This window comes from Phacochoerus africanus, chromosome 5 (assembly GCF_016906955.1).
Source record: "Phacochoerus africanus isolate WHEZ1 chromosome 5, ROS_Pafr_v1, whole genome shotgun sequence".
Taxonomy (NCBI): Eukaryota; Metazoa; Chordata; class Mammalia; order Artiodactyla; family Suidae; genus Phacochoerus; species Phacochoerus africanus.
Window position 1 is genome coordinate 5,797,139 of NC_062548.1, and position 287,288 is coordinate 6,084,426.

At 47.7% G+C, this 287,288-nt stretch overlaps 5 protein-coding genes and 1 long non-coding RNA gene across 19 annotated transcripts in view; 4 read left to right on the plus strand and 2 right to left on the minus strand.

Moving 5' to 3' along the window:
* Positions 1-24,908: 24,908 nt before the first annotated feature.
* On the plus strand, positions 24,909-34,106 carry FSCN1 (fascin actin-bundling protein 1). Its single transcript, XM_047779468.1, has 5 exons — positions 24,909-25,864; positions 31,601-31,757; positions 31,860-31,981; positions 32,230-32,397; positions 32,798-34,106. The coding sequence occupies exons 1-5, from the start codon at positions 25,033-25,035 to the stop codon at positions 32,998-33,000; spliced, it is 1,482 nt and encodes a 493-aa protein (XP_047635424.1). The 5' UTR covers positions 24,909-25,032; the 3' UTR covers positions 33,001-34,106.
* Positions 34,107-49,176: 15,070 nt separating this feature from the next.
* Positions 49,177-217,492, minus strand: RNF216 (ring finger protein 216). 5 transcript variants are annotated; one of them, XM_047779471.1, is made up of 18 exons: positions 217,294-217,451; positions 199,434-199,555; positions 192,139-192,272; positions 178,285-179,142; positions 177,104-177,180; positions 168,798-168,900; positions 166,678-166,842; positions 159,151-159,265; positions 158,407-158,469; positions 154,330-154,469; positions 148,125-148,175; positions 146,824-146,961; positions 144,868-145,016; positions 144,303-144,381; positions 79,869-79,966; positions 69,035-69,257; positions 52,734-52,803; positions 49,177-52,012 (listed from the first exon to the last, which is right to left on the minus strand). In XM_047779471.1, exons 2-18 carry the CDS (start codon positions 199,522-199,524, stop codon positions 51,693-51,695), a joined length of 2,874 nt encoding a protein of 957 aa, XP_047635427.1. In that variant the 5' UTR covers positions 199,525-199,555; positions 217,294-217,451; the 3' UTR covers positions 49,177-51,692. The 5 variants fall into 5 exon arrangements, with proteins under 5 accessions (XP_047635427.1, XP_047635429.1, XP_047635426.1 ...); XM_047779473.1 differs by having other exon boundaries at positions 178,285-178,971; positions 199,434-199,569; positions 217,294-217,426; XM_047779470.1 differs by having other exon boundaries at positions 199,434-199,569; positions 217,294-217,426.
* Positions 122,568-125,323, plus strand: LOC125127016 (uncharacterized). Its single transcript, XR_007134843.1, has 3 exons — positions 122,568-122,907; positions 123,810-123,986; positions 125,263-125,323. It is a non-coding gene; the product is annotated as an uncharacterized LOC125127016 (long non-coding RNA).
* Positions 217,493-255,337: 37,845 nt separating the features above from the next.
* LOC125127020 (KRAB domain-containing protein 4-like) lies at positions 255,338-271,681 on the plus strand. Of its 7 annotated transcripts, XM_047779484.1 has the most exons (7): positions 255,338-255,542; positions 256,137-256,351; positions 258,343-258,517; positions 259,800-259,842; positions 268,372-268,645; positions 268,917-269,012; positions 271,413-271,681. In XM_047779484.1, the coding sequence occupies exons 3-7, from the start codon at positions 258,462-258,464 to the stop codon at positions 271,529-271,531; spliced, it is 588 nt and encodes a 195-aa protein (XP_047635440.1). In that variant the 5' UTR covers positions 255,338-255,542; positions 256,137-256,351; positions 258,343-258,461; the 3' UTR covers positions 271,532-271,681. The 7 variants fall into 7 exon arrangements, with proteins under 7 accessions (XP_047635440.1, XP_047635441.1, XP_047635443.1 ...); XM_047779485.1 differs by lacking the exon at positions 256,137-256,351 and having other exon boundaries at positions 255,494-255,542; XM_047779483.1 differs by lacking the exon at positions 255,338-255,542 and having other exon boundaries at positions 255,737-256,351.
* Positions 271,564-272,486, plus strand: LOC125126917 (gastrula zinc finger protein XlCGF49.1-like). Its single transcript, XM_047779254.1, has 2 exons — positions 271,564-271,596; positions 271,710-272,486. The coding sequence occupies exons 1-2, from the start codon at positions 271,564-271,566 to the stop codon at positions 272,484-272,486; spliced, it is 810 nt and encodes a 269-aa protein (XP_047635210.1).
* A 3,035-nt stretch (positions 272,487-275,521) lies between these two features.
* LOC125127019 (olfactory receptor 10AC1-like) overlaps positions 275,522-287,288 on the minus strand; it is a 22,001-nt gene continuing 10,234 nt past the window's right edge. For 3 of the 4 annotated variants that reach the window (XM_047779480.1, XM_047779478.1, XM_047779479.1), the window contains 3 exons: positions 282,552-282,664; positions 280,951-281,187; positions 278,968-280,519 (listed from right to left, as the gene is read on the minus strand). In XM_047779480.1, the coding sequence (XP_047635436.1) occupies positions 279,534-280,511 (978 nt within the window). In that variant the 5' untranslated portion in view covers positions 280,512-280,519; positions 280,951-281,187; positions 282,552-282,664 and the 3' untranslated portion in view covers positions 278,968-279,533. Of the gene's footprint in view, positions 275,575-276,215; positions 276,398-278,967; positions 280,520-280,950; positions 281,188-282,551; positions 282,665-287,288 lie in introns of those variants that run through there. The other variant, XR_007134845.1, reaches the window with a different exon arrangement.

Sequence of the window (287,288 nt, forward strand, 5' to 3'; positions counted from 1 at the left end):
CTGCAGCCTCGGCCTGAATCTGCATGCCAGTGGCAGCTGGACATTCCCTGACAGAGATGGGGGACCTGTGTCTCTGATGTGCTGGGCCAGGAGCATACTCTCAGCTGCTGCTGCTTTATTTTTTTGCTTTTTGGGGCAGCGCCTGCAGCATATTGAAGTTCCCAGGCTAGGGGTTGAATCGGAGCTACAGGAGCCAGCCTACGCCACAGCTACGCCACACGGGATCCGAGCTGTGACTGCACCCTACACCACAGCTCACGGCAACGCGAGATCCTTAACCCACTGAGCAAGGCCAGGGATCAAACCCACATCCTCATGGATACAAGTTGGGTTTGTTACTGCTGAGCCACGGGCAGGAACTTCCCCCCCCCAAGCTTCTTGAGTCAGAAAGGCAGAGATAAAGTGGTCTCTGCCTAGCTGCTAGGGTGGGCTGGGCAGTGACTCTTAACTAGGAGCAGGGTGTGTGTGGGGGGTGTTGAGCAATAAGGGAGAATCAGGCTTTGACCCTTGACCCCACCCAGACTTGATCAAGGTGGGGGAGGAAGGAGGGTCCCTCCCGCAATGGAAGGCAGGTGTCAAAGTACCATTTCCAAAAAGCTAAGATCATGACTCATATAATTAGAAAATGAACATTTGTGAGCAGGGACCTGCTGTAGAGAGCACATGGAATGTTACCCAATATTCTGTGATAATCTATGTGGGAAAATCATCTGGAAAAAAATGGATGTGTGTACATGTGGAAATGAATTACTCTGCTGTACAGCAGCAATCATCACAACATTGTATTTCAACGATACTTCCATAAAACTTTAAAAAAGGAAAAACAAGGAAATCAACATCTCTGAAAGATTTAGTTCCGTTCATTGATGAATGAGGGAAGAGCAGGATGGTAAAACTGGTGCCAAGAGCATTTGTGGAACTGGGTTGAGATAGTCCATTAGAAAGCACTAGGCTAAGATTCCTACATTCGGAGTTCCCTGGGGTGCAGCAGGCTAAGGATCGGGTGTTGTCACTGCGGAGGCTTGGGTCACTCCTGTGAGGGGATTGGATCCCTGGCCCAGGACCTTAAACATGCCATGAGCATGGCAAAAAAAAAAAAAAAAAAAGATTCTTAAATTCAACTTTAAAAACCCTGGAAATCTGACGACTGTCCTTTGGGGCAGTCAAGAGGTAACCTCTGGCGTTATCTTTTATCTCAGACACAAACCCACGAGTTAACATGTAACTTCACCAAGTTTGAGCCCTTAACGAAAAGTAAATCGCAAGGCAAACAGACATTTCCTAGAAAATTAAAGAACCCTTAGGCAGGCTCCTCACACAACGCAGCCCTCCTCTGGGCCTCGTTTCCAAGTCCCAGTGGGTTTTTCCTGACACAGGAGGTAGGTATGGGCGTTCAGCTGGGCCCTGGCACATATCAAGATTGGGAGCCATTTTCACTCCTTCCTGCCTCAGGTCTCTCAGCCAAAGGGCTTAGAGCACAATTGCCAGCTCTGACCGTCGGCTTCATCCTCCGGGATTGATTTTTACCTAAGCCCCCCACTCAGGTCCAACTGCCTTAGGGACCCTGGGGAGGTAGTGACAACTGGGTTCAGAAGGCCTTGGAGCAGCCATAGCCCCCAGCTCTGCCCTGAGGTGCGGTGTGATTCGAGGAAAATGTGGCCCCTCTCTGGGCCACTGTGTTTCCAGTTGGGCAAAGGGCAGAGTGGAGGGGTTATGAGGCTGCCTCAGAGAGGCCCCTAGATTTAAGAGATTGAGAATCCCCCCCCCTTTTTTTTTTTTTTTTTTTTGCTTTTTAGCGCTGGCATATGGAAGTTCCCAGGCTAGGGGTCGAATCGAAGCTACAGCTGCCGACCTGACCTACACCACAGCTGTAGCAACACCAGATCCTTAACCCACTGAGCAAGGACAGGCTCATCATGGCTCCTAGTCCGATTGTTTCCGCTGTGCCACGATAGGAACTCCAAAGAATCCCCCTTTGCCTTGATTCAACTGGGTGCCATTCAATTCAAATGGATTCAGCTGGTGGGGAAGAAAGACCTGATAAGCCCCTAATGGTCAAGAATCTGCAAACAAGATCTGATCTAAGAGAATGGGAGAGAGAGACAGCAGTGTCCTGCTTTTCTCTCCCCCTTTCTTTCTCTCTCTCCCTCTCCCTTTCTCTCGCTCTCATTCTCTCTCTCTCTCTCTTTTTGGCTGTGTCTGAGGCATTTGGAAGTTCCCAGAACAGGGATCAAACCTGTGCCACAGCTGTAACCAGAGCTACAGCAGTGACAATGCTGCATCCTTAACCTGCTGAGCCGTGAGGGGACAGCCAACTGTGTCTCTTGTGGATTCTGCAGGAAATAGTTCAGGAGCTGATCAGTAACTTCTACCATGAGTGCAAGAGTGAGGATATGATGTGTGTTGTGTATCTGCTCACCTCGCTCTAGTACATGCAGCACCCGAAAGGGATTCAGGAAAGCCCAGATTCTGGTCACAGTTTTGCCACTGCCTTGTGGAGTGAATTGTTATCACCTTTTTTTTTTTTTTTTTTTTAGGGCTGCATCCACGGCATATGGAAATTCCCAGGCTAGGGGTTGAATCAGAGCTGCAGCTGCCACCCTACACCACAGCCGAAGCAACAATGGATCTGAGCCACATCTGTGACCTACACCACAGCTTGCAGCAACGCTGGAACCTTAACCCACTGAGTGAGCCCAAGGATCAAACCTGTCTCCTTGTGGATACTAGTTGGATTCATTACTGCTGAGCCACAGCACGAACTCTGAAATTAGCACCTTTGAGCCTTAGTTTACCAACCTGTAAAATGAAAACACCTCGGGGTTGATGTGAGGATGTAAAAACATGTTGTCGGTGGACAACTTCATGTTGTAAGAAATGGAAAAGACCAATATATCTTTGTCTAAAACAACATAGCTGTCTAGAGAAGATTATAGATAGGATGTCAGGTATGGCATGATCAAGGCGCTGGCTCACTTTCTCTGACTCTCTAAGCATTGTCTTCTCCATGGGTCAGCTCTTGTCTAAGGGTGGCAATGCTTGCTACAGGTCCAGGTGGCACATGCATAGGCCACACTGACTTGGGATGGTTAGCAGTGTTCTGGGCCAGCTGCCAAGTCTGCCCTGGGGTTGTTCCCGATTGGGCAATTTAGGTCACAGGCCCATCTCTGGAGCAAAGAGATTGTGGCCTGGATGGGGAGGAGGAATAGGGGTTGGCCCCAGGCTGAGGAGTTGAGAGGAAGCGTGGAGAGTGGAATGAACCCGGGCTGTCCCTAAAAAAGAAAGGGAGGGACGGATGTGGACAGGGGCCTCCAGCGAGCACAGTGGAGGGGACAGGAGAGATTGACAAGCAAAGCCCTCGGGCGGCTCGGGCGGCTCGAGGATGAGGTAATCATCCAGCCTTGGGGGCTGGCTGGCTGGGAGGGGGGTGCAGTAGCTGAAATTGTGGGGGGTGGAAGGGTTCTGGGTGAGGGGGCAGCTGGGGTACCTTGGGGAGGGGCCTGAACCCTGGAAACCACGCCTAGGAGGGCACCCAACCAGAAGCTTCCAAACTCCCCAAATCTGCGCTAACGGCCCTCTCCGCCAGCAGGAGACCAGGGTAGGAGGGGAGGCTGCTCGCGGAGGGCGACAGGAAGGGCCGTGATCCTGAGACAGGTTCGCTGTGGAAAGTAATCGGGTAGCAGGGGCTGCAAAGGGAGGAGGGACCCGGGGGGCGCGGGATCTGCCGGGGAGGGCAGGGCATCACCTCCGCAGGGCCTCGCGAATCCAGCGGCGCCCCCTTCCTGGCCGCGCCCGTGGTCGGGGGGCCTTCTGCCCGCCCCGATTCCACTGCTGGAACCCAGGCCCCTTCCTCATTCCCTCACCGAGCGCGCCTCTCCCCCAAGCCTTCCCTCTGCCCTGGGGCACCCACAGTCTCAGCAAGACGCCCGGAAACCCTCAACTACGGCCGCAGGCAAGAGCCCCGCCCCCCGAAGCTGGGGCCTCCCCGGATTGGCCCGCCTCCACTAAGTCACGCCCCCCCGGCACAAAGAGAGGGGCCGGCTCAGCGCAACCGCACCAAAGACCCCAAGGAATTTGGGGAGGGGGCTGGGTCCGCCGGCTGCGAACCCCGTCCTCACTCTGACGGAGGCGGCCTGGCTGAGTCACAGCCTGGGGGCCTAGCTTGTGAGCGGCCAAAGGCGCCGACTCAGGCCTTAGGGTCCCGCCTTGGGGAAACCTAGGCCCGGGTCTCCCTACCCAGACCTCGCGCTCCCCTATCCATGACCCCCGGCTTCACTGCCGTCTAAGAACTTACCCTCTAGGCCTCGTCGCTCCGCTGTCTCCTCTCCGCTGGTAGTGCTGGGGTGGGCGTAGGGGTGGGTGGGCTTGCTGATTAGGAGTTACTTGATTTTTAAGCTGTTACAGATGAGAAAACAAGGCTCAGAGAGGGTAGGTAGCCTGCCCCCTGTCATACAGCAGTCCAGGGTAGCTGAGAGAGAATGAAGTGTGGGAGGCGGGGAAGAAGCCTTGGGATGGGGTGATCATCCGTGCCCCCTCCCCCCTTTCCTCCCCATTCACCTGAGACTCAGCAGTAGTAGCTAAGCCAGGGCTGGGTTCTCAGGTGAGACAGCAGCGTGCCCAGGCAGCAAGCCTGCAAGTAGAGGAGGGTTTTAGGGGTTTTTTGGTCTTTGGGGGGGTCTGCACCCATGGCATATGGACGTTCCCAGCCTTGGGTTCAAGTTGATCCTGCAGCTGCCGGCCTATACCACAGCTCGTGGCAATGCCAGATCCTTAACCCGCTGAGCGAGGCCAGGGATCGAACCTGCGTCCTCATGGATACTAGTCAGATTCGTTTCCACCGATCCGAGAGTGCAACTCCAAGGAGGGGAGGGGTTTTTAATAAGAAAACATGGCAGGAGTGTCTAGAGAGTGTGCGCAGGTTTTGTTCCCACCCCCACCTCCCAGACAAGTTTTTGCCTTCTTGAAACTTTCCTTATCTGCAAAATGGGATGAGTTCTGAGGATTAGGTGAGACCTTTAAGGACTGGGAACACTAAGGGGCCACAGAACGTTGGCCAGGCGGTGGCGCTGCCAGTGGCGGGGAGGGGGCCTGAAGGGGCAGGGGCATCTGGCTCAGGGTTTCTGAGGGAGGTGCTGTTGGGGCCTGTGGGTCTTGGGGTGTGGGGTAGCTGCAGCAGACGGGCTGGGCAGGATGAGTGTCCAGGCTACCTGGGGAAAGGAGGGAGTGGGGGGACATTCTGGGCGCCCCACGCAGGGGTGGCTGAAAGGGGGGATGGGGACAGGACCAGCAGCAGGTGCAGGCCGACCTGAGGCCTCAGACTTTCCAGATCAGCCCAAACCAGGCAGGTGTGGGGGCGGGGGGGACACATTGGCCAGGACTCCTGGCTTCAAGCCTGAGGCATGTGGCATATCTTCAGGTGCGTTTGACATGTGTCCTGAGGGGTCAGGGCTGAGCCCTTACCCCCAGCTAGTCAATGGCCCTGTCCACCTGGAGGAAGCGTTTTCCTGGTCTCTTGCCTTCCCTGGCTGCGCGCTGGGGCCTCTTCATTCTCCCTCTTGACGCAGGAATCCAGACCCTCCTGCCAACCTCCAGGATCGAACCGGTGCCACAGCAGTGACAATGCCAAATCCTTAACCACTAGGCCACCAGGGAACTTCAAGACTAGCATCCTTTCTAGGGAGCAAGGACCTCTAATTCCTGCAGGCTTTCCTGTTTCCTAAAGAGCCTCTGCAAGCCAGAATGTCTTTTTTTCTTTTTTTTTGCTTTTTAGGGCTGCACTCGCAGCCTATGGACGTTCCCAGCCTAGAGGTCCAACTGGAGCTGGAGCTGCCAGCCTCTGCCACGGCCACAGCAATGCTGGCTCCTTAACCACTGAACGAGGCCAGGGATTAGAACCGGTGTCCTCATGGATGCTAGTCAGGTGCGTTCACCACTGAGCCACAGTGGGACCTCCCAGAATGTCTTTTCAATTTCTTTTTCCTTTTTTTGGCTCCACCTGCAGCATATGGAAGTGCCCAGGCCAGGAATCTAACCCTTACCATCCAGCAGCCTCACCACAGCACCACAGCACTGACAATGCTGGATCCTTAACCTACTGCACCACCAGGGGACTTCTTTTTTTTTTTCAAAATTAATCTTTTTTTTTTTTTTTGCTTTTTAGGGCCGCACCCACGGCATATGGAAAGTAACCATTTAATTTAGTTAATTAAAAAAAATTTTTTAATGATTTTTAGGGAGTTCCCGAGGTGGCTCAGCAGTTAACGAATCCGACTAGGAACCATGAGGTTTCAGGTTCGATCCCTGGCCTCACTCAGTGGGTTAAGGATCCAGTGTTGCCATGGGCTGTGGTGTAGGTCACAGACAAGGCTCGGATCTGGCATTGCTGTGGCTTCGGTGTAGGCTGGTGGCTACAGCTCCGATTAGACCCCTAGCCTGGGAACCTCCATATGCCTCGGATGCAGCCCTAGAAAAGACAAAAAAAAAAAGAGAGAGAGAGATTTTTGTTTTTGTTTTTTCCATTATAGCTGGTTCACAGCATTCTGTCAATGTTCTGCTGTAGAGCCAAGTGACCCAGTCACACATACACATATACGTTCTTTTTCTCACATTATCCTCCATCCTGGTCCATCACGAGTGACTGGATATAGTGCCCAGTGCTGTCCAGCAGGATCTCATTGCTTGTCCATTCCAGAGGCAAAAGTTGGCATCTATCAACCCCAGATTCCTGGTCCATCCCACTCCCTCTCCCTCCCCCTTGGCAACCACACGTCTGTTGGAAATTAACCATTTTAAAAACAATTAAGGAGCATTTAGTGTAGTCCCAGTTTTGTGCAACCACCACCTCCATCTAGCTCCAAAATGTTCTCATCACCCCAGAGGGAATCCCCACTCCTGTTACCCAGTCACTGCCCGTCCCCCACAAACCCTCTGTTCCCGCTAAACACCAGGCAGCTTTGTGTCTTTAGGGACTTACCTATTCTGGACGTTTCCTACAAAGGGAATCCTTCAATACATGGCCTTTTGTGTCTGCTCCTTTGACTTAGCGTCATGTTTTCAAGGCCCGTCCGCACTGAACCATGTGACTGCGCTTCATCCTCTTCTGTGGCGAAGCCAGCACTGTGTGCATGTGACATGTTTTGTTTACCCACTCATCCTGCCATAGACATTTGGGTTATTCTCGCCTTTTGGCTCTTGGGAGTGTCAGTGCTGCTATGACCATCCAGGTCCATGTCCAAGTTTTTGTTTGAACACCTGTTGGCCGTCGTCCTGGGCGTACACCTAGGAGAGGAATTCTGGGGCCATGGGTTCATCTAGGTTTAATTTGTTGAGAAGTCGCCAAACTTTTCTACAGCCTCTGATCATTTTACATTCTTTATTTTTTATTTTTATTTTTTAATTTCATGGCCACACTCGTGGCAAATGGAAGTTCCAGGACCAGGGATTGAATCTGAACCTATGCCACAGCTGCGGGAAAGCCAGATCCTTAACCCACTGTGCCACAGCCTCCCATTTTACATTTCCTTTTTTTTTTTCTATTATTTTTTTGGGTCTTTTTGTCTTTTTAGCGCTGCACCCATGGGATATGGACATTCCCAGGCTAGGGATGGAATTGGAGCTGGGGACGGGAACGCCCCCTTTACATTTTTCACCCCAACCGTGGAGTGTAAAAATGGAGTCTTGCAGTTTCTCCATGTCCCCACCCATACTTCTTCTTTGCCTTATTCTTTTTTAATTTCTTTTTTGCTTTTTAAGGCCTCACCCGGGGCATATGGAAGTTCCCAGGCGAGGGGTCCAATTAGAGCTGCAGCTGCCGGCCTACACCACAGCCACAGCGACATGGGATCCCAGCTGCGTCTGTGACCTGCACCACAGCTCACGGCAGCGCTGGATCCTAAGCCCGCTGAGCGAGGCCCAGGGATCGAATCTGCATCCTCATGGATAGTAGTCGGGTTCGTTTCCACTGCGCCTGCCTTTTGATCTTTGCTCGTGGTACCTTGAGGGGGGCGGAGTGGGGTCTGGCTGGGTTGGATCTGCAGCTCCTGAGGATGGATGGTGCTGAGCATCTTTCCACGTGCTCCTTGGCCATGCGTATGTCTTCTTCGGATCATCCAACATGACAGGATGTCCCAGCCCTGGAATCAGTTCTCTCTCTCCTGTGCCCTGAGTGGGGAATGGAGATGTGTGGCAGGAGGGGTGGCTGTCCCCACAGCCTCTCAGGGGACAGAGCCAGGAAATGTGGTGTTTACACACATACTGTATTTACATCATCTATGTTAATGCCAACTTTTTTTTTTTTTCTTTTTACGGCCACACCTTCGGCATATGGAGGTTCCCAGGCTAGGGGTCAAATTGGAGGAGCTGTAGCCATTGGCCTACACCTCAGTCACAGCAACGCAGGATCCAGGCCTCATCTGAGAGCAACCTACATTAACCCACTGAGCGAGGCCAGGGATCAAACCCGCATCCTCGTGGATTCTAGTTGGATCATTTCCGCTGCGCCATAATGTAAACTCCCAACTCCAGTATCTTTATAAATTGCAAAGTCCTAGAGTTCCCTGGTGGCTCAGCAGGCTAGGGATCTGGTGTTGTAGTGACCGGCGTGGGTCGAAGCTGTCGTGCGGGTTCGGTACCTGGACGGGGAACTTCAGCATGTTGAGGGTGTGGCCAAGAGAAAGATAAAGCAAAGCAAACTCTTGAATTGACACCGATAGGTCGCAGGGTCACTCCAGGTTGCTCCCTTCCTTGTTTAGGCCTCTCTTTTCCTCCCCGAACACCTGGCTGCCCTTAAAGTGTCTGCTTATTGTCTCGGTCCCCTGCGTGTACTTACCTTGCGTGGCCTCTGTCATCCCCTCGCCCTGTCACTTCCTCTGGTCCTGATTGGGCCCCCCTGCCTCCCCCCACCGCCAGCCCGCACAGCCCGCACAGCCCGCACAACCCCACTGTGACTCCTAAGCTGGCCGCCGGCTCCAGCACACCCTCCCTGGGAGACCCTCCCTGCTGCGCCTGGAAGCCCACCTAGCTCAGTGGCTTTAGGACTCAATTGTTCCAGAAGGGAAATGAAAGCAGGGTCCAGGGGGAGAGGAAGGAAGCGCAGACGTCTCTGCTTCTTGCTTTATCTTGGAAACTCGTGGCTAAGTCAGCACTTTTGTCAAGGAGCGTGCTTCCTTTCCATTTTAACAGGATGCTGAGTTCTCCCTGCTTGGCTTCAGGTGGACTTGCTGCCCTGGGAGGGGGCCTGGTGCTTCCAGAAGCTGGGTCTGGGTCAGAGACAACGGGGAAGGCCTGGGGCAGGCTGGGGGGGCCGTGCTTGGTCGGGGGTGGGGGGGTGGGGATGGGGTAGTGGCCTCTGGGCCTCTCCTGTCCCCTTCCCTTGATTCCAAGACAATGGGCTGCCAGCTAGGGTGGGAGACGATTAAAGGCCGGGTAGGGTTGGTGGAATCATAGCCTCCAGGGCCTCTGGTCCCCCTCACCCTGTGCCTTCGTGGAAGGGAGGCCTGAGAGCTGTCCCCAGTCCCCGGGGCCCCTGCCCTGATGCCAGGGGTCAGCCTCTCAAGGTTAGGGTCTGTCTCCTTTCCTCCCTCCCTTCCTTCAACTTCGCACATAAAGGGCACCCAGCTGCAGGACCTGCCTGTGGCCTCTGAGACGCTGTTGGCCTACGGAGCCCAGCACGGGCTTGTGGCGGGGCCTCCGGGTGAGGCTCGAGGAGTGGAGCTGGGCCAGATCGATTGCTTCGTTTGGATGGAAAAGAACCTAAAATTTCTCAGTAAGGTTTCTATTGATTAGACGGTGGGATGATCGTATTTGGGGCATGCTCATGGGTTAAAGTCACTTGTTTGTTTTTCCTTTTTTGGGGGGCCGCAATCGAGAGACATGGAAGGTCCCTGGGCCAGGGATTGAATTGGAGCCGCATGGGCAACCTATGCCACAGCTGAGGTAACACGGGACCCTTAACCCACTGCAGCACAGTGGGAACTCCCTGCACGTCTCTGAGCCACACTGTCTTCCTTGAGGAGGCGCTGCTGAGGGTGACAGAGACCCCCCTGCTGGAGGTGCCACTGAGGTGTGGCAGGGAGGGGGCATCCATCCGTCTGTCCCCAGGCCTCGGACCCTGGTTCCTGAGAGACACGGATGCTGCAAGACTCCATCTCCAGCACCACCATTGCTGCGCTCAGACCCTGGGGCTCTGTCAGGAGTCTGCCCTGCACGGCTTTTATCAAAAAATCCAAAACTAGGCCAGAGACGAGGCCAGGGACCTTGCAGCCCTCGGGCCACTCCAGGCCGCCTACCAGGTCCCGGCAGAGCTGCCGGGCGGGAAGTGGACCCTGCGGGCACTTTTGAGCCTCTGCACCCCAGCGTCCCTTCTGCTGCCGGTATGGTGGGTCTGAGGACAGTGGGAGGAAGAAGGAACTGGGGGTCCAGTCCCCGCGCAGAGGCTGGGGCTGGGGGTGGCCTTGATCTGGGCTGGCCCTGCTCAGGCTGGCCCTCCCAGCCCCCCGCCGGTATCAGAGTTCTTCCCCCGGAAACAGAAACTGCTTTCTGAGCACATCCTCTGGGCCTGGCTCTGGCCTCCTGACCCTCAGGATGTGGGGCTCCCAGGCAGCCCCCCCAGCGGGCTGACTCATCCTCCTACGCGCTGCGCCTCCTTCTCCATCTCAGCCCCGGGCTTGCCCCTCCTACCCGCCTTCCCCCAGGCATCAGTGTCCCCAGGAGCGCATCACACTCCCCTTTGAACCTTCCCCGGCTTCCCTGAGCACATCCTGCAGCACCAGCCTCCCCCAGGGCTTGTCCCTCCCCTGCGCCCCAGATCAACCCCCGGCTGGTCCCTGAACCCTTCCTCCCCTGCTGGCTCCTGTGGACACACACCTTTTTTCTTCCTTTCTTTTTTTATTTTTGGCCGCGCTGCGGCATCCGGAAGTTCCTGGGCCAGGGATCCAATCCGCAGCTTAACCCACTGCGCCACAGCGGCAACTAGACACCTATCTTTTTCAAAACATTTCCCCACAACCCTGTGAGGAGGGCAGTGTTGTACCCATTTCGCAGAGGACTGTGGAGGCTGGAGAGAGACGGGAGTTAGAGGATGAGCAAATGCTTGCACCCCGGTGGCCCCACTGCCCCACTCAGAGACTGTTGTCTCCTCTGTGCACCGACCTGTTTCCCCTCGCCTTTGCTGAAAATCAAATGACAGGAAAGGAGTTCCCTGGTGGCCCGGCATTTAAGGGCTTGGGTTCCTGCTGGCGTGTGGGTTTGATCCCTGGCCTGGGAAATTCTGTAGGCCTCTGGTGTGACCAAAAAGAAAAGAAAGCCTGGATAAGTGACTCTGGGCTCAGTATTCTGTTCCATTGATCCATGTGTTGGTCCTATTCCAGTGCTGTGGCCTCAGGGACAGTCACAAAGCCGGGCAGCAGTAAGTTCTCTGACTTCGTTCTGTTGTTCCTCCCTCCCCAGCCCCTGGCCACCACCCTCCACTCTCTGTCTTTCTGAGTGTGACTCCTCCAGGGACCTCATCATATAAACAGAATCCTACAGTCTGTGTCCTTTGGTGACTGGCTCATTTCACTGAGCATAATGTCACAAGGTCTATCCACAGTGCTGCAGGTGTCAGGATTTCTATACCCTTTTTTTTTTTTTTTTTCGGCTGCACCTGGGGCACATGGAAATTCCTGGGCCAGGGTTGGAACCTGAGCCACAGAAGCCACCCAAGCCACTGCAGTGGCAACACCAGATCCTTAACCCACTGCACCTCAGGGGAACTCTGACTTCATTCCTTTTTTTTTTGTCTTTTTGTCTTTTTGCCATTTCTTGGGCCACTCCTGTGGCACATGGAGGTTCCCAGGCTAGGGGTCGAATCAGAGCCGTAGCCGCCAGCCTACGCCAGAGCCACAGAAACTCGGGATCCGAGCTGCGTCTGCATCCTACACCACAGCTCACAGCAACGCCGGATCCTTAACCCACTGAGCAAGGCCAGGGATCGAACCTGCAACCTCATGGTTCCTAGTTGGATTCATTAACCACTGAGCCACGACGGGAACTCCTGACTTCATTCCTTTTTAAGGCTGAATAATATTCCATTGTATGGATGGACCACAAGGTGACTCTTTACCCATCTGGACGCTTGGGTTCCTTCCCCCCTTTTGGTTTCTGTGAATAAACGCTACGGGGAATGTGAGGGTGCAAATATCTGTTGAGGTCCCTGCTTTCAGTTCTTTGGGGGCTTACACATGGAAGCTGAACTGCTAGACCATATAGTCATTCTGTGGGGCGTGGTTTTTATTTATTTATTTTTTATTTTTTTGCTTTTTAGGGCCACACCTGCGGCATATGGAAGTTCCCAGGCTAGGGGTCGAATTGGAGCTACAGGTGCTGGCCTACACCACAAACACAGTAATGCAAATCTGAGCTGCGTCTGCGACCTACACCACAGCTCAGAGCAACGCCGGATCCTTAACCTACGGAGTGAGGCCAGGGATCAAACCTGCATCCTCAGGGATACTAGTCAGATTCTCTTCTGCTGAGCCACGATGGGAACTCCCGGGGCGTGGATTTAGAGAGGAGTCTGTTGTCAGCTTGGCTAAGTGAAATGAGGGAAGGTCTGCTGGGGGACATGGTGAAAGTTTTCTTTCGTTTGCAGAAAGAGCTCTCCACAGAGCGCTGCTGGAGTCCGGGAGCCTGGAGTCCGTGAACCTGGACGAGAAAACAGTCACATCCATATTGGCACCGACTAAATTCAGCATCGCCCTGCCTTGTGAATGTGAGCAGCAAAACCCAGTGGGGTCTGTGGTTTTGCCACCGACGTTATCAACCCCAAACCCCACTGGGTTTCCGAACATCCTACCTTTATTGCAGAAATTTCAGGATGGCATTTGGACTCAAATCACGGTAGTTCTTAAATCCACCACTAGGTATTCTTTTAAATGTGCTAAGAAGAAGGTGGAGTTCCCTGGTGGCCTAGCTGGTTAGGGATCCTGCATTATCACTGCTGTAGCTGAGTTAGATTCCTGGCCTGGGAGTGTCTGCAGGCTGCTGGCCAAAAAAAAGAAGAAGAAGGAGAAAAGGAAGAGGAAGAGGAAGAAAAGAAGAAGAAGTTTGACAAATTTCAGTGCCTTTGGCTTCCTTTATAATCCTACGTATTTTGCCATTTTGCATTGTGCATTTAAAAACAAGATCCTGCAGTTCCCGTCATGGCTCAGTGGTTAACGAATCCGACTAGGAACCAAGAGGTTGCAGGTTCGATCCCTGGCCTTGCTCAGTGGGTTGGGGATCAGGCATTGCCGTGAGCTGTGGTGTGGGTTGCAGACACAGCTCGGATCCCAGGTTGCTGTGGCTCTGGCGTAGGCCAGTGGCTACAGCTCCAATTTGACCCCTAACCTGGGAACCTCCATATGCCGTGGGAGTGGCCCAAGAAATGGCCAAAAAAAAAAAAGAAAGAAAAATAAATAAATTAAAAAAAAAAACAACCATGATCCTGAGAAGGGGTGTCAAAAGCCTAGTTAATTCTTTTTTTTTTGTCTTTTTTTGCTATTTCTTGGGCCGCTCCCTCGGCATATGGAGGTTCCCAGGCTAGAGGTTGAATTGGAGCTGTAGCCACCGGCCTACACCAGAGCCACAGCAACTCGGGATCCGAGCTGCGTCTGCAACCTACACCACAGCTCACGGCAACGCCGGACCGTTAACCCACTGAGCAAGGGCAGGGACCGAACCCGCAACCTCATGGTTCCTAGTCGGATTCGTTAACCACTGCGCCACGACGGGAACTCCAATTCTTTTTTTTTTTTTTTTTTTTTTTTGGCTGTGCCCAAGGCAGGTGGAAGTTCCCTGGCCAGGGACTGAATCTGAGCCACGACAGTGACCCAAGCCACTGCAGTGAAAATGCTGGATCCTTAACCTGCTGCACCACAAGAACACTCAAAAGCCTAGTTGAGGTAATGCCGGGGAGCTGATATTCTGGAGCGCTGGCAGTCATTTTGTGCCTCTGAGGGTAAAGCTGACTCAGTGAGAAGGGCAGACTGAGGAGTGGGGGAAGTTCCAGGGTCCTTTCCCAGATATGACCAGCATTAACCAACCGGGGAAAGTCCCCTCTTCTGGGCTTCTTATTTCTTGCTGTAACACACGGCCTCGTTGTTTAGCCAGTTGAGTCAGGGTTTTCTGTTTTGGGCCCTGAAGACTGCATGCCTGAAAGATGGTGTTTCCAGAGGGGTCCAGGAATGGCCTAGGGAAAGATAGGTGAGACTAGAATTCTGCTGGCCTTGCGTGAATTAGGAAGGATGCTCCCCTGGCTGGGGCTAGCCTTTTGGCACAAATAAAAGCCTCCGGGCTGGGAGTTCTTGTTGTGGCTCAGCAGGTTAAGAACCAGATGAGTATCCATGAGGATGCGGATTTGATCCCTGGCCTCACTCAGTGGGTTAAGAATCCAGCGTTGTCACAAGCTGTGGTATAGGTCTCAGATGTGGCTCAGATCCTGCATTGCTGTGGCTGTGGTGTAGGCCGGCAGCTGCAGCTCCAATTCAACCCTTAGCCTGGGAACTTCCATATGCCAGGAGTTTGGCCCTAAAAAGACAAACAAACAAAAAAAGCCTCTAGGCTGACACAGCCACCCATCTAGAGCACAGGCTTGTCTAAGGGGCCTTGAGCTGGCTCTCCCCGCCCCCTAGAGCCTTTGTGCAGGATTCAACCTGGGAGGCCCTGGGAGAGGACCCCGGATGGAGAGCAGGGAGGCTCCGTGGAGGGGTGTGTGGGGAGGGCAGGGCCTGCGGAAGGCAGCTCGCACCCTTAAGGGAGACCCTCCAATGGCCGCGCCCACGGCCTGCAGCTTCTTCTGCCTCAGACGCCCTGCAGATGCGCTCCTTGTTCCGGCCCCAAACTGCCCTTGTCCCCATCTGAGCACTGCCATCAATGCCCTGGACCCTTGCAAAGTGTCCCGGACATGCACTGAGCGGGTAGAAAGGGGCTGGCAGGATACCCAAGCCAGGCAGGTAGTAGATGCTGCTCACTTCCCCGTGTGGGCATTTCAAACCCCCCAGGTGGCTGGCACTCCCTGAACCATCTTGCTCGCTGGGCAGAGTCCACCCCCCGGCTCTCTGGGGAAGCAGCCAGAGGGCGGGTCTGCGGGCCACATGCCCACTTCTGGAATGGTCAGGGTCTGGAGTCTGGGAGGATCTGCAGGCCAGGAAAGACTGAGCCAGGAGAGGCTGGGCAGCAGAGGGGGCCTCACTGCCCTCCTGCCTCTCTGTCCCTCTCTGTGTCCCTCTTGGTCCTTCTCTGTCCCTCTTGGTCTTGCCTGGGGCTGCCTGGCTGCTTGGGGGCGGGGCTCAGGGATGCATTTGTCAGGGGCCTGTGCAGGCCCTGAGTGGGTGCTGCAGCTTTGGCACTGGGGTCAGGGGACAGACACAGCCCCTCCCGCCCGTGGGGGAGCAGGACAGGAGGAGGACAAAAGAGCCAAGTCACCGACAACTGGCCGAGGCGCTGGACACTTGTCACATCTGTCAACTCACAGGCCACCTCTGCGAGCCCTAACTCTGCTCCAGCCTCCTGGGGGCCACCCCGGCTGCCCTGGGGGCCTGGAAATGCCCAAGCCTGTGGCGCTCATCACGTGTGGCTCTCCCCATTTAAATGAAACACAGCGAAGCTAAATGCAAAGTTCCTCAGTCACAGGAGCCACATTTCAAATGCTCAAGAGCCACCCAGGTGCAGGAGGCTCCCGCGTCGTCGAGCAGAGTAGATTCCAGAACATTTCCGTCATCACACAAAGAGGCCAGCCCTGACCCCTGGGACACCTGGACCTGCATGGCATGGACGGTGCCAGAGGTCCCCCTGCGGGCGCTCAGGGAAGAAGCCAGCAGCCCGCTCAGAGGGGGTGAGGGAGGTCTGGGGTGGGTCTTTGGAGGAGCAGGGGGGCAGGTGGAGGTCACAGGGAGAGGAGGGGAAGGAGGTGGGAGAGGGGGACAGAGGGTGGACCACCAAGGACTCTGGGCACGCAGAGCCACGGACAGTTTGAACTGGGACGGGCAGGGGTGGCTTTGCCTTGTAGGCAGCTGCCTGGCTGCCCTGGTGGGTGAAGTGGCGGCGGTGGGTGAAGTGCTGGGGCGGCTGTCCCATTCGCCCCCCCCCACCACTCCCGCTCCCCCGAGCATTAGAATGGCGCTCAGAGCTCACGGAGGTGGGAACACCTCGTGCCCTGGGACTCACGGCCCTTTACAGAAGAAAGGGTTTCGTGCAGGCTCGGGGTGGAGGGATGATCAGGCCATCTGACCGGCGGGCCCTGAGGCCAGAGACAGGCCTGTCCTGCTGAGGTCCCACCGGCATGGGTGGCGGGGCTGGGGGGCGCCCTGAAGGGTGGCATGGGGTCTCTGGAGCAGGCATGGGTGGTGGCCGGGTGGGGAGAGGCTGAGGCCAGTCCCAGCCAGCGGCCTCTCCATGGCCAAGGAGCCGGCCCTGCTTCTGGCAAGGACATCTTGGCAGCAGAGGGCTCTGCCCAGGGTGCTAATACTCTCTTAATTAGCCAGGCGCTTGCCAGGCACCTGCCACTTCAGCCCCACTTTAAAAAGCACACTCAGGCCTCAGGGCTGGCCCAGCACCTGCCACACTGTGCGTTCGGTGGATAGCCAGGTACAGGCTCTGAGCCACCCGCCGAGGCCAAGCCAGGCCTTCCGCCCAGGGCTGCCTCATACAGAACGACAGAAATAGGAACGATGCGTAGGGACATGTCTTCAGTCACAGACACAGGACCTCTGCCGGATTCCTACTCCCCTGAGTGGTCATCCCTGCCTCCTGGGGGCCTCCTGGACCTCACGGCTAACTCCCTGCCCAGGACAGCTCGCCACAGGCACTGGCTCCTGACTTAGAAGGGTTACAATTTAGGGCCAGGAGTGAGGTGTCACAAATCTCTTAGCAAATCTGAGCAGAGCCATAGGCCAGACCCCTGAGAAGCTCATGTCCCTTCTTAAAGCGGGACCAGAGCCTCTGCTCTGTCCAGGGCCTCGGTTTCCCTATTGGTCACCCCGGACTGGCAGAGACAGGGTGATGGGGTGACAGCCGGGCCCTGCACCCCTGGCTGTGACCCGACAGTGTTGGGGAGTGGCCTGGGGCCCTGGAAGGCACAGCTGTCCTGGAGTCCCAGCCTGGAACTGACTCGTCCCACTCAGGGCATCCTTGAGGGATGCAGGCCGTACCAGGCTGCCTGGGGGCCCACAGAACAGCGGGGGCAGAGCAACAAAGACTCCATTCTCCGGCTCGGGGCCACGAGGCCGGTCATCTATGCGGGCTGGGCTGTGGCCATCTGGGCATCTGTAACGCGGACAGCACTTCTGGACCCTGACACACACCCGGGCCACACCTACCTCCTTTCGAGAGAAGGGAAAGGGAGGCGGGGAGGGGGGCAGCCCCGGGAAACTTCCCCCACACCATACCGTGCCCTTTCGCAGAAGAGGAACTGAAGCTTCCAGAGGCTGCGATTTGCCAGTGTCACACCTGGAACCCCAAACCTTGGTCTCAGTCAAGACCCAGGGCAGGCCCCAGGCCTTGAACGCCGCCACCGCTCTGGGCAGGTGTGATGGGAGGTTTCCAGCATCTCGTTGGGATCCTGGGAGGCAAAGGGAGGGTGTGAGGCTGCAGAGCTGGTGTGAAGGGGGAGCCCCGGGAGGAGAGGGAGCTGTGAGGTAGGGGGGTCCTGGGAGCCAGGCTAATCTGGTTCCATCACTCCTGGCTGCCTGGCTTGCTCGTGTTCTTTTTATCCTCCTGCAAGATGGATAAATTGGCGGGGGGGTGGGAGGGGGGCACGCCCACCACATGTGGAAATTCCCCAGCCAGGGATCCAACCTGGGCCACAGCAGTGACAACCCTTGATCCTTAACTGCTGGGTCACCAGGGAACTCCCATGATTGATAGTTTCAAAAATTTAAATAAAGTTCACATTATATAAAATTAACTTTTTTTTTTTAATTTTAATTTTTTTTTTTTTTTTTTTTTTATGGCTGCACCCGTGGCATGTGCAAGTTCCTGGGCCAGGGCCAGGGGTTGAATCTGAGCCACAGCTGCAGCAACATCAGATCTTTTAATCCACCATGCCGGGCCAGGGATCAAACCCTTGCCTCTGCAGCAACCCAAGCCGAGGCAGTGAGATTCTTCCTTTTTCTTTTTCTTTTTTGGTCTTTTTAGGGCCTCACTCATGACATATGGAGGTTCCTAGTCTAGGGGTCCAATCAGAGCCACAGCTGCTGGCCTATGCCACAGCCACAGCAATGTCAGATCTGCATTGTGTCTGTGACGTTTCTGCTGAGCCACGATGGGAAGTCCTGCAGTCGGATGCTTAATCCACTGTGGGGCCTCCTAAAATTAATTGTGTCTAAGCAGACGATTCTGCAGCCTTTCGTACAGCCACAGGGCTGTGCAACCACCACCTCTCCTCAGCTGCAGGACAATTTCATCGTCCCCAAGGGGAACCCCAGCCCCATTAAGCAGACACTCTCCGTTCCCCGCCCCCAGCCCCAGGCAGACACCAACCTGTTTTCTGTTTGGTCCCATTTCTTCACCTCTCAGCCTCATTTCTGAAATGGGGGTGGCACCCAGCTTGATGAAAAGATGAGGCAGATAAAGCCCTCGGCATCACGCCTATAGCTCCTGGGCTTGTGAGCTGTTTAATGCCTGCCTCCCCCAGCAGAGCCCAGGGTGAGGTTCTCAGGCGTGGTGGGAGCTGAGGTCCAGTTCTCGGGGCTGGGAGAAGGGGGGCTTGGGAGATTTCCTCAAGGAGAAGCCATGGGGAGTCTGAGACCCTGGCGGTGCAGCTTAGCCCAGGCCCAGGTGAGAGGGTCCCCCTCCAGGGCAGGTACAGGTCGGGGGCCCAGCTAGTCCAGGCAGGCGTCTGCCTGGGGATTAAGCCTGAAGTGACAGGCCTGCATGACAGCCTGGTGGGAATCTGATGACCTTCCACAGGCCAGTGAGAATGGGGTGGAAACAGCCATGGGGGTTGGCAGGGAGGTCACTGGGACAAGTCATCAAGGGATGTGAGCAAGATGCAGAGAGAAAAAAAAAAGCCAGGAGCTCCCGTTGTGGCTCAGCAATAATGAACCCAACTAGTATCCATGAGGACTTGGGTTCATTTCCTGGCCTTGTTCAGTGGGTTAAGGATCCCGCGTTGCCACAAGCATCGGTGTAGGTCGCAGATGCGCCTCAGATCCTACGTTGCTGTGGCTCTGGTGTAGGCCGGTGGCTGCAGCTCTAACTCAACCCCTAGCCCGGAAAATTCCATATGCCACAGGTGTGGCCCTAAAAAGACCGGAAAAAAAAGAAAAGAGCCAAAATGAAATAAATAAAATGCTCAGAAATAAAGCAATGCATTTCTAGATCGAAATATCTATCAATATCTCCTATCAGCCATCACTCCTCCACAATACGTTTCTGAATAAACACAGAGAGAGGGCTGGCAGGATGAGGTCTAAGCCCCCAAAACAGTACATGCAGGTCAGGACTAAGGCCCAGGCAAAGAGAGCATCAAAGCATCTGTCAGGGTTCATTATTGTCATGAAAATCTTCAAGCAGACACAAAAAACATAGCATCGTGAACCCTCTCATGCTGTCACCTTGCTGGCACAATAATGAAATCCCATCTATTCCCCACCCCCACTATTTTTTGTGGGAGGGGCAGGGGGACTGGGGCCTTTTATTTTTTATTTTTATTCTATTTTGGGGGCCACACCCACAGCAGGCCAAGTTCCTGGGCCAGGGATTGAACCTGGACCACAGCAGTGACAACTGGATCCTTAACCCCTAGGCCACCAGGGAACACCCTAAGTTTTTTTATTATGGAAATGCCCCAACGTTTATTTATTATTTATTAAAACAGAGAGAATTGGAGTTCCCTTTGTGGCTCAGTGGTTAATACAGCCGACTAGGATCCATGAGGATGCAGGTTCCATCCCTGGCTTCGCTCAGTGGGTTAAGCGTCTGGTGTTGCCTTGAGCTGTGGTGTAGGTGGCAGACGCGGCTTGGATTCCATGTTGCTCTGGCTGTGATGTAGGCCGGCAGCTGCAGCTCTGACTCCATCCCTAGCCCGGGAACCTCCATATGCCCTAAGAAGCAAAAAAAAAAAAAAAAAAAAAAAAAAAAAAAAAAAAAAAAAAGAGAGAGAGACAGTCACTTAAGGCTTCTCCATGCACCCATCACCCTGTCTGGAATAGTTTAAGGCAAAAGCCAAGCGACAGGTAATTTCACAGGGAGTGTTTCTACTCTGATGGGTAAAAACTTTTATTTTCTTTTTGGGCCACATCCATGGCATATGGAATTTCCCAGGCCAGGGACCGAGTCAAGCTGCAGCTGTGGCAATGCTGGTTTTTTTTTTTTTTTTTGTCTTTTTGCCTTTCCTAGGGCCGCTCTCTTGGCATATGGAGGTTCCCAGGCTAGGGGTCTAATTGGAGCTGTAGCCACAGGCCTGTGCCATAGCCACAGCAACGCAGGATCCGAGCCGCGTCTGCAACCTACACCACAGCCCACGGCAACACTGGGTCCTTAACCCACTGAGCAAGGCCAGGGATGGAACCCGCAACCCCATGGTTCCTAGTCAGATTCGTCAACCACTGCACCACGGCGGGAACTCCCAGCTGGATCCTTTAATGCACTGCGCCAGCCGGGGCTAGAACTTGCACCTCTTCAGTGAACTGAGCTGCACCCCAGCAGGAGCTCCACTCTTTGCTGACATTTGGTTTTGGTTTTACATTGCCCTGTGCCCTTATTATACCTACACCTGTGTTTTCTATGAGAAACTCTGCCCGTATGACTATTCCCATCTGACAGGAGTGGACACTGAGGCAAAGGGAGAAGAACGTTGTCCAAGATCCTGTGGCAAGTAAGTGTCAGGGCTGGGAGCCAGTGAAGGGCCCCTGACTCCGGCTTCTGCTTCTCCTTGACTCTGGGGCTGGACGCACCTTACAGGAAGCCCCTGCCCCTGGGTGGGAGGGCACGGGGAGGGCGCCAAGGCTGCTGGGCTGGGGAGAAGGCGTCTGAGTCTTTATGGCTTAGAATCTTCACTTGGGGAACTGGGTTTGGGGTTAGCTGAATAGCCCTTCCTGGTGGCCTCATTTCCGTCCCTGGCCCAGGCAGCAGGGCGCCTGCTGGCCAGCCTGGGAGCAGCTCAGGCCTGGCCCCAGCCAAGCACTTCCGTTCTCCTCGTGCCATGCCCTGGTTCTGGGCAGCTCAGGTGGCGCCTGGGTTCCTGTGGGGGCCAAGGACACAGCGTCCGTGTTCCTGTCCTTCCCTGAAGGGACCTGAGGTGGAGCCTGCAGACAGGACTGTGTGACCGCACTGGACACAGAGGTGTCCAATGTAACTGGGACTAGGGGAAGGGAACATGGTGCAGAGCAAGGAAGGATTTTTGAAAATGCTCTTTTGCCAAACTCACTTAAGATTTTGTTCCTGTATTGGCTTTCCAACAATAATGAATAATTAAAAAAAAACCCCGGAGTTCCCGTCGTGGCGCAGTGGTTAACGAATCCGACTAGGAACCATGAGGTTGTGGGTTCGGTCCCTGCCCTTGCTCAGTGGGTTAACCATCCAGTGTTGCCGTGAGCTGTGGTGTAGGTTGCAGACGTGGCTCGGATCCCGCGTTGCTGTGGCTCTGGCGTAGGCCGGTGGCTACAGCTCTGATTCAACCCCTAGCCTGGGAACCTCCATATGCCGCGGGAGCGGCCCAAGAAATAGCAACAACAACAACAACAACAAAAAAGACAAAAGACAAAAAAAAAACCCCTCAAGATGTGGGAGTTCCCTCGTGGCTCAGAAGGTTAAGGACCTAGGGTCACCGCTGCGGTGCCAGGGGGCAGGAACGTCCATGTGCTGTGGGTGCGGCCAAAAAAACAAAACAAAAACAAAACCCCAAGATGCTTCCCTCTCCTCCCATCCAAGGATCTATGGTCATGAGACTCAGCCATCTGGTAGCTTTCCCTGTACTCAGGACACCCCTTTTCCCCAGCTGCTGCATGGGCCAGAGCTCCCTCACCCCTCAGTCTCCACCCAAGCTAGACCAGGGCAAAAAGATATCACTCACACTGGCTTTGGACAGAGGACAGAGTGAGCTCCCCATCACCAGAGGCATTCAAGCTGGGGCTGGACAGCCTTAATTTTTCACATTATGCATGGGGCATAGCCAGATAAAGAGAAGCACAACAACATATTGGTTTGTGGTTGGGGGCTGCACTCTTGGGAGGGGGTTCTGGCCAAAGCAGCGCATCAACAACAACAACCCAAATGTCCATCCACAGGACACATTAAATAAATGGCACCTTCATGCGGTGGACTATTACACAGCTGTGAAAGGAACAAGGAAGGCACTTATGTACCAAAGCAGAAACTGTGCAGGTACGTGAAGGAATAAAGCAGGATTAAAAACACTATTTAGGAGCTCCCTAGTGGCTCAGCAGGGTAAAGATCCGGCATTGTTACTGCTGTGGCAGGGGTTTGATCCCTGGCCTGGGAACTTCCACGTGCCAAGGGTGAAGAAAGGAAGGAGGGAAGAAAGGAAGGGAGGAAGAATTAACCATTTCGAGATGGAGACATTTACAAGAATATAGATGAATATTTGCTTGTCTTTGAAGTTCAAGGAAAGGAAAATCATCTAACATCCGTTATTGAGGTAACGGGTAGGAATGGGGGTCGGGGGGCAAAAGTCTTTTTATGGTTTTGGATGTGTGAACTATGTGAACATATGGTCTATTGAAAAAATTGAAATAATAATAATTTAGCTCCACATTCTTTTTTTTTTTTTTTGGTCTTTTTGCCTTTTCTAGGGCTGCTCCCGCGGCACATGGAGGTTCCCAGGCTAGGGGTCGAATCGGAGCTGTAGCCACTGGCCTACAGAGCCACAGCAACGCAGGATCTGAGCTACATCTACAACCTACACCACATCTCACAGCAACGTCGGCTCCTTAACCCACTGCAGCTCCACATTCTTTACATACTGAGCCCCGATCTCCCCCAACATTTCAGGCTCTCTTTTGTTCACTGCCCTGGGCTGCCCTTGTCTGTGGGGAAATCCAAGCTCCCCTTCCTATGTCCCATCCCCCCACTGCCCCATTTCATTTCGCCCTCTTGGGCATGTTGGCACAAGGCTCCTGCTCCTCACCGATTGACCCTAAACGTTGTACTCCACCAGTGCTCAGACGACAGGACAGGACCGGGTCCTGGGGATTCCTGGGGACCCTGGAGGCTGGAGGGGGTCTGGCCTGTCTGTGTCCCCGGGACCAGCCAGCATTTATTGAGCACTGACTACGTGATGTGCCAGGCACTGTTTTCTAGGGGCTTAACATGTGTCATCACCAACTTGTCTGGTTTGCCCAAGACCTCCCTGGTTTGAAAACTGAGTGCCGTGTCCCAGGGACCCCCTCAGTCACGGTCATGGGTGTTGGCTGCTTCTGTCGTCTCAACTTCTCTCCAAGGGCAGGTGCTGTCGTTATGCCCTTTAGAGAGGTGGGAAAACCAAGAACCAGGGAGGTTTGTGTGAACCCACGAAGCCCAGTGCAGGAAGCCAGGCTGCCACCACGCCCAGCCTGCCTGGCTAGTCTTTCTGCCCCTTGAAAGTATCACCTGGGAAGGCCTGGACCCGCTCCCGCCCCTGGCCAGACTGAGAGGCAGCAGCCCTGCCAGTTAACCCACTTGACCCACCATGATGAGACAGTTAACCCAAAATTCCCCTGAAAGATAAAAATCCCTGGAGGGGCTTGCCCGGCTGGGAGGCACAGGCACAGCCCAACCAGCCCCGGAGCTACTTCAGTGCCCTCTGCCTTTGGCCTGGAGACCTTGTGGGCAGCCTGTGGTCATGCTGGCATTCCAGGGGCCTGCAGGCATGTGGGGAATGTCCCAGCAAAAGTCTTGGCCTTCTGAGATGCTCAGAAAAGGGAAGTGTTCCTCCCCGGGGGGTGGGGATGGGCGTCTGCAGGGAAGGTCCACTTGGCGGGAGGAGGATGGAGAGCGGAGGCCCTCAAGGAGGAGCCCACATCACCCCTTCCTGGGTGCTGGGCTCAGCATCCAATGAAGTGGGGGCCTGGGGGTGGGTATGAAGCGGGAGGTGTGCTGGGCTGGAGACCGGGTTTCCGCCCCTCAGGGCTGTGCTGCCCGAGTCGTATCCTGCTTCTGACCCGCTCAGCGCAAGGGCACGCTGCTCACCCCATACCTGGTGAACCTCACCAGGACTCCGTGGCTTCTGCCTCCTCAGAATGGGGCCACTGTCACTCATCTCCACTACCATGGAGACCTATTTGGGCCAGGGGGGCTGGGGACCTGGGCCACAGGGAGGGGTCTCAGTGGCCTTCAGGGCAATGGCGTAGGAAGGCAGCTTCGGAGAAACACAGCCTCTGTTCGCGAGGCCGCGAGGCCTGGGTTGGATGAGGTGGGGTCTGCAGGGCCCTCCCCAGCTCCTGGTGTCCTCCTCCCATCCCTTTCGCCCACAGGCCCTTAGAGGGTCCCCTCTCAGCTCCTTCAAGGCTCTGCTCTAAGGCCACCTCATCTGAGCAGCCTCCGGACCGCCTCGTCCTAGTTCTGATGGCTCTGCGGCTCTCCACCGTCTCCATCACAGCCTCAAACCTGGCTGGCTTTTCTCCCGGCTGGGCTTGGGGTAGGGGGGCCTCCGAGGGGTCCCGGGCTCTGAGGGAGTCCTCAGGCTGCGGCGCTGCGAGGGTGGGGCCCTGGCATTGGGGGAAGTGGGCGGCGGCCCGAAGTGGGGGGAAACGCAGAGGCCGGCCGCGCCGAAGGAGAGGACGCTGCGAGCCGAGCCGCCACCCGCGCCTCTCCCAGCCCCTGCGCGACCCTGCTCGCTCCCCCGGTCCCCGCGCCCCCTCTTCGGCGCGTCCCGGGGCGGGGCGGGGCGGGGGCGGGACCTCGCGGCGCTGACGTCACCCCGCTTATAAAGGGGCTAGGGCGCCGCGGGCCGGCTTTGTAGAGCGCTGCTGAGGGTGCGCGCACGGCCGCGGCCGTAGAACAAAGGAGCAGGGCGCCGCCGCAGGGACCCGCCACCGACCTCCCGGGCCGCGCCGGGGCCTCCAGCCCGCCGCCACCATGACCGCCAACGGCACGGCCGAGGCCCTCCAGATCCAGTTCGGCCTCATCAATTGCAGCAACAAGTACCTGACGGCCGAGACGTTCGGGTTCAAGGTGAACGCTTCGGCCAGCAGCTTGAAGAAGAAGCAGATCTGGACGCTGGAGCAGCCGCCCGACGAGGCGGGCGGTGCAGCCATGTGCCTGCGCAGCCACCTGGGCCGTTACCTGGCGGCGGACAAGGACGGCAACGTGACCTGCGAACATGAGGTGCCCGACGCCGACTGCCGCTTTCTCATCGTGGCGCACGACGACGGCCGCTGGTCACTGCAGTCCGAGGCGCACCGGCGCTACTTTGGCGGCACCGAGGACCGCCTGTCGTGCTTCGCTCAGACCGTGTCACCGGCCGAGAAATGGAGCGTGCACATCGCCATGCACCCGCAGGTCAACATCTACAGCCTGGCCCGCAAGCGCTACGCGCACCTGAGCGCCCGGCCCGCCGACGAGATCTCAGTGGACCGCGACGTGCCCTGGGGCGTCGACTCGCTCATCACGCTGGCCTTCCAGGACCAGCGCTACAGCCTGCAGACGGCCGACCACCGCTTCCTGCGCCACGACGGGCGCCTAGTGGAGCAACCTGAGCCCGCCACAGGCTACACTCTCGAGTTCCGCTCCGGCAAGGTGGCCTTCCGCGACTGCGAGGGCCGCTACCTGGCGCCGTCGGGGCCCAGCGGCACGCTCAAGGCGGGCAAGGCCACCAAGGTGGGCAAGGACGAGCTCTTCGCCCTGGAGCAGAGCTGCGCCCAAGTCGTGCTGCAGGCTGCCAACGAGAGGAACGTGTCCACGCGCCAGGGTGAGTGGGGACGCCGCCCCCCGCCTCTCGGGCTGTGCACAAAGCGCACCCCACCCCCGTCCCTACAGCCTCCCGCCCTTTCTCGCCCGCGGCGCGTCTGCCATCCCAAGCGACGCCCGGCGAGCCCCCCGCTGGGCGCGCGGGCCACCCCACCCCGCCGCGGGCCGTGCGCTCCGGCCCCGAGGAAGCGGCTTTCCATGTCCTTGGGTGCAGAGGCACAGCCCCCACTCCGCCGTAGAGTTGGGACTCCCTAGGCCGCGCTTAGGCTCCACCCCAAGTGGCGCCCTCCGAACCCCCCGCCCAGTCCGGGCCCTCCCTCCCCGCGCAGATCCCGGGTATCCGCCGACCCAGTCTTGGGGAGGGGACGCCCCTTGTCCGTTCCTCGTGCGCCCCCCCCGCCCCCCCCCGTCAGCGGGCCTTCAGCTCAGGGGCGGAGGCGAGGGGTCGCCTCCGGCGCAGGGCGTGCCTCAGCTCCCTTTGGGCAGCCTTTCGCCGGCGGGATAGGGGAGCTTTGATCTCTGCAGGGTGCACTTCCACCTCCTGGCCCCCTGGGCCTTTCCCCACCCCCTCTCTCGGCCGGGAGGGGTTGGCTTCTGCGGGAAGGGGGTCGCCCCGAGGGTCTGCCCTTCCCCCCGGCCCCTCCTCCCGCGTCTGCCCCGCGCTCGAGGCCGCGGCCTTTGTGAGCCGGGGGGCGGGCTCCTCGACAGGGCCCTCCCTCGCCCCCTTTGTCCTGCTCGGTCTCTGCAGATGGGAAAACCAGATGCGGCGGGGTGGGGGAGGGGCTGGGCTTTCCGCGGGTCCCTCCTGCCGAAGACCCCCCCCCCTCCCCCGCCACCGCGTCGCCCCCAGGCCCAGTGCCCCTTCCGAAGTCGCCCCAGGAGGCGGCCTCCCTCCTCGCGCCCCGGGCTCCGGAACGGCGTGGCGCGGCTGGCGGCTCGCCAGGCACCCTGTCCTGCACCCGCCGCACGTCTCCCGGCCGCGGCGCTCTGCTCTGCGGGTGCCGGAGCCTCCGCGCGAGCCGGGAGACCCTAGCCAGCACCCTCGGGAAGCCCCCTACCCTCGAGGGAACCCATCCCCCAAGATCCCTCCTGGAACAATTGGCTGCAACTCGATGCGTCCTCTTGCCGTGGCCTCCCGCGGGCCTGGCCATTTCCTCCTACCAGCCTGCGCGCCAGAAGTGAGCCCCCCTCTCCTTTCCTAGACTCTTCCCCAGGCGGCTTCGCTTCCTTCGGGCGTCCTCGCCCGTCCGTTGGCGGAGAAGGCAGTCTTTTCCTTCCCAGCGGAGGGGCCTTTGGGGCTCTTGCTCCTCTGAATGGGACGTTGGGCCCCAGGCTCTGGGAATAGCTGGATGGGATTCCATGGTCGCGAGGCCTCCCTTCTGCCTGGGCTCTGCCGAGGGGGCAGTTTTGTGCTTGGGTTTGCCCAGAGAGGTGAAGCCAGTTGGCCACTGTCACACAGCAAGTAAACAGCACGCAGAACTGGGTTTGACTCCAAAACAGGCTCTTATCTGGACTCCCTGATGCCACCCAGCCTCGGGGGCTCAGGGTCTCCTCTTCCCAGTCTCACACAGTACTAGGTGGGGGCAGGACTCCCCACTATTCAGCAGACATGGAGCCTCTAGCGAGTGAGACAGGCAGAGGCCTGAACGATGGGCACGTGGGCATGTTCCGGATCCTTAATTCTTGGGTGCAGTGTTCTCACTGGGAGATGAGCCACATCCCAGAGGTGTCAAGCAAAGGCCTGGGGGTCCAGCAAGTACACAAGGGTCCCAGATTAGACGGAGGAGGCGCCTTTCGGAAGAGAACACCTGACCTGAGGATGGATACAAGGTAGCACGCATCAGGTGGGTAGAACAGGGCTGCAGGCACAGGGCATGGCTTCTACAAGAGTCCGGGGCGGGAAGGAGCAGAAAGCCCAGTGGGGCTGAGGAGCAGCTTGTGAGGTTGGTAGATGGGACTGGAGCAGCCAGCAGGGCCACAGGACTCACGTTGGGGTCTCATCAACGCAGGCATGCTCCATGCTTGCTGGGCTGTGTCCAGCATCTTCTCTGGGGAAGATGTGGCAGGAGCAGGTGGTCCTGGCCCTAGTCCTTGGGGCCAGGAAGGAGCAGAGAGAGCCTGGGGCTGGTTTTGGCAGGCACGGCGAGCCTGGGCAGACGCCCTCTCCTTTCTAGTAAAGCTTGCTGGGGGTGTCATGGTGTGATTCAAGCTGATGGGGCAGGAGGAGCCGGAAACTGAGCCAAGAGAGGTGTTGGCTCATCTGTGAGTTTGAAGGGGAGGGAGCTTTGGGAGCCAGGATTGGAGCCACCCTGGTCTCGGATTTGGGGGTTCTGATTGGCTGACTTCGCTTCTTCCTGGTGGGATGGAGGGTGACCTATGGAGGGGGGGGGCGTCTGTAGAGGCCATTTTGGACAGGCCTGCGTGGCAAGGAGGCGGCAGCTGTGCTTCCGACACATGTTGGGAAAAGCCAGCCAGGAAGGAGGAGGATCCTGGGCTTTCTGGCTGGGGGATGTGACTCATCCTGGCAGGCCTGCACAGGCTGGGCGGCCCGGGTGGGGTGCTCCCTGCTGAAGCTGCAGCCCGCTCTCTGGCCTCAGTTTCCCCATCTGTAAAGCGCTCACCCAGGCTGTGCTTCTGGGAGGAAGCTAGCACAGCTACCACTAGAGGCTGAGTCGGCCACCGGGAAGTTGGGGTCCCGGGAGCTGAGGTGACAAGGCAGATGGCACATGTCTGTCCCAGGTCCTGGGAAGTGGTGTGGCTGTGACCACACAGGTGGGGACATGGCTCGGGCAGGGCTGGAGGTGGGCAGGGCCACTTGAGTGAACAGTACTCATGCTCCATTGGAGCCCCACCTGCCCTGGGCTCTAGCCACACCCTGGGCAAAGCCTCACCACTTTCCCCCCTGGCGTCACAGCCCCCTTGCGTGTGCCCAGCTGTGCCCTGGGGACTCCATGCTCAGGAAGGGCAGGTCAGGCTGGGCTTTGCAGGACGTGTAAGAGTTCTCCTGTTGGGGCAGGACATTTCAGGCTGTGGGAACAGCTTGTGTAAGGATGGAATAGGGATTTGAAATGGTCAGGTAGTGGCAAGAACTGACGGGAGAGAGGGGAGGTGACGTGAGGCCACAGATGCTTCTAGGCCCCCCTCTCTTTAACTGAAGCGGGGGGTGGGGTGGGGGTGGAGAGATCTTGACTGAACAAGCCAGGGGAATGTGGGAACTGCTAAGGCTCATGGGGTGGGGACCATAGAGTGTGCTCGCAGGGATGGGGGGCACCCCCTCGGAGCCACTGCAGAAGGTGGCTTAGAGGCTGGAGACAGGGACAGCTGTGACGGAGGGGGACAGGCGGGGGCCGGTGTCTCACGAGGGCTCTCTGGAGGGGGATGTGGCTCTGGGCTCTGCTGAGCCCCCATGTCTCCTGCCACCCCCATGTCTCCTGCCTTCCCCACGGCTCCTGTGGGCCTGTGACTCAGGTTTTCTCTGCTGCTGTTGATGAAAAGAAAAATCCTGAAGAAAACCCTGTTCCCATAGTAACCCGGCTCTAATTAGAGACTCTGAAGCCAAGTGGGGCCTTTCCCGTCTGGGCAGGGCCTTGGAGCCTGGCGGGACCCCCCCCCCCCCCCCCGCCATAGGGCAGGGGACTCGCCTCCAACCCCTTCCTACTGGGGACGGAAGGCGGTGTCTACTTGGCACTAAATCCTTCCCGTCTCCTGGCAGATGGGAGAGATGGGGCCCTTTTGATGATAGGCAGAGAGGGAAACTGAGGGCTGGGGTGGGTGCCTGGCCCCGGCTTTGGGTACCTTGCTGGCTGCTCTAGGCCTTTTTCTCAGGACTGGACACGGTCTGGCTGGGGTCTGGGTGACTGAGCAGATGGTGGCGGCCGTGTGGCCCCGGGCAGGTACCTCTGGGCTGGAGCCTCCCTTTGTGTGGGCCTGCTGGAGGAGTCCTCTCTCGGCTGGGCCGCGCTGCCCCCGGCTAAGGCTGAGCTCTCAGGAACCGGTCCCATTGAGAAGGAGCCCCCGGATTTCCTGCATTTGTCTCTGGCCGGCTGGGGAGCGCCTTGTTTACGTGCAGGGCTGTGTTATCTCAGGTGCTGGAGGTTCCTCTGCTCTCCTGCACCTGGACCCCTTTCTTTCCTGCTGCCGAGGTGAGCCCTGGGGCGTCTCCTCTCATCTGTTCTTGGCTTCCCCTCAGCTGGCCCAGCGTGCTGGGCAGGGGGTGCCATGCGGTGGCTCCGCAGCAGCGGGGGTGGTCAGCCACAGGCTGTGCTCCTGTGCGTGGCTTTGGGATGGTCCTCCGGCTGCTCCTCGCCTGGTGCTTCAGTCCGGCCTGGTGGTGGACCCGGCTCACCCCCGGGCCCCGAGCAGTCAGCAGGGGCTACCCTGGGGCTCAGGGGGCCCAGTGGGCCTGGGGGTGGAGCCCAGCGGTTCTGAGGGTCTGGTTCAGGACCCAGGGTGACCCGAGGCCATGGCCAGCAGTCTGTGGAGAGGAGGGAGGGTGGGGGCAGGAGGCCCGAGTCTGCCCATCTCGCCTCCTGAGAGCCCCTGGAGCCCTTGTTTTCTCTCTGGTGACCTTGGCCAAGGACACCAGCACTCTGCCTCAGTTGCCTTTGCGAGGTGGGGGTGGGACTGACATGGGGACACGAGACCCGGTTAGCATGGGGCTGACACCCTTCAGGGCCTCTGGGTGGTGGTTAGAGAACTGAGGCTGGGGGCTCCGCCTGCCCCGCGCAGCCCCCGCAACCCGCCTCATCCCATGTGAGGGGGTGCCGGCCGCCCACCACAGGGCCCAGCTCCACAAAGTCCTCAGGGCCCAATGACTCACCCTGCTGCTGAGGCTCTTAGGACCCACAGCACTTGGGGAACGTGAATTTTTTGTGGGGAATCAATGATCCCGCTTCCAGGTTTTAGCTGGAGGAGTCCACAGGACCACATGGCTGCAGCTGGTGGGAGCAAAACCCCAGAAGCCACCCCTGTCACGTCAGATGACTCAGGGACGCGGGAACATGTAAAGGTGACAGGCAGATCATTTGTGAGTCGAGGTGTGCAGCAGCACGTGTGCACTTGAAGGTCAAGAAAACGCACGTGCGAAGGGCAGGAAACACGGCTGGGAGGATGTGGTCCCGGCCGCGGTGGTGGCGGCGGTGGCGCTCTGGGGCGCGCTGGGCACGGAGGGGGGATGCAGTTTGACTTGCATGCTTTTACGAGTTGTCAGAATGTCCCAACAGGAGCGTGTGCTGTCACATCCTGCACTTTTTGGGTTTACGGGTACAGAGAAGCAGGAAGGATACACTGAATACTCCGCCACACCAGCTCCCTGTCTCTCTCTTCCCCGTTTTTGGTTGTACTTAGAGCAAATCCGTGACTTCAGGGCAGTTCATCTCAAAATGTTTGTCTGTACATCTAAAAATAATCAGAGTCATGTTCTTACCTAATGACAACACGAGTGATAATGATTGGTCCTGCCTCACTCATCCTGGGCCGTGTAAAGATGCTCCCAAGTGGCTCTCGAATGTCTTTTTGCATTTGGTTTGTTGGAAGGTATTAATTGCTTCTGTAACCAGAGAAAGTGATGTGTCAATGCCCCTCGCCGGCCTCGGTCCTTGACGGACCCTGCTGGGATCCTGGGTTCTGACCGCTGGTGTGGTGGCCGTGGGGTCTTGGCAGCCCCCTGCCACATTGGTGTGTGAGGGCAGGGGTGTGGGGGGTCCCCGTACTAGCTGGAGGCTCTCTCTCGCTGCAGGTATGGACCTGTCGGCCAATCAGGACGAAGAGACCGACCAGGAGACTTTCCAGCTGGAGATCGACGGCGACACCAAAAAGTGTGCCTTCCGCACCCACTTGGGCAAGTACTGGACGCTGACGGCCAGCGGGGGCGTGCAGTCCACTGCCTCCAGCAAGTGAGTGCCCGCTGCCCTTGCGCGCGCTGGCCGGCCCTTCCTGGAGGCAGGGGCCTGGGGTGGTCCGGGGTGGCCCCTCCTGACCCTGTCCCGCCCCACCAGGGATGCCAGCTGCTACTTTGACATCGAGTGGCGTGATCGGAGGATCATACTGCGTGCCTCCAACGGCAAGTTTGTGACGGCCAAGAAGAATGGCCAGCTGGCTGCCTCGGTGGAGACAGCAGGTAGCCACCTGTGGGCACACCCCAAGTCCCCGTTCCCCGGAGGGTCTGCCTATGCCATGGTCACTTACCAACCCCCCCAGAAGTCTGCTCTGTGCTGGGCATCGCCCCAGACTGGCACCACCCGGCCTCGCCCGAGGGCTGGCATGCGGAGTGACCCCAGGCTCCTGCTGTCCCTCTCTGAGCCACACCCTGGGCGCGGCACTCCCACCCCCGCGAGGCTCACTGCCCCTTCCCACCTCCCTGGACAGGGGACTCGGAGCTCTTCCTCATGAAGCTCATCAACCGCCCCATCATCGTGTTCCGCGGCGAACACGGCTTCATCGGCTGCCGCAAGGTCACAGGCACCCTGGACGCGAATCGCTCCAACTACGACGTCTTCCAGCTGGAGTTCAGGGACGGTGCCTACAACATCAAAGGCAGGTTCTCCTGTGGGTGGTGCTGGGTGGGGTCCTCTGGGCCCTTGGGGCGCAGGAGGCCACCCCCTGCCCCACTTGGCCCTGGTTGGGGGGTTCAGCCTGGCCACCTTGTGCGATGACTTGGGCCCCACGTGGCCGCCAGGGGCTCGCGGCTTGGGGAGGAGCTCCTTCCCCTCTTGTCTGTGCAGGAGGGAGATGGGGTTCTGGAAGGTGGGGGCCAGGGGACACACCACACCTGAGTTATGGGACCCAGACTCTGGTGGGGCCTGGCGGGGGGGGCGTCCAGCCCAGCATGGACCTAACAGACCCCGAGCCCCGGGCTAGAAGCCATGCCTGGAGGGGGGCTGGGGCGTGGAGCCCAAGGCAGGGCCTGATGGGGTCCCCCACGCCCCCGCTGCAGACTCCACGGGCAAGTACTGGATGGTGGGCGCCGACTCCTCCGTCACCAGCAGCAGCGACACCCCCGTGGACTTCTTCTTCGAGTTCTTTGACTACAACAAAGTGGCCATCAAGGTGGGCGGCCACTACCTGAAGGGGGACCACGCGGGGGTCCTGAAGGCCTGTGCCGATGCCATCGACCCTGCCACGCTGTGGGAGTACTAGGCCCGCTGCCCGTGTCCCCCTCCCCACCCTGCCCAGCCCCCTCCCGCTCACTCTTCTCTCCAGGGGGGCTCCGCCGCAGGTGGCAAGCCCCTCGCCTTTCCAACTGGAAACCCAGAGAAAACGGTGCCCTCACCTGTTCCCCGTGCGGCCTCCCCCGAGCAGGTCAGCGGCTGTGGCCTGGTCCTCGGAGGGATTTCCGATCCCTCTGCCCTTTCTTCTCTGCCCTGGGCGTGGCTGGAACCTCTTTCTTCTGACCTCAGACGACTCTGAGCCTTATTTCCCTGAAGAGGCCAAGGAGAATCACGGGGCTGGGAGGCCTTCCCAAGCCCCTGAGTGCGCGGCGGGGTGTGTAACTGGAATCTCTGTCCCCTCCCGAGCCTCCCCTCCCCTGAGCCTGCCGGTGCCCCCCCAGAACCCCATCCCTGCATCAGGAGGAAAGCCGGGCGGCAGGGGGGGGGCTGGAACAGATGTGCCCCCTCCTGCCCCTGGGTGAGGGGCCCGCCCGCTGCACACCCCACTGGGCTCCTGGGGCCCTGCTCCTGTCTCCTTTCTTTCACCCTGGCCTGACTGGAAACAGAAAACGACCGAATCAGTATTTTTTTCGAAATGAAATGTTTTGCTGGAGGGGCCCCAGGCAAGCCTGGCTGTACCCATGAGTGGTCTTCAGGGGGTCTTGGGGGGTCCTGAGAAGGCATGTCTGGGCCCAATGGCCTCTGCCTACTAGGGTTGGGGCAGGCCGGGTGCCTCCCTGAGTCCAGAACCTGCCCCCACCTTCCCCTGGGCCCCAGCCCCAGGCCTGTGTTCCCCTGGTGATGCTGGGCCTGTCACCGCCTCAGCCGGAGCCCCGGTGTGATTGGTGCTCCTCTTCTGACTGGACTCCTTAGTCTCGGAGGGATGAAGCTGGGCATCCGCCTCAGCCGGGAGCCCCGTGGAAGCTCCCAGCCCCACCCCTGCCAGCTCCCCTCACTTCTGGTTAGTGTCCACCACGCATCTCACTCTGGGTGTCTTGGTCTTTTATTTTTTGTAAGTGTCATTTGTATAATCTCAAACGCCCATGATAGTAGCTTCAGACTGGAACGAGCAAAATAAAGTAACGCAAGTCTAGAGCCTGAGGCCTGTGTGTGTTGGGGTTGAAGGCGGGAGGGGCGGGCTGTGCACCTACCGCAGGTTTAGGGGTTAGAGGTCAAGCCCGCGCAAACCAGCTGAGCGGACTTGCTCCTGCTTCGGCAGGTGCTCCTTGCTGGCAGGTACAGGGCTTGGGCTGCCTGCTTCCCACACTGCGAGTGGTCACGTGCGTATCTGCACCTCCAAGTAGCGGGCTGGGCCCCTTGGAGCTTGGATGTGCCACTGGGGGCGCCCCTGGAGGACTTGCCCAGGATGGCTGCCCTCCTCAAAACAGGACCCCCAGGCCCAGCCAGGCTGGGGAGGCACAGAGGCACTTCTCTGTCAGGCAGGCAAGAAACTGAGGAAGTTTCTAGAGGTGAGGGGGACCTGGATCCTGAGCCCCCTCTGTAGTCTTGGCCCCTGGCAGACCTCCATGTGTTCAGCTCTGCAGCGACCCCAGAGAGAGGCAGGTGCTAGGCTGGGCCCTTCTGTGCAGGATCTCATGTTGCCCAGAGCACACCTGTTCCCATCTCTCAGAGGAGACTGAGGTTCAGAGCAGCAGGGCACAGCCTTGAGTGTGGAATAGGCTGTCCCGTGGGTGTCTGATAAGCAGGTGGCGATTGAAGATAGACTTGGGAAGAGAGGGCACCCCCAGATCCCAGAGGCATTAGAGCTGCCTGAGCAGCTGATTGGCTGCTGATGACAAAACGGATGCCTGCGCTGTGATTGGTGGTCCCTGGGGGCGGGAGTCTCAAGATTGACAAGGACAGATGGCAGCCATAAAGGATGGTTGGACCCCCAGGAGGTTCTGGCAGCCAACCCTCCACCCCTATTAAAGCCAGGCTGGAGGCCAGAAAAATCTCAGAGGCGTGGAAGGAACAGATGAATCCTTTGGAGCCAAGCTCTCCCAGGCCATGGGGGTGGAGATGCACTGGAAGAGGCTCGGGGTGGGGTCCCCCCAGGGGGACAGTTGAGCGAGGTTGAGCGAGATGGCTACCTGCAGGGCCAGGAAAGGGGAGCTGCCCAGGAATGACCTGTCCTGGAATGACACCAGGGACCCCTCCCTGCATCCTCTGAGCCAGGCCCACACACTGATTCTGAATCCCACACATTTCTGCAAAAATGGGAGCCCACAACATGGCTGTGTGCTCCAGGGGCTGGGACACCCTACCCCCAGCCCACCCCCCTCAAAAAATGGTGCACAGTCTGGTGGGGGCAGTGAGACCACACCTAGGGAAGGAGGGGGACCCAACCCAAGGGGACAGGAAGGGTCAGCAGGGTGGGGGAACTGCACCAGCAGAGGTAGGGTGGGAGGAACCCGGGCGGGGGTTGGGGTGGGGCCTGGCTGGATCCCTGGATCACAAGCCAGTCTGGACCCACAAGAAGGCAACAGGACATGACCGGAAGGAGGCAGACATTCCTGTGGGCACACAGCATCGTGGGGACCACCAGGTCACTCCTGTGCACAGGGCTCCCCATTTCTTGGTTGAGAGGTGCCTCCCATCAGAATTGGCTCTGGGGCCCCTAGGGCTCAGATTCCAGAGCAAAGGATGCAGCTCTTCCTCCTGCCAGAAGCATGTTTGCTTCCTCCATGATTTCCAGTTCACAAGGGCGTGGTCCAGCACATGACCCTGCATGCGCACACGCACACACACACGTACATGCATGAGTGTGTGCTCACATGAACACATGCAGGCACGGACAAGGAATCCAGTGCACACACAACACACGTGCACATAGAGACATACCGGCACACACAGGCACAGATGCAGACCAGTCCCAGGGGACAAAGCTGAGTGCTTGCTCAACCAGCCTGCACTGACCCAGGGCAGAGGGTCACCACTGTGCCTGGGGATGCCTTCCCAAGACCCTGACTGGCATCTCCTCCTGCCACCAGTTGGGTGGGGGACCAGCAGGGCCCCGCAGCCCTGAGGGTGGGTTCTCGCCCAGCCTGCCATGGAAGGCCGGATGGGGAAACCGAGGCCTAGAGGGTGCCCAGCGAGTCTGGGCAGGTGCCGCCAATGCTCCAAGTTACTTGTTGGGGTTAATGGTGAGCCCAGTAGATCGTGCTTGAAGGAAAAATATTCAATTAAACTTGTAAAGGAGGAAAAGGAGAAGTGAGCCTTCTGCCCGCCCACGGGTCCTTCACTGTCAGTGGCAGGAATGCTGGAGGCCGGGCAGTTGGAGGCAGGCTGCGGTCCCCAGGCTGTGGCCTGGCCAGTAGACAAGGTGCCCCGGGCCTCCTCACTCCTGTCTCCTGGGATCTCCACGGCCGGACCCTTAGGTCCTCCCTGGGGTGGGACCCCGAGCCCAGCTAAGGCTCCAGCCCCAGGAAGCCTCTGCTGGGCCCCTCTGGTGGCAGGGCCTCTGGGCTTCCCAAGCGTGTCTCCACAGGACGCTCTTTAGGCCACCTGCTCTCCCCAGCTTAGGCTCTTCTCTGGTTCATTTTTGGGGGGACCTCAGCAGAGGACACCCCAGACCTGGCTGGGCCCCGCATCCTCCAGGGCCAGAGCAGCCTCTGCCAGAATGGGGAGAGGGGACCTCCAGGGACCTTGGGGGCTCCTAACTCACACTCGAGTGTAAGGCAGGTGAGGCTCCAAGGGACCCCCCGCCCCTTTGGACTCCATGGAGACCCTTGTGGCCTCGGTTCCCTCCAATGTGAGTGACGGACAGATGTCACCTGGGCCATGGGCTGCAGGACTGTGTAGTGGGGGAGGGGCTCTGAGACCCCTGGGGTGGCAAAAGAAGGGAACAGCTGGGGTCTGCCCAGGCGGCCGGCCCGGAGGAGGTGCCCTGGCCTGCGAGGGGCGAGGTGGGCTTGAGCATTTGGCTTGAAACCCCAGCCCCTTGGTGGGGCCCCTGGGCTTAACCAGAAGGCGGCTGATCCTCCATGAAGTGTGAATAATTAAAACAGAAGTTGCAGTTCGATCCCTGGCCTGGGAACTTCCACATGACAGGCCAAAAAAAAAAAAAGTTGCAGGAGATGTGGGGAGGGGAATCTGGACTCCCCCCCTTGTCCCATTCCCAGGCCTGACCCCAAGGGAGGGAGAGGGAAGGCCCGATGTCCAGGAACCTGGGACTGGGCTGTTACTATCATTATTGTTACTTTAAGAAGTGAGATAATAAATACCTAGAGTATAAAGTCCGAGGGTGCTTTAGCCCCAGTCCTCCTCCCCTAACACTGAAATTACTTAAACTCTTCAACAGTTTTTTATTTTTAAATTTTTAATTGTTTTTTCATTTTAAATTTTTTGCTTTTTAGTGCCACACCTGTGACATACGGAGGTTCCCAGGCTAGGGGTCAAATCAGAGCTGCAGCTGCCGGCTTACACCACAGCCACAACCATGCCAGATCCGAGCCGTATCTGCGACCTACACCACAGCTCACAGCAACGCTAAATCCTTAACCCACGGAGCAAGGCCAGGGATTGAACCTGCATCCTCGTGGATGCTAGTCAGATTTGTTCGCCACTGAGCCACAGCAGGAACTCCCAATTTTTTATTTTTTATTTAAGGAACATTAAATTACTGGTACCTTGCTATGTGTAAAGGGCACAAAGCCCGGCATCAACCCATGCAGTCCTTGTGATGGGCTGAACAGTGTCCCAGCAAATTCATATGATGGGGTTCTTCCTCCCACTACCTTGGCATGCGGCTGCATGGGAGATCAGGTCTTTAAAGAGGGGATTGGGATTCAAGGAGGGTCACTGGGGTGGGCCCTGCTCCCCACTGATTCGTGTCCTTGTAAGAGGAAGGGATTAGAACACGGGCAGGCATGGAGGGAAGGCCACGTGAGGGCAGAAAGAGAAGACAGCTATCCACAAGCCAGGGAGAGAGGCCTCAGGAGAAACCAGTGCTGCTGACACTCTGACCTGGACTTCTGACTTCTAGAACTCTGAGCAGGTGTGTCTTTGTTTAAGCCCCGTCTGTGGTACTTGGTCATGGCGGCCCCAGCAAACGAATACAGACCGTTTAAAAGCCCCGCGTGGTAGGCAGCACTGTTATTCCCATTTAGCGGCGCAGACACCGAGGCACAGAGACGTTAAGTCACTTGCTCACGTCACACACCCAGTTCGTGGTGCAGCTGGGATTTATATATATCAACCTAAACAGGTGGAAATGAAAATCAAAACCAAAATGAGACACCACTTTCCACCTGTCAGAATGGCTGTTCTCCAAAGGACAACAAATAACAACCATCTGATCCAGCAATTCCACCCCTGGTACATATCCGAAAAGAAGAAAAACGCTAATTCGAAAAGATACATGCACCGCAAGGTTCATGGCGGCATTATTTAGATTGGCCAGGATACAAAGATGACCTGAGTGCCCGTCAGCAGATGAACAGAGAAAAAAGGATAAAGAAGATGCACACAACTACAACAGACTATTGCTCAGCCATAAAAAAGAATGAAATCTTGCCATTTGCAACAGTGTGCCATCAGAGGACCTTATGCTAAGCGAAATTAAGTCAAAGACAAACACCGCATGATTTCACTTATGTGTGGGATCTAAAAAAGCAAACAAACATAACAAAACAGAAACAGACCCAGATACAGAGAATGAACAAGTGGGGGTCAGAGTTCCCGTTGTGGCACAGCAGAAATGAGTCTGACTAGTACCCATGAGGATACCGGTTTGATCCCTGGCCTCACTCAGTGGGGATGCTGTGAGCTGAGGCTCGGATCCCGCGTTGCTGTGGCTGTGGTGCAGGCCGGCAGCTGCAGCTCGGATTAGACCCCTAGCCGAGGATGTGACCCTAAAAAGCAAACGAACAAACAAAAAGCAAATGCAAAACAAATGAACAGCAACAACAAAACACCCACAAAACGAGTGGGGGGATAAGTGAAATAGGTGAGGCGGATTTAGAGGTACAAACTTCAAGCTACAAAATAAATAAGTCTGGAGGAGAGGAGGAAACGTACGGCACAGGGAACAGAGTCAGTAAAAGTGGAGTAACTGTACGGTGACAGAAGGTAACTTGTCTTTTGTCCTTCTAGGGCCACACCCGTGGCATATGGAGGTTCCCAGGCTAGGGGTCTAATTGGAGCTGTAACCACCGGCCTACACCACAGCCACAGCCACGCCAGATCCTGGCCACGTCTTCGACCTACACACAACTCATGGCGACGCCGGATCCTTAACCCACTGAGTGAGGCCAGGGGTGGAACCCGCGACCTCATGGCTCCTCGCCGGATCGTTTCCGCTGCGCCACGACGGGAACTCCTCTACTTATAGTCTAATATACACTATGCTGTGCGTCTGAAACCAACAGAATTTGCAGGTCACTTGTGCTTCCATGACACACAAACCTAACAGCGGTGTACAAGCACGAGGCACCCAGAGTCGAGTGATGGATTCCCCCAGAAAAGGGTGGATACAAGCGTTCCAGGACAAGGGGCTTATTTGGGAGGCAACATCAGGGTACGGAGGGGAGGGGAGGGGGAGGGCAGGAAGGCCACAGTGGGGCATTGGGGTGGGCGCCAGGCATGAACCCTGCTGGGTAGTTCAGGACACCAGGAGGACGCACGGAAGAGCACGCCTCCCCAGTGCGCAGGACCACAGGCCATCTGCACCAAACCTCCCAACATGGGCAGCTTTCTGGGGCACCAAGCTTCCTGCACTTCAGACTTTCCCTGCGTGGGCAGGTTGCACGTGTGCCTGAAGCTGGGGAGGCTACTGTGGGGGCGCAGGGGGAGCACAGAGGTTTGCGGGCAGCACCTCTGGGCTGGAGAGGGGAGCTGAGGGGCTGTGGGAGGGACACCAACACAGCCAGCTCTGCCTATGTTGTAATGCCCTGATTCTCATGACCCCTGTGGTCTGTTTTATTATTAAGTGACTCTCAATTGTGGTAAAATGCAGTCACATAAAATCTACGATCTGAACCATTTCTAATGGTTCGGTCGTGTTGTGTACACCCACATTGTTGTGCCGTCACCAAATCACCACCATCATCTCCAGAACGCTTCGTCTTGTACAAATGATATTCTGTCCCCATTAAATGTTAACTCCTCCTTCTCTTTCCCCCAGTCCCTGGTGCCCCCTGGCACCCTTGGCACGTGAAAGTTCCTGGGCCAGGGACTGAATCCACACCACAGCAGCAACCTGAGCCACAGCGGTGACATGGCAGGTCCTTAACCCGCTGAGCCACAGGGGAACTCTTGCCACCCACTGTTTTACTGTCTATTTCTGTGAATGTGACTCCTCTAGGGACCTCCTCTAAGTGGAAGCATCCAGTATTTGTCCTTTTGTGACTGGCTTAGAGTTCACTTAGCATCAATGGCCTCGACGTTCATCCATGCTGTAGCATGTGCCAGAATTGCCTTCCTTTTGAAGGATGAATAATATTCCATCATATTGATATGCTACACCAAAGGACATTCTGGTTGCTTCCACCTACTGGCTATTATGAATAAAGCTGCTATGAACATGGGTGTACAAATATTGATTTGAGACCCTGCTTTCAATTCTTTGCTGTATAGACCCAGAAATGGAATTGCTGGTTCATGTGGCCATTCTTTTTTTTTTTTTTAGCCCATGGCATGAAGTTCCCAGGCCTTGCACAGCAGAAACTGGCACAACAGTGTAAATCAACTATACTTTAATAAAAAAAGTACAATTAAAAAAAAAGTTCTCAGGTCGGGGATTCAACCCGGGGCCACAGCAGTGACCCAAGTCACAGCAGTGACAATGCCAAATCTTTAACCTGCCATGGAACTCCCAATGTGGTAATTCTAAGTTTTTGAAGAACTGCCATGTTTTCCTTAGTGGCCGAAACATTTCACATTCCTACCAACAGTGCACAAGGGTTTTATTTTTTTTGTCACACACAGCATCACGTGCATCCACTGCCTTGTCCCTTCAGTTGTCACCTAACAAGACGCCAGTTTTCCTTATCTGCACGGACAGACCTCACACCGTCTTCTCGAGCTGGGCCCTGTGAGTTCCCATCTTATCGTGGCTGTTCATGGCCTTTCTCATCTGTCATGACTGGCACGAACACTGCTGGAAGGAACGACGGTGGGCAGGAACCTTTACACAAGTCTCTGGGGCAAATTCCTGGAAGGATAACTCTTGGGACACTTGACATTTTGATAGATGTGGTCGGATGGCCTCCCCCAAAGACCCTCCCCCAGGCCCCTGCCCAGCTGTGGGCCCTACACTCTCCCCATAGATGGAACTGCTCTTGAAGCATCTCGCCAAGCCAAGAGGTGAGAGGTCCTGCGTGTGGTGACGTGTGCCGTAGTCCCCTGCGCTCTGGTTAGTCTAAGCTAACTGGGAGCACAGGGGACCTGGACCAGGGGCTTCTGCCAGCTGGGTTTCCTTCTTTCCTAAGGCACCACGGGCAGACTTGGGGGGGGGGTATGAAAGCTTCATGTCTCTGAGGGCATCTGAGAGTCTCACCAACGAGCTGGTAACCAAGGAGGCCCTGGGTCCCTGAGGCTCCGGATGTGCCCACAGGGGCGCCAAAGCAGCTGGTGGTTGGCCAGTCCCCCACGCTCACCTGGCCCCAAGTCCTCCCACAAAGCCTGTCGTCCTTGAGGGTGTAGGCTGTGTCCTCTCTGGCTCACGTCCCCTCCTGTTTATATTTTTCACCCTTTTTCTTGTGTTTCTGTGTTTTGGATGGTTTCTATTGCTACCTTCAAGTTCAGTAAGATTTGTATTATTTTTTTTCTTCTTTTCTGCAGCATTTAATCTGTTATTAATCCCACCCAGTGTATATTATAAAATATGAGACGTTGTACGGTTTCATTTTCGGAAGCTTGGTTTGAGTGGGTCCTTTTTTTCCTTCTCTTTTTATCATGCTCCTGTTTTCTTCTACCTTCTTGAACCGATTGGTATCCATCTGTAATAGCTGTTTCATCATCTCCATCTACTAACTCTGTCTTCTGTGGTTGTGTCTAGAGACCGACCTTCTTCCATCCTTTTTCCCTGCCTCCCTTCTGCTCTTCTGCTCCATGGGGTCTCGGCCTCACCAAATTCTCAACCGTCTCTAATTCTTGGAGTCCACTGGTCTCCACCGGGGTGTCCTGCTCCTGAGCCGCAGCCTGGACAGCTCTCCACCAAGGAAGCTGCGGAAATCGCAGCGTTCACTGCGCGTGCTTGTCTCAGAGGTCACCTACTTTGCTCCCGTTGCCCAGTGTCTGGAGATGACTGTTTCATGTATTTTGTCTGATTTTTTAGTTATTTGGGGGGGAGGGTAAATCCAACCATCTTCGTACCTCCGCATGGCCAGAAGTGGTAGATCTCCCTTTTCTTTCTTTCTTCCCTTTTTTTTGGGTCTTTCTAGGGCCGCTCTTGCGGCATTTGGAGGTTTCAGGCTAGGGGTCTAATCGGAGCTGTAGCCACCGGCCTACACCAGAGTCACAGCAATGCAGGATCCGAGCCGCATCTGCAACCTACACCACAGCTCACGGCAACACCGGATCCTTCACCCACTGAGCGAGGCCAGCGATCGAACCCGCAACCTCATGGTTCCTAGTCGGATTCATTAACCACTGCGCCACGACGGGAACTCCTCTTTCTTCCCTTTCAATGATGGTTTTAGTGAGTGAGAATTCACGCACCATAAATTCATCCCCTCAAAGAGAAAGGCTCTGGTCTTTAGCTGTCATCCTTTATCCATCTATGGCCCCCTCCAACCCTAAGCAACTGCCCATCTGCTTTTTGCCGATCCGGGACACTTCATAAAAGTGGAATCACACAACCTGTGGCCTTTTGCGTTTGGCTTCTTTCGCTCAGCATGATGCTGTCAAGATTTGGCCACATTGTGGGAGGTGTTAGGACTTCCCTTTATGGACAGATACATCCCACTGTACGGAAAGACCACATTTGTTTATCGTTCGTCAAATGATGGACATTGGATGGTTTCCACTTTTTTGCTATTTGTGAATAATGCTAAATTATCACTGTATTAAAAACATTCTAGGGAAACATCTCTGCAGACTTATAACCCCCGCTCTTGGTATCTGGGCCATCAGGACACCTTACAATTCCAGCCCATGAGAGCAGGGAGGGCTTTTCAGGCAAATCCCTTCACTTTGCAGACGGGGAGACCAAGGCTCTGGCTGACAGGTGACTCACCCACATTTTCTGATTCCAGAGACAATGAAGCTAACATTTGAGTGGCTTCTGTGGGTCAGACTGCATCTTCATACACTGTCCCACTTGATGCCCCACACTCCCCTTCCGAGGTGGGTCTTTTTAGCATTTTATAGATTTCTTCTTCCAACAGTTATTTCTTGAGCACCCCAGACCTTGAACTGGCGCTGGAGATACTGAGCTAAGCAGAATGGTGCTCCTGGGATTTCAGGGAGCCAGACACTACGGAATATTTCAAAGGCGGGGAAGTGATCCAACATGGTCAGTGCCTTATGACGACAGAGGTCAGGGAACTGGGCTGTGTCTCAGAGGCAGGAAAGGGCAGAGCTGGGTAGGAACACCCAGCTTCGAGGTTGCTCTAGGCTTCCTTTTGGCCATAGGCCCCATCAGAAGGGAAAGGAGAGGTCTGGGGCTGAGCAGGCTTGGCCCCCAGGGTGCTAAGACAGGAGCAGCCGCAGGGCTTCCAGCAGGTTGTGTGCCTGCCTGCAAAGTGCCCCTCCCTTGAGCTACAAGCAGGCCTCCATCTGTACAGACACATGGACCCTTATAACTCAAGCCTTTTAGCATGAGAGGTAAAGCTGCCTTCTCTGAAGACCGGGCAAGGCCGCTTGGGGGAGGTGCATTTCAAAGCCCTGACTCTGGGCTGTGTTGACTTTATATAGCTTTGCTTTCGATCCAGTTTGGTTTTTCTATTTTTTTTTTGTCTTTTTGCTATTTCTTGGGCTGCTCCCACGGCATATGGAGGTTCCCAGGCTAGGGGTCCAATCGGAGCTGCAGCCACCGGCCTACACCAGAGCCACAGCCACAAGGGATCCGAGCCGCGTCTGCAACCTACACCACAGCTCACGGTAACACTGGATCCCCAACCCATTGAACAAGGCCAGGGATCGAACCCACAACCCCATGGTTCCTAGTCGGATTCGTTAACCACTGAGCCATTGACGGGGACTCCTCTATTTGCTTTTATAGCATGTGTATTTTTGGTAAGTGGCCTTAAACTAGAAATTAGTAAGGTGGGGGGCAGAGAGAAAGGGAGGGAGAGGGAAGGGAGCGGGAGAGGGAGGGAGGGAATCAGACTTGGGGCCAACAGAGAAAGGAGACACACCCCCACTTAAGAAGGCTGTGGCCACAATCTTTCCAAGGGCACATCCTGGCTGCAGGTGCTGGCCTCTCTTCGAGCTGAAAGGGGAGCAGCAAACACAGGGGCTCGGGCGCGCTGGGCAAGGCGGTGCCTGTGCGCCTGCCCTGGTGGGTCCTTGACAGGTCAGCGGGCTCGCCCGCAGCTCTAGGAAACCCGGGCCCGAGGCGCGGGGGGGCGGGGAAGCTCCGGCCGAGAGGGGCGAGGAGGGGCGCCCGTCTCCGGAGGGGTTGCAGTCCTCGGGCGAACCGCAGCAGAGCTCAGCGCTGCCCGCTGAGCCGGCAGTGCAGACGCTGTGAGAAAAGCTCCCGAGGCGGTTTCCAGCCGCAGCGCGCTCTCTCGCTCGGGGTGGTTTCCTGCGGCCGTGCAAGTGGAAGAGGCGGCGGTGCAGCGGGGGCAGCTGGCCCCAGGGCGGGAAGAGCGCGGTGGGCCCCTGGCGGGGCGGGGCTTCGAGGAGCCGGGAGGAGGGTGAGCGTCTGAAGCCTGGGGGACGACCAGAGGGCCGGAGGGGGTCCGCGGGGCAGGAGGCTCACCTCGCCGCCGCACCCCGGGGAGGCCGCACCTCCGGGATGTCCGCCTGCAGGCCCGGGCCTGGTCCGCTCAGCAGTCCTAGGCCTTCGGGACTCGTCCTCGGGAGCGCCCCCCTGCCAACAGCCACCTTCTCCGCGCCCCGGCTCCGGGCTCCGTCAGCAGCACGGCAGGGCCGGGATGCCGCAGGAAGCCCTCCGGGCGCCAGTTCCCTTGGAGTCACGCCTCCGCCCCCCCACATAAGCTGAACTGCTCCCAACGCTCTACAGCCCCGACACTGATGAGCTGACCGAGCATACAGATTCCCAGGAACAGCCAGAACCCAGGGCCCTGCAGCCTGTGGACCAGGCCCAAGGCTGAGGAGGAGCGGCCGGCCTCAGGCACCGCCCCCTTCCCGACCCGCGGGCTGCCCCTGCTCTCTGCCCTGTGCCCACCAGGCTAGTGTTTCAGTTGCATGTTTCTTGCCATCCTTGCTGGGGAGCCTGACAGTCCCAAACCATGCAGTTGGGTGTCACCTTCCAGAGGCCCAGCCCGAGCCTGTGCCGCTTAGAGGTGAGTGACCAGGCGTGTGGATGGCTGTGCCCTGTGTGCAGGCCGGTGGGCACAGGGCAACTTTCAAGGCAAAGCCAAGCCAAGCCAAGCCAGCGCTAAGTTCTGGGCTGTCTATGGCAAAAATGTGCTGATGAGGGCAGAAGAACTGGTTCTCCAACTTAATCCTGATCAAGAGGGAAGACACCCACGGAGACTGAGATATGACCAGAACCCACCAGGAGTGACGGGAACAAAGGGCCAGCAGGCTGGGCAGGGCTGGCGGTGCACCAGCCTTCAGGAAAGGATTTTAATAGTCCAAAGAAAATGCTAACAGAGCCTGCAGCAGGAGGTTATAAAAGAAGGAGATAAGTAAAAATAGTGTTTCAGAAGCATTTGCTCCCACCTTGCTCAAGATAGAATGAAAATCTGCACATCTAGTTTTTCTGGTGTTTGAAACACACCATATGTATCACAGAAAAAACCCACTGGAAGGAAACACATCAAAGCATTATCAGTAGCTACCTTTAGGAAACAAAGCATTTCTTTCTTTTTATATTTTGCTGTGTTTTCATTTCAAAACATTTATGACTGACAAATGCATTCATTAAAAAAAAAGACCCTTTTTTGGAGTTCCCTTCATGGCTCAGCGGTTAATGATTCTGACTAGCACCCATGAGGATGCGGGTTCCATCCCTGATCTTGCTCCGGGGGTTAAGGATCCGGCGTTGCCGTGAGCTGTGGTGTGGGTTGCAGACGTGGTTCAGATCTGACATTGCTGTGGCTGTGGTGTAGGCTGGCAGCGGCAGCTCAGATTCAATCCCTAGCCTGGGAACTCCATCTGCCACGGGTATGACTCTAAAAAGCAAAACAAAAAACAGAACAAAACAAACAAAAGATGCTTTTGGACATTGCAATTACAAATGCTCCTGACCTAAAGGCAGTTTTATCTACAGAAAGAGGTGAAACTACAAGCCTCGGAGTCCCCTTCATGGCTCAGTGGTTAATGAACCCAACTAGTATCCATGAGGACGTGGGTTCGATCCCTAGCCTTGCTCAGTGGGTTAAGGATCTGGTGTTGGGATAAGCTATGGCGTAGGTCGAAGACGTGGCTCGGATTCCACGTTGCTGTGCTGTGGCTGTGGTGTAGACTGGCAGCTGCAGTTCTAATTAGACCCCTAGCCTGGGAACCTCTATATACTGCGGTTGTGGCCCTAAAAAGACAAAAAAATAATAGGCCTCCATGAGGTCAGATTACAGAGGACATGTCTCAGGACAGCTGAAGTACGACATGGTCACAAGATGTGCCAATAAGGGGCTACAGCACAGCACAGGGGTCTCACCTGCGACTGGTGAGCTGACACAGCCTTTGCAGAAGAGGAATCTGGCCAAAGTCATGAGGTACACACACACTCCAGAGAAAAGGGAACCCTCCTACACTGTTGGTGGGAATGCAAAGTGGTGCAGCCACTATGGAAAACAGCATGGAGGGCCCTTAAAAAACTAAAAATAGAGTTACCATATGAAACAGCAATCCCACTCCTGGGCATATATCCAGAAAACATAAAAACGAATTCAAAAACGTACACGCACCCTAATGTTGACTGCCGCACTATTTACAATGGCCTAGACACAAAATAAATGTCCCTCAACAGATGAATGGATAAAGATATGATACACACACACACAATGGAATATCACTCAGCCATAAAAAGAACAAAATAATGCCATAAAGAATGAAATACTGCCACATGCAACAAGGATGGACCTAAAAGTTATTAAGTGAAGCTAAGTCAGACAGACAAATGTTATATGGTATTACTTGTATGTGTAACCCCAAAGGGGGAGGATAAATTGGAAGTTTGGGATTAACAGATGCACCCTACCATATATGAAACAGAAAACAGGATTTAGTGCATAGCATAGGGTATCATATTATGACTGTTTTTTATTTGTATGACCACCCCTGCGGCATATGGAAGTTCCCAGGATAGAGGTCACATTGGAGCTGCAACTGCAGGCCTACATCACAGCCATGGCAATACCAGATCTGAGTTGCATCTGAGACCTATGCCATAGCTTGCGTCAACGCCAGATTCTTTTTATTTGTTTGTTTGTTTGTTTTTTTGTCTTTTTAGGGCCACACCTGTGGGCTAGGGGTCGAACTGGAGCTGCAGCTGTGAGCCTACACCACAGCCACAGCAATGCTGGATCCTTAACCCACTGGGCAAGGCCAAGGATCAAACTCACGTCCTCATGGATGCTAATCAGACTCAGGTCCGTTGAGCCACGATGGGAACTCCAAATGCCAGATTCTTAACCCACTGAGCAAGCCAGGGAACGAACCCACATCCTCATGGATACTCTATGTCAGGCTCTTAACCTGCTAGGCCACAATGGAATTCCTATATTCAGTATCTTGTAATAAACCCTAACAGAAAATAAAAAAACACAGATACATGCGTAAATACATATGTATAACTGAACACTTTGCTGTACACCTGACACTAACACACTATCATCCTAAGTTAACTATACTTCGATAAACCCATACACACCCCTCCATTCTTTGCTTCACAACTCTGCTACTGGAAATGCATCTACTGCAACATCAAAGGGAGTGTTCACTGAGTGTGTGGAGGCAAAAGACCGGAAGTATCCAAGTTTCCCTGAGTGGGTGAATGGCTAAATCACTTGTGGCAAATATGTATAAATACCACAGAAAGCATAAAAAGCACAACTTAGAACCATATAGACCCACAGACCTGGAGGGCACTCCATGACTGCAAAGAGAGGAAAATGAATTGCAGCAAAAGCTTTTGTAACAGCAAAGCCCCAGAGTCCTGCTAAGCAGGTGTGTGTTGAAATGTGCTGGAGGGCGTGTGGGCTGCAGAAGGAGGAATGTGATTCTGGTTCTCTGGATGGAGGATGGAAGAAAGATTGTAACAGATTAGGGGAAGAAACATGATCTATCCACTGGATGAAAATGTAGGATAGCCTGTGATATTGCTGCAAACGTGTGTAACACGGAACATGCACAGCAGCAAGAACTGGACGGCCTGTGTAAATTTAAAAACACACCAACTTAATGAAGCTGGGAATGCAGGAGGAATTTCTGTCTTGGATTTACTTGGAAAAGTACACCTTTTCCAAAAAGGTACATCTTACAAAAAAAAAAAAAGTTGCAAATAGAGAACAGCCCCATGTATTATCAACATTTTTAACTTGGTTTGAGCCCAAGAATGCTGTGGTCCACCCGTGCCCAGGATGCCCTCCAGGCCTGGCAGGTGGCAGGAGGTGCATGAAGACGCTGTACCTGCGGCTGCTCTGCCCAGGGGCTCCCTGTTTTCAGGACTGGTCTCCTGTTCTGAGTGGTTTCTCCCTTTTGCACCCACCTCCAGGCTGGCGTCAGTGGCCTGCTGCAGGGGCCTGGAAGAGGGGCTGCCTGCACTTTCTCGTAGGGGATTCTGCGCTGAAACACAAAACAAAAAAATAACTCCTTTGCGTCTAACCCGGCCTGGGCAGCCACCCAGGCAGGGTTAGCCCAACAGATCACCTGATTTTCCTTCCAAGCAGGCCCAGCCCCTCAGGGCTACTTTGGGATCAGATCCCTCAGCTCTCCAGCAGCTTCCCGACCTCGGCTCTGGGTGAGCAGTGTTTCGAGACGTTCTCACCACTCTCCCCGAATCCGGAATCCTCTGGCTTCAATCTGAGCAGGCCCCGGAACTTCGTGGGGGTCGTCCCGCCTGCGCCGGATGGAGAAACGAAACCGAGGGCAGACTGCACAAACGTTTATTTACAAAAAGTCCAAGTTACATATGATACAGACTTTTTACACACAGTAGTTTAAACAGAATTATTTTATGTATTTTTACTACCAGAAGGTAAAGAAAAAAATTTAATAAACTAATCATTTTTGCTATTTTTATACAAAGTGACAAGTCATGCACTTTTTTTTTTTTTGTAAAGTTTTAAAACCTTGCTAAGTGCAAATACTAGATTCCTCTCTCCAGTTTTAAGGCAAGTAGAACGGGACTGCTGCTGGGCAGTCTGTCACTCTGGGGAGCAGGCGCTGCAGCCCTGAGAGCCTGAGAGGGGAAGGGGCCAGGCTGCCTCTGGGACTCTGTGGCCCCCTGACAGGGGCTGAGCTCTGCGAGGTTCTCGTCATTTGCATCTTGCCGCCACTGTTGGCTTGTTAGATGATTATGGCCCCCGATCCCATCACTAGAACAGACTGCTTGCTTCTCTAGGAGCCTGGATCCAGGTCCTGCCTCCAGGAACACTGAGGCACTGGCATGGTCATTTTGCAGACACGTGGGGACTCATGCTAGGGTCAGAACTTGCAGCAACAACCTTCCCCCAAACAGTAAGTGCCAGGTCGGCAGACCTGAGAGCCACTCCATAGCCCAGCTCAAAGAACGTTAAGAAATGGGGCGCCCTTGGCTCAGAGAGGCAGGAGTGCTTCCCTAGCTGCCTCTTGAGGCTAGAAAACACCCAGAACTCATCTCAAAGGACAAGTCTTCGGTTTGGCCTTGGGGGACCTTTGCATGCTAGCTAGGTGCTAGGGCAGTCACGGGACCGCACTGTCAGGGGCATGTGACACCCACCCAAGGTCTGTCCTTGTTCCGCCCCAGACCCTTCAGTGCAGCCACATGGCCTGGCTGCAGGGTGGAGGTGGAACCCGTTCCTCCGCTGGATGACGAACTGGCTCAGGAGGCCTAGGAGGTTCTGGTGGGGTGGGGTGAGCACTGCTACGAGTGGGACAGGCAGAGCGTAGCTGGGCTCCCCCTCCCCATCTGGGGGGACATTTGTTACCGCTTCACAGCTCTGAGACTCTCTGCTGGGGAAGCATGGGGCAGGGCGCTCCTCCAGCCGGCAGCAGAGGCTCCTGGCAGGAGAGGCTCCCGGCAGCAGACTCGGTGCAGCCTCTCCTCATGAGCCCTAATCCCAAGCCTGGGAGACCGTCTATCTGCAATGTCCAAACCCAGAAAGCCAGTAAGAAAGGCAACTGAGGCCATCACCCCTCCATTTAAATTTCTGCAACACATCTGAGAAGCTGAGGGCAGCGGGTAACTGACAGGGTGACACGTGGTCCCAGGGCATAGCCCTCCTCTCTGAGGTCTGGGTGTGTGAGCTTCTGCAACAGGGACAGAGGCCAACACAGGGAGCCAGGTAGGCTCATTCCCCATGGAGGCCTCTGCTCTGCACGTGGGTGGCTGGGGCTGGACAGCAAAAGGCAAGTGGGAACACGGCAGGGACACCCTGCAGACTCACAGCCAGACTCACCTGACCTCAGCAAAGGGCAGCTGCTGAGTGCTATCTGCGTCATCTATCCCCTGGGGAAAGCCGTGCCCCTCTCCAGAACTTAGGGCAGAAGCAGCTCCCCAGGAGAGCCACCAGGCCTGTCACAGCCACGGCAAAAGGATCTTGTGGTGGGCAAAAGTTTCAGGACCACCCCACCCTCATCGGCTGCCAAGCATGGGTAACAGATCTGACTTTCCAGACACTGAGGGAGAGAAGCTCTAGTAGCCACGGAAAACTGGGTAAGTTCAAGGTGAGTAAATAGCAAACAATTCTTTAGATAAACCACAAACACCCGGCTCTGTCTGGGCTCAGCTGAGAGCGAGAGGGAAGGAGAGAGGCCTTGGAACAGTCCCTGCGGCTTTTGGCCTGGGGTGCTGGACTCTGGACAGTCTGCAGCCTCCCCACCCTGAGCAGGGCTCCCAGGCCTGAGGCCATCGCTCTGCCACTTCTTCAGTAGGACCAAGAGGCTCAGGGCCGCAGGGCGCACCTCACTCCAGGGGGGCCAGGGGGTAAGGGTGGAGCAGGAGAACCAGGCCTTCTGAAAACGGTTCAGATCGCTCAGTTCTCTCCAAACTGCACCACTGGTTCCTCCAGTTTACCATGGATCCACCTGCCACAGTAAGGAAGGCTTCTGCTGTCTGCCTGGGGGAGGGGATGGAGGCAAGCCTTTGAGGGACAGAGACGGGCTACCTTGGGGTCAGGGCCACTGCACTGGCTGCTAGGACGGCGGAGTCTTCAGGAAGAGGGTTTTGCTGCTCCCTTATCTCTGTCTCAACAAGTACCAGACCGATCGTGTTATGGGCACCCAGAGGGTACCAGCCCTTCACAGGGAGAAACCCAGCCTATCTATCCTCTCGAGAGCCAAGTCTGTCATCCCTATGTAGAAGGCGGGGGCACAGCCATCAGCCTGGGGGGCGAATGGCTATCTATCCAGTCCCCACCCTGCAGAGGCTGCCCGGTGGGGCTCCCGGGAGGGCGGGCCCAGGCGTCAGAAGCGATGCCGCGGCTGGGGGCCAAAGTGCATAGGCAGGTTGTGCTCCAGGGGCATGTGGACGGGGGCGAAGTCGTAGTTAACCCGGACGTTGGGCAGAGGGGGCACGTAGGGTGCCGGGATGGGACCCATGTTGAGGGGGAAGTTGTTGAACATGGGCCGCACGGGAGGCAGGGGGAAGGGCGGGTGCACGAAGGCATAGGGGGGGATCTGCGGCGGGTGCAGGTTCTGTGGGACAGGCCTCGGCAGGGCTTCGGTCCTCTGGACTTTCTCTGGAGGCTTCTCCAAGGGGGGCCCGATGCGTTTGAAGGTGTTCTCTGAAAGGGAGATGGGCTTTAGTAGAGAAGAGAGTTAAACGCCACTGTGCTTGGATCTGGCTGGAGACCAGGGCTACACATCCTGATCCTGGACCCAGGGGCCCCCGAGCTGGGGGCTGAAAGCCTGGAGCACGAGGCCAAGAACCTCCAACCTTCAGCATCATTCTGCCCTGTGGACACGGGAGGGGCGGCCTGGCCAGAGCAGGGCTGACTAAAGCCCCAAACGCAGCCTGCACGCACGTGCGCACAGCCCCCGACCAGGTTCTGCCGTCGAGGACAGGACCATACCCTCTGAGTGTCACACTCTGCAGGGATCGCCCCGGAAGGCCGCAGACCAGCAACCCAGCTCAGAACGGGCGGAGTGTCTGGAGAATTTCCTTCAGAGCCAGGGCCTGGATGGCCCCTTACAGAAACTCCATTTCGTTCCTTTGTAACCTCAGGGGGCCTACTCTCCTTTCAAGTCCGCCCTGGCTTCTATTTGCTCCAAATCTCAAATCAACCCCTTGGGGTCTCCTTGCCATCAAGGAGGTGCTGAAACCGTCTCTAAGCTTTCCTCCTTTCCCCGAGGAGCTGCATGTGTGCGAGGCGTGTATCTGCACTCCCAGGGTTGTCCCTGGCTGGGTGGAGTGCCAGGATCCCCAGGGAGGCCAGCAGCAGGGGTCCCCCTGTCCCCGGGGGACACAGAGAGCACGGGTGCAGGGCTTGTGGTGGGAGCACTTGCCTCCGTTCTTCCTTTTCTGTTCCTCTTCAGCCTCCTTCTGGATTTCCTCAATTAGCTTCTCATCATCTTCCTAGAAGGAAAGCAACAGGACAATAAGCCTGCTCTCAGCCAGCTCCAAGCAGTGCTGAGGTCCTGATGGGACATGCAGGAGGCTGGCCTACTGCTGGTCAGCAATGGAGCTAAGCCAGAAACTTGCCGCTGACCAGCGGGATCCTGGGCCTGTAAACCTCTCATTCTCAGGTCCCTGAGAATTTTCTTCCTTTGTCATTAGATGGTGTGCCCACAAGGAATCCCATCTGAAGGGCTGGGACCAAGAAGCCATGTCTGTGCGTGGCAGGTGGCTGTCTGAGAGCTGGGCTGAGAGCTTGCTTTATTCACTCAGCTGCAGGGTTAAGAAATTCCCTCAGCTTGGAGTTCCCATCATGGCTCAACAGTTAAATGAAACACTAGTATCCATGACGATGAAGGTTTGATCTCTGGCCCCGCTCAGTGGGTTAAGGATCAGGCATGTCTGTGAGCTGTGGTGTAGGCTGCAGACGTGGCTCAGATCCCGCACTGCTGTAGGCTGGTGGCTGCAGCTCTGATTTGATCCCTAGCCTGTGAATCTTCATATGCTGCAGGCACTGCCCTAAAAAGACAAAACAAACAAACAAACACTCCCGCAGCTTGAAGAGGGCAGACGGATGACCCAAGGGTTTGGGGTGGGGGCAAGTCTGGGGCAGGCAAGGCGTCAGGAGTTCCAGATCTCCCACCTACAAACTCTCTGATCACAGACGTCCTTTTGCGTAGAGCCCAGCAGAGTCTTGCTGACGCCCTGAACTGAGCTGGACAGATGTCCACGCAGGCCTGCTGGGCCCTGAAGCTCCAGGCAGCAGTGGGCTACAGAAGGAGCAGCAGCCCGCCAGCAGGCCAGCGGCCTGAGCCAGGAGGAAGGGCACAGCAGCTCAAGACCAGCTCGCCTACAGATCTCTCTGTCTCCCTCCACAAGCAACACTTGGGGAGGTGTGCTCTGCTTACTGGCAACTCAAACCTGGATTAGCTCAGCCTGGGGACAGGAGCTGAAGATGCTTTGCCAGGGTAGCTCTGGGGTCTGTGCCACCTACAGTTGCCACATCTCCACCTGCCTTAGGTGCCATGGTGAGAGAACGGGGCTGCTGGCCGAGGACAGAAATCTTAACCATAACTGCCCTGTGTGATGTGCTGGGGTTCAGCCCATGCCTCAGTGTCCCTGCAAAGAGGCTGGGACTGAAAGGACACTCACTGGGTTGACAAAGCCCACCAACACGGTGCACATTTTTGCTGTTTAGCCACAGGGCTGCTGCCACCTCAGCACGGCCTCGGAGGTGCAAGACTTAAGTCTACCCTGCAGGCAGGGCTCAGTGAGGGGCACAGCAAGTGCACTGATCAAACTGAGTGACAGGCAGGTGTGCCCTGTTTCTTAGAGTCTTCCGTCTGCTTCTCTAAGAGTTAAGGACAGTCAAGGAGTTCCCTTGTGGTACAGCAGGTTAAGGATCTGGTGGTATCGCTGCAGTGGCTTGGGTTGCTGCTGTGGAGTGGGTTTGATCCCTGGCCTGGGAACTTCCACATGCTGCGGGCATGGTTAAAAAAAAAAAAAAAAAAAAAAGGTCAGGAGTTCCCGTCGTGGCGCAGCGGTTAACGCATCCGACTAGGAACCATGAGGTTGAGGGTTCGGTCCCTGCCCTCGCTCAGTGGGTTAACCATCTGGCGTTGCCGTGAGCTGTGGTGTAGGTTGCAGACGCGGCTCGGATCCCGCGTTGTTGCGGCTCTGGCATAGGCCGGTGGCTACAGCTCCGATTCGACCCCTAGCCTGGGAACCTCCATATGCCGCGGGAGCGGCCCAAGAAATAGCAAAAAGACAAAAAAAAAAAAAGGTCAGTCAAGCTGGGAAGAAGGAAGGAGAAGAGCAGTGGTGCCCAGTATGGAGCATGAACCAAGTCTGAGAACCTCCAGAGATCTGCTGGAAACGTGTGTTGCCCCAGACAAGCATTAAGCAAGGCCTCTCTGCAGGGCCAGCATGATCTGGGCAGGAGTATCCTCAGTGCTCCACTGACTGGCAGCTCTGCCTGCCTGATGTCACCCATGGAACTTATGAGATATGAATGGAGGGCCACAGAGGGGAGCGCGGAAGCTGGGAAGGACACCTGGAAAGAGAGTGTAGCAGCCCCAGGGTGGAGCTGAGCAAGGGTCAGCCTGTGCGGTTGCTAACTTCACAGCCAAGGCAGTCACTCATGATCTCACAGACACTTACAGCCCTCCCGTGATTCTGGAGTCAGGAGCGTCGCTCAGTGTGTACTGGATGCTGACTCTGTGGCTGGATGCTGGTCTAAGTTTACTGGTTAAATTTCTTTCTTTCCTTCTTTTTTTTAGGGCCGCACTGCTGCATATGGAGGTGCCCAGGCTAGGGGTCAAATTTGAGCTATAGCTGCCGGCCTACACCACAGCCCACAGCAACGCCAGATTTGAGCTGCGTCTGTGACCCACACCACAGCTCACGGCAACGCTGGATCCTTAACCCGCTGAGGGAGGCCAGGGATCGAACCCACAACCTCATGGTTTCTAGTCAGATTTGTTTCCGCTGCGCCATGACGGGGAGCCCTACCGGTTAAGTTGATCAGGAGTGGAAGTAAAAGGCATGCCTACGGAGCGAGTGAAGAGCTACGTGATACACTCCCTTGGTTTGGAAGCTAAATTCAGGTCTGTGTCCCTGGAGACGGCGGGCTCTGCAGGCAAGAGCCGGAGGCCCTATTATCTGCTTACATCCTCTAAGCCTCAGGTGCCAAATGACATCTGGACTCAACGGTCTCAACTCTGTCTTCCGAATCTGCCATTTGGAAATTCTTATCATACTCCTACATCTTCTTCAGCCTCACCTGGCCAGGTATTCTAAGCAATGTAAGGGGAAGGGGAGAGGTGACAAAGGTTACGTCCCCATCATGCATTTCAGAAGCTGCCAAGTGCTTGTGCACATCAGAGAATCAAACGTCCAGGAGGAATGCTGGTGGGCATCATGCCCACCTCCCAGGTAATGAATGAAAATCTCTGGGAGAACCCTGCAGCGGGGTCGATCCAGCCTCTTTGCGAGCACTCTAAGCGAGGAGACTCAGTCTACAGAGCAACCATTAAGCCAGTCATCACAAAGGGCCCCAGTGACTTCGCAGGCTTTGGTGGCCAGTCTGAGGCTCTCCATGTGAATGTCAAGAAAGATTCTACCAATTATCTAGATTAGGAGTTGGTCAACATTTTCACTGAGGTGCCAGTGGAAGCCTAGGAAAAAAGTTTGGGAAAAAAACCCCTCCTGCTGTGGTGCAGTGGGATTGGCAGCGTCCGCAGCGCTGGAACCCAAGCTCGATCCCTGGCCTGGCACCGTGGGTTATGGATCTGGTGTTTCCATAGCTGCAGGGCCAGAGCACAGTTGGGTTCCAACTGTGGCTCAGATCTGATCCCTGGCCTGGGAACTCTATATACCACAGGGCGCCAAAAAAGGAGAGATCTAGAAAACTGGAAAGTGGGAGTTCCTGCTCGGCACTGCTCACTGAGCGACCTTGGCAAGTTCCTGAACATCTGAATCTCAGCATCTCATCTGTAAAATGGGTGGATGAAAGGACTGAATGGGCTCAACTGTACACAGGACTCGGAAAAAAGCAAGCCCTCCTTTTGGCCACGTCTGCAGCATGCAAAAGTTCCTAGCCCAGGGATTGAACCTGCGTCACAGCAGCGACTGGAGCCATAGTAGTGACATGCTGGATCCTCAACCTGCTGAGCTACCAAAGAACTCCAGGCATTCCTTACGAAGGGCAGGAAAATTGTGAAAAATGACAGCGAGATTTTAAAGATGAGAAGTTTCAGAAAAAGTGGTTATCAACTGGGAGATGCCCCAACATTTCTCTCAGTGGCTTCTCTATGGGACGAATGACAGTTTTCCTAACTCTGGTCAATTACGGTTCTAAGTATTAGTACGACGTCACCACCACTGCCATCGTCACCGCTGCATCCCTCTTTCTGAAGGACTCTGATGGCACAGGACCAACTTCCTTACACTACAGAAACTCAGGTCCCAGAGAAGGTAAGGTGTTAAAAAGCCATGGCTAGTTGCGGGTGGCCTAGGCAATGTCACTCCAAGAGCTTTCCTGGAGAAAATCCACAGAAAACTACCTTGAAGGTTCCCTGTTCCCATCGTTTATTTGATTTGAAAATTTGGAAGTTACATTGTTCCTTTATTCAAGAATCTGTAAGAGCAGCCAGCATGCACCGGGCACTGTGCTAGATGTACAGGTAAGAGTAAGGCTGACACCGTTCCTTCCCTCAGGAAGCTTCTATTTTTGTGCTGTGATCACAATTCTAGCAGGCGTAAGGGGTCATTCTACAGCATTAAAGACTAACCCCTGGGGTTCCCTTATGGTGCAGTGGGTTAAGGATCTGGCATTGTCCCTGCAGCAGCTGGGGTTGCTGTTGTGGAGAGGGTTCGATCCTTGGCCTGGGAATTTCTACAGGCCACGCGTGTGGCCAAGGGGATTAAAAAAAAAAAAAGACCACATCTCTACTCACCACCTACCCTTCTCCTCAGACTCTTGCAACATTTCTCTCAGGATAAATGAAGAATGAAGGATACTATCTGAGTAGAAGATTCCAGATTCCTTACAGCACGGTTGAGGGCATGGGCTGGCAGGGCATCTGCCCGATTCTTATCAATACTAAGTTTCCTGTGAGAAATCTGAATGCTCCTGGTTAAAGTTCACCCCCGAATAAATGCAATGTAAGAATTCCCTTAAATGGGTCTGAGGCACTTGCACAGGTGAGTGTGAGCTGAGCTTCCCGAAACAGATCTGCTGGCTCTGGAGGACAGAGTGACCAGGTCCCCCCCACTGGCAGAGACTCCCAGGTCGCCACGGAGAGCTCTTCCGGGGGGTGGGGGGGAGGGTGGCAGGTGGTGGGAGGAGCCTTAGAGACCTGAGTTCTTCACCTTTTGGAAGGAGCCACCTGGAGCCCCTGCCCTTCCTCCCTTGCTCTAATGACCCTCCTGATTTGGTGAGTGGGCTGCAGACTATTTGTCCTGAAGCCCTGGCTTTCCCTGGATAGGGCCCCGCTCTTAGAGTCTAAGTACAGTCTGTATTTCACCAGAAAACATTGGCACTCGATTATTTTGAGCCGTGATTGTTACCATAAATAATGAGTAAATTGTCGGATACACCTAGAATATGGGTTAGACCTTCCGGATTTCAACTTTCTCCCACTGGCTGGAGTTACAGGACACTGTATTTAGGAATGAAGAGCTAACAAACTTTTTAATACTCTTTAAAAGAAAATCACATTTTCACTCAAATATGTTAGATTCTGAGGGGGAAGATTTACTTCGTCCAGGATCAAAGCTCCTTCCATAAGCAGTTTCCCTTGAGAATTTTTTTTTTTTGGCTTTTTCTAGGGCCGCACCCGTGGCACATGGAGGTTCCCAGGCTAGGGGTCCATTCAGAGCTGCAGCCACCGGCCTACGCCACAGTCACAGCCATGCAGGATCTGAGCTGCGTCTGTGACCTACACCACAGCCCACGGCAACGCCAGATCCTTAACCCACTGAGCAGGGCCAGGGATTGAACCTGCAGCCTCATGGCTCCTAGTTGGATTCATTAACCACTTAGCCATGAAGTCAACTTCCCCTTGAGAATTTTATTTTTTATTGGCTGACCCATGGTATGTGGAAGTTCCAGGGCTAGGGATCGAACCTGGGCCACAGCAGTGACCCAAGCCATAGCAGTGATGTCAGATTCTTAACCCACTGGGCCACCATGGAACTCTCATCCCTTGAGCATTTACATTTTTTTTTTTTTTTTTAACGGCTACACCTGAGGCATATGGAAGTTCCCAGGCTAGGGGTGGAACTGGAGCTGCAGCTGCAACCCATGCTGCAGCCTGTGACAAGACCAGATCCTTAACCCATGGAGAGAGGCCAGGGATCAAAACTGCATCCTCGCAGACATTATGTTGGGTTCTTAACCCGCTGAGCCACAAACAGAAACTCCTTGTTTGTTTTTTGGCCACACCTGTGGCATGTGGAAATTCCTGGGCCAGGGATTGAACCTGGGCCACAGGAACAACCAGAACCACTGCAATGACAACACCACATCCTTAATCTGGTGTGCTAGACGGGAGCTCCTTAAGTTTCTTAAGTCAAAAGTGAAAGTAGGAGTTTCCTTACAGCTCAGCAGTTAATGAAACTGACTAGCATTCATGGGGACATGGGTTTGATCCCTGCCCTTGCTCACTGGGTTAAGGATCCAGCGTTGCCATGAGCTGTGGTGTAGGTCACAGACGCGGTTTGGATCCCACATTGCTGTGGGTCTGGTGTAGGCCGGCAGCTATAGCTCCGACTGGACCCCTAGCCTGGGAACTTCCATATGCTGTGGGTGCAGCCCTAAGAAAAAAAAGAAAGTAGACTGAACCCTATGCTTTAAAAATGGAAAGGTGTTCCCACTGTGGTTCAGTGGGTTAAGAACCCAACTAGTATCCATGAGGATGCAGGTTCGATCCCAGGCCTCGCTCAGTGGGTTAAGGGTCTGGTGTTGCCGTGAGCTGTGGCATACATAGGCCGGCAGCTGCAGCTCTGATTCCACCCCTAGCCTGGGAACTTCCATATGCTGCAGGTGCAGCCGTAAAAAGAAAAAATGGGAAATTTTACTTTATACATACTTTACCACAATCTAAAAACTTAATGTTTTAAAAGAACAAGAGTGAAGGCAGGTTTAGGGCTCATTTTGAGATAAAGCATGATGACTGGCCCTCATGAGAACACTTCTCTGATCCGGGTTAAGTCACAGGGGGGACCAGAGGCCTTTCCAGAGGTAAGCTCCCTTGGGAAACACTCCAGGCACCCCGAGGGCCATCTCTTACGGTGAAGAAGGACACCTGGGAGAAAGGCTTGCCCTTCTGCAAATCGAGGACACACCTAGGCTGCTGGAAATGGCCAACAATGGGAGGAAAGATGATGACGAGAGGGCAGGGGTGTGAGAACTAAGCATCCTCCAGCCCCGCTGCAGGGGCTGAGTCACTTACAGGAAACCCAGGCCTGCTGGAATGGCCCCCACCACGGTGAAAAGCCACACTGGCTTCCCAACAAAGAGCCAGCTGGAGTGATGGGACGGGACTCCAGTTTTGGTTCCATGGACCTCGGCTTGGGGACCACTCTGCTCAGCAGAACCTAACCTGGAGCCTGATCATCTCCACAGCAGGTTTCCTGTGAGAAGCAAATGATCTCTCTTTTCTAAAGTTCGAAGCCCAGTGACAGTAAAGACGGCAGCTGACAGTTACTGAGCGCTTACCACGTGCCAGCGCCCACCTGAGCGCCTCACACGCATTTCCTAACAACCCCGTAGGTTAGGAACTGTTAACTAATCCCCAGGTCGCAGATGAGAGGATGGAGGCACAGTGAGGTGTGAGTCCAGGCCTTCCAGTCTCCAAGCCCGAGCTCTGACGCACATAAACCACCCATTTCTATAGAGAAGCTTTCTGGAACGCTATGACTAGAGGAACCCCGGGAACTCTGCTGGCCCTGAGCACTGTCAGAAGTGATTTTTACTTCTTTATTTTTCTTTTTTGGCTGCCCCGTGGCATATGGAGTTCCCAGGCCAGGGATCAGATCTGAGCAGCACGCCTACACCCACACTCCTCTTCTTGGTCTTGCCTCGGGTTTAGGATGGATCCAGTCGGTGTGGACGAGCCCCCTCTCTGCCCCCTTCTAATCTTGGTGAAAACTTTCAAACAGATCCACAGAATTACATCTAAGAGAGGCTCAGACTGAGGGTGAGGAAATGCCAGTCCGGAGGAGTGACCCCCCACCCCCCAGCACTTTGCATCACTACCCATGGCCACTCTGGGCGGGGAACCCACAGACGACCACTGAATGCAATGACTGCTGGGAAGGGGGCATGCGCAGCACCCACGACAGGCCAGCGCACCCCACATGCAGTGCCAAGAACAAGAGATTCAAGCAGCAAGTGACATGGAGACTTGCCACCCAGCAGATCACCTTATATAAAGAAATGAGCGGCTGCGTCTTAAGAGGGAGAGGGTTTTTATTTCCTTTCCCTGAATTTCTCCGAGCTCAGCAAGATACGGACAGTGCTGGCCTAACCAGAAGACTGACACGCGTGCTTCACATGGTGGGAGGGTGGAGGCAGGGCAAGAGCACCAGGGCCGCACGGCCGCTGTGGGCCAGAAGAGAGGTGGAATTCACTCGCCAGAAAAACCACCAAACCCCAACTCCTTAAAATTGGTCCCTTAGCAATGAAGCCCACAGTTCTGCCCATGTTACCCGGGTCTGGACAGGAGAAAACGAAGGAAGAGAAACTGCAAGTGGTTAAAGGGAAAAAGAGGTTTCCACCAATCAGATACTGACAACAATCACCAGCCACAGGCTGAAGGTTCCTAAAATAGACGTTTGCGCCCTTAGCACAGGGCTGTTCTCGTGAAGCTTTTCAACATATTTTTGAGCCTGTTTCCTTCACATTTCCGGCCGCCAGGGCTGGCGGCCTGCTTGCCTGCTGCCAGCCTCCAGTGACCATGAATGGAGGGTGGGGACTTGTCCTCTTCATTTAACGTCTTCTCGGCTCAAAAAGGTGGCTGAGACCCGCCGGTCCGCTGCTGCTTCTCTCCAGCAAGTCTGGGCTGGGGCCGGGATCCAGGTCATGTGTGGCCACAGCTGCTGTTAATAAACTTGCAATGATTTCATAAAAGCCTTCCAAAGAGCGGAGGATTTCGTTTCAAATGATTCCCAGATTGGCCCCAGATCTCTGAGCAACACCAGCCCCTAACCCTCCAGCCCCAGCTGTCCCTCTGCAACAGGAAGTTGGGAGGAGGGGGCGGCACGGCTGGAGGGGCACGTGCTGGGCAGCTGGGGTGCGGTGGGGGACGGGGGAGAAGCGACGGGAGGGGGCTTGGCTGGTTTCTGCAGCTGTCTCCTGGGGTCAACAGAGGCCTGGAACCCAAATGCCCTTCTGTCTAGAGCACCCCTGCAGGGACCTGGAGGCGGCATGGAATGTGGCCACGCTGTGGCGCCTGTCAGGATCAAGTACTCAGCCTGGGGCCTGCTGGCATCTGCGGAACAGGACACAGGCCAACATGCTGTGTTTACTGGACGGAACCCTACTGCCGCCCTCCTTGGTACAATCCTCTAGTGACATCTAAACCTGGCTGGGTACACGGTCGAGGCTTGGGGTTGCCAGGCCCCTTTCTACTACCCTGCAACTGGCTCAGTGGGGAAGGGTGCGGCGAGGGCCACCCCCCTACAGAGGCCTGCTTGGTCCACGGGGCTCAGGAATGCCATGGGCAGCCGTCAGCAAGCTTCCGTATCTCCGACCTCTGGCTCCAGAGAAGGATTTGTGGAGTGGAAGGAGCTAGCATCTGGCTGGAGACCTGGACCTGCAACCTGGTTCTACCAGGTGACCTGAATCTTATTTTCCTCATCTCTAGAATGGGAAAGTGGTCCTGCCCCCTGTGTAACCATGACTAGAAATGAAATGCTAAGGCCGACCATGGAAGCCAAGCGACGGGGCACCACGGGGGGTGGGGGTGGGGTGGGGTGGGGGTTGGGGGGCAGCGGAGGGTGGGGGGTTCATGTTAACATCTTTTCTAAAACAGAAGGCAAAGTTTAGTTTCTTTCTTTTTTTGGCTGCATTTGTGGCATGCAGAAGTTCCCAGGCCAGGGATCGAATCCATGCCACAGCAGGGAACTCCTGAAGGTAAACTTTAAAAGCTAAAAATTAGTTACTAACCGAAAGTTTGGAATATCTTTCTGAAGATGTTCCCTGAAAAGGTCTCCATCTGCCCCCACCCGCTCCTCTCTGAAACACTGGGATTTCCTCTTCCTCCCCAGGCCACTCGTCAAGGACCCAAAGGCGTCTAGTGCCCTCCAGGCACCCGACCCATCAGGAAGACAATGGTCCAGGCTGGGTGGTGCCGGAGCCGACTGAGGGAGAGGGCAGGTGGGCAGCTTCGTTTAAGATGCTGAGAAAGGAGTTCCCATCATGGCGCAGTGGAAACGCATCTGATTAGGAACCGTGAGGTTGCGGGTTTGATCCCTGGCCTCGCTCAGTGGGTTAAGGACCCATTGCTGCCGTGAGCTGTGGTGTAGGTCTCAGATGAGGCTCGGATCTGGTGTTGCTGTGGTTGTGGTGTGGGCCGGCAGCTACAGCTCCGACTGGACCCCTAGCCTGGGAACCTCCATATGCCACGGGTGCGGCCTTAAAAAGACAACATACAGGGGGGAAAAAAAAAAAGATGCTGAGAGAACAAAAGACCTGAGGATCAACACGTGCCCACCTTTTATTGACCACAATCTTCTGCAAGTTTCCCCACTACTTGTAAAACTGGAACGATACACCCGCCTTAGAGGACTGCTACAGAATACGCATTAGCACAGATCGATGTCAGGTTCAATCTACTGCAGGGTTGGGAAAAATAAGTCTCCTAATCAAACGGCTAGGCGATAACGGTGCCAAACTGTAAACTGGTTATAAAAGCCCTACAGTTGTGGTTGAACATGCTTCAAATTCTCACTTTTAAAAAACAAAGAAGTTGTAGAAAACAATTCTGTGCAGTTTCTGAAGCCAAAACACAAGATAAATACTGACTTTGTTTTGTATTTAAGGAGCAAATGCTCTTACGAATTTTGCCCCACTTCTAGAATCCAGACAGCCAGGTCACTGCTGTGAACACGGCTTCTACCAGTAAGATGTCACTTGTTAACCCTCTCAAGTTAGGACTCAGGGACGAGAAAAAAGTCAGCATGGTCTCAAGATAACCCTTCCCCAGCTGCAAAATAATGTTTGTTCATTTATGTGTTGTGATTTGGCTTTGCATCCTGACCCCTATACTAGAAAACCATGGTTTGTTGCACTGGTTCGTTTCTGTTTTTCTTTTTTCCTCCCTAAAATGGTATCTTGTTTTTTAAGACTCTTGGTTGAATGTTTTGAGCTTATTTTGACAACTAACAGATGACTGACAGCTTTCTAGTACGGAGTTAGTTCAGGTTCCCAAGCAATCTCTCATCATTAAGGATGAAAATTCAACTTTTCTCCAAGCCGCGAAGGGACAACACCCTCGCTGACAAATGAGAGATTCTTCCTGGCCTTGCTGGTCAATTAAGCCAGAGAAAGGGCTGGACAACAGGGCATGCTTTGTTTCCCTGAACTTCTGAAAGGCTGTGTGTTCCCAGAAGCCCCAACAGATGCTGGGTTGGAATTCAATCGGTCTCCTGGTGAGAATCAAGGAAAAGGGGCTGATCCCAGTTTGATGGGAACAGGACAAATGGAACAAAATCTCTGGCTGTGGCTACCAGAGGAAATCAGAGGGATTTGTATTTGCCTGACCTTCCTTTCGAACTTTGTTTGGAGCAAACACAGAACTTTTCTCAGGGTAGAAGAAAATTCAGCGAGAAAATGAAGGGTAGTCGCATGCTACAGGACCCAACAGGGTAAGAGAACGCAAGAAACTTTTATAATCATTCCCACGTGCAAGAAGAAAAGGGCGGGTGGCAGGAGAAGGGAGAGCAGAAGGAAGAAGAGGGAGCAGAGGGAAAACGGTGCTGAGAAGAGGCCAGCCTGCAGCGCGCCCTCCCGCATGTGCTCACTCCCCCACCGCCCTCTGCTTCTAGAGAGAAGAGCAGCCTGAGAAAGGCTTCCTGGGAGCTCCAGCCACAGAAAGGGGCCCTAGTTCCTCACCAAGTTCCTAGAGATGCTCGGCCTCCAAGGTGCTGGCCAGGTGGGGCTGGAGGCAGGTGAGCAGAACTGCCAGATGACAGGAGGGCTCTTCACAAAAGGCGGGGGGGGGGGGGGGGGTCCCCTTGGTGAGCACCTCCCAGGGTGGGCTGCACGGCCTCCCTCAAGCAGCAACAGGAGGACGACTCTCTGTTCACAAAGTCTTTCAAGCATTTCCCCAGTGACAGGAGGGCAGGCTTTCTGCTGTACGACCAGCTTCTGCGTCCCTTGGCCCGATTTTCCAACCAGTAAGGAGGCTGTTCCTGACAGAGGACGTGATACTTTTCGAGACTGTCAGGCGCTATGAGAACGGGGATGAGGCCACCAGCCTGGTCTGCTGTGGCCTCTAAGAGGGGCTGCCTGCTGGCTTGACGCCTCTTCTTTTTAGACCTACTGGAGATGATCTCCGCCAGGGATGAAGACTGGGGGCGATCAACACCCCCCTCCTTTTCGGCCTCGCCCACAGCATGCAGAAGTTCACAGGCCAGCGATCAAACCTCCAACACGGCAGCAACCCGAGCCACAGCTGTGACAACACGTGATCTTTAACTCACTGCACCACCAGGGAACTCCTAACAACATTTTAAATCTCTGGCCTAGAAAGTGCTAGCTTCAAGAGTATTTTAGCAATATTTGGATTAACGGTCAATCTTTGAAATTCTGGAGAGTTCACACAAAATACAGACTTTCGACTTCTGTGGAAAATCTGAAGCCATGGTAACTCTGAGCACAGTCTCATCTGGCAGCAAACCATGGGGGGCTGACCAGCATCCAGCCCCTTAGATGGGGCCCACTCCTTCTGTTTGCTACAGCCCCCAGCACACCCTACTGTCCTCTAGACTGGGCCTACCTACCATTCATCCATCATCTATGTCGCTACCTGCCCCTGTGCTAACCTGGGGCTACGACCCGAGCTACATGCTGTTGTGCTAAACATCCTCCCATGTTTTAGCCTCTGCATGTGTTTAAATACAGACATACGGCATCACTTCCCACAGCTGCACACTGTACTAACGGAAGCACCACCCCTGGGCTGTCCGCCACTGTACTTACACGGGGGAGAGAGAAACTGCTACCTGGCCTAAGCCCCTGTTATCTTCGGGCTTTCTGTCATTTGCATCCAAATTGATTCTTATTAATCCAGGGGCATTTGCTTTTTTCTCATTGAGTCATGTTATACCTTACATATTAACAATATTTATCTATACTATATATACGTTACAACTATTTTCCCCAGTTTCTCAGCCACCTTTATCTTTGCTTATGGTGTCTTTTGCCAAAGAGGATTTTTGTTTGATCGGTCTGGCCTTGATGCAATGCTAAGGACCTTCCCTTCTCCAAGATTATAAAGCCACCTCCTTTGTTTTCTTGAATATTTCCAAATGGTCAGCCCAGGGCCCCCAAACCGCAGCCGAGTATTTCTTGCTCCACATGGGCGCCAGTATGATCTTGAAAACTTAAATAAGGCAAGTCACCGCTGCACGTGGACTGGCAACAGCTCACACCACACTCCATGAGACCCACGGCCTGCTTCTGTGTCCACCTCTCTCACCTTCCTGCCTGAGTTCACCACTGCAAGCCACACCGTCCATCTTTCTCATCTGCAACAGACCGAATGTGTTCCATCTCTCTGGCCTGCTTTGCTCCTCCTCTGCATGCAGGTTTCACCGCACATGCTGCCTCTCAGAGAGCGCTGCCAAGACGACGCCCCCTCCTGCGCCTGTCATTTCCCATCATGTCACCAGTACCCTTCCCACACAGCACCAACCAACCGAAGGAATTTTTTTTTTTTTTGCTTTTCGCTTTTTAGGGCCGCACCCACAGCATGTGGAGGTTCCCAGGCTAGGGGTAGAATGAGAGCTACAGCTGCCGGCCTGCACCACAGCCATGGCAACATAGGCTCCGAGCTGTGTCTGTGACCTACACCACAGCTCATGGCAATGCTAGATCCTTAAGCCACTGAGCGGGGCCAGGGATTAAACCCGAGTCCTCATGGATCCTAGCTGAGGTCGTTACCGCTGAGCCACAAGGGGAACGCCACGTTACGTTCTCATGAGACCGCTTCTGGTCTCCATCTCATCCCCTCAATCCAGCTGCCTCCTCCTGCATTAGGCTACGTGATTTTGATTAGCGCATCTTTACAGTGGAAATCAGGCTTATTTTCAAAATTACAGGCAATTTTTCAAGAAGAAAATAATCTTCCTGACCTGCAATGGACATGGCAGTAAACCTGCGGCTTCCTCTGGACAGAAGTGATCCCTTTGCAACAGCAAGGCTCCCGCTGCAGGGCTTCTCTACCACCAGGTCACCCTCACTAGCCGCAGTGAGGCTGAGGAGGGCCTGGCGCACCTTTCTCATTGGCTCCGAGTTAGCAGGGTGTTTATCCACTGTTAGGCTGAATCGCTTTTTGGCAGAAAAAGTCCGCGCGCATAATGACATCACCATCCTTACAGATAACTTAAAACTGGCTGTAACAGTATCAAATTTAAAAATTACTGGAGTTCCTGATGTGGCACAATGGGATGGGTGGTGTCTTGGGAGCGCTGGGACTCAGGCTCAATCCCTGGCCCAGAACAGTGGGTTAAAGATCTGGTGCTGCCGCAGCTGTGGCTTAAGTTGAAACTATGGCTCAGATCTGATCCCTGGCCCAGGAGCACCATATGCCACCGGGCAGCCAAAAAAGAAAAAATACACATATATTTTTTTGTCTTTTTGCCATTTTCTTGGGCCGCTCTCACAGCATATGGAGGTTCCCAGGCTAGCGGTCTAATTGGAGCTATAGCCGCCGGCCTACACCAGAGTCACAGCAATTCAGGATCTGAGCCGAGTCTGTGACCTACACCACAGCTCATGGCAACGCTGGATCCTTAACCCACTGAGCAAGGCCAGGGATCGAACCCACAACGTCATGGTTCCTAGTCAGATTTGTTAACCACTGAGCCACAACGGGAACTCCGAAAACTTATATTTTTCACTTTATTCTCTAAGCCATTTGCACTGACTAGCCGTTCTAGAACAAACAGAATAGTCTTATAGTTGATAATAGTCTTATAGTTGATTTTTGGGCAATGCTTCTATGTATTTCACTGGTAAAAACACACTAATGACTATTTTGAAATATAGGGCTTAAAAACACATATTAAGTAATAAGCATCCTTCTAACACTATTTTGTTGTTGTTGTTGTTATTTCTTGGGCCGCTCCTGCGGCATATGGAGGTTCCCAGGCCTAGGGGTCGAATCGGAGCTGTAGCCACCGGCCTACGCCAGAGCCACAGCAACGCGGGATCCGAGCCGCGTCTGCAACCTACACCACAGCTCACAGCAAGGCCGGATCGTTAACCCACTGAGCAAGGGAAGGGACCAAACCCGCAACCTCATGGTTCCTAGTTGGATGCGTTAACCACTGCGCCACGACGGGAACTCCCCTTCTAACACTATTTTTAAAGCTTAAATCAGGAATGAATATGATTGTTCCTTGGCATCCAAAGGGGGTTGGTTCCAGGACCCCCATGGATACCAAAACCAGCGGATACTCAGGTTCCTTATATAAAATCACAGTATCTGCATAAAAACCTACACATATCCTCCCGTATACTCTAAATAATCTCTAGACTACTTATAATACCTAATACAATGTAAATGCTATGTAAATAGTTGCTGGTGTGTGGCAAATTCAAGGTCTGCTTTTTGAAATTTTCTCGAAATTATTCTCTTGAATGTTTTCAATACATGGTTTGTCGAATCCCCCAACGTGGAACCTGGAGATGTGGAGGGCAGGCTCTGTTTGTCTTTCTACCATCTAAAGACAGCATATGGTAAAGTATGTTAATAGAGTTCTTTTTTTCCTAGGGCCACACCTGCGGCATATAGAGGTTCCCAGGCTGGGGGTCCAATCGGAGCTGTAGCCGCCGGCCTGTACCACAGCCACAGCAACGTGGGATCCGAGCTGCATCTGCGACCTACACCACAGCTCACGGCAACACCAGATCCTTAACTCACTGAGCGAGGCCAGGGATCGAACCCTCAACCTCATGGTTCCCAGTCGGATTCCTTACCACTTCACCACAACAGGAACTCCAACAGAGTTCTTAATATTGAACTACCCCTGCGTATCTGGAACAATCGCACTTGGTGGTGGTTTCTACTTGCTGGTATTTTAGTTGGAGAATTTAAAACCTATATTCGTAAGTTAAATCTGTAGCTTCCTTTTTCAGGGTCGCCTCTGCAGGTTCTGGCATCAGCATTAAGCTGGCTTTATACACATATACGTAGAACAGGCCTTCCTCTTCTACACTCTGGCAGAGTTCAGATGACGGAGAAATATTCTAGTCCCACACACTGCGGGGCATATGCTGCTTTTGGAAGAGCAGCTTTTCAGCTACTTCCTCCATTTTTTGGTGTGTGGTACCGGCCTATGCTGTTCCCTACCTTTTCAGGAGTCCAAACGTGTCACGTGTGCACAAAATCTCTTTTCCTTACAGTCCCTCACGGACATTTCCCCCCTCAAAGCAGCAGGCAGCCGTGAGCACACTTACAGTGGGGTCGGTCCAGAGGGAGCATCTCGAGCACTCCTGGCAGGGGGCTCCCGGTGAGCGAGGGTGCTGGCAGAAATGGTCATAGCCGTTGATAGACACTCGGCAGAGGTAGCACATCTGGGCGCCACAGCGGCAGGACATGCGGTTGCAGCCTTCCGACTTGATGAGGCCAGTTCCACACTTGTGGCACTTTCTAATGCGGGCAGCAGTCATTTTTTCCTCTCTAAAAAAAGAAATTGTCATTTGAGACAGCAGAGAAGATGAAGAGGAACGAAAGTCATGGCCACCCAAGTATTTATTCTTTCCACAGATAAGGACTGCCTGGCTCTTCTGGTGACACTTGAAGGGTGAAAACAGCCTGTGTTTTGGAGTCTGAGAACTGTTTGCAGTTTATCAGTTGTATGACCTTGGGTAAAGTATTTAACAGCTCCTCATTTTTTTTTTTTTTTGGCCAAGCCCACAGCGTGTCGCTGTTCCCAGGTCAGGGATCGAACCTGTGCCACATCAGCAACCTGAGAGGTGACAGTGACAATGCCGGATCTCTAACCTACTAGGCCACCAGGGAACTCCTGTTTCCTCATCTTTAAATTGGGAGAACGCAATTTTCTCATGGTGTTTTGTTTTTTAATTTACTGCAATGTAGCTGACTTACAATGTTGTGTTAGCTTCAGGTGCACAGCAAAGTGAATCAGTTACACACACATCCATTCTTTTTCAGATTCTTTTCCCATATAGGCCACCAGAGAAATGAGGAGACTTCCCTGTGCTGTTCTTAATGATTTTGTAAAGGGTAGTGTGTATACGCCAAGCCCAACCTCTCAGTTGACCCTTCCCCATTCCTTTACTGGTTTGAGAGTTACAGATGGGATACAAAGTATCCTAGAGCACACTTCTTGGCACCCAGTGCTTAGACAGTGACTTTTTGTTACAGGAGTCCCTGTATGCTTAAAATGGAGAGAGAGAGGGAGTTCCCATTGTGGTTCAGCGCATTAAGAACCTGACACAGTATCCGTGAGGATGTGGGTTTGATCTCTGGCCCTGCTCAGCGGCTTAAGGATTTGGTGCTGCCGTGAGCTGTGGTGGAGATTGCAGATGTAGCTCGGGTCCCAAGTTGCTGTGGCTGTGATGTAGGCTGGCAGCTGCAGTTCTCATTGGACCCCTATCCTGGGATGCTCCATATGCCACGGGCGTAGCCCTAAAAAGAAAAAAAAAATGTAGAGAAAGAAACTCAGGATCTTCCCAAATGTTTTTTATATGTACAAACCTGGATACAGGAGAGCCAGTAAACCTTAGCTATATACACACTGTAGATTTTAAGTATCTGGCGTGGGGTGGGGTAGATGCAGTCGGGGATGATCTAACAGCCACTCTATGACTTCCTCCTGTGGGCAGAGCCCACCTTCCAGGACAGAGCTGCATGAGGGACCCCAACCCCCAGACTCCCCTGTGGTAGGGAGTGGACATGCATAGGATTCAGTCCTGCCCCATGGGAAGCTTGCAGGAGGCTACTTGTTGCCAGAACTACTTCAACTGATATGGGGGGGCGGTCAGGGTGGCAGATGACTAGAGTCAAAATGACAGGCTCTGGCTCTTTCTCAAGAGCTAGCACTGCTGAATCAGTAAGCTCTGTGGTGCTCTTCATAACTCCTAAATATTTGCTACTTTTGCTATAATTGCCTATGTGTCCGTCTTTCTCTGCTGAGTTCCTTGCAGGCAGATGGCAGAGGCTGTGCTGCTTGTACCCCGCTGGCAGGGAGAAGTATGGTCTTGATGGGACTCAAAAGGTATCCCTACTGAGACTAAGAAGGGCACGAAGGACCCTAAGCATGGACAGCCTTGAGGGGAGGACGCATGCCACTGCTTGAGCACTTTTCTTCTCCAAAAAGGAACCCAGAGTGTCGACCAGAGAACTGCTTCAATGTGAAGACTGCAACGGTCTGGGATGAGCTCTGATCTGCACTCTCCCTCCTAAAGCTGAGGAAATGCATCCTTCTTCCTTCCACTGCGCCCAGTCTTTCTGCTAGTAAGTACGAGTAGCCGGGTGAGTCTGGGGCAGGCAGACACTCACAAGACTGTGGCAGTGTGCTCCTCAGAAGCCAGATCATGCGTTTGAAAAGTACATTAGGAAATTGGCTGCTGTTCAGTTAGGTCTAATGTTTGAATGCCCCCAAATGAAGGAAGGCAGAACTCTGGCTTGAGAAGAATTTAAACCCAGTTCAAATTACAGAAGAACAAATGGCTTATAAGTTTTGCTGAATGGGAAACGCTGTCAACGTTTAAAAAGTTTAAAGTGAATTTATTATTGTCAACTTATTGTACATACGTTCAGGGTTTTAGTTAGTTCAGCAACTGCAAAGACACTCCTCAATGCGCCATGTTAAGACTCACAAGATTCTGATGAGAAAGTTTCCAACCAAAAAGCTGTGACAAAAAATACACTTACAAGCCCCGCCCACTTCCTTCTGTGTTTTTTAGGGCCGCACCCCACTGCATATGGAGGTTCCTAGGCGAGGGGTTGAATTGGAGCTGCAGCTGCCAGCCTACACCACAGCCACAGCAATGCAGGATCCAAGCTGCGCCTGCAACCACAGCTCATGGCAACGCTGAATCCTTAACCCACTGAGCAAGGCTAGGGACTGAACTGGCATCCTCATGAATACTAGTCACCACTGAGCCACAATGGGAACTCCACTAGTCAGGTTCTTTTTTTTTTTTTCCATTTCACTAGTCAGGTTCTTAACCTGAGCCACAGTGGGAACTGCTACAATTTTCTGTAGCACAAATTTCTGGCGAAGAGCACCCTAGATGGAGACCGAGGCATGGCTTTAGCCACTGCACTCAGGTTGGCTGACTTTTTCCCTGGGCAGCTGCTTAGGCTGTAGTGTGGGAGGGGTGGTTACCCTGACCTTTGCAGGAAGAGGGTACATTTGCCTGCTCTGTTGCACCACACTGTCATTGTGAAATAACACAGGGTGCGGTGGGGGAGAAAAGGCCCTTCTAAAAGGATGGAAGAATATAAAGAACACATACAACAACTCGATGCTGTTACAACATTCAAACAGCTATTCAACACTGCAAGAAAAGCTACTCAGGTCCTTTGCTTTTGCAAAAGAACAGTACTAGTTAGGGCCGGAATGGCCATGTACTAAAAAGGACTGCTATTATGAGATATGGTGACCACCACCCATCCAGTAACATCAAAGTACACAATGGGACAGGGGAGAAATCATAGCTGATTTTTTTGGGGAGGAGTGTGATTTGGCCACTAGCTTCTAAACTAGGCAGGAAATAAACAGTCCTGCAGGATGTGATCGTGTGCAGGAAAGGAGAGAAAACTGAGCTGCAGCTGTGTGTGCCAACCTGTGTTCAAACAGGAAGGCTCACTGCCTTCCTCTACATAACCAATCAAGATCCTATGATTCCAAGATTATTAGTTCTCACCACTATTTAAGTATGCTGGGAGGTCCTTTTGGGAGCTGCCTTTATTTCCTGTTGCATATACTATTCCAAATCTTTTTTTTTTTTTTTTTGCTTTTTTACAGCTGCACTCATGGCATATGGAGGTTCCCAGGCTAGGGGGGAGACTAGGAGCTGTAACTGCTGGCCTATGCCACAGCAATGCCAGATCTAAGCCATGTCTGTGACCCACACCACAGCTCAGGGCAACACCAGATTCTTAACGCACTGAGCGAGGTCAGGGATGGAACTCAGGTCCTCATGGATACTAGTCAGGTTCATTACTGCTAAGCCACGAAAGGAACTCCTGAGATCTCTTACTTTGGACAGCTGGCAGTCGGGGATTCTTTGGCTCTCTGCTTCATGGTGTAAGGGCTATATGGTGGGGAAAAGAAGTGGAAGCCCCTGGAGTACCCCTTCCTTACAAAAAATGATACTGGATTCCTGTGAGCATCTTTGAGACTGATGTCACCATCAAACACCTCAAAGATGCAGGGGTGCTGATTCCCAAAACATCTCCTTTAACTTCTGTTTGGCCTGTATGGAAGAATGGGTCTTGGAGAAAAGTGCATTAGGATAAACTTAATCAGGTGCTGCCTCTAATTGCAGCTGCTGTTCCAGATGTCATTTCTTTCTTTCTTTTTTTTTTTGTCCCTTTGTCTTTTTAGGGCTGCACCCACGGCACATGGAGGTTCCCAGGCAAGGGGTCCAATCAGAGCTGTAGCTGCCGGCCAGCACCACAGCCACAGCAGTGCAGGATCCGAGCCACGTCTGCGACCCACACCACAGCTCATGACAGTGCCGGATTCTAAACCCACTGAGCGAGGCCAGGGATCGAACCCGCAACCTCATGGTTCCTAGTCGGATTTGTTAACCACTGAGCGATGATGGGAACTCCCAGATGTCATTTCTTACTAAAGCAGATAAATATAACCTCTGGCAACTGGTACACAGCTACTGATCTGGAAAATGCTTTTATTCTCTGTCCAATAAGCTGAGAATACCAGAAGCAGTTGGCAAGGAACTTGATCATCTGTCGCCCAACAGGAAAACACGTTGGTCTACTATTCTAATGACATGCAAATAGAACCCGGTGAAGAGGAAGTGACAACGACTCTGACTCTAGCATGTTAATATGGTGTATGCTTGCCAGAAGGTGGGAGCTAAGTCCCTTGAAAATACAGAGATCTGGAAACTCTGATGATTGGGAGTTTGAGTGTGTATATAATAGGCTATTCCTTCCAAAATTAGGCACACATTGCTGTATCTCATATCCCCTACCACAAAGAAGGAAATCAGACGTTTGGGAGGCCTTCCTGGATTTTGGAATCAATATAATCACATCAGAATGTGTAGTTCTGATCCATTTACTGCTGAAATAAAAGGCTAGGCTAAGGCTAGGGCCTAAACCAAGAGAAGCCCCCAGCCAGGGGACCCAGTGGTGCTCCAAGTGTCTCTGGCAGACCAACAGGCTGAGCAGAGCCAGTACTGGGAACTGACTGGAGAGTCAGAATGATGGCTATGCTTCGAAAAGTAACCAACTCTCTTCCTTCTAAAAAAAAACATCTCCTGGTCTGTGACTGAGTCTTGGAGTCGCTCAAATGCCTGCTCATGGGGGCATTAAGAACCAGTTTATAGAGGGGGCCATTCTCCATCACCAACTACGAGGAGAATGCATATGACCAGGGCTGAGCAGCCCTGAAGGCAAGAAGTTGTCTGTTTATGGGCTCTGTCATACTTCTCATCCAAGGCCATCTGCTGAAAGGAGAAAACGACAACAACAGAGAGCTCGCACTTATGGAAGACCCAACACGTGACAAGAAACATTCTGGGCATTTAACCTTCCTAACAACCCCATGAGTAGATACGATACGATTATGCTCTGTGCTTTACAGATGAGGAAATCAAGGCACGGGAAGATTGAGAAATTTGCTTAAAGTTCTTAACTATAGCTATACAGAGAAAGCTCTAAATAAATCTGTATTAACTTCATGAATAAGACATCCTTCAAGGCAGAACAAAGGCTCAGATCAGAAGAAAAGGAGTTTGCAATCGTGGCTCTGCAGGTTATGAGCCTGACTAGTTTCCATGAGGACGAAGGTTCAATCCCTGGCCTTGCTCAGTGGGTTAAGGATCTGGTGTTGCTGTGAGCTGTGGTTGCAGATGTGGCTCGGATCTGGTGTTGCTGTGGTGTAGGCTGGCAGCTATAGCTCCAATTCGATCCCTAGCCTGGGAACTTCTACATGCTGCAGCCCTAAAAAGCAGGAAAAAAGAAAAAAAGAACAGAAATCCTCCCTTCCAACTCAAACTGGATGTGTCCAGAGTAACGAGAACAGATGACGACGATGATGAGAATTTCAATGGCAGTACCTACAGCATGGAGCGACACGTTTACCACTCAAGGCCATGCCACTGGCCAAGGTGGTGGTCACTCTAAAATACGAAGGCGGGCCGACAGACAGTGGTAGGTCTAGATTTGAGGAAGCCATACTAGACTTTCCTAGCTGGAGTGGTATTTGTGATTACTACGCATGTGGCTCTATTAGTTTTTACTGTTTACTGAAACTTTAATCATGTCTGCAAAGTCCCTTTGCCATGCGAGGTTAAAAAAAAATAAAACAGGAGTTCCCGTCCTGGCTCAGTGGTTAACGAATCCGACCAGGAACCATGAGGTTGGGGGTTCGATCCCTGGCCTTGCTCAGTGGGTTAAGGATCCGGCGTTAAGCTGTGGTGTGGGTTGCAGATGCGGCTCAGATCCCGCGTGGCTGTGGCTCCGGCGTAGGCTGGTGGTTACAGCTCCGATTCGACCCCTAGCCTGGGAACCTCCATATGCTGTGGGAGCAGCCCAAGAAATGGCAAAAAGACAAAAAAAACTCCCCAAAAAACCCCAAAAAAACATAGGTTCTGGGGATTAGGGCAAGGCTACCTTTGAAGATCATTTTCTTTTGCCCAACAGCGTCTGCCCTCTGGCCTCCAAAGATTCATATCCATCCCACATTCACCTCATCCAAGGACCCCAAAGATCTCATCCATTATAACACCACTCAAATTTTATCATCTAAATTAGGTATAGATGAGACTCTGGATATGATCAACCCTAGAACACTCTTTCTCTCCATCTGTGGGACCAAGAAACTAAAGAAACAAATTATCTGTTCCTGACACACAACGATGGGACAGGCAAAAGACAGTACTGGGCACGTGTCCTTACGTTTCCGATCTGAGAATAGTCCTCTGCGGCTCTTGGTTTCACTCTGAATAACCCTCCTTTTCCCAAGAAAGGAAGCACATGTTTGCAGCTGAGGAGTTCCATGCTTGTAGAATTCTAGGGGTCTGACAGGCTTCTTTCATCTTGCACCATCTCTTGCAGCCCAACCTGGCGGGGTTTCTAATGATGTGAAATTCTCCAGGACCAAGTGCTGTCACAGGGAGTCATTCCACTCAGGCATGAAGCCCATTCACAGAAACTTCCCAGATAAACCCATCTCTCTGTCTGGCTTCTGCTTAGACGGCTAAGGGATGATGCCCGAGTTTCCTGGAGGCTCCCTGCTTAGACTGAGGGCATCTGTGAGTCACTCTCAATCTCTTCAAAGAACCTCTGTGTGACTGAATACTCTGATCATCTCGATACAGCCTTGGTTTTTTTTCTCTAGAGCATGCTTTTCCTGACAGTTGATCTCTTAATTTTAAGGTCTCTTATCATCTAGATCGGATGAAAATTTCAGAAACAAACAAGCCTCTTCCTTTTTGTTAGTAGCTCTTCCTTCAACCCATCTCTTTCCACTTGCACTTTCCACTCCTTAACACTGCGCGTGGAAATCCAAGGTCAATGTCCAATCTCGTGATTTACCAGTTCTGCTTTCTGCAAAACTGCAGGATGCAAGTCGGCCTAAACGCTCTGCCCTATGACAAGAATTCCCTTTCCTCTACTTTCACAAACATGTTCTTGGAATTCCCCTCACGGCTCAGCGGTTAATGAACCCGACTAGGATCCATGAGGATGCGGGTTTGATCTCTGGCCTCGCTCCGTGGGTTAAGGATCCAGCGTTGCTGTGAGCTGTAGTGTAGTTGGCAGACGCGGCTCAGATCTGGCGCGGCTGTGGCTGTGGTGGAGGCCAGCAGCTGCGGCTCTGCTCCCTAGCTTGGGAACTTCCACATGCTGTGGGTGCAGCCCTTAAAAACAAAACGAAAACAACAAAAAAGAACATGTTCTTCATTTTCTTTGAGTCTTCACCAAACAGTGACTTCAATGTCCATATTTCTAACAACAGTTTGTTTATGGTGATTAAGTATTCTCTAAAACAATCCAGGCTTTGCCCATAATTTTCCTCACTTACTTCTGAGTCCCTCAATGGTGTTGCTTTTTTTTTTTTGGCCGCCCCACAGCATATGTAGTTCCAGGGCCAGGGGTCAGATCTAAGACGCAGTTGTGACCTAACACTGCAGCTGCAGCAATACCCCCTTAACCCACTGAGCCAGGCTGGGGATCCAGCCTGTGTCCCAGAGCTCCAGAGTGGTTGGTGATCCCATTACGCCACAGGGGGAACTCCCCGATGGTGGCTTCTAATGTCCATGTTTCTGCTAATGGTCTGCTCAAGGCAATCTACGTGTTTCTCTATCGTGCCTCTCAAAATTCTTCCAGCTTCTACCCATTGCTCAATTCCAAACCCATTTTCACATTTTAAGGTATTTGTTAGAGCAGCCCTCAACTTCTGGTACCACAATTTGTCATCTACTGCTGCTATAACAAACTACCACAAACTTATTAGCTAAAGGTAATATAAATTTATTATTTTACAGTTCTGTAGGTCAGAAGTCCAGCATGGATCTCACCAGACTAAAATCAAGGTGCTGGCAGGCCGTGTCACCTACTGGAGGCTCTAGGAGAGAATCTATCTGCTGCTCATTGGGGCTGGCAGAGAATTCCGTTCTTTGAGGTTGCAGGACTGAGGTCCCCATTTTCTTTCTTTAAAAAAATTTTTTTTCCTTTATTTAGTCAATGTTCTTCTTTCTTTCTCTCTTTCCTTTCTTTTTAGGGCTGAACCTGTAGCATATGGAAGTTCCCAGGCTAGGGGTCGAATCGGAGCTGCAGCTGCCGGCGTACACCACAGCCATGGTAACGTGGGATCCGAGCCACATATGTGATCTACGCTGCAGCTCGCAGCAATGGCAGATCCTTAACCCACTGAGTGAGGCCAGGGATTGAAGCCGCATCCTCATGGATACTAGTCAGGTTCTCAACCCACTGAACCACAACGGAAACTTCTGTCCCCATTTTCTTGGTATCTGTAAATGCAAGGTTATTCTCTACTTCTGCGCGGCTTTCACATTCCTTGGCTCATGGCCTTCTTCCTCTATTTTCTTTCTTTCTCTCTCTTCCTTCTTTCCCTCCCTCCCTCCTTCCTTTCTTGCCTCAGGTGCAGCATATGGAAATTCCCAGGCTAGGGTCCAATCAGAGCTGCAGCTGCCAGCCTATGTCAGCAACAAGGGATTCAAGCTGCATCTGTGATCTACAACCACAGCTTGTGGCAACGCCAGATCCTTAACCGACTGAGCGAGGCCAGGGATTGAAGCCGCATCCTCACGGATACTAGTCAGGTTCTTAACCCACGGAGCCACAACAGGAATTCCCTCCTCCTCTATTTTCAAACCCAGCAATGGAAGGCAGAATTCTTCTCATGTCTCTCTGACTCTCTGCCCATCACTCCATCTTTGCCCAGAGAAAAGCTCTCTCTGCTTTCGAGAGTCGCATGATTAGACTGGGTTTACCAGGTAACTCAAGATCATCTTCCCCATCTCCAGGTCCAGAACCTTAATCACATCTGGAAAGTCTCTTTTGCCATGAAAGGTAATATATACATTCACAGGTTTGTAAGTTCCAGAGATGAGGACGTGGGACATCTTTGGGGAACATTATTCTGCCTACCAAGCTCATGGTAAAGGGCAAGTCAGGGAGCCATTTGCCAAGGTTCAAATTCTTGCTATATCAGTTATGACCTGGGTGACCATGCTAACTTGGGCTCTCTGTGCCTCAGCTGTGTCACGTGTGAAATGAGGGTAACGGTTCCTACCTGTGGAGGAGACTTGGAGACTGTTTACTGACGCAAACAGCCCCTTCCCGTTTCATTTTCTTGGTCACAAACCCACTCCTTACCCTTCAAATTTAAGCTGGACATAAAATCAGTCATCTAGGGACTACATACGGTGTCTGCCTTGGAGCCAGGTTGTGGCCGTGTAACTCAGTCTGGAGCAACAGGATATAAGCAAAAATAATACATATAATTTCTGCATACTTAAACCTTAAAAGGAGTTTTCTTGTAGCTCAATGTGTTAAGGATCTAGTGTCGTCACTGCAGTGGCTTGGGTTGCTGCTGTGGTGTGGGTTCGATCTCTGGCCCTGGAACTTGCACATGCTGCAAGCAAGGCAAATAAAAAAAAAAGCCAAACAACTTAGAGATAAGTTGCCTGCCTGGCAACTTGTCTCTGTCTCTCTCTCTCTCTTTTTTTTTTTTTTTGCTTTTTAGGGCCACACCCGTGGCATATGTAGGTTCCCAGGCTAGTAGTCGAATCAGAGCTATAGCCGCTGGCCTACACCACAGACGCAGCAACACCAGATCCTTAACCCACTAAGCGGGGCCCAGGATCGAACCTGCACCCTCAAGGATACTAGTCAGATTTGTTTCTGCTGCGCGACAAAGGGAACGCCTGTCTCGCTCCTTTTCCACGGGCTGGACTGCAAACGTGGCTGTAACCTAGTCACAACCATGCAGATGAGAAGACCACCTTAGAGAATGGTGAAGCGATGCGATAAAGAAACCTGGGTCTTGGACCTCATGGGACAGATCTGCCCCATCTGCCTGGCAGGGCTGGATTATCCCACAAGAGAGAAACAGCCTTTATTATTATACAGTTAAAGTATTTAATACGTTAGTATCTGTAAAGTGCCTAGCCACCTAGGGAGTGCCATACAGCAAAGGTTCTTTTCATTGACTGCATTATTGTGCATTTAGAGGTTGTAATTCCACTTAATGGATCAGGCCACTGGTGTCTTACATAAGACAGATATATAAGGAGAGTAGTGCAATATAATCAATTATTATTTACATAAACAACAAGGAGAAGAGGAACCAAGAGATGCTGAATTCATATGTGCCAGGCATTTACTACGTTACATTTGACCCTGGAAATAGTTCAAAGAGGCTGCAGAGATGAGGAAACAGAGGCTCACAGGTTAGGTTCCTTCCTTTAGGTCATTCTATACTAGGGTAGTTTGAGAACTTGTTTTTTCTACAATACTCACTGCCCCTTCTGCCCCAAAGGCGGCCTGAACAGGGAAGCTGAAAAATCCGTCACTGCGGCCCCGAATTACACTACTCACATGGATGTCCGGTACTTGATGTCATCTTTTTCCGCCAGCTCTTCACAAGTGAGACCGCTGTGCTCTTTCCAGAGTCCCTGACACTTCCTACAGGTTTCCTGCAGGGATAAAGGAGAGAGCAAAGACAGCTCCCGTGAGCAGACACCGTATGAGTTTCCCTTCAACAACAGGAATACCAAACAAGCTCCACTTGGTTTGAATTCTTCCAGAGGATCTCCTTCCCTTTCAGCTGGGATATTTATTTTTTTGGCTGCATCTGCAGCACATGGAAGCTCCCGCCAGGGATCAAACCCAAGCCGCTGCAACGACCTGAGCCATTACAGTGGATCCTTAACCACTGCACCAAACTGGGACCTGCCAGCTGGGATATTCCTTTCTTTCTTTTTTTTAAGGGCCACACCTGCAGCATATGGAAGTTCCTGGGTTAGGGCTACACTACAGCCGTGCCAGATCGGAGCTGTACCTGCGACCTACCCCACAGCTCAAGGCAACGCTGGTTCCTTAATCCACTGAGCAAGGCCAAGGATCAAACTTGTGTCCTCATGGATATACTAGTTGGGTTCATTAACCACTGAGCTACGACGGGAACTCCACCAGCTGGGATATTTCTTTTCTTTTCTTTTTTTTTTTTTGTCTTGTCTTTTTGCCATTTTTTGGGCCGCTCCCGAGGCATATGGAGGTTCCCAGGCTAGGGGTCAAATCGGAGATGTAGCCAACAGCCTACGCCAGAGCCACAGCAACGCGGGATCCGAGCCGCATCTGCGACCTACACCACAGCTCACGGCAACGCCGGATCGTTAACCCACTGAGCAAGGGCAGGGATCGAACCCGCAACCTCATGGTTCCTAGTCGGATTTGTTAACCATTGCGCCATGACAGGAACTCCCAGTATTGTTTTTTTTTTGTCTTTTTGTCTTTTTTTTTTGTTGTTGTTGTTGCTATTTCTTGGGCCGCTCCCGCGGCATATGGAGGTTCCCAGGCTAGGGGTCGAATCGGAGCTGTAGCCACCGGCCTACGCCAGAGCCACAGCAACGCGGGATCCGAGCCGAGTCTGCGACCTACACAACAGCTCTTGGCAACGCCGGATCGTTAACCCACTGAGCAAGGGCAGGGACCGAACCCGCAACCTCATGGTTCCTAGTCGGATTCGTTAACCACTGCGCCACGACAGGAACTCCCAATATTGGGTTTTTTAAAATAAAACACTGTGAGCTGCTAAAGGGCTGGTTCTGACCAGTGTTCCAGTGTTGGTCTGGCATGCGGCACTTCGGCTGAGTTGAGCTGAAGAATGGTCTAGAGTATGCTTACCTGGGGTCCTTAAGGGAGACACTGCCTTGGTCATCCTTCACCCATAAACGGGGACTTCATTCCCCACAGCGCAACGTCATTTACAAACTTAAGTTTAAAAGATCACTACTTCTTATTCTAGGCTCCTTCACAGTTTACGAAATATTTTCACATGTACCAGAAACCATCTCAGATCAGTAACAACAATTTAAAGAAATATTAATCCAATTTAGGGGGTTCCTGTTGTGGCTCAGCAGGTTAAGGACCCGACGTCTCTGTGAGGATGCGGGTTCGATCTCTGGCTTTGCTCAGTGGATAAGAATCTGGTGTTGCCACAAGGTGTGGTGTAGGCTGCAGAGGTGGCTCAGATCCAGTGTTGCCATGGCGTAGGCTTCAGCGGTAGTTCCAATTTGACCCCTAGCCTGGGAACTTCCATATACTGCAGGTGCAGCCACTTAAAAAAAGGGAAGACAAGTAAACATTAATCCAAGTTAATTTCCATCAATGGAAATCACAACTCTAATAAATACAATGAAGGAAAAAATGATGCTGTCGGCTTTGTTTGGTCTCGGGGAACAATGAAGGCTTGAGGAAGCGGAGCCCGAGATCAGAAAGATGGCTCAAAGAAAGCAAAAGGAGAACAGCACTCCAGACAGAGGACTAGTAAGGCGAAGACGACGGCAAACGAGGCTGGGCGAGTCTGGCTCCTGCGGCTGGAGCGCAGACAGGGAGAACAGGCCTGGAGAGGCCCAGTGGAGCCAGTCCGCGTGAGGCCTTGCAGGCTGTGCTATGGGTTTGACCTTTACCCTAAGAGTGCTGGGGAGGTATTGAAAGGCATCAAGCATGGAAGTAACACGAGCAGGTGTGTGATTTTAAAAGATCATTCTGTACGGAGAACAGGGTGGAGGGAGGAAAGCGTGGAAGTGTAAGACACTAGAAAGCTATTAAAATCTTTCAGGAGAGGCCTTGATTAGGAGGTAGGTGAGGTCATGACAGAAAGTTGGCTGATGTAAGAGAAATTTCGGAAGTAAAACTGACTGGCTTGGTGACTTCCTGCCTTTGGGAGTGAGGAAAGAGCTGTCAACCCAACATTTTGGTTTCTGGTTTGTGTAACCCAAGATAATCGCGACATGGAAGTTCTCGCTGTGGCACAGTGCGTTAAGAATCTGCCTGTAGGAGTTCCCATTGTAGCTCAGTGGGTTAAGAACCTGACATAGTGTCTGTGAGGATGTTAGTTTGATCCCTGGCCCTGCTCAGTGGATGAAGGATTTGGTGTTGCTGCAAACTGTGGAGTAGATCCAGTATTGCTGTGGCTGTGGCATAAGCCTGGAGCTGCAGCTCTGATTCAACTCCTAGCCTAGATACTTCCATATGCCACAGGTGAGGCCATGTTGAAAAAAAAAAAAAAAAAAAAAGAATTCTACTGTAGTGGCTCCGGTAGCTGCAGAGTTGAGTTGGATACTTGGCCTGGCACACTGGGTTAAAGGATCCAGTGCTGCAGTAGCTAAAACAGAGGTTGAAGCTGTGGCTTGGATTCAATCTCTGGCCTGGGAACTTCCATATGTCACAGGCGTGGCCATTAAAAAAACCCCAGTGATATGGATGGAGCTTGGGAACAGTGGAACAGGCACGGCTTGGGAGGGGGAGAGCAGGTGTTAAGATCTTGAGGTTGATCTGGGCAGTAATGACACAGGGGGCCTGTGGGACACAGTGAAGACGTCGGGCAGGAAGCTGAAGATGCTTAGAATCACCTCCTGTGTCTACACTCTTATTACAGATGAACTGGTCAGAGATTCTAGAATAAATGCCATTGCTTCCAAGGGATAGGACCATCTTTGGTCCACTACTTACATCTGTCAGTAAACAAACGAAATCAGTGGTGACTTCCTTATTGCACACCAAAATGTAAAGCAGCATAAAACCCATTTTTAAAAGACCCCGGGCCTGACTATTCTGGGAAACTGGAGGAGAAACAGCAGCTGGAGAATAGATGAGCTGGTATCTACATCCTAGCCTTCAAAACAATACGAACCTAGCCACCTACAAAGAATAACAGCTTGACAACAATGCATGGCATTTAGAGCGGCCTTTCAGCATGCCTGGTTACCCAGTTATTAATTCATGGGACCCTCCCCACAAGGGAAAAACCCATGTGCTAGGTGAGGCGCAGGTCTACGACAGCAAGATGACCTGGCCACACTTAGTCAGCTCTGAGTGGCCACCACGAAGCCATCACCAAGAAGCTACTGCTCGCTTCCAACACCAAAGCAGCTCGCCTGTAGGTCCACGTGTGGATTTTCAGCCAGGCACGTCTCACTGAAGGGCCTAGGGTCCCACAGAAAAACACGGAAATGTCTTTTGAAGAGACTAGCTACTTGGAAATTGAAACCCACAATTAAAATAAGGCAAGCAAATAGCAGGCTGAGTAAATTTACACGTGGAGCTTTCTCTGCTCTTTACAAGGTACCCTCTCTTCTAAGCTGCGTGTTCGACTAAACTGTAATTCTCTCCTTTCAAGAACAGCCAGGCTTTGCTCCTGGATGCAACAAATGCTTAAATCATTAGGCAGAAGAAATGTTCCTGAACGTTTCTAACACGAAGACAATCACATCCTTCAAAGGAAGGTTAATGAGAAAGTACCCAGCACCAGGTTGGAAGGCCGAGTGCAGTTCCGACCTGGAACTCCACAACGTGAGGGACAGGCACGTCCTGGCTATCAACTCTAACGGAAGATGCTCTCTGCCGCCTGGGCGCACGTTCGGAGCAGAAGGAAACGGCTGAACTCATCGCCATCCCAAACACACCAAGACGACAGCGCCTTCCTTCTCGCTGGGGAAGGCGTGCGCACACTGGCCAACTCACTAGGGAGCAGCCAGCGGTGGGTGCTCTTGCTAAGACTAGAGAGATTGCCAGTTAGGTTTTATGTTGCCCTTCAGTCCTCAAGATGCCTCAAGGTCTTCTGACTATTCATTAAGGTCTTAACCTTGCACTACAGAGAAAGCACTCGGCAGCTTCTTCCCCTCATCCATGTTCTGCTGCTTAACTCACGTTTTATCGGTGAGGCAGACGATCAAGTTTGGTTTCAGATGACCCTGCCAGGGAGCTGCCATCTCTTCACAGAAACAGCCGACACTGTCCAGCCATCATCTACACACAGCAGGGCTTCCTGCTGCTGGCAAAGGAGCGAGACGACGAAGCCCCGGGTCCAAGTGACCAGACTCCGCACTCTGAGCTCACCAGCCCTCTAGGCCGGCTCTGAAGCTGCCTGGTTCCTGCGTACCCTCTACCTTCTCTGCTTGACTTCTAGCCTTGTCTCAGAAGTGGAAACAAGGAGAAACTGCTCACTTCTTCTTTTTTGGTCTGTTTAGAGCCACACTCGTGGCCTATGGAGGTTCCCAGGCTAGGGGTCCAATTGCAGCTACAGCTGCCAGCCGACACCACAGCCACAGCCACACAGGCTCCAAGATGCTTCAGTGACCTACACCACAGCTCACGGCGACGCCAGATCCTTAACCTGCTGAGCAAGGACAGGGATCAAACCTGCACCGTCATGGATACTAGTTAGACTTGTTTCTGCTGAGCCACGATGGGAACCCCTGCTCACTTATTTCTGAACGGTTCCTTCAGCGAAACTTCTAAACTCACTCTCCGGGGGAAAGAAGTTGTTGGCTTAAGATAAGGGGCATGGGCTTTGGCCAATTCAAATCACATCTCTGAAATTCCACCTCTCTGCTTTGAGATTTCAGGTACTCAAAGAACAGTGGGGCTGTGAATCCCCAGACCTCTTAAGTAAAAGATGCGGCCCGGGCACCTGACCATTCACAAATGGTCATTAGCAAACTCTAGAAGCCACAGGGCTGTTGGCATTCAGGCCACATGCATCTTTTGGTTGTCAAAATAACTGGTTCTCCCCACCTCAAGTCCCACATGACTTACAGATGCTGGCTGAAAGAGTCCAACTTTAAGATAGGAAAACAGACAATGAGACAGACGCTGGAACTCTTAGGAATTGATAAAGCTTGGGAAAGTCAAAGCTCAGGCAGCATCAGTGGGCTTTCCTTCCTTTAATTAAGGGAATCTGAGAACTTCTACCCTGCCACCCGCCGCCTCCACCCGCCACCTTTTTAAACGGCTGTACTCAGGGCATGTGGAAGTTCCTGGGCTGGGGTCGAGTCAGAGCTGCACCTGAGGCCTATGCCACAGCCACAGCAACACAGGAACTGAGTCGCATTGGTGACCTAAGCTGCAGCTTGCGGCAATGCCGAATCCTTGACCCACTGAACAAGGCCGGGATAGAAGCCGTATCTTCACAGAGACCACGTCGGGTCCTCAACCCCCTGGGCCACAACAGGAACTCCTGAGAACTTCAATTTTCTCTAGGGCCATCATGCTGAGGAAGTCAGATATGTGAGCAAACCAAGAAGAGCACAGTGGAGCTGAGGCTAATAGTACATGTACACACACACACACACACACACACACACACACGAGCACAAGAGAGACAGCAAAGGAGGGGGGGGGCTGTGCCAGACAAAGATTCTTTGAGGAGGTGGCGTCTTCTTAGGATTGACTAAAACCAGTATCAGGAGTAAAGAGAACATCCGGGCAACCAACACAGTCCTCCTAGTGTCTGGATCAACATCTCTCTGTGAAGGGCCTTTCCCAGCGACATCAGCCATTAAAGTACATAAAAGGTAGAGCCAGACTCTCAACCAACATTTCAGCAACGAAAACTATTCAATGTGTTAATATTTTAATGAGCACAAAAGGTTTTCATATTACATAAAATCATTACCCTTTAAAATTTTCTATATTTAATGTATGTTTTGAAATGTATGTTACAACAGTAGCATAGACACATAATTATAAATAAATACATACTCTGGGGGAAATTCTGCTTTATATATATTTACTTTTTGTCTTTTAGGGCAGCACCCATGGCATAAAGAAGTTCCCAGGCTAGGGGTCGAATTGGAGCTGCAGCTGCCAGCCCATGCCACAGCCACAGCCACGCCAGATCGGATCCTGTCTGTGACCTACACCACAGCTCACGGCAACGCCGGATCCTTAACCCACTGAGCGAGACCAGGGCTCAAACTTGCGTCCTCACAAATACTAGTAGGGTTCATTACTGCTGGGCCATAATGGGAACTGCTGTACATGTTCTTGTTCCACACAGAGAGCTATCATAAAGCTGTGCATTTACTAATGTGGACAGGGCAGCTACCTGCCTGGGCTCGTGTTTCCAAATCGTCTGATGGACTGAAGAGGCTGAGACTAGAGGCAGGAAGACAGTTAAGCAGCAGTGGGGAGTCTACGGGGCTGGGTTGGTGGAATCATGGACTCGGATCATGTGACACAGGAGGAGGTGCAGATTTGAATGAGGGTGGGCGGCAGAGGTGAGAACATAAGTTTAATTTCAGATGAGCTGATTTATTCACTCATATATTTGCTGAATTTCTATCGTTCGCTGAGGGCTGAATGAGATACTAAGGATACAGCAAGAAGCAAGTTAGACTCAATGTCTAGTTTCTTGGAGTTTATGTTCTGGTGAAGAAAACAGATATTTAACAAGTAGGAGATACAGCTACCATTGATAGGAACATTTCGGCGGCAAAGCACTGGGTTCTGTAAAACCGCCCAGGGGTCAGGAAAGACTTTTTCGAGGCTGTGAAGTTGAAGCTGAGCCCTGAGGGATGAGCAAAGTTAGCCAGATATGGGGGAAGGGTGTTTTGGGCAGAGGAAGAGGATGTGAGAAGATTCTGGCACGGGAGAGCGCAGTGAGGAAGTTGGTATTGGCGGGAGCCCAAGGGGAGGGCTGACAGTGGACAGTGGTCAAGGCGCTGAGGCTGGAAGGAGGCCTGTGGAAAGCCAGTCTAAAAGGGTGGGAAATGCAGTGGACTGACTCACTCTCTCCAAAGATCATGCCGGCTGCTCGCGGAGGAGGATGGCTTGCCTAGGGTGCAGGACTTGCAGAGACCCTCACTGAACTGGGGCCAAGTAAATAGCTTCTGCGGCATGAAGCCCTTGAGTGGATTCAATTCTGGGCCCGACTTCCCTCACAGCTCTCCGCAAGGAAGGCCCCAACCTCCTTCCGAAAGCACGTGGCGCCAATGCTGGGCCTCAAAGAGGTGAGGCTGACCTGTGCCTGCAAACGGCAACATGCCTGTCTTCTTGTTAGAAGCAAGAGGACCACGTCTCACATGCGGCTTCAGAAAGAAATTTCATCGTTATTTCTAAAAGGAGATCGTTTTCTCAGTTTGGGCTCTTTAGATGAGTTTCCCATTGAACTGTCATGTACGTGGTAGGAGCATCTTTTTTTAAAGTTCATTGTTGTTTGGAGTAGAGCTGATTTACAATCCTGCCTTAGTGTCAGGTGTACAGCATGGTGACTCAGGTGTTTTGGGATTTTTGTTGTTGTTGCAGATTATGTCCATTAGAGGTTATTACAAGATATTGGATATAATTCCCTATACTATACAGTAAATCCTTGTTGCTTATCTATTTTATGTAAGGGAGCATCTTCAACAAGGGTCTTGAACTCAGACACCCGCCTAGACCCTGCAATACTGGCCCACCGTTCCAGACCTGTGCATGTTTCGCACAGGTGCTGTTTTACACACACAGTTCACCCAGCCTTCACACAGCAATCCCACAAGGGAAGTACTGGCCACTCGTCCCATTTTTTTTTGTCTTTTGTCTTTGTTGTTGTTGTTTTTGTTGCTATTTCTTGGGCCGCTCCCGCGGCATATGGAGGTTCCCAGGCTAGGGGTGGAACCGGAGCTGTAGCCGCCGGCCTACGCCAGAGCCACAGCAACTCGGAATCCGAGCCGCGTCTGCGACCTACACCACAGCTCACGGCAACACCGGATCCTTAACCCACTGAGCAAGGCCAGGGATCGAACCCATCACCTCATGGTTCCTAGTCGGACTCGTTAACCACTGCGCCACAACGGGAACTCCCCATTTTTTTTTTTTTTAAGTAAATGAGAAAAGGAAGGCTCAGAGAGGCAAATTAACTTGTTTAAAATCACAGAGCTATGAATTCAAGTCTGCTCAGAGCCATTTGCACTTCCCACCCTCTTCTCACTGCTCGCCAGCATGGTGTGTGCCAGCACCAACAGGTCCTTGTTTACTGGAAACCCGAGGGCTCAGGGTCTGAGACAAGCCCTGAGGTTACAATGGGCATCTTGTGTAAAGAGAACACAGAAAAAAAGATGAGCAAGGCTGCACAGAACCGACGTGAGGGTTATCAAAGGCGTGGACGCCCAGCTGCAGCTGTGCAGGATGCCTGCTTCCCCACGCTTCCTGCAGAGCTGGCAGCGGCCCAGTCAGAGGCAGGATGGACTAGGCTTAAACCCGAGGACGTCGTTTCTTAATGATAATGATAGGAACCCGCTAGTCAAAGAGCAATCTTTGGAGACACGTGAGGAAGTAGCTGTTCCTGCTGCTTTCAGCCAGCTGTATGTCTGGTGGGGCACAGAAGAAGTGTTTTTTTGTTTTGTTTTGTTTTGCTTCTTATGGCCACACCCATGGCATATGGAAGTTCCTAGGCTAGGGGTCAAATCAGAGCTACAGCTGCCCACCTACGCCTACACCACAGCAACACAGGATCTGAGCTGTGCCTGCAACCTACACCACAGCTCATGGCAACGATGAATCCTTAAACCACTGAGCAAGGCCAGGGATCGAACCTGCATCCTCATGGATCTGAGCTGGCTTTGTTAACTGCTGAGCCACACTCAAGAAGTGTGTTTTTATTTTTCAATTTTTTTTAAGCTGTGCCCATGGCATGTAGAAGTTCCCGGGCCAGGGACTGAAGCTATGCCACGGTAGTGAGCCGAGACACAGCAGTGACAATGCTGTATTCTTAACCGCTAGGCTACCAGGGAACTCCAAGAAGTGCGTTTTTAGGTTCCCATTAGATGTACAAGTGTGAGCCCTCCACACCAGAACCAAGGATCAGTCCTAGGTCCTTCAACCAGCCCATGGGCTTTGCCTTGTAAATACTTGCCACTAACTCCCCAAAGGCAGCTGGGACTATGATGCATGAAGACCTGCTGGTGACAGTATGTGAGATCATGGCCGGCATCACCTCCGCCCCGGGTCCCAGTTCTGCTGCAGAGACGGATACCGGTAGCGGAGACGAGTGCTGCACTGAAGGGAATGCTAACACCCTCAATTCCCCTCCTCACCTCCTTCCACAAACACCTCCTAGGAGCCCGCCACGCCCCACCAGGCGCTATTCTCTGCAAAGGATCAGTGAACCAGTGAAGTCCCCGCCCTCCTAGAGTCTATATTTTGGGCGGGTGGGAGTGGCTGGACCACGGAATAGGAATGTGCTCTGGGAAGACAGGCAGCAGCCAGGGGAAGTGAAGTGCGGTGAGAGGACCGGGGGGGGGGGGGGGGGGGGGGGCATCTGGTAGAGGAGTGGGAGCAGGATGGAGCAGGAGAGAAGCTCAGAGAAGTGGCTGTCCCAGGCCTCCCAGCCAGTCCCAAGCCAGCACCCAGGGCCAGCGGGGTTGGCCTCCTGCCGGTGCTGCATGTCCGACACCCACAACCGCACAAAGCTCTGCTGGACGTCCCCTCGCTGCTGGCAACACCTCCTCATCAGCTCTCATTTCAAATACTGGGGGCTCTGGGAAACCTGAATGACCCGGGCCAAAGCTGGCACTCTTTCCCTGGACTCCTAGAGCACTTGGCTGCGATTCTATTCTAGCGCTTTTAATAGTGTCTCGTAATTATCGGATGACATCACCTCTCCAAGGAGCCAAGCACTCCTTGCAGGCACTACGCCTGCTGATGGCTACAGACAGACTTGGAATGGAGGGTTCAATTCATCTGTTCAAAAAATGCTCTCCTTTGAGCGTCTGTTTTGCGCCACATGCGGACACACTGGTGAATAAGTCAGTCCTGATTGAGAAGAGGTTACAAACTTTCGCACTATGTCTCAGTTATTGCTGGATTTCTAGGGCCTGGGACTAGGCCTGACACACACAAGGGCTGCATGTACGAGAAACTGCAGAGAGATAAAGGCTGGCAAGAAAAAGCACATTCCTCTCCATACAGAGTTACAGCCCCACCCCGACTCCTGGGACGTCTGCACTTTACACGGGAAGAGGGCTTGTGGAACCTCGAAGTAAAGTGACCCTCCTTTCCCAAAAGAACATCAGCTTCTCCCTATCAAATCTTCGTATTTATAATTATACAAAAATATAATGAGAAGAGTAAGTTACATATATATAAAAGATAGCTTCAGGACACTTCATTAGCGTTTGTGCCTTTAGGATAGAGGCATACACTTTTTTCATTGCGGTTCCTTTCTTTGCTCCCTAATCCCCTCCTCCAACCTAATGCACAAAACTTATAGATCTGTTATTACCAATCAGCTAATGGCCGAATGCTTACATATGGTGCTAAGACAGTACTGCTTATATTTTGCCGATTTTCTTCTACAGTTTTAACTGATCTCTCTTCATTTCCGATGAAGGGAGCCTTACAAACTGTGGTGCCTGTGAGAACCTCTAGTTTAGAGGGGTCAGGACCGAAAAATCTGCAGTCAGCCTGGTTCACCTCCTTCCCCCTGTCCGGGGGCTCTGGAAGGTCAGTTACCACTTGAGGTCAGATCACAGGTTCCTCCTGACTCCCCCACCCCTAACAAGACAAGTCCAGCCTGTCTGGGTCCACATTTCTTAAAGGACAAACAAAATTCAAACATTAATCTTTTAAGGATGTCTTGTAATTACTGGATTATACCACATCTCTCAAGAAGCTGAGCTCTCCCTGCAGGAGTTTTCTCTCTTTCCTTCAGAGTAAACAATCTCTCTGAAGCAGAAAAACCTTTGGGTTCTAAATGGAGAAATCTGGAGTACCTGCTGTGGTGCAGTGGGTTGAGGACCTGGTGTTGTCTCTGTGGCTGCATGGGTTTGAGCTCCCTACCACCACCACCCCGATGCAGTGGGTCAAGGATCCAGAGTTGCTGCCACTGTGGCAAAGGTCACAGCTGTGGCTCAGATTTGATCCCTGGCCCAGGAACTTCCACATGCAGTAGGTGCAGCCGTGAAAGAAAAAAAAACGTAGAAATTCAAATATGGGTGTGGCTAGGCACATTACTGAGGAATGGACTTCTTTGGAGAAGATTCTACACCGTTCTTATTTTTTGATGGTGTCACACACACAATTATGGGGATTTTAAGAAATATGTGCACTGGATGCGCATCTTACCGTTTTTTATTCACAGAAGCAGATTTTGAAAAAAGAAATCTCAACGTCTTACTCCTGTTGCTTAGAAAGAAGCCCAGCCCTCTTTTCCTTTCGATCCAACAGGATTAGGTGACAAATCAGAATAGGCGGCTCATAAATTTGGTTTCTGCGCTAATGCTGCCCCCTAGGGATAGAAAGCTATAAAGGCACTGGAGACTTCCGTAGCCTGGGAGAGGAATGCTTGAGAAATACTGACTGGGAAAGGCAGAGCGCCAGTTAGTTACATCATGGCCACAGCTGCCTGCTTTTTACTATGCTATGGGGACCAGGACTTCTAAGACAGAGTGGGCAGTAAATGTTTCCCTGGAATAAATATAAGTTCAACTTTACTTTTGTCAGGATAACCACAAAAATACCAGTTCACTTACAGTACTTATTATTCAAATACGGATGACTTTCTCTAGAATGTCCACTTACCAGAACCACTGGACTATATCAACAACATCCAGGGCAATGCCAGGAGGTGGACATTAATATACTCTGACTACTGCTCTGGCGATCAGCAGATAAAATGAACAAATGCAAACCTCCCACCTTCTCCGAAGTTACTAGGGGTGGAGGGAAAGGTCACCATATGTTAGACAAGATGACAGGTGCGGAGGAGAAGAATACAGGAAGGGAGAATGCTGGTGCTGGGTTGTAGAGAAGGAAATGGTTCATAATTTTAAAGTGGGTGGTTGGAGAAGGCCTCTCGGAAAAGGTGTATTTAAGCGAAGACATAAGAAAAATAAGAAAGTAAGCTTTGTGATGTCTGGGGAAAGAATTCCAGGCCACAGGAACAGCAAGGAGGGAGTGGAGAGGCCAGGAAGCTGAAAGGAGCGAGGGATATGTGGGGCGGGGAAGGGAATGATATAGTCGTAGGCAGGTCCTGGAGTAGACAGGTTAAAGAGGATTCTCTCACGGACTTGAGTGAGTTAAGTCCCAAAGAACCCCCTCTGCTGGCTCCGCTTTCCTGGAGAGCTCGTAGGCCTCTGAGCCCCACGTCCACGAGGGCTCTGGGCCTTTCCTACTTCCCGCTGTGGCCACAGCCTGGAAAGGAGGGGACGGCAGAGGCGGTGACTAAGTCTCGTCCAAAGGGGTTTGCCCACAGAAGACGCTCAGCACAACGCAAGTTTGTGGAACCACTTAGAGCTATGATTTTTTAAACTATGGGTCGCAACCCATTAGTGGGTTATGAAGACGATGACGTCAGTGGATTTTTCTTTTTTTAATTGAATCTGAGCTGGACCTGTGACCTATGCCACAGCTGCAGCAATGCTGGATCCTTAACCCACTATGCCGGGCTGGGGATTTGGTTTGGCCCACTGTGAAAAAATTCAGCTTCTGGACCAGGAGTTCAGAAAAAACTCTTTGCCCTGGTACTCATTCCCCGTGTCCAGAAAAATCACTGGGGCTGCTAATAAAAGATGCAGATTCTAATGTGGTGGTCCTGGTGGGCCCAGAAACCTGCATAGGGACCAGCTTCTTGGGACACTCTGCTAACAGCCGGCTTCCAGACTGTGCTTTGCGAAACCTTGCCCAGATCCCAGCACTGCCTCCTTGTGACGCATGGCCTTGGTGGCTTTCCTCCAGGACAAGCATGGCTACTCTTCAAGAGTAAATAAATGCTCATTAACGTCCCTTACCCAGTAGGCTGCCCAGTGTCCTGAGCCTTCCTGAGAAGACGTATGCATACCTCTGCTGCTCTTTTCTTCTTTGCCAAAGTTAGAGAAAAACGTCTTCCGAACATCCTATCTACCCGTATCTGAGCCCAGTCTGACGATACACTGTGAGCGAGCAAAGCGGGAAAGCTAGGTCCTGCCGTGCAGTCCTCCCGGGGTCTGGTCTGGAAACAGGCTGGGATTTTTCAGCTGGGTTTTCACCAGGCTGAGCAGGTGGAGGAGGAGCCATTCGGGTCTGAGCACAGTAGGAAGGAAGAGGCAGAGATTTCGGGCACAGGTTGCTCAGTGGCAGTGCGGATCCCACCCAAGTGGAGTGCAGTTTCAGGGGGCATTCTGTACAGCTGGCCGTGGTCAGGACTTAGGGCTCACAGTACCCCTTGGTGGATACTGAATAGGACGGCTCATAGAAGTCTCTGACCTAGGCTTCCTCAGAGCAGAGGTTTCTAAACAAGGAGAGCCTGGAGGACACTCACAGTAGCCTGTTTCTCCAGGAGGCCGCCTGTCTGCTCCTTGGGCCTTATGCCCCACCCCCACAGGCGGTTTACACCCTAGTGGAAGAGCCCAGGAGGTAAATCACTATAACAAAATGGGAAATCGTCCCCAAAGAGGTTGGAACTAAAAACCGTGCGGCAAGGGTTAATGAGGCTCTCTGCGAAAGGGAAGGCATTACTAGAAATCGCTCTCTCACGTGTAAAAGCTAATAGAAGTAAATGTAGGCAAATATCTACGGGTTCTTTGGTTAGGAAAGAGTTTCTTTTTTTCTTTTTCTTTTCCTTTGGGGCCTCACCCGTGGCACATGGAAGTTCCCAGGCCAGGGGTCGAATTGGAGCTGCAGCTGCCGGCCTCCACCACAGCTACAGCAACACGGGATCTGAGCTGCGTCTGTGATCTACTCCACAGTTCATGGCAACGCTAGATCCTTAACCCACTGAGAGAGGCCATGGATCAAACCATGTCCTCATGGATTCTAGTCGGATTCTTTACTGCTGAGCCATGACGGGAACTCCAGCAAAGGGTTTCTTAAACAAGTCCCCCAAAGCACACACTAAGGAGAAAAACAAATGAACTGAGTGGTTCCATGCTAAGGAGGACACCACCGACCAGGGTAACGGGTGAGAGGCTGACTAGAGGAGATCCGGAACACTTAAAACTGCACCGAGACGGGAGTTCCCTTCGTGGCTCAGGGGTTAATGAACCTGACGAAGATCCATGAGGATGTAGATTCGATCCCCGGCCTTGCTCAGTGGGGTAAGGATCTGGCGTTGCCATGAGCTGTGGTGTAGGTCCCAGGCGTGGCTCAGGTCCCTTGCTGCTGTGGCTGTGGTGTAGGCCGGCAGCTACAGTTCCGACTCAACCCCTAACCTGGGAACCTCCATATATTGGGGGTGCGGCTCTAAAATAGCAAAAAAAAAAAAAAAAAAACCAAACAAAAAAAAAAAACAAAAGAAAGAAAGAAAAAAACCAAACTGAACCAAGATTAATATCTAGAACCTAGAACATACAGGGAATTGGTAAAAATCAGAACGTAAAAAATGAAACATCTGATAGAAAATGGGTTAAAGAGGAGGAACAGACAAGTCACAGAGGGGAGATGTTCGACTTCAAAGTTACCAGAGACAGACGGCCTCGGGCACAGGAAAAGATGCTCACCATCGCTGATTATCAGAGAAATGAAAATAAAACTACTATGAGGTCCCACTTCACGCCGATCAGAGTGGCCATCGTCAAACTCTATGAACAACAGAAGCAGGAGAGGGTGTGGAGAAAAGGGAACCCTCCTGCGCTGCTGGTGGGAATGTAAATTGGTGCAACCACTGTGCAGAACAGTATGGAGGTTCCCTAAAACACTGAAAACAGAATCACCACAAGACCCAGTAATCCCACTCCTGCACGTATACCCAGAAAAGACGAAAACTCTAATTAAAAGAGACATACGCACCCCAATGTTCATATAATACACTTATACGTGGAATCTAAAAAATGATACAAATAAACTTACAGACTCATAGACAGAGAAAACAAACTGATCAGTACCAAAGGGGAAAGTGGGGAGGAGGTATAAATTTGGAATAAATATTTACACACTACCACACATAAAACTGATAAACAACAGGACCTACTGTACGGCACAAGGAACTATATTCAACGTCTTGTAATAGCCTATAATTGGAACAATTTTGTTGTATTCACCTGAAACATTTTAAATTAACTTTATTTCAAAAAAAACACAACACAAAAAACAAACCTAAGTCAGTCCCTGTAAGGTGCTGGTGAGGCTGCGTGTCCAAGGGAAGAGCTGGGTAGAGCTGCCGAGGGTCAACACCCCTGCCCTCCACCCAAGGTTGCTTCCCCAGGCCCACGAGGATACACTCGGGGGTCAGGACATCAGCGAGGTGCTCGGGTACACAGGAGAATGGATAACAAGATGCGACCCAGGCAAGAAGAAACACTCACACAAAGCAACGCAGAAAGATCTCAAAAAACAGTATGAAAAGGAAAAAAAAAAACAAATGAGATCTATAGCACATGTTATTTATGGAAATGAAAATCACACTTGCAGAGAACTGTGTTTTCTCAAGATACACACATATCCAAGGACATATACCGAATATTTAAAATGAGTGTCTAAGGACAGTGATAGGAGCAGGGATTGGCCATGAAGAAAGAACAATAAAACACGACGGGTCTTGAGCAGCTGATTCTGATGGTGTGCCCTGAGGTGGAGAGTGTGACTGACTAACATTCATAGAATTGGGGTTCCAGTCCTCACCCCAAGACTACACCACACCAGTCACACCCTCTGGGCTCAAACACTATTAGTGCCTCCACCCTCGCTAGGATTTAAGAACAGCTGCAGAAGGACTGCAAAGCAAAAGGCAACCACCAGCATCAGCGCGTCAGCGCAGGGGGTAGGTGTCTTCTGGGGTGTATCTTTCACTGACACCTCTATTAAATTCATGGGGCTTCGTTTCACTGGCTTGGTCTAAAAATGACTGAGCTTTAGAATACTTTGGAAAAAACCATGAATAATAAATCAAAATAGTAAGAACTGGCACATATTCAGAGAGATGGGTCCTGATGAATTTATTAGGACCTTGTGGAAGAGTGACTTTTTTTCTTTTTTTCTTTTTGTCTTGCTATTTCTTGGGCCGCTCCCGCGGCATATGGAGATTCCCAAGTTAGGGGTCGAATCGGAGCTGTAGCCACCCGCCTACACCAGAGCCACAGCAACGCGGGATCCGAGCCGCGTCTGCAACCTACACCGCAGCTCACGGCAACGCCGGATCGTTAACCCACTGAGCAAGGGCAGGGACCGAACTCGCAACCTCATGGTTCCTAGTCGGATTCGTTAACCACTGCGCCACGACGGGAACTCCTTTTTTTCTTTTCTTTTTAGGGCCGCGCCTGCGGCATACAGAAGTTCCGGACCAGGGGCTGATTCGGAGCTGCATCTGCGGCCTACACCACAGCTCATGGGAACTCCCGATCTTTAACCCAAGGAGCGGGAGACCAGGGATCGAACCTGTGTCCTCAGAGACACAGTCGAGTTTTTAACCTGGTGAGGTACGACGGCAACTCTCTCAATCTTTTCTTGATGACTCAGTTGCAGTCTTGGTGCTTGTCAGCCCCTCTGAGCTGCAACCGGGAAAGCCACAGGAGCCTGCCAGGCCTGTCCCTAGCCAGAATGTCCCCAGGCTGCTGGGCCTTGGGGTCCTCGTGTTTGTTTTGGCTAGACAGTTCTCTCTCTTGCTGCTGTTTCTATGCTGCCTGACAAACTCCTTCTTTCTCCCCATCTGTCTGCTGAGGAGTTGAAAACTAGATAAAGTAAGGATTTTAGAAGTGGGTTTCAAATAAAAATAGACTGATACGAGGGCAACTCTCTAGGGCTCACCTTGGAGAATGGAATATCACAGACAGCGATGTTAACTACTTCGGATGCTTCCAAGGCTTTGCTGATTAGCTCCTGCCACCAGCTCAGTGTGGAAAATGAAAAAAAAAGGCAGCTGAGGAAAATTCTTCTCAAAAATGGATATGACTGCAAAAAAAATCCGCCTTGGCTTGACCTTATGGCTCTTTCCCAGCCAGACCACCTTCTCCAACTGGGCCAACAGCACAGAGGGGAGCAGGGCTCTCTGTCTCAGCAGAGAGGTCGGAGGGGCTGTGAGGGTTCTAGGTCAATCCTCTCGCTTCGTGTTCAGCTCCTCTAAGCAGGGAGCTTCCAGCCTATGCCATGCGCCAATGCAGACCAACTCCTAATAACACCACCCTAGGCATTAGGGGAGAGGAGAAAGATGCCCATCTCTTTTTGTTTTGCCAGATGACAAGCCTCTCTGACTAGCATATACTCACTCAGTTCTCACTAAGGAGCTTGTCTCACAAAACCCAAACCATGAAACTGGTGGAGCTGGAGACCAGGTATATTAGACTTTTTAGATCTGGCGTCCAGGTCTTATTAGGCTCATTTTAACTTTAGGATCCATGGTTTATGAGAAGTTGTCAGTGTGCTTTTATGAAACTGCTGTCAAGAAAACAAGACTTAGGAGTTCCTGCTGTGTCACAGTGGGTTAAGATTCCGACTATAGCAGCTAGGGTTGCTGCAGAGGCATGGGTTTGATCTCCGGCCCAGTGCAGTGGGTTAAAGGACCTGGCATTGCTGCAGCTGCTGCACAGGTCACAGCTGCAACTCGGATTTAATTCCTGGCCCAGGAACTTCCACATGCCACAGGTACGGAAGAAAAAAAAAAAAAAAAGACTTAAAAAGAAAGCCGTGTCACGGACACATAGGATCTGGAACTATAATAGCAAACGCGTGATTACTAATAGGAGCAATCACGTGGAGCCTGGATTTACCTGTATCTCATTTGATGAAACAGAAGGTAAAACTGGGCTATTTACTCCCCTGCAAGAAAACTGAACAGGCTCACAAAGCAACCCCAGATCGTTAGCAACTACAGCTTAAGACGATTCTACTCAATATCAGTAACTCACCTCTTGAAAATGGATTTTTTTTCTTTTTTTTTTGGTTTTTAGGGCCACACCTATGGGCATATGGAGGTTCCCAGGCTAGGGGTCAAATCAGAGCTGCAGCTGCCGGCCTATGCCACAGCCACAGCCACTCGGGATCCAAGCTGAGTCTGCAACCTACACCACAGCTCATGGCAACTCCGGATCCTTAACCCTCTGAGTAAGGACAGAGATGGAACCCATAACCTCATGGATCCTAGTCCAGTTTGTTAATCACTGAGCCATGAAGGGAAGAAGTTTAGTTTTTATGTGGTGGATCTGGGGAATTCTCTTGGTGGTGTGGTGTGAACTTGTTAGCCTAAAGCGCTCAGGGAGACGTGGGATCTGGAGGTGTGGGAGGCTTTGGCACGCAGAGGGCACTGAAAGGCAGCCTGGATGAGATCTCCCACAGTGACTGAGGACAAGTGCAAAGGGGCTCAGGTCAGAGCCCTGGGGTGCTCCAGGCAGGGCATGCAGGGCAGAGAGGGAGAGCTAGGAAGCTCTGAGTGGTGGGGGTCTTTAGGACACCAGGTTGAGTTTCTCAAAGAGAAAGATGAAAAATGGAATGAAAAAGAGTGGCCTGGCGATCTCTCTCTTCCGGACTAGTGAACATCACGCTTGTCTCTTTCTGCCCGAGTCCTGAGGCACATCCTACCTGCATTTCTCTCTGGTGATGTCCTGTCCATGTCACCAGAGAATTTCTGTCATTCTCTGGTCCTACAGTGATAGGCATCCGAGGCCCTGCTAGTTTCAAGCTTCCTGGAATTAAGAGAGATACGAGCAACTGGCTCAACTTTTAAGCCCCATCCAGCCATGAGATGACACTCAGATAATTCTTCGCTCAAATTTTGTTAATTATTAATGGGTTAGAATTGCATCATTCATGTAACATAAGATCACAAAAGTTGATAGCAGCTTCCTGGAACTACCATCTTCAGCTCTAATTTACAGAAAAAGGAACTCCTAGGTGGATAGCCAACTGGAATGTATCATTAGTGTCTTTCCAGCAGAGCTGGGCTTAAGGCAAGGTAGTCGGGGCTTGGAGTATATATATATATTCAGAACACGGCCTCCACAGAGTTGTTAAAACCGGTGGGTACAGTTCATGCGACCTCCCCCTTTTTTTGTTTTTGTTTTAGTTTTGGTCTTTTTGCCTTTTCTTGAGCCACTCCTGCGGCATATGGAGGTTTCCAGGCTAGGGGTCGAATTGGAGCTGTAGCCGCCGGCCTACACCAGAGCCACAGCAACTCGGGATCTGAGCCATGTCTGCAACTTACACCACAGCTCACAGCAACGCCGGATCCTTAACCCACTGAGCAAGGCCAGGGATCGAACCCATCACCTCATGGTTCCTAGTCGGATTCGTTAACCACTGAGCCACGATGGGAACTCCTATTTTTTTTTTTTTTGGAGTTTTTTTTTTGTTTTTATTTTTAGGATCATACTTGTGGCATACTGAGGTTCCCAGGCTAGGGGTCCAATCAGAGCTACGGCTGCCAGCCTACACCACAGCCACAGCAACGCAGGATCTGAGCCACGTCTGTGACCTACACCATAGCTCACGGCAATGCCAGATTCTTACTTAAGCCACTGATGGACGCCAGGGATCGAATCCGCAACCTTACGGTTCCTAGTCGGATTTGTTTCCACTGCGCCACAACAGGAACTCCCACGTGACCATTTTTGATGCTGAAACTGGTAATGATTTCTGGAAAACATGGGAGGAGAACAGGTTCCTGGAGGAACGGCGAAAACGGCCAATGAGAACATTAAAGCAGGATGGGGAGGAAAGCAATTCTTCACATCATTTCCCTTCAGTGGCTGCCTTCTCCCCACCACTCCTGTGACAAGCTCTGCATATCTGCATTTCTCTATCTTCTTGCTTGCCTCTCAATCCTGCTCTTTTCTCCAATGATGTTCACCTCTCCTTTCAGAACTGGACTTTTGGAGTTTCTACTGCGGCTTGGCAGGTTACGAACCTGACTAGGAACCATGAGGATGAGGGTTGGATCCCTGGCCCTGCTCAGTGGGTTAAGGATCTGGCGTTGTCGTGAGCTGTGGTGTAGGTCACAGACACCGCCTGGATCCCACGTTGCTGTGGCTGTGGTGTAGGCCGGCAGCGGCAGCTCTGATTAGACCCCTAGCCTGGGAGCCTCCACAAGCCACAGGTGAGGCCTTGAAAAGCAAAAACAAACACACACCCAAAAAACAAAACACAAAAGAACTGGACTTATACGAGGAGAGAGAGGGCACATGTGAACCTTTTCCTTGAGCAGTGTGCTGCCCTGTTCCTTTGAATGTGGCCCCTGTTCGCTTTTTTGGACCCTTCAGGACAATGCAGTCTCTCTAGTTTTCCTTTTTCTTCCTGTTCCCTGAGACAGACACAAAGGGTTGTTCTGTTGGAAGGACTGTACAGCTTACCATGCTGGGTAGACAGACGGCAGAGAAAAAAGAATATACTGGAGTTCCCATTGTGGCTCAGTGGTAACGAACCCAACTAGTATCCATGAAGACGTGGGTTCGAACCCTGGACTCGCTCAGTGGATCTGGCGTTGCTGTGAACTTGCAGTGTAAGTTGCAGACTTGGCTTGGATCTCATATTGCTGTGGCTGGTAGCTGCAGCTCCAATTCAACCCCTGGCCTGGGAACCTCCATACACTGTGAGTACGGCCCTAAAAAACAAAACAAAATCTCCCTCACAATAAACAGTAAAGGTACACTTTCAATCTTTGCCTCCTTAAATGGAACAAAAAGGAAAGTCTCTCTTGGGAGCAGGTGACATGACGGAACACAGGGTCAGAAAAGGGAGGAAAAAATGTCAACCTGACACGGGGGCATGATAAGAAGTGCAAGTGGGATTTCAAGCTATGGCACGGGTCACAGCTGCAGTTCGAATTCAATCCCTGGCCCGGGAACTTCCATACACCATGGGTGCGGCCAAAAAAATAAAAAATATGTAAAAATAAAAAAAGAAGTGCAAATGGAAGAGTCCTAGTTTGAAAGTCACCGAAACAGGAACATAGAGGCCTGTCTCGATACAGAAACGCTTGGGGCTGTGGGCCCCCCAGGGCCTCGCTCCCTCCACGCTCCCACTTGACAGGCTTTGGCAGCTCCAGCTATGGCCTAAGTTCTTCCACACTTTTGTTACGGGAAACAGTAAGACAGTACGTATTTGGTTAGTATGTTAACCATCTGATGTCTCCAGGAACTATTACCCTCATGCCCCTACACACATGGCCACATGGCTCCCCCCACTTTTTATGGTCTTTTTAGGGCCCGCCCACAGCACATGGAAGGTCCCAGGCTAGGGGTTGAATTGAAGCCGTAATTGCCGGCCTACGCCACGGCCACAGCAATTCAGGATTCGAGCCAGGTCTGCGACCTATACTGTAGCTCATGGCAACGCCAGATCCTTAACCCACAGAATGACCGCACGTCCTCATGGATACTGGCCGGGTTCATTGCCACCAAGAACAATGGGAACTCCCCACACAGCTCTTTATCCACTTGAAAACCAGTCCTGTCCCTTAGACATATAAGCAGTCCGGTTTAAATCAATGATTTTTTTTTTCTTTTTTTGTTTTTTGAGTGCCACACCCTCAGCATATGGAAATTTCCAGGCTTGGGGTTGAATCAGAGTTGCAGTTGCCAGCCTACACCAGAGCCACAGCAATGCCAGATCTGAGCCGTATCTGCGACTTACACCACAGCTCATGGCCACGCTGGATCCATAACCCACTGCGCAAGGTCAGGGATGGACCCTGCATCCTCATCGATCCTAGTCGAGTTCCTTACCGCTGAGTCACAACGGGAACTCCTAATCAATGATTTCTGTTCTGTGGGAATAATACTATAAACAACATCAGAGAACACTTTAAAGCGGAGAAGTGGCTACGGATGGTTTCCTCAGAGGATGGTTACCTAGTTTCTCGCCTCTCAAAGGATGTGCAGCACTGTCCTTCAGTGGCGGGGGGCGGGGGGCCTGTTAGCGATGCAGAAAATCAGGCTCCACTCTAGACTTACTAAGCGGAATGGTATTTCGATCAGATCACTGAGTGAGTCCAATGCACAGGAGAGGCTGAGAAGCCTTGGCTGCTTCTTACACAGGTCTTGGTTTCGCTGATCCTTCTGATACCTCTACTCAGACAAGAAAAGAGTCAGGGTATCTGGGGTCTTCAGGGGATCAGTCTCGGCTACTGGCAATTTTTGGGGAAGCTGACTCTATTCACTACCCACTCTTTCGCACGGCTGCGGGGACTGGCAGAGTCTACTCGATGCTCACGAAACCATCACTCCACCCAGTTGCAAGCGAAAGGCCAGCAACGCGTCCAACAGTAGGAGACAAAAGGCAAGAGAGAGTAAAGTGACAGGAAGGGCTAGCAGTGAAATCTCCAATTCTTCATGTTGGTAAACCAAACCTGAAGTTTCTTATCGACCTTTCCAAATACTGCTGTTGAAAGCATGACCGTGAAGAACGCATTTTGGAAACCACCTTGTAAACAAACGATGCTGTACATACACTGTACCGGGCACGCACTCACCCGACCGTAAGGGCTGCTTGCTGGTGCAGAGAAGGAGGCAGGACTTGCCTGATGCTGTGTGGAGGAAGCTGCCAGGAAGAGACATTTGGAACCAGGGAGAGTGTTGAAGTGATTGGTGATAAGGACAAATGGGCCTTTACTTTCCTGTTCGCTTATTCTTGGATTTAAATTTTCAGTACAGTTAGTCACTCAAGTAGAAAACAAACTTTAGGATATCACTATCTCAAACACCATCAAAAGTGTTTGCTCAGGGAGAAAATAATCAATGGGGCACCCTTACCACTTGACCCCCACCTCCACTTTTCCATTCCTTTTCCTCATGTTCAAAAATCCAAAGGTTACCTTTGGAAGCAAAAGTGCAACTAAGTGCTATAAATGGGTCTTGTAACACAGTATGTTGCAAATGTGACTTCCCTCTAGAATCTTTCTTAAGCTGTCTTTCAGCCTTTATCCTTAGCCCCAGTCTCAGTTCCAGTTAACATGGCCTACCCAGGAGGAACCTACACTGCTGGCTATATAAGGAGCCTGATCAGGGCCTTCCTGGAAGGCAAGCAGAGTCCAGCCCAGGAAGGTAGCACTGAAGGTCTACCCAACAGGAAACCACACCACTCATGCCCCCTCCCCAGAAGGCCTACAGTGATCCCCTGAACACCTGGCCCCACAAAGAGCTGCCAGGGTTGTAGCCTGCCCTGGTGTTGCCAGTATCTTTGTTTTTCATTCTTAATTCCTTCCTTACAGCAACTGCTCCAAACAACAACATATGGACCATAGGATGAAACCTCACCAGAAGCCACTGCCTTCTGCCAGGCTTCCCAAGCTTTGCTCTACCTGGCTGCAAATGCCCTGGGCCCAGACGGAGGATGGACAGCCGGGAAATACACAGGGACATATGTGCTTAAGCTCTAATAGGCATGTCTTTGGCTCAGTGGTGAGCCCAATTATGACCACTCCTGTCTTATATGGCTTTCCCAACTCACAGAGACAGGCTAAAAAAGACAGGGTTTTTTTTAATTTTTATTTTTCATTGTTTTAAACAGTGGCCATTATGGACTGAATTGTTTTCCCTCCTCAACTCAGATGTCCTAACGCTCAGTACCTCGGAATGTGACTCTGTTTAGAGACAGGGCCTTTAAAGTGGTGACCAGGTTGAAACTCCCTTGGGGTAGACTTTGCGCCCACCCAAATGCTGTCCTTAGAGGAGGAGGGTATCAGGACATGTAGGAGAGACACCAGGCGGTGCATTCATAGCAGAAAGGCCTTGTCAGGGTGCAGGGAGGAGGCGGCCATCTGGGAAGAGAGGCCTGAGAAGCCAGACACCCTGATCCTGAACTTCTAGCCTCCAGAACTGTGAGAAAATAAATGCCTGTTGTTCCAGCTGCCAGTCCGTAGGACTTTGTCATGGTGGCCCTGGCCAACTAATAGGGTGGCCTTCAATGGTGATCAAACACCAGGTGGGGGTGGATCTGGAGAGGCCCTGACCCTCTGTGCACGCACTGCTGCTCTCTGACCTTCGTACGTGCTGAGACTCGAAGTCCTCATTCTTGGGGACGGACAGGAATAGGCTGTGGAGACTGTGACTAAGTCCTTGAAAACTGAGAGTGCCCCCAATCTATTTTCCATTCAGATGAACACGTGGCTTCCTGGAAGTGGGGCCTCTAAGTACATGCTGACTTTGGGGAAATACTAACCTTGTAGTTATGCCAGTTACTTCTCTCTTTACTAGTGGTAATATCAAATGATCTCACGCTGCAAAAAGATCACGCTGGAGAGCTATGTTTGCTAAACTTAATAGAAAGGAGCAAAGCAACCAGCCTGAGAATGTACCACCGCCCCCCTCAACCAATGCAGTGCTCAGAGTACGAGGAGACAGTTTTATGCTACTGACCCATTTCGTCGAGAATTGGATTCTGAATTATTTTCCGAGAATAAAGAGAGGGTTCCAGAATTCCCAAAATGCATGTTGGAGTAAATTTGCATCCCTCTCCCTCCATTCTCTTGTCAATACCCAACAACAGATAGTTATACTTAAGTGTGATTAAATCTATTTCAACAAACATAAACCAGAAGGTGTATTAGGCAGTGGAAATAAAACCACGAACAAGACACTGTCCCTGACTTTCAGAGGAGATTAGAGCAGACCAGGAACTCAAAATGTCCGTGTGGGCAGCAGGTAATGCAAACTGCAAGCAAACCACAATGAATCACGTTGCCCAATATTCACCAATCCAAAGTGAGATTCAGTTTGCCTTGGCTTTAAATTGGAAGCTAGAAACCTGGGATTTTACACAGAATCAGATTTTCCATATCGGTCGCTAACTCAATGGTTGGTAACGCTAGTGAGGACTAAATGCGTACGGCTATGAGCTGGATGCGGTGCTGTCCGTGCGTCGGGGTTACGGGTCTGCACTTTAAAGCCCAGACTGAGGACCCGGCCCAGCGGGGGGATCAGCACTGGCATCAAGGAAACAGCCCGACTGTGGCTGAGTTCAGTCCTGTCTGCACACTCACCCGCCGCACTTCTGGTTCTGCAGCTGTCCTCGCCCTGCCTGGGGCCCTTTCTGAAGAGGTGCGCGTGCTCCTCCTTACGCATCAGGAGACTGTTCTCTCTTCACCTTCCTCCCCGAGCCCTGCAGCCCTCAAGACAAGTACAAGAGTTCACAGGGACGGTTGCTTAAAAAAGCCTCTTTGAAAAGAGCTGTCTTCTCATCAAGCCGAGATCATCAGGGAGCAGTGGCGTCTCTTCCTCATGACTAATTCACTTGTTCCAACAACAAGTGCTCATGCCAGGTCCTGAGTCGGTGCCGACTAAGAGATGGAGCCTATGGTGTTTCCGTCCAGGGACTGGCTCGTGTTGTGGGGGACAAGGAAGAAGGGTCACAAGGTGTCCTAGGGGCCCAGGGGAGGGGTTGGGGTGGGGCCTGGGAAGGGTGCACAAAGGAGGGGATCTGGCTGAGGTTCAAAGGTTGAGGCAGAGTCACTCAGGAGAGGGTGGAGGCTGTAACAAGTACAAGAGCAGAGATGTGCGAGGGCCAGGCGAGCGAGGGAACTCGGGTGGTGTGGGGCTGGAACACGGTGCCGCGAGAAGAAGCCGTGCAGGAGAGGAGCCTGGTGGCGCTGACTAGAGCCAGGGCCAGATGTGTAAGGGCTCCTAAGGTGCATCCTTGGAGCTGTGGGGGCTGCCAGAGGGTTTTAAACAGGGAGACAATACGGCCAAGTGTTCTCTGGAAGATCACCCCAGTGCAGGCCTGGAGTGCGAACCCCAAAGTGGGAGCCTTGTGAGGAGGCCGGGGCGGTGATTCAGGGGAGCAGCACAGGGTGGAGGGCAGAGTTCTGCGAAGAGAACTTGGTGACAGGCCGCAAGGGGAGGTGGGTAAGTGGAGGCGGAGAGGGTGCAGAGAGCGGAGAGGGTAGAGGTCTGGGATGGGAGGGGAGAAGCCAAAGCCCGCCCCCCGCCCTCCCCCTTTTATTTTTAGGGCCGCTCCCGCAGCATATGGAAGTTCCCAGGCTAGGAGTTGAATTGGAGCCGTAGCTGCTGGCCCACACCACAGCCACAGTAACATGGAATCCAAGTCGCACCTGCGACCTACACCACAGCTCACAGCAATGCGGGATCCTTAACCCTTGCAGCGAGGCCAGGGATCGAACCCACGTCCTCCTGGATATTGGTTGGGTTTGTTACCCCTGAGCCTTGATGGGAACTCCCCCAAGGCGCTTCTGGGCTTGAGTTTCTCTCTCTAGATTCTACTGCTTGACCTCTGGGGAATCCCTCGGTCAGAAAATCTGTGGGAGTGCTGAGAATTCCTGGGCCTTAGCCCAAGAAGCAGCAATGTATAGGTCTGTTCTGTCTTAACAGGAGACATGGGTGATACCTATCAGCCTCTCCACGCAGATGTGGTGGGCGGGACGTGCACGCACAGAGTGGGTTTCCACTCCGTTCCATCTGGACTCCCTGCAACCGGTTTAGTGAACAATCTGAGGCTGAGACAGATATACTCTCTCCAAGACCTAAGCCCACCTGCGGCAGTACTGTACCAGCCCTACCTGGACAGGGGAGGTCGGTCAAATAGTCAGTGGTTACTGAAGTTCTCTTGCGGAGCCCCAGAGTAGAAAACAGGGCCTCTGCCTGCCAGCCTGCCCACTATCCACTACCCGCCTGACTATATATGGTAATTACTGTGAAAAGGACCTACAGAGCAGTGGAGGGAAGAGGGCCGTGTGGAGGTAGCAGGATGGGCGGTGCAGAGGTTGGCCCAGGGAAGGCAGGCATCTGCATGAACACAGGCAGGCGGCGGGAAACCTGGCGCTCTTGTGAGACATCAGGAAGAAGGGGTCAGACTTCCTTCTTTTGAAAGAGTGTCAGAAGCCTGGGCTCTAGAAGCCACTGCAGGTTCTAATCGGGTAAGGGGAATTAACAGCAAGACTGACAACATAAAGGGAGTCAGGGGACTGAGTGCAGGAGGCCAAGGCTACAGTTCAGAGTGAAAGCCTGGACCGGGTGAAAATGGAAGATAAAGAGATTCTTTTCTTTCTTTCCCCCTTTTGCTGCACCCGTGACATGCAAGTTCCCAGGCCAGGGATGGAATCTGAGCCACAGCTGCAGCAACACGGGGCCCTTAACATGCTACACCACAGCAGGACCTCTCTAAGGGAAGAGAGTCTGAAGACATTCTTCCATACGGCTGGATTTAGAGAAAGCAACCCAAACAATCCTAGGTCATCACAGCTTAGGAGAAAAATCTGCCAGCCAAGGAATGCTTGGGAAGATGGTTCCATGAAATGCTGATGCTCACCTGTAGGAGCACAGAGAAGGGAGCCTTTAAAGCGATGTGGTTACTGCAAAGCAAAACGGTTAATGTTTGAGTACGTCAGCGTCGTACGTAGCTATGAAGAGCAGAACTCCCATGGTTTAATTGAAAGGTTAAAATGTGATTAAAAATAACAGTACTTAACGAAGTCTCCGCTCTGGAACACGGAGATAAGGCACCACAAGGCACCACTTACGAAGTACTTGTTATGTGCTCGTTACTGTCCTGGGTGCTTCTCCCCACCAGCTCGTCAATTCCTCACCCCCTGCGAAGGCACAGGGGTGGGTCACAGACAAGAATCGGAGGCTTCCGCAGGGCTGATGGCTTTTCTGGGCTGCTTCTCCATGGATGAAGGAGAGAGGTGGGGGCCACACGGATTGCAAAGCTCACAGCACCACCTCTCCCTGAAAGAAATTCCATTCTCCCCAGCTACAGACCTTAAAGATTTATGCAAACTTTAACACAAAACAAAGCTGATAGTAAGATGTTGACAGCAGGTCAAAAAATGAGTATGATTCTGAAACAAGACAAGCCCTGTCAGAACTGCCGCTGGAGGATCTCCCAGCAGCTCTTGCGGCAGAGCCAGTGAGCTGCTTCCCTGCAGCCACTGTCTACACAGCACAGCTGTATGGAACACAACTGCGAGGTCTGTTCCAGACCTGCTGCTCCTGCCTGCCTTCCGCAGCTTCAACGATGCTGGCTCTTGGAACACAAACAGCGCCACGGCTACCCTGAGAGGACATAGAAGGGGAGAGGTACACAACTGGAAAGAGTAGTCTTGAGCTAAGCCTGTTTTCTTATGGAAAAGTGGCACTTCAGGCCCAACAACTGGGAAAAAAATAAAGGACTCGCAAACAGTATGATGTGAGACTCATGACACAGAGCAAAGCCACTGGCCTTCCTTGGGCCTCAGGATCAAAGTACTTCCCCTCCAGCCATTGCCCCCGCTATTATTTCAAGGCTGACCTTGGGTCTGTGACCAGGTGTGATTCAGCTGGGGCGCCCCCAAACGGGGGCAGTGAATACCTGAATACCGGATATACTCCCTCCACGGCCCATGCTTCCAGTGGGTAGGGGTTATTTTTCTTAAAAACAAAGTAAACGAAAGCAAATCAACCAAACTAAACCAAACTGTGTTAAACGGCTTTTCTTTTTCTTTCTTTGTTTTTTGCTTTTGAGGGCTGTACTCTCCGAATATGGAGGTTCCCAGGCAAGGGGTTAAATCAGAGCTATAGCTGTTGGCCTATGTCACAGCCAGAGCCACGCAGGATCTGAGCTGGACCTGTGACCTACACGACAGCTCGCAGCAACACCAGATCCTCAGCTGGCTGAATGAAGCCAGAGATCAGTGGTTACTGGCCAACCTCACGGTTACTAGTCGGATTTGTTTCCACTGTGCCACAACGGGAACTCCTAAATGACCTAACAAACCTAACTAGCACCCTAGTTTAAGTAAAATACCAACACACACACACACACACACACACACACACACGAGTAGGGCCCGCCTACCCCACAGTATTAGGGCGCTCTGGCATAACTTGTATGGTATGAGAAGCTGAAGATGATTTTACTTTGTATTGGTATTATTTCCAAACTCTCCAGGTGTTCATTTCAGGGCACACACGTGTTACTTAGAGACTGCTGAACACGCGCATCCACTGCATCGATCACAGAGTCAGCAGTTATTCCCCCCTGAACACTAGGTGCTCTACTTACTGGATGTGCAGCAGGCAATGAATGACTCCTACATGGGGTACATCTCACTGCTGGTGATATAACCTTGCCATTTTCCCTAAGCTTTCCACTATAAAGGAGAAAAAAAAAAAAAAAGTAAGTCTGGCAAGTGGCGGGGGAGGAAAGGGAATGAAATATAAAATCCAGGTCTGAAGATAGTTTTTGGTACATTACAACAACAGCAAGCACTCATCCACTTTTTTTTTTTTTAGGCCGCATCCAAGGCATATGGAAGTTCCTGGGCCAGGGATTGAATCCGAGCTGCAGCTGTGGCAATACTGCATCCTCAACACACTGTGCTGGGCCGGGAATCAAGCCCACACCACCACAAATACAATGCCGGATCCCTAACCTGCTGTATCACAGAGAGAACTCCCCAATAAATATCAGAGCAAGGGGATACTGGAGTGTGGAGAAATCAGATAAACAGTTTCTTGTTCCTTTTCCAGTTCCTGCAGAGGCCAGTGGGCTCCTCTTTTGGGGGCTCCAATGGCACGTTACACAATCCTGTGCTCTACCCTCAAAGCAAGACTACAGGGTCACCTGATTCTGCAACTGGACTTCTGTAATTAACTGTAATTTCTACCTCCTACCTGGTTCCTGTCTTGATATCGAAGGTGCTGGAGTCTCCTCCTAGGTTCAGAGATGGGCACTCCAGTTCGGGCTTGTCTGATTGCACGCCCACTGAGCCAAAGAACAGCTGGCATGGTAACTGGGGGGAGGGGAACGACATAGAATTGGGCCAGCATCCCTGAGAGGGCCTGACTGGAGGCTTATTTGTGAGGCTCTGGAGCCCCCTGCTGGTTGCCTGCTGTAACTGTTAGTTCCTCACTAAACCAATGAGAAAATCACCCCCACAAACCTTTCCATCTCACTGCCATCTACAAGGCTTTCGATTTATTTAAAACATCATGTGCACAGAAATACGCAACATAGCTTTATGCTGTCTGAACTCCTGCAATGTAAATATTCTGTCCACATTTCATAAACAGGGTCTACAGTACATTACGGCTTGTGCCCAGTCTCAGGAAGGAAACTAACACGGTCAAGAACCAGCCTGAGATATCCTCTGACCAGCATTACAAGCCTCACCAAGTACATGGAGTTAACCCCCTTCTACAGATGAGCACAGGGAGAGTCAGATTAATGCAGCCTGGCTCCCCACATCACACGGTCCAGAGGGTGGCTCTGGGCAGGTCTGGGTGGTCTGCCCCCGCCACTCACCGAACAGTGACTGGGCGTTAGTGGCTCATCTCCGAGCTTTAGGTTCCTGACCTATGACTGGGAACATAAATAACAGGCACAGGACTGAACGAGACAATGCACTTCCAGCACCCAACACGGTGGCGGCTCACGGCAGTGATTACTAAGTTTTAGCTGCTGTGCCACCATCGCTATCATCACAACAGTTCAAAGCCCGGGCTTCCAGGCTTCCTACCTCCCAAGCACAGCTGCAGAAAAACCCCGCCCCACGGGGGTCTAGAGCAATAAGGAGCTGGAGAGAACCCCTCAACTAGAAGGTGGCAGAGCTTACTCCTGAATACCAGGTTATTAACAAGTGGGAGCGAGCTTCTCCAACTTAAAACGCAAAGGGAGGAGTTCCCATCGTGGCTCAGTGGTAACAAACACGACTAGCATCCATGAGGATGCAGATTCAGTCCTTGGCCTCGCTCAGTGGGTTAAGGATCTGGTGTTGCTGCGGCTGTGGCTGTGGCGTAGGCCAGCAGCTGCAGCTCAGATTCAACCCCTAGAACTTCGACATGTTGTGCGTGTGGTCCTAAAAAGACCAGACCAGACCAGACCAAACCAAACCAAACCCAACAAAAAACCAAAAACAGCAAAGAGAAACTGAGAGAACTAATAGAGAAATGAGTGCATTAAAGAACTGAAAACCAGATCTGCAGACAACACTGAGGAAACCAACGATTCTGTTGCTGAGCAGAGTATGAGCACCTGGAAACAACTTGGGCAGTGTTCTTCGGTTCCAGTTACTGTCCTTTTTTTTTTTTTTTTAATTTCTAGTTACTTTCCATTAACCACGAGCAAGCACACAGGGACTGGAATGGCCCTTGGTAGAGCAACAGGTAAATTTGGGGGAGCCACAAGTATAGAATATGGAAAAGATTACTGAGTAAAGTTGCCAAATCTAAGGGTAGGGCATGATACACAATGGGACGAGTAATATTCATAAGCTAATATTATGAATAGACACACAACGGGATGAACAATATTCATAAGCTAATATTCACTGAGTGCTTATGGAGTAAACACCTTACATTAAAACACTCAATTCTTTTTTTTTTTTTTGTCTTTTTGCCCTTTTCTTGGGTCACCCACTCCCTTGGCATATGGAGGTTCCCAGGCTAGGGGTCGAATCGGAGCTGTAGCTGCCGGCCTACGCCACAGCCACAGCAACGCGGGATCTGAGCTGCGTCTGCGACCTACACCACAGCTCACGGCAACGTCGGATCCTGAGCTAGGCCAGGGATCGAACCCGCAACTTCATGGTTCCTAGTCAGATTCATTAACCACTGAGCCACGACGGGAACTCCTAAAGACACTCAATTCTTGTAACACACCTCTCACAAGGAGGCTCTCCCGCTATTATCACAGTGGGGAAAACTGTAGGAGACAGAGAGTAAAGAGGGCCGTGAAGGCTACACGGCCAGGAAGAGGAGGGGCTGGGATCTGAACACAGGCAGCGCTGCTCCCACCAGCCCCTGTGAAGATACACAGATAAGTGGCATATTTATCGATACACTAAAGAGATATTATTTGTTGGAACAGATTGTTAGGAAGCCAGAACCTGGGCGAGGCCTCCCAGTATCCGGAGAGCCGCCTGGAGAGCCCCCTGACAGCTCTCCTTGCCTCCTGTTTCTGGGAGTTGAAGGCTACACCAGATGCGCAGTTATTTGATAAGGCCTTGGCTCCAGGCGCTATGGCAACAGACCACAGAATGAAACCAGTGAAATCAAGCTAGTAAAAGAACATTCCTGTTGTGGAATCTGCCAGAGGAATGTGCTGTTGCAGGGTGCGACGGAAGGAAGGAAGAGCCACTGAGAGAACGAGTGTATCTGTGTGTATGCATTTTAAACAACTAGTCTTAAGGAAACAGGAATAGGAGTATCTTTGGTAAAATGGAATCTGAGCAGCGGGGCCATCACACTGATGAAGAGCCAGCCCTCCCATCACACTTGGATCTGCAAAGCCAGCACCCCCACTCCCAACGGAGCAGGCTGGCCCACTCGTGTCCAGCTTTCTGCTGAGCTGCCAGAGTTCCAGGGCAGGTAGTCACAGTGGCCCCACGACAACAGCAGCGGCACTGCCCCTGCACCGGACTGTGTGTGGCTGAGCTGTATCCTTATGTTGTCTCCATACTGCTCTCCCTGCCTTCCATCTCTGCTCACCTTCACTCTTCTCAAACTGCCATCAGAATAATTTTCTTTTTTTTTTTGTCTTTTTGCTATTTCTTGGGCCGCTCCCGCGGCATATGGAGGTTCCCAGGCTAGGGGTCCAATCAGAGCTGTAGCCACCGGCCTACGCCAGAGCCACAGCAACACGGGATCTGAGCCGCATCTGCAACCTACACCACAGCTCACGGCAACGCCGGATCGTTAACCCGCTGAGCAAGGGCAGGGACCGAACCCGCAACCTCATGGTTCCTAGTCGGATTCGTTCACCACTGCGCCACGACAGGAGCTCCGAGGCGCTTTCTTGCTACGCTATGCGACGTCACGCAGAGGCAAGGAAGAGCTGGCCTGACCATGACCAGAGCGCCAAATGGCTCTTGTTACCGTGTCCAACACAGAACCCCTCTTTCCTGTTTGGGGAAACCTATTACTGTTTTATCTCCCCTTGTTAATCTAGAGTATTTTAGGAAAAAATATGAACTACTGTTAGCTTAACTCTGACAGAGAAATGACTGGGATTATCAGGTGTCCAACAGCTTCTCAGCTTCTGAAAGGGTATCACTAGCTCTGTTCCAGCACACATCTCTCTCTCTCTGGCTTATCTGAAGGGCCAGGCAGGACCCTGAGCACCAAGGACAGGCATCTTCCTCCCTCCTTAAGCCCATGACTGACCACATCCAGGACCGTTCTGTCCTCTCACTTAGAAAATATCAGTGAGGGAGTTCCCGTCGTGGCTCAGTAGACATGAACCCAACTAGCATCCATGAGGGTATGGGTACGATCCCTGGCCCTACTCAGTGGCGTAAGGATCTGGCGTTGCCATGAGCTGTGGTGTAGGTTGCAAATGCGGCTTGGATCCCATGTTGCTGTCGCTGTGGTGTAGGCCGGCAGCTGTAGCTCTGATTTGGACCCTAGCCTTCCATATGCCAAAGGAGTGGGCCTAAAAAAAAGCAAAAATAAATAAATAAATAGTAGAAAGGAAAACATTAAAAAAAAAAAAAAAAAAGGCAAGCAAGCATCAATGACAAACCCTGTATGTCACCGGAACAGTTTTCTGTCTGGTGTCCTGGTCCGAGCCTCACTGGTCACAGTTTACATGTGCCACAGACGGTACTGGTCAGCTTTGGCGCTTATTCCCCAGCCCTGGCATCCAATCAGGTGCCACCACTTAATCCTGGTTTTGCAAATGGGTAACAGATCTAGAATAGGAAGGGGAAACACTAACCTCGAAAAAAGTCTGGAACCAAGACAGAATCTGTGTGGCCTCCCAGGGTGGTGCTCCCAGGAATCCTCCACAGACTGCCACAAAGGTGACCAAAGACGACAGACTCTGAGCCAAAGAGAAACCACGGTGCATCTGTGCGCCCACCCCATGATGCTGGGCTTCACAGGCACATGTTTGTTTTGGTTCTTCTCATGCTGTTTCTTTACCCCAGGGCCTGCTCTCCTCATAGCAGGGGCAGTCGAGAAACAGCTGCACGTAGAATGCAAGCACAACTGTCCACTCGGAGAAGGACACGTACAACCCTTCTGGAAAGAAATCCGGAACTACGTTTTAAGAGTCTTGAGAAAATTCATTCTCTTGGGCCCAAGAGTCTGATTCTAGAGCTCCATCCTCACGAGTAATTCTTAAAAAGAGAAGGCTTTATGTACAAAGCAGCAAAAATGGAAAGCTTCCTACATTTCCACTGAGGGGGGCAAGTGAGTAAGTCAAGCACATGTGACTGACGGAATGACAGCCACCCATGACACAGGCTTACAAACTGCTGAGAACGCAAAAAGCGCTTACGGCAAGCTAAATCAAAGAGCAGGGCACAACACTGGACACACAGGATGACAACCAACATACGGCAAAGGGCAAACGGCAGCCCGCAAGCTAGAAGTGCAGCACCACGTGGGAGAGCAGGGCCCAGAGGAATCTGTGTGACCCTGAGGACGTCCTGGTCTCTCTGCTTCCTCACCAATAAAAATGGGGGAAACAGGTACCTGGCAGGATTTCTGTAAACATAAATGAGAAATGCACGTGCTCAGTAAATGGCAGCTGCTATCCTTACACAGCAACGAGAACCTGGCAGTGCTGCCACCCTCCGCGTCACACCCTGAGCAGGTGCCACATTGTCCCTCCTCTCCCTGTGAAGAAGCCAAGGTCACAGACACACAACACAGGCACTGTGACCTCAGCCGCTGCACCAGAGCTTTCCAAACAGACGTGCTAGCCTCCGTCCTGGCTCTGCCATTTACCCCTGAGCCTCAGGGTCCCATGTGGTAAAGCAGGGTTGGTGCCGATGCCTTGCAGGTGACTCTGAGGGCTGCCAACGGTTTACAGAGCCTTTACCACAGCAGCAGACAATGAGTGGTACGATTATGACTGGGGGAGTGGGTGGCAGTTATATCAGTGTCTCGGGATGGAATCCACACAAAGCTGAGCAGAGTTTACAGCCTAATTGCTCTGGCCAGGACCACAAAGACGAACGAGAGGCAGGATTTTCTAACTGGGGGAGGGGGGCGCGGCTCTACTGATGTTTTCACGGTGATTCCAATGGGCTCCCAAGCAGTGTTGTCCAAAAGGCGTGTCATAAATAGGAAGGAAAAACAAAACTTTTTACTTTTGTATGGCTCCCTCCCTGAGCTTTAAGTGATAAACTTTTTTTTTTTTTTTTTGAGGTGGTTAAAGAAGAGGTCAATGAAATATCTTGCTTATCTCCCCAGAAGGAAAGGCAGGTTCCTGCTGGGGCATCTGCTACTGCCCCTCTGCCCCTGCCCATGGGCTCCAGCTGTGCTGGAGGGGAGATCAACTAACAGCCACAGACCTGTTCTCACTGAGCACAAGGCAGGTGTGGACAAGGCGCTGGGCACTGTTGAGGTGAGCCGCCTGCCAGATGAAGCCAGCTTCCACCGGCCAGATCTCAGCTTCCCCTCGACAAGTCCGCCTTTGCACTTTGCACACTGCCTCTTACGGGGAGTCAGACCACGGCAGGCAGAGGGGCTTGGGTCATAGGAACCAGCAAAGCTTTCCCGGATCGTCATCCACTGCAAACTCATGAACACGGGGTGGCCCCACTGGCAGGGGCAGCCAATGAAAAGGAATACAGTGAACTTGAACCACCTCCTCTTCGGCCCACAGGCTCCCTGACCTCTCAGCCCTCAAAACTGGATGGCTAAGAGTGATGAATGTTAGGAGAGGGGGACTCCTACTGGCCCCTGCCTGGGGTCTGGGCTCTTTTGTGGGCTTGTGCCTGCTAGTTGCCTCCACACAGGCCAGCAGGGTGAAAGGACCCAGGAGGCAAGTGAGGATTTTTTAAGTCTAGGAGAGCAGGGCTGTAGAAATTGTTCTGTCCCAGTAATTTCCTGGACAGTACAGGAGGCACACTCAACAGGACTACTTCGTAAACACAGCAAGCTACAAGATGAACTCCACAGAGGTAAATTCTATTACCTTTCCTCTTTCCACCCCCAAGCAAAACAACAAAGCGATGAACTGAAAATGAGAGGGGAGGGTGTGTAGTGGGGAGGAAAATAAAAAGCCAAAAGCTGAACCTGACAGAATCGTGGTTGAGCCCCTCTCCTCTTTACAGTCGCATCCAAATGGCAAGTCGCCAAGGCCGCAAACATCTATCTCAGGAGTAATTAAATCAAATTAATCTCAGGAAAAGAGCTTTAAGTGTCCAAAGCCCCATTAATCCTCATCCCTTGTAATTAAATATGTATGTTAAGAAGACGTGGACAAAAGCAAAACATTTTCAAAAGTGAATTCTTTACATTCACAGCATTAGAATGCATCTGAAGGACTGATCTTGTAGAAAACTATGTAAAAAATTCGGTGAAGCACACACTGTAAAAACATGGCAGAAAGAATGCAGATGCAATCTCAGTCCATGCTGAGATTGAGAAAAAATGTGCCCTGATAAACATCATCACTTTCAAGGCTCCATGTACTTTATCTAATGATAAGCTCCACGGAGCTCTCAGCTAAGTTTAACTTTCCCTGATCCTTGTCCCCTCTGGATCCTGAGCGCGTGGGTGGCCGCTCTCAAACGTATCCTGGGATCGTCACCTTTACTTCCTTGCTCATGTCAATCATTCAGGGTTAACTTTCTCTTTGATCTTCAACCGTTAAAGGGATCGGTCACCCCAACACACGGTGTGTCTTCAAGGGAAGGCATCCAATTCTCCATTTCTAAAATGGAGCATATGCGTCAAAAATCTCAGCAACACAACTGCTGCCACGTGGTCTCTGGAGCAGCTCCTGAATCCTCTGTCCAAGTGTTCTCACCTCAGAAAGAACCTCCTTTGCTCCTCACAACCGCCCTGCAAGGAGGCGGAACGGGACTCGCGTGCCCATTTTTCTGAGGAGAGTCAGAGCAAATGATCTGCTGACAGTCACGCAGTAAGCAGTTTAGAGTCTGAATGTTATCAATTCTCTGGTTAAGTGACACTGGTCAGAACCACTGGTTCTCCAGCAAAAGGCTGTCACAGTGTAGACCAAACCACCTCCAAAAGACTTCCATGATTTGTCTAAATTACTTGGTTCTGTTAGAACTGTAGTTATCAATTATTTCTTAAAAAGCAACGTGAGTGGATGCTATGGACTGAATGTGTCTGTCTAATTCATACACTGAAGCCCTAACCATCCGTGCCCCATGTGATGGTGTTAGGAAGCGGGGCCTTTGAAGGCTCTGAGGGTGGAGTCTCATGAAAGGGATTCTTTATAAGGAGAGTCAGGAGAACTTGCTCTCTATGCGCTTTGTCATGTAGTCATATACAGCGAAGATGACCCTCACCAGAAAGCAATCTGCCAGGGAGTTCCCGATGTGGCTCAGCGGTAATCAACTTGACTAGCATCCATGAGGACGCAGGTTCGATCCCTGGCCTTGCTTGGTGGGTTAAGCATCCAGCATTGCCATGAGCTGTGGTGTGGTGTAGGTCACAGAGGCAGCTCGGATCCCGAGTTGCTGTGGCTGTGGTGTAGGCCAGCAGTTGCAGCTCCGATTTGACCCCTAGCCTGGGAACCTCCATATGCCTTGGGTACGGCCCTAAAAAGACAAGGAAAAAAAAAAAAGGAAAGGTATCTGCCAGCAACTTGATCTTGAGCACAGTTCTCAGCCTCCAACACTGTGAAAGAGCAAATGTTTGTTGTTTAAGCCACCCAGTCTAGAATTCCCGTCATGGTGCAGTGGAAATGAATCCGACTGGGAGTCATGAGGTTGTGGGTTTGATTCCTGGCCTTGCTCAGTGGATTAAGGATCTGGCGTTGCTGTGAGCTATGGTGTAGGTTGCAGATGAGGCTCGGATCTGGCGTTGCTCTGGCTGTGGTGTAGGCCGGCAGCTGTAGCTCTGATTTGACTCCTAGCCTGGAACCTCCATATGCCGTGGGTGTGGTCCTAAAAAGCAAAAAAAAAAAAAAAAGCCACCCAGTCTATAGTAATTTGTTATAGCAGCGTGAGCTAGGATGGCTGAGTTTGAAAAACTCATCGACAAAGTTTTCAAAGCAGGTGACATCTGTGGTAAAGGATTTTTAGCTACAGAAGATGTTAGAAGACAGCTGGGCAGAAGCCCTCATGTGCCAACTAGATTCATTACCACAGCCAAGTGATTCTATCTGTCAGGAGTACCAGGTTCCAAATCAAAAGCTAGAAATTAAGGGAACAGAGTTTTCAGGAAACAAAGAATCCACCCATATCTAATTTTTGGACAAAGATACTGTGGAAGGATTGTCACACTGACATTAGTGGATCTAAACGACATTTTAAATTTTCTTCTAGGTCCAAAAGTCTATGTTGGGCTCCTCTGCCCCTTGAAAGAGTCTGAGGTAAGTAGATTTCATTTTAGAGTCAAACCCCAAGGGGTCCGTGACATTATTTCAGAGAAACCACAGGGGAGAAATCAACATGCCCCAAATGAGGAGGACTTGAGAAGAGTAAAAGCCTTTATTTCCCAAGTTCAAGGGAGGGAGAAGATAAGTGAGCCTACCCACATTTCCAAGGACTTAAAGGGTAAAGGCACTGTCTCAGAATTTTACTAACGTCCCTTCCTTCAATGCCCAGATAGCCCGGGGAGAAATTCGCCATGTCCGTTTCACACATGAGGAAACCGAGTTACCAAGAGGTTGAAGGACTTGCCTAGATGATGCAGCTTAGGCCCAGGGTTCTCACGATCACACAATTCACTTCCTATCACACTCCTTCCTCTGGCTTCCAGCTGCTCTGACAATTTTACTTACGTCTGAGGAAAGGTACTGGCTTTTTTTTTTTTTTGGCTGTGCTCACAGCATGTGGAAGTTCCTGGGCCAGCAATCAAACTCATGCCACAGCAGTGATCCAAGCCACTGCAGTGACAACGCCAGATCCTTAACCTGCTGAGCCACAAGAGAACACAGGTACTGGCTTTTGTAAAGAAACTAGAGAGGTGACTGGAGCAGTTAATAAACCCCAGAGGAACAGATCCATTCGGTGAACAAAGTCTTTTGTGTTCTGTGTACTGAACACCTAAAACATGTATTTTAATGTCAAAAGTTTTGTAGCCTAACGCATTTCTCATCTACACGATTACATCGAAGACCTGATGCAACTTGAGGTCCAACAGATGGAGGGAGCCCTTCAGTTCAAGCGGATGAAATGGAATTTTACTACCTAAACTGCGTGGAGCTCTGCCAAGCTGTCCTGGAAGAGTCACCAGAGTGTTCTTAACAGAAGACATTCCTGCTTTAAGCTCTGGATTCCTACAGCTGGCCAGTGAGGGCATCAGGCTTTCATTTTGCAGTTAAAAGCACAGAATTGTGTAAAACTGAAAAGCACTTCAGGCAATGATTATAGTCTTCTTTCAATTATTTTTATATTGAGAGAAAAAGTAGAGTGAAAAAGCACAAGTAGACAGCAAATGAAGTAGAGGGAAAGCCGTACAGAGCATAAGACATTCACATACTCAGAAACCAAGAAGAAAGCAGAGCAGGAGCTACTATTGACTGGTTCATTTCAGACAGACTAAATGTCAGGGGGAAAAGCGTTCAGCTCAAAATAAAAACCCAGAATTCTATCCTGGAGTAGTTTTTGTTTTTTAAATCCTTATGGATACTTGGCGAAAGAAAAACAAACAAACAAACCACATACCTGCTGAGAAATACAAAAAGGTATAATAAGGAGTATAATAAACTGTTAAAGCTTTCCTTCAACTGTTTCTATTTCATTTCAGGGAAAAAAAGAATCTTAGCAAACAGAGAAATCCTTTACATTTATACAAAAGGGCTCAAAAGCTCACCGTGCACACTATATTTCACCTTGCTTTCTGCACTCAACAGGAAGCTTCTTGGAGAGATCTCCTGATCGGTGCTTATAGGTCTATTTTATTTTTGGAATGGGTTATGCAGAATTTTGTTGGTGACTCTTTCCAGCACTCTATCTCACATTCTGAACAACAAAGGGGTTGCTTTTGATAAGTATGACTCAAGCTTCCAAACAAACTATGCAGATCACTGTGTTTTTTACAGTAAATCTTTAAGGGACCTTGAATTTAATGTTGATTGAGCAAGAGAACATAAAAATAAACGAAAACCTTCAAAGGACTGGATGATGGAAGTAACTCTTTTCTTCCCCGAGTGGGCCTGAGAGGCTTGGGGCATATACACCTTCCTGGTGTGGCTCCACCCCTCGAGTAAGAACACTAGGATGACCTAAAGACAAAGTGAGTTCTGGCATGCAGCACCATCAGCACTCGCAGGCACACTGGGAGAGCCCGGAGCAGGGGAGGTGGAAGGAGGGCCCTGTGGGTGCCGGCCCTCCCCCCCGTGGCCTGCTGCAGCACCTTGCTGGTGTGTGATATCGGAAAAGTGACAGGATTTACTTTCAGTTTGAGACCCATGACTCATTCCTTCTACATGCTCTCAATTCTGGCCCTATTTATAGTATGAAAAAAGAAGGAGGCGTTTCTGCTGTGGCCCAATGGGATTAGTGGCATCTTGGGAGCACTGGGACACAGGTTCAATCCCCCACCTGGCACGGTGGGTTACGGATCAGGCATCACTGCAGCTGTGGCACAAACCCCAACCACGGCTCCGATCTGATCCCTGGTCCAGGGAACTCCATGCTCCATGGGGCGGCCAAAAGAGGAAAGAAAAAAAAAAAGAGGCAGACACGAGGCAGGGAACATAGAAGCCCACATCCTTTCAGTTCTACTGTCAAATGATGAATAATTACTCACTTTCATTAAGCTGTTTTCTTTCCAAGAATAATATAAGCTTTGTGTCATCTCAAAATGGTTTTTCCTGCTTTTCAACAGTTTAAAAAATATTACCTTCAAAGTACTTTTTCTTTTCTCCTGGGCTCCGGGTTGTAATTCCACGATAGCACACTTTAGTAAAATAATTTAGACTTAGAGTTCAAGAAAACGCTATGTGAGGGGCAGGTACCCCACGGTGGCACAGCTGGATAGTGGCAGGGCTGGACGGTGGCAGAGTTTACTCCCCTCTCTCTCTGCTTGGCCGGGAGACGGGTCAGTCCTCCTCAGAAGCTGGGCGGGCTTTCGGTGAGAGACCGGTAACACTACGGGCCTGAGATGCATCGACGGCTGGAGCAGAAGGAAGCTTTCCTCTCCCCGAAACCGCCGTGGGAGGAGGTGCTGCCCTCCCCTCTCTCAGAAACCACCCACCAGCGCACACCGGCCGGTCACGGAACAGGCCCCCCACTAAGGCAGGGCTGGCGTTTCGGTCCCCGCTCCACAGGGGAGGAAGAGCGCTCCGGGGTGGGGGGGAGCCCGGCCACGGGCAGAGGTAAGACGGGGCCCCTGCGCCTCTGGCGATGCCCAATACTGTGTACATCAGGCAAGTGCCTGTGCTCATCTGCCAAGGTCACACCTTCCAACGACACAGGTGTGCATGTAAGACCTTCACACACGCGAGGAAGCTGGGCCCTGGGGCTGCAGGAGCCTTGAGTCAGGTCGGCAGACTCAGACCTGGACGTGGAGGGCTGGTCCCAGAGCCAGCGCCAGGGCGGAAGCCAGTTCTCCGCACTGTCCCGGCCGCGCCTCTCCTGCCGCTGCTTTACCGCAGTCTCCTCTGGCTCATGCCGCCAGCGCGAGAAGCCTGTTTCCAAAGGGGCTGCTGCGCCGTAGTGACAGTTCTGGCTGTGTCTAAGCTCTGAGAGAAATGAACCCCCTTCTCTGACCCTGTGCACCGCCAGTGAGCCTGGGCGACCGATGTGAGCACCTCCCCTCTGGCTGACGGGGGTCCTGCTAGGGTGGCGGACAGTGAAGACTCACCTCTACCCTGAGCAGAGCACAGACACCAAGCGATTCTGCCTGACAGCAGGATTTTATGGTAGTGACACCATCCTGTGACCCACTTTACTCCCGCTCCTTACGTCTCGGTTATAAGCAGTAATTAGTAATGGCAGTGTTCTGGCTGGATGGCTCCGGGCCCATTAATAATGCAAAAGCAGGAAGAGGATGAATGCCGGAGTGTGCGACAGAGGTTTCAAGGTTAAAAGCAGCAATGGAGAGAGCTGGGGGCGCAGGTGATGTTGGTAGAAGAGGAAAGTGAGCGCGTGTGTGTGTGTGTGTGTGTGTGTGTGTGTGTGCACGCGCGCGAGCGTGTGCAAGAGAGAGAGAGAGGGAGGGAGAAGGAGGATGGGGTGGAAAGAGGTGCCGGGGAGTTAGACTTAAATCTCTGTTTGAAAATGTCCAGCTGCCCTTTGGGAGCAGCAGGTACGGCGAAGCACAACTTCTCAGCGGCCGTAATCAATCGAGCGGAGGACGGCTGCTCCTCTCCCTTGCGGTGCACACAAGCCTCTGGCCATTGGCGGAAGGTGGCAGTGCTGAGCCTCCAGCATGGAAGAGCTACCAGTGTAGCAAATGAGGCCAGAGGAAACCATCCGTATCTTTCAAACATATTCTTGGTGTTTTCTTTCCTTTTAAAATTTTGTCTTTTTAGGACCACACCCGAGGCATGTGGAGGTTCCCAGGCTAGAGGCTGAATCGGAGCTGTAGCCACTGGCCTACGCCCCAGCTCACGGCAACACCTGATCCTTAACCCACTGAGCGAGGTCAGGGATCTGCATCCTCATAGATGCCAGTCAGATTCATTTCTGCTAAGCCACAATGGGAAGTCCCTATTTTTGGTGTTTTAAATGACTTCTCTTATAAAAGGCAATGCCTGCTTGTTCAGCAGAACTAATACCTTCCCACTTTAGCTTTTACAGGGAACTCAAGACAAGTGATGCAGAAAGGTCCGGGTCTGGCAGCCGGGCATTCCTTCAGCACAAGACACAGACTACACTGTCACAACTGCCTCCCCATCTCTGCAAATCTCCATCCCACTGTGTTTCCAAGGGGGATTTCAAAAGGTACAGTATCTGACCCTCCAACACAGGGCTTTGTATTAGAACGGAATGATAGCAAATAAGCCTGCACATTAGGCCTGGAAAAGGATTAGTATGGCTATTTGAAAAGTAATTGCTTGGGAGGCAGGGGAGAGGGCTACAAAGCAAGGTCGCCGGCCATCTGTGACTCCTGAGCTGTTTATATCTAGATCAGCTCCTAAGCAGACAAGCTTTCACCTGTCCCTTGAGAGCCAAAAGTGAACTGCTTTACATACTAGGAAAGTAGCAACTTTACCTGCTGGTTTCACAACCAAAACCAGACATTTGAAGAGCTGGTCATAGAAAAGCTTGGGTGAATCAGAACCCATCCTTACTTGTTAGTCAGAAATTGTCTCTGTGGGAAAAGGAAGCAGTTGGAGCAGTCTTGAATCATAATTACTGAAAGCTGCCTTTATTCCCACGGGGCTCTGACTTCTGGGCCAAGGTTTTCTCACTGGCTGCACACTGTGCGAGAGATGGGACTCCTGCAGAAAGGCCAGCTAGAAGAAGGGCAGAGCTGCCAGAGTTCCAGCACTTTCCACGCACTGCAAAATTTCATCATGTCACCTACAACCCGAGGCAAAGCACTCCTTTTGAGGGTGGTCAAGTCAGCCCTCAGAAGGATCCAAGAAAAAGGGCTACAATACACAAGCATGTTTTAAAAATCTTACGTCTATCAATCTTTTCAAGTTTCCTAAAAACAAAATTCTTTTGTTTTAAAAGTTCAGAGATGACTGGGCTGATGAAAATGGGTACTTATTTTTTTAACTGGAAAAGTACTACACGCACAGTACTCCCCCTTGTCCCCTCCTTGCCCTCAGAGTAAGCCTCCCTCAAAGCAATGCCCTGCAACCAAGCTCTTCTCCATCCTTCCGTGCACATTTTAGGTACACGTCGGCACGCATCTCCTTCTCCTCCCATTGAGACCCAAACACAAGCCTACATCTTGTAAATACCCACTCTTCTACACCTCGCTTTGTTTGATGGGCACAACTGGACTCGCGTCATTCTTCATGCTGTGGTGTACTGGCTCAGGAGGCCAATCTGGTCTGCCGCTTCTTTCTGTAAGTACAATCTTAGCTGGATCATAGCCGCATTCATTTGTTCACACTGTCTACAGTTACCTGCTACAAAGGCAAAGCTGAGCAGCTGAGCAGCTGGGACAGAGACTATACAGTTCAAAAGCCTCAAGTATTTATTATCTTGCCTTTTATTTAAAAAAAAAAAAGGCTTGCCAACCCTGTGTATGCCACTGTTTAGAGGCACGTGTGTCCCCCTGTGCCTTACTGATGAACATTCAAGTGGAAAATGGGTATCCTTAAGAATGACATTAAACTGTATTGCTGTGAGGCACTAAGAAGGATGAGGAGGAAAGAGCAGGAAGCTAGAAAAAGCTGGCATGAAAAAGTAGGCTTAAAGAAGGAACTTCAGGGCACGCTATAACCTCCCAAAATGTCACTTCCTCTTTTCTGAGGAAGTTAAAGGCGAACTGTAGGTCTTTTGATAAAAGGAAATTCCCCTTTGCTGTATCAAAGCTGCTCCCTGTGTTTTGTGTTTTTCTAAGTTAGGCAAGGCTGCCTGAAGCATACTCTGACCAAATTAGGAAGCAAGCAGGCTGATGTCTCTAAGCTGGTCACCACATGGCCAGGACGCCCAGGCATGCGTAGACAGTGATGGATGGGGAAGGAGACTCAGTCCAAGAAAGAAATGCTATTTGCTTGAGGAATTAGCCTTATAAAAATTACACTTAATAAGAATTAATAATTGTTTTGGAAGATGAAATTGACTTCATGCTTCTGGCAAAAAACAAGGGCTCCCAAGGTTTCCACAAGGAAAGAATGTGTGGGGTTCACGGTGGAGCTGAAATCTCTGGGGCACCGTTCTGCTTACTCCAAGGGCAGCGAAGGTCTTGAGAAGAACCAAGGAAAAAATAGACCAACTACCTCCTTGGTAGATTAATAAGATATTCAGCTTTACGCTACTGAGAAAAGAAGGAAGATCATACTCAAAAAGACTTACGTACATTTCCACTTGAGGACTGACTCCTCAACTGCTTTATCTGCTGGATCGACGCTAGGGTTTTAAACTAGTCTGACACTTTCCAACAAGGTCTAGGTATGCAGCACTGAATCACTCACACTGAGCTTGTTTCTGCCATCTCAGTGATATTCTCTTTCAGGAATGACTTCTGAGTTAATGTCTGATTCTGAGCCAATGAGCTCAGAATCTGCTCTGACCACCAGCACTATCTGGCTAATAAAATTTAACCTTGAAAACCCTTGCTTTCCTCCCAAATTTCCAGATCAGCAAGATTCCTGAAAGCGATTTTTATCCCCTTAGGAATGTGCACAGTTCAGTTCCAGCATTTGCTATGAAATCAGACGTGCAGTTAGAGCTAAGGTAAGTTTAAACGACAAAACAAATCTCAGTTCTTCTTTAAGGGAAAAATCTTCAAGGGATCCAGGTGCAAAGACGTAGGCACTGTTTCTGGCTCCCTCTGAGGCCCTGCTCTCTCCAGGCCAGCAGCCACTCCCCACAGAGAAGGCAGAGGCCCAGAGCAGCCGTCTGGTCTGCGTGGGAGGCAGTGTTCTGGCTTAGGGCTCCTCTTAAAACAGCTTTCTCTGTGGTGCGGGTCAATCTGTGCTCCTTTGCCAGGTTGCAGGGGGCAGGAAACATGCAGCCACCATCTCCAAAGTGCTCTATAAGCTGTCAAAATTGCTAAGTGTTTGCTTTCTACCTCCTCCTTCGTTGACTGCACATTTATTTAAAATCACCTAAAGGACCCAGGAATCTTATAGGTAACACTACAACAAACAGGTATTTTCTAAAAGACCCTGGTTGACTTAATTAGACACAAACCAATTAAGAACTGTATTTCTATTAGTCAAGATTTCTGTGACTCACCTTAAACTGAGTCAGACTGTAAACTAATGGGCCACTGAGAACACACACAGGTTAGAGAACCCAGAGTTCACATACAAGCCACAGACGGAAGTTCAAGAGCTTGCTCAAGTTGTATGAACCTGGCACATAGCCCATTTCTTCATCTGCAGAGCGAAGGTGTCTGGGTGATATGATCCCACGCCACCCCCCTTACAAATCCAGCACCTACAAGTACAAACTGGAAAGAACCAAACGCCGATAAGACAGAACCACCAGGGCAGGCCTGGTGCAGTTCTGCTGTAACAGGGTTTGGACCGCAGACTTGTGTCCCACTAGATGGGCACGAGCTGTCGGTGGTACCCAGCCTGTCTGAGCTCACACTACCCAGCTGGCGGGCACACCTTCCACGCCCTGCTCCCTCGGACCGATGCTGCCGCCCCACAGCCGGGCCCAAGCGGCGATGGGGGCCCGGCCAGCAAGCTGCGGCGCTCCCCGCAGCGCGCCCTTCTCCTCGCGCATCTTCTGCTTTCTCACTGCAGTGCAGAAGGCACTACGGCTGACACGGCTTCGTTGCCCTTTTATGGTAGAAAAATGAATTGCCTGCCCAGCAGTGGAGCTGAGAGATGACAGAACGGAAAGTTGTCATTTGTTGTGGTTTTGGCAGCAAGAGAGTGTTCTCCCCTCAACCACCCTTGGATGGACAGTGCACGCCAGGCATTCAGCGAGGAAAAAGCAAAACCCTGGCCAAACTGCTCCCCGACGCATTCCTCCTTTGCCTGTCCTGCAAAGGCATGTGTTTATGAATAGCATCAAGCCTCATTTTTGTGGAAATGTACCTTTTATAAAACAAGGCTGTGTTCCACTGAAAGATTTAAGCAGAGGTGCCCCAGAAAACATGGTTCCAATCAGCTCACATGCAAGGAACAGGCTTCATTTCATTTCCTTGCATAATAAGGACATAGGACGGGAGCTGGGCAGGGAGGTGACCTCACTCAGAAGGAGGGGCTGCAGCTTTTACCGCAGCCCGGCCCAACCCTGGTCCCTGTCTCCTATAGGACTCACGTGAGAAGGGGCAGGGGAGTAGCCACCAACTCCAGATAAACACGCCCTCTGGGAAAACACACCAATATCCAAGTCCCTGTGATAATTAACAGCAGTTGGTACCACGGGGCCTTAAATGGTTTGCATTTCTGTCAGGAGGCCCACAGAAAAAAAGCAGGCCTCCCAGCAGCTGGGAAAGCATGTTGTAAAAGGAGAATTTGGCAATTTTCTGTATGCACATCAGCGCTGGGAAAATTAAGCTGATCTGAGTGAGAAATTAAGCTTAATCCAACATGCTTTCAGCTGGAAAACAAGCCTTTTTAAAATGGGTGGGGAAACAAACTCTGATGGTTACATGGATTCTTCTGTTTAAAAAATACCCCAGGACTAAAGAAACCAAACATGCTGATGTGGAGCGAGAGCAGAGCAGCAGCTACTCACGCCTCTTGTTTTTAGGCTCCCTCCACACGACACCCCCTCTGCCCCCAGGGGCTGTGCTCCAGGACAAACCCCGCAGGAGGGCGGGCGGCCTCCGGGAACGCGTGCCCGGGAGCTGGCCTTGGGCTGGCCGCCTCCTGGCTGCCCCCGCCCCTCCCTCGTCAGCCCGCACGTCATGTTCTTCAGGCGCATCCAATCCCACTGGGGCTTCGGGAGCAAAGAGAATCACAGCAAGTCCTGCTTGACTGGGCTTTGGGGCCGGAGGGTTTGTTACCTGAGGACCACAGGAGCACCGTGCCGTCCCAGGTCTGGGGCCACTGGGTTACTAGATGACTCAATTGACAAGGCTCTCCAGCTCCCCTAACCTCTGTATCTAATCTAACTCCCACTCCCTCTCCCATGGCTCTACAAGGCCCTCCCTCCTGGCACTACGACCGCACCGTCCCAGCATCAGGCTTGCCAACAGCTCAGGAGTTGGAGTCACTGTCCTTACTCTGCTTTGCAAAGCCCTCTCCAATCTGGGGTCTTTTTAGCTTCACATCCCAATTCCTCCTGCTGTCACACTTGTCTGCTGGCTGACCCCTCACCCAGCTTCGCTCAGGTCCCCACCAGGCCAAGACCCTGCTCTTTCATCAAGTATTTCCTGACTGTGCCAAATCAAAGTGACAACCGTGCTGCCCACTCCCTAGAGCAGTCGCCATCACCACCTCCTTATTTAACTGTCCCCAAAGGAGGTGGCCTCCCCTGCAGAGACCTCAGCTTAGGGCCAAGGCTGCCCCTTCCGCATCTCTCAGGAAGAGCAGCACTCAATAAACATCTGCCGAAAGAAGGACCGGATCCCAACCGAAGCAAGGATGTCCCGCCTGTCCAGGCACATGCAAGTCCATGCTGAGGGAGCCGCTAACCAACCCGTCCAGGGAAGAGGGAAGCAACGTCAGGGAGGATAAAGGGCAAGGCTCTTGTCGGCTCCTTCTGCACGGTGGCTGGACGGAGGCTCTAAGGAAGGAGTGAGTCCAGAGCAAGAACGCTAAGGACCTGTGCGGCAGGCAGGGCCACACTCTGAAGCGTTTAGGGGCAAGGGTGCTGCCTGGAGAAACATCCAGGCCAGGAGATAAAATGAGGTCAGAGTGGGTGATGGCCTTGGGGGAAAAAAGGAGGGTTTTGTGGGAGGCAAAAGGGCCTTGGAGGTAGGAGGGTTGTGGTAACAGGACAGGCAGCAACAGATGTTTTCAGCAGCAAAATGTGACACAAGAGGGGAGAGGAAGGCAAAAGGACAAGCTGCTGTCAAAGACAAAGGAAGAAACACTGTGATCTGCTCCACTCTCTGGGCTAGAATCTGGATCAGCTCCTTAGACGTAGGGAGCTTTTGAAACTTAAAATGCTTTTCATATATACTTCTGATGGGAAATAAAACTGAGAAGTACTTTTATGAGGCCACAGGGATTTGATCTGAGAAATTCTCCTAGCCTACTTCTCTTTGAAAAGCAAATGCCAATGGTAGTTGGAAAACCCTCAGTATTCTAGAAATCCAAGACTCTGGACTGGAAGGACACTGGAAAGGTCGTCTGGTCTCTCGCAGCCTCGAGGCTGGACCGCATGCGCAAGTCATGCTAGAGAAGGGAGAACCTGTCCAGGCCCTCAGGCAGGGCTCTGCGCAGAGCCCCAGGCTCCTGGAACCCGGCTCGCTGGTCACATTTCGGTCTTTCGAGCCATCTTGGATTCCTTCTGGGCAGCCCAAGGCTCTTTTCTCAGGGAAACTGCAAAACACCAGGCCGCCGGAACTTGTATGGAAGAATCTTGTACCAACAGAGAAACTACTCACATGAAGCCTCACCTCCTCCAGGATGACCAGTTTTAATCTTCCCACAAAGAGCTGCTGAAATTTTCCTGTTATGTTACCAATTTTCCTCATCTCTTAAAAAGTCACTGAACTTTTGAGTGGAGGGTCTTTCCAGTTTCCAAGAAGGTGCCCTCCGAACAGCGAAGCAAAGTAGGTAAGAGCAGAGACCTAGGAAAGTCGAACATATCTAGATTGCTTTGCTTTGTTTTAAAATTAACTTTTTTTTTTTTGGGGGGGGGGGGTCTTTTGTCTTTTTTTTAGGGCCATACCTGCGGCATATGGAGGTTCCCAGGCTAGGGGTCAAATCAGAGCTGTAGCCACCGGCTTACACCACAGCCACAGTAACGCAGGATCTGAGCTGCATCTGCGACCTACACCACAGCTCACAGTAATGCCGGATCCTTAACCCACTGAGCAAGGCCAGGGATCGAATCCGGAACCTCATGGTTCCTAGTCGGATTCATTTCTGCTGTGCCACAATGGGAACTCCCCTAAAATTAACTTTTTATTATGAAAAAAATTTAAATACATACAAAAGTAGGTAATATACCTCATGTACACATCCGTCAAGTCTAAAAATTACCAGCCTATGGTCAATCCTGGCTTCTCTAAACCCTATCCACTCTCTTTCTTCTTCTTCCAACATAATTTCAAAGCAAACCCCAGACTACCTATCATTTCATTTCAAGTAGTTCAGTTTGTATCTCCCAAAGATGAGGACTCTTAAAACCAACCCATCATATCAAAAATCACAGCTAAAAACCCACAAATAATGAGAGGTAAGAAAAACCTGCATTTGATTTCTGATGCTGCCACCTGCTAGCTGCATGACTTTGAGTGGCTAAGAAGTGGAAAGCCCCTAAAACCCAGGGACAGCTTTATTGGCAGGTGCTGTGACTTCTGTTTGTCTCACAGGGATGCCAAACTCCCACCTTAAGGCACCTGACTGTAGTGGCTCTGCCTTTCTGGCACAGCAGGCACACTAGATTTTGGTTGTGCTCCTCATGCCAACCTCAGTGGACTGCACTTAGGTTCTCAGCACAGCTCTGAGTTACCAAGGGGATTCCGAGACCATCTGCTCAAGGACCTTAGCATAGAATGCAGACACAGAGCACACAGCTGCCACGTGGCTTTGAACGAGGCGGCAAGGCTGGCTCCCTAGCCTGTTATACTAGAGACAAAGGGCAGTGGGTGCTGTGTGTCTGGGGGGTCGCTCCCCGTTGGAGCAGTACACTGGCCAGGGACACAGATACTTGTCTCCACCCATGGTCTAGGAGAAGGCCATGTGGTCTCTGGGGCCTAGAGAGGTGACAGAGGCCCTTCTCATGCTCTCCATGTGTGTCTCAAAGTCAGGGAGGAGGAGTAAAAGGCCATTGCCATTTCTCAGCCACCATGCAGCAATCAGAAAACGACCCTGAATTCAACAGTAAACACGAGAAATTCCATCCAGCAGCAGTGTTAGCCTAGGCTTCCCTCTGATTTTGCCTGATGCCCTCAACATTCCTCTTTGCTACCACTTCCCGTGGCCACATTCCTCCTCCCTGATACAGACACCCACGGGGAAACAGGGTGTTCTCAGGCTTGTGTTATTACCATAGCAACAATTTCTCTTCTACCTGGAAGGCTGGGAACACTGCAGTGCTCTGTGCTGAGAATGCAGAGAGAGGACACTAATGCTTCGCACTCCAAAGCACACGCACCACACCCACGTCCACACACTCCTTCCTCAAGGACACCACCAAGAGGGTCGCAAAAACAAATTAAGATGCTGACACCCAGTAACACACAATTTGTGTAAAGACAAATAGGAGGCAAATGACTCTCTAAACAGATATCCTGTAGATTATCAATTCTTGAGGGATTTTTAATGTGAGATTTCTAAAGACTTAATCAAAATGCATCTCTCTCTTTGATGAAGCCAGAGGCACAGAAAAATGCATTAAGTTATTCTAGCAAAACATCTAAATGCACTAACGAGTAATATGTGGTTTCCAGAAAGAGAGGCCCTCAAAGCTTCTGTTCCCTGTACAGTTTGTAAACAGGGTTAGGCTGTGATGAGTCTGATAAGCAATGGCTATCGGTGGCCACAAAAACCATGAAAAAGGGTCACAGTTTCTATTTTCATAAAGTGCCCATCCAAACCTAGTAATCCACAGAGTCTTTTTAAGTACTACAGAGACCAAAACAACAAAAGACAAAGAGGCATGCCCTTTCGTCACAAGGACGGTAAAAGGTGAGCAGCTCTGACTCCAGGCCTGCCCACTGCGGGTGGGTGGGGCGACAGTCAAGACGCCAAGGGCAGCACCCTCCTATGAAGCCCACAACCGATGGGTCGTAGAGAAGAACCAGGGATTTTTAAAAATCTTCCCTTTGTGACCAATTGTGAGTTTTCCAGCAAAATGTACCATCGTTTTTGTTTCTAGGCCCTTCCTACACTCGTCTCTTTGAATATCAATCCCCGAAAGGTCAATCCTTTTGGATAGAGATTAAAAAAAAAAATCAATGAGAAGCCCAAGAAGAGGGACACAGCAGTGCTGCAGACCAGGCCGCTGAGACACAGAGAGCAAACCCACGAGCGGCCTTGGACTCTGCTCTCCCCAGGGCAGACAGCGTCCTTCTCTGAACTTGGACATGTGGGCTGAAGTGACAGTGGTCATGTCTTACAGAACATACTGGTGAGCAAAAAATCGAGCTTCAAAGCCCTATCCCTTTTCTCTTGTGGCATATTAGTAAGAACTTAGTTTTTGGAGTACATGTTTGAAAAACTAAGGTAAGCCAGCAGTCCTCTTCTGGTTTCCTGATGGATTTTACATCTGTCCACTTTAGGTGAACTCCCGGCTCTGGCGGTAGCAGCCCTGACAAACCTGGGAGAGGTTCCTCCTTCCTAGGAGTTTCCTAGGAGTTCCTCTCCTTGCCTGAGCCCGCACTGCCCTGCACACACTGTCGGCATCAGGCTCCGCGTCTCTTGTTGGGGCAGCTGCTGTTTACCGACTGAGGAAGTGCCGGGTGGTGGAGTGGGCACTTCAGCTACAAACATCATCACACTGGCGAATGTCCCCTCCCTGCTGCCAACTGTGGCTTCACTGAGATACAACTGACATGCCATCTACTTTTCGCAAGGCTCTAAGAGACAGGTACAACTGTTCTCATTTCACACAAAAAGGAAATGCGGCTCAGGGAGACGACATATCGATCCTCGGTCACAAAGCCAAGAAGTGGAAGAGCAGGAATTAAAGCATGAGCAGGTTTAACAGGAGGGTTTAAATCCCCGTCTTAACCACTTTGCCAGACTGTCTCATGAGCTGCATCATAAGCAAAAGCCATGGATTCCTCTGCTATTTACAGCCTCACGGCACCCAGCACAGGGCCAGACCCAAAGCAGTGCATCAATGATCCTTCTCATCTCCAAACAGAATTCTCAAAACAGAGAGCTTAATAAAGCCCAGCAAAAGTCCTTGTCCCAAGCAGCGCTGACACAGGAGAAAGGCAAGGCTTCTTCATTATGAACGGAACAGGAAGTTCTGTGATTTGTCTTCTAGAAGGTGGCAACATTTTAACCACCTAAAGCAGCTTCACTGGGTGAGAAAAGCAGTGGAATGTTCTCTGGGGTCAAGAGAGAGCAATGCGGGCTTCCTCGGGGGAAAGGAGGTTGGCAAACACCCAGGCTGCTGCTCTGTCCTCAGGCCCTCGGAGACCACAGTGAGAGCTCAGGGTCTGGAGCATCCTGGCTCTGAAATGGACTGCACCACCTGCCACAAAGTCAGCTGTCAGCCTCTGAGGGTTTCAAGGGGAGAAAGGTGAGGGGCTGCGCCAGCCCCCAGGAGGAAGTAGGCACGGTGGCGCTGCTTGTGCCCACCTACCAGTGCCCTAGCCTCTTCTAAGGCAGGCCAAGAGGGAGAGAGAGAGGCAGCTGCTTTTACCACTCAATGCCTGATTATAAGGGATAAAGAGGATGAAATACAGGTTCACCTTGGAAATATCATGGGTTCACTTTCAGACCACCGCAAAAAGCAAATACTCAATAAAACGAGTTACATGAATTCTGTGGTTTTCCAACGCATATAAAAGTTATGTTTATACTATACCGTAGTCTATTAAGTGTACGATGGCATTATTTCTTTTAAAGAAAGTGTACATACCTTAAATAGAAAACACTTATTGCTGAAAAATGCTAACATCATCTGAGCCTTCAGCGAGTCATAATCTTTTTGCAATAGTAACATCAAAGGTCACTGGTCACAGATCACCATAATGAATATAATAATAATGAAAAAGGCTGAAATAGTGCAGGAATTACCAAAACATGCCACAGAGACACAAAGTGAGCAAATGCTGCTGGAAAAACTGTAATAACAGACTTGCTCAATACAGAGTTGACATAAGCCTTCCATTTGCAAAAAAAAAAAATTGTGGGATCTGTGAAGCACAATAAAACCAGGTGCGCCTCTGTGAGGATACAAACTGTTTCTGTATGGCTGAGGGGGAAGCAACAATAACTTTTATTCATACTGGCATTTCAGTTTAACCAAGCCTCTCTTTACCTTTCCCTCTTTTGGATAGCTATCTAGCTCCCTTTTAAGTGAGTCCTGCAAACGAGAGCAGAGATGGCATTTACTGGACTTACTGAGAAGGCGCGTGGGAAGAGGTCAGCGCTGTCTGCCTTTTGCTGCTTTTATTCTTCTTGGAAACACACAAACACACTCCCCTATCTGAAAGACCCAGCTCCTCTAACACAATGTTTGCGGCGGTAAGAAGTCAAATAAGGAAGTGTGTGTAACTATCAACCAAAATCTTTCAAGGATTGAGATGCCTATGATGAACAGACTCACTAGGCTGTTTACTATGGAGAATTTTAAAAAGTGGAAACTGACCAAACATTAAGACAAAACCAGAGTTAAATCCCAAAACTTCAATGCTACCATGCCAGCTCTGCTAGTGCTTGAGGGGAGGACAGCTCACAGGGACAGCATCTGGGACCCACTCTGGACTGTCTGAGGCGACAGGGGCCCTCCCTTGGGGTTTCCGCTCATGTCCACGTCACAGGGTGGCTCTGGGGATCAACAGGAGTCGAGGGCCCTGCAAGGCACCCTACCTGACACACCTGCATCCTGTGCAGCCTGAGGCCTTAAGTTGTGAGTGGGAACCCTCTGGCTCTGAAGGAAGTGACTCACCTTGAGAAGCAGGGGCAGCCGAATCCCTGCGAAGGAATTCCCACCCCACCCCACTTCCTTTGTAGGCTTGCATTATGCATCGTGGGCTTTATACAGTAAATGGGCCCTCACTTGGGAACTTAAGTATCCTTTTCTTACCCAGACATTTGGCTCTTCTCAACGTTACTTCCTGAATAAAGGTCTTCCCTGACAGTGGGAACAAGAGGATCAAGCTTCATTCATATCCAGATAAACATAAAGGCCTGTGCTCAGCACAGGAGTCAGCTGACTGGCTGGCCCTCAAATTATGGTGCTGCTAATAAGTGCCAAGCGTCCACTGTCACAGCTGGAGCTTCCTTGGCACTGACAGCTGGTCCAGACTCATTTACATTCTCTTCACGTAGCCATTCAGCTACTGTGGGCGGCTGCAGATGCCTGTTTTTTAGCAAGAGACTGGTTCATTCACTGCAGATGTGAATTTGGGTTATATTTCACTGCTGTAGTCAATAACACTGACTGCTACCAAGGATAGGATGGGGCCTGGAAAGGGTGGAAAAAGAATGATTAGGGAAGAAAGTTGGCAAGTGAGAGAGATACTTAAATATAAGCGACACTGGGAAAAGATGAGTGGGCACACGAGCACATTCACCTTCTCATGCCCCACTAAAGGACACCAAACGAGGAGCTCTCCACGGTTTTGCTGAGTGAAGTCTCGTCACTTCCCTTAGCACCTGCTTCATGTGTATTCTTAAACCTCCACCTGCGGCCCTGGCTACCTTTCTAGAAAGCTCTGCTTACATTATCTCTGAGTTTATGGAGCAAAGTTATGTTCTAGACAGGGAGAAAGAGACCCAGCAGGGAAATTTCTGACTCTAAAACACATTCCAGAAACATCATTTTCAAATCTCTTTTTATCTAACGCCCTGCTGTCTGACACACCAAACACAACCAGTCCACCCCTAAAAGCAGCATTTTGAAAACAAACTGATGAATCCTTTATCTGAGGACACACAGGACACTGAGGGCCCTGACAAAGGCATTCCATCACATCAATGAAACAAAGACTCTCTCCCCATTTCATCAAAGACACAGTGTTTTATTCTTCAGGGATTTCGGGGGAATGATTCCAGGCATTCAAGCCCTCCTCCCGATAATGCATTAATATAAACGCCTCATCTCAGAGTGACAAGTTCCTGGACATCTAACTGGAGTTTAGATTACTGGCAAAGACAGTGCAACGAGAAAGACGATGCCCTTAGTCTCACAAGAGCCAAAATTAGCCTGTGGCTCACTTCTGGAAACTGAGGAATCTCTAAGGATTAATGGTTTAGCCGCCTAGCTAAAGAGAAAGGATGCCACCAGGAGAATGTGCACGAGCGAAAAAGGTAAAAGCATGGGCCCTAACAAACGCCGACATCTTTTGACGGTAAATTCTGAAATGGACACAGAGGTTTGCTTTGGTACTAAACCTAAAAGAATTCTGTCAATTCTGCTTACAAGACAATGTTTTGCTGATGCACATTTTTAAAATCCCAAGAGAAAACCTTTCCCCATGGAGTATCAGTGCCACCTTGTGGCGAATCTTTCCATAGCTTCGAATAAGGATCAAATGTTTTAGTTTTAAGTTATCTTTTCAAAGCACGGAGGGAACTTCTCCGTAACTGGCTGTCATGGCCTCAGGTTCCTATGAGACCGTTTTCCCTTTATTTCCCACAGTGGGTCAAACGCCTGCAGAATTTACCCTAATGGTAGAAAGCAAGCCCAGAGCATGAATGCTGTAGTCCACAGGCAAGGGTCGGGCTCTGAAGCACCCTGTAATCAGTAACACTTAAGCATGCATCCTCTTCACTTAACACACTACTGAGGGATACAAAACAACTGGAATAACTGGAAAGGCGTATTTTAAACTTTGAGAGCAGGACTCAACATTCTGAAGGTAACATCTTCCCTAAACTGACCTATCAATTTGATGAGATTCTAATGCAAACACTACCAGCATCCTCAGATGCCTGCGTCCTGACTCCGGTGACCTAACTCCGGGAGGGCCTCACCCCAGCCTTCCCAAGCTCCCCCCCTTCCCTCCTCTGCCTCCCCCCAGGGTTCCCTCTTCTCAATGCTTCTCACTCCTCACTCCAAAATCTTCCTGCAGCCTAGATCTCTCCTTGAGTTCCTGGCCTTAGTCATATCCCAAATGATTACTAAGCACCTAAGATGTACGAGGCGCTAGGGAAAAGTACGCTCACTGAGGACTTCCAATCTCTACGCTCAGCATGTCCAAACAGAGGTGATCTCTCCTGGCACCTTTCTCTCATTCTCAGTTTGTGTGAACAGCATCATCACCCACTCAGTGGTCCAAACCAGACAAGGGAGTCACCTGGGCTTCTCTCCACTCCGACAGTCGAAACAGCTCTTTCTAATCCTATCCTCTTTCTATCTTTCAAAGCAGCTCCTTTTCTCCACCCCCACCACTGATTCTGGTTTTCATAATCTCTATCAGTCAGAATGTGCTGGATAACCCAGCACATGCTCCTGGAACAAACTCAAACAAGCTCAAAACAAACTTATTTCTACATGTCCATCATGGCAGAAGGAAAAGAAACAAAGAGCCATATGCTTTCTTTTTAAAATTGTGGTTAAAAAAACACACGATGTGAAACCTACCCTATTAACACACCGTAGGCATACACTGCAGACTTGTTAACTGTATGTGCACTGCTGTTAGATCTCCAGAACCTCTGCATCGTGCATGACTGAATCATAAACCCACTGCACAGCACCTCCCCCTCCCCCCCCTCCCCCAGGCCCTGGCAGCCACAATCCCATCTCCCTTTATGGTCTGACTGCTTTCCATACGTCCTCTTAGCAGGATCACGCAGTGTCTGTCTTTCTGTGACTGGGTATCTCACTTAGCATGATGTCCTCCAGGTTAACCCACGTCATCGTATGACAATTTCCTTCTTTCAAATACTGAATAATCCACATTTTCTTCATTTAGCCACTGATGACTATTTCTGCATCTTGGCCATTGTAAATAATAATGAACATGGTAATATAAATATCTCAACATCCCACTTTCTTTATTTTTGTCTTTTTTAGGGCTGCACCTGTGGCATATAGAACTTCCCAGGCTAGGGGTCCAATTGGGGCTGTAGCTGCCGGGCTCCGCCACAGCCACAGCCACGCCACGTCTGAGCTGCGTCTGCGACCTACACAACAGCTCATGGGAACACCAGATCCTTAACCCACTGAGCAAGGCCAGGGATCAAACCCGAATCCTCATGGATACTAGTAGGAGCCATGATGGGAACTCCCAAGATCGCATTTTCAATCTTCCCATCGCATCTCAGTGGTTAACAGACCTGACTAGGAACCATGAGGCTGCACATTCAATCCCTGGCCTCACCCAGTGGGTTAACAATCTGGCGTTGCCGTGAGCTGTGGTGTAGGTCTCAGGCGCAGCTTGGGTCCCGTGTTGCTGTGGGTGTGGTGTAGGCCGGCGGCTACAGCTCCAATTGGACCCCTAGCCTGGGAACCTCCATATCTTGCGGGTGCGGCCCTAAAAAGAAAAAAAAAAAAAAATCCAGAAGAAGAATTGCTAGGTTGTATAGTAGTTTTATTTTTAATTTTTTGAGGACACGCCATAACATTTTCCATGGCAGCTGAACCATTTTACATTCCCACCACCAACATGTAATGGTTTCAATTTCTCCACATCCTTGCCAACACTTGTTATTTTTTTATTTTTATTTTTTTTTGCTTTATATGGAAGTTCCCAGGCGAGGGGTTGAATTGGAGCTATAGTTGGTGGCCTACACCACAGCCACAGGAATGTAGGGTCTGAGCCACCTCTGCAATCTACACCACAGCTCACAAAAATGCCAGACCCCCAACGAACCCACTGAGTGAGGTCAGGGATCAAACCCGCATCCTCATGGATACTAGATGGATTTGCTTTCACTGCACCACAGTGGGAACTCCTGTTTTTTTATTTTGTTTTTTTTTGTGTGTGTGTGTGTGTTTTTAGGGCCGCATTGTGGCACACTCAAGTACCCAGGCTAGGGGTTGAATCGGAGTTATAGCTTCGGGCCTATACCACAGCCACAGCAATGCCAGATCTGAGCCACATTTCAACCCACACCACAGCTCATGGCAACGCCAGATCCCTAACCCACTGAGCAGGGCCAAGGATCAAAGCCTCAACCTCATGGTTCCTAGTCGGGTTCATTTCCACTGTGTCACGACAGGAGCTCCTCTTTTTTTTTTTTTGATGGTGGCCACTCTAACAGATGTGAAGTGGTAATATTTCATTGTGGTTCTGACTTGCATTTTCCTGACGATTAGTTATATTGAGCACCTATTTATATACCTGTTGGCCATTTGTATGTCTTCTTCACAGAAATGTCCATCCAAGTCCTTTGCCCATTTTAAAATTGGGCTCTTGTTGTTATTTGCTTGTTATTGAGTTGTAGAAATTCCTTAATTAATATTAATAACAAATATTAATGCTTTAACAGGTAATAATTTGCAAAAATACCTTCTCCCATTTCGAAGGTTGCTTTTTCACTTTGTTGATTCCTTCCTTTGCTGCCCAGAAACCCTTTAGTTTGATGCAGTCCTATGTGTCTATTTTGGTTTTTTTGATCTCTGCTTTTTAGAGTCATATCCAGGAAATCACTGACAAGACCAATGCTAAGAACCTTTCCCCCATGCCTTATTTTAGCAGTTCCATGAGTTTTAGGTCATTTGCACCTTTGATCTGTTTTGAGTTGATTTTTGCATATGGTATAACATAAGGCCAATTTCATTTTTTGGCATGTGGTTATCCAGTTTCCCAGCAACACTTGTTGAAGAGTCTCTCCTCTTGTGTGGTCCTGGCACCCTTGACTGTATATGCAGGGGTTTAATTCTGGGCTCTCTCTTCTCCTGTTGCTCAGGCTGTTTTGGTCATGCGGCTTTCTAATATGTTTTGAAGTGAGGATTTCTGAGGCCTGAAGCTTTGTTCTTCTTTCTCAAGATTGTTTTGGCTACGTAGCGTCCCTTGTGGTTCCAAATGAATTTTAGGATTGTTTTTTCTGTTTCTGTAAAAAAATGCCATTGGATTTTCATAGGGATTGTATCAATCTAGAGATGGCTTTGGATAATAAGATTTTTTTTTTTTTAAATGGCCTGTGGCATATGGAAGTTCCCAAGCCAGGAGCTGAATTGGAGCTGCAGTCTGTGCCACAGTCATTGCAACACAGGACCCAAGTGGCATCTGTGACCTATGCCACCGAGTGCACCAACACTGAATCCCTAACCCACTTAGTGAGGCCAAGGATCAAACCCACATCCTCACAGACACAAGGCTGAGCCACAACGGGAACTCCATTTTGATAACCAATCCATACACAGGGATATCTTCCCTCTGATTTGTCTTTAATTCCCTTCAGCAATGTTTTTTGTTTTTTAGTGCACAAGCCTTTCATCTACCTGGTTAAGTTTTCCCTAAGTACTTTATTACTTTTGATGCTATTATAGACGGGACTGTTTTCTTCATTTCCATTTTGGATTATCTGTTGTTAATATATAGAAACTCAACTGACTTTTGTATGTTTATTTTGTATCCTGCAATCTTGATGGGTCTGTTACTTCTAATAGTTTTTGGTGTGGGATCTTTATGGTTTTCTACATAGAAGATCATGTCATCTGTGGGCAGAGATAATATTACTTTCTGATTTGGAGGCCTTTTGTTTCTTTTTCTTGCTTATTGTTCTAGATAGGATTTCCACCACTATGCTGAATAGAAGTGGCAGAAGTGATCCTTGCCTTTTTTCTGATCTTAGTGGGGAAGTTTTCGTTTTTCATCACTTAGCACGTTAACCGTAGGCTTTCATACACAGCCTTAATTGTGCTGAGGTAACTTCCTTCAATTCCTAGATTGTTGAGTGTTTTTATTATGAAAGGGTGTTGAATTTTGTCAATGGGTTTTCTGTATCTATCAGATGCCAGGATCTTTGTCTTTCTGTTAATGTATCCACTTCACATTCACCGTTCCATGTTGAACCACCTTTCATCCCAGGGATAAATCCTACTTGGTCATGGTGTACAAGCCCTTTAATGTGCTGCTGAGTTTGGTTTCCTAATATTCTGTTGAGGAGCTTTACATCTACATTTGTCTGGGATGTTGAAACAATCTATTTTAAGCTGATAACAACTTTGATCCATACAGAAACTCTACTCTCTTGACTCCCTCCCATTTTATGTTGCTGATGTCACAAATTACACCTGTAATTTGTATACTGTGTATCCATAACTATATATATATATATATATAAATTTTTTTTTTTTGGCTTTTTAGGGTAGCACCCGAGGCATAAGGAGGTTCCCAGGCTAGGGGCTGAATCAGAGCTACAGCTGTCAGCCTACGCCATAGTCACAGCAATGCGGGATCCGAGCTGCATTTAAGACCTACACCACAGCTCATGCAAACACCGGATCCTTAACCTACTGAGCGAGGCCAGGGATCAAACCCATGTCCTCATGGATACTAGTCGGGTTTGTTAACTGCTGAGCCATAATGGGAACTCCATAGAACTATATTTTAACGCAGTTATTTTTTATACTCTTGTCTCTTTAAGTTCTATACCAGCACTAAAACTGGTTATAGACACACAGTTTTCCATCTTTCTACATATCTACTTTCACTAGCTTTATACTTTTATGTGCTTTTTGTTTCTGTCCAGCATCTTTCTTTTTTAGGGTTGCACTCGGGGCATATGGAGGTTCCCAGGCTAGGGGTCGAATCAGTACTGCAGCTACTGGCCTACACCACAGCCACAGCAACACTGGATCTGAGCCAGATCTGTGGCCTATGCTGTAGCTTGCGGCAATGCTGGATCCTTAACCCACTGAGTGAGGCCAGGGATTGAACCTGCATCCTCGTGGATACTGGTCGGGTTTTAAACTGAGCCACACAGTGGGCACTCCCAGCATCTTTTCTTTTCAACTCAAATGACTTTGTTGTTATTTTCTTGTAAGACAAACCAAGTGGTGATGAACTCCCTAAGCTTTTGTTTATCTGGGAATGTCTTAATTCTTTCCTCACTTGGCTATGCCAGCGACAGCATTCTCAGATTGGCAGGTTCCCCCCCCCGCCGCCTTAGTATTTAAAAAAATTTTTTTGGCCATGCCTGTGGCATGTGGAAGTTTTAAGGCCAGGGATCAAATCTGTGCCAGAGCTGCAACACGAGCCACTGCAGTGACAATGCTGGAGCCTTAACCCAATGTGCCACAAGGGAACTCCTGAGTATTTTTTGTTCCTTTGGTTGGACCCTATTTCTTCTTGTACCTTTTTACTTTGTTGGGATTGACACATCTGAAAAAATAGTCACTTCTCCCACTCTTTATAGACTGGCTTTGTACAGAGAAAGATTTTGACCAATCAGTTGGGCTACAGATCATGGGGGCCTCTTAAACCTTTTCTGTGGATGGACCTTCTCTGGATGTAAGTGTGAAATTTCCAATTTAGAGAGGTTTTACAGGTTTCTTTTTTCAGGCGTTTGTAATCTCTTGCTCCCTCTGGTGTCTATCCACAGTACTGCACATTCTCTGCAGCTGCTCTTTTTTGTTCTCAGTAGTCATCAGGCACCTGAGACTTGGGTCTCATCAGTGCTCTGGGCTGGGCAAGAAACTAGTTGCTTGGAGAGCTTCCTCTGCACCCCCCACCCCACCAAAAAGCTAGAACACTGGGTTTACATCCCACTCCTTCCTTCCCCTTGAGAGAAAAGCCACAGAGCTGTTTCGGCCTCATCTGCTACTTCAGGTCCTGAGGAGCAGCGCAAGCCAATCAGCTCTCTTCAGTTCTCAGAGGCCTCCAAGCATCTGGAGTATGCAGAGGCCTGTCAGAGCTCTGAGTCAAGTGAGGCAGAAACCAGTTCTGTGGGCAGTACCCCAAGAAGCCAGAACAACGGACCCATGCTCCATCTCTTTCCCTCTCCAAGCAGAAGCTGGGAATTGGAGGTTTTCACTTGCTCTTTCTATACTAACCACGGAAAGGGGCAATGCTGAGTGAGTGCATGCTGGCTCACCAAAGCCAGCTGCTTTTTGTTCTTGGCAATTCAAAACCTGGTGCCCTGTCCTGTAGGTTCTTAGATTCAGGAAGGACATAAGCCAGGCCCTTGGGGAGCCCTCTGAGAAGTCTCAATGTTAGATGTATGCTCCATGCTGCTCTTTCCCTCTGCAGGGAGAGGCGAGGAGTTAGGAGTTTCCTCCCAAGTGTGCTAAACGTGCTGGGGGATGGGCCCTGGGGAGTGAGTTCCATGAATTTTCCTACAGGCCTCCATGCAGCTGGTTTTGCACTGCCTGGAGTGCAGGAGCATCATAACTGATTTCTAGATTTCTCACAAAGGGAACTGGGCTATGTGCTGCTGCATCATCACTGTTTCTGTGGGGGAAGGAGGGTTTGGAATTACCTGGTCCACTACCTTGCAGACATCACCCCTAGGTATACATTTTACCACTTCTTCTGCAAGTGATCTCTCACCATACTAACACTTCATTGGCCAAAAGAAGCTACATGGCCTCCGCCATGTTTACCAGGGCATGTATATTCCTCTGGGAGGCTTTTACTAATACACCAGTTTGGATGTTCTCAAAATACTCCTGGGACATTATTTCAGACTCATATGTACTCTTACACAGTTCTGTAACTGTCTGTAGGCTTTCAGGTCATAAATGAGCACTTTTATTGGCAGAGTCTAATTGGGAATCACACCAGGAGATGGCATTCCCAGCTCCAACCTGGCAACCTATGCAGACTCCAGAGGAGATGCCGGTGACACCCATCTCTCACCGCGATGATTCAAGAGCTTTTCACGCCCCCATCCCCCGCCTCCAAAGGGGCTGAAAGCATGCACGCACGGCCCCGGCCCCTCCCGGCTCATGAGCCTTTCTCTCCACATTCCCAGCATCAGTCAGTGTCCACAGTGCTACTGCTCCTTGGATCTAGAACATTCCACACTTCACTGTCACTTTACTCCTACCCCTTCTTTCCCTTGGCTATGGCCTCCTTGCTCTCTGCATCTCAGTTCAGGCACCACCGTCTCAGGCTTTCCAGCGCTGGACACACTGGAAGCACACAGGACAGTCAGTTACCCTGCCTGCTCAGCTCCAAGACGCCAGAGACTACGGGAACAACTGTTACAGCCACAGCCTCGGGTGGAGACAGATTACTAAGAGGATACATCAACTGTAAGACAATATCCACATTTTACACAGAAATGTTAACGTTGCAAACAAAATGAGTAAAGTTTTAGTCTATCAGTGCATTTTCTTCTTTTCCTCAGTATCTATTTTCACTTTTTCACTCCTCCAAAAGTGGAGATATAATATCCAACTCTGATAATTCTACTTTAGAAAAATGACTTGAAACATACTTGTCTAGGTGGATGTCAATATTATATTCCTTAAAAACTCTTAAGTAGCTTATAAGTGGCTGGTCATTTGTAAGACATTAAGACATTCTTAGTTCAGAGAGTAGGAGTCTAGCTACAAGACGAAAGGTTTTCGGCAGCAAGCTCAGACAGCTTGCTCTCATCTGACACAATCGCTCCTTATGAGAAAGGCAGTGTGGATCATCTACCAGACGTGACAACGATGCCATCATGATGGCCAGTTTGTTAATCAAAGCAGTAGCGTGTGAACTTTGAAAATGGCAGGAAGCGTGCGCGCGCTCAGGCGCATACACAGAAAGCACGTGTTTGAGCACAGGGGGGGTGGTGCGAAGAGCAAGTGAGGAAAATGCTGGCAGGTGGAAGAAACAAAAGCCTGCACGTTCTACACTACAGTATCTGCCCTAAGGGAAGAGAGCGTAAAACATGGATCTGGAGCTCGGTGACTGCAGTTCTGGAACTGGCCCCCATTCAGTGCCCACCTGCATTTGTGTGCCTGGAAAAGAGAGCCCTCAAATCCTTCTCAGGGGTCGGCATGCAGATAGGTAGCCCATTATACCAGAATTCAAATAAAATCTAGAAAAAAATCTGCCTCCCTACCTTTCGGCAGCGAGGATTGGGACAACTGAACCTCTTCACATCGCTGTCCAAGAGAGCAGGAAAGCTGCAGGACGGGCACCTACGGCCGAAACAGCAAGAGGACTATTACTCAGAACGTTAAAACCTGATTTGGCTCCAGGTGACTGTTCCTGTTAGGACGGCGTTTTTAGCTGGACAACCACATCTCCTTTCACTCTTTACTTTTCATTAAAACATGAGCTGAAGCTCTCCTTTGTGCTGGCTCTCACCAGGAAACGCAGGTGCCATTCCAGGTCCTGACTCAGTGCAAACCACTCGATAAACATTCCTTTCTGAGAACTCCTTACACATGTCACCTTTCCTCTAACCCAATACACACAGACTATACCTATAAGCCAGATGTCAATACAAGTTTCAACTGCAGATTTTTCCATGAATACAACTGTTCTTTTATTTCAAAGCAAGACATGCCAGAAAACCTGAAGACAGGGCTCTGTTATAGAATTCTCATCATCAACTGAAGCAGCCAGGAAGAGCTTCCTAATGGGGAGTTGACAGATGACACCCCGTGACCCCGAGAACTCACCTGACAAGCTCATCGGCATAGGCTGCAGCAACTTCCTCCTCCGCTTTTCGCTCATAGTATTTATACAGGATGGTCTGGGGAAGCACCTTCTCCAGTTCACTGGCTGGGAATGAACATGTGCAGCTGCCTTCCATGCAGCTGAGCTCTGACTAGAATGATGAGGTCAGGAGGCAAAGGGAAAAAACAAATTAACAAAGTTTCTGAAATACAAAAACCCCCAAGAGGTTAAATAATGCATCTTTCACTGGAAAGCTGCCACCAGATACACCAGATTCTTAACCCAGTGTACCACAGTGCTAACTCTTGGTTAGTATATTTTAATAATATTTTTAATTAAAATATATACTTTTTTAATTTTTATTTTTTGCCTTTTTTTTTTTAGGGCCGCACCCATGGCATATGGAGGTTCCCAGGCTAGGGGTGCAATTGGAGCTGTTGCCGCTGGCCTACGCCACAGCAACGCCAGATCTGAGCTGCGTCTGCGACCTACACCACAGCTCATGGCAACACCGGGTCCTTAACCCACTGAGCAAGGCCAGGGACTGAACCTGTAACCTCATGGTTCTTAGTCGGATTTGTTTCTGCTGCACCATGATGGGAACTCCAAAAATATATACTTTAAAAAAAAGACATAATGCTATTATATACTTAAAAGACTACAGTATAGTATAGACATAACTTCTACATGCAATGGAAAACCAAAAATTTGTAGGACTCATTTTGTGAGACCCTTAACCCGCCATAGCAGGAACTCCTGAAAAGCAATCTTTGCTTTTATTTATTTTTTCACTGAAGTACACTCTATCTATAATGTTGTGTTAATTTCTACTGTACAGCAAAGTGATTCAGTTATACACATATATACATTTTTAATATCCTTTTCTATTATGGTTTATCTCAGGGTACTGAATATAGTTCCTTGTGCTATAAAGTAGGACCATGTTTTTAATGTGTTGTTGTTGTTAATTTTGGTTTCTAAGTGTTCACTAAGACAAAATAAAACTCCTTTCCGATGTTGGTATCAAGAGAAACTGACTTTGGACAGAGAAAGAGAATCTTGTATAAAATATTACTCATTTTAATAAAACTATACAATCTTTTTTTTTTTTTTTTTTGGTTAGGCCTGTATCCATGGCATACAGAATTTCCCAGGCTAGGGGTCGAATTGGAGCTGCAGCCGCTGGCCACAGCTACAGCCACATGGTATCTGAGCAGCATCTGCAACCTATACCATAATTCACAGCAACAATGAATCTCTGACCAGAGAGGCCAGGGACTGAACTGGTATCTCATGGATACTAGTTAGGTTCGTTTCCACTGTGCCACAACGGAACTCCCTGTACAATCTTTTTTTGTTGTTGCTTTTTAGGGCCACACCTGCAGGTTCCCAGGCTAGGGATCAAATCAGAGATCTACCTGCCAGCCACAGCCACAGCCACGTAGGATGCGAGCCATGTCTGCGACCTACACCACAGCTCACGGCAACGCCGGATCCTTAACCCACTGAGCAAGGCCAGGGAGCGAATTGGAAATCTCATGGTTCCCAGTCGGATTCGTTTCTGCTGCACCACAGCGAGAATTCTCATATATGATCTTATACAAATTTTGTTAAAAAATACTAATCTGCACCCTCGTATATTAAAATAGGCTGCAAGGTTTTCTCTCTGTATTTATCCTTTAACTGCAAACAGGAAGATTAGTGAAGAAGCAGGTGCTCCTGTGAGCATGAGGGCGTGGAAGAATCAGACCATTTTCTGAAAAGAAATGTGCTCTGCTTAGAAGACAATCACACAAAATCAGGGACTGCCTAGGAACCACACCCACACTGGCATGTCTTAGCAGAGTTCCACCTCACCTCAGAAAAGGCGCTTCAGTGGGGCATGTACACTTGACTACAACTGCGGTCTCCTCAGATTCTGATGCTCCCTATATACGGACACACTGCACAGGTCTTACCTTTCCAGACCCAAAGACCGCCTCTTGGGCGTAGCGGATGAGGCACTCCTTGCAGAACAAGTGGGCGTCGGCGCACTGCGTCAGCTCCTCGAACGGGAACTCCCCGTAGCAGCAGCGGCACTCGATCAGCTGGCCGTCCTGCGGGCCGGCGGCAACACACGTCAAACGCCCACACTCAAGCCGAGGAGGAGGAGGCCGCCATGACTCATACACCCTATGCCTGAACACGTTCTCAGGTGGAAAGTAATCCCCAGAAGCCACAAAACAATGATGAGCTGTTTTTTGGAAGGGCTTTTTTTTTTTTTTTTTTTTTAAAGACCGCATCCGTGGCATATGGAGGTTCCCAGGCTAGGGGTCGAATCAGAGCTGTAGCTGCTGGCCTACAGCACAGCTACCGCCACTCGGGATCCAAGCTGCTGCCTGCGCCCTACACCACAGCTCACGGCAACACCAGATCCTTAAACCACTGAGTGAGCCCAGGGACCGAACCCACATCCTCATGGATACTACCTGGGTTCGTAACTGCTGAACCATGATGGGAACTCCAATGATGAGCTGTTTTGTGCTGCGTAAATCTGGCCTAAGACGCTGGCACAAATATTAATACACAGCTAAAGCTAAAGACAGATTTTCATAGGTTTGGGGGCATTCTTTGGCAACATCCTTTAGATAAAGTTTTTATCAGATGCTAACATGATCTTAAGAATCAGGGACAAGTGGCATGAGGGGTGTTACCTAAAAAGTTTCAAAAGTTGGATTTTGCTCTTCTTAAGACAAGCGTGTGAAGGGGGGATGTCCCAGCCCAAGCTTTATCTTAGGAAACTACTCAAGTTATATACAGCAGCGATCTCAAGTGAGTCACTGGGAAACTTACTCTATTACTGGCATTGAGTGAGCCAGTCACTAGTCCATTTCTACCATGTCAGAAAAGGCAACTATGTGAGGATGGCAGACATAGAAAATCCGTCTGGTCCTGAGGACAGACACATCGATTCCTTCTAACTCTATAGGAGACACGTGAATTCCAAATTCCGCTCTAAGACACTATCCAATGGACTCCAGGCAGTATTTTTTAAGAGGAACAATGCTAACAATGTTATAGTCCCTTTAATGTGATCCAGTTTGGTATTAAGAATGACTATAATGGTTAACGAATCTGACTGTAACTTGGTAGAACCGCAAACTCAGCAGATTAACAAAAGGGAACCAATTTGCCATCAAAATACCCAGGAAATGGGATTAGAGAAAAACAGCCAATGAAAATACCCAGAATAAACGAATGAGGTGAGATTTCAAACTACCTTTTGATACTGTTCTTCATTCATCTGCAGGGCAAGCAGAAAGTCTTCATGCTGAGGAATAAAACAACCACACATGCAGGTGTAACGTTAGTAAAGATGTCACAGACCACTTAGCATTTATTCCCATACACATAAAAGAACTCTATTATTAACAGTCAAGTTACCTGAGAGTAAAATTCACACGTATCAGAATGCTAACCATAAAAAAGAAAACCACACAAGTACTAGAAGATATGCGGAAAATGTTCTTAAATCTGACTGAAATATAGGAAGAACTAGAGACTGACATGAAACACTTATGAAGAGTACAGAACATCATAAGCAAACAAAAAACTACATAGGTAACAACCAAGTTTGACAACATACTTCAGTGGTGAGGTTAGGGGGGAAACAGGCACTCTTAAATATATTCCTGGGGACAAAGCAAAATAGTACCACCACTATGGGGGGGAGCTGGCTCTATGTAACAGTTACAGAAGTATTTACACTCTAATTCATCAATTCCACTTCTAGGAATCTATCTCAAATTTACCCAACGTAGAACATATGAAATGATGAAGGCACAAAGTTCATTACCATGGTGCTATTTATAACAGCAAAAAATGGGAAACAATCCCAAACAGCCACCAACAGAGGAGTAACTCAATCAACTCTGCAGGCAATGGCACACTAGGCAGTTTTTCAAAGGAAAGAGAAAATTCTCTACAGATTCTGTGCAGTCACTGCCAGGATGCACTGTTAAGTGAAAAAGTCAAGATCAGAACAATGTATACCTTTTAAGTAAGAAAGAGAGGTAAATAAAAAACGTGTGTGTGTGTGTGTGTGTATCCATATATATGTTTTTACATTACATAAGGAAAGATAAACCAAAAACTTTTATTTTTTTTGGCTGCGCCTGCAGCACATGAAAATTCCCAGGCCAGAGATCAAACCTGTGCTGCACCACAGCTGTAGCAATGCCAATTCTCAACCTGCTGCACCACATAGGAACCTCCTAGACTGTATTTAGTAACCTTACTATTGGTAATAATTTTGGAGTGTTATTTTTGGAACTAATAAATATATAATATAGGATAAAGGAAATAAGCCATTATGGTAATGTTATTAAAAACCAAGATTTTGGAGTTCCCGTCGTGGCGCAGTGGTTAATGAATCCGACTAGGAACCACGAGGTTGCGGGTTCGGTCCCTGCCCTTGCTCAGTGGGTTAACGATCTGGCGTTGCCGTGAGCTGTGGTATAGGTTGCAGACGCGGCTCGGATCCCGCGTTGCTGTGGCTCTGGCGTAGGCCAGTGGCTACAGCTCCGATTCGACCCCTAGCCTGGGAATCTCCATATGCCGTGGGAGCAGCCCAAAGAAATAGCAAAAAGACAAAAAAACAAAAAACAAAAAACAAAAAAACCCCCAAGATTTTTAGCATAAGAGAAAAGAAATACAAACATAAGAAGTAAAAACCCAGGAGTTCCTGTAGTGGCTCAGTGGTTAACGAATCTGACAAGGAACCATGAGGTTGCAGGTTTGATCCCTGGCCTTGCTCAGTGGATTACGGTTCTGGACGTGAGCTGTGGTGTAGGTTGCAGACTCGGCTCGGATCCTGTGTTGCTGTGGCTCTGGCGTAAGCCAGGCGGCTACAGCTCTGATTTGACCCCTAGCCTGGGAACCGCCATATGCTGCAGCAGTGGCTCAAGAAATGGCAAAAAAAAAAAAAAAAAAAAAAAAAGAAGTAAAAAACCTGTAACCAAAACTGAAATAAAAACCTCAGTATGGGCGTTCCCACTGTAGTACAGTGGGTCAAGAATCTGACTGCATGAATTCCCATTTGGTTTAGCGGGTTAAGAATCCAACCAGTATCCATGAGGGTGTGGGTTTGATCCCTGGCCTCACTGGGTGGGTTAAAGGATCCAGTGTTGCCTTGAGCTGCACTGTAGGTCATAGATGTGGTCTGGGTCTGGTGCTGCTGTCGGGCAGCTGCAGCTCTGATTCGACCTAGGGGAACCTGTGTATGCCGTGGGTGTGGCCCTAGAAAGACCGGAAAAAAATAAAAGGTCGCTGCAGAGGCATGGGCTTGACCTCTGGCCTGGTGCAGTGGGTTAAAGGATCTGGTGCTGCTGCAGCTGCAGCATAGGTAGCTGCTGTGACTCAGATTCAATCCCTGGCCCGGGAACTTTCTTATGCCATGGGTGTGGCCATTAAAAAAAAAAATCTCAGTATAATTGCCACAGAAAATAAGGCACCTTGGAGAAGTTGGTGATTCCAAGACTAGGTTAGGAAGAGCAGAAGTTGAACATGGATCACCAGGTGTGCCAGAAAGCAAGGATGCTATCAAAGACAACTGGGGCAGGGACAGAGGAACTAACCTGAAGGCGACATCACTGGCCAAAGATGGGGTGATCTGGACACCAAAGAGATGACCACAACCATCTTGCCAACACTTCTGATGCCAATGGTGGTGATTAATGGCAAACACGCAGTTTTGATACTACCCTGTGAAAAATGCCAACATCTGGAAGGGCTACATAACCCAGTGATTAAGTGTTGATGAAAAGTCATGCATGGGTGAAAGATTCATTCAAAATGCAAGCTACACTAACAGATACCATCACAGGTAACTCCGACAGATGGATCAAGATGACACATCCTCCAAAATTCTAACTCCATCTGGGATCTAGAATTTTATCATTGGCCATAAGTAATGACTTCATTCATTTTTGAGAAAATTTCTGCCAAATATTTAAATTTGAATAATCATAGTTTTTGTCAGTCATTTTTTTTTTTTTTTAGTACAAATAGGCATTCTGTGGGAGAAAAAAGTGCCTAATTCAGAAGCTTGCAAGTCAATGTCCCACATGTTTCTGCATGAGGAAACTATCGTAGTTAGTATGAAAGGGCTCTGTGCATAAGTAGGCCCTCTGTATATGTGGGTTCTGCATCCATGGATTCAACCAACCTCGAATCAAAAATATGCAGGGGAAAAATATTCCACAAAGTTCCAAAAGAAAAACTTGAATTTACAGTGTGCTGGCAACTAATTACATAGTATTTTACATAAGTACTCTGGACATAATTTAAAGTGTACAAGAGGAGGAGTTCCCATCGTGGCGCAGAGGTTAATGAATCCAACTAGGAACCATAAGGTTTCGGGTTCAGTCCCTGGCCTTGCTCAGTGGGTTAAGGATCTGGCATTGCCGTGAGCTGTGGTGAAGGTTGCTGTGGCTCTGGCGTAGGCCGGCAGCTACAGCTCCGATTCGACCCCAAGCCTGGGAACCTCCATATGCCGCGGAGCAGCCCTAGAAAAGGCAAAAAGACAAAAATAAATAAATAAATAAAAGTATACAAGAGGATGTATGTGTATTCATTCCTTCATTCATTTATTTTTGGCCATGTCTGTGGCATGCAGAAGTTCCCAGGCTGGGGATTGAACCTGTGCCATAGCAGTGACAATGTGAGATCCTTAATCTACTGAACGACCAGAGAACTCCCACATCTCTCATTTTAAGGCAAAAGCTAGAAATGACTGAAGTTTAGTGAGGAAGATATGTCAAAAGCTAGGCCTCTTGCATCAAAAAGCCAAGTTGTGGATGCAAAGGAAAAATTCTTGAAGAAAATTAAAAGTTTTACTCTAGAAAACACACAAACGATAAAGTGCAACAGCTCTACTGCTAATATGGAGAAAGTTTTAGTGGTCTGGACAGAAGATCAAACCACCACAGCATTCATTTCCTTCAGCCGAAGCCTAACCCAAGGCAAGGTCTTAACTCTCTTCAATTCTATGAAGGATGAGAACAGTGAGAAGATACAAAAGCGTGAGGCTAGCAGAGGTTGGTTCATGAGGTTAAAGAACAAGAAGTCATTTCCAAATCATAATAGTGGGTGGCAAAGCAGAAGTACTGATGTAGAAGCTGTAGCAAGTAATCCAGAGACCTAGCTAAGATAATTAATGAAGATGAATTAATTAAGGCTACATGAAACAACAGATTTTCAAATGTAGACAAAACCGCCTTATACTGAAAGAAGATGCCATCTAGGACTTTCACAGCTAGATAGGAGAAGTCAATGCTTGGTTTCAAGGATTCAAAGGACTGGCTGACTCTCTTGTTAGGGGTTAATGCACCTGATGACTTGAAGATGAGGCCAGGGTGCCTTTGCTATTCCCCAAATCCCAGGGCCCTTAAAAAGAGTGCTAAATCTACTTTGCCTGTGTTCTATAAATGAGACAACAAAGCCTGGATGACAGCATATCTGTTTATAACATACATGGTGAATATTTTAAGCTCGTTGTTGAGAATTACTGCTCAGAAAAAGATTCCTTTCAAAATATTACTGATCATTGAAAAGCTTCTGGTCACCCAAGAGCTCTAATGGAGATGAATGAGATTAATGTTTTCATACCCGTTAATATAAAATCCATTCTGCAGCCCATGGATCAAAGAGTAACTTTTGACTTTGAAGTCTTATTTAAGAAATACATTTTGGGACTTCCCGTTGTGGTGCAGCAGAAACAAATCCAACTGGTATCCATGAGGATGTGGGTTTGATCCCCGGCCTCAATGAGTGGGTCGGGGATCCGGGGTTGCCATGAGCTGTGGTATAGGTTGCAGAAGCAGCTTGGACCCCGAGTTGCTATGGCTGTGGTGTAGCCCAGCAGCCATAGCTCCGATGTGATCCCTAGCCTGGGAACCTCCATATGCTTCAGGTGTGGCCCTAAAAATTAAAACAAACAAAAAAACCCCACAAAAACCCAAAACCAAAAACACAAACATTTTGTAAGGATTTTATCTTGCATAGTGATTCCCCCAATGGATCTGGGCAAAGTCAACTAAAAACTTCTGGAAAGGATTCACCGTTCTGGATGCAATGAGAACATTCCTAATTCATGGGATGAGGTCAAAATACCAACATAACAGGAATTTGGAAGAAGCTGATCCTAACATTCAGGGATGACTTTTCAGTGGAGAAAGTAATTTCAGATGTGGTAGAAACACCAAGAGACCTAGAATTAAGACCGAATTGGTGCAATCTCATGGATAAGGAACTGTTTCTTTTTAAAAAGTATTTATCTATTTATTTTTATTAGAGTATAGGTGATTTATAACATTGTGCCAATTTCTGCTGTACAGGAAGAGTTGCTTCTTATAAATGAGCAAAGAAAGCCGTTTCCTGATATGGAATCTCCTGGTGAAGATACTAGCAAAAGTGTTGAAATGACAAAAAAGGATTTAGAAAATCACATAAACTTAGTTCATAAGGCAGCAGCAGGATTTGAGTGGACAGACTCCAATTCTGAAAGAAGTTCTACTGTGAGTAAAATCAAACAGCATTGCATGCTACAGAGAAATCATTCATGCAAGGAAGAAAATCAAGGAATTTGGCAAACTTCATTGTTGTCACGTTTTAAGAAACTGGGACAGCCAACCCAAGCTTCAGCAAGCACCACTTTGAAGAGTCAGCAGCTACCAACAGAGGCAAGACCCTCCAGCAGCAAAAAGATTATGACTTGCTAAAAGCTCAGATGATGGCTAGCATTTTTTAGCAATAAAGAACTTTTTATTTAAGGCACAGACCTTGTTTCTTTAGACATAATGTTATTATTGCACACCTACTAGACTACAATATAGTGTAAAAAATAACTTTTATATGCACCGAGAAACCAAAAAATTCATATGAAAGCTTTATTGTGGTGGTCTGGACACAAACCCACAATATCTCCTAGGTCTGCCTGCATTAAGAAACACACGCGTGTGCATGCAGCTCCAATTAAAATGCTCTATCATAAATATGATCTAGAAAAATATGAACTTCGGTCAATATCATTATAAAACCTAGTTTTGTTTTCTTTTAAAGGTTTATCATTTACTCAAATTAATCACTCAAAAGAAAAGGCAGGAGTTCCCCTTGTGGCTCAAGTGGTTAACGAATCCAACTAGTATCCCCGGCCTTGCTCAGTGGGTTAAGGATCCGGCGTTGCCTTGAGCTGTGGTATAGGTTGCAGACACAACTTGGATCCCATGTTGCTGTGGCATAGGCCAGTGGGTACAGCTCAGATTTGACCCCTAGCCTGGGAACCTCTATATGCCACAAGTGTGGCCCTAAAAAGACAAAAGACAAAAGACAAAAAAAAAAAAAGGCAAATCTTAAAAGACAGCTTTATACTAAGCCCTGACAGCAAATCAGAATCCTCGAAACAAATTCCAAGCACATCTTCCCACCTCTGCCATCTCTTTGATTTTCTGCTCATAGAACTCCTGCTCTTGCTGCACAGCTGGAAGGAGGGCACGCCGGTCATAGAACCTACAATGTCGTCGCTTGTTTTCCAGAAAGAACATCCTCTTTTCTATTTTTATGTCACCTAGAAGATACACGACAATGCGAAATCATGCAGACAACTGTTTTGCTAGGAATCCAGGTCAGCCACCCCGGTCTTCTGTGGCCCAGTCCCCCGAACCTATTTCTTCCAGGACGTTTCGTAACTTGGCCATAACTTGTTCTCTTTGGGAAAACTGTGCTCCTTACCGTTCCCTAACATTCCATGAACTTCCTCCCCTCCACCCTCGCCTCGCTGTGCTCCGGGTGGAAGGTCTCTCCTTATCCTGTCAGTACCGCACTGTGTGAACACACTGCAATTTACTATCTATTTACTCCCGAGGACGGTGGCTCGGCAGTGTTATTATGACCACGGCTGCTGCATCTATGTCTGTGATTCAGCTGAGCATACATGAAGGAGAAGAGCTGCTGGATCAGCTCTAGCAAACGGGGCCAGTTTTCCAGCTGTCTGTTCTACAAAACTGTCTCTTCCATGCAGATTTTCTGTTTACTCACAAAGGCCTTTTTTTGGGTAATCTTTGTTATCAACATTTACTATACTTTGATAAATATTTTTTTCTTGTTCATTCTCATTAGTTTAAAAAAAATTAAAACACTTTATTTTTTGATTATTTAGAAAACCAGTTTTTGGTTCTCTATTCTGTTCCATCCACCTACGTGTCAATATTTCTGCCAAGACCACTATAGCTATGTAATAAATCTTGAAAACTGGAAGACTGCTATCTCCCATTTTACTCTTCTTTTTAAAATTGTTTTAGCTATTCTAGTACCCTGCCTTTCCACATAAAATTTGGGATATGGTGTTCCTTTTGTGGCTTAGCAGGTTAAGGATCAGACAATGTCTCTGTGAGGATGCTGGTTTGAGCCCCAGCATTGGTCAGTAGGTTAAGGATCTGGCATTGCCACAAGCTGTGGTGCAGGTTGAAGAAGTGGTTTGGATCCAGGGCTGCTCTGGCTGAGGTGTGGGCCTCAGCCTTGGCTCCAATTTGACTGCTGACCTGGGAACCTCCATAAGCCACAGCTGTGGCCATGTTTAAAAAAAAATTAGGATAATTTTATGATACTTTGCTTATATCTACAAAAAATCTTGCTGGGATTGACAGGAATTACATTAAGCATTGTACCAATATGGGGAGAATTTATATCTTCAATGTTGAGTCTTCCAACCCATGAACATAGGACATATCTCCATTTACTTTCATCTTCCTTGATTTCTTTTTTTACTGTTTTGCAGTTTTCATTACCTATATAAGTCCTGTACATGATTCGTTAGATTCATGCCTTAACTTTTTTTTCCAAGCGACTGTACCTGGCAATGTAGTTTAGATTTTGATTTCCATACGCTCACTGCTCCTATACAGACATACAACTGGTTTCTGTAGGTTGATCTTGTATCCTTCAACTTCACTAAACTCATTTACTAGTTCTAGGAGTTTTGGGGTAGATTTCATGGAGCTTTCTATGTAGAAAATCATGCCATCTGCTTTTTTAGAGACAGTTTTATTCTTTCTTTTCTGATCTGTACATCTTTCTTTCTTTACGGTGTTGGCGAGGATGCCCCATACTGTGCTCAACAGCAGTGAAGAGAGAACATCCTTCCCTGCCCCTGATCTCAGAGGAAGGGATTTACCATTAAGTATGATATTAACTAGGGGTTTTCTTGGAGATGTCATCAAGTTGAGGAAGCACCTCTCAATTCCTAATTTCCTGAGTTTTAATCATGAATGGATGTTAATATTCTTAAACGCCTTTTCTGATTTGACTGACAGTCCTGTGACTTTTCTTGTTTAGTCTGTTAATGTGGTGGACTATATACTAATGAGTTTTCAAACATCTAACTGATCTTACATTCCTAATTGGTCATCATGCACATTAAAGATTATATACTCTATATGTTAATATACATATTCATATAAATTCATATCCCTGCATGTATATAAATGTATTCTGCATATTAAAATGTAAAGTATATGTGTATATAAGTATTTTATACATTTACATAAAATATCCTTATGTTTTATATATACATATATACACACACATATACTTTTTTTGTGGCCACACCCATGACATGTGGAAATTTCCAGGCCAGGGATCAAACCTGAGTCACAGCAGTAACAATGCCAAATCCTTAATGGCTAGGCTACCAGGGAACGCCAATGTTATAAATTTAATTTTAAGTTCTACTTCCTAATTTTTGTTACAGATTTTTGCATCCATATTTATGATGATATCAATCTAGTCTTTTTTTTGGGAGGGGTGTACCGACTGCTTGGTTTTGTTACCAGATTAATTGCAGCTTCATAAATGAATTGGGTCTCTTATTCTTCTATTTTCTGGAAGATACTGTGTAGAACTGGTACCCATTCTTCTAAAAATGGAAGAATCTTCCAGTGAAACCTACTAGGGCTAGAGATTTCTTTTGTGGAAGATTTAAAATTATGAACTCAATTTCCTTAATAGCTATAGGGCTATCCAAATGACCCATTTTATATAGGTAGACTTATTGGTAGTTTTTTTTTTTTTTGAGGTATTGGCCATTTCCTCTAAATTGTCAAATTTACGTGTGTCAAGTTCACAGTATTTCTCTTTGGATATCTATCTGCAGGGTCTCTGTGATATCCCCTACAAAGAATAAGTCTTGATATTAGTAACCTGTGTCTTCTTTTCTCTTCGTCAGCCTTGTTAAAGGTGACATGTTGTCTTTTTACTGGTGTTCAGTCTACATCCAAATTCTAACCAGACTCTTCACTAGAGACTGTGTGGTGGTCAGCTTACAAAACCGTAAAAAAAAGACAGTGGAGACTGATCTCTCCTTTTCAGCTGAGTGATGTACAGCCCAAGAAGGAGTGTGTGGATGGAAGACGGCTGAAAAGGTGAAGAATGGGATTCCTGGGACAAATGAAGGATTCTTATCAACATGTGTTTATAAAATGCTTTCGAGAAAGACTACGTGTATCTATAAGTCATAAATATTAAAATACTAATGCAAATCAAGTGTATTTTCTATTTCTAATCTGTAGTGTCCTTAAAGATGATCTAAAAACAACTCAAGAATCAGAATCTAAAATTACAGGGTATACTTGAAAGAATGGGCTGAAACCAGTAAGATGACGTTAACAGGGATAAGTGTCAGAGGCATCAAAACTGAGAGGTGTGTGACTTAAAAGGCAAGGTAGGTAAAAAGACAAAGGTTTAATGTGAGCCAACACCAGGACACATTCTGATTTTAAAAGTTAAGGTGTTCTCAGGCCGCACAGGTTGAAGTTCTACAACCTAACTCCCACAGCAGATCTCTCTGGAGACTCAATTTTGTACACCCGAACGGTCAAAGAGATGCGCTAGAGGAAGACAAAGGGAAGGGCACTCAGGAAGACGCAGAGGCAACAGACTGCAAGTCCTTTCAGAGGCAAGAACTACAACCATGACAGGAAATTTCGGGAGGTACATTTTTGGCTTGATATAAACAAAGAACTTTCTGAAAAACATAGCTGATCAACAAGGGAGTAGATCACCTTGTGAAATGGTACTTTCACTGACTGTGTGCTAGGGACGCCTAGTCTAAACTGTGGAGAAATTCAGCTGAATGAAAAACCACCTACACCTTGCTCCCGCTTTCATTCTGCCAGAGACCTGCGAAAATGTCACGTCAGGAGAAAACTGCTTCTTCAGAGAGTAGCTTGGGGACCTTACATGTCAGAACCTAGGGGATTTTCTTTTAGATCCTGAGAGTTCAGAAGTTCAAATACCTCCCAACTCTACACAGCTATCTCATGGATTTTCCATTTAGTCACCCTTGAAGTCAAGTTATGTATTTAATTAACAGATGTGACAGAAAGACAAACAGGAGAAAACAAAAGGGAAATAATCTTATTTATGATATAAACCACAGGAAATGGTGAAGTGGACTCTTGGACACAAACAAGGAAGATAAAATTTGTTGCAAAATTCAGCAAGTTTACCTTTTGGGGGTGGGGGTGGAGTTAGTCTTGAAGTAACCTCTTTGAAAGAGATCTCAGCAGTTACTACATCAATATGAATAAAAGAATTTTAAAGAAACTGTTTAAGTGGCAATTTAAAAGCTGTTTGTTTCTGTGCAGAAACCACTCTTTCAGGTGCATAAATGCCTTTGCAGTAAACAATCAACCACAGGTTTAGATAGTTTTTACTATGTAGTGATAAGCATAATTCTCAAACCTCCAGGACCCATTTTCCCCCCAAGCTTAACAATGTCCCCAAACACTTTTGCACACGTGAATCTCTAACACTATACACAATTCTCCTGTTATAATGTATCCTAAGCAGAAAGAAGACAATTTCAGCCACATTCTCTCTTTTTTTTTTTTTTGCTTTTTAAGGCCTCACGTGCAGCATATGGGGGTTCCCAGGCTAGGAGTCAAACTGGAGCTGGAGCTGCCGGCCTACACCACAGGCACAGCAATGCCAGATCCTTAACCTGCTGAGTGAGGCCAGGGATTGAAGCTCCATCCTCATGGATACTTGCCACGTTTGTTACTGCTGAGCCACAGCGGGAACTCCTCAGCCACTTTTTAAAACACTGATGTGCTGTCAAAGTGGCCACATCAGTGACACTCCTCAGACTTCTGTGTCAGGCATTTCTAAGCAGGCGTGTCACGACACACAAGAGGGGATGGCTCTCACAGCAGCTTCACACACTGTCAGCAACACTCACAGCTGGCCATTACCTTGTTCAAATTTGAAGTCTATGTAAGAATACTGATTCATTTCTTTTCTCTTTTTTCTTTTTCCACTGGTTTCTGGCGATAGTTCCTGCCATTTTTTAATGGCATCAGAAAAGGCCTAAAAATTGAGAAAGAGAAAGGTTACCAATGTAAATGGCACACAAGAGTATGTGAAACACAGGCGAAGCCCCAATCTCGCTATGACTCAGTTTCAGCTATCTTCCCTACATAGCTGACCAGAACAGGCAGTAGCAAAATAAACATGAAGCATTTCCTGATTTTCATTTTTCTCTTTGGTCACCTGCTCTAACGACAGAACCAAAATGCTTACTAACAAATTAAAGGGGTACAGGAGAAAACAGAAGCTACCAAAGCTGTCCGTGAGTAAGCACAGGGCACATCACCTAACAAATGGCTACAGGTTCTATGACACAGGCAGCACCTTCTGCGGTGTTTCCAGCCACCACTCCCTCCTCCGCTTCCCCCGCACCCTCATTACTTCTCCCCACACCCCCATTCTGCACTGCACGCTGGAGCACAGAAATCCTTACACCACTGATAATCCCTTTTCGCCAATGCCTTTAGCTCCTCCCCTTTTGGATCCTCCCAAGAGGCATTTAAAGTTGCTCACGGCTTTGCTACCGTATCTGTTTGGCTTTTTAGGGCCACACCCGCAGTATATGGAAGCTCCCAGGCTAGGGGTTGAATTGGAACTGCAGCTGCCGGCCTGCCTACACCACAGCTGCAGCAATGCCAGATCCTCAACCCACTGAACAAGGCCAGGGATTGAACTCACATTCTCATGAATACCAGTCAGGTTCGTTACTGAGGAGCCACAGTGGAAACTCCAGTAGTCCACTGGGTTTTCAACCACACCACACTGTCATAAAACACAGAGAGGCTCCTGACTGGAAGAAGTAGCGGCATTACCTTGGTCCCATTTAAATACTGCTTCTAGTTAGCAGGAAGAATGCACACACAGACATACACATACACACACAGACACACACTTGCCAGGAAGCTTTATCTTTTTTTTTTTTTGACCGTCCCTGCAGAATATGGAAGTTCCTGGGCCAGGTATTGAATGAGCCGCAGCTGTGACCTACACCACAGCTGCAGCAATGCCAGAAACTTAACCCACTATACTGCAGTGGGAACCTGAACTTGAGGAAGCTGTTATCTTAAAAGAAAATGTTGCCTAAAAATTAAAGGAGTTCCCGAAATCTTACCTTAATAGTTATATTGACAATTACCACTTATCTTAATATTGACTAAAGGTCTAGTTAAGTAGACAAATAAAATTATAAAATCAGAAATCCTTCCTCTCAAGACCTGCTAGTTATAATTCATACCTACCACTCCAAAGACAGTAATTTTTCCTTACCTCTTAGCCTCTGCACATACTGCTCCTCTAGTGAAAGCATCTTTAAAGCTCCTGTTCAAATGATATCTTCATTTCTTTCCTAGTGCTCTTTCCAGTGAATAATGTACTTTTATTCACTCCCTTTTATAAGCCTTTTTTCTTTTTTTTTTTTTTAAGTCTAATCTCCCCAAACAGACTGAAAGCTCTTTGGAAACTAATTTATATTCTATAGTCGTCAATGTCCTCAGGGTCTAGCCAGCAACTACAGTGAAGTTAGTACCCCTAACACCTACCAGAAAGAACACAGAGCAGATAATGGAGAACAATTTTTCCCTCCATTGTTTCTGGCACTTCTTCCTCCAGCCTGCCCACATTCACGAATCAAATAAATACCCACTCGAGGTATTAATTTTGAGGATCATGAATACAACCTGGTAAGATTTCTAGGCCATCTGTGACAATAGCCAAAGGAATTTAAGGAATGACCTAAAAACATGACAATGGGGACTGGATGATATAAAAGCTAAGGAGTGGACAGGACTCCTCTATGGAGCCTGGTGGAAAGGCCAGGTCCAGAGATAGGGGTGTGTCACATATATGGAGAGAGAGGTGACCATTCAATTATGCAGAAGGAGAAATCCAGGAGGCTTAGGTAGTAGAGATCCTCAGAATGACCACATCAGAAAACAGAAGTTAAGGGACAGGTTAAAAAAGACAGCCCTGTCCACTAGTATTAAGCTGCATGAGAGCATGGACCCTATTCTGTTCGGTGTGACATTCCTAATGTGTGACCTGTGGCATGCATTCAACAAACTGTTTGAAAGAAAGAGGCAGTCATACCCGTGGCATAATTACTGAGAAAAATTAAGAGGGGAAAGAATTTTCAATCCAGTGGAATTAGAAGTCAACTATGAGCGTATAAAGCAAGACACAGAAAGTTGTCAGAATCTAAAACACAGAAGATTCATCTTTATCAAAAGGCAAAGGGAATTTCCAAGATGACAGCTCTGCAGCAGGCATGGCTAACAGAACAGACTGGAAACTATCAACAGATGAAATGGATAGAGAAGGTGTGACACATATAAACAAGAGAATACTACTCAGCCACAAAAATAATGAAATTTTGCCATTTTCAACAACACAGATGTACTTGGAGGGTATTATGCTAAGTGAAATAACGCAGAAAGACAAATACTGTGTGACATAGTTTATATATGGAATAAAAAAACAAATTAATAAACAGAAACAGACTCACATATACGAAGAACAAACTAGTGGCTGGGGGGGAGAGAGAAGGGGGAAGGGCAAGTTAGGGGTAGAGGATTAAGAGGTACGATATAAGCTACAAGGACACACTGCACAACACAGGGAATATAGCCGATATTTATAATAACTATAAATGGAACATAACCTTAAAAAATTGTTAATCACTATACTGTACATTTGGAATATATACTACTGCACATCAACTATTCTACGACTCAAAAAAGAACAGACCTGGAGTTCCCGTTGTGGTGCAGTGGAAATGAATCCAACTAGGAAACATGAGGTTGCAGGTTTGATCCCTGGTCTCGCTCAGTGGGTTAAGCTGTGAAGTAGGTCACAGACGCAGCTTGGATCTGGTGCTGCTGTGGCTGTGGTGTAGACAGGCAGCTGTAGCTCCAATTAGACCCCTAGCCTGGGAACCTCCATATGCCGTGGGTGTGGCCCTAAAAGGACAAAAGACGGAAAAAAAAAAAAAAGGACTGAAAGAGGAAGGAGGGCTCTGGGTTAAAAAAAATGAACTGAGAATCCACATGTTTGACAGTAAGTAAAACTGCAATGAGAACAACTTTAAAACTGTTGGGCATGGAAAAACTTAGCTACAGAGTCAAAAGACAAAACAAACAAACAAAAGGAAATAAAAAAACCAAGGCAACTGACTCTAATTCTACGGAAAAACAGAAAATTCAGGAAAGGAAACATTATCACAGTACACTATCTACCCTAACAATGAACATTCCCATAGTCATAACAGATTTAACAAAAAACTGTGTATCTAAAAGATGAGTGTGTAAGATCCAGAACCTCCAGCCACCATAAGAACAAATAAAAATAATCCCTATAAAAAAAAATAATCCCTATAACAAATGAATCCAGCATAAAATATGCTAATAAATGTGGAGGTAAACACCAGGAAAAAAAAAAAAAAAGCAACCAGAGAGGAGTTCCTGTTGTGGCTTAGTGGATCAAGGACCCAACGCTGTCTCTGTGAGGATGCAGTCTCGATTCCTGGCCTCGCTCAGTGGGTTAAGGATCTGGCAGTGCCTTAAGCCGTGGCGGAGGTCACAGAGGCAGCTTGCATCTGGTGTTGCCATGGCTGTGACGTAGCCCCCAATTGCAGCTACAATTTGACCCCTGGCCCAGGCACTGCCACATGCCACAGACGCAGCTATAAAAAGAAAAAAAAAGGTAAAAAGAGTTGAGAGGATAGGAAGAGGCTGAAGAGGGGGCTTTAGCCTGCCATTTACGAAATTATAAATAAGCATTTTAGCATTATTTGATTTTTTTAAACTATGAAATTAGTTTGATAAAAACAAACATTCTTTTTTTTTTTGTCTGGCCGCACCCATGGCATATTGAAGTTTCCAGGCCAAGGATTAAATCTGTGCCACAGCAGTGACCCAAGCCACTTCAGTTACAATGCTGGATCCTTAACCCACTGCTCAGAAGAGAACTCTCAAACATTCATTTTAAGTAATAGTTCCTGTTGTAAGTTTTAAGGATGACATCTTCCCTCCAGTTTTCTAGAAGTTATTCATTAAAAATACAAAGTGCCGGAGTTCCATCGTGGCGCAGTGGTTAATGAATCCGACTAGGAACCATGAGGTTGCGGGTTCGGTCCCTGCCCTTGCTCAGTGGGTTAACAAACCGGTGTTGCCGTCAGCTGTGGTGTAGGTTGCAGACACGGCTCGGATCCTGCGTTGCTGTGGCTCTGGCGTAGGCTGGCAGCTACAGCTCCGATTCGACCCCTAGCCTGGGAACCTCCATATGCCGCAGGAGCGGCCCAATAAATAGCAAAAAGACCAAAACAAACAAACAAAAAATAATAATAATAAAAAAATAATTAAAAAAAAAATACAAAGTGCCGATAGCCCTCTTGTCCCAGGAGAGCTTTACAACCAGAAGAAACATTAGGGGCAGCTGCACTGGGTCTCCAAGAAGCCTACCCAGAGGATAAACCCATAAAAAGAGCTGAGCTAAAAGAGCCACAAAGGCACACACCTGGGGGTTGAGGCCTCCTGCCCTTCACAGCACAGGTTGGGAACAAACCAGAGCTCTAGCATGAACGTGGAGCTGCAAACGTACGGAGGCCAAATCATGCAAGGCTCCTGTGCTCTTGTATTACACTAAGAACTGACTCTGAAGATAGCAGTGAGTAACTTTTGAGTAGAAAGGTTTGAAAATTATTTTGTAGCATACAGAGAAGTGTGGAGAGATGGGAACTTTCTACTGGAAGCCGAAATACATGAGGCGCTGTGTTATAGGCTTGCTATATAACATTTTATCTAATTCTCACATTAGCCATCTGAAACATCCACTATTTACTAACAGAAAACTGAAGCTACAGGAGTTTCCTGGTGGCTTAGTGGTTAGGGATCTGGCACTGTCACTGCTGTGGCTCAGGTGTGATCCCTGGACCAGGAACTTCCACATGCCATGGGCTCAGCCAAAAAAAAAAAAAAAAAACCCAAAAAACTGAAGCTCTGCAAGCTTAGTCACAGACTTGCTCAAAGGCACAGACCAACAAGCGGCAGAACTAGAATTAAACCCAAGACAGGGGAAAAAAAAAAAAAAATCAAACCTAAGTCTGATCAAGATTCTAGATGTAACCATCAATTTAGAGGAAATTCAGGGGACAGAGGAATCATTTAATTTCACTGCAGGGATGCAGTGAGCAAAATCTAGACTTGTAAAAACCTCTGAGATAAACAAGTGATTTTTTTCAACAAATAAGCAGTAAGGAAAAATAAAGGAGGAGGAAAGAGAAAGTGCCTATAGATTAAAAGAGATTTAAGTAACATTTCAAGCAACTGGAATAAATACATTTTGCTTGGAACTCGCTATGACCAAACAAGTTGTTTAAGACTTCTGACATGTTCAGAGAAATCTGACCACTGCCTGGACAGCCAATGATGTTAATTTTACAATCTGACTATGGTATTTGGAGTGGTTTTTTTTTTTTAATGATTGTCCTTGTCTCTATTTTTTAAAGATAAACCTTGAAATACTTATGGATGAAAAAAATGAAATGATGCTTGGAATTTCCTTCCAAGCAGGCTGGGCGGGAGCAAGTAGGTAGGGTGGAAGTGGAGCGGGACTGGCAGGGGCTGCTGAGAGCTGCAGCTGAGTGGCGGCACGCAGGGTGTGCTACAGTGAGGTCATCTCTACTTCTCTGTGTGCTTGATGGTCACAGTAACAAGCGACAGGAAGAGACGTCCAGGGAAAATCGACTGTCAGCACACCTTCCCTCAGCTGTCATGTTCGGGGAGCGGCACAGGGAAGACGTGCTACTGCTGTAACCAGGAGCATCTCCGGGTGCGTTTTCTATGGCCCTGACCACGTGAGCGTCACTTCCTACAAGGCCGAACTCTCATGTACCACCTGGAGACAGCAGGGAAAGGCTCCAAGTTCTAACTGAGCACATCAGGTTTTAGCTTCTGCCAAACATTATTTCTCCTTAACACCTTATGCTCATTCAAATTTCGCAACCCTTTTTTCCAAAAGTCCTGTAAATTTAAAAATTACCCACCAAAACCAGCAGACACCATAAAAAACATCAAGGGCCAGAAAAACACGGTCAGAGATAAGTAAGGTATGAACAAGAACTAAGGCACAAAACCCTACAACCTCCCATCCAAATAACTAGCAGGCTCTGGGATGATTAGGCATTCAGTGGGGAGAAGCATCTGAAAGCAAGGTTCCTTTTACTGATGCCCGGGTGGTAGCAAGGACATGTCTAATGAGGACCAACCCATACCCAGACCGCAGGCGCTATTTCCTGCTGCGTGCTGCCCTCTCACTTTTCATGCGGCTCCCTGGGAGCTCAGAGAAGCTGTGCGGCACCACAGGATCAGTAAAGATGCCATGCAGGGCATAAAGAGGACAGAGCCTTTTCTTTCTCAGGTCATTACTGGGGGGTGGGGGGAGTGCGGGGGCAGGGAAGAGTCATTCTTTTTCAATGACAGGGCAGGCATTCCCTATTTAGTATGGGGAATGAGATTCGGAAACAGGATGCACTGTGTGTTCCCTTCAGAGTAATTTTACCAAAAATGAGCCTACATTTAGGAATTTGCTGACGACTGCCTGGATCTTGGTGATCTACAGGTGGAAGGGGTATAAACACAGCAGATTCACCTGAGGTTCACTGTCTTTCAAGTTAAGACCCAGTGGGTGTCTTAACCATTAAAGTAACTCCACATTTGCTTGCCTTCTGGAAAGAAAAGCACACTGTTTGCTGAGAATCACTAGAACTTCCGCAGGAGAGAGAAGAGGCTTCTCTGTTCTGACAGACCGCCATGAAATGGGCACCACACAGCAGACGTCACTAAATGGAGCATGGGTGTTACTCACCAGGGACCAGCACCCGTCTGAAATCTTGGAACAAAGGCACTCAACAGAATCTTACCTAGGGCCTCAAAGTGAGAAAAAAAAAAAAAAATCCTTGAGAGCTTTCAGTAGCTGCTCATTCTCTTCTGCGACAAACCACCACTCCTTGGGCAGTGATGGGTTCCTAGGCCCTTTACAGACCCTACTTCATGCAACTAGTAACTGAGCTATCAGGGGAAGGATGGTGTGACCAGCCCCAAGTCAGAAAGCAAATCAAGGAGGAGCAGCACTGGACCATGTTTGTTATACTCTAGTAATCCTTCATTCCGCAGTAAAATTCATCATCCTCCGTGTCTTTACGGTCAAAACAGAATTGCCCTGCTCCTAGTCTGTATTTCTTTTCATTCGGTTCTTCCTGATCAGCAAATACCTTTGTCTATGTATCTTCACCCTGCCAAACTCCTTAGCTCTCTGCCATCATAAACCATCCCAATTTCCACAAGCTGAACTCTTCATTCTGTTACCACGGGAAGAAGCAATCAAGAGGTAAGAGCCCACTAGGGAGACAGGTAGAGCACCTTTCGGGTGATTGCATAGTGTCCTTTGAGCTCATGCAGGGCCCACTTGATGTCCTGACTGCTGAGCATTTTGAAGTCGGCCATCAGGAGGTCAGCAGCTTGGATGAAGCAGCGCTGGTCAAGAGGAGCCAATTTAGAGTAGTCAAAAAAGTCTATCTTAGGCAACTGAAACGAGAGACAGGCACACCATTAGAGGTCAGATGGTGCATTTGCCATGAGGAGGAAATCATTTGAAGAATTACCTCTTACAGAACAGATTAATCTGACTTGTACTCATAATTATGCTTAAGGAAGATACCAGCCCTGAAGAGAGATGAAGAAATGGTGGTTCAGAAAGATTATATAGCTTGTCTGGAGTCTGGAGACTAGTTTTACTAGTTGGAACTATGAAAAAGTAGAGCTGGGGATTTAAACCCAATCTTTCAGCCATTTTCTTTCCACAAAATGCTGAGAAAAAAGGACTTTTTTTTTTTTTCTAGCTGAAAAATATAGGCATACTTTGGAGATAATGCAGGTTTGACTCCAGATCACTGAAATAGATCACTGAAATAGACTTCCAAGTCAGACAAATCTTCTGGTTTCCCAGTTCATAGAAAAGTTATAGTTACATTTATACCATACTGTAATCTATTAAGTGTGCAAAAGCATATGTCTAAAAAAAGTACATATCTCAATTAAGAAATACTTTACTGCTAAAAAATGCTAAATATCATCTGAGCTTTCAGCAAGTCAACCTTTTCTCAATAGCAACATCAAGTCACTGATCACAGGTCACCACAACAAATATAATAATGAAAAAGTCTGAAATATTGTGAAAATTACCAAAAAGTAATATAGAGACCAAGCTATGGGAAAAGTGGCAATGACCGACTTACTCAATGCAGGGCTGCCACAAACCTTCGATTTGTTTAAAAAAAAAAAAAAATTGTAACATCTGCAAAGTGCAATAAAATGAAGAGTAGCAAAATGAGTAATGCCTGTACATAAAAGGAATAGCCAAAAAGAATTTGTGGGGAAGAAGAAGTATCAAACAATAGATTCCAGTGAAGCAGTTCTAAACTATACCTTCCTTCCACCACTTAAGACAATAAATGCTAGTTTGGATCACAAATGAAGACAATGGGAATTCCCGTCTTGGCGCAGTGGAAACGAGTCCAACTAGGAACCATGAGGTTGCAGGTTTGATCCCTGGCCTTGCTCAGTGGGTTAAGGATTCGGTGTTGCAGTGAGCTGTGGTGTAGGTCACAGACGAGGCTTGGATCTGGCGTTGCTGTGGCTGTAGCATAGGCTGGCAGCTACAGCTCCGATTAGACTCCTAGCCTGGGAACACCCGCATGCTGTGGGCGTGGCCCTAAAAAGGCAAAAGAAAAAAACAAAAAAAACAAAAAACAAAACCCAAAACAAACAAAAGAACAAATGAAGACAGTGATTAAGGTTTTTAAAAACCCAACTGTTTATACCTTGATATGGGATTTGGTTACATAGGTGGATGCACTGTATATAAGTCTTACACAAAAAAGAATAGCTATAGACAGATATTCAACTCTAGGCAATAATCTGCATGCTCAAGTATTTACGGCACAGCACAGTGATGTTTTTGCATTTACTTTGAAATGCATTATAATAAAATAAAATATAAGAGGAATGTACTGAGGGATGGATATGTGACAAAATGGACACAGTAAAACGTTCATTTTAATAGTACTGCTGGGGGTATATAGGTAATCAAAGGAGAATTCCTTTGCCTTTACTGTATGTTTGAAAATTTTCAAAATAAAATGTTAAAACCTAAAATGATCCAAAGAATCCCAGCCAATTTTTGTTTCATCTTAGGTACTTGCTTTGTAGGATTAGAGATGTGGAAGATTCGTTTAATTCCTTGTGGGGAAGGAAAGACAGGGGTGCAATGAAAGCAGCCAAATACAGAATTCAAAGTGGCTCAGAAATATATATAAATATACACATATACTTATTACTGGAATATAAATATATTCTGAAATGCTATTCTCCTGGACAGCTGTAAAAAAAAAGCATCCTGACAAAGCACTTGATTCCCATACAAATGACGAAAGGAGCAGAGCATTTCCAGGAAGACACTCCAAAACAAGAGCACAACTTGCCTTTGTCTCATCATGGCTGGCAAGCAGGCTGCTATTGGGGTTGATAATGATTCTATCTTCTCTCTTTGGATAATCTGGATTTTCCAGAAGAAAATTACAAAGTCTGCAAAAATAAATGATGTTACTTTGATACTGCTTCCAAATCCCACACCTGCCTACTGATTCAAATGTAATGTTTAAAAAATAAATTCTCTAGTCACACATTATAAATGACCTATCAAGGAATTAAAACATTTACGGATCAGGGGGAAAAACCCAAATTAATAGATAAAAGAAAATGGGAGTACCCATCGTGGCGCAGTGGTTAACGAATCCGACTAGGAACCATGAGGTTGAGGGTTCAGTCCCTGCCCTCGCTCAGTGGGTTAAGGATCCGGCGTTGCTGTGAGCTGTGGTGTAGGTTGCAGATGCGGCTCGGATCCCACGTTGCTGTGGCTCTGGCGTAGGCTGGCGGCTACAGCTCTGATTTGACCCCTAGCCTGGGAACCTCCATATGCCCCAAGAGCAGCCCAAGAAATAGCAAAAAAAAAAAAAAAAAAAAAGACAAGAAAATTACACTGAATCCCTATTTTTACTTGCTAATTTAAAAAGTAATAAACATACTGATGAATACCAGATGAATGTACATTCTGAATTTTTTCTATTACTTGGGTATCAATGTTATGGATTCACTGAAATTCTTATTGGTTGAAATGTATGGAACTGGAGAATTTAGATGAAAAGCAGCTATTGTTTGTCAGGAAAACTTTAAGGGATGGGAAAAAGTTTGTATTTACATTCACAATTAAAAACAGCTTTCTAGGAGTTCCTGCGTAGCTCAGTAGTTAACGAATCCGACTAGGAACCATGAGGTTGCGGGTTTGATCCCTGGCTTTGCTCAGTGGATTAAGGATCCGACGTTGCTGTGAGTTGTGGTGTAGGTCGCAGATGTGGCTCGGATCCTGCGTTGCTGTGGCTCTGGTGTAGGCCGGTGGCTACAGCTCCGACTGGACCCCTAGCCTGGGAACCTCCATATGTCATGGGAGTAGCCCAAGAAAATGGCAAAAAGACAAAAAAAAAAAAAAAGTTTCCCATCATGGCTCAGTGGTTAATGAATCTGACTAGGAACCATGAGGTGGCGGGTTTGATCCCTGGCCTCGCTCAGTGGGTTAAGGATTCAGCATTGCCATAAGCTGTGGTGTAGGCCACAGACGCGGCTTGGATCCCGAGTTTCTGTGGCCCCGGGGTAGGCCGGTGGCTACAGCTCAGATTAGATCCCTAGACTGGGAACCTCCATATGCCAAGGGTGCAGCTCTAGGAAAAAAAAAAGACACCCCCCCAAAAAAAAAACCCAGTTTTCTATATGGAGTTCCTGCTGTGGCGCAGTGCGATCAGTGGCATCTTGGAAGCACTGGGACACAGTTTCGAGCCTCGGCCTGGCACAGTGGGTTAAAGATCTAGTATTGCTGCTGCCGCAGCTGGGGTTGCAATTGTGCGTGGATGTGATCCTTGGCCATACGCTTCGGGGAAGCCAAGGGAAAAAAAAAGTTTTCTATGATCAGCTCATCTAGGACAAAGGAGGCAAGAACATACAATGGAGGGAAAAACGTCTCTTCAGTAAGAGGTGCTGGGAAAACTGGACAGCTACCTGTATAAGAATGAAATTAGAACACTCTTTAACAACTATACACAATAATAAACTCAAAATGGATTAAAGACCTAAATGTAAGACCAGACACCATAAAACTTTTAGAGGGAAACATAAGCAGAACACTCTCTGACATAAACTGTAGCAACAGGAGATCCACCTCCTACAGTAATGAAAATAAAAACAAAAATAAAGGGGACCTACTTAAACTCAGAAGTTTTTGCACAGCATAAGAAACCATAAACAAAACAAAAAGACAACCCAGAGAATGGGAGAAAATATTTGCAAATGAAGCGACTGACAAGGGATTAATCTCAAAAATATACAAACACCTCCTGCAGCTCAATATCAAAAAAGCAAACCACACAATCAAAAAATGGGCAGAACATCTAAACAGACAATGTTCCAAAGAAGACATACAGATGGCCAAAAAACACATGAAAAGATGTTCAACACCACTAATTATTTAGAGAAATGCAAATCAAAATTACTATGAGGTACCACCTTACACCACCCAGAATGGCCATCATCAAAAAGTCTATAAACAATAAATGCTGGAGAGGGTATGGAGAAAAAGGAACCCTCTTACACTGCTGGTGGAAATATAAATGGAAAACAGTATGGAGATTCCCTTAAAAACTAAAAATAGAACTACCATAAGACCCAGCAATCCCACTCATGGGCATCTACTGGGAGAAAAACCTATTTTGAAAAGATACATGCACCCCAAAGTTCACTGCAGCACTATTTACAACAGCCAAGACATGGAAGCAACCTAAATGCCCAGTGACAGAGGAATGGATAGAGAAGATGTTTTATATATATGAGAAACACACACACAATAGAGTATCACTGACACACACTGTATCACACACACACACAATGGAATATCACTTAGCCCTAAAACAGAATGAAATAATGCCTTTGGCAACAACATGGATGGACCTAGAGATTACCATACCAAGTGAAGTCAGACAGTGAAAGACAAACATATGATATATGTGGAATCTAAAAAAAAAGGATATAAATGACCTCATTTGCAGAAGAGAAAGAGATTCACAGACTTTGGAAACAAACTTCTGGTTACCACAGATTGTGGGGGGAGGGATGGAATGGGGGTTGAGATTGGCAGATACACACTGAGGTCTATGGAACGACTGGTCAACGGGGACCTGCTGTACAGCACAGGGAACTCTACCCAATATTCTGTGACAATCTATGTGGGAAAAGAATCTGAAAAATAATGGATGTGTGTTTATGTACAACTGAATCACTTTGTTGTACAGCAGAAACTATCGCAAGCTTATAAATCAACTATACTTCAAACTTTAAAAAATGAAAAAAGTAAAATCAGCTTTCTAACAATTAATAAATAAATGGAACATCAAAGACCCTCTGCTAATTCACTGATACTTTTTTTAATCCTATGGGAATAAATCCCCAGGATGATTTGAGGGATACTCGGCTTATTGCAAGGCTGAAGGAATAGATCATGTTTGCTTAAGAACAGCCTGTCTTCATACCAAACTCAGTCTTCTCTTTTTTATCACTGCTGTGAAATCCTTCCAAAATAAGGATATAGAGAAGAAGATAACATGTGCACATGTATCACCACCCAGATTTACCAACCAGTTAACCAGCAAGGCTCTTCACCCTGGAACAACCAAAGCAAGCAACAAACTGTGCCCTTTGCACGATTTCACAGTGACAAGGACAAGGTATGCAGCACAGAAGCTTTTCAGTCACAGGGCCACTGGGGCTTCCCCTCTCGCTGATCTTCCTTCCTTTGCTCCCACAGATACTCAGGATGACTCCGGCGTCTTGAAGTGGAGGGTGCCACCACTCAACGCCCTTCTCCCCAAGTCTCTCCTGTCCAGAGTCAAGAGTGCAGCCTCAGAGTTCCCTGGTGGCTCAGCAAGTTAGGGATCTGGGATTGTCACTGCTTGGGTGCAAGTTCAATTCCTGACCTGGGAACTTCCACATGCCATGGGCGCAGCCAAAAAAAAAAAAAGGAGTGCAACCTCCAATTAAAACAGGTACAGCAGGAAAAAAACAGAAAAAAGTGCTCCATCTCCTCTTCTCACCTAGAGGCCAGTGCTCGGTGACTAAAAAATGGGGAGGCATGCTTCTTCTACAAGCCCCTTCAGGACCCTCGGCACTGGCCTGACTACAAAAGCCCCTCCTCCTGCTCCAGGCCGGGTCAGCACACCTGAGTACCTTTTCCTTCCTCATCACGTCCAGGAGTCCCAGAGGCCTCCTATGGCCAAGCCCTCCTCTTCTCATCATCATGCCCTGTCTCTGGAACACAATGCCAGAGGCCCAGAGGCCACGTCAGTTGTAGCAGAGGGAGACACCCCTAGTCAAGAATTCCGAACACATTTCCCTTAAAGGGAAATGACTATTGTCCCTGATGGTGACTCTTTGTTCCAATACAAGTGATAAGCACTGCAGGTTATACAGATCCTTGAAGAGCAGCCTGAGAATGAGTCACCATTAAGCATCCAGTATTAGTGGGGAAAGGCATCGAGTCCCAAACATCCCCTTTCACATGCACACATGGACGTGCTACAAACCAGATGTGTCACAGCTCCTCCCGTTTCAATCTTACCTGTTTGTAATGTTCTGATAAATGTGGCTACCACAGGTCAACAAACTGCCAAAAATCAGGAATTTGGGGAAAGATAAAAAGATCAAAGAATCAAGAATCTTCTTTGACAGAACAGCCAGCCATGAGTGAAGACAGAGGGCTCCCAAGTGGGGTGCATGCAAGATAATCTGCTAGAGTGCTGGAACAAAGTTTTAAAACTTCTGTCTCTAGTTTTTAAAATCTCATCCTTTAAAATGTTCTACTTTTACGAATTTTCTAAGGTAAATGATACAGTAGTAGAATACTCAGTAATTATTTCTGAAAAACACTCCCCACATTTTGAGTTCTTCCCTTACTAATTCATTTTATATTCTCAACATTAAAAACTTCATATACTGAAATGCTGCAAGATGTGGAAATCCACATGGCAGATAACAGAGGCTCTCACTTTGAACTGTCAAATTTTATTTCCATTTTAACGGCTTCTCTACCCTCACCAGCACAACTTTCCTGGAGTTAAATGACATTCAGTGGCACAGATAATTAAGAACAAAGTTTCCCTTCTACAGAAATAAGCTGCAACCAAACACACAAATATTTACAGCCTGAGGCAAAGGCAGGAGGAGGCTTGTCAGAACTCGAATCTGCCCATCTACTGATACTATCTCATGCCTGATCTGACCCAACAAGTTAAAGGATTTCAAGAAAGCACCTCTGCTAAGTAAGGTGGCTAATAGTATTCTTTAATAATAGCTTCTATTATTCTTTAATAGTTGCTGCGTCCATCCAATTTAAGCTGCAGCACATGTGCGTGAAAAGTCTTAGTTAACCAGTCAAAGTGCAGGTTACCATCTCAGGATGTTCTCTGGTGAACAGGCCCCTCCTGCTAAAATGACCACTGCTTACACCTAAAGGTGACTTAACGGCCGCACATAAAGGGACTGAGTCGGCCCCCCCCAAAACACCGGCTTGTCCAACTCTGCTTTGGGCCTCCTTTTGGCTCTACACAAACAACATTCAACTTCACTGTGAGAATTAACGACTTCATCTCAAGAGCTCAGGGATGAAAGGAGAGCAGTGTCAGAAAAATCAGACTGCAGGTTTGAAAAGATTAAAACAAAAAAAAAATGAAAAGATTCAATACAGTTACTGAACATTCTCTTTCCTTGGAATTCACAAGATTTTTTATGTATTTAAGGATGAATATTTGCTTTTGAGTGAAGCAAAAGGCACAGAGCAAGTCCTGAGGAAAAAGGACATCTATGAGACTCAGGAGGCAGGAAAAACAGAACTGCCACAGCATCTGTCCATTTGATCACATTTTACTGGTACTACAAAGACAATTAATCTTGTAGATATTTAAAAAATAATATATTCACCTGTAGAACGAGACGGCTTATACTAAATTTCTAAAGGGTTACTTTAATGTTTATTATAAATTATTCAAAATACTACTTGGTATTTCCTGTTCAGATCAGTAATTTGTAACTAAATGTGCTAGGTCAATACTTTTCTCTATCATTTATATTTTCCAAAATGAACAAACAAGTACAATGTTTGAAATTATGATTTCTTCATAATCAAGAAAACACTAACAAAGAAAGGAGTTCAACGAGACAAGAGAAGGAGAAAACGATTTACACAGGAGGGAAGTACAATAAATAAATATATGAAAACTGTTAACACAGCCAATTATCAAAGGAATACAACCTAAAATATTAATTACTTCATGCCTAGTTACCAACAACAAAAACAAGACCATTACTCAATACTGTTGAGGAATTATTAGACTCACACACATCTCTAAAAGCAACATAAACTGGTATAACTCCACTGAAAAGCTATTTGGGAGTATGTTTCAAGGACCATGAACTTGTATATAATCTCTGATCCCAAATATTAACTTTTAGGGTTTTGGCATGTATGGCATAATTTTTTAAAAAAGGAAACATGCTACATGGAATAATGCAGAAAAATATTTATCTGAACACCAGTGAAACCATGAACAAGCAAAATATTTAACAAAGAGGAAAATTCAAGAGAATAGCCTTTTGTTCGTTTTGTTTTTTTGGCCATACCCATGGCATGTGGAAGTTCTGGGGCCAGGGATCAAACCCATACAGCAGAGACAACGCCCAATCCTGAAAGAAGGGCCACCAGGGAACTCCTCGATAGAAAAATTGTTATTAAAGGTTATAACTATTAACATGATGAAGAAAAAAATGGAAAATATTTTTTACTTAACATTTCATAAATAAGATACCCTATATTATATTTACCCTCTGACAAAAACTGTCTTCATTTCAAGAACTTAAAAGGTACAGTAAAAAACAAAAGCTGTTTTTTTTGGTTGAGTGGAAGTCTAGGAGATATTTTTCATTGTAAAAATGTAGTTGTTATTGGCTCAGCGGTTAAGGACCCAACGTTGTCTCTGTTAGGATGCAGGTTTGCTCCCTAGCCTTGCTCAGTGGGTTAAGGATGTGGTGTTGCTGTGGCTGTGGTGTAGGCCATAGCTGCAGCTCTGACTTAACCCCTGGGCCAGGAACTTCCATATGCTGCAGGTGTGGCTCTAAAAAGCACAAACAAAACAAAACAAAAAAGGGGAAAAAAATCAATAATATAAAAAAAAAGAGTAAGTGGGAGGCTACTGTAGATTAAGAAACTAAAAAGACTGGAGTTCCCACCATGGCTCAGCAGAAATGAATCTGACTAGCATCCATGAGGATGCAGGTTCGATCCTTGGCCTTGCTCAGTGGGTTAAGAATCCTGAGGTGCCGTGAGCTGTGAAGGCCACTGATTAGACCCCTAGCCTGGGAACCTCCATGTGCCATGAGTGTGGCCCTAAAAAGACAAAAAAGAAAGAAACTAAAAAGATAAATAATACATGATAAAACCTTGATTCCATCCTTGTTTAAAAACCTGGTAAGAGTCACTGCCTCTAGACAGAGGGGGATAGACAGGGCTGCTAATGGCACCAAGAGCGTCTCTGCATGCATTAGGAAAAAGTACCTCTTCCAGGCTGCTGCCCTGGGAACGAGGGCCTTGCCCTCCTGGGCTCAGCAGCCAGTTCCCACCTGCACCCTTAGCTGAGTTCTACAGTCCAAAATATAATCTTTGAGGACAGAGGCACAGTATATACTCTTTTTGTTTAATCAAAATAATCTATGAATTAGCTGAATTTTGATTAATCAAGTTCAATAGCTACTGTTCTTTATAAATTTACAACTGTTCCACCTCTGCTGACTAGGAGGAGGTGAAAGGGTATAAAAGGAAAGAGACTCATTTTTTATTTTGTACTCTTTGGGACACTTTTACTCTTAAAAAAATATATACTTATCATCTTTATAATTAAAAACTAAAGAAACACTTCCACATATTTCTCCCAATAGGCAGAGTGGATGCAGAACGTTTTGTTACAAATATAGGGACAAAAATGTCTTTTAATGTCCTGACCAAAATGAACAGTTTCAATGCTCAGAATTAACGAAACATCTTAATTCTATAACTATGCATGATTCTATAAGATCCAGAAAACAGTCTGCGTACACTAAAATTAAAACTTAATAGGATGATTAAAAAAGAATAACTCGGGAGTTCTCGTCGTGGCTCAGCAGGTTAAGGATTCGGCGTTCCCATGAGCTGTGGTGTAGGCCACAGATGCAGCTCAGATCTGGCATTGCTGTGGCTGTGGTGCAGGTTAGTGGCTACAGCTCCAATACAATCCCTAGCCTGGGAACCTCCATATGCCATGGGGGCGGCCCTAAAATGCCAAAAAAAAAAAAAAAAAGAATATGATAAGTGAAATAAGCCAGCCATGAAAGGACAAATATTGACCCACTTATATGAGGTCTCTAGAGGAGTCAAAATGACTGAAAGAGAAAATAAAACAGTGGTTGCCAGGGGCTCAGGAGAGGGAGTGGGGACAGTTTCAGTTAGGGAAGATGAAAAAGTTCCGAGATGGATGGAGATGTGACAACGTACATATACGTAATGCCACTGAACCATAAACTTAAAAATGGTTAAAATGTTAAAATTTTACATTATGTATATTTTACCGCAATGAAAAGAAAAAGGGCATGGTGGTGTACTTACACATTCAAATCATAGTAATTCTTCAAACGAATTATTTCCTCCACATACCCATTTGCTACATCTGGAAATCTTACTTCCTAGAAAGGAATAAACACATTATTTATATTTCATCCCCTAGAACAAATTATAATAAAAAACAAGATGGCAAAACATATATAAAATGATTAAAGACTAGAAGAGGACTGTAAAGTAGGTTTGTATCCAGCTTAAAACTTCACTCAAGGAGCTGAGTTATCTATCTACACAGAAAACGGAATTTAGAAAGATCCCTAGAGATCACTTGGTCCTCTGTCCCTGTATTTTGCACATCCATTCTTCATTCTTTCAATGAACACTGAACATCTCTGCCCAGGCAAAAGGAGCCTAAAGATGAATAAAGGGAGTTCCCTTGTGGTACAGTTGGTTAAGAATCTGATCTTGTCACTGCAGCAGGTGGGTGGCTGTGTGGTGCAGGTGTGACCCCTGGCCCGGGAACATTCATTCACATGCTGTGGGCAAGGTCAAAAAAATTTTTAGAAAGGACCATTCAAAGGCAAACCACAGCCCATAAAATCCTGCATTACTTTCTAGGTTAGTACTATTAACAGAGGTTGGTACAAAGATGGAAGTTTTCTATTGTGTGTTTTCCAACATAGTACCGGTTCAGTCCCCTGTGGCTACTGAGTACTTAAAATCTGACTGGTGCTGGTAGAAATACAACTTTAATTTTATTTACTTGTATGACATTTAAACAGCCAAATGAGGCTACCACAATGGACAGTGCAGCTCTAGGTAAACGTATAAACCTGCTTCAAGGGTTAGAATTTGGAGTTAACACAATTCCTTTTTAAAAACTGGGCAGCCTAATGGTTTAGGATTTGGCATTGTCACTGCTGTGGTTCAGGTTTGATCCCTGGGCCAGGAACTTCTGCATGCCACAGGCAAGGCCAAAAAAGATCCCCTACCCCAAACCAAACACCAGAACCAGGAGGACGGCTGCTACGACAGCATGAGAACACCCGTGATCTGCAGCTAGAATCCTAGAGGGCTTGCTGGGGGCTGAAGGAGAGCTAACGGAATCCCAATTCAATTTTCCTATCTTCAGAGTATCCTTCTAATCCACACTCACAACGCTTCTGCAATAAAAGAAAACTCCATATATTTAGTGTCTGTAAGTATTTACCTGTCAAGATAAAACTTACTGTTTCTTTCACTAATAGTGCAACGAGTTCTTGATCTACATCAGGAGCTTCTTGCCCCCAAAGGTTTTCCAAGCTGGGCTCCTGAGTTCCTTGCAGTGGAAAGGCTGGACCTGGCTCTTCATCATCTATTGCTAACTGCTGGTCCTCAAGCTCTCCCAGAGGATGTGCAGGCTGAGGAGAAGAAGGGCCTGGAATCCCATCCTGCTGGGTTTCTGGTCTTGGAAAAGCTGGTCTTAGGAAAGTGGACCCTGGGGGTTCATGCTGATACAACAGTGGGCCCAGTTCTGCTTCAGGCTGCCGCTCCTGGGGAACAACCTGGTTTGTTATCTCACGGGGCTGTTGGTTCAGAGACTGGAAGTAAGGATGGTCTAACCAGCAGTCCTCTTCAATGGCCTGGTCATCTAGGATATCAGCTGATTCTCCGAGGTTTGATAAAAGCTCTGTCTCTGAGTCTTCAGATGACTGGTTCTGAGCGTCCAAAGGACCTCTTTCTGAAAAAAGAAGGCTACCTTCTTCCAAAATAATGATTTTCTGCTCTGACCGGGGGTTGACAATGTCATTTGTGGCTTGGTTATGACTTGGTCCAGGCTTGGGTTCTCTCTCTTTTTGGCCACTTGGCTTAATGAATTCAGAAACTCCAGGAGGCCCAAGATCTAGAAATTCACCGTAGTCATCCTCAGAATCATCCTGTGCCCCAGAATCAAACAATGAGCTGTTACACACAGAAAAAAAGCCATTCTTATCTGATTCAAAGGCTGCTCTAGGCTTTTTAGGCCTTTCTTCTCCCAATCTTTTGAGATCTTGCCACTGGGCAGCTGGTTTGATGAGATTGGGTCGTGATGTCTGAGGTTTATTTGTCTAAGAAAAAATGAAATTTTAATAATAATAATTCAATTTCTTTCCTATGTCTATACCTCATGTACTTATTTTGAGCTTCTTAAGTACAACAGGAAAGAAACAAAAAAAACACCCTCCCCCATAAATTTATCTTCACGTTTATCTTAACTTCGAAGTTTCATCACACTATAGTAACTATAAGAATCAAAGTAGTCATTCATAGATTGAAGCTTGAGTTATAGTTTGAATTATAATTTCACCTGGGACCACTAAAACAAAAATAACTTGCACAGTAGAGAGAATGAAAGAATGACAATACAGTAGAGGAATGAGAAATGTTCAATAAACACATGAAAAGAATCTAAATCTCATTAGTAACTCAGAAAATGCAAATTAAAACAAGATCCCACCCTTCTCCCCGGAAGAATCCAAAGAGCTTTTAGTTAGACAATGTCAAACATGGGATGTGGGAAAACTCTTGTACTATCATTCATGACCGGTGACTTTAGGAGAGAAATTTGGTCTTTTTTTTTTTTTTTTTTTTTAATGTATACCCTGGGAGTTCCCATCACGGCTCAGTGGAAACGAATCTGACTAGCATCCATGAGGATGCAGGTTCGATCACTGGCCTTGCTCAGTAGGTTAAGGATCTGGCATTGCTGTGAGCTGTGGTGAAGGCCAGCGGCTACAGCTCTGATTCAACCCCTAGCCTGGGAACCTCCATGTGACGTGGGTCAGCCCTAAAAAGACAAAAAAAAAAAAAAAAAAGGGATATCCTTATGATCTTTCAATATCACTTTTCAGTATCTATTCTATAAACCTTTATGTATCCAAAGGGGGCATATACAAACATATTCACTGTCACACTGCTTGTTATATAAAAAGGAAAAATTGGAGACATTCTAAAGTTTGTCCCTAAACAAACAGTTAAGTTAACTATTATTTACCTGCTCTACATAATACTCTTGAAGTCCCCACCCCTCCAAAAAGGTAGCTCTTTATGTAATGAAATGGAAAGCTTACAAAGAAATTTTAAGTGAAGAAAAGTTACATCATACACAGAATGATTCTCTTCTTTAAAAAATTAAACACAGACATAAACATACATTTCTAAAAGCATATATTTCTACATATACATATATTTTCTAGAAGCATTATATATAAATATACACACACAAATATACATATATATAGAAAGAAACACACACACAAATATGAATTCAAAGAAAAAGATCTGGAAGGATACATGCCAAGCTGGAGACAACAGTTCCTTTGGGAAATCTCTGGGGCAGAAGGGGCTGGTTGAAGAGACTTTACTTTTATCTGTATTGTTTCACTTTCTACAGAGAATGCAATCATGTGTTCCTTATAAATTTAAAAAGTGGAATGGCCAATTTTAAGGTAACAGAATAAAGATGTCTCTGACCCTTCTCTTCTCTGAAATAACCCCAATCCAGATAAGAGAATGAGACATAAAACTAAAAATCTTGGGTGAAACCACCAGACATTTGTGATCACAAATGACAATATACAATGACAAGGAGATGAGGAGATAAACACAGTGAGTGGAATAAAACTGGGTTTCAGGGAAAGCGGAGAAAGCTTCAGAAAGCCAGAGCTTTCCCAAACAGGTGGTGTGCCTGGGGGTGAAAGCAACTTCCCCTGTTTGGAACAATGGGTACCTCCACTCTATTTGACAGCAAGGATTTTCTGAGGAGGTTGGACTGAATGCAGACATACAGCTCTGCCTGAGGCAGGCTGTCAGTGAGGCGGGATGGAAAGAACTGGGCTGCTCTGGAACTGGTAATCTCTGCCAGGCAGTAAGAAATAATGGCCCAGCAGTTCTCGCCGTGGCTCAGCGGAAACGAATCTGACTAGTATCCATGAGGACGCAGGTCTGGTCCCTGGCCTCCCTCAGTGGGTTAAGAATACAGTGTTACCATGACCTCTGGTATGGGTTGCAAACATGGCTCGGATCCCGAGTTGCTGTGGCTCTGGTGTAGGCCGGCAGCTACAGCTCTGATTCGACCCCCAGCCCGGGAACCTCCATATGCCATAGGTGCAGCCCTAAAAAGTCAATAATAATAATAATAATAATAGCACTGGCCCAAAAAGTATACATGTATGTAAACACCCTCTCCTGCACCCCTCAACATTCTCTGTCATAGGAAGGAGAATTTCTGCTAGACACAAATAGTGCCTGAGCCCTTCTCCAACATAACTGCCTACAAAGAGCTGGTCCAGAAAAACGTCAATTGCATTCAAAGTTGAATAATAATAATAAAAAACCCAACCAGTATAGAAATTATATAAAGGTATCTAACTATTGAAAAAATAAGTGGTAGATGAGTGATACATATGATGAAATCAGTACTATTCAGTGAATGAAATGAGAAAAGAGAGAAGCAAGAACACAAAGACGTAATGAAATAATTATTTATTTAACCTAAATGTTTTAAATCGTAATTTTGGAGAAACAAGGTAACCATCAAAGGCTGGGAGGGAAAAGACAGATGCTAAGGGTCAAAAGATACACCTAAAGCTGATAAATGAGGAGTTTACTTGCGGCGCAATGGGTTAAGGATCTGGCATTATCACTGTTGTGGTTTGTTCGTTTTAAGGCTACACCTGCAGCATATGGAAGTTCCCAGGCTCGGGGTCAAATTGGAGGTGCAGCTGCCAGCCTACACCATAGCCACAGCAACTCGGAATCTGAGCCACGCCTGTGACCTACACCACAGCTCATGGCAATGCTGGATCCTTAACCCACTGAGTGAGGCCAGGGATCAAACCTACATCCTCATGGATACTACTCAGGTTGGTAACCCAGTGAGCCACAATGGAAACTCCCACTGCTGTGGTTTTGATCCCTGGTTTTCTGGGACCTCCTGTGTGCCATGGGTGTGGCAAAAAAACAACAACAACAACAACAACAAAACCTGAAAAATCAATCCCAGGACATATGTATGGATAGCATTTCAAAATGTACAAGTACTAAAAGAACCAAAAAACCCAAAACAAAATGATTAAGGATACAAATCTTTCAAACTATCGGCAAGAACACATGCTACCACATAAGTAAAAACAAAACAAAGATGCAGAGAATATAGTGAAAGATTTTTTTTTCTTTTTATAGCTATACCTGCAGCATATGCAAGTTCCCAGGCTAGGGGTCAAATTGGAGGTGCAGCTGCCAGCCTACACCACAGCCACAGCAACACCAGATCTGAGCTTCACCTGCAACCTACGATGCAGCTTGCAGCAGTGCCAGATCTTTAACCCACTGAGGCCAGGGATCAAACCAGCATCCTTATGGAGACTATGCTGGGTTCTTAACGCACTGAGCCACAACAAATACTCTGTGAAAGATTATTTTAAAAGCAATAGAGGAATTCCTACCATGGTGCAATAGTTTAAGAATCCGAATGCAATGGCTTGGGTCAATATGGAGGCACAGGTCCAATTCCTGGCCTGGTGCTGTGGGTTTGAGCCCACTTTGCACATGCGCAAAGACACAAAAGTGGGTTTCTGATTCTAGTAATGACATGCTAGATTATTCACATCAACCCTTCTACTAAGTAAAACCTGAAATCCTGGTCAAAATATCAAAGCAAAACCAAAAGAGCTATTGAAGGCCTCAGAGATCTAGAGGACAGGACCAAGGAGGAAGAAGTCCAACAAAATACGTTCCACACTGGGTACTTTTCCTCTACAGATGCACTTGCCAATCTCAGACCTGGGGGAAGAATGAGAAGATGAATGAAACGTTTTATATCCTTTTTGCGCAGCTAAGTGCACAAAAACCAGAATTCAGAACTCACCATGGTGGGAAGTTCTGGCAAATCTCAAGCTCTAGGGTAAGTCCTCGCAGGGCTAACACCCCTGAAGTAGGGTAATCAGGAAATATGCTGGACTTCCCAGTAGCTGAATCCTAGTTCTGAGAGTTTAAATCCCTAAACCTGAGATTGCTGGTCTCCCTAACCTTCTCTGAGAAAAGATGTGGGCTCTCTACGAAGAAAGATGAACATAATCTAGAACCTCAACATTTTCATACACAATGACGACTACCATTCAAGGAAAAATAGCCAGGCATATAAGAAGCTGATACAACAAACACTACAGAAAACCCAAACAAGAGAAGTAACAGACAACAGAAACAAATCTACAGGTTTCAGATAGTGAAGCTATGAGACATGGATTCTAAAATAACATGCTTATTAGCATGCTAAAGGAAATAGAAGACTGGATTGAAAATTTCAGGAGTTCCCACTGTGGCTCAGTGGCAATGAACCTGACTAGTATCCATGAGGATAAGAGTTCGATCCCTGGCCTCGCTCAGTGGGTTAAGGATACTGGGTTGAGGTTGGCTGTGGTATAGGCCGGCCACTACAGCTCTGGCCTCTTCGACTCCTAGCCTGGGAACTTCCATATGCCACAGGTGTAGCCTTTAAAAAAAAGAAAGAAAAGAAAATTTCAGCAGAGGACTAGAAATCATTAGGAAGAAAGAAAAAATAAACAATCAAATGGAAATTCCAAAATGCCAAAATACAGTAACTGAGATTAGAATTCAATGGATGGGTACAAAGCATTTTAAATAAACGTAACTGAAGGGAAAAATTAATGAACTGAAAGACAAATCAGAAAAAAAATCGCCAGAATAGGGCATAGAAATACAAAATGATAATCAGTTAAGAGAATAGGAGACATAAAGAATAGAGTGAAAAGGTTTTACTGTGTAACTAAAGTTCCAAAAGAAGGAAAGTGAGATAAGAAGCAATATTTGAAGATGAAATACAAATATTCAAGGCGAATAGTTTGATTTCAGTTCTGAAGATCTAAGCAGGATGAGAGAAAAAAAAATCACCAGAGAGCTAGATATTGCATAGGAAGACTGCATAAATCAAATACAAAGATAAAAATTTAAAGCAACAGCACATACTGCTTTCAAATTAAAAATAAGATTGACTGAGTTTTCAACAGAAAAATGGAAGCCAGAAAATACTGGAACAGTATCTTCCTTGCGTCAAAAGAAAATAACCACCACATCAAACTGTATACTCAATGAAAATATCAGAATCACTGTAAAGAAAATCCTAAGTAATGTTCTTTATGTAGAATAAAAATAATTTCAGTTTTAAGGCCAGAGATGTAGAAAAGAAGAGCAACAAAAAAGACGAATATTTGGATGTGGTGAAGTGATTACTGACTGCATAAAACAAACAAACAAAAACATTATTTAAGTAGGGAGGTAAATGAACAGAGTTAAAGTGTTCCAAAGTCTTTACAATAACCAGGAAGAGTTTAAAAAAGTAATATACATTAGTGCCTCTATGACGTGAGAAAGCTTGAACTAGCCCTTAAAATAGACCATAGGTTTTAGACATGATATCAAAACTGTGACCAATGGAAAAATAGATAAACTGAACATCAAAGTTTAAAACTTTTGGGCTTAAAGGGCACTATCGAAAAAGTAAAAGGCAATTCACAAAATGAGTGAAAATATCCACAAATCAGTTATCTGATAAGGCAGAGTATTCGGAATATATAAAGACTGAATAAAAAGAACACTTTAAAAATGGGCGAAAGATCTGCTCAGACATTTCTCCAAAGAAGATACACAAATGGTCAATATGCCCATGAACAGGGGCTCAACGTCATTAGCCAAAGGGAAATAAAAAAATCAAAACCATAATGAGATACCACTTCACACCCATGAGGATGGCTATAATAAGAAAGATAGGGAGTTCCTGTTGTGGCTCAGAAGATGAAGGATCCAATGTTACCTCTGCAAGGATGCAGGTTCGATCCCTGGCCTCACTCAGTGGGTTAAGGGATCCGGCACTGCCGCGAGCTGTGATACATAAGTCACAGACGTGGCGAGGATCCTGAGTTGCTGTGGTGTAGGCTGGCAACTTCAGCTCCAATTTGACCCTAGCCTGGGAACTTCCATTTGCTCCAGGTGCGGCTGTAAAAAAAAAAAAAAAAAAAAAACGGCAGCAATTATTGGTGAGAATATGGAAAACTAAAACCTTTCCACACTAGTGATAAGAATGTAAAATGGTGCTACTATGGAAAGCAGTCTGGTAGAGGAAAATAGAGTTATCTTATGATCAGGCAATTCCATTCCTAGGTATACACCTGAATGATTGTGCTCACTGCTTCAGCCCCCCCCCCCCCCCCCCGCCCCGGTCCAGGTGTTGAAATCCTAACCACCAAAGGTAATCGTATTAGTAGGAAGAGTCTTTGGGAGGTGGTTTAAGTTGTAAGGGTAGAAGGAGCCCTCATGTCATGAATGGGATTAATGCCTTTGTAAGGGAGGCTCAGGAGTTCCCATCGTGGCACAGCGGAAATGAATCTGACCAGGAACCATGAGGTTGCCAGTTCGATCCCTGGCCTCGTTCAGTGGGTTAAGGATCCAGCGTTGCTGTGAGCTCTGGTGTAGGTCGCAGATGCGGCTCAGATCCTGCATTGCTGTGGCTATGGTGTAGGCCAGTGGCAACAGCTCCAATTAGACCTCTAGCCTGGGGATCTCCATATGCTGCGGGTATGGCTATAAAAATATAAAAGACGAAAGGAAGGAAGGAAGAAAAGAAAGAAAGAAAAGAAAAAAGAAAGAGAAAAAAAGAAAGGAAAAGAAAGAAAGAAAGGTTCAGAGAGATCCCTAGCTCCTTCTGCCATTTAAGGACCCAGTGAGAACTAGGAGGAGGATATTCACGCAATCATGTTGGAGCCTTGATCTTGGACTTCCCAACCTCCAGAAGAGTGAGCAATACATTGCTGTTGTTTATAAGCTATGAGTAGCTGCGTATTTTATTATAGCAGTCCAAATGGACTAAGCCAAGACTCAAGAAAAACAACAACACATGTCCATAGAAAATCTTCTACACGAATGTTCACAGTAGCTTTATTCATTATTCATAATACAAAAAAAGTGGAAGCAACCCAAATGTCCATCAATTGATGAAAGGCTAAACATAAACATGTAGCATATCCACACACGGAATGATGAGGAATGAACTGATCAATAAAAATGAAAAAAGTACTGATTCATGCTTCATCACAGATAAACCTTGAAAACATTATGCTAAATGAAAGACACCTGTCACAAAGGGACCAAATATTATATAATACCATGCATATAAAATGTCCAGGATAGGCAAATTTATATAGACAGAGGGGAGGTCAGGGGTTCTGAGGACTGGGTGGAAGAGGAGGGAGGAGGTAAGATAATAGCTCATCAGGTCAAGAAAAAAGGCAAAACAAAACAAAACAAAAAACAAGTAGACTAAGATACCCAAGGAAAATGGAGGAATCATAGATTCAAGTAGAAAGAACAGGCTATTTTAATTCTATTAAATACACTAAAAAAAAAAAAGGTGAAGAAATAAGTGATTTTCTAGAAAAATATCAGTCAACAAAACTGATATGAAAGCAATAGAAAATCTAGGCATGTCAATTACCACAGAGGAAGCTGAAAGTTTCAAAGTTCCATGAAAAGCAAATACCTTTAGGGTAAATTCTACCAAATCTTTTAAAAACAGGTAACTCTAGAATTATCTAAGACATTTTATCAGAGCACAGAAAAAGAAGAAAACTTCTACACTTTTCATGAAGTGAGAATCATGCTTACAAAAAAATGTGTCAAGGATAACAGAGGCACACGTCTGCCCCTATGGGCCAAGATCTATGGAGAAAATTCTAAATAAATCTAAGCAAGTGGAAGCCAACAACACATTACTATTATAATACCATTACCAAGGAAGGTCTCCCCAGAGACAAAATAATTTTCCACATTAACAGATTTTTAATAATTGCTATAGATGCTGAGATTGAATGTGATTGAATTCTATACTTATTCATAATAAAACTTGAAATAAAGTTAGATGGTCCCTTCCTTAACATAATTTTAAAAAATGGTATCTCAAGCAAAAAGTCACCATCACAGTGAAGAGATATTACAAGAATTCCTATTTATGTCATATTTATGTCAGTGGCTATGTTTTCTTTTTTTCTTTTTTTTTGGGGGGGGTCTTTTTAAGGTCACACTTGTGGCATACAGAGGTTCCTGGGATAGGGGTTCAACTGGAGCTGCAGCTGCCGGCTTACACCACAGCGACAGCAGTGCCAGATCTGAGCCCTGTCTGTGACCTACACTAGAGCTCAGGGCAGTGCCAGATTCTTAACCCACTGATCAAGGCCAGGGATTGAATCCGCATCTTTATGGATACTAGTCGGGTTCGTAAACTGCTGAGCCACTACAGGAACTCCTATTTTTCTTATTCCTATCACCACTATTAATTTAAAATTTTTGACTACTTATCATTTGATATAATTAGACAAGTATAAAAAACTGGAAAGAAAGAAATTCTAAGTATCGTTATTTACAGACAGATACGATCCCTTGAGAAATTAAGAGGGTTGGAGTTCCTGTTGTGGCTCAATGGGTTAAGGATTCAGAGTCGCTGTAAGCTGTGGGGTAGGTCACTGCAGACACGGCTTGGATCCTGTGTGGCTGTGGCTGTGGTGTAGGCCAGAGCTGCAGCTCTGATTCAACCGACCCTAGCTGGGAACTTCCATAAGCTGCAGTTGTGGCCCTAAAAAAAAAAAAAAAGAAAAAAGGAGTTCCCATGGTGGTGCAGCGGAAATGAATCTGACTAGGAACCATGAGGTTGTGGGTTTGATCCCTGGCCTCGCTCAGTGGGTAAGGATCCGGCGTTGCTGTGAGCTGTCCTGTAGGTCACAGATGCAGCTCGGATATGGTGTGGCTGTGGCCTAGGCCGGAAGCTGTAGCTCTGATTCAATCCCTAGCCTGGGAACTTCCATGTGCCACAGGTGTGGCCTTGGAAATAAAAAAAGGTTAAAAGGTACATGGAAAAAAGATGCCATTTATAAAAGCAAGAGAAAAGATAAAATAACCAGGGACAAACTTAAAAATGTTTAAGATCCACTACTACAAGCAACTACATGCCAATAAAATGGACTATCTAGAAGAAATGGACAAATTCTTAGAGAAGTACTATCTTCCAAGACTAAATCAAGACGAAATAGAAAAGATGAATGGACCAATTGCAAGTACTGAAATTGAAACTGTGATTAAAAAACTTCCAACAAACAAAAGTCCAGGACCAGACGCCTTCACAGGTGAATTCTATCAAACATTTAGAGAAGAGCTAACACCTATCCTTTTGAAACTACTCCAAAAAACTGCAGAGGAAGGAACACTCCCAAACTCATTCTAGAAGGCCACCATCACCCGGATACCAAAATCAGACAAAGATACCACAAAAAAAGAAAAGCACAGGCCAATATCACTGATGAACATAGATACAAAAATCCTCAACAAAATACTAGCAAGCCTAATGCAACAATACATTAAAAAGGATTGTACATCATGATCAAGTGGGATTTATCCCAGAGATGCAAGGATTCTTCAATATTTGCAAATCAATCAGTGTGATACACCACATTAACAAACTGAAGAATAAAAACCATACGATCCTCTCAATAGATGTAGGAAAAGCCTTTGACAAAATTCAACACTCGTTTCTGATAAAAGCCCTCCAGAAAGTGGGCATAGAGGGAACCTACCTCAACATAATAAAGGCCATATAAGACAAACCCAGAGCAAACATCATTCTCAATGGTGAAATGCTGAAAGAATTCCTACTTAGATTAGGAACAAGGATGTCTGCTCTTGCCACTACTATTTGACATAGTTTTGCAAGTTCTAGCCACAGCAATCAGAGAAGAAAAAGAAATAAAAGGAATCCAAATTGGAAAGAAGTAAAACTATCACTATTTGCAGATGACATGATACTATACCTAGAAAATACCAGAGCTACCAGAAAACTTATAGCTCATCAATGAACTTGGCAAAGTCACAGAATACAAAATTAATACAGAGAAATTGACTGCATGTCTATATACTAAGAATGAAAGATCAGAAAGACACATTAGGGAAACAATCCCATTTACCATCACATCAAAAAGAATAAAATACTTAGAAATAAACCTACATAAAGAGACCAAAGGAAACTACAAGACACTGATGAAAGAAATCAAAGACAAACAGATGGAAAGACATACCATGCTCTTGGATTGGAAGAATCAATATTATCAAAATGACTATACTACCCAAGGCAATCTACAGATTCAATGCAATCCCTATCAAATTACCACAGACATTTTTCACAGAACTAGAACAAAATATTTTAAAGTCTGTTTGGAAGCACAAAAGACCCAGAATAGCCAAAGCCATCCTGAGAAAGAAAAATGGAGCTGGCGGAATCAGGCTCCCTGACTTCAGGCTATACTACAAAGCTGCAATCATTAAAACCATATGGTACTGGCACAAAAACAGAAATATGTATCAGTGGAAGAGGATAGAGTGCCCAGAATTAAACCCACACACCTACAGTCAACTAATCTATGACAAAGGAGGCAGGAATATACAATGGAGAAGACAGTCCCTTTAATAAGTGGTGCTGGGAAAACTGGACAGCTACATGTAAAAGAATGAAATTAGAACACTTCCTAACATCACACAAAAATAAACTCAAAATGGATTAAAGACTTAGATATAAGGCCAGATACTAAAGTCTTAGACGAAAACATAGGCCAAACACTCTCCAACATAAACCACAGCAATATCTCCTCAGATACACCTCCCAGAGTAATGACAATAAAAACAAAAATAAATGGGACCTAGTTAAACTTAAAAGTATTTGCACAGCAAAGGAAACCCTAAACAAAATGAAAAGACAACCCACAGAATGGGAGAAAATATTTGCAAATGAAGCAACTGACAAAGGGTTAATCTTCAAAATTTATCAACACCTCCTGCAGCTCAATACCAAAAAAACAAACAATGCCATCAAAAAATGGGCAGAAGATCTAAAGACAATTTTCCAAAGAAGACATAGAAATGGCCAAAAAACACATGAAAAGATGTTCAGCATCACTCATTATTAGAGAAATGCAAATAAAAACTACTATGGTGTACCACTTTACATCGCCCAGAATAGCCATCATCAAAAAGTCTACAAACAATAAATGCTGGAGAGGGTGTGTAGAAAAGGGAAGCCTCTTATTACATTGTTGGTTGAAATGTAAATTGGTTGCAGCCACTGTGGAAGACACTATGGAGATTCCTCAGAAAACTAAAAACAGAATTACCTTTTTTTCTTTCTTGTCTTTTTTTTTTTTAGGGCCGCACCCATGCGGCATGTGAAGGTTCCCGGGCTAGGGATCAAATCAGATCTGTTGCTGCTGGCCTACACCACAGCCACAGTAATGCTGGATCCAAGCTGCGTCTGCAACCTACACCACAGCTCATGGCAACGCCAGATCCTTAACCCACTGAGCGAGGCCAGGGATCGAACCTGCATCCTCATAGATACTAATACTAGTTGGGTTCATTAACCCGGAGCCATGACAGGAGCTCCTAGAATTACCATTTGATCCAGCAATCCCACTCCTGAGCATCTAGCCAGAGAAAAACCATGACTCAAAAAGATACGTGTACCCCAATGTTCATTGCAGCACTATGTACAATAGCCAAGACATGGAAGCATAAATGTCCACTGACAGATGAGTGGATAAAGAAGATGTGGTACATATACACAACAGAATATTAACCAGCCATTAAAAAGAAAGAAATAATGGCATTTGCAGCAACATGGATGGACCTAGAAATTATCATGCTAAGTGAAGTTAGTCAGACAGTGAGACACCAACGCTATAGGCTATCACTTACATGTGGAATCTAAAAAAAAAGGACACAATGCATTTCTTTGCAGAACAGATAATGACCCAAAGACTTTGAAAAACTTAAGGGTTTTTTTTTTGTTTTTTGTTTTGTCTTTTTGCCATTTCTTGGGCCGCTCCCACGGCATATGGAGGTTCCCAGGCTAGGGGTCAAATTGGACCTGTAGCTGCCAGCCTACGCCACAGCCACAGCAGCACAGGATCCGAGCCGCGTCTGCGACCTACACCACAGCTCGTGGCAACACCGGATCCCTAACCCACTGAGCAAGGGCAGGAACCCACAACCTCATGGTTCCTAGTCGGATTCATTAACCACTGCGCCACGATGGGAATTCCAAACTTAAGGTTTTTAAAGGGGGTGGGGGTTTGGGATAGAAATGCTATAAAACTGGGTTGTGATGATCACTGTACGACTATTAACATAATAAAATTCACTGAGTTAAAAAAAATGTTTAAGATCCATAGTAAGAAGAATTCAAAATGCTCTGCATGAGGGACATAAAGGAAAGTTAGACTAAATGGAAAGACAAAACTTGTTCTATAACAATAAAATTAAACTGTTAGAATTAGAAAAGCTGATCTTAAAATCTGTATTAAAATATAAACACAAACATATCCTGGATGATTCTGAAAAATGTAGAGTGATAAGGGGAGATGAGCACTACCTGTTGTTAAGATACATTATAAGGTTGTAGTAATTACAACAGTGTGGACTAGTATATGAATAGTCAGAAAGAGCAACAGTGCCTAAGTTAAGTTCAGAAACAGACCAAAATACATGGCTTCTAAGCTAAGGGGACATCAGGGAGGGTGCAAAGGGGGTTGTTCTCAGAAATGTGGAACAAGGGAGTTCCTGTTGTGGCGCAGCTGAAACGAATCCAACTAGGAACTGCGGGTTCCATCCCTGGCCTGGCTCAGTGGGTTAGGGATCTCGCATCGCCGTGAGCTGTGGTGTAGGTCGCAGATGTGACTCAGATCTGGTGTTGCTATGGCTCTGGCGTAGGTCAGCAGCAAGAGCTCTGATCTGCCTCCTAGCCTGGGAACCTCCCTATGTCTCAGGTGCGGCCCTAAAAGGACAAAAGACAAAAAAAAAAAAAAAAAAGAAATGCGGAACAAGTGCAAACAAATAGTGTAGAGCACAGGAGGTGCTCTCAGCTGTTCTACAAGGCCCCTACCCACTACTGAGTGGTTGAAGAATTAGATTATTAACTTGCAATAATGGCTCTAAACGGTAAGTTTTAGAAAACTCACCTCTGTCAGGATGACATCATCATCCAGGTCCTCTTCATCATGGTGCTGAGGAGCTGGGGTAACCAGCATTGGAACCCCTTCCTCATCAGAGGAGTCAGATATAGTGATGGGTCCATCTCTGAGACTGATCCAGTCTAAAAGTAGGCAGAGACCACTGTTACCAGGAGGTGGGCATAACCACATTCAACTCAACTCAATTTTGGCATGAAAAGGGTCAAACCTAAAGCCAAATTCATGGCTACCAGAGTGTTAACTTACCTCCAAGCACACGCACCCAAGAATTAAAATGAGCCATTGATCTTTGCCAATAATACGTCCTGGGAATCACTAGAGAAAATCTGATAATTACTACGCTCGAGACTATCAACTTTTTCTTATACTAGATTGGAGGAATGTCTTGATAATCTTATCAACTGCCAACATCTTAAAAGTGAAATCATGGCCTCAGAACTCACTTCTTTTCCTCCAAGGGAATAAAACACAGTTTCATTCAAACAGATAGGTGTGAAAAAACTTTCATTCAGAAACAGTAAAATTTTCACTTAATATTTAAAATATTAAAATTTGCTTAGATGTAAACCTTAAATATCATTTATGCAAACATATTTCAGTGTTTTAGTCAAACACACATTTAGCATCTATAAAGTAATTTAACCTTCCCAGTTTCCTTGTAAATAAAACGAGTTAAATTAACCATCTATATGTGGTAACTGTGTTCAAGGTCTCTAACTCCTTTTATTTGTTTGAAGATATATCATGTTTGATATGAATTACTGGATAACACAAACTGATAATTCCTCTATTAAAGCTCTAATATTTTTCTCAAGGTTAATAACTCATATATTTTCATGGTACCCAATAATCTGCAAAGCAATCTAAAATCTATTACTTCATTTCATTCCTATAACAGAGCTGAGGTGATGCCAAGGACAGCAGTTTAAAACTGCTAAGTCCGATCCTGCTGAGTAGCATTGAGAACTTTGTCTAGATACTCATGTTGCAACAGAAGAAAGGCTGGGGGAAAAATGTAATTGTAACGTATACATGTAAGGATAACCTGACCCCCCTTGCTGTACAGTGGGAAAAAAATAATAATAAATAATTTAAAAAATAAATAAATGCATGGAATTATTGTGCTAAAAAAATAAATAAATAAAACTGCTAAGTCCACGGGAATCTCAGGAGTTCCCGTCATGGTGCAGTGGTTAACAAATCTAAGAATCATGAAGTTGCGGTTTCGATCCCTGGCCTTGCTCAGCGGGTTAAGGATCTGGCGTTGCCATGAGCTGTGGTGTAGGTTGCAGACGAGGTTCAGATCCCGCGTTGCTGTGGCTCTGGCGTAGGCCGGCGGCTTCAGCTCCGATTAGACCCCTAGCCTGGGAACCTCCATATGCTGCGAGAGCGGCCTAAGAAATGGCAGAGAGACCAAAAAAAAAAAAAAAAAAAAAATTTAAATAAATAAATAAAATAAAACTGGTAAGTCCATGGGATCTAAAGTCAGACTGCCTGGATTCAAATCTTAACTCCAGCACCTGGTAGCTACATGAAGCCATTATTTACTTCCTTAAAGCATCCATCTTAACATTAAAGAAAGGTTAACAACAGTGCCTACTTCAAATAACTGTATTAGTTGAGAAAATGCTTGCTTTTATTAAAGTTGCCTAATTTCAAATTCCTTAATAGAACATAGCCCTACAGGTATAGCTAAGTAGTTGCAACAGAGATGACACGATTTGGCTCTTAATTTCTAGACTTTACTTCTTATCCAATATATGCACTTTAGGCTATAAGTTTTCTTCAAAACATGACATTAAATGCATTTCATAAGCTCCAATAGACTGTAATTCTTATTACCATGCAATTCAAAATATTTATAAAATAATGCAATTCGAGATACCGGATATCATGCAATTCAAAATATTTATAAAATAATGCAATTCGAGATACCAGATATCATGCAATTCAAAATATTTCCATTGATTTCTTTTTTGAACTATGGGTTGTCCTGAGGTATAGCCTTATTTTCCACACATACTAAATATTCTAAGTAAATTTCTGTAATTGATTTGTGGCTTGATTCTAATGTGGTTAGGTAACATAATCCATATGATTTCAATTCTTTGAAACTTGAAATTTGTTTTGTGGCTCAAAATATGGTCAATTTTGGTAAACATGGAGTTCCCGTCATGGCTCAGTGGTTAACAAACCTGACTAGTGTCCATGAGGACATGGGTTCCATGCCTGGCCTTGCTCAGTGGGTTAAGGATCTGGCATGGCTGTGAGCTGTGGTGTAGATCGCAGATGCTGCTTGGATCCCACATTGCTGTGGCTGTGGTGTAGGCCTGCAGCTGCAGCTCCAATTTGACCCCTAGCCTGGGAACCTCCATGTGTCGCAGGTACGGCCCTAAAAAGACAAAAGATAAAAGAAAAAAAAATTTTTTTTTGGTAAACATAATGGGTGCAATATTCCACATATGTCTATTATGTCAAATTTCTTGACTGTATACTTCCAATGTTCTATATTCACACAGATGTTTGTATACTTTCTTTCAGTTACTGAAACATATTAAACCTCCCATTTTTGATTGTGAATTTGTCCAATTCTTCTTTTACTTCTGTCAATTTTTACTTTGTATATTTTGATAACATATGACTACATGTACAGAGATTAGAACTGTTTTATCTTCTAGACTTTTTTTTTTTTTTTTTTTGCTTTTTAGGGCCTTATGTGCAGCATGCGGAGGTTCCCAGGCTAGGGGTCGAATCGGAGCTGTAGCCACTGGCCTACACCACAGCCACAGCAACACCACATCCCAGCTGTTTCTGTGACCCACACCACAGCTCAAGGCAACGAAACACTGGATCCTTAACTCACTGAGCGAGGCCAGGGATCAAACCCATGTCCTTGTGGATACTAGTTGGATTTGTTACAGCTGAGGCACAACTCCCTATTTTACCTTCGTTTTTGTTTGTTTTTTGTTTTTTTTTTGTCTTTTTGCCATTTCTTGGGCCACTCCTGCGGCATATGGAGGTTCCCAGGCTTGGGGTCGAATCGGACCTGTAGCTGCCAGCCTATGCCAGAGCCACAGCAATGCAGGATCGGAGCCGCGTCTGCGACCTACACCACAGCTCATGGCAACACCAGATCCTTAACCCACTGAGCAAGGGCAGGGATCGAACCTGCAACCTCATGGTTCCTAGTTAAATTCGTTAACCACTGCGCCATGATGGGAACTCCTTTACCTTTGTTTTTAAGCCTAACTTCACTGGGCATTGAATTCCACGTGAATACTATTCAGCAATTTAAGGAGGACTGATTTACTGATATACGCCATACCACAGATGAATCTCAAAAAAATTACGTTGGGCAGAAGAATTCAGCAACAAGGAGTACATACTCTATGATTCCATTTATATGAAACTGTATAGTGACAACAAGCTTATCAACAGTTTCCTTAGGCCAGGAGTAGGGTGAGGACTGCCTGCAAAAGGGCATAAAGGAATCCTTCTGCATATGTTCTACATAATTAATTGAGGTGGTGGTTATATGGGTGTATTCATTTTTCAAAAGTCACTGAACTATACACTTAAAATGTGTACATTTACTTTGTATAAATTATACCTCAATAAAGATGATTAAAAAATTTTTAAAAACCTAAAGGGGCTGGTATAATAAAAATTATTTGGAACCATAAAAGACCCAGAATCGCCAAAGCAATCCTGAGAAACAAAAACCAAGCAGGAGGCATAACTCTTCCAGACTTCAAGAAATACTACAGGAGTTCCCGTCGTGGCGCAGTGGTTAACGAATCCGACTAGGAACCATGAGGTTGCGGGTTCGGTCCCTGCCCTTGCTCAGTGGGTTAAGGATCCGGCGTTGCCCTGAGCTGTGGTGTAGGTTGCAGACACGGCTCGGATCCCACGTTGCTGTGGCTCTGGCGTGGGCTGGTGGCTCCAGCTCCGATTCGACCCCTAGCCTGGGAACCTCCATATGCCGTGGGAGCGGCCCAAGAAATGGCAAAAAGACAAAAAAAAAAGAAATACTACAAAGCCACAGTCATCAAAACAGTGTGGTACTGGGATCAAAACAGACAGACAGACCCATGGAACAGAATAGAGAACCCGGAAATAAACCCTGACACCTATGGTCAATTAATCTTTGACAAGGGAGGCAAGAACATAAAATGGGAAAAAGAAAGTCTATTCAGCAAGCATTGCTGGGAAACCTGGACAGCTGCATGCAAAGCAATGAAACTAGAACACACCCTCACACCATGCACAAAAATAAACTCAAAGTGGCTGAAAGACTTAAATATACGACAGGACACCATCAAACTCCTAGAAGAAAACATATGCAAAACACTCTCTGACATCAACATCATGAATATTTTCTCAGGTCAGTCTCCCAAAGCAATCGAAATTAGAGCAAAAATAAACCCATGGGACCTCATCAAACTGAAAAGCTTTTGCACAGCAAAGGAAACCCAAAAGAAAACAAAAGACAACTTACAGAATGGGAGAAAATAGTTTCAAATGATGCAACCGACAAGGGCTTAATCTCTAGAATATATAAACAACTTATACAACCCAACAGCAAAAAAACCAATCAATCAATGGAAAAATGGGCAAAAGACCTGAATAAACATTTCTCCAAAGAAGATATACAGATGGCCAACAAACACATGAAAAAATGCTCAACATCGCTGATTATAAGAGAAATGCAAATCAAAACTACCATGAGATATCACCTCACACCAGTCAGAATGGCCATCATTAATAAATCCACAAATAACAAGTGCTGGAGGGGCTGTGGAGAAAAGGGAACCCTCCTGCACTGTTGGTGGGAATGTAAACTGGTACAGCCACTATGGAGAACAGTTTGGACATACCTTAGAAATCTATACATAGAACTTCCATATGACCCCGCAATCCCACTCTTGGGCATATATCCGGACAAAACTCTACTTAAAAGAGACACGTGCACCCACATGTTCATTGCAGCACTATTCACAATAGCCAAGACATGGAAACAACCCAAATGTCCATCGACAGATGATTGGATTCGGAAGAGGTGGTATATATACACAATGGAATACTACTCAGCCATAAAAAAGAATGACATCATGCCATTTGCAGCAACATGGATGGAACTAGAGAATCTCATACTGAGTGAAATGAGCCAGAAAGACAAAGACAAATACCATATGCTATCACCTATAACTGGAATCTAATATCCAGCACAAATGAACATCTCCTCAGAAAAGAAAATCATGGACTTGGAGAAGAGACTTGTGGCTGCCTGATGGGAGGGGGAGGGAGTGGGAGGGATCGGGAGCTTGGGCTTATCAGACACAACTTAGAATAGATTTACAAGGAGATCCTGCTGAATAGCATTGAGAACTTTGTGTAGATACTCATGTTGCAACAGAAGAAAGGGTGGGGGGAAAATGTAATTGTAATGTATACATGTAAGGATAACCTGACCCCCTTGCTGTACAGTGGGAAAATAAAATAAGATAAAATAAAAAGGATTTGAGGCTGTATAAAAACAAAGATTATTAAAATAGAAATAAAGCTTTGTGAAAGGTTTAATAAATAAAGACGCTAAAAAAAAATTATTAATACAGCTAATAAAAACAAATCAACCTCCAAAGTCAATAATTTCCCAAAAGAAATTAGTTGTTCTTAAACTCTGTTCAAGTATACTTAAGATCTAATTAAACAACACCAACCACATTAATTTGATATAAACATTCAGAAAATCTGAAAATGATCTTATATACAAACTACAACTAGGATTTAAAACTTTCTGAATCACAACAAATTATGGCTGCAATCACTATCAAGTAAGAATACCCTACTAATAAAATCCTAAAAAAAATCAGTATTTCTTGTTTTCATAATTTGCATACCTTAAGCAAATATATTATTCTCAATTTATTTGCTTCATAAAATCTGCTCAATTTCAAATGCTCCTAGAGCCATTATATAAAACTTTCCTTCTGCTAGGGCAAAAAATTTGCATAAGCATAAAATATTATCAATGGGAAAACACACACAAAGATGGTAAAACCTCTTCCATGGAATTTATACTTATGACCTTTTCCTACTCATCAGTATCATTTTTTTCCTTTTAACCCAGGTATAATCGTGAATTAGGATCTGAAAGAAAATTTCACATGCATTTAGGAACCTTAGAGAAACGCAGGCTCCCTTCCCTTTATGAATCAACGAATTTTCCTCAATTTATTTATTTATTCATTCATTTTTGCTTTTTTGGGCCACATGTGCAGCATATGGAAGTTCCCAGGCTAGGGGCTGAATCAGAGCCACAGCTGCTGGCTTATGCCACAGCAACGCAGGATCCAAGCTGCGTCTGTGACCTACACCATAGCTCACGACAACACAGGATCCTTAACCGCAAGTGAGGTCAGGGACGAAACCTGCGTACTCATGGATACTAGCTGGGTTTGTTACTGCTGAGTCACAATGGGAACTCCTCCCCCAATTTTAAACACTATAAAGCAAAAGAATACATGTCCTAAGATTCCCTGTAAGGCCAAACCAGAATCTTCTGGCAAAAAAGAAGTTAAGCATTATATGAGGGTCCAGGACCTTTAATACTTTCAAGACACAGAGGTCTGATGGAGTGCTCATTTGCAGTCACTATTCCTTCAAAAACAGAACTAGAGTTCCCATTGCAGCTCAGTGGCTTAAGAACCCGACACAGTGTCTATGAGGATGGGGGTACTATCCCTGGCCTCACTCAGTGGCTTAAGGATCTGGTGTTGCCATAAGCGGTGGTGTAGGTCACAGATGTGACTGGGATCTGGTATTGCCGTGGCTGTAGTGTAGGCCTACAACTGAGGCTCCCATTCGACCCCTAGCCTGGGAACTTTCATATGCCACAGGTGTGGTCATATTTAAAAAAAAAAAAAACACAAAACCTGACAACCACCACTGTTCCCATTCTCTTACCTATTAAGATTCAATCACTGAACATTCACAGCTCTTTTTAGTTTGCTAATTAACAGCTTATTAATCTATCTGTGATGGAAGATTCTTAATCTCCACCATTCCAGCAGGTGACAATTTGACACAAAATTCTAGTCTGATGAGTCCACTTAAACCTGATGTTCTGAGGTCTAAAAATGAAATGTCTCTCTGGGTTCTACATGGTACAAGATAGACTGATTTCAAAAAAGATATAATAGTGATGATAAAACTGGTGACAATAAAACTGGGACATTAAGGGGAATAAATAATGATGAAAGGTAGAAAAGGAGAGTACTTACCTTGTCCCCGGTGGCAGTGGAAGCTGTTCAAGTGAATTACTTCTTCACTGTTGTTTCCCTCTGCCATTTTCAAAAGCAGACAGGAACACATGTGCTTGCTAACATCTAAACATGGCGGCTCTCTGTTCCAAAGGGTCTAAAAAAGAAGGAAAAAAGAACATTAACAATGAGAGAGTTTCAAAACTCTTCCCACATACCTAGTCAAGGCAGCATTTTAAGCTTATAGAGAAAACACTGCTAAAAAGAAAACTTGAAGAATGGTTAACTATGAAGCTAAGAGAAGAGGAAAAACGGAATTTAAAAAAAGTTACTGCAAAAGAACACACAAAAGAAGAATAAAAGATCAAAGAACAGATGGGACATATATTTAAAAAATAAAATTATACAGGAGAAAAAAACTATAAAAATAAAAAAGAAATAAAAGAAATAAAAAGACCATAAAAATAAAAAAGAAAGAAAAATAAATAAAACCCCAATTATGGCAACCTATGGGATGAAACAAAGTATTTGCACATAACCCCTAAAAAAGCATTAAAATCCAAAATATATAAATAACTCAATAGCAAAACCTCCAAATAATACAATTAAAAATGGACAAAGAATCTAAACAGACATTTTTCCAAATAAGATATTCAAACCATCAATTAGGTATATTAAGAAATGCTCAACATCACTAAACATCAGAGAAATGCAAATTAAAATCATTGCTGCCTATTAGAATGGCCATCATTCATTCAAAAAGCTAACAGACAGGAGTTCCCATCGTGGCTCAGTGGTTAACGAATCTGACTAGGAACCATGAGGTTGCGGGTTCGATCCCTGCCCTTGCTTAGTGGATTAAGGTGAGCTCCAATTAGACCCCTAGCCTGGGAACCTCCATATGCAATGGGTGCAGCTCTAGAAAAATGCAAAAAGAAAAAAAAGAAAAAAAAAAAAAAGGCTAGTAGACAATGATAGCAGGATGCTGAAAAGGGAACTATTCAGCTACAAAAAAAGAAAATCTTGCCATCTTGTGACAACATGAATGGACCTAAGGCATTACATTAAGCAAAAAAAGTGGAATAGAGAAAGCCAAATTCTCCATGATCTCAATTACACAGGGAATCTCAAAACAAACAAAAACCCCAAAACTATAAAAGAACAAACTCAAAGAAAAAAGATCAGATTTGTGGTTATAAGAGGTGGGAGAACTGGAGGAAGGTGGTCAAATGGTAAAACTTTCAGGACAAAAAAAGAAAAACAAAAAAAGTTCCCTAGTAGCTCAGCGGGTTAAGGATTCAGCACTGTCACTAGTGTGGTTCCAGTCACTGCTGTGGCGCCATTTCCATCCCTGGCCTGGGAACTTCCACATGCAGTGGGGTGCAGGCAAAAAACTTCCAGTTATAAATTAAAGAAGTGCTAGGGATGTAATGTACAGAACTGAGGTTGCTAGATGGTATATGTGAAAACTGCTAAGAGAGTAAATCCTAAAAGTTTTCATCACAAGGAAAAAAATTTTTTTCCTTTTTTTTTGGGTATCTATATGAGATGATGGCTAACTAAACTTATTGTGTGGTATCATTTCACAATGTATGTAAGTCAAGTCATCATGCTATACAACTTCTAAAAAATTCAATTATATCAGAAGTTATACTATGTAGTAACTATGATTAAAAGAAAAAGATTATCAGGATGGATAAACCAAACCCAACTAAGTGTTGTTTCACAAGACAAACACTCCAAGTGTAAGAAAACTGAAAGATTTGTTTTTGTTTTTTGGCTGGGCCTATAGCATGCATAAGTTCCCAAGCCAGGGACCGAACCCAAACCACAGCAGCGACCTAAGCTGCAAGAGTGACAATGCTGGATCCTTAACCCTATGGGAACTCCAAAAACTGAAAGATTTAAAGTAAAAGGATGGAGGGGAGATGAAGAGATGGACTGGGGGGTTGGGACTGGCATATGCACACCAAGGCATATGGAATAATTAGTCAACAGGGATCTGCTGAGTAGCACAGAGAACTCTATCCAGTATTCTGTGAAAATTTATGTGGGAAAGGAATCTGAGAGAGAATGGATGTGTATATATGTATGGCTGGGTCACTCTGTTGTACAGCAGAAATTATCACAACCTTGGCGTTCCTGTCGCGGTGCAGTGGTTAACAAATCCGACTAGGAACCATGAGGTTTCAGGTTCGATCCCTGGCCTTGCTCAGTGGGTTAACGATCCGGTGTTGCCGTGAGCTGTGGTGTAGGTTGCAGACGAGGCTCGGATCCCGCGTTGCTGTGGCTCTGGCGTAGGCTGGCGGCTTCAGCTCCAATTAGACCCCTAGCCTGGGAACCTCCATATGCCGCAGGAGCAGCTCAAGAAAAGGCAAAAAGACAAAAAAAAAGAAAGAAAGAAATTATCACAACCTTATAAATTAATTATATGCCAATAAAACTTAAAGTAAAAGGGTGGAACGCAATGTAGCAAACATTAACAACTTGGGAGTTCCCATTCTGGCTCAGTAGTATCCATGAGGATGTGGATTCAAACTCTGGCCTTGCTCAGTGGGATAAGGATCTGGCATTACCGTGAGCTGTGGTGGTAGTCGAAGATGTGGCTTGGATCTCGCACTGCTGTGACTATGGCGTAGGTTGGCAGCTGCAGCTCGGATTCGATCCCTCACCTGGGAACTTCCATATGCCTCATGTGCACCCCTAAAAAGACAAGGAAAAAAAATTAACTCATTTAATAAATTCTTGATTTCAGATAACTGTATTTTTTAATTATCTGAGGAAATGCAGATGGCTAAAAGGCATATGAAAGGATGTTCGACATTGCTAATCACTAGGGAAATGCAAATCAAAATCAGAATGTGATTATAAACTCACACCTGTCAACAGCTATCACCAAAAAGAACAGAAATAGTATGGAGGTACCTTAGAAAACTAAAAATAGTTTGACCCAGCAATCCCACTCTTGGGCATATATCCGGACAAAACTTTCCTTGAAAAAGCCACATGCACCTGTATGTTCACTGCAGCACTATTCACAATAGCCAAGATAGGGAAACAACCTAACTGTCCATCAACAGATGATTGGATTAAAATGTGGTATATATACACAACTACTCAGCCATAAAAAAGAACAAAATAATACCATTTGCAGCAACAAGGATGACACCAGAGACTCTCACACTAAGTGAAGTAAGTTCGAAAGAGAAAGACAAATACCGTATGATATCACTTATATCTGGAGTGTAATATACAGCACAAATGAACCTTTCCATAGGAAAGAAAATCATGGACTTGGAGAAAAGACTTGTGGTTGCCAAGGGGAAAGGGGAAGGAGTGGGATGGATTGGGAATTTGGGGTTAATAGATGCAAACTATTGCCTTTGGAATGGATAAGCAATGAGATCCTGCTGTATAGCACTGGGAACTATATCTAGTCACTTATGATGGAGCATGATAATGCAAAATAAAGAATATACATGTGTATGTGTGACCAGGTCAACCTTGCTGTACAGGAGAAAGTTGACAGAAGACTGCAAACCAGCTATAATGGAAAAAATAAAAATTAAAAAAAAAAAAAAAGAACAGAAATAGGAATTCCCTAGGAGTTCCTGTTGTGGAGCAGCAGCAATGAATCTGACTAGAATCCATGATGATGCGGGTTTGACCCCTCACTCAGTGGGTCAGGGATCCGGCAATGCCATGAGCTACGGTGTAGGTTGCAGATGTGGCTTGGATCCTGCGTTGCTGTGGCTGTGGCAGAGGCTGGCAGCTATAGCTCCAATTTGACCCCTAATCTGGGAACTTCCATATGCCATGAGTGTGACACTAAAAAGCAAAAAAAAAAAAAAAAAAAGGCAAAGGAAAGAAATAGGAGCTCTCCTCACTGTGCTGCAACAGGATCAGGATCAGCAGTGTCTCTACAGCAATGGAACATGGATTCAATCCCTGGCCTAGCGCAGTGGGTTAAGGATCTGGTTGGTGTTGCCGCAGGGGTGTGGGTTGCAGGGATCTGACCCCCGGCCCAGGAATTCCATATGCCATGGAGTGGCCAAAAAAAAAAGAAAGAAAGAAAGAGAAGAAATAGCAAATGTTAGAGAGGATGGGAAAAAAAATGGAAATCTCATACATGGTTGGTGACAATATAAATTGGCACAGCCACTGTGGAAAACAGATGGAGGTTTCTTAAAAAACTAAAAATAGAACTACCATATGACCCAGCAATTCCACTCCTGGGTATTTATCTGACAAAAACAAAAACACTAATTTGAAAAGATACATGGATCCCAATGTTCATGGCAGCATTATTTATAAATAATTATAATTGCCAAGATATGGGAGCAACCTAAGTGTCTATCAGCAGATGAATGGATAAAGAAAATGTAATACACACACACACACACACACACACACCAGCATATTGTTCAACCAAAAAAGAATGAAATTTTGCCATCTGCAGCAACATGGATGGATTTGGAGAGCATTGAGCTAAATGAAATAAGACAGAGAATGACAAATTATACAAATACTGTATAATATCACTTATGTGGAACTGAATCTGACTGCAGTGGCTTGGATCACTGTGGAGGTGAGGTTTGATCCCAGGCCCAGTGCAGTGGTTAAAGGATCCAGTATTCCTACAACTGTGGTATAGGTCCCTGCTGCAGCTTGGACCTGATCCCTGGCCCAGAAACTTCCACATGTTGCAGGCACAGCCAAACAAACAAAAAGGTTCTAATTAACCAGAGTTCCTCGGTGGCCCAGTAGTTAAGGATTAGGCTTTGTCATTGTTGTGGCCCACTGTCACTGCTGTAGTTTGGGTTCAATCCCTGGCCCAGGAACGTCTGCATGCCAAAGACACACAAAAACAAAAACAAATTCTATCTGTTGAAATTCTCTTTTCGACTACTTTATGCCCCTCCAACCCATACAACACAACCAATAAAAAACTCTATGAATATACTAATATCAGACAAAAGAGACATTACCAAAAAAAAGTATCATTACAAACAAGGGAGATTTCATCCAGGTAAGAGGGCCAACTCACAAAAGATACAACACTGCTAAATTTGTATGAACTTAATAATATAGTTTCAAAATAGATACGGCTTCAGTTGAGAGACCTTAGAGAAATAAGACAATTTCACATCCACAGCTGGACAAAAGGGTTGAAGAGCATTATCAGACAGGTGACTTGACATTTATAGGTCACTCCACCCAACAACTACAGAATATACCTTCTTTTCAAATGCACCAGAACATTTACCAAATGGACTACATGCTGAACAACAACGTTGGCCTCAACAAATTTGCTGGGCTTGGAATCATACAGTAATTATTACATGACAAAAGTCAGTAAAAGAAAGATGACTAGGAAATTTCTAAATATTGGAAATTAGGCAAACTAAACAACCCAGGGGTTAAAAAAGAAATGAGACACTATTTTGACTGTACTGAAAGATAAGGAAAACAAAACACATCAAAATTTGTGGGATGAAGTTAAAGTAGTGCTCACAGGGTAATTTACAGGTTCAAATGCACATCTTAGAGGAGAAAAAAATGACTGAAAAAAAATCACTGATTTAAGCTTTGCTCTCAAGAAGACAGAAAAAGAGCAGTAAATTAAACCCAGAAAAGGTAGACAGAAGAAATTCATAAGAGCAGAAATCAACAAAACAGATTTTAAACATAAAACGGAGAAAAAAAATCAAAGCAAAAGTTTCTGTCAGCTATAATCCAATAGTTTATTTTTTAAAAAAGCAAAAATTTCTATAAAAAGATTAATATGATTGATAAGACTATCGAGAATGATTAAGAAAAAAAGGGCGAAAACACAAATTACTACCATTGGAAATGTAAAAGACATCACTACAAAGTCCAAAATATAAAGATTATGAATAACTCTGTACTACTTAATTTGAAATTTTAAGTGAAATAAACTCCTTGAGACACCATTTACCACAAGTGAACAGAAAAATTAAATCTGAATAGTTCTCTACCAAATCAAGACACCAAATAAGTAATTAATAACCTTCCCACAAAGAATCCAGCAAGCCCAGAAAGCTTCCCCAGTAAAGTCTCCTAAACATCTGAGGAAGAAATCTAACTAGTATTACAAAAATTTAAAGAATAGAAAAAGAAAAGAAAAGAAAAAAAAAAAAAACAGTTCCCCTCATGGCTCAGTGGTTAACGAATGTGACTAGGAACCAAGAGGCTGCGGGTTCGATCCCTGGCCTTGCTCAGTGGGTTAAGGATCCGGCGTTGTTGTGAGCTATGGTATAGGCCGGTGGCTACAGCTCCAATTAGACCCCTAGCCTGAGAACCTCCACATGCCGTGGGAGCGGCCCAAGAAATCGCAAAAAGACAAAAAAACCCAAAAACAAAAACCATTATTTCTGAAATCATTTTATTAGGCTAGCATAATTTTGATACTAAAACCTGAGAAGAACATTACTAAAGGAGTTTCTATTGAGGCTCAGAAGGTTAAGAACCCGACCAGTATCCATGAGGATGCAGGTTCAATCCTTGGCCTCGCTCAGTGGCTTATGGATCTGATGATGATTTGAAACTCATCAACCAGGGCTTGCCTGAAGGACACAGCCTTCAGGAAGAAAATGGTGGGAACAGTTAAACTGACTAAGATAGAGACAAAAGAAAGAAAAGGAAGGTCTAGATAAAAACAGAGAACAGAATCAGGGGGAAATCTCAAAAAGCAAGCTGCCATGTTTTGAATACTACGTGAAGAGGGAATTCTGTGAAACTACAAAAAGTTATCTTAGGACTTCCCATTGTGAACTAGGGTCCATGAGGACTCAGGTTGGATCCCTAGCCTCGCTAAGTGGATTAAGGATCTGTCATTGCCATGACCAGTGGTACAGATCACAGACATGGCTCAGATCCTGTGTTGCTGTGGTGTGGCCAGCAGCTGCAGCTCCAATTAGACTCCTAGCCTGGAAACTTCCATATGCCTCAGGTTCTGGCCTCAAAAGGAAAAAAAAAAAAAAAGAAAAGAAAAAGTTATCCTAATCTACACCTCCTTCTCCAAGAAAGCTAATTTCACTATAAATTAGCAAAAAAAAGAACTGGTAACAAATTTCATATAAAGTTATAAGAAAAACAAGAAGCAAAACATCCCTACAAATGACAACATGCTGGAAAGATATTATAACCTAAAGAACACTAAGAAAATAATAGAAGAAATAAAATAATGTCATAAATTAGAACTAGAAAAACTCAGAAATGAAGTCGCATATTTCTTTCTCGGGAAAGAAACAGATAAAGGAAAAAATCTTTTAGGAATGAAGACTAAATTAGAAGGAACACAAATGTGAATAAATATAACACATACTGCTTTAGGAGACTCAAAGGTGAAAGGAGGAAAATTTTTTTTGAAAATTTTAAATAGAAAAATAAAGAGGTAAAGGAACACATTTAAGACAGACAATTTCACATAAAACACAGTAGGAGCTCTTGAATAAATTGAAAGAGAAGAGGATGCTAAAAATTATAATTGAAAAAAACTTTCCTAAAATAAAAATGTTAAAGCTACATTTTGAAAGAGCATCGTACATACCTAAAGAAAGCAACCCATAATGACAACTACTAAGTCATAGTACTAATAAAATTACTGGACTTTAAAGAAAAAAATCCTTAAGCACCTGGGCTTGAAATTTATAAAAGAAAAATCAGATTAACAGACTTTTACGGTGATGCTTTATGACACTTGAAAGTAAAATGAGATACTTAAAAAGACAGATTTTATATCCAGTAAACAAATTTTTAAGGAAAAGGGGCACAAATTAATCCACATAGCAAAACTTTCTACACGATTTTCCTGAGGAGCAACAGAAAAACAAGCTTCAGGGAACCAAAATGACTAGAGAGACACTGACACAGAGTGGCTGAGTTTCAAAGCTTCCCATGGATCCTAGACTGCTACATCTTTTTCAGAGCTTACAGAGGCCTCCTTGCACTTACTGAATGGAGCAAACCCCTTCCTGGTGTTAGCTGCTTTCTCAGATTGGCCTATGTGCTTTTCAGTGAATACGTATTAATTATTTTGGGATTTGTGCTTTCTGAGGCACACCAAATTATACAATATATATATGCTATATATATTATATATACATAATATATATTATATATATTTGTTTTAAGTATATTTATATATATTTAAATATATATTTATTTAAAAGTTAAATATATAATTACTTGCAGTACTAAGATTAAATCAGAACTAAGATTAAATGATATAGAACTACAAAAATTATGGAGAAGGGAAGCATATGAAAAAATTTTAAGTTGTTTAATCACCTTGGTGGTGACATTCTGAGACTTTCATTTTGACATTGTGGGGTAATGAGTTGAGTAAAGTTACAGCATAGTCTAATCAATTCATAATCAATCCCTATGTCCTTCAGAACCACAGTTCCTAATGTGAAAGGAAAAAATTATAATACAGAAGTAATGAAGTCAGTTCAGTAAGACCCTTAGAGTCCCAAATGTCCTAAATTTGAATTATAAATATTAGTATGGAATCATAAAATTAGCTGTCCAAAAAGAAAAAAAAAAAGGTTTGAAAACAATGACCTGCTTGTAGCAATGAACATACATACTACCTAGATTATTTGAAATACTCTTTCCCATCAAAAGAGATAAGGCTTTTTGAACAAATTACTAATTCCAAGTCTAGGGCAGGAGTTGTACAAAATGAGCCTAGAACATCCTGTCATACGACATATCAAGGAAGCTATCAAAGACTATTTACATCCTGTCAGAATAACTCAAAAGAATTCCTGGAGTTCCCCGGTGGTGCAGTGGGTTAAGGATCCAGTGTTGTCACTGCTGTGGCGCAGGTTCGATCACCTGGCTTGGGGACTTAAACATGGCCACAGGTGTGGTTAAAACAAAACAAAAAAAATTAAATTCCTGAAGAGGCTTCCATTGGCCAAAGATGGGACATTTTGAACTCCAGGATAATAAGTGATTTGGTATAAATATTTTAAGAAACTGTATAAATGAAAGTGTTCATAATTTTTTAAACAGATCATTTTCAGAGGTTGATAGTCAACCAATACATTATTTTTAAAACTGGTAAAACTGGGAGTTCCTGCTCTGACACAGCAGAACTGGAGGCTCCTATGGAGCACTTGGACGCGGGTTTGAGTCCTGGCCAGGCACAGTGAGTTAAAGGATCTGATCCCTGGCCTGGGAACTCCATATGTCATGGGGCACCCCCCCAAAAAATAAATAGGTAAAATTGCTAAAATAAAGGCGAAAGAATCATTTTCTTGCCTTTCCTGTATGAACTATACCACTGGCAAACCAAGTAATAGATGAGGAAATGGTTTCTTTATAAAATTACTCTAGTACCAGTTAAAAAATTCAATTAAAATATCACTATTTCACAATCCTCAATAATTACTGGACCTAGATATTGAGTATCACTGGCCACTAACATCAGAGAGAGAGCAAGACATAACTGCCTTCTGAGGAAAGAACACCATCTATAGCCCTGTCAGACTGAAGTGGATCTGGACACAGCCTTATCTTTAGAATAAAGGCTAGATAAAAAAGGAAATTTTTGGAGATCCCGTCATGGTGCAGAGGAACCAAATCTGACTAGGAACCATGAGGTTGCAGGTTTGATCCCTGGCCTTGATCTTTGGTTAAGGATATGGTGTTGCCGTGAGCTGTGGTGCAGGTTGCAGATGCAGCTCAGATCCCATACTGCTGTGGCTGTGGTGTAGGCCAGCAGCTGTAGCTCTGATTCGACCCCTACCCTGGAAACCTCCACATGCCGATAGTGTGGCCCTAAAAAGGAAAACAAACAAACAAAAAAACAAAAGGAAATTTTGAATTGCATCATAAGTATCCAATCTAAACCATGTATTCACAATGGGGGCAATTTGGCAAGGGGGTAAAAAGATCTTACATATAAAATGGTTTGTCATACTCCCAAAATCTTATTCCTTAGTATTCAATGGGCGAGAATTAGAAAAATGTCTAAAACGGCTCTATTGGGGGAATAATTTTTTTTAAGCCTGACAAACACTTACCTAGGCTCTGGGAACTAACAGGTCAAATGGTTCAGGTTCAACAACAGATAAGGAAAAAGAACAGGAATGGAAGAGGAACCTTAGATTTAAAAGATTTATCAACATTTTTAAATGGGTGAGATTACAGTATATAGGGATGTACGTGGGTGATAAAACCATAAAGAAATAAAAGAAAATGATAAAAGCCAAATTAATGATTAATCTCACGGAGGAAGGAATGAGTTAGATCAGGAAAGCATGCATAGAGAGGGCTTGGGGATGATCTTCTTGACATCAGTGGCACATACAAGCACCTTATAACTCATTAAATCATACATGCTTTAGGTGGTTTTATATTGTTTAACTTTTAAAGGGTAAAAAACTTCCACAAGCCATTCCCCACCCACAGAATTGCTAAAAGCCTGAAATTGATGACCAAATGTTGTTGAGGATTTGGAGCAATGAGGACTTTCATACACTACTGGTGGGAGAGGAAACTGGTACCACAACTGTACAAATAAGTCTTGATACTTTACCAGTTACAATGGAAAATATAAATCCTATAAGACTTAACAATCCACTGCAAGAAATCCGTATTACAGAAATGCATGCTCATACGTACCAGGTCTATGTCCGAGAATGTTCACAGCAGCGTTATCCCTAGGAGCCAAAAACTGCATCATTTATAATGGTGGAATGGACAAAACGCTGCAGTATGTTCATATAAGTGAAACATAAACAGGAGTTCCCATTGTGGCTCAGCAGGTTAAGGACCCAACCAGTGTCCATGAGTTTTCAGCTTTGATCCCTGGCCTCTCTCAGTGGGTTAAGGAGCAGTGTTCCCACAAGCTTCGCCACAGGTTGCAGATGCGGCACAGATCTAGTGTTGCTGTGGCTGTGGTGTAGGCCAGCAGCAGCAGCTGCAGTTCCCAGACTCCTAGCCTGGGAACTTTCATATGCCACAGGTGCAGCTCTAAAAAGAAAAACAGAGTTCCTGTCGTGGCTCAGTGGTTAACGAATCCGACGAGGAACCATGAGGTTTCGGGTTCGATCCCTGGCCTCACTCAGTGGGTTAAGGATCGGGCGTTGCCATGAGTTGTGGTGTAGGTTGCAGACATGGCTCAGATCCCAAGTTGCTGTGGCTCTGGCACAGGCCAGTGGCTACAGCCCTGATTCGACCCCTAGCCTGGGAACCTCCATATGCCGTGGGAGTGGCCCAAGAAATGGCAAAAAAAAAAAAAGCCATTACAGTCACACACAATATAATGGGTCTTAAAACCCTACCCACTCAAGATTTTTCTAAGAAATTCTGAATTTTCTTTGACTTCCTGAGAGAAATTATGTGCTTCTGGGCAGGCAGGCCCCAGACCCTGGCTTCTCAAGATATGATGTCTACAAAGAGTCAAATAACACCAGCCTTTTTCCAACTTAAGAGACTACAAAGCCATCTGCAGCAACATGGACGCAACTAAAGATTCTCATACTGAGTGAAGTAAGCCAGAAAGAGAAAAATAAAACACTATATCATATGTGGAATCTAAAATATGGCAGAATTGAACCTACCTATAAAACAGACTCACAGACATAGAAAACAGACTTGTGACTGCCAAGGGGGAGGCGAGAGGAGTAGGATGGACTGGGAGTTTGGGATTAGTAGATGCAAACTATTACATTTATGACTGATAAGAAACAAGACCCTATGCACAGGGAACTATATCTAATCTCACGGGATAGAACATGATGGAAGATAATACAAGAAAAAAGCATGTATATATACATATGCCTGGGTTACTCTGCTTTACAGCAGAAAATGACACAACATTGTAAATCAACTATACTTTATGTATGTATGCATGTATGTATTTTTGTCTTTTCTAGGGCCGAACCCATGGCATATGGAGGTTCCCAGGCTAGGGGTTGAATCGGAGCTACAGCTGCTGGGCTACACCACAGCTCAAGAGCAATGCCGGATCCTTTAACCCCCTGAGTGAGGCCAGGGATGGAACCTGAAACTTCATGACTCCTAGTTGGGTTCATTTCCACTGCGCCATGATGGGAACTCCGTAAATCAACTATAATAAGTTTTCAAAAAAGACTACAAAGTTGTATATCAAGTTTAGGTTTTACAACAGAACTTTCTGGTTGGTATCTGTAACTGGAAAAAGGTATCTCAATGTTTAAAAATTATAAAGCCTAAGTTTAGGTACCTCACTTGAAATAATAAGGGTGCTATTCATAAATAGCATGGTATAAAGGAAAGAGCTTTAGTGTCAAATTTCAATTGCATCTATTCAGTACTTACTTTTCTTTCAAATACAGTTGTTTTTTGCTTTTTTTTCTTTCCTTTTTAGGGCTGCACCTGAGGCATATAAGAGTTCCCAGGCTAGGGGTCGAATCTGAGCTGCAGCTGTGGTCTACAATACAGCCATGGCAAAGCCAAATTCAAGCCCAGCTTGGGGCAACAGTGGATCCTTAACACACTGAGCAAGGCCAGGGACTGAACCCGCATCTTCACAGACACTATGTCAGTTCTTAACCTGCTGAGCCACAATGGGAACTCCTCAAATACAATTTTTAAAAGTATTCTGAACAGTTAATTCCAATAGACAAGTTTCTTATATATATTTTTTTCTTTTCTTCTTCTTCTTTTTTTTTTATTTTTTAAACAACTAGGTTCCTTCAATTTTACACTGGAAATCAAAGGAAAATGCGATTCATTTTCCAACTAATGTAGTTAGACTGTCAAGCGTGTAGTTAAGCAGACAACTAGTGATGCAATAAAAGGAAGATTTCTCATGAATGGCATGTACAGTGCCCTCAAGGTGCAGTGAGAAAGGGAGTATTGATGATGGAATTTCTACTCCTGACTAGCTTCTCTGTAAAGGTTATTTAACTCCCTGATATTCAGTCCTTTCAAATGAACTCAGACCACATTACTCAAGTATGAACCCTGGTTTTACCAATTAGTGAATGAGTAACTATGCATAAATTTCCTAATCTCTTGGGCCTAATTCCTATATCTGTAAAATGAGAATACAGGTTTTTTTTTTAATTATTTGAGGTAAATATATATATAAAGCATAGTGTCTGGCACATAGCAAGTGCCACATTATAACTATTATTATTACCTGTGAAATGGAAATAGCAGTTGTTTACTAATACAGTGAAGAGCCAAATTGCATGGGGGGAGTTTAGTTTCCTCTTCAAGCTACCTGTCACTAGCATTATAATTACTCACAGTAAAACTCTTACTTCCTTCTATAAGAAACTTCATTTTCCCTCTGGAGGTAGGGAGAAGCTATATATATGTCTTTTTGCTTATTGATCAGAAACCAAAGTGGAGTTCAGAAATAGGAAATGCCACTCAAGAAGGAATGTTTCATTCTTACCTTGGGTTTAATTACAAAAGTTATCATATATGTATTTATGACTATATTCTAGTCAAATATACCAGTTAATGTTTCTAAATTAGGCCCCTAAATTAGCATATATTTAATTACTTCATCAGTCGGTAGAGAATCTTACATTAATACTGTAAAAATTTAAGAAAGTTGGGTGATAATTCGTCTGTTCTCTTCCACCTCCCACAACTGTCCTATTGATCTTTTTTTATCCTCTTCTCTTCCGTGTATGAATGAATCAACACACGACGAGAAACAGTTCACATTTCATTTTATCCACATGCCCCTATGTCTTATTCATAACTGTACTTCTAGTGTCTCACAGCTGCTGAATGAATGGCTCCAAAAACATCTTCCCCTGTCAGAGACTGGAGATGTTCATTATAGCCATATACAACCAGAGTCAAGGAGCATGGCTTAAGTGACAATGTCCAGTTTAATCAGGATTTCCTTCCATTATAAAGTATTACCCATTGTAGAAAATTTGGAAAACCAAGGAAGTCAGAAAAAGATGGGAATCAGCTATGGTCCTCTCACACAATTTTTTGGCTTTCATAATTGTATCTTTGCTTTTTTGTGACCAGGGTCCCTGGGTCTGTCTTGAACAAATCATTTTCTTATTCTTCTGTTGAAGTCACTTCACTTTTCTTCCCACGTGCTCCTAACACAACACTGCATGGTCCTGGGGTTTTGTGGTATTCCTGCTTTCCAGAATAATCTCCAAAAATATGCACATCACTTCTGCAACACTGATTTTGGGGTTATGAAGGCCAGGGATTGAACTCGCATCCTCATGAACCCTAGTCGGGTTCGTTTCTGCTGAGCCATGATAAGAACTTAGTTTTAGGAGGCTTAGTTTTAGGAGAAGAGTGCTTCCAGAGTTCTGGCTGTGGTGCAGCAGGTTAGGAATCTGGTGTTGTCCCTGCAGGGGCGCCTGTTTGATCCCCAGCATGGAGAAGTGGGTAAAGGATCCTGTGTTGCTGCATCTGTGGCATAGGTGGAAGCTATGGCTCAAATTCAACCCTTGGCCTGGCCTGGGAACTTCTATATGCCACAATGGGGCCAAAAAAAAGGAGCGAGAGAGAAAGAGAGAAAAAGATTAGTGATTCCAGCTAGGCCTCTTGAAGCCCAGAGTCATCAAGTAAAAAGTACGACTACCCTGACTGACAGACCACATGGAAAGCCCTGACACTACATGAGAGGGAAAGGACAGCCTTCCAGCAGTCTCAGACAGGGCATATGAATAAAGAAGCCATTCTGAGTATGTCCTCCAGTCCCAGACACCTTGGCTGAAAGCATGTGGATGAGGAAAAGAATGGCCCAAGCGAGGAGTTCCCAATGTGGCACAACAGGGTTGGCTGCATCTCTGCAGCACCAAGACACAGGTCTGATTGCTGCCCCGGCACAGTGGGTTAAAGGATCCAGTGTTGCTGCAGCTGCAGCGTAGGGTGCAACTGTGGCTCAGGTCTGATCCCTGGCCCGGGGAACTCCATATGCTCGAGGCAACCAAAAAAGGGCGGGGGAAGGCCCAGGTGAGCCCTCCCCAATTTCCTGACTCACAAAATTGCCAATATATAAAATTGTTGCATTAAGTCACTAGGTTTGGAGGTTGTTTGCTAACAGGTAAGTGAACCAGGGCTCTAATTTTATTTTCTACACAATGGGAAGCAATGCAGAGGGTTGTCTTTAGGAAAAGCAACCTAGCTGCAATATGTAAGACTGGAAAAGACATCCAGTGGCAAGAAACCCAGGAAACAAGAGTCAGTGAGGTCTGAACTAGAGGTAACAGTAAGCAGAGAGAGGAAAAATACGTAAGTTACTATAGAGTTAGAATCAATGGATTTTTGTAATTGATCATCAGAGCAAGAGGAATCAAGGAGTCAAGGTGACCTAGATGTTGAGATCAGGTGGCTAGAAGACAGTGATACTATTAAGAAAGAACAAGAAATCTGACAAGTTCAGAATTAAGAAAATGCATTGCATGTTAATTTCAATATCTAGACAAAAGGAAAAAACTAAGGTAAAAAAGCATCCATAACAGATATTATATTGCCTAAGAGACAGTATGCAAACAATTAATCTGGAGTATAAGCGGTTTAAAAGAGCTCTAAAAACCCTGTTAGTCTCGTTCTACGATACAAAAAGTTTTAAACCAAAATCATTAAAAAATTTCAGAGGATAGGCTAAAGAAAGAACAAGAAAGAAAGAGCAACATTAAGACTTTCCCTCAATTGTCAACTGAAAATGTGTTCAGAAACTGAGATGGATAAGCAAGCATCTCCTCACCCACAAGGGGAGAAATCAATGTTTCCAACGATATTTTTACAGCTGAATCTTCTGTGAACTCCTAACACCCTACCTCTTCTATCCCAATACTGTCTACAGGTTACACCTGCTGGTGAATTTTCATACAGCACTTGAGTTGTGTTTTGTTTTTTTTAAGCCAAAAATCTCAGCATGGTAGGACCAAAATCCTTACCATGGCCTGTGAAACACAGCCTTGCTGACACAGCTAGGCCCACCTCTGCGGAATGGTGAGTAGGCCCTTCCCCCATTCACCATTCCTCAGAGACCGTGGCTCAAATCCTCGAACATGCCTTGCTTCTTCCTTCCACTTTCGACTCTTGCCACTGCCTCTCTTGGACCAAATTAACTCTACTCATCCTTCAGTTCCTTATTTTAATGTCACTTCTTCAGAAAGCCTTTCTCAACTATCCAGAGTGCCTGTCCACACATCTTTCACCCCTAAAAAGTATTCACCACAGTATAATAATCTACAATTATTTAGGAAGTTATATTTACTATCTATCTCCTCTACTAAAGCAAGTTCCAAGAAGGTAGGACCCTAGCCCCAGGACACAGCACACTGCCTGGCAAAAATAAATACTCCACAAGAGAGTAATGAAGAACTTCCTGAATAAATCCCATTCACAGATACAGCAGGATAATTAGAAGCATCAACTCTGGAGCCAAACTGAGTTCAAGTCCCAGCTCTGCCCTGACAAGCTTTGGGATTAGGTGAGGCTTTTTTTCAGCACCTCATTTTCTTCCTCTTTAAAATAAGAATAATGACAAAACCTGTGTCATTGAGGAATCAAGGAGTTAATATATGGAAATACTAATTAAATATATAATAGTTAATATATGGAAAGTGCTTAGAACAGTGTCTGCAAAGATCTCACCACAGCCGCGAACACCGTCAACACTTATTAAACAGTAGGTATCAGAATTAGCAAACACAGGCTCTCTCATCTCTCCAGTTCACAAACTTGCGGTCTCCCTGACTCATCTCCATTTCCTTTATTAGACTTTTCCAAAGGGGCTTCAAGGCTGCTCTTTTATTAACTGCTGCTGGCCTTCAGGAGGAAAATCTAAAGCCTCTATTTCAGTTTACAGGGAAGTCCAAAACCTGGCCTCGGGCTATTTCCTCAAACTCAACCACTCCCAGCCACCAGAAATTACTTATACAAAAAAAACAAAGCAGCAAAGCCATTACTTAGCGGTCTTCCCGCCGGCCAGCATACTAAAGCCTTCCCGGTCCTCTCCCAGCTGGACGCATCGTCTTCTCCTTGCATCAGCAAAACAAAACAAAACAAAACAAAAACCCGGGATCGGCCCCACCGAGGCGCCCAGCACCACGTACCCGAGTTATTTACAAACCGCCCCCCCTCCCCCGGCTCGTTTACTTCGGAACCCGGCCCTGCAAACGTCACCGGGCCCCGCAGGCACTCAGCGAGCCCGGTCGCCAGACTGACGCGGCCCGAAGTTTTAGATCATCGTCCCCCACCGCCTTCGGGCCACATCCCACGCGGGAACATCGGCCTGGCGAGGGCACAGCGAGCGGGTTCGCGTTCTCGGCGCCGCAGAGGGTTGACACCTGGGCAGTGCACGCGGGGGAGGGCTGGGCGCCCGGGGCCGCTCTCTCGGGAAGACGCCCCTCCAGGGGGCGTCCGGGGGGCTCGGGACTGCGGCCCGACACCCCCCGGGCCGCCGGCGTCGGGGTTCGAAGTCACCGCGCGTCGCCCCCCCCCCCCCCGCCCCCGCGCGCTCCCCTCCCCGGCCGCCGCCTCCCGTGAGGTGCCGCCGAGGACACTCGGTCTCTCGGCGCGGTCGCTGTCGGGCAGCAGGCCGACGGACCGGCCCGCGAAACTTCCCGAAGTGGCGGGAGCCGCTGAGGGTCCGCCGGCCCCCGCGCCTTTGTCGCTCCCGACCGGCCCCCGGCCCCGTCGTCCGGCCGCTCTGCGCTCGGCGGGCGTCCCTCACGGCCCCCGGCTCGCTCGCGTCCGGGCCGCCGCCGGGCCGGCTCGGGCCCGCGCCCCCCGCCGCCCCTCACGGCCGACCCGCCACCCCCCACCCCCGGGCTTCGAGGAGGCGCCGGGCGGAGACGCCACTCGCCTCACGGAGCCTGGCGAGGGGCTGGCGCGCCCTGCAGCGGTCACTTACTCGCCGCTCAACTCGCCGGCTCGCCAGGCGGTCCCGGCGGCTTCGGTCGGTCGCCGCGGCTTCCAGTCAGCAGGAGCTGCCGCGACAGCCCGGGCGCCGCCGCCGAGCCCACCGCAGCGCTCCTTCCGGCCCGGCCGCGGCGTCACCTCGCGCCTGCGCACAGCGCCCCCTCCCGACTAAGGGCAGGAACCATAGAGGCTCGCGGGGCGCTAGGGAGGAGGGGTCTGCGGCTGAGACCATAGAGAGGGACGCCCGTCCGCTGCTCCAGCCCGGCTCTCCGCCTGCTAAGTCTTGACTCCCCCACTAGGCGGGAGGACGAAAGAAACCGAGAGCCCCTCAACCCCGGGAGGTGTCCCTGGCTCCCAGGAGGTGAAACGCGCGGGCGAAGCAGGTGTCCGTGGAAACCTACAGGATTTGTGTTTACTTGCACCCTTTGCCTCTGGCAAGTCATTCACGCAACACCTTTTCGGAGGCCTTCCTGTGGGTCAGGCACTGTTCTAGGAACTGGAGCTACAACGGTGTAGAGGGTGCCTGTTCTCAGGAAGGTTATGTTTTAGGGGGCAAATCAATAACTGGTGAACTAACTAAGCAACTAAAACATTGGCTCAGGCAGGAGGTGGTCTGGAAACACGCACACACCCAGAGGTGAAAAATAAAACAGGGAAAGGGATAGAATAATGGGGATAACAGTATGGATTAAGTGAAGGGAGCCGTGGTGAGGACCTGGGGGCAGAGCACGTCAAGCAGAAGGTATAAAGAGAGCAAAATCCTTAGATGGGACTGTGCCTGGTGTGCTAGCAAAGCAGCATGTTGCAAATCAACTATCATGGGAAAAAATAAAAATCATTAAGAAATAAATGAAGAGTTCCCGCCGTGGCTCAGTGGTTAACGAATCCGACTAGGAACCATGAGGTTGCGGGTTCGATCCCAGGCCTTGCTCAGTAGGTTAAGGATCCGGCGTTGCCGTGAGCTGTGGTGTGGGTTGCAGACACAGCTCGGATCACGCATTGCTGTGGCTCTGGGGTAGGCCGGTGGCTACAGCTCCAATTAGACCCCTAGCCCGGGAACCTCCATATGCCGCGGGACCGGCTCAAGAAAAGGCAAAAAGACAATAAATAAATAAATAAATAAATAAATAAATACATACATACATACATACATACATACATAAATACATAAATACATAAATAAATACATAAATAAATAAAATGAAAAGCAGCATGCATGGCTGCAGTGCAGGGAGTGAGAGTGGTAGGGAATGGGCTTGGTGAGGTGGTTGAGAGCCAAACCGTAGAAGGTCTTAGGAATTTAGATTTTATTCCAAGTGTGAAGGAAAGCTGCTAGAGAATTCGGAGAAAGGGTGTAAGTTTATTCGCTTGTGTTGTCTGAGATCCCTCTGGAGGGTGTTTGGACAATAGACTATAGAAAGGTAAGAGCAGAATCCGGAACGCCAGTCAGGAAGCTATTGCAGAAATCTAAATGACAAGAAACGGTGACTTGGACCAGTACCTTGAGGGAGGAAGTGGTGAGATTAGGGAATTTTTTTTTTTTTTTAAGGTGGAACAGAGGGCTTTGCAGATGGATTGGATGTGCAGATGGATTGGACATGGGGATAAAAGATTTTTGGCTTATGCAGGTAGGTGAATGGTGGTGCCATTCACAAGTATGAGGAAAATCAGAATAGATGTTTGTTGGAGAAGGGAGATGAGAACATGTTTTAGACATGTTACATTGGGAACTAGACCTTCAAATAGAGGTGTCAGTAGGCAATTAGATGTATGAGTCTGCAGCTTCAAAAAGAAGAACTCAGAAGCTGGGGATGTAAATTGGGGTTCACTCTGATATAGACAATATATAAAGCCTCAGGACTGGCTATACTTAAACCTAGGAAATCAGTACAGATAGAGGAGAAAGGTCAGCTGAGCGGGCCCCAGGGTTACTTGAACATTTAAGATCTAAAGGAAGATGCTGATGGGTACCCGTTGTAGCCCAGTGGGTTAAGAATCTGACTACAGTGGCTTGGATTCAATCCCTGGCCCAGTGCAGTGGGTTAAATGATCTGGCATTGCCGCAGCTGCAGCACATGTCTCAGCTGTGGCTCGGATTCAGTCCCTGGCCCAGGAATTTCCATATGCTGTGGGTGCAGCCATTTAAAAAAAAAAAGAGGATGCTGAGAAGAAAAGGACAGTGAAGGGGGAGGGAAGAAAACAAGGCGGTATCTCAAGTACAAGGAAAGAACATGTTTCAAGGAGAAGGAAGTTCTCAGTGGTGCTAGAGACCCAATACAACGGGATTGAATCTCAGTGGAACCAGAAGGAGGGCCGTTAGCCCAGAGGGAAGTCAGGGAGAGGGTTTCGGAGGTTCATAAATAGAAAAAAGTGGAGCATGAAATGACTAGTAGGATGCAGAGTCTTGCTGGCCTGGTGTTCTGGGATCGTATATTTGAAATGAGGCCAGGTAGCAAGGGTCTGGGTCTTTATCCAGCCACTGCTTAGATGCAGGGGAAGGAAAGAGGCTGGAGAGATAGAGGTACCAAAGAGAGGGGTGCTTGAAATCGAGGTCTTGGAGATGCTGATGTTGTGTGCAACGACGAAGCCTTGGCTGTGACTGTGAGAATGGGCGACTAAGGTAGGGAGATCATTGAAGGGGAGGGATCGGGAAACTGAGAGACCTGGGTGTGGATAGATTAATTTAAAAGATGTTAAATCATCAAGAGGGGTGTCAGAAATGGCAGGTGGAGGGCATGGAATAAGACAGCTCCTAAAATTGTCAAGGAATGACCAGCAGGCCAGCCAGTAGCTGGAAAGAGGGTGGTTTTTTAGTCTAGATGGCACTTGCTTCCAAAGATGCAGTTAATTGTCAGTGTTATTTTTGATTTGCTGCCACTGATCCATCTTATCAAGATGTCATATATGAGTCCGTGCCAGCCCTCTCATTGAACCACAGAGCAGCAGAGCTGAAAAGGGAACAGACTTTTCCAAGTCTCAGACATCTGAGCAAATACCACCACAATATTTGCTTAATCTGGAGTTCCTGACCTGGCTCAGTGGTTAATGAACCTGACTAGGATCCATGAGGACTGGGGTTCAATCCTTGGCCTCACTCAGTGGGTTAAGGATCCAGTGTTGCTGTGAGCTGTGGCGTAGGTCAAAGACACGGCTTGGATCCTGCTCTGCTGTGGCTGTGGTGTACGCCAACAACTATAGCTCTGATTAGATCCCTAGCCTGGGAACCTCCATATGCTGCAGGTGTGACCCTAAAAAGACAAAAAAAATTTTTTTGCTTAATCCACTTTTTGCCTACTTAGTAATTTTTTATTTAGGCTGATTCATTTTCATAAAAATGTATTTATTTTAAAAAGAAACAGACTCACAGATTTAGAAAACAAATTTATTCCAAGTGTGTTTACTAAAAGGGAGAGGTGGAGGGATGAATTAGGAGTTGGAATCAGCAGATACCAACTTTATATAAAAAAACGGTAAGAACAACAAGGTCCTACTATATAGCACAGGGACTTTTATCAGTATCTTGTAATAAATTATAATGGAAAAGAATCTGAAAAAGAAATAAATATATAGCTGAATCACTTTGCTGTACACCAGAAACACATTGTAGATTAACTATACTTTAATAAAAATAAATAAATAAAAGGAAGCTTTGTTTCACTACTATAAATTAAAAAATCTCAATTTCCCCAAGCAGAAAGTAACCATAAAAGTAAGATTCCATGTTACGGAATTTTTTTCTTCTTTTTCGGCTGCACCCTTGGTATATGGAAGTTCCCAGGCCAGGGATGGAATCTAAGCCACAGCTGCATCAATGCTAGATCCTTAGCCTAATATGCTGGGTGGAAGATTGAACCCCAGCCACCACAGAGACAATGCCAGATCCTTAACCTGCTGTGCCACAGCAGGAATTCTTCATGTTATGGAACTTATTTTTATATTTTTTATTTTTTTGCTTTTTAGGGCCGCACTTGCAGCCTATGGAGGTTCCCAGGTTAGGGGTCGAATCGGAGCTACAGCTGCCGGTCTACGCCAGAGCCACCGCAACGCAGGATCCAAGCCGCGTCTGCAACCTACACCTCTGCAACCTACACCGCAGTTCAGGGCAATGCCGGATCCTTAACCCACAGATCGAGGCCAGGAATTGAACCTGCATCCTCATGGATCCTAGTAGGGTTCACTAACCACTGAGCCGCAAAGGGAACTCCTATTGAATTTTTAAAATTTTATAGTTAAAAAACCCAATGACCTACCCGTAAAAATTAAATCAAATCAAGGTGTGAAGCTAAACTGAAAATAAGCTTCGTTAAGAGAAGAACAGCCTCCGTATCTCTTCAAAGCAGCCATAGGCTTAGCACAAGGAGGCCCCGTAGGTCTCCTCATTGGGTCACCATGAAAATAGGGAAATCTCCTAATTGGGATTGAGGTGACTTAAATCCAACGGTTCCAGGCTGCTGACAGGTGCTGGCTCATAGATACAGTGGGGCGCTAAACACCTGTGCACAGTTTAATAGTCAGTTAGCAATGAATTGAATATTGGGGTAGGAACCTCCTCCTCTGTCTATAATGATGGGGAGCTTCATGTCAGGGAAATCCTGCAACCTCAGGCTTCCAGGGAGAATGAATTTGTGTGTGTGTGTGTCTTTTGTCTTTTCAGGGCCGTACCTGAAGCATATGGAGGTTCCCAGGCTAGGGATCTACGTGGAGCTACAGCTGCCAGCCTGCAACACAGCCACAGCAATGACAGATCCAACCCACGACTGCGACCTATACCACAGCTCATGGCAACGCCAGATCCTTAACCCACAGATCGAGGCCAGGGATCAAACCTGCAACCTCATGGTTCCTAGTTGGATTTATTTCCGCTGCACTACAACGAGAACTCTTGCATTCTTGCCTGAATGCTTCTGTTCCTTTTTTTGCTCTTCAAAAAGAATGCAAGAAGCATCATCCTGGGGAGTTCCTGTTGTGGCTCAGTGGTAATGAACCTGACTAGTATCCATGAGGACATAGATTCCATCCCTGGCCCTGCTCAGTGGGTTAAGGATCAGACATTGTGGCATGGGTCGCTAATATGTGCTTAGGATCCCATGTTGCTGTGGCTGTGGTGTAGGCCGGCAGCTGCAGCTCCTATTCAACCCTAGCCCGGGAACTTCCATATGCCAAAGGTATGGCCCTAAAAAGTTCACCTGATATAGATCAGCTGGGTGTTGTGGCAATGACAGTATTTACATTTTGAGAATAGCTCAGCTTTCCTGTACAGAGCTTCTCAAGTTGAAGATACAGGGAATGTAATTTTAGCGGTGATTCCAGATCCATATAATTACAGGTCTTCAGATCCAGGTATTTTCTTTTCTTTTTCTGGTTTTGTAGGGCTGCACCTGCAGCATATGGAAGTTCCCAGGCTAGGGCTCGAGTAGGAGCTGCAGCTCCCGGCCTACACCTCAGCCACAGCAACACTGGATCCGAGCGGCATGACAACCTACACTGCAGCTTGCCACAGAGGATTGAACCCACATCCTCACGGACACTGTGTCGGGTTCTTAACCCACTGAGCCACAGCAGGAACTCCGTAAATGATAAATTTGAAAGCGGCACTTGCAGCAAGATGCAAGTTACTGATGGCAGCATGGTGGTTGGGGCACAGGGGTTACCATAGTGGTCTTTGGATCAAGATATTGCAAGATTCTTCCAAGCAGTCAGTATTGCCCAGGGACGTCTGAATGCCCAGGGTTGAAGGAAGGGAGAAGCTCTGTGCGCCACAGAGTTGCACCACAGTGGGAACTCCAGCCCTCTGTGCTTTTGAACCCACGAGCCTGGCAGTTCTCCACTGTGTGCTACCCGGCAGGCATGCAGCTCTTCCTGAACTACACAGCACAGCATCCCAGTATTTGAAAGATGTCTGGTGATCTTGAAACCATCAGACCTAACACAACTTCTAGCAACTTCAGCTGAAGTTTATCTGCACTCAGACAGCAGAATTTTCAGCAAACACGATTTAAAAGTGGGCCTGTGCCCTATCTCTTGATGGAGTGAAAATTCTGAGCCAGTGAAACCACATCCTTATAGCAAGCAGCATCCCTGGCCCCTTGCTGATTGCAAATAGATATTTAAAATGTGAATTTGAAATGGAATGTCGAGGAGTTCCCTTCATGGCTCAGTGGTTAACGAACCCATAGTGTTTCCTGTGTTTTAAGTCTTGGAGGGAAAAAAACACTAGTGTCCACAAGGAACTCTGCTCTGACCGCTTCTTTTTTGTTTGTTTTTGGCCACGCTCACAGCATGCAGAGGTTCTGGGCCAGGAATCAAACCCCAGCCACAGCATCGACCTGAGCCACAGCAGAGACAATGCTGAAGCCTTACTGCTAGGCCACCAGGGAAGTCCCAAAAGCTTCACTTTTGTGTGTTCCCACTTTTTTCTCTCCATTTCCCTATCTTCAGCACAATCATGCCCTCTTCCTAAGTAATTCAAGGATAAGGATTCACATCTAATACTTACATTACAAACTTACAAAAAGCAATAAAACTAGTGTTTTCTCAGTCTCTTAGTCATCCTGATGTCTCACAGTTAAAAAACGACAAAAACTGGAGTTCCCGTCATGCCTCGGTGGTTAACAAACCCAACTAGTAACCATGAGGTTGCAGGTTTGATCCCTGGTCTCCCTCAGTGGGTTAAGGATCCGGCATGGCTGTGGCTATGGTGTAGGCCGGCTGCTACAGCTCCAATTAGACCCCTAGCCTGGGAACCTCCACGTGCCTCAGCTGTGGCCGTAAAAAGACAAAAAAAAAAAAATCCACAAAAACTATTTTTTCAAACACCTTGGAATAAATTGGAAGAAATGGCACACCCCCCACAAAACATCCATAGTTTAAAAGTTGCATTTTTTTCCCTCATCAGGTCCCGCTATAAATAAGAATGAACTCAGGGCCGAAAATTCGAAACCAAAAGTAAAGCAGCTATGTGTAGTTAGTAATTTCTAATGTAAACCGGAACTGAATATTGTGGCTTCATATGTATTATTTTATATTGTACTTTTCCCATTATTTTTTTGTCTATTTTTTTTAGGGCCACACCCATGGTATATGGAGGTTCCCAGGCGAGGGGTCGAATTGGAGCTGTAGCCGCTGGCCTTCGCCAGAGCCAGAGCCACAGCCAAGCCACATCCGAGCCTTGTCCTCCCTCACGTCCAGCTCACAGCAACACCTGATCCTTAACCCACTGAGCAAGGCCAGGGATCAAACCTGCGTCCTCATGGATACTAGTCAGATTCGTTTTCTCGGAGTCACGACGGGAGCTCCTTTTTTCCCATTATTGACAGTTTGGACTTTATATATTCCATAGTTTTTAATATTACAAAAATGATAATATTTGAACAGTGTGTTCCAGAAAGCACTATACTAACTGACATGAGTGCTCATATATAAGATAGCCTCAAACCTTTTCTCTAATGCCTTAACTGTCAAATAAATTAAAACTTTTAAAAACGTATGATCATACAGCACTTGGTTCTTAGTTCTGAAAACAAGAAAACGTGAAAGAAGAAGGCAAGGAAGTAAGAGACCAAAAAAAAAAAAAAATCCAAATAAAACAAACCAGAGAGACAAATCATGGGTGTTTCTAACCAAGAAGAAAAAAATAATAGGATTTAAGTACATACACATACAACACTACGCCAATACACTTGAAACCTGAGTGGAATTTATTATCTTCTGGGAAGATACAAATGATCAAAATTAATTCAAATGATACACAGGAAAACTTACCATATATCAATATCCATGGAAGAATTTAAAAAGTCATGCGGGATTTCCCTCTGTGGCACAGCAAGTTAAGAATCTGACTGCAGGATTTCCCGTTGTGGCTCAGTGGTTAGCGAATCCGACTAGGAACCATGGGGTTGCGGGTTCAATCCCTGGCCTTGCTCACTGGGTTAAGGATCTGGCGTTGCCATGAGCTGTGGTGTAGGTTGCAGACGAGGCTCAGATCCCAAGTTGCTGTGGCTCTGGCGTAGGCTGGTGGCTACACCTCTGACTGGACCCCTAGCCTGGGAACCTCCATATGCCGCGGGAGTCACCCAAGAAATGGCAAAAAGAGAAAAAAAAAAAAAAAGAATCTGACTGCAGCAGCTTGGGTTTCTGTGGAGGTGCAGGTTCGGTCCTGAGCCCGGGGTGGTGGGTTAAGGATGCAGCGTTGCTTCAGCTATGGCTTGGATTCGATCCTTGTGGCCCAGGAACATCCATATGTCGCAGGTGCAGCCGAAAAAGGAAAAAATACAAAAACAAAACCCCACAGCTCTAGGTTTAGGTGACTTCTACAGGTGAATTTCAGGAAACAACTCCTTTGTAAATCAGGTAGTCTTAAGGATCTTTTTATTTTTACACATTTGTTCTGAATTCACTTTACGAAGTTAGCCTAAGAGGAAAGCCAAAGCCAGATGAAGGAAGAAGGGAAGAGAGGGAGGGAGAGCAGGAGATCATGGATAATTACAATGATGAATTTAAACCCAAAACCTCACAGAAAATACTAACCAAACTCAGCCGAAAAATAAATAAATAAATAAATAAATAAATAAATAAATAAATAAATAAAAATAAAAAAAAGCCTAAGATTAGAGTCAGCGTGCTAGACTGAGAGGTAAACACTGCTTCAAGGAGAGCAGGTACTGAGGCTGTCAGTATCTAGTGCTCGGCGTTTAGCTGTGTGTGTTTATGCTGCAAAAGTAAATATTAGACACTAGCTCCGTAGTACTACTGCCTCATGTAACTCCAGAATAAAACAAGATTTGATTACCTGCGTGTGCATGTCTCTTTAAGCCGCTCATGTTGTCCTTCTCTTGGCTGCGGTGCTGTGCAGATTTATGTGACTACTATTTTTTATTGACTTTGCATTACTTTCATTAACACCTTGAATGAGAGCCACATCTTCCTCCAGCACTGACCAGCAATGGCCCTTTAACTGCAGTAGGAAAAATTAAAATCAGAAACAAGGAGTTCCCGCTGTGGCTCAGTGGGTTAAGAACCTGACTAGTATCCATGAGGATGCAGGTTTGATCCCTGGTCTCGCTCAGTGGCTTAAGTATCTGGCATTGTTGTGAACTGTGGCGTAGGGTGCAGAAGCAGCTCAGATCTTGTGTGGCTGTGGCTGTGGCTGTGGCTGTGGCACAGGCTGGCAGCTGCAGCTCTGATTCGACCCCTAGTTTGGATGACTTCCATATGCTTCAGGTGTGGCCACGAAAAGAAAAGAAAACCCATTTTGTATGAAAACTGGTGATAACTGGCACTTAAGATCAGAAAAAATAGTTTTTGTGGTTTTTTTTTTTTTTTTTGTCTTTTTAGGGCTGCACCCGCAGCATATGGAGGTTGCCAGGCTAGAGGTCGAACTGGAATTGTAGCTGCTGGCCTACGCCACAGCCACAGCCACACCAGATCCTTAACCCACTGATCGAGGCCAGGGATTGAACCCACGTCCTCATGGATACTAGTTGGGTTTGTTAACTGCTGAGCCATGATGGGAACTCCAGAAATATAGTTCTTTATATACTGGCTGCTTTAAGATGGTGTCCACCCAAAGTGCTGAAGGACTTTAAGACAGGCAGTAATACCTAACAGCAACACTACTGGGTTTTTGTAGAATGGTTACTTTTTTTTTTCAGCCATGCCCTTGGCATAGGGAAGTTCCTGGGGCCAGGGATTGAACCTGAGCCCCAGCAATGATAATTCTGGATCCCTAAAAACTAGGCCACCAAGGAACTCCTAGAATTGTTAAATTTGATAACAAAACTTGCCTGTTTAAAGAGGGAAAAGAGGTGTTCCCGTCATGGCTCAGTGGTTAACGAATCTGACTAGGAACCATGAGGTTGCAGGTTCGATCCCTGGCCTTGCTCAGTGGGTTAGGGATCCGGCGTTGCCATGAGCTGTGGTATAGGACGCAGACCTGGCTCGGATCCTGTGTTGCTGTGGCTCTGGCGTAGGCCGGTGGCTACAGCTCTGATTCTACCCCTAGCCTGGGAACCTCTGTATGCTGAGGGAGCGGCTCTAGAAAATGCAAAAAGACAAAAAAAATAAAAAAATAAAGAGGGAAAAGAATGGAATAGTTAGTAATCTGTCCGAAATAAAAGGGTATTTGGCATTCCCTGGTCACTCAGTGGGTTAAGGATCCGTCATTGTCCCTGCTGTGGCTCAGATTGCTGCGGCGGCCCAGGGTCAATACCTGGCCCAGGAACTGCAAGCCTCAGATGCGGCCAAAAAAAAAAAAAAAAAAAAAGAAAAGAAAAAAAAGAAAGAAAGGGATATTTGCTCCACATTTCTAGTTTAAAGGAAGAATGCAGTTCTGTACCAGTAAGAAGGGTCACTTTTTGTTTGTTTTTAACTGAGCCAGCACCAAGAGTCAGAACAGAAAAAAGATACCAAACTACAGACAAATCTATTGACAAGGGATGTTTTGCTGTTTTCTTGGGAAGAAGCACGGAAATTTTTTGTATGGAAATTCGTATCATCTGTATTGGCTCTGCTTTCTTCCACGCAATAGGGCAGAAGGTATGACACACACGTCAGCTCTCTGAACCTTCCAGAGTGCTGCGGTATAATTCCTACATCGCTATGAGTCATCACAGCCCTGCTCCCCTTTTTTCATTTTTCTGGTTACACTTAGTTTAATGTGCCTACGACCTGTAAAATCATTGATGACAGCAGAGGGCTGCGTTTTCACAATTTGTGCGTCATCGCTTTGTTCCTAAGAGCTGTAGGCACTGCCATTAGCTTTATCTAGATGAGGCTGTGCTCGTCTGGCCATGGAGGAAATTATTCCTGAACTTGGTCTGCTTTCAGAAGTGGTAATTTCCTGCCATTCTGGCCCATGGCTTTTTTTTTTTTTTTTAAATCAACGTTATTGCAGTATAATTTAATTCAGTGCAATGAACCCCGTTTAAGTGTAATTTCTATGAGTTTTGACAGAATTATATGCCCATGGGACCACCACCATCATCAAGAAAGAAATCATTCCCATCACCCCGAAATATTCCCCGTGTTCTTTCCTAGTCAATCCACAGCCCCCATCCCTGGCGCTAGGCAACCAATTATCTGCTTTCTGTCACTTGAGATTAGAATTGCTTTTTTCCGTAGTTTCAGACAAATGCGATCATAAAGCATGTATTCTTGTGTCTGGTTCCTTTTGTTCAACACATGTTCATATTTTTGGTTATCTTCATTACGGTAAAATACATATAAAATTTACCATTTTAAAGTATAAATTTACCATTTTTTTTGTCTTTTTTTGTCTTTGTTGTTGTTGTTGTTGTTGTTGTTAAATTTACCATTTTTTAAGCATAGACCTCAGGGGTGTTAAATACATGCACAATGCTTGTACAACCGTCCTCCCCACCCATGTCCGTAACTTTTCATTTCGCAAAACCAAAATGCTACTACACCTATGAAACGAGAACTCCCTGTTCCCCACTCTCCCTGCCCCTGGCACCCACTTTTCTACTGTTTTCCACCATTTGACTTTCTCAACTCTCCACAAGACTTCCGATGTTTCCACACCTTTGCCAATATTTGTTATTTACTTTTAAAAAATATTAGGAGTTCCCGTCGTGGCGCAGTGGTTACCGAATCCGACTAGGAACCATGAGGTTGCGGGTTCGGTCCCTGCCCTCGCTCAGTGGGTTAACGATCCGGCGTTACCGTGAGCTGTGGTGTAGGTTGCAGACGCGGCTCGGATCCCGCGTTGCTGTGGCTCTGGCGTAGGCCGGTGGCTACAGCTCCGATTCGACCCCTAGCCTGGGAACCTCCATATGCCGCAGGAGCGACCCAAGAAATAGCAAAAAAAAATAAATAAATAAAAAAATAAAAATTAGCCATTCTAATGGGAATGAGGAGGTATTTCATTATAGTTTTCACTGACATTTCCCTAACGTTGTGGCTCAGCAGTAACGAACTCAACTAGTACCCATGAGGATGCAGGTTCAATCCCTGGCCTCAGTGGGTTAAGGATCCAGCATTGTCTCGAGCTGCAGTGTGGGTCACAGACGTGACTCAGATCTGGCGTTTCTCTGGCTGTGGTGTAGGCCGGCAGCTGTGGTTTCTGATTCGACCCCTAGCCTGGAAACCTCCACATACCTAAAAACACCAAAGGAAGGGAGGGAGAAAGAAGGAAAGAAAGAAAGAAGATACTTTTCCCTAACGATTATAATCTTCAGCATCTTCTCGTATGCACACTTGCCATTTGTGCATTTTCGTTGAAGAAATGTTTGTTCAACCTTTTGGCCATTTGTGAATGGATTTGTTTGTCTCTTTGTTGCTCTTTCTATATTGTGACTATCAATTCCTGATCGGATATATGATTTCCAAATAGTTTCTCCATTCTGGGAATCGTCTTTTTACTCCATTGATATTGTCCTTTGATGGACAAGATTTTCATAATGTACTAATTGTCTATTTTTTCTTATGTTGCCTGTGCCTTTGGCATCATAGCCAAGAAATGTCATTGCCAAATCCAATTTCATAAAGCTTTTGCTCTATGTTTTCTTTTTTCTTTTTCTTTTCTTTTCTTTTTTTTTGTCTTTTTGCTATTTCTTGGGCCGCTCCTGCGGCATATGGAGGTTCCCAGGCTAGGGGTCGAATCAGAGCTGTAGCCACCGGCCTACGCCAGAGCCACAGCAACGCGGGATCCGAGCCGCATCTGCAACCTACACCACAGCTCACGGCAACGCCGGATTGTTAACCCACTGAGCAAGGGCAGGGACCGAACCCGCAACCTCATGGTTCCTAGTCGGATTCGGTAACCACTGCGCCACGACGGGAACTCCTCTATGTTTTCTTCTAAGAGTTTTATAATTTTAGATTTTTGGTTAATTTTTTTTTTCTTTTTTGGCTGCCCCATGGCATATGGAGTTTCTGGGCCATGGAGCAGATCCAAGCTGCACTTGTGACCTAGGCCACAGCTACAGCAACACTGAATCCTTGAACTCAACTGTGCCGGGCTGGGGATTGAACCTGTGTCCCGGAACTGCAGAGACGCTACCAATTCTGTTGCACGGTGGGAACGCTTTTGGTTCATTTTGTATATGGAGTTGGATAAGGGTCCAACTTCACTTTTTAGTATGTGGATATCCACTTTTTCCAGCACCATTTGTCAAAAAGACTGTCCTTTCCCTCAGTGAATGGTTTTGGCGTCCTTGTCAAAATCATTTGACCATGTTTTTGAGGGTTTATTTTTGGACTCATTTACTTCTATTCCATTGGTCTGCATGAATGTCTTTATGCCAATAACACAGTGTTGTGAGCCCTGCATCTTTGCAGTAAGTTTTGAAAAAAGGAAGCATGATGGTTCTCGTTTTGTTTTTCTTTATCAAGATGGCTTTGGTGAGGCGCTCCCGTTGTGGCTCAGTGATTAACTAATCCGACTAGGAACCATGAGGTTGCGGGTTCAAGCCCTGGCCTCGCTCAGTGGGTTAGGGATCTGGCGTTGCCACGAGTTGTGGTGTAGGTCGCAGAGGTGGCTCGGATCCCGCATTGCTCTGGCTCTGGTGTAAGCCGGTGGCTACAACTCCGATTGGACCCCTAGCCTGGGAGCCACCTTGTGCCAAGGGTGCGGCCCTAGAGGAAGACCAAAAAAAAAAGATTGCTTTGTGAGAGTTCAAGCCGTGGCTCAGTGGTATGAAACCCATAATTTTCATAAGGACATGGGTTCGATCCCTGGCCTCACTCAGTGGGTTAAGGATCCAGCATTGCTATGAGCTGTGCTGTAGGTCACAGATGTGGCTCGCATCCCGTGTTCCTGTGGCTATGGTGTAGGCCAACAGCTGCAGCTCCAGTTTGTCTCCTAGCCTAGGAACTTTTGTATGTCACAGGTGCAACCCTAAAAAGTAAATAGATAAATAAATAAATAAATAAAGATTGCTTTTGACTATTTGGGGTCCTTTGAGATTCCATATGAATCTTAGGAAATTTTTTTTATGCCTGTAAAAAAATGTCTTTGGAATTTTGACAGGGATTTCATTAAATCTGTATATTACTTTGGGTAGTTTTTTTTTTTTCTTTGCTTTATAGGGCTACACCTGTGGCATATGGAAGTTTCTGGGCTAGGGGTCAAAGCGAAGCTGCAGCTGCAGGCCTCTGCAACACCACATCTTTAACCCACTGAGGAAGGCCAGGGATCGAACTCTCATTCTCCTGGATACTAGTCAGGTTCTTGACCCGCTGAGCCACAGCAGGAACTCCCACTTTGGGTAGCATAAACAGCTTAACAGTGTTGTTTTCCAATCCATGAACATGGGATGTGTTTCCGCTTATGTCCTCTTTCAGTGGCATTTTGTAGTTTTCACTGTACAAGTCTTTCTCAGCATATGCTTTTCAGTGTCCTCTATGTTGTTTATGTTTGTCATATGTCTATCCCTTTTTATTGCTCAGTAGTAGCATGGATGTATCACAATTTGTTTATCCACTCACTAGATGATGGACATGGTGTTATTTCCAGTTTGGGGCTATTATGAATAAGCTGTTATGGACATTAAAGTACAGTTGTGGGGTGGATATATGTCTCCATTTCTATAGGGGCAGAATTGCTGAGTCATGTAATAAGTATCAAACTATTTTCCAAAGGAGGTGTATCATTTTACTGTCCACTTGGCAGTGAATGAGATTTCCAGGAACTCCCTGTTCTCATCAACAGTCTTTTTCATTTTAGCCATTGTATTGACTGTGTAGTGGTATATTAGAGTGGTTGTAATTTTCATTTCCTTGATGGCAAATTATGTTCAGCGTCTTATGCTTATTGGCCTTTTCATATCTTCTTTTGGGGATTTTTTTGTCCAATTTTTTTTGCCCATTATTTAAATTGAGTGCTTCATCTTCTTATAAGTGAATTTTAAGGGCTCTTTTTATATTTTGGATGTATATCCTAGTATTGTGCATATTTTCTCTCAAATCTCTTGCTTTTTTGTTTCTTGGTGGTGTCTTTTGAAAAGTAGAAGTTTTTAGTTTTGATATATTTCTTACGCTTTCCATTCAACTTAAACATTTTGTTATTTCCCTTGTGATTTCTTTGTTGACTCATGGATTATTTAGAATTATGTTTTAAATGTCTTTATTATTTAGGGAGTTTTCTATATATCTTTCTCTAATTGATTTCTAACTTAATTTTTTTGTGACTTGAGATCATATTCCCTATGCTGTCAACTTGAAAAAAAGGTATCAAGACTTGTTATAGGGCAAATGGTATGGTCTATCTTAGTGAATCCATGTACATTTGGAAAGAATGTATATTCTTTTGTTCTTCAGTGGAGTGTTCTGGACATGTCAACAAGATCAGTGTTAAACATTCTTAATGATTTTTGTCTCTTTGTTCTTGCAATTAGTGAAAAGGGAAATCTTGAAATCTCCAACTAAAACTTTAGGATTGTTGACAGCATATGGTTATGTCTTGCATTTTTATTCAATCTCACAGTCTCTGTCAATAAATTAAAGTGTTTAAATCATTTCAGTTTAACATAGTTATGTATATGAGTGGGTCTAAACAGTCTTATATTTGTTTTCTATTTGAACTTTTTATTCTTTGTTCCCTTTCCTTCTTTTTTCTGCCTTCTTTGGATTTAACCAAGTAATTTTGAGATTTCCATTTTATCTTTACTATTGGCTTACTAGCTTTTCCTCTCTGTATTAATATGTGTGACCTCACAAAGTTTTATCACATGCATGTGATAACAACACATCTTCTAATGTTATACTACTTTATGTGTAATCTGAAACCCTTACAAGAATATTCTTCCATTTCCCCAATCTTTTTTTTTTTTTTTCTTTTTAGGGTCGCACTCACGGCATATGGAGGCTCTCAGGCCAGGGGTGGAATCAGAACTGCAGCTGCTGGCCTACACCACAGCCACAGGAGCTTAGGACCTGAGCCAAGTCTGTGACCTACACCACAGCTGAGGGTAATGCCAGATCCTTAACCCACTGAGAGGGGCTGGGGATCAAACCCTCATCCTCATGGATACTAGTCAGGTTGGTAACCACTGAGCCACATCAGGAATCCACCCCCCCCCCGCCCCAGTCTTTAATACTTTTACTTCCACATAACAACGTTAACTCTGCAATTCTTCCCTTTCTAAAATCACGCCCTGCAATTTCTAGCTGTCTGTGTTTCCCTGAGTCTCTATCTCCTCCACTTAGTAAGGCTCTTGGGCTCTGATGAGGTCTCCCCTCCTTGTGTCTCTGGTTCAGAAATTGCTTCTGAGCAGAAGCTGGGGTGGTTATAGGGCTCATCTCATTTGTTACCCACCTCTCAGGCATTTAGTCCTGTGCTGTAGGCTGCCCAATGTCTGGAGACTTCTGTTTCATATGTATATGTTCTGTTTTCTAGTTGCTTCCTGTGGGAGGATGGCTCTGGTTCTCATTACTCACCAGTACCAGAGGCAGAAGTTTCGGTACTACTTACTTGAATTTTTCCCAAGCAATAATGTTTTTGAAATCATGGATTTTGTATGGTTCTTGTATTATTTTGATTCATTTAAAAATAAACAACATGCAGACATATCAATTCAAATACTTTTGCTCAGCACCCATGGTATATGTACCTGCTTTGGAAAACCCTGAGCCAGTCTAATCAAAGTGTTGTAATAGGTGGAAGACAGAGGGTGAGTGAAAGGCCTAGTGTCCCACAGACTGCTGATTTCAGATTCTGATCTAAAATCTAGGTTTTCCCATTTCTGGATGATTTCTCCTGCACACCCTGCCCTCATTGCTTTTTCTTCTGCTTTCTCTGCCTCTTTCCACACCCAAATTTGACAAGGATGCTTCGAAGCAAAGAATCAGATTCTACAAATATGTACTGAGTGCCTACCCTTTGCCTCATCATCAGTCAGTTGTCTTATCAAATGCTATTTTTTCCTCTATACACAAAAATCAGTAAGTAACAAGGACCTAGTGTAGAGGACAGGGAAATCTACTCAATATGATAGCCTTTATGGGAAAAGAACCCTGAAGGACAAAAGCCTTCTTGGTGGTACTCAAAGTACCTTGACAGGAAGATGCCCACATGATGGCTTTGCCCACCAGGACAGCAAAGTGCCTTTTCAAGAGAACAATTGTACACCCGTGGTTCCCAATGATCTACCCATCCATGAGAAACCTGCATATGGAGGTTCCCAGGCTAAGGGTCGAATCGGAGCTGCAGCTCCTGGCCTACACCACAGCCACAGCAATGCAGGATCTGAGCCATGTCTGCAACCTACACTCCAGCTCACGGCAACACCGGATCCCTAACCCACTGAGCAAGGGCAGGGATCAAACCTGCAACCTCATGGTTCCTAGTTGGATTCATTTCCACTGCACCGTGACGGGAACTCCAGAACAGTTACCATTACCTTCTTCCCCTTCAGAACCAACAAGCCACCTAAGAGGTGCTGAAATGATTTCTTTCATGCTTTTGCTTGGATTGAATGCAGCTGACTAAGGTCCTTGATTAGACTTCAGAATGGAGGAATAAAGCACACCATCTCTGTGAACAATAGGCTTAGTGTCACTTAGACGGGTGATGTGGGAGTTCCCGTCGTGGCGCAGTGGTTAACGAATCCGACTAGGAACCATGAGGTTGCGGGTTCGGTCCCTGCCCTTGCTCAGTGGGTTAAAGGATCCGGTGTTGCCGTGAGCTGTGGTGTAGGTTGCAGACGCGGCTCAGATCCCGCGTTGCTGTGGCTCTGGCGTGGGCTGGTGGCTTCAGCTCCGATTCGACCCCTAGCCTGGGAACCTCCATATGCCACGGGAGCGGCCCAAGAAGTAGCAACAACAACAACAAAAGACAAAAAGACAAAAAAAAGGGTGATGTGATAGGCAGTTAGTTGTATTTCCCAAATATTCATATGTTGAGGTCCTAAGCTTGGGCATCTCAGAATGTGACTGTATTTGGAAATAGGGTCTTTAAAGAGAAAATGAAATTGAAATAAGGTCATGAGGGTGGGTCACACTCCAACATGACTGTAGAGATTAGAACACAGAGATACACAGGGGAAGTCCTTATGAAGACACGAGAAGAATGCCACCATCTTGAAACCAACCTGCTAACATTTTGATCTTGGACTTCTAGGTTCCAAAACTGTGAGACAATAAGTTTCTGTTGTTTCAGACCCCCACCCAGTGCCCCTGCAGTGTGAGCCTCACAAGTGCTTCCCAGTGCTTCCTGCCTCATCTCCTTCAGTGAGGAATATAGTTAGAACGGGCTGGAATTGGGTATTACCCTTCCTCCACGTGGAAGGCTAGAGCCAGCTGGAGTTGGTGTTTCTCCTTCGGCAGGTCAGCCAGGCTCTGATAAAATCCTATCAGATTAGGCTCTGGTTCATCAGTTTCTCCTGAGGGCTGCCCTTGTTAAGAAAAGCCTGCTCTGGTGTGTTTAAAAATGGTTACTTTCCCATGCTGCCTGCAACAAGCTTGGAGGGTTTTTCCCCCATAGTCACTGTGAGAACTTGGTTGAGCTCCTGGAGATGAAACTCACAAAAGTGTGGGGGTCCCCTGTGATTGGGGGTCCCTGGAGTTTTTGACTCTCAGACTTATCCACACAGCCTCCAGCAAGTCATCAATTACAGTGCTCCCTTGGAGGTTTTTGCGTGTGTTTCTGCGCTGGTAAGTTGTTGCAGTTCTCTGTCTTCCTAAGTGGGTGGGCAGAGGCTTGCCCTGGGACCTCACTTCTCTGATCGTTCTAAAAAGAGTTGCTGATTTTTCCATCTGTTCCGTTTTTGCTTGTTGTTTGGATGGAGTGGCAACTCCCAGGCTCCTGACATATTAGATTGAAACCAGAAGTCCTATCCATCTGTTGTTTTTAGGCTGTTTGTCCACCTTTATGTGACTCTGGAAGTTTGTGGGGATCTGAGGGAGTATCGTTGGTGGGTTTTCCCCTCATTATCCTTGTTGGTTTTATTTGGATCTTTAGGGGAAGTGGGGAAGATTGAAAACCAACCTCTCACCATGCTCCCCCCCCACACACTAAAACTTTGTTTTTCAAAGCGTAATATATTCCAGGAACCGGGCTAGTCACTGGCACATAAGAAAGACCGTGTCCTCCTCCCTGGCATCTGTCTGCCTGCCCAGAGAGGGTCCATTCATTCTTCACGCACGAACCTCTTTAAAGCTCAGCTGATAAAATGCTCTGCTGAGGGAGCAGGAGACATCCCTGCAGTGCAGAGTTCTTGGTTCTCAATGAGACCAAGACGGATCCAAAGGGCAGAGCAGACACCAGGAAGAGGGGTCACCCCCTCTCCAGAGCCCATATTTTCATTCCAATTGTCATCCTCTGTCCTGGAGAGCCGCTGTGAGGTCAGGGGTTGGAGGTATTTTGACCTTAAAAACATTTTCCTATTACCACCTGCAGCCCTAGCTGATAAAAGAGAAGGTCACTCCTTGTATGCCAACCTCGGAAACAGAAGGAGGATGCAGTCTTAGTTATGGAGGCACATTAAGGGATAAATAAATGAGGGGTTCTTGCTGCAGCTATGTGGTCTCCCATGTCAACATATCTACACAGTCTCTGGTGGCCCCTGCCTCCCTCAATCAAACAATCCCCCTTGGTTCCTAATCGTGTAGGACAAAGCTTCAGATTTGAAATCAGCCTATGAATCAGCAGCCAAAGTAGATACTCCCAGGTGTATGCTCTTTGTATCAACCCTCCGTGATAAACAATGCAAACAAAGATTGTGGACAGAGAGACGAAGGCTAGCGGAGCAGTAAATGACATTTCTTTTTAGGCTTTGTTTTGTTTTCATTTCTGTTTTAATCGAAGGGGTTCGTCTGGTGAGTGCTCTTGGCACTGGGCTCTAAAAGATCGTGGTTCTCTGATTCAGTGTTGCTATGGGGATGGGATTATATGACTCAAATGCACAGCATGTTCCGTTGCCAAGGTAATTATGGGCATCTTCACCCTCTCTATCAAGGCCTGCTTTGTCACAGATATTAGCAATGGGATAAAATGAGCGTGGGTCCTCAGATGCCATGAAAGAGAAGTGCAAATCAGCTCTGTGAAAGGTTTTAGAGGAAATGGAAAATTCCACTCGCTGGTGGACCTGGCTGGCCTCATGGTGACAGCCAGCAGCATGGATGGCAAGGTTACTGCTGTCTTCAGAAAGCTAGTTCCCGGGTGGGGGTCAGTGATGGCCATTTCACAGGTGCCTGGTGGTATGAAGACTAGACGGCTTGCCCAGAGCCCCCTGCAGTAGAGACCCAGAAGGCTTGAGTGCACCAGAAATGTCAGACTTGTGGTGGAAATGGGGATGGAGATGGAGTGAAAGGGGGCTGAGGGAAACATCTGGAATTGGACAATGTTGCACCCCCTTGGGTTTTGGTTGCATGGGTTGATGTGTGATTACATGCATCCACCATGGTACCACCCTACGGCGTGGCTTCACTGACCTAAAACTCTTTCGTGCTCCGTCTAATCATCCCCCCCCTTTCCACTGACCCCTGACAACCCCTGGTCTTACTGTCCCCATGGTGTTGCCTTTTCTAAAATGTCATATATTTGCAATCATATGCAGCCTTTTCACATTGCCTTCTTTCACTTAGCAATATTGACTAATTTAAGGCAGGTCTTTCGTGGCTTGATAACTCATTTTCTTTATCTTCTTTCTTTTTTTTTTTTTTGGCTGTGCCCAAGGCATATGAGGTTCCCAGTCCGGAGGTCAACCCATGCCACAGCAGCGACAACGCCAGATCCCTAATCTGCTGCATCAACCAGGGGAGTCCTGATAACCCACTTCTATTTAGCACTGAATAATAATCCATTGTCTGGATGGACCACAGCTGTTACCCATTCACCTACCAAAGGACATCTTGGTTGCTTTCAGGTTTTGGCAATGATCAAAATAGTTGCTATAGGGAGTCCCCGTTGTGGTGCATGGGAAACAAATTTGACGAGTATCCATGAGGATGCGGGTTCAGTCCCTGGCCTCGCTCAGTGGCTTAAGGATTTGGTGTTGCCGTGAGCTGTGGTGTAGGTCACAGACTTGGCTTGGATCCTGTGTTGCTGTGGCTGTGGCGTAGGCCAGCAGCTGTAGCTGCACTTCGACCCCTAGCCTGAGAAATTCCATATGCTGCGGGTGTGGCCCGAAAATGAAAAAAAAAACAAAAAAAATTGCTGTAAACATCTGTGTGTACATTTTGGTGCAGGCATAAGTTTTCAACTCCAATAGGTAAATACCACGGAGTGTGATTGGTGGATCATATGGTAAGAGTATGTTTGTTTTTTAAGAAACTGCCAGATTGTCATTCGAAATAACTGGAACAGGGAGTTTCCTAGTGGTCTAGTAGTTAGGATTCAGCATTTTGATGACTCGGCTCAGGTTCAGTCCCTGGTCTGGGAATTGAGATCCCATATCAAGCTGCTTCATGGCTTGGCCAAAACAAAAACAAAGTGGCTGGACCACCTTGCACTCCTATCAACGGTGACAGATTTCTTGTTGCCCCCACACCCTTGAGAGCATTTTGGGATGTCGATGTTTAATACTTCGGATTTTGACCATTCTGAGATGTGTAGTGTTACCGCTTTTTCTTTCTTTTTTAGGGCCACACCTGCGGCATATGGAAAAATGTTTCTCCTTCACCCTTTTTTCGTTCTTTTTTGAATTTTTAAAAATTTTTAATTTTGGGGGGTATTTTCTAGGGCCACACCAGTGGCATATGGAGGTTCCCAGGCTAGGGGTCTAATCGGAGCCGTAGCCGATGGCCTACACCAGAGCCACAGCAACTCGGGATCTGAGCTGTGTCTGGGACACCACAGCTAACAGATCCTTAACCCACCGAGCGAGGCCAGGGATCAAACCCGCAACCTCATGGGTCCTAGTCGGATTCGTTAACCACTGAGCCACAACGGGAACTCCTTTTTCCTTTTTTTTTTTTTTTTTTTGAAGTATAGTTATTTACAATGTTGTGCCAATTTCTGCTCTAAAGTGACCCAATCATACTATATATATACACACACATTCTTATATCATCCCCCATCATGTTCTGTCCCAAGAGATTGGACACAGGTCCCTGTGGTGTATAGCAGAACCCTATTTGACCATCTGTTTTAATTCTGATATAATACTTTGCATCTACTCACCGCAAACTCCCCGTCCATCCCCCTCCCTCCCCATCTCCTTGACCTCTGAAGCATACTTTTTCAGGGTACATTCTTCTAAGTTGGTAGTTTTTTTTCTCTTAATGCTTCAACTATTTCATTCTTGCTTGCATGGTTTCCGAGAAATCAGATTTAATTTTTATCTTTGTTCCTTTATAGGGAAGTTGATTTTTTTTTTCCCCCCTCTGACTTCTTTTCAGATCTTGTCCTTTCTCTCTGATTTTCTGCCATTTGCATGTATTATGCTTAGGTGGAGGATTTTGTTGGTTTGGTTGTGTTTTGTCATTTATCCTGCCTGGTGTTCCCTCAGCTTCCTTGGATCCGTGGTTTGGTGTCTCACCTAAATTTGGGGAAATAGTCCTTGTCTCAAATATTTACTCTCCTTTCTCTGTTTTTTTATTTTTTTCCTTCCAAATACTGCCATTACCTGTATGTTATACCTTTTGACAGTCTCCATCCTTGGCTATTCTGTTCTGCGTTTTTTGTTTTTTTTTTCTTTTCTTTTCTTTTTTTTTTTTCTTTTTTTTTTTTTGCTGCCCTGAAGCATACAGAACTCCCTGGGCTAGGGAGCAAATCCGAACTAGACCTGCAACCTACCCCACAGCTGCAGCAATGCCGGATCCCTAACCCGCTGCACTGGGCTGGGGATTGAACCCATGTCCCTGCCGCTGCAGGGATACCAACCATCCCACTGCACCACAGCAGGAACTCTACTAACACTAAGCTTTTTAGTTTTTAAGGTTCTATTGAGATACTCTTAAGCTCAGAGGTCCCTTCCTCAGCCGTGTCCAGTCAATTAAGGGGTCCATCAAAGGCATTCTTTATCTCCGTTACAGTGCTTTTGATCTGCTAGTATTTCTGGATTCTTAGAATTTCCACCCCTCTGTTCACACGACTCACCTGTTCTTTCGTGTTGCCTACTTTTCCCATTAAACCTTTAGCGAACTAATCATAGGTAAAAAATTCCTTGGCTGATAATTCCAACATTCCTGCCATAAACTGACTCAGCTCTGATGCCTGCTCCGTCTCTCCAAAGTGAGCTGTTTTTTTTTTTTTTTCGTTTTTTGTTTTTTCCTTATGCCTCGTAATGTTTTGTTGAAAGGTGGACATGATGTACTGGGTAAAACACCTGCTGCAAATTGGCCATCAGTAATAGAATGGTCAGCTCTGGGGGGAGGCGACCTGTTTATTTGTGCAATGATTAGGTTTCAGTCTTGCAGTGAGTCTGTGCCTGTGAACTGTGCCTCTCAGCGGCCCCCAACTGCTGCCGAAATCTCGACTGTCTCTGTACCCTGATGCCAAACAGACACGTGGAGACAGAGTTGGAGGAGACAGAAAAAGTAGTTGCAATGGCCAGGCAAAGTGGGGAACACAGAAGGCTAGTGCCTCAAGGACTGTGGCCCCCCACCCCTCACCCCCCTTGGAGGGGGCAGTGAGGGGTCTTAGGGTGTCCGAGGAGCAGGGCGCGATTGGCTCCTGGACATTTTCCTGATGGGTGGGTGGTGAGGTGATCGGGAGTCAGTGGCATCAACTTTCTGGTTCCCACTGGTCTGGGGTCTGCGTGCTTGTGGGCAGCAATACACGTGACTTCTTCTACCTGGTGGGGGCTTCAGCACCAGCAAAACAGCTCCAAGGACATGGCTCAGAATATTACCTATAGTCTTTGATGATCTACCTATAAAGGTCCTTGACTTTGTGGAGCGGCTAAACTGTCCTTATGCCGTCTTGCCTGTTTGCCCTTTTCTCTGTATTTTCTCCTTGTCCTGATGCAATGGATTCTTTGGCTCAAGTTTTTCTATAGAGAAAAAGGCAGGTGGAGGAGATGGGGGGCTCCTCTCTGGGAAGGGTCACAGAGTCCTGCTCAGTTACACGACCTCCTTTCGTGCAATAATAGTGAGAGTGCCTGGAATTGGCTGTGTCCCTGCCTCCACAGGGAGGGCTGGAGCCAGCTGGAGTTGAAGTTCCCTCCCCCGGGTTGGCGAGGCTCTGATAAACCCCCAGCAAGTCAGGAGTTCCCGCTGTGGCACGAAGGGATTGGCAGCCTCTTTTGAGAGTGGGATGAGAGTTCGAGCGCTGGCCCAGCACAGTGGGTTGGGGGTCCGGCGTTCCTGCAGCTTCCACTTGGGTTGAGGCTGAGGCTTGGGTCTGATCCGGGGCCAGGGGCTCCATAGGCTGTGGGGCAGCCAAAAAAGAAACAAAACAAAACAGCAAGTCAGGTTTTGATGAACTCGTTTCTCCTGAGGGCAGACCTTGTTAAGAATAACAGAACTTTCTGGTGTATTTAGAGATGGTGACTTCTCCCCTCCCCTGCAGGAAGCAGGAGGGGGTCGTTCTCCCCCCATTCACTGTGTCCACACTAAGCTGCCAACAATTGGTCAGTTTCAGGTCAAGTTTTCTTACCCTGGCCTGGTTGGTGCGGAGTTTTCTGCTCTGGTAAGTTGTGATACTCTGTGTTCTTCTGCCTCTCCATTTGGGAGGGCAGCTGTTTGCCCTGTGACCTCACTTTTCTTAGGAATTTAAGAAGGTTGTTGAGTTTTCAATTTGTTAGCTTTTTACTTGTGTAGATGGGGTGGCGACTTCTAAGCTCTTGACAGCTGCCGTGTATTTGTAGATAAACAGTTGACTTGGTGGGGTTTTTGGAAAAGTGGGAACACAACAGCCTTGAAGGAGAATTTATCCACCTCTGGAAATGGGAAGGCAACAATAGTTTTAGTGCAAGGCTGTGCAGGCTTTAAAGAAGGAAGGTGGATTGAACCTAGGCACCTGAGACCCACATAAGTGGGGTTATGCAGGTTTTTTCCCCCAAGTTAAGAGATTTCGTTATTGAAGTCTTTCTAAGAGGAGATTTTATTATGGAATCTTGAGTCCTCAGCTGAAGCTCAATGATAACAGGGGTTCATATTACTGAAATCTGGGACTTTTTGAAAATAGTATTGGCATTGTGTTATTTTAACTGTTTAATGGTTAAATTGTGACTGTCTTGGAGTTCCCGTCGTGGCTCACTGGTTAACGAATCTGACTAGGAACCATGGGCTTGTGGGTTTGATCCCTGGCCTTGCTCAGTGGGTTAAGGATCCGGCGTTGCCATGAGCTGTGGTGTGGGTCACAGACGCAGCTCGGATCCCGAGTTGCTGTGGCTGTGGTGTAGGCCGGTGGCTACAGCTCCAATTAGACCCCTAGCCTGGGAAGCTCCATACGCCGTGGGAGCGGCCCTAGAAATGGCAAAAAGACAAAATAAGTAAATAAATAATAAATTCCTACTGTCTCAAAAAAATATGGGGTGACCCTTGTCATCTGGGTGAGTTTCCATGTTTGCAAAGAGGTTCTGATTTCAGGAGATAGCAGTGCATGACCGCTTGAAGTGAGATCTTAATTCCCTGCTCAGGAATTGAACTGGGGCAGCCTGGGTGAAAACCAGGGATCCTAGGCACTAGACCAGCTAGAGGCTAGAGACAGATTTGCTCTGATCCCAGCCTCCTGTTGAAAGCAAGAATGTTTCAAGGAGGCAAAGACTGTAAAAAGAAGTCAAAAGTTTATTGTTAGAGACACAGTGCAGCATGTGGGAGAAGACAAGCGAATTAGTGTGTTGATCTAGGGCAGAAGCAAAGCAGGGATACACACTGAAAGGCCAGGGGTGTGGGCGACCCCCTAAATGAGGAGGAGGCCAGAGAGTGATGAAACCATTGCTATGGGGCGGTTCTTCCAGGCCTTTGTTTTCCTTTGGCCAATTATCTTGTTTTCTCTTTCACACCTGACTAGACCCAGGGCCCTCCCCCCTCTGCCTGCGTATCTTTTGGCCAAGATGGAATCCAAAGCAAGTGTTGGCGGATGGTAGCAGGACTTATTATGGCCCGGCATTCCCTCTCTTTCTGACTGAGAGGGGTGCCTTTGCGCACGTGTAGTTGGGGGTCTCCCTGACCCGGGGGATGCGATGTGACCCTCTTGGTCTTTTGCCCAGGGAGGCCTTAGCCCTCCTCTTTTGATCCTGTCACGACTATTCTTTAACAAGTCCGCAGAAGACCAGCACCAATTCTTTGCCTTGTGTTTGTTGTTATTTCTATCTTGAAGTATAGATAGGTGTCTGTTTGTAAATGTCTCTCCCAGGGCCCAGCCATCTCCTGCCTCCGGAAGTATAAACAAGAGGCTAGTTCTAAATGTTTATCCCAGGGGTTCCCGTCGTGGCTCAGTGGTTAATGAATCCGACTAGGAACCATGAGGTTTTGGGTTCGGTCCCTGGCCTCAGTCAGTGGGTTAAGGATCTTGCACTGCCATGAGCTGTGGTGTAGGTTGCAGACGCGGCTTGGATCCTGCACTGTTGTGGCTGTGGTGTAGGCTGGTGGCTATGGCTCCAATTAGACCCCTAGCCTGGGAACCCCCATATGCCACGGGAGCAGCCCTAGAAAAGTCAAAAAAGACAATAAATAAATAAATTAGTTAAATACATGTTTACCCTAGAGTCCAGCTATCTCCTGCCTCAATCTGAGTCTGAATGTGAGATTTGGAGCTGCTCTCCTGGGCAATATTTCTCAAGGCAATGAGTGAGAAACTGTTAATTTACTATTTTAAATTAAAGTGTAAGGAATATATAATATACAAGTTACAGGCGTACAATATAGTGATTCAAATTTTTAAAAGTTCTTTTCCAATTATTCTCAGGATTTATCCTCCAATCTTACAACCATTTTCTTTTCAATTTCTTTGGGCTTAGTTTGATGTTCTTTTTCTTAAACGTCCTAAGTGGAAACATAAAAATAAGCACACTAAAATAATAAGGGCAACTTCTCTGATGAAGAAGAAATAATTCTGCAACCAGAAGAAAATGGCCAAAATACATACATTAATTAATAAATTAAGGAGTTCCTGTTGTGGTTCAGCAGTTAACAAACCCGACTAGCATTCATGAGGACTCAGGTTTGATTCATGACCTCACTCGATGGGTTAAGGATCCAGCATTGCCGCGAGCTATGGTGTAGGCCACGGACACGACTTGGATCCCTCGTTGCTGTGGCTGTGGTATAGGCTGGCAGCTACAGCTCCAATTTGGCCTCTAGCCCGGGAATCTCCATATGCCACAAAGTGGTGGCCCTAAAAAGACAAAATAAATAAATAAATAAAAATTAAAAAAGAAAAAAAAAAAAAGAAAGGAAATGCTTCTTTGGAAGTGTTGAAAGAAAAAAACAAACCAAAACCCCATTGATGTAGAATTCTATACCCAGTGAAAATAGCTTCCAAAATTGAAGAAGAGGAGTTCCTGGTGTGGCTCAATGGGTTAAGAATCAGACTAGTATTCACGAGGATGTGGGTTCGATCCCTGGCCTTGCTTGGTTGGGTTAAGGATTCAGTGTTGCCGTGAGCTGTGGTGTGGGTCACAGACATGGCTCGGAGCCTGTGTTGCTGGGGCTGTGGTATAAGCCGGCATCCCCAGCTCTGATTAGATCCCTAGCCTGGGAACGTCCATATGCTGCAGGTGTGGCCCTAAAAGGACCAAAAAATAATAAAAATAAAAACTTGGAAGTTGAGAGATTTAAACCCAGCCATACAAATAATCATATTAAATGTGAATAGTCTTTGTATGATTTTATATGATTACATGGAGACAGGGCAATAATATGGAAGAACAGATACCAGCCTATTTATATAAGTTACTTTGGAATATAGGGGCGGGGGGGATTTGCTTTCCGTATATATTTGTATTACATGATTTGTTATACTGTATATTTATTACGTTCTTCAAATAAATTGAAAAAACATAATTCCAGCAGTCAGATTCCCTTGTCTCCAGCTATATTCAGGTAGCAATTACTGGTTATCAATGTCCACACCCCCACCCCCATCCCTAGAGGATTAAATTTTGTTCTCTAGTGAAAGGGGGAAAATGAACACAAGTGATGGCTGTCTACCACTCGACAAGGTGGAGGCGGGGTTCGTTGTTGACAGCGTGATGTGCTTTACTTGCTTGGCCAGCGTTCTCCGTGACATCAGCTCCCCGTGGCAGAGACGGTTCTCTCTCCATATCTGTTCTCTGCTTCTGTGGCAACAGAACTCTTGATGTTTAGCCGGGACTACTGCCCTCCCAGACTTCGCGTCCTGGTCCTCTCCGTAGATAGCAGTGGGCGTATGACTAAGACGTGTCCAATGGGACGTGAGCAGAAGTGACCCACGCCTCTTCTGGATTGTGCCGGGAAAAGAAAGGGCATCTTAGGCACTTCTTTTCCTTTTGACTGCTGGTTGAGGTACAGATGTGTTGTGGGCCGTCTTAAAATCCTACAGATGTCAAACACCCTAGACATGGCACAGTAGTAGTTGAGGGGTTCTCTAGACAGCTGTTCCGTAGCGCTCCCAGATGGATTTGAGACATAATCATGTGCGGTTTTTTTTTGAAGGCGTTGTTGTTGTAGCATCTCTATTACAGTGATTTTTTTAATCCATGTCCTAAACAATATAGCTCCATCCATTGTTAGTTCTCTTTTTTGCAATTAGAATCAGAAGGATCCCCTTCCCCTCTTGGTTTCCATTGAATCTTGATGTTAGAGGAAGATCCCTCTTAAGAGTTTTCTCTCTCATCAGAAAGAAAAGAATACAGTTAGTAAGCAAATCTAAAGCTTTATCTTTGGGGGAAAAAAGTGATAAAACAAATCTCTGGTTGTGCTAATCAATACAAAAGAGAGAATTCTTGGAAAACTCCCCTAAAAATACATCTGGAAATTTTAAAGACTCCAAAGCAATAGATGTGATAAATAACATAGTAAAAAAAAAAAAATTAGAACGCTCTGAATTAAAAGAAAAAATAAGAGTTCCCTTGTGGTTCAGTGGGTTAAGGACCTAGTGTTGTCACTGCTGTGGTTGGTTACAGCTGTGGCACAGGTTTGCTCCCTGGCCTGGAAACTTCCACATGCTCTGTGCATGACCAGAAAAAGAAAAAAAAAATCAAGAAGATCAAAGACATAAAATCCCCTCACAGTTGTAAAAGGTTATATACTCAGAAGTTTCACAAATGAAACTTCTCAAAACTTTTAAGGAGATCATGTCTAGTGTTGATAATTCTCTTTAGAACAAACCGAACAGTAGAAAGCTATGGAGCTGAATCTGCAAAGGACTCAAGTTGTTGATGTCTAAATGTAATATAGGAAAGAGAAACAAAAGGAAAAGCCATCTCGTGTTTCAAAGAATAAGATTACTTTCTTCTCTTTTTTTTCCCCAAAAAGAGCATGAGCTGAATCTAACAGTATATTGTAAAAGTTCTTATGGAGTTCCCTTCTTGGTGCAGCGGAAATGAATCCGACTATGAGGTTGCAGGTTTGATCCCTGGCTCTGCTCAGTGGGTTAAGGATCTGGCATTGCCATGAGCTGTAGTGTACGTCGGAGACGCAGCTCGGATCTGGTGTGGCTGTGGCATAGGCGGGTAGCAACAGCTCTGATTGGACCCCCTAGCCTGGGAACCTCCATGTACCGTGGTGCGCCCCTAAAAAGGACAAAAGACCAAAAAAAAAGTTCTTATGGGTTTTATAGAATAATGTAAAACAGATTGATACAAAGCTTACTACTTGAACGTATTAGTAAGTAGTTATTTATTTTTTATAAATTTATTTATTTATTTTTGTTGTTGTTGTTGTTGTTGCTATTTCTTGGGCCGCTCCCGCTGCATATGGAGGTTCCCAGGCTAGGGGTTGAATCGGAGCTGTAGCCACCGGCCTACGCCAGAGCCACAGCAACGCGGGATCCGTGCCAGCCGCGTCTGCAACCTACACCACAGCTCACGGCAACGCCGGATCGTTAACCCACTGAGCAAGGGCAGGGACCGAACCCGCAACCTCATGGTTCCTAGTCGGATTCGTTCACCACTGCGCCACGACGGGAACTCCAGTAAGTAGTTTAAATGATCATCTGAATAGGTTTTTCAAATCACATGACATTCCTTGTTCCTAACATTCCCCCCCACGTACACACACACAAGATAAAAGTCACAGAGAATATCTATTTTAGACCAATATTATTCGGTTGTTTAGGATCTATAGGCAGTTGCAGCAACACTGTATAATAAGTCAAATGGGGAGTTTCTGTAGTGGCTCAGTGGTTAACGAACCCGATTAGGAACCATGAGGTTGTGGGTTTGATCCCTGGCCTCACTCAGTGGGTTCAGGATCCAGCGTCGCCATGAACTGCGGTGTGTGTCGCAGACGCGGCTTGGATCCAGAGTTGCTGTGGCTGTGGCCAGTGGCTACAGCTCTGATGTGACCCCTAGCCTGGGAACCTCCATATGTCGTGGGTGCAGCCCTAAAAAGACAAAAGACAAAAAAAAGTCAAATTTATCAATACTATCATGTAATATACGCTATCCTAAAGTTTAAGCTTTAGTAACTTTAGCAGTATAAACACTACAATTAAATTAAAAGCCTAATTTTCTTTTTCTTTTTTTTTCTTTTTGGCCATGTGGAAGTTCCCAAGCTAGGGGTAAAACCCGCACCACAGCTGTAACCAGAGCCTCAGTGGCAACAGTACTGGTATTAAGCAATTAATTATTATAAAATTATTAATGAGATATTTTACATTCTTTTTTCTCAAAATTTAGGGCATTTTACGATTAAAGCACATCTTAATTTTGACAAGCCTCCCTTCACTAATTCCATGTAGTTAGTGGCTACTGTGTTGCATAGCACAGGCCCATACAATCAGTCACAAGGGAAAATTTTCTTGCTCTGACTGTCCACCAGAAAACTGCTACATTTTTCAACAACTCTAGGAGTCAGAAAATACTTCTTTTGTGTTGCACTGAGATCTGCAAAGCATCATTTTAAAGTTTAAATTTCTTTACCTTCACTTACTTTGTGAATTTTGAATAACAAATTCCAACGGCAAACAATGAAAGCCGCACAATACAGTAAGTAGCCGAAATGAGCAGAATCTGCAGCAAATGATATACCACGACCTGTATCTCTGAAAATACATGAAGACCCCGCAAATGAAAACAGGCTAATCTATTTATTCAGAACTTGTTAGAGCAAAGGAGTCAGTCACTGTCACTTGTTGCAACAGACTCCAAGGCAGGCAGGGGAATGTGAATGCTTTACAGTGAGAGAAAGACAGATTTCCTCTGTGTCCTCTTTTTTTTTTTTTTTTTTTTTGTCTTTTTGCTATTTCTGGGTCGCTCCTGCGGCATATGGAGGTTCCCAGGCTAGGGGTCCAATCAGAGCTGTAGCCACTGGCCTACGCCAGAGCCACAGCCACGCGGGATCCGAGCCGCGTCTGCAACCTACACCCCAGCTCACGGCAACACCTGATCGTTAACCCACTGAGCAAGGGCAGGGACCGAACCCGCAACCTCATGGTTCCTAGTCGGATTCGTTAACCACTGCGCCACGAAGGGAACTCCCTCTGTGTCCTTTTTGGAGGCTGTTGGTATGAGGAAGCTGGTGCTGGCTGACGAAATGCAGGGTATCCTGGTTAGGGGACCGTGTTTGACTTTCTCTGGTTGGTCTTAATTACAAGTGGGTACAATAATGAGAGAAGCTCGCAGTTATTGATCGAGTCCTGGTCATTTGGAGCCGACTGCTATGGAAGTTACTGTTTAGATCCCCAGATGTTGAGAAATCAGTCTGTCTTCCTGGGCTTTTTACTGTAGGTGAGGGGGCTGGATTCCTGGGAAGGTTGCTGAGGTGGGAGGTGGTAGGTCAGGTCTGTCTGTTTGTTTTTGTCTTTTCTAGGGCCACATCCGCCGCATCTGGAGGTTCCCAGGCTAGGGGTCTAATCAGAGCTGTAGCCGCCAACCTACGCCACAGCCACGTGGGATCTGAGCCGCGTTTGCAACCTACACCACAGCTCACGGCAACGCCAGATCCTTAACCCACTGAGCAAGGCCAGGGATCGAACCCGCATCGTCATGGTTCCCAGTCGGATTTGTTAACTAGTGCGCCACGACGGGAACTCCGGAGCTCTCTTTTTTATACGTGGTCTGACCATGGTTCGGTTTACATGCTCATTATCATGTGAGTGTGTCGCCGTATCCTATCATGAGCTACTTATATAATATTTAGGCAAGAATTCCACCAGACCTGAGAATTATTTCAAGAGTAAAATGATTGAGAAAGGCAGCTTCGGATTCCTCAACGCCCCAAATGGGGAGAGCAATACCGATTTCCGGGGTCACCAGGAGGACTGAAGGATAGGTGTATTTTGCAAAATAGAGTGCCCAGTGTAGAGCCTGTTACCTAGACTGGGCAAGGCTTCCAGTTAGACCCAGGTTGGACTTCCAACCCTGGGGCAGCCATAACCCGCCCCTCAAAATGGCGGCGGGCTGGGATCAGATCCGATCAGATGCGGCCGCAAACCGCCAGGACGAGACGGGCCAGTCTAGCAACGACGTGGAAAGGGGTGTGTTCAAGGACGGGCCCCCGGCCCCCCGGGCCTGCCATGGGAGACGCCCCCTTGCCCTTCCACAGCGCCACGCGTACCTCCCCACGACAGCCACCCCGCGGCCGGAAGGACCGCGGCACTGACCGGAAGTGCCTTGCCGCGGAGCCTCTCGGAAGTTGTAGTTCTGCCGCAGTCCAGAGGCACCTACGCAGTGCAGGGGTGTCCGAGTGTGATCTGCGCACTTCCGGACCCTAGGCTGGTCTTGCGGCATCCAGCACCTCGGACCTGGTCGGTTCTGAGGTCTCCGCGGCACTTCGGACTGGTGGTTCCCTCGGCTGCCGGCTGCAGAGAGGGCACGTGTGACGGAATCCACGCTGCAGAGCCAGGCGGGCACGGGGAGGGGTGGTCCGGGTGGGCAGCTCCATCTGACATCTTCTGCGGAGGGTCTGGGTTTGTGTCTGGTTGGGTTTTTTTTGTTTTTTGGGGGGGTTTTGTTTTTTGTTTTTTGTTTTTTTGCGGGGGCGGTGCAGGCAGCCTGGGTTTCACTGCTTCTCTGACCTTCCACAGGTCTGCCTCTTGAGAGCCCAGAATCTGAAGGGAACTACTGCGGGGTACCCACTGACATCTTGGCCCCGGGAGGCTGGAGGCTAGATCTCCTCGCAGTGGTCACCCTTTTTGCCCTGACAGTGGATTAGTTTCTGACCTTTGACCTGGAGCTTCTCTGCCTACCCTGGTCCCTAATCTCCACTCAGGCGTTCAGACCTCCTGCGGGTGACTGGGGGGAAGGCCCCCCTTCTCTCCGACCTGCCCTTCCTCCTGCAGACCCCACCTCGCAGCCAAGGGTAGGCTCTGAGCTGTGAGGACAATTAGGGAAGGCTGTGAAACGATTGCTATTTCGGATATCTACAGTTATGTCTTCAGCTGACTAATGAAGTGTCTGGGTCAGGCCCTGGGGAAGGGACTGGGTCCCATCCTTGGCTGGGGTCTTCTGAAGCTCTCAGTCCGGTGAACAGATAAGGGCCCTCGGGGTGTGAATATCCTGGTAATTATCTCTCCTGGATAAATGGACACCCTGGGGGCGGGGGGGAGGTTTCTACTGGAGGAGGCGGGACTGAAGGTCAGACTTAACTAGGGTTAGGTGGGAGGGGGCAAAAGGGTATCCCAAGAGGAGGGAACAGCATATGCAATGGTAAGAGGCTTGGACCCAGTGGGTGGGTACTGCTGGATTCGGTGCACTGGAGGAGCCTTGGGGTGGTAAGGCTGGCGGGGGTTGAGGGCGCAGATCAAGCTAGGCTAGAGGGTGTGGGCTGGGTCCTGTTGGTGCCTGAAGGGTTTTAAGCAAGGCTCTATTAGTTTTTTGGTCAGAACATACCAGCAGCTGCATAAAGTAGTGAGAAAAGAGTAGAGCAGTTGTGTTGCATCGCAGATGTTTGAAGTAGTAGCAGCGCGGGGCTTGGGGGAGTGAGGGTGGGGGCAATGTGAGCGCTTCTGTTCGCAGACTGAGAAAGTTTCACGTGTAGACGGTTCTTTTAAGGCAGTTGGTGAAGGCAGAGAGCAACGCGAAGGTGTAGAGTGATGCAGGAAAGACGGAGGATTTGTCTTCGATGTTTTTTTATGGGTCATATTTGAGCTGGGGGGGGAAAGAGAAACGGATACTAGAGTTTGAAGTCTCGATAAGGTCGAATATATCCGTTTTTTATGTTATGCTTTGAAGTGGGGTCGTATTGAAGATTTTCCTTTCTGCAATCCACAGTTCTTTTTTTAAAAAACGATTTTAAATGAGTAATATTAGAAAATACCTCAAATGCATCAAGCTCAGAAAAAAAGGAAATTTGTGCTCATCATCGAGATTGAATAAATGTTGAAAGTTTATTTTATTGGCCTCAGATTTTCTATAGAACTAAAACTCTCATGAATACCTAAAGCCTTTTTGCTCCCTCCCTTTCATATCTTCCTTCTTCTCATTCAAAGGTAACTTCTGAAATGGCTGCGTATCCTTTGATGTTTTTATTTACTTGCTACATATGAATGAAGCCATAAATAATACTTAAGATTTTGTTGTATGTTCATGACGTTTGCCTATATTTCTTTTGGATTATTTTTTGCTTATTTATTTCTAGTGTATAATTTAGCTAGAAATCCATTTTGGCTTGTGGACATGACGAAAATCTTGAATGGAATTTGATTGGGCTTAGTGTCTCTTTGGTGGGTATATTTTTGAGTGTGGATCCATTTCACTTAATGTTTAGTGGTTTATTTGGTTTTCTGTTGCTTTGCTACTGCTGGTAATTTATTTTTTGGAAAGTTGTCCAATTTAATTTCAACTTTGTGACCTTAAATGATTTATAGTAGTCTCATAATTAAAAGAAATATCTTGTAATGGTCTCATTTTTCACGTCTCAAAATTGTTTCTTTTTGCCTTGTCTTGTTTTTTTTTTGACCAGTCCTGTCTGAAGTTAGTCTTTTTTAATTAGTTTAAAATACAAACCAATTATTTTATGAGTTTTAACAAATCCTTTCCAAGCATTGAATGTAGTTTTCTCTTTTTAATTTTTTATTTGGGCACAATTTGGAATTAAAGAAAACTCCTGATAGGAGAACAGTACAAAGACTTAGTAAATATCTTTCATCTAAATTCCGCAAATAACATTTTACCATATTTCTATAGGCAGTTCCAGGAACTGGAGGGATTTCAGGGCCAGCTAAGGAAAAAGATGTAACCATGAGGTCATGGAGGGATTATTTCTGCTGCATATGGGGGCGGGGGGCCCCTTGCAGCATGAGATCACCCAGAGGCTGGGGCCCAGGGGCCACTTCCCAAAAGATGGGAGGACAAAGGAACCTGGGGGTATCTCTGTGTCAGAGCTGCTTGGGGTCTTTGTAGCCACAGAGTTTACTGTATAGCTGCCAGAAACGGGTGCAGTTTCACAGGGTAGGTAAACAGGGAACTCCTAAGTGACTAACAAATTGCTGATGTTTGGACTGTGTTTAAATCATTCACTGGTGTTGCCATTTGAGTTTGAGGCTGCTGGGCTTTTGCGCTGTGAAGAAGTAAACAACCCAGGGGCCACTCTGCAGAGGCCCCTTTTAGCTCATTTATGCAACAATTTGCTTTATCCTGCTTTTCCTTCCCACTCTATACATGGGGGGGGGGGTGTGTGTGTAAGTAAATACTTCAGTGTGCATTTCCCAAAAACAAGGGCATTCTGTCACACAACCACAGTATAATGATCTAAATCAGGAAATTAACCTGGATGCAGTACCATTGTCGAACGCTCAGATTTTACTAGATGTCTCAATAATATTTTTTCCAGCTAAAGGAAATCTCAGACCAGGCATGGCATTTTTTTTCTCCGTCATCTCTTTCATCTCCTTTACTCTGGAACAGTTTCCCAGTCTTTCATTAATAACCTTGACATTTTTGAAGAATACAAGCCAGTTATTATTGAATGTTCTTCCGTTTAGGTTTGTCTGATGTTTTGTCATGATTAGATTCAGGTAATACATTTGTGCCAGGATTTTTTTTTCCTTGACTTGCTCAAGTATTTCATTTCTTCTTTTAAAATTCCTGTTCATACTTAATCCTTTTATGTCTTTCGAGATGATTCTTTTTCTGTTCTAGCCTCCATTGCATGTCAATAATTTCCATTTTTAATTTAATGCCTATCTCAAGGCTATAATTTTCCTTTAAGTATGTGTTTGTAAATATCCACCAATTTTGATACGTAGTATTTTTGCAGTCGTTACGAATATTTTTTCATTCTTTTTATTTTCTAATTTATTACTTTTTGGTTTAGAGAGTGGCATCTAGGCAAAATTGACTTTTAAAAGATTCGTTGAGGTTTATTTTTTTAGCTTATTTGTCAATTCTTGTAACTGAGAGGATGCACTTTAAAACGTATATTCTCTAACTTGAATTCATTCTTCTGTCTGATAGGCAAGCTTTTAAATTGTTTTTCACATCTTGTATATTGTTACTCTTTTGTTGGTATCCTAGATCTTCGTTTTGAAAAATATATACTAAGATCTTTTTATTGTGATTGAGGATTTGTCTGCTTCTCCTATAGCGTCCTGTTGGTGTTTATGTGCACTGGAGCTGCATACGCATCGTGTGCATTTGCTAGGGGCGTCTGGTCATTGTTTTGTCTCTTTCCAGTGGGTTGTTCTTTCTTGCTTTTTGTCTGTCTCCTAATTTTTTAAATGAATGCCGGACATTGTGTGTGGTGGAGCCTTCTGTCGGGGTGGTACTGTGTCCGGAGCTAGGCGGGCAGGAGGTTGGTGGAGACCAGACCCGAGTTGCGCAGGGCTGGCATTTGCTGTTGCTATGGTGACCGAGGGCCTCCGCAGGCTTTACATCGCCCTGGCGTTGCTCAGTGCTTGGAGCGGGCTGGTTGCTGGTCCCCCTCCCTCCTCAGCTGGTCTCCCCTGTGGACTCTCCTCCTGCTGGTGCTCCTGCCTGCTCCTGGGTGCTGGCCCGCCGGGCGGAGGAGGGGCAGGGCGCTCTTGATGGCTCAGGCTTAGGAGGACTGTGGGGCCTTGTCCCGGGATGCCCCAGAGGTAGGAGGCTCCAAAAGCCTGAGCCTGAAACCACTGCCATTTCCTTGATCCCTGTCTCACCCTAACAAAGCATTGGAATGGCGGATGTTTTATGCATTTATTACAGTGAAAGTACATTTTCAAAGAGGGAGAGAGAGAACGCCCCTGAGTGCAGGTTTAAAAAAAAAAAGAAAGAGCCGGACTCACTCTGCAATAGCCTTCATACCCCAGAGTATGACGCCAGTGGAGACCCAATTTGATCTTCTGTTTGGTCTGGGGCAGGATACCTTATTTGCATGGGGAACAGGTTATATGGTGGCCTGGAGAGGAATGGGGGACCTTCCTTCTCTAGAAGAGCGTGAGCAGCCCAGACCGGTCAAGGTGGGGGAAGGGGTGTTACAAGGAGACATGGCCAGAGGCTCTGGGGTTTCATCTCCTTGAAGGGAACTTGAAGCCTGTAACAAGGCCAGGACCTGTGTCTGTCCCTCTCCTGTGGTGAAAGAGGTTTTTTTCCCTTTTTCCTGCCACAAGCCGTAGGTCTCACATGTGCTCTGGGAGCAGCAGGGTTTTGCTGCGTTTCTTCCAGCAACATAGGGCTTTTGTTCCTCAGGAGAGAAATTTCTGGAAGCATGGGGCTTCCAGCATTGGCAGCCACTCGCCTCCTTTAGGTCTTGGCTACCCAGGGAGTGTCCCTGTGGTCTCCAGGCCCCCTTCTCCCTTCTAGCTCTGTCTAACAAATTGTGAATTTAGTGATTGAAAGCATCGTGCTTCTGGGGTCAAACATCCCCGTGGGATGGATGGCTGGGCCCTCTGCTGGGGTTTCTAAGGCTAAAGCCAGGCGCCGGAAGGCCAGCCTCTTCTCTGGGGCTATGGGGGAGAGTTTGGGGGTCAGAGGAGGTGGGTTTCTGACGGTTTAGGCCGAGGGCCCTGCCTCTCTGCCCGCTGTGGGCTAAGGCCTTCTCTCAGCATCCTTTTACATGCACGTCCATCTTTGATGGACGTGGGCTCCTTCTTGGGTTCCGGCTGGTCCTGACCCGCCCCCCCCCCCCCCCCGCCTCCATTTCCCTCAGAGGTAAAGTGCCCTGCTGCTGTTTTCACGTGAATCTCACCATGTCGTCTATTTATTTTCAGGTTTTCTTAGTGTCTTTGCAAAGGCTTAGAATCGGACCGTAGCTCAGGCGGCTCGGTCCTATCTGCATATTCAAGCTTGTTTCTACCCCCAAAGAGTCTCGAGGCCGGAGCTGAGCCTCCAGCTGCCGGTAAGTTCCCCGCAGGAGAGCAGCGCTTTGGCGATCGGCATTGGCCCCGGTCCTCGGATCCCAGGCATCCCACAGTAGAGTCATCCTCCTTCAGAAGGTGACCTGGGGAGCAGGAATCCCCCTGGAAGGAGGGCTCCCTCTCCAACACCTCTCGGTAGCTTAAGGTTGAAGTTGAAGCCTCACAATATGCCCCCCCCCTCCCGCCCCAAAGTGCCCCTAAAACAGTCCGGGCCCTGCTGACAGAACTGGGCTGCTGTCATCGCTTCGGGATCGTGTAGGAGTTGGTTTAGGGGAAGGTGTTGCAGGAGGAGAGGGCGTCTCCTGCTTTTAGGGTGTGAGAGGCATACACGAGGAGGGAAGGGCCCCCCATGGCTCTCAGAGGGCGACCCCAGCCACCGACTTCTCTCCACTCGTAAGCGAGCGCTGGCTCATTCTAGGCGTGCGTCTCGCTAGAGCTGGAGCCGGTCCCACCCCACCGTCCCCTCCACGTGTGACTTGCAGCGACATGTAACCCCCCACCCCCCGTAGTTGAGTCAAGGCCCAGAAGTTGCGTTCTTAACCTAAGAGTATCTCGTTTTTCCTTCTCCGTTAAAGACGAAAGAAAATGGGCGTGAGAGAGGTGCTCAGAGCCACCCAGCTCGCGCGCGCCGAGCCAGCACTACCCCCCAGGGCTCCCGTCCGGAGGAGGCGGGGCGGGGCCCTCACCGCTAAGCCCCGCCCCTCCCCACCTCCACCCCCTCCGAGCTTCTCCCGGATTTCCTCTCCTCCAGGGGCAGGATCTTGATAGGAGGTCATGGAGAGAGAACCCAGTAAGATGATATATGTATATTTTTCTGAACTATTTAAGTATGAAACAATGAGCACGTTTATTGTTTAAGAAATTAGCACATGTAAAAACAAAGCCTACCGTGCAAAGGTAACGTTGTTAACATTTTGCGTGTTTTCTATAGGAGTTTTTCTTTACATGTCAATAAAAACCCATTCCATGACGGTGAAGCAGGACACGGAGTAGCGGGTCCCAGGGCAGAGGTTCTGATCCGCGCGGCTGGCTCAGCCTTCCCGGGGCCGCCGTCACCCAGCACCACACACTGAGCGGTTTACCCAACAGAGGCGGAAGCTCACACCGCTGGGGAGGCGGGAAGTCTGAGACCGGGGTGTCGGCAGGCTTTGCTCCTTCAGTGGCCGGGAGGGAGGACCTGTCCCTGGCCTCGCTGCGAGCTCTGGAGCTTTGCCGGCAGCGCTTGGTTTCTGCTGCATCACCCCGGCCTCTGCCTTCCTCTCCCCAGGACCTTCTCCCTGTCGCTGTGTCTCCGTGTCCAGATGTCCCCTTTCCACGAGGGCACAGTCATAGTGGATGAGGGTCCACCCCGGTGACCTCATCTGAGCTTGATCCTCTGCAAAAACCCTGTTTCTAAGTAAGGTCACGTTCTGAGGTTCAGGGAGCTAAAACTCTGACTTGACTTTTTGGGGAACACAATTCAACCCCTAGCGCTTCCCCTCCAGGATGAGAGCTCGGGGACCCCACAGCTGTTCAGTCCCTCAGGTTGTAATAAGAAGAGTCCCCCTCACTTGCCCACCGTCTGTTGCTCTCATGCCCGCTTCCCAGCTTCTCCCTCCTCCCTGAGGAGCCACAGATACAGGGGCCACCCTCCCGACGCCCCCACCCGGTAGGGAGGGCATGTGATCTGCTGTCCTTCTTCTCATTGGATATCCCCTTTCTCCTCCAGGGTCAGGGTAATGAGGAGGGAAAAATAGAAATTTCCCCCTGCTTGGTGCTGTTTGTGGCTCTCACCCGCCTAGCGCCCACTATGTAGGAGGACAACTTTGTGGGGGTTCCCAGCCCCTGACACTACAGGAGCTCTCTGGCTGACCTCTGTGCTGACCCCCCAGCTCTGGGCTCTGGGGTCCCGCCTGCCCTTCAGGCCCCCCCGTTTTCTCCACCCTGCAGGAGCCTGCTTGATCAGCATCCTTGTAATATGGCTTTCCCGCCAACCCCTTGGGTCCGCCAGGACTCTAGCATCCTTGTTCCAACAAACACAGGCAATGAGGTGGCTCCCTTTTCTGCTCCCTCTCCTCACCCAGCTGCCACGGAAGCCTTAGCCAGCCTCTGACGTCCAAATTCTTCAGCCGTAAAGTTGGCTCCTATCTCTGGGTTCCCATCTGCCCTCAACATTCAAAAGCGCTCCCCTGTGGCAAGTTATGGGGAGTTTCTGCAGCTGGACACATACCCAGCCTCGGATGTCGATGTCCCTGTTTTGAGGCTCCCTCCAGTGTCCCTAAACACTTTTCTTTGAGCTGCCCCCCTCTTGGTTTGGGAGGGGAGTGACCGCCAACTAGGACCAGAGGCAAGGGCCACGGTACTCTCTCCTGCAGTAATTTCCCTCCCCCGCAGGAAGGAATCTGTTAGGGTGTGCCTGGAAGCGCCTGAGAATTTGGGGTGTGGGATTTGAGCTAAAAATTTCAAGGCACGTGGGAAAATCCCATCCATTCTCTTGTTATCCATCTGTGAATCATATGCTCCGTACCCCGCTTTTTTCACTTGCCGGTATTGTTGGAAGATCATTCCATATCAAATATTTATTCTATAGTATTTTAAGTTGATTCATAGCTTGGCATGCTTTAATTGTATCATAATTTTATTAACCGATCTCTTATTTTTTAAGCACTTAGGTAGCCTCCAATTAAAAAAAAAAAAAAACCAAACCCCTCAGATTTCTTTATGGAGTTTCTGTAATTCTAGAGTTTGAGTGTCGCTGCAAAATTCTTGGATCAAACTCCAGTGTGTCTCTGTCCTGAGTAGGAACAGACCTAGGACCAACCTCGTGTCTATTCAGGAGAGAGATAGGTGTGGGGTCCACTTGATGCTTCCAGCCACAGTAAAATTGCTCCCGAACCTTCGTGTTCCTGGTCCCTGGGAGAATGAGGAGAGCAGGAGGAGGGCTCAGGAGAAGTCAGCAGATCTTGTCCCATATTTGGTAAGTGGCAGAGCCAGACCGGGATGCTGCACCGTTTAGCCAGGGGAGTCGGTCGTAAAATTCCCGTTGGCAGAGGGCAGCTGCGAGACAAAGACCAAACAAAACGAAACGGGATCTACAGACCTGAGTGCCCCAGGTTAATTAACCGCCACTGGCCTTGGCCAAGTGCCGTTGAATGGACTCTGCCTTCTAGAACGCACGTGTCTCTTTTCCTATGAATTTCTCAACACCAGGGGCAAGACTGGTGAGAGAAGCTTTGGGTTAGAAGATTAGTAGGCTACAGATATATATATATTTTTTTAATTTTAAATGGAGTTCCCGTCGTGGCTCAGTGGTTAACGAATCCGACTAGAAACCATGAGGTTGTGGGTTCGGTCCCTGGCCTCGCTCCGTGGGTTAAGAATCCGGTGTTGCCGTGAGCTGTGGTGTAGGTCGCAGACGCGGCTCGGGTCCCGCGTTGCTGTGGCTCTGGTGTAGGCCGGCGGCCACAGCTCCGATTCGATCCCTGGTCTGGGAACCTCCATATGCTGCGGAAGCAGCCCAAGAAATGGCAAAAAGACAAAAAAAAAAAATTTTTAAAGACATGATCACATATGACATGCCCGTCTATCCTAGAAAAGCTTAGAGAATTCATCTGAATACAAAGGGAAAAACTAAAAATGGTCATTATCCAACTATGCAAAGCTCACTACGTGTGTTTTGTCTCCCATCATTTCAGAAGTTACTCTGTGTGCGCGCGCATGTGTGTGTGTGCACGCGTGTGTGTTGGATCCAGTGGTGTGCAACCATCTTTCTCAACTGCCAGTATACTATCCATACATGGTCTTTTATGGACTTATTTTTTGTTAGCTACATAATGTTGCCCTTTGGTTGTGGCATAATCATTTAACCCGCCCTCTATAGTTGGATATTTTTAGTGATTTCTGGTTTTTTCAGACAGAAATAAATATCTTGGCCGCTAAATCTTTGCCCAAACTCGTGGCTGTATCTTCGGAAGAAAATTGCTATGACACTTCTGGGTAGGGGTGGGAAGGGTAGTAAGTTGCACGCTGATGACAGAGATGCCGAGATGGATATGCACTAAGTAGGAAAATAATTCAAGCCTCAAGGTTGGGTCCCCATCACTTTCCAAGGTGAGGGCTTTGCTCTGATAAACGGGGTTCTTGGGAGGAGCCCCCGCCACCCTGTGCCTGGGGTGTTAACAGCGGTTGATTCTGAGGCTGGAGGCAAGCGCGGGCTCTCACGTCCTCTCCTCCCCCTGCCCCCATCTCTGCCTCCACAGGTGTCTGCTTCTCCCAGACCAGCAAGGAAGGACCATGTGCCAGGTGAGTGTGGCCTTTCTTTAAACTGCACTTTTTTTGTTTCACCATGGATGTCAGGATGCTTCTAGGCATTCATCCCATAAGACACGATGCACACAAAATCGGGATCAGTGAAAACGGGACGATTAAGGCCATGGGAAGGGCAGGGTCGGTGCCCCACAGAGGCTGCTGGTGTTAACACCTGCCCTTGGAATTTATGTCTGACCTGTCTGGCACTTTAAAAAGACAGATGCCATCCCATACCTGACCTGCGTTGTCTGGGACAAGCGCAGCGCCTTCTCAGGGGAAATACAGCTTGTTCAGGTATTTAGACGTTTCTGTGAGAGGTCTTCATACGTGAGACAGAGAAGGCAGGTGAGTGTGGCCTTTCCTTGATAATAACAACATTCAAATAAATGCAACAGCAAATCAATCTCCTGTGACTTTTTTTTTTCCCCCAGTGGACACTGGGTATTGTACCAGTGCAAAGATGTGTGATTACAGTTGTTTGGGGAATCAGAATACTCGCGTCTCCATAAACAACTTTGTTACGGCTCACGCTGACCTAGATAAAAAAAACACCGCATTATCTAGAGGAACGAATGAATGGTGTGCTTTTCAAACTTGTTCATAATTTTTGACACCGATGGAGCTTCAACTCAAAGCCTCACGCTTTGGCAGGGGCGGAAGGGAGGACGGTCCAAGCTCCCCTGCCTCCTCGCTCCTCGCCTTAGACCTCAGCCCTCTGCCTTGGCCTCCACTGGTCCTTTCTCACTGGTCATCATGCTTTCGACATGGCATCGTTGTTTCCTGTCCGCTGGTCATTCTCAAATGCCTCTGTTCCTCGAGGGCCTCCCTCTTTACCCCCGCCTCCCGGGATGCAGGAGCATGCAGTGCTCTGCGCGGGATCCTGGAACTCAGAAAAGCCCCCCGACCCAGCGAGAGCTAGTTTAGGATGAAGACCGCATCTAGGCAGCACCCCGAACTGTGGGAAGAGCGGGCGTGCCGCTGGGACGGGGAGGGTGACTTCCAGGAACCCAGGAGTCTCTCTTGTTCCCTGGTCTCTGTTTCCGTGATTCCTTTTCTCATACCAGCTTCCTCCACGTGGCTGGAAAAGGGCCGGCTCTGAGCGCCTACGTCGCGTGTTTACAAGTTTTGCCATAGAATGGGGCCAGGTCTCCTCCTGTAGGAAAGATCCTTGGGAAAGACTGCCGTTGGTCCAGCTCAGCTCAAGGGCTGAGGGCAGAGGGGTTGGGTCTGCAGCGGGAGCTCCCAGGAGCACATCGTGCTTGGGGTAGGGGGCAAGGAGGATATCCGTCTCCGAGGAAGATGAGGCCTGGTGGGTAAACACAACTGCTGCCCACTCCAGGAAGATGAGCCTTCACAGGCTCGCAATTTCTAGCTCAGGGACTCCCCCTCCGGCAAGTTTTGCTGCAGGATGCTCTTTCTACAGGCCTGTTTATTTTAATTGAAGTGTAGTTGATTTACAATGTTGAGTTAGTTTGAGGTTTAGGGACCTGGGGTGGTTTTGTTTTTTTTTTGTTTTTTTTTTTTTTGTTTTTTTTGGTCTTTTTAGGGCTGTATCTGTGGCATATGGAGGTTCCAAGGCTAGAGGTCGAATCGGAGCTGTAGCCACTAGCCTACACCACAGCAACTCGGGATCTGAGCAGCGTCAGCAACCTACACCACAGCTCACAGCAACACCGGATCCTTAACCCACTGAGTGAGGCCAGGGATGAACCCCAGTCCTCATGGATGCTAATCAGGTTCATTAACCGCTGAGCCACGATGGGAACTCCTGAAGAGACTGTCTTGGAGTTTCTGCTTCATGAAGCTAGGACTGTCTGGATATTTGGTACAACTAATGTCTGGGGACAGAACAAGCATGAGAGGTTGAAAACAGGGTGGTGACTCCGCAGCCTCAGCAGAGAGACCTGACCGTGACATGAGGCTGTCACGTGTGAAGCTGGAGGTTTCATTTGGTGTCTTTGGGGGGACGCCCTTGTTTTGTGGGAAACCAAGTCTTACTGGGAACATCCTGTCAGGGCTACGTGCGATAATGATACTGACAATAAAACGTCTAACACTCTCTGTGGAGCACTTAATGTGCCGGTCTCTGTGTTTTTCATACATCATTTCATGAATGAACCTGAGAGAGGGGTATTCTCACTAACCCCTCCCCCCATTTTACAGATGGACAAACTGAGGCTACAGATACTAACATCCCTTAGGTGGCGGATCTGGGATCGGAATGTAGACAGACAGATGGTCAGAGAACTGGACGGTTTTAGCTACCAAGAGCAAATCCTCCTGAGAGGAGCCCAGTAGCAGGTGTGCAGTCTAGACTTGCATGGTCCATTGTGGTAGCCATTAGCCGCAGGTAGATACCGAGTGTCTGAAGTGGGGTCAGTGTGACCGTGGATCTGAATTTTTAAATGACATGTAAATTTTATTTACTTCTGCCTTTTTTTTAGCCACCCTGTAGCATGTGGAGTTCCAGGGCCAGAGATCGGATCTGAGCCGCAGTGGCAACCTACGCCGAACCTGCGGCAACACAGGATCCTTTAACCCATTGTACCAAGGCCAGGGATCGGACCTGCACCCTGGCACTGCAGAGACATTACAGAGCCTGTTGCGCCACAGCAGAAACTCTATTTAAATTTTAAAACAGTAAAGTATTTTTTTGGTGTCACAACTTTAATAGGACTACATTTCACCAAGTGAAGTCGAAACTACAGTGTCTGAGAGTTCCCTTGGTGGTGCAGTGGGTTAAGGATCCAGTGTTGTCATTGCCGTGGCTCAGGTCACAGCTGCAGTTGTGGGTTCGAGCCTTTAAGTGGAAAATACCAGGTTTTGAAGATGTGTATGATAAAGAATGAAAAATATACCAGTGATTTTTAAAAAGACATGTTTGATATTTTGTATAGCTTAGGTTAAAGAGATTAAAATTCATTTTTTTTTTTTTACTGTCTAAAAAAAGTGACTACTAGAAAAAATTTTAAAGCCACTTGGAGGTATGACTGACATACAAATATGTACATATTTAATGTACACAACTGGATGAATTTACAGAAAAGTGTACACCCTTGAGACTTGGCACAGTCAAGGCCATAAACTTACCCATTGCTTCCAAAAATTTCCTTCCTCTTTATAACTTTTCTTCTGTGGCAGGAGCATTTAACGTAAATCTACTCTAAGCAAATTTTTAGGTACACAGTCCTATAGTGTGAAATATAGGTACCATGCTGCACAGTAGTCTCCAGAATTTATTCATCTTCCATAACTGAAACTGGGACTCCCTGGACCACCACGTCCCCATTTCCCCATCCTCCCAGCCCCTGGGAACTACCATGCTACTCTAGTTCTATGAATTTGACTATGTTTTAAATTTATTTTTCATCTTTTTTTTAGAACTACAGGTGCGGCATACGGAAGTTCCCAGGTTAGGGGTTGAACTGGAGCTGCAGCTGCCAGCCTATGTCACAGCCACAGTAATGCCAGGTGTGAGCCACGTCTGCAGCTCATGGCAACGCCAGATGCTCAACCCACTAAGCAAGGCCAGGGATGGATCCCACATCTTCATGGATACTGGTCGGGTTTGTTACTGCTGAGCCACAACAGGGACTCCAAGTTGGATGTTTCGATTCCTCTTAAAAGTGAGATCATGCAGGACTTAGCCTTCTTTGTTGGCTTGTTTCCCCCATAGCTTAATGTCCTCCAGGTCTATTTATGTTGTCAGAAATGGTGGCTGGGACTGAATAATCTTCCATTGTACACCACCTTTTCTTTATCCAGTCACCCACGGATGGACACGTAGGTGGCTTCTATCTGCTGGTCACTGTGAATGATGCTGCAGTGAAATGGGAACACAGATCTGAGATCCTGCACTTGATAGGATAACATCTGCAAACCAAGATACATTTATTTCCTCTTTTCTAATGTGGATGCCTTTTCTTTCTTGTTTAATTGCTCTGGCTGGACTTCCAGTACTGTGTTGAAAAGGAGAGGCAAGATTGGTTACCCTTGCCCTGTTCCAGAACTTGGAGGGAAAGCTTTCAGCTTTTCACCATTGAGTAGGATGTTAGCTGTGGGCTCTTCATAAGTGAACTTTACTGTATTAAGTTCCTTCTATAGTTAATTTGTTGAGAGTTTTTATCATAAAAGGTGTTGAATTTTGTCAGAGGCTTTTATGCATCTGTTGAGATGATTATGTGACTTTTATCCTTCATTCTGTTAATGTGGTAGAGAACACTGATTTTCGTATGTTAAACCATCCTTGCTTCCTGGGGATAAGTCCTACTTGGTTGTGGTGTATGATTCTTTTAATGTGCTGTTAAATTTGATGTGTTAGTATTCTGTTGAGGATTTCCGCATCTATATTTATTAGGATATTGGCCTGAGATTTCTTGTGGTGTCTTTGGTTTTGGATCAGGGTGATGCCGGCCTCATAGAATGAATTTGGAAGTGTTCCCTCTTCCGTTTTTTGGAAGGATTTAAGAAGGATTGGTATTAGTTCTTCATTCAGTTTTTGGAGGTCCTGGGCTTTTCTTTGTCGACAGTTTTATGATTATTTCTTCATTCGCTTTGTTACTAATCTGTTTAGGTCTCCCATTTCCTTTTATTTTCCTATTTTTTCTTTCCTTTAAAAAAAAAAAAAAAAGTGGCTGCACCTGCGGCACATGAAAGTTCCAGAGCTAGGGGTTGAGCTACAGCCACTGTAGAAGCAATGCGAGTAGTTATGCTGCAAGTCACACGGGAAGTCCTCTTTCTTCTTGATTTGGCATCAGTAGGTTTTTTTTTTTTTTTTTTAAGAAATGTATCCATTTCTTCTAGGTTATCCAACTTGTTGATGTATAATTTTTTTTTTGTCTTTTCTTGAGCTGCTCCCGTGGAACATGGAGGTTCCCAGGCTAGGGGTCTAATCAGAGCTGCAGCCACCAGCCTACACCAGAGCCACAGCAACTCGAGTTCTGAGCCGCGTCTGCGACCCACACCACAGCTCACGGCAGCGCCAGATCCTTAACTCACTGAGCGAGGCCAGAGATCGACCCTGCATCCTCATTGTTCCTAGTTGGATTCGTTAACCACTGCGCCACGACGGGAACTCCACGTTGATGTATAATTGTACGTTTTTTTTTTTTTTTTAATGGTCACACCTGCGGCATGTGGAAGTTCCTGGGCTAGGGATCAAATCCAATTCTCACCTGTGACTTGAGCCATTGCAGTTGGATTCCTAACCCACCGTGCCACAGCAGGAACTCCAGTGTATCATTTTCATAGTAGTTGTTACGATCTTTTTCATGTCTGTGGCATAAGCTGTAATGTTTCCTCTTTCCTTTCTGATTTTATATAGTCCATTCTTCTCCTTTCCCCTTAGTCTAGCTAAGGGCTTATCAATTTTACATTTTTCAAAAAACATGCTAATTTGGGCTTAGCTTGTTTTTTTTTTTTTTTTGGCCAAGTCCACAGCATGTGCAAGTTTCTGGGCTAGGGGTTGAACCCATGACACAGCAGCGTCCCAAGCCACTGCAGTGCCAATGCCAGATCTTTAGTTCACTATGCTACAAGTTTGTTCTTTTTCAAAAGGTGCAAAGTTATATTGTTTATTTGATAGCTTTTTTTTAATATAGGTGTTTTATTGCTATACTCTCGCCCCTTTGTACAGCTTTTGCTGCATCTCATATAAGTTTTGGTTTATTGTGTTTTCATTTTCATTTATCTTGAGATATTTTCTCATTTCCTCTTTTATTTCTTTGACCCAGTGGTATTTCAGAGTGTGGTTGTTTAATTTTCATGTATTTAAAAACTTCCCCAAATTCATTGCTATTATTGATTTCTAGCTTTGTGAATAATTTGTCCTCTTAGGTTTCTTAAAATTTGTTTTCGTGACCTGAAATACGATCTATTCTGGAGAACATTCTGTGTGCTCTTAAGAATGAGTAATATGCTGCTGTTGGGGGGGATGTTCTGTATATATCTTTCAGGGCTATTTGGTTAGTAGTGTTGTTCACCTCTGCTCTTACTGGTTTTCTCTTTGGATGATCCATTATTGAATCTGGAGCATTTAAATCTGCTGCTACCATTGTACTGCTGTTTCTCTCTTCTGATTTGTGTTTGCTATATACTTAGGTGCTTCGATGGTGGGTGATATATAATTGTTATATCTTCCTGTTGAATGGATCCTTTTATAATTATATAATGACTTTGTCTCTTGTAACATTTTCTTTTTTTGGCTACCTGAGGCACGTGGAGTTCCCAGGCCAGGGATCAGATCCGAGCAGTAGTTGGAACCTAAGCCACAGTTGCAGCAATGCTGGATTCTTAACCCACTGTGCTGGGTCTGGGTTCAAACCTGCATCCCAGCACTCCCAAGATACCACTGATTCCCATTGTGCCACAGCAGGAACTCCATCTTGTGACATTTTTTGACTTAAAGTATATTTTATCTGATAAAAGTAGAGCCAGACCAGCTCTCTTTTGATTAACATTTGCATGCATGGGATAGCTTTCTCTATCCCTTCACTTTCATTCAGTATGAGCCCTTAAATATAAAGTGAGTCTCTTGGAGTTCCCATCATGGCTCAGGGGTAACGAACCCAACTAGCATCCATGAGGACACAGGATCGATCCCTGGCCTCACTCCATGGGTTAAGGATCCGGCGTTGCTGTGAACTGTGGTGTAGGTTATAGATGAGGCTTGGATCCTGAGTACTGTGGCTGGGGGTGTAGGCTGGCAGCTGCAGCTCTGATCTGACCCCTCGCCTGGGAACTTCCATATGCTGCGGGGGTGGCCCTAAAAAGACAAAAAAAAAAAAAATTAAAAAATAAAGTGAGTCTCTTGCAGACAGCAAATAGTTGGGTCCTACTTTTTTATCCATTTAGCCAGAGTATAGGTTTCAACTTGGGGAGTTTAGTTCATCTATATTTAAGGTAATTATTGATGGGTAAGGACTTACTGTTGGTATTTTGTTAATTGCTTTCTGTTTTGTAGTTCTCTCATTTGTCTTTTCCTCTATTGTTATCTTTGCTGTGGTTTGAAGATTTTTTGGTAGTGATATATATATATATATATCACTAAATATATATATATATGATTTTTTTTTTTGTCTTTTGTCTTTGTAGGGCCACACCCACGGCGTAGGGAGATTCCCAGGCAAGGGGTCTAATTGGAGCTGTGGCTGCCGACCCACACCACAGCAACGCCAGACCCGAGCAGTGTCTGTGACCTACACCACAGCAACGCTAGATCTTTAACCCACTGAGCAGGGCCAGGGATCGAACCCACAACCTCATGGTTCCTAGTGGGATTCGTTTCCACTGCGCCACGACGGGAACTCTGGTAGTGATATATTTTTGATAATTTTTAAATTCTTGCACATCTACCATAGATTTAGGTTGTGGTTACCATGAGGCCTGCATTGAATCCAACCCCCTACGTTAACCTGACCGCCACTTAAATTCAGTCACACACAGAAACTACACTTTACTCCCTCCCCCCTTCGTTACTTATGACAGATTGTACTTCCTTTCGCACTGTTTCCGTGAACACAGCTGTGATTTTAAGCACTGTTGAACCGTTTGCCTTTAACTTCTAAACCAGTGTTTACAAGGGTGTTCACACTAACATTACATACATGTTAACAGTACTCTGTATAAATGAAAATTGTGATTTCGGTCCTCAGGGCGTGCAGAGAGAAGAAGAGGAGGGCCAAGGGAGAGGGGAGCCAAGCCCCATTCTCAAGATGTGGACTCCTTGCTTTGCTTTTCTCTTGTCACCCCTTCGTTTCCCCCGTATCTTGTGTGGGCGATTACAACGCACCTCAACTTTAGTGTCTCCCTCCCAGTGAGTCCCATCGCCTTGATACAAGTGATGTTCTACAGAGAGTCTTTCGTAGCCCCCTCCCCAAATCCCGTGATGGCGTCTGTGTTGCCTGTAGGAGGAAAAAAAAAACAACCACCTTCGTTTGTCCCGAGATCTGATTTCTACCCCACTCCCTCTCCCATTCTCCCTCCCTCTTTCCTTCTCTCTCCCCCCACCTCTCCGCTTTCCCTTCCCCTCTCACCCACACCCCTTACACGCGATCCTGTCATTCCCAACTATGTGCCCTTCCTACCAGATGTCCCTGTGACTCCTTGCCTGTGCTCATGCCATGCCTCTTGACAGAGACAGCCTTCCACTATCAGAACACACTCAGCATGATTCTGCTCCGACCCAACCTCCGGGGACGCGTAACTTGACATCAGGACACTGAATGTGACTGCTGTCGTCTTCGTGTCCATTCTGTACTCAAGTGTCCCTTCCATCACGGCCTTCAGTCTCACGTTCCCATACCTGAGTCTTGTACGTTCATCTCACTCCCCCAGATGACGGCGCCTGAGAACAGGAGCAACGTGGCACTTCAGCCCCAAGCACCATGCCCGATGCCAGTGGCATATCTGGTCTTCCATAGATCCTTGCTCACTAATGAATGGATGGATGGGTGGATGGATGGAGATCCAGAATTGAGATATTTTCTAATCATCTTTTTTTTTTTTCTCTCCCACAAAATGTAGTACAAAGTTAGGGGCATGCTAAGCTTCCTATATAACTTAACACGGGGAAACCTGACCTCCAAAGGTGGTAAGATCCATCTCCTCTACACCTTTGCCACAATACTCTGTGCCAGGCACTCCAGATTAATCAGGACTGTGCTGTTCCAGGGCTCACTGTCCTTCAGAGACGTGGCTGTGGGCTTCACCCGTAAGGAATGGCAGCAGCTGGACTCTGCACAGAAGACCCTGTACCGGGAGGTGATGCTGGAGAACTACAGCCACCTGGTCTCCGTGGGTGAGGAAGTCTTCCTGTCTCCCCCCCACTTAGGTCTGAGCCCCTTTCTTTGCTCAGTTATGTAAACCCCTTAAGTACTAAAAATGTTGGGCCTGGGGTTTCAGTCATCAACACGTCTTCTCCTCATCTCATTTGTGTTATTTCAGAATTTTCCTCCCGAGTGAAACAGCCTTTGTTTGGCTGAGCTGTAAATGTTTGCTGTACGGGCCGATCCATCCTTGGGGGGCCCAGCTGGCTCAGTCTAAATCCCGTGACTATTTCTTGTGAACAGGCTGTCAAGTCACCAAGCCAGCTGTGATCTCCAGGTTGGAGCAGGGGCAGGAACCATGGATGAAGGAGGAAGAGATCCGCAGATGGAGCGCCCCAGGTGAGAGGACCAGCCTGCAGGGGGCAGGGACGTAAGGTTCCAGGAGGTCACAAAGCAGAGCCTTGGGTGCTTTTTTGATTCACCCAACTGTTGTTAAAAGCCTTGGATAGCAGTTCCTGTTGTGGCTGAGCGGGTTAGGAACAGGACCAGTGTCTGTGGGGATGCGGGTTCAATCCCTGGCCTCGCTCAGTGGGTTGAGGATCCAGCACTGCTGCAAGCTGCAAGCTGCAGCGGTGTAGGTCACAGACACTGCAGTGGGGCCCTAAAAGAAAGAAAAAAGAAAAGCCTTTGATCTTTGCAAAGAGCTGTGACTCTTTGGCCCAAGACCTTGAGATGCCCCAGTGATTCCTGGTGTCTGCACCCATCACTGCCTGATCACTCCTACCCTGGATTTTAGGGAAAGACGTATTCTTTTAAAATTTACCCTTTCCTTTTACTCTGCCGCCCCCTTCTAAGACTCTGCTTTCTCAATCTTTCTCTAGAGTCTTCCGGCCTACGCTTGTCCCCATGGCTATGAAACAGGCATTCCTTTTTGGTTACACCCACAACCTGAGCCACTGTGGTGACAATGCCAGGTCCTTAACCTATTTCACCACAAGGGGATCTGAAACAGGCTTTCTCATGCTTTCAAGGATTGGTAGACGTGCCCTATCTCAAAATAACTGTTATTCTGTGCATTTTTTTATGTTTAAGTTACCTTTTCTTCCTTCTTTTACTGTGAAATGCCTCAAAAACATATCTTCTATCTTTTAGGTGACTTTAAATTCCTCTTCTTTCAAAACCATGTAATAGGTCCCCCTTTTCTCTTACAGGCTCATCTTCCCCCATCTCTGTACAATCTCCCAGGGAGCTGAACCTTTGCTTTGTTCATCCCTATTTCCGTGGGGCACGCAGAGCGTACATCAACCAACTCTCTCTACCTTCTCAGACAAGGATCCCTTATCAAGCATTTGTTCAGGGCAGTTGTTAGTAATCAGGGGTGTACCCTAGAATCCCTGGAGGAGTTGTAAAAATGCTCCTTGGCTGGGTTCAAGCCCAGAAGATCCTGCTGGGCAAGATTACTGGTCTTGGTTTTTTTGTCTTAGGCCAAAAATTACTGGCATTGATTTTTTTGTCTTAGGAGTTCAGCAGTGGGGCTCAAGGAACAGAAACATCACTAAACCGTGTTTCTGTTGAGTTCCGTGGTGGCATTGGGTATGAGGGTCAGGAGTGAAACCACAGGATTTTTGTGGCTTAAGATGTAAATGAAGATAAAAGCAAATAAAGACCTAAGCATAAGATGAAGAATCCAGCATTTAAGATTCTCAAAGTACACCCCCATGGGAATGGTAGTATGGCTTTAAGGGAGGGGCTGGCCTGCAGCCACGTCTGGGAAGGGGACATGTAGGCTTTGGCCGTTGGCCAGCTCTGGTATCAGGGAACCATGATGAAAGAAAATGGTCATCTGAGCAATCAGAACACAGAGGGGAGTCTTCCTGGGGCAAGGATCCTACTCTTTGCGTCTGTATGCTGGACACCATGAAGATCGTGTAGACCCGTGTGAGAATAAACCACTGCAGAACAGACCTCTGACTCTAGGATAATCCCTCTAACAGCAAAAGGCTCGATGAGAAAATTAATTTGGTTCACAGAACAGAGGGGGAGTGAAGGTGGGAAGGAGACAGGAAGTGCAGATCAGCAAAGGGTCTGTGTGCAACCTGGGGATAAAGTGAGGGGCACTCACCCTTTGTTTAACCTGAGTCATTTGCTCATAGTTCTTCAACACCCTTCTCCCTAGAGTCCTCTGGAAACTCCACAGTCTTTCTTTAGTCTTCATTCGTAACTCCTAAACATCCTTTTCTCTTGATGGGACCTCCTTATTACATCTTCCCTTATTGAGGGATGCCAGTACCGCCCTGTGGTAGCCAGTTGTGGAGGAATCTTCCAGCTCTGCAGTGATGTCACCTTGGTAGCTTGAAACTGGCCAAGGTGGGGTAATGTTTTCACCTTGGAGATTGGTAAAATGCCGCAGATCAGCGTTTCCTTTGCTCTTTGTAACTTGGTTCATCAGCACATCAGTGCCTTGAGTCCACTGTCCTCCAGGTTTTTCTCTTACTCACGTTTACTGGTGTGTTTTCACCTTCTTCCCAATTTGATGCACCAGACTTGTTGATAGCAGAGCTTACCTGTATTCACCATCAGAGTTTTATCCCTGTTTCTGGTATCTCATTCTTTTCTTTTCAGGAGCCTAGGGAGCAGGAAGTGTTTATAATAGGATTATGATGATTTCATCTAGGCAGTCAGGTTTGAAATCACAAGGTTAATCTCCCTTCCAGACATTTCTGACATAGCTGAGTTCGAAGATACAATCCCATAAAGATTAACAAGTGTGTGTCATCATTTATTTCTTTTTTTCTCTAGAAATTTTGCAAGTTGATTCCCCAGCAGGTAGACAAGTGGAACCCCGACCCAAACTGAAAAAAACGAGCTGCTTTCCTAGGCAAGAAAAAACTGACCCTCAAAGGACACAGGGAACATGATACAGTTGGGAAAGAACCCTGTCCGAACACAAATGCGGCTCCTCCAAGACAAGAGGTCCCTAAGTGTGAGTCCTGTGGCACAGCCTTGCCTGGTCATGCAGACATAGCTCCTAGTGCGTACCTTGCAAGAAGGAGATTTGAATATGATGCACAGGGAAACTTGTTTCTCTATTCTAAGCTGGAAACCCCACATCCTGGAGCCCAGCCCCGTGAATGTAACCAGTGTAGAAAAGCTTCAAGCCGTGACCAAACCCTTCAGGCCGATCAGGGAACCGACAGTCATGAGAAACTCCACAAATGTACCACATGTGGGAAAGGCTTTTGCCACCAATCTGAGCTCATTACCCATCAGAGAGTCCACGGAGACGAGAAACCCTCTGAAGACAAGGAAGAGGAGGAGGACCTCAGCCAATGTCCCGGCAGTCACCCGGAAGAGAAGCCTGGTGAAAACAGCAACTGTGACCAGAAGCTGTCCCAGGAGACAAACATCTCCGCCTCTGAGGCAGTTCTTGCTGGAGAGAAGCCTTTTAAGTGTTCGGACTGTGAGAAAATCTTCTCGCACAAGTCCCGGCTCATTGAGCACCACAGGTCCCACACAGGAGAGAAACCCTACAGCTGCGAAGAGTGCGGGAAGTCTTTCTCCCGCAAGTCATGCCTCATCATCCATTACAGGATCCACACGGGAGAGAAGCCCTATGGCTGCAGTGAATGTGGGAAATCCTTCTTCCAGAAGTCACACCTCATCCTGCATCAGAGGACGCACACAGGAGAGAAGCCCTACAAGTGCAGTGAATGTGGGAAGACTTTCTCCCAGAACTCCTGCCTCATCATCCACAAGAGGACCCACATGGGCAAGAAGCCCTATGAATGCTCTGACTGTGGGAAAACCTTCTCCCAGAAGGCAAACCTCATCAGACACCACAGGATTCACAGCAAGGAGAAACTGTATGGGTAGCAGGAGAGGAGGTTTTCATCAGGAAGTTGCATCACATCTAGGAATGAAAACCTGTGGATTTTGTGAGTGTGTAAAATCCTTCAGCAAGAACTCCAGTGCCACTCCAGGCAGAGATTCATACCAAGGTGAAATCTTACTAATTTGGAGAATTCAGAAAAGCTTATTCTCTTAAAACTAAGGATGGAAGGGTAGTGATACTCTAGAGTGATATATTTTTATAGGATAAACTAAATAATGAAATGTATCTATGTCTACATTAACTGTGAATACTGAGCTCTGAAATAAGTGAATCATTTAAACCATTACAACAACAGATCTAATAAGCAACACAACAACCCTAGGGTGTACAGACGGGTTATATTCCCAAGGATGCTATTAAAAAAGAACTTTATTTTGCTTACTTTTGAACTGCATCTGTAGTTGAACATAATTATGAAATTGTAGACATAGATACCATAATATATAGAATGACATCTATTAAGTTTCCACACTAAATTACAGCCTTTTGCTTTTATATTATACATTATAACTGGAAAAATAGGAATTTACTGCTCAACCAGAAGTCTATACACCATACCCCTTACCATTTGGTTTTCTGTTTGCTGGCAACTATTATAGCATCCCCCCACCTCCTGGATCTGGAAACCAAAAGTTTCATCACATCTGTTATCTCTCAACTTGTTTATAAGTTATGTTAAAGGTGTAAGGTTGAGACTCCCTTTTCTGCCAAATAATGGACACCTAAAGTGAAAAATGTTCCACTATAAACAACTTGAAATGATGGACAATAACAGATTAACATTCTTTGGAATGCATCATTCAACTTTCAGGAAAGTAAATGTGGTTTCCAGCTTCCAGCTAGGAAGACGGAACTGAGAAGTGAGTTGATGCTGGAAGCTGTCCTGTAGGTTTAATTTTGTTTTCCCAGAAGCCTGGGTATAAAAGACTACAGGCAGAATGTTGTCACTGAAATAACTCATAAATTCAGAAATTTCCAAAGCCTGTACCTATAGGGAAAGGGTGGACCAGAGCAAAATCTGCTCATATGCACAGGAAGCTCATCTGTCTCTTCCTGGGCTCTGGGCAGGCAAGAGTTGACCCTCATGATTCATCAGCCCTGACCTGCACCTCCTACAAGTCAGAATCCTGAATTTGCCCTATTCATGTCCTAGTTGAAAAACTGAACAATTAACAAAGTAATCTGTCCTGGTCTTTGAAGCAAATGCAAAATATTCTTCAAGGAAGATGCCCTCAACTCTGTGTTTCTCAGGATTCTGACATAGAAACACAAGATGAGTTCATGATCCTCAGACACAAAATATGAGGAGCGTCAACAGACATTTTAACAGAATAGGAACCTCAAGTCTTTCAGGTAGTACAAAAATCTGAAATTCTACAAAAATGACTCTCTTAAAAAAAAACAACAACAACAACAATCAAAAAACTAAAACCAAATGAAAGCAAAGAAACAAAGAAAGATAACTGGCTTACTTGTCTCGAAATGAAATACAGAATCACTGAAATGTAAAGCTCAACATTAAAATATTCAGCCTGTCTAACAGCAGGTTGTACTCAGCAGAAGAAAACGTGAAGAGGGAGCCAGAGCTAAGCAAGTTCAAAGAATTCAGGATATAGAGAGATGGAAAATGTGAAAGGACCAGTGAGAGATGGGGAACTCCCGAAAGACCAAAAAGAAAAAATAGAAGAGGAGTAACCATTCAAAGACGTACTGGCTCCAGCTTGCAAAAGACATGCATCGTAACAGATGGAGGCAGCACAATATATGCTGTGCTGAAAATAAAACATAAACTTACATCTAAATGTACTCACTGTATATCTGCTGAGAGTTTCGCTAAGCCGCCTTGTGGTGTTGCTGCCTTGTCGTCAATCGTGTGATGTGTGTTAGTTAAGCGGCTGTAGGGGACCTTAAGCTGACAACTGGCGCCTCGTGCAAGGACATTGCACAGCCGCTCAACCGCAAGCAAACGTGAGTCCCTGGTGTGACTTGCCCAGGGCCCTTGTGATCAGCTGTCTCACCTGCCTCCCAGTGCCTAAGTGCTTTAAACACCCTTGCCAGGACCCCTGTGAGCTGACCAAAACCCTGCTCGCTCTTTGGGTTGGAACTGACCCATCTGGTCCTAATGTAGGAACCCCAAAGCACTCCTCCCATGGATCCTAATAAAGGCAGTCTGCCCTCTGCCTTGACCTCCTCTCTACGTGCTGTGTACTTGACAAATAATCTCTATTTCTACGTGGCCTGGTGTTGAACCTACTCATTGTCTTGGACCCTGTGCTCCATTTCACAAGTGTTAATTTAATAGTTAATTTAACTATTCCTAGTTCCCATGAGAACTGGGAGTAGGATGGGAGCGAGTCTTGCACTTGGCTGGTGGAGAAATGCCTTTTAGCCGTGAGGGGCTGGCTAACTAGCTCCCTTGGGTGGGGAGTTCTATCTGGGGGGGCCCCCCGCCTGCTGGTGTCGGTGGGCACAGCTTTGCATAGAGGCTCCCACCCCTCCCATCCCCATGTGCAGGATCTCAAAGCACTGCCCAGAATCCTCCCTAGAGCACTGCTCTTGGGAGCTGGTTAGAGGGGTGACGGGTATGTCCCCCACCTGGTACCACCAAGGGAAGGTGAACTCCCCTGGCAGATATTGGGCTTGGGGTATATTTCCCAACTCCAAGCACAGACCCAGCTGTCGACTGTTAGGAGAACAAGCTAGAGTTTTCTCAAGGTCCTGCTGGGGCGGGTGAAGGCTAGGATGCCCGAGGACCGACTCATCAAAGTGCTCAGTGATCCTGCCACCTCTGCAGTGGGGGGCGACCCTCATCCTAGTGAGGCTGATTAGGACACCCGAGGGGAAGCAGCTGCCTATGAGCCCGGCTGCAAACCCCTATGAATGTCCCGAAGGCCACATCAGTGCGCAGGGGTAAGAGCATTAGAGGCTGAAACTTGACATTGTATCGCATCTTTGAATGTTCTCGTGACAAGAAAACAAGGTCTGCCAACTACGGGAACTGATGGATGTTGACTTACCGTGGTGATCACTGTGCAGTGTGTGCAGATGTTGAATCCTTGTGTCGTATACCTGGAAAACCAATGTGATGTGATGTGTCAGTTCTCTCTCAATAAATAAATAAACTGAGACGTTACACACCTCCAGAGTCAAAATACTTCTGCAGCAGGACTAAGCGAAGAGGGGCCAGCCCGCTGTCCAAAGTGTCTACATCTGGGAGTTCCCTGGTGGCTCAGCGGGTTAAAGATCCGGCATTGCTGCTGTAGTGCGGGTTCAATCCCAGCTCTGGGAACTTTTGAGTGCTGCGAGCACAGTCCAAAAAAGCTCTAAATCCAGCCTGGAGTTTCTACTCACCACCACAGAATTCGGTGGCTAGCCATATCTCCAAAGACCCAAAATTCATCACCTTTTGTTTTTATTTTTTGGTGATTTTTGGCCACCCTGAGGCATATGCAGCTCCTGGGCCAGGGATCAGATCAGATCCCAGTCTTGACCTAAGCTGCACTTGCGACACCAGATCCCTAACCCGCTGTGCCAGGTGGGGTTCGAACATGCATCCCAGTGGCTCCCAAGACGCCACTTATCCTGTTGCACCACAGCAGGAACTCAAACTCATCACCTTTTAAAAGGACTCAGGGATCGAGTGCCACCATCAGCAGACGCAGGCAGGCTGGGCCCCTATCCTGACTTAGCACCAAAGCCACTGCACCCACCTCTGCTCAAGTATCCAGACGGCCGCCACCGAGGCTCCCTGAGAGCTGGTCGAATGCAGGTGTCTCCTTGCTTGTGGCCGGCACTCTCATCATGAGCAGCGTGGATAACAGGATTGCTGGTAGGTCCCTCAGGCCCAACTCGGTCTCAGGAAATAAGCTGCAACAAACCAGCCTCGTGCACCCTGCACCACAGATACGGGCCTGTTGGAGTTTGCCATCCCACAGGGTCTCCCCAGTGAGGACTTGCTCATACTGTAGGATTTGGGAGGGACAGGAGGCTGGGCGGGGCTTCCTGTGCACCTCCGGTTCCCAAGCACCAGCCTCCAGGAGAAGCACAAGGTAAGAATAGAGACGGATGGACAGAGACCCCCTTTCAAGAGACAGCTCTTCTCCCTGCCTCTCTCTCTGTCTTTAAATTGAAGTAGAGTTGACTCACAATGTTGTGTTAGTCTCAGGAATATAGCAAAGTGATTCAGAGTGTATATATATATATACACACACACATATATATATTCTTTTTCAGATTATTTTCCGTAACAGATTATCATAAAATTTTGAGTGGAGTTCCCTGTGCCAAACAGGAGCTCCTTGTTGGTTATTTTGTCCACAATAGTGTGTATATTAATCCCAAACTCCTAATTTATCCTCCCCGCCCCTTTCCCCACTGGGAACCATAAATTTGTTTTCCATCATCTATCATCACGTGAAGTCAGCCAGAAAGAAAGACAAATCTCATATGACATCACGGATAGGTGCAATCTCAAAAAAACAATACAAATGTACTTATTTACAAAACAGAAATAGACTCACAAGATCTCCAAGGCAGCTGATAGAGCCCTTCTGGCATTCCACATTGTTGCACAGAGAGAATTCTTCCCAAGCTTCTAATCGGTTTTCATAGATGTGCAATTTCTCCAGCCAGGAGGCTAGGCAGGTAGAATTTACCTGCACTGATCCTGGCTCTGAGACTTTAGTTCCTGATGGACCCTTCATAGGCATTCTTAGAAAAAGCTCCCTCCCATGAAATCCGGGACTCTTTGGCCTTGAGGCTACAATCAGAGCTATCAGGTTTCTGAATGCAGTTACACTGAGTTACAAACCTGCTGCTTCTCAGGCTCCTCGCATCGGTAGGTTGGGTCTAGCTCTGATGCGCTAAGAGACCCCAAGGAGGAGGGGATCTTACAGACTCTTGTCCTTGGCAGGACTCAAGAGCTGGGTCCTTGCCCTTGAGCCGATATGTGAGACCCCCAAACAACTCAGAGCTTGTCTATGGCTTATTCCTCCAACGAACATTCATTAAGAACTACCAAGGTCATGGATCTTGAAATGCAAGAACAGGATCTGAAATCTGGCTTTAAGGAGCTCACAGTCTGACTGTGGGTAGGGGTAACTGTGGGTAGGGGTGGGAGGTGGGGGATGGGAAGGTGATTAGGAAGTGAAGCAGATTCTAAAATTACATTTTAAAGTGACAACAGTTATGACGGAGAGGAGGAAGAAAAGGGTACTTCGTCCATTTTGGGTACTCTAACAGAACACCATAGAGTGGGTGGCCTGTTAAAAAAAAAGTTTTCTCACAGTTCTGGAGGCTGGAAATCCAAGCTCAAGGTGCCAGAAGCTTTGTTGTCCTGTGAGCACCTGCTTCCTGGTTCACAGGCGGCTGCCTTCTTGCTGTGTCTTCACATGGCAGAAGGGGTGAGAGAACTTTCTGGGGTCCCTTTCAAAAGGGCACTAATCCCAGAGTTCCCGTTGTAGCGCAGCAGATAAGTACCTGACATAGTGTTCGTGGGGACGTGGGTTGGATCCCTGGGCTCGCTCAGTGGGTTAAGGATCTGGCGTGGTTGTGGCTGTGGCGTAGGTCAGCAGCAGCAGCTCCAATTCCATCCCAGCCTGGGAACTGCCATATGTCGCAGGTGCAGCCCTAAAAAAAAAGAAAAGTTAAAAAAGGGCACTAATCCCATTCATGACAGCTCCAGCCTCATGACCTAATCACCCCTGAGATCGTACTGCTTAATAACTAACAACAGGGATTAGGTTTCAACATGGTGGGGGCGGGGGGATGACACGAACATTCAGTCTTCAGCAGGGACAGTGTTTAGGCTGATCGCTGAATAATACAAGGGTTTTTTCACAGGTGGAAAGAGTGTCCCAGGGCCCAGGGGCAGAAATCAGCATGAGTAAAGGCATGAAGATGTGAAGGCACATCTTTGTGAATACCTTGAACTGGACATAGTTTATTGCACACACGGCAAACTACACGGATCTTAAGTATGCGTCTTGATGAAGTTTTGCACACACATATATACCCATGTAATCAACACGCAAGATATAGAACATTTCCAGAGCCCAGGCAATCTCCTGTGCCCTCTGCTCATCTGAACTTTCCCAGTGAACTGCTATGACTTTAACCACCAAAGATCAGTTTGTCATTGGCCTTTATTGAAATGGAAGCACACAGTAAGCATGCGTTCTTTGTGTCTTCTTATACTCGGGTTACAGTCCGTGTTGTCCTTATTTTTGCCAGTAGCAGTAGTTGATTCTTTTTTTTTTAATTTGTTTGTCATTTTTAGGGATGCAGCCAAGGCATATCTAAGTTCCCAGGCTAGGGGTCAAATCAGAGCTGTAGCTGCTGGCCTCCACCACGGCTACAGCAACACAGGATCCAAGCCTTATCTGCAATCCACACCACAGCTCATGGCAATGCCAGATCCTTAACCCACTGAGCAAGGCCAGAAATTGAACCCATGTCCTCAGGGATACTAGTCGGGTTCATTACTGCTGAGCCACAGTGGGAGCTCCAGTAGTTCATCCTTTTTCATTGCAGTGTAGTATTCCCGTACACGACTTTGCCACACACATTGTTTGTGTCTATGTTCATGAACATTGAATTACTTTCAGTTTTTATTTATTATAAACAGTGTTGCCGTAGACTTCTTGTGCAGTAGTACTCACTTCTCTTCAAAAGATACTGTGTGGCTACAGTTTAGAGCAGTGGTTATCAGCTAGAGGTGATTTTGCTCCTGTGGATGTCTGGCCAATGTCTGACTTTTTGATCATCCCCCCTGGGTGGGGAGTGGTGTGTGCTTCTGGCATAGAGTTGATAGAGACAAGAGATGCAGCTCATACCTCACAACGCACAGGATGGCCCCCCGTCACAGAGAACTGTCCAGCTCAAAACGTCAGTAGAAGCAGAAGAACCAGGCTGGAGTCCGACTTTGGAGTCCTTGTCTGCTGCTACCCCCAGGTTGTGTCCAGTAGGCCTTGAGGAGTCACAGATAGTTCTGGAATGTGAGCTTCCCATCCACGGAGGAGATTTCAGAATTAGGGGCCGTCGGCCTGGGGGACAGTGCCTGGTGTCCTGGGGCTGGCCAGCCGCTGCAGCGCGCCCTGCATGTCGCGGTTCCGCAGCGTGTAGATGGCCGGGTAGAGCAGAGGCGTGAGGTTGAGGTAGATGAGCGAGACCAGCTTGTCCTCCTCCAGGGAGCGGCTGCTCAGCGGCCTGGCGTACATGGCCGTGGCGCAGCCATAGTGCAGCACGGCCACAGTGAGATGGGACGCCACCGTGTGGAAGGCCTTGCGGCGGCCCGAGGCCCCACCGACCCCAAGAACGACCCCCAGCACCCTGGTGTAGGACAGCAGGATCAGGGCCAGAGGCAGTACCAGCAGCAGCAGGCAGGCTGCCAGCAGGACGTGCTCCTGCAGGTCCCGGTTCCCGCAGGCCAGCACCAACACCGCTGGCAGGTCACAGAACACGTGGTTGACGAGGCCCCCACGGCAGAAGGGCAGCTGGAAGATGGCCGTGGTGAGGCCTAGGGCCAGGAGGGAGCCGCCCACACAGCAGCAGGCGAGGAGGCACCAGCAGAGCCCTGCGGTCATGAGCTGAGGGTAATACAGGGGGCGGCAGATGGCCAGGTAGCGGTCCAGGGCCATGGCAGCCAGCAGCAGGCACTCGGAGCCCCCCAGAGCCACGAAGAGGCCCATCTGGGCAGCACAGGTGGAGGGCAACACCGCCTGGCCCCCGGGGGGCAGGAGGAAGCCGGCCAGCATGCGCGGGGTCAGCACCAGTGTGTAGGCCACCTCCACGGCCGACAGGGCCCCCAGAAAGAAGTACATGGGTGTGTGCAGGGCGGCGTCCGCCACGGCCAGGCCCAGGATGAGCAGGTTTCCGGCCAGCGTGGCCAGATAGAGTGGCAGGAGGAGGGCAAACAGCAGCACCCGGAGCCCCTGGGGCCACCCAGAGAAGCCCAGGATTACAAACTCTTGCGGGGCGGTCCAGTTTGACACTGGCCAGTGGCTCATGCTGGGACCTGGCGGAGGACAGAGGCACACGTCCTCTGCCTCTCCTCGGCTGGGACCGTCCGTGCAGCCTTCCCTGGCCCGCCCACCTCTTCCCCTCCCCTCTTCCCCTCCCCTCTTCTCTCCACCTTCTCCAGGGATTCAGCACATTCTCTCCAATCCAGTTTTTTCCGCCAGAACCACAAACCAGGAAGGCAGGGTAGGTGAGTGAAATCCCTCGCCTGCTCCTTCAAGCACAACAGGGGACCGAGTCCTGCGGCTACACCGCAGGGCTCCAGAGGCACTCTTCTCCCACGACGCCTGATTTCTGAGTGATTACAACAGATCCTACCTGGCCCTCCTGCTCCCACTGCTTCCCTCTAATCCCTTTTTCAGCCCACCAATCGGAACGCCCCTCCTAAAGACGGACACCAATTCTGGGCTTCATTCCTCCCAGCTTTACCTTCAGGCTTCAGGGCAAAGTCCTCAGCACAGCGTGGCTTCCAGCTGCACGCCCCGCTTCTCCCAGGAGCCCCCGGGGTCCACGCATCAGCCTTCTAGAGCAGAGGGGAAGTTCTGTTCTTCCTCCAAGCGGATCCCCAGCCGTGTCCAGGGTGGAGACTCCTGTCCCCCAGACAGGTCTAGGGTCATCCCCTCGCAGCGCCACAGTTGCTATGGCAACGCCACTAAATCCAGCCTCCTGGAACCCAAGATTTGAGTCGTACTTGTTGTTTGCTGAATTATTGTAAGGGAAGGAGTGAGTTACCCAACCCTTCTCCCAGTGGTATGCCTGCTCTCCGTGCTCCTAACCTGGGTTTCTGGCCCTGGAACCTCGGAGAGGAGGCGGCTCCACCCCCTTACACCAGCCCATCGGCCCAACCTCGGCGGGTCCTCCCCTAAAACCCTCCTCGGCAGCTGCTCTCAATGCTGCCCTCAACCTCAGATGGGGTACACGCCGTCTGTCATCTTCAGGGTCAATGCCCCCTCCCCCCAAACCTATGACAATCACGTTCATCTCCCCACCCGCCGTCAGAGGTCAACTGTCCTGCCTCCCCCAGAATTCACCCCACAAGTTGTCTCCTTCTCCCTCTCTTCTCTCTCTCCAGCCACCACAGTCCTTAAAACATCACTCCTTTGTCGGCGTTCCCTTCGTGGCTCAGCGGTTAAGGAACCCAACTAGGATCCACGAGGATGTGGGTTTGATCCCTGGCCTCGCTCAGTGGGTTAAAGGGTCCGGCGTTGCCGTCGGCTGTGGTCCATGTTACAAACTCGTATCCTGTGTTGCTGTGGCTGTGGCGTAGGCCGGCGACTACAGCTATTTGACCCCTAGCCTGGGAACCTCCATATGCCACACGTGCAGCCCTAAAAAGCAAACAAAACAAAACAACCCCAAACCCAAAAAAGACAGGCTAGGTCCTTTCTTCTGCTTCCTGCATATGTGGTACCTTCTGCCCTGGCTGAAGACCTCTGGTCTCCGATGCAGAGAGAGCCAGTCACCAGAGGCAAGGCGAGGTGCAGAGGGGGGCAGCCTGTGCCCATCAGCTCACCTCTCCTGGCTGCTCTGACTCTGAGACCCAGCACGCTGGCACCTCTGTCTCTCGTCCCTCACGCTTCGCCCCAGCTCTTCCTGCACAGCCTCCTGTAAACCTCTCCAGAGACGCTGACTGCCTTAGTCACGGGCACCGCCCCCCCCCCGCCCCGCACCTGCTATTACTGCCTTTCTTTCTTCCTTCTTTTTTTTGGTTGCCCCGCAACTTATGGAGTTCCCTGGCCAGGGGTCAGATCCGACCCTCAATTGCAACCTATGGGCAGCTGTGGCAGCGCCAGATCCTTAACCCACTGCACCCAGCTGGGGATCGAACCTGCATTCCAGAGACACCACTGATCCTGGTGCATCACAGCGGAAACTCTTATTACTGCTATTTCTTGAGCCCTCGTGAGGGGCCGGCCATATCCTCAGCTCTGTGTGGGCCACAGTATTATTTACTCTTTGTGAGTGCCACAGAAAACATTAAAATCATTGTTAATTTACCGGCAAGGAAGCTGAGACTCATAGAGACTGACCTGCTGAGGGGGGGTCACACAGCATCCCCCGAATCAGGATCTGGCCCCAGGTCTGGCTCTTAAGTAGGGGAGCCCACGCTTCCCTGTGTCTCTCTGACCTGTCAGTCTTCCTCCTAAACGAGGGAAACAGAAACGGACTGAAGGCGAGAGGAGGCAGCAGACTCAGAGGCAAAGGGGCAGCAGCAGAGATGGGTAAGGTGCACCTGCTGAAGAGGGCAGCGGGTTAGCGGGGAAGGTGCGTGCCAGTGGGCAGAGCGCCCAGCCCAGGGGATCCAGGCTCTTGGCTGATAAGAGACAGACAGAGACAGAGAGAGGAGGGGGAGAGACACACACACAGGGTTGGGGGGAGAAATGAAGGCAGAGGGTGATGGAGAGACAGAGAGACGTGGAGAGACAGCAACAGACGGAGAGAAGAGAGACAACGAGACAGACAGACAGAGAAAACCAGACAGACATAGAGAGAGGAACAGAATGAGGCGGAGACAGAGACAGAGAGAAAGAGAGGGAGACACAGAGACAGGAGAAAGAGACAGACAGACAGAGGTGGAAAGACAGACTCAGAGAGACAGAGAAAACCAGAAAGAGACGAACAGAGATAAAGAGGTGGAGACAGAGAGGCAGGCCGAGAAAACTAGAAGAGAGACAGAGACAGACCCCAGACTCCCTTCCCGCAGAGTCCCCTCTCCCCTGCAAACCTGAGCTTCAGCGGGGGAATCCTCACCCAAGTCTTGCACTCAGGCCCCTGCTACCGACACCCACACGGCGCTCTCTTCCATCGCATCCGCGAGAAAAAAGACCAGAATGTGGAAATTCACTCAGAGGAGACACCCAGACCCCAAATTCCAGCCGGACTCAATCCTTGGCTCCTCGGGGGCTGGATGCACTGCCCACCCCTCTGTCCAGGCGGGAACGTGAGTCCTGGCAGTGACTCCAAGAGGGAGAGATGGGTCTGGGGTGAGGAGAGGTGGCGTGAGTTCTGGCTGGAAGACGTGCCAGTTTCAACCATCACACCACGGACCGAGTCTACCTTCTGGCCTCACCCTCCACTCCTTACCCACCAGCCATGCAGCAACCTGCACGTGCCCTGGGACCCCTTCCTCCCCGAGCTCACACATCCTTCTCCGTGTCTGAACGTCCCCCGCCACCGCCCACCCACCTGCGACTCTACCCATTCTTCAAGGCCAAGATCAAATACCAGCTCCTCTGCAAACAAAAATCAGGGAGCAGCATAGAGGGTGGAAGGGTTTTGCAGGAAATGGGGAGTCCGCAGACTCCCCTACCTCATGCTCCCTCTTCTCCCACCATCTTCCAACTTCTGTTCTCAGGGACTCTCAATAAGAAGAGTCACTTAATAGGTTTCCTAGGGCCCACTTAAGGGGCTGGTTGATCCGAGGCCCCAGGGCCTCATTAGTGATCTTCTCCCCTCGCTGGGATGCCTAAGGACCTAGATGGTCTCAGAAGGCTGGAGGCTCGAAGGGGACTTGGGAACCTGGAACCGGGCTTTCCTGGGAGAGTTGAAACTTCTGGGCCAAAGGGAGAGGAAGCTACCTCCCTGAAGTGACAGAGAGATTACCTATAGCAAGAACTTGGGGTAAACTTGAACCCAAGGGGATGAACAGCCCAAAGTGGGTTGGCAGACAGTCCCTGGAGAGAAGAGGAAAGTTCCTGCTCTCTCTACATGTCCCCAGAGTTTGAACCAACGGGTGGTCAGGAGATTGAAGATCTCTGATGGATTTACTGCTGATGAGAACAGACATGCTCATCAACATCCTCAGCCTCCTCTACAGCCTCATTAACATGCTCAGCCTCATCCACATGCTCAGCCTCATCCACAGCCTCATCCACATCCTCAGCCTCCTCTACAGCCTCATCCACATCCTCAGCCTCCTCTACAGCCTCATCCACATCTTCAGCCTCCTCTCCATCCTCACCCACATCCACATCCTCCTCTTTTATATCCTCATCCTCTTCTACATCTTCATCCTCTTCTACAGCCTCATCCACATCCTCAGCCTCCTCTACATCCTCAACCTCATCCTCATCCACATCCTCAGCCTCCTCTACAGCCTCCTCTACATCCTCAGCCGCCTCTACATCCTCATCCACATCCTCAGCCTCCTCTACATCCTCACCCACATCCACATCCTCAGTCTCAACCTCATCCACATCCTCAGCCTCCTCTACAGCCTCCTCTACATCCTCAACCGCATCCACATCCTCCTCTACCTCCTCATCCACATCCTCATCCTCTTCTACATCCTCAGCCTCAGGCTCATCCACACTCTCATCTTTATCCTCATCTTCACCAACCTCATCCACATCCTCATCCTTAACCTTCACCATCACCACACATGTTTAGCATGAAAAGTGCTGGACAACAAAATCCAACAACACAGAGTTCTTTGTTCTCACTGCCCATTTGTAAAGAAAATCATAGCATTATAGGATACATGGTTTCATATCCTGAGGTTCCCATTTAATGTTGAATTATACACATTTTCCACTGGTACATACCCTTTGTAACTATATACTTTAACTAACTTTTTTTTTGTCTTTTTGCTATTTCTTGGGCCACTCTTGTGGCATATGGAGGTTCCCAGGCTAGGGGTCGAATCGGAGCTGTAGCCACTGGCCTACGCCAGAGCCACAGCAACGTGGGATCCGAGCCGAGTCTGCAACCTACACCACAGCTCACGGCCACGCCGGATCGTTAACCCACTGAGCAAGGGCAGGGACCGAACCCGCAACCTCATGGTTCCTAGTCGGATTCGTTAACCACTGCGCCACGACGGGAACTCCGAACTAACTTTTTAAAAATACAAAATGCCTGGAGTTTCTGTTGAGGTTCAGCAAGTTAAGAACCCACTGTTGTCTCTGTGAGGATGAGGGTTCAATCCCTGGCCTCACTCAGCGGGTCAAAGATCTGGTGTTGCTGTGGCTGTGGGGTAGGCTGGCAGCTGCAGCTCTGATTTGATCCCTAGCCTAGGGGCTTCCATCTCACACAGATGCGGCGATAAAAACAAAAAAAATACAAAATACCTGGTTTAAATTTCAAAGGGTAAAAAAATATAGTCTGCCACAAGAACCTTGACTTCAAACGCACACAGAGGCAGGAGATTTTTCTCTGGTTCATATTTCTCCTCACACAGATATTCTAGGTGCAGACGTGTGTGTGCATGTTGTTATTTTCATTTGGCCATGTTTACGGCACACAGAGTTCCCAGGCCAGGAATCAAACCTTCAACACAGCAGTGACCCAAGCTGCTGCAATTTCAATGCCAGAGCCTTAACCTGCTACACCACAAGGGAACAACCTCAATTAGCTCTAATTGACAAAAAATGAGCACTGTCTCCAAACTATCATGCGTATGTCCTGTCCTTTTAGAGTATATGCTGGAAATCATTCTATGTTGGTATATTTTTAGTTTAACAAACACTCTTGGAGTGTCATGTAGCTCCCAGAACCTGCTCTGCGGTGATACAAAAATACTGATCCTTTCAATCCTCACAACAAAGATGTGACGATTATTACAATTCTTAAAGCATAAAGATGTGGAGTTACCTTCCCCCTGGTCCCAGAGCTATGAGTGGGGAGGTGGGATTTACACTTAGGGGGGCACCCATGCTTTAAACTACTCTGCCAAAGAGTCTCCGAGCCTCCTCTAGGGCCTCAATGCAGTGGGTATCCTCATTTTTTTTTGTCTTTTGTCTTTTTAGGGCCACACCCACAGCATATGGAGGTTCCCAGGCTAGGGGTCAAATCGGAGCTATAGCTGCTGACCTACACCACAGCCACAGCCATGCCAGATCCGAGTTGCTTCTGTGACCTACACCACAGCTCATGGCAACGCCAAACCCTTAACCCACTGAGCGGGGCAGGGATCGAACCTGAAACCTCAAGGTTTCTAGTCGGATTTGTTTCTACTGCGCCACGATGGGAACTCTAATCCTTGTTCTTTTACCCAGTTGCATCACATGCCATTTTATGTTTTTGTCATAGTTTATCTAACAAGTCCCTGTCAAAAAACATTTAGATGGTTTCTCTTCTTTGACTATTATCCCTAGCCTTGGAACCTCCATATGCCTCAGGAGTAGCCCTAGAAAAGGCAAAAAGACAAAAAAAAAAGGTAATTATATACAGATTAATAAATTAGGAATTATAATAGGAATTATAGCCAACTTCTTGTCATGAACATTGCAAGACTGAAGACAGTGGTATAATATCTTTAAACTACAAAAAAACAAAATCTGTGGAGTTCCCGTCGTGGCGCAGTGGTTAATGAATCCAACTAGGAACCATGAGGTTGCGGGTTTGATCCCTTGCCTTGCTCAGTGGGTTAAGGATCCGGTGTTGCTGTCAGCTCTGGTGTAGGTCACAGATGCGGCTTGGATCCTGTGTTGCTGTGGCTCTGGTGTAGGCCAGTGGCTATAGCTCCGATTAGACCCATAGCCTGGGAACCTCCATATGCCATGGAAAACAGCCCTAGAAAAGGCAAAAAGACCAAAAAAAAAAAAAACCAACCAACCAAAAACAAAACAAAAATAAAATAAAATCTGTAACCAGCAAAAATATCTTTAAAAAAAGATGACAACCTTTTTAGAATTTCTGGATGTAAAAATAAATAAATAAAAGAATTCTTACCTGCAATAAATCTTCTAAGATGTGTTACAATTGATGTTGGCAAAAAATATCTATAGAGTAGACAGGCTTAGCTTGACAATGTACAAAGCTTGTGA

What these genes read in the sequence shown, in the direction of transcription:
- FSCN1 (XM_047779468.1), top strand. Translation starts at nt 25,033, where the DNA reads ATGACCGCCAACGGCACGGCCGAGGCCCTCCAGATCCAGTTCGGCCTC. An exon ending in GAACGTGTCCACGCGCCAGG is followed by an intron (nt 25,865 to 31,600) that starts GTGAGTGGGGAC and finishes CTCTCGCTGCAG; the next exon opens with GTATGGACCTGTCGGCCAAT. An exon ending in TGCCTCGGTGGAGACAGCAG is followed by an intron (nt 31,982 to 32,229) that starts GTAGCCACCTGT and finishes CTCCCTGGACAG; the next exon opens with GGGACTCGGAGCTCTTCCTC.
- RNF216 (XM_047779471.1), bottom strand. Translation starts at nt 199,524, where the DNA reads ATGTGTTCCTGTCTGCTTTTGAAAATGGCAGAGGGAAACAACAGTGAA. An exon ending in ACTATGCAATCACCCGAAAG is followed by an intron (nt 159,266 to 166,677) that starts GTGCTCTACCTG and finishes CTCAATTTTTAG; the next exon opens with GCCTTTTCTGATGCCATTAA. An exon ending in CCCTCTGGACCGACCCCACT is followed by an intron (nt 52,804 to 69,034) that starts GTAAGTGTGCTC and finishes CTTTCCTTCTAG; the next exon opens with GAAGATGATGAGAAGCTAAT.
- LOC125127020 (XM_047779484.1), top strand. Translation starts at nt 258,462, where the DNA reads ATGAGGAGAGCAGGAGGAGGGCTCAGGAGAAGTCAGCAGATCTTGTCC. An exon ending in CAGATCTTGTCCCATATTTG is followed by an intron (nt 258,518 to 259,799) that starts GTAAGTGGCAGA and finishes CTGCCTCCACAG; the next exon opens with GTGTCTGCTTCTCCCAGACC. An exon ending in CAGCCACCTGGTCTCCGTGG is followed by an intron (nt 268,646 to 268,916) that starts GTGAGGAAGTCT and finishes TCTTGTGAACAG; the next exon opens with GCTGTCAAGTCACCAAGCCA.
- LOC125126917 (XM_047779254.1), top strand. Translation starts at nt 271,564, where the DNA reads ATGCGGCTCCTCCAAGACAAGAGGTCCCTAAGT. An exon ending in AAGACAAGAGGTCCCTAAGT is followed by an intron (nt 271,597 to 271,709) that starts GTGAGTCCTGTG and finishes CTCTATTCTAAG; the next exon opens with CTGGAAACCCCACATCCTGG.